At 43.2% G+C, this 288,358-nt stretch overlaps 1 protein-coding gene across 1 annotated transcript; it reads right to left on the bottom strand.

The window, feature by feature from the left end:
- Positions 1–122,935: 122,935 nt before the first annotated feature.
- On the bottom strand, positions 122,936–271,674 carry LOC126176286 (dipeptidase 1-like). Its single transcript, XM_049923436.1, has 4 exons — positions 271,598–271,674; positions 181,685–181,841; positions 170,226–170,358; positions 122,936–123,090 (listed from the first exon to the last, which is right to left on the bottom strand). Exons 1-4 carry the CDS (start codon positions 271,672–271,674, stop codon positions 122,936–122,938), a joined length of 522 nt encoding a protein of 173 aa, XP_049779393.1.
- Between the last annotated feature and the right edge of the window lie 16,684 nt (positions 271,675–288,358).

Here is a 288,358-nt window from a genome sequence, read left to right as displayed (position 1 = left end):
GTGACACAGTGCAGACCGAGTTGCCTGCCGGCCGAGCGCCGGTTTGTTTACACCGGAGCAGCTTCGCGAGTGCGGTGTTGTGAGTCTAGAACGATATGGCACACTCGTACAGAAAAACGACTTTGAAGTTCAGTTTTGCGAACGACTACACACGACCAAAGGCACACGAGATTGAACGTTTCTTAAGAGAAGAGGTAAAAATCGATCCACAGGAAATCGTGGGAATCAATTTATCGATCGTTTCTAATGTCGTCTATGTCAAGCTTGTGGACGAGGCGGCTTGCGAAAGACTTCTACAACGATCACCGAACGGCTATCGTTTCTGTCATGCCGACGGGAATGTTGGTGCGGTTACAGTCGTTCACGCGGGAATGGGGATCCGCACTATACGAGTCTTCGAACTTCCGTTTGAGGTCCCGTCTGAACTTGTTACCGACGCCTTTCGACCATACAGTACAGTTCTATCCCACGTGGCCGAAAAATGGACGAGTCTTACCACGTACCCCGTTTTAAATGGGGTGAGACAAATACGGATAGAACTACGAAAGCACGTCCCGTCTTATTTGTACATAGGAGGTTGTCGAGCGATTATAATCTATGATGGGCAACCTCGCACTTGCTCGGGGTGCGGGAAAGAAGGTCACGTCCGCTCGGAATGCCTCCAGCGACGTTTAGTACAAACTCCACATGATGATGTTCAGGCGCCACAACAGATGACTCTCTTACCGTTGACCTTTGTGGAAGCCCTGAGAGGCGATGTGAGGGAGATTTCCAGTGGGCACCAGCAGCTGCCCCCTATAGAGAACATGGACACCAACGGACTGGAACTCCGACCACCGGTTCCACCACAGCAGACACATGACACCACACAAGAGATGCAGCTGGCGGCCGCTCCAGGCTCATCCGTGGTGGCTGCCAGTGCTCCCACCGAGAGCGTGATAGGCCAGGACCAAGACGGAGGATACGAAACCCAAACGGCCGATGCGGAAGCAAGGCAACGGAAACAGCGTTCGCCGAAGAGAAGAAAGAAGCGTCGACTGACTTCTGCTGACGATAGCCATAGTCCCGAGGGGACAGTGGACGACAACGACAGTATCGACGCGAGACCAGTGGATTCAACAGATACCGAGATGACTATGCAGGAATTACACAGCGACGATCACTTGAACTCTCCTTCTGGTGACCGGAAGGCGGAAGTGGTGATGACAACTGTCCAACATCAGAGCGGTGACGACGTTGCCTCCCATCCTTCGACCAGTTCCGGAAATATGCTGGGGGACTGGGCGCAAGAAATGGACCAACGGGAACCGAATGAAAATACGAACGCGACGATTGAGGATAGTCCTGGCCAGAGGCCGGGAGGGGTCGGGAAATGTTGAACAGCTTAGTGTGGTGAGGAGCGCCGGGGGTGCAGATAGACGCTTAATGACACCGCCCTACAACTGATGAACACACGCCAGGCGTACCGCATTGCCACGATAAACATTAATGGCATTCGGACACCGCTTAAAATTCAAATGCTGTAAGATATGTTACGCGCTGCGGACGTGGATATTGTACTACTACAAGAAGTGCGTTTCACGTCGCCGCCAGAGTTCTACGGTTACGAGGCACATTATTCAGTGCACGATGAAAGTGGATGCGGTGTGGCGATCCTGACCAGGAAAGGAATAGGGCTGGAGGACGTCATGTCCCTCCTTTCGGCACGTGGCATAGCGATCACTGTCGACGGCGTATGTTTCATCAATTTATACGCGCCATCTGGCTCCACAAAACGCAGAGAAAGGGCGACCTTTAACACCGACGAGATAGCACCGTTGTTCGCTGGACGCTATGATAACTATATAGTGGGCGGCGACTTTAATTGTGTCGTCTACAAAAAGGACCAAGTACCTCATTATGTGCCATGCATGGAACTGCGTGCGTTGATTACCGAAATGGCGCTTCTTGATACCTGGGAACTGCAGCATGGCAACAGACCGGGTTATACGTTTGTAACGGAACATTCGGCGAGTAGACTTGATAGAGTGTATGTGACACGAGCTCTACGGACGGCGATACTGGATGCCGAAATCTGGCCAGCGGCTTTTACGGATCATATGGCGTACGTCGGGTACGATTTCACTAACGCGTCAGAAAATATTGCGGAGTAAGGGTCACTGGAAAATGAATTGTGCACTTTTACGTGAGACTGAATGTCGCCGGACGATAGAGGCGACCTGGGAGACCTGCGTTCGCCGCCAACGATCATACACTTCGGTTCTCCAGTGGTGGATCAAATGCGCAAAACCAACGTTACGGAGAACGTTGATACTATACGGGCAGGACAAATCACAGTGGAACCGCACGACGGCTGATTTTTATTTTACAGTCCTGAGGGAGCTTATGACCCAACAACCATCGCCGGAAAGGCATACGGCCATGCGCAGGATAAAAGCCAAGTTATTACAGCTGACTAGACTAAGAATGGAAGGTATAATGGTCCGGGCGAGATTGGCGGACACAGTTGCTGCCGAAACCCCCTCCATGCACCACGTAGTACGTGAACGCCAACGACGACGCAGGACATTGATCAGAGAACTAATCTCTGAAACTGGCCAGCAAGTTGTGAACCAGCGTGATATTGCGCATGTTTACTGACTATTTCCGCCAGTTATATGGACCTGTACAAGTGAACCACGAGACACTACATGTCATCTCGGAAATGCCAGACAGAGGACCACCACTGGATGCAGAGACTTTCATCACAGCGATAACAGAGGACGAGCTGACAGATGCAATTGCCAGGGGGGCTCCGAACAAGTCCCCAGGACAGGACGGCTTCCCAATTGAATTTTACCGCGCCTTTGCATCCCTCATGGGACGGACCTGGATTCAGATGTACAACGAACTCCTGTTACCGCAGACTGAGATACATGCCGAATTCACGGAGGGTATTATCATCCCAATACCCAAACCACGCGGTGGCAGAAGGCCAGGAGATTATAGACCACTCACTCTCTTGAACTGCGACTATAAGATTTTCGCGCGCAGCCTTGGGGCTCGCCTGCGGTCTTCACTTTCTGATAGACTCCTCATAGATCAAACTTGCCTCGGCGGTAAGAGTAACGTACATACGGCGCTCGGTGACTACCGCGATATCATCGCATTTGCAGCGGCATGCCGAGTGCGTGGGGCATTCGTCGCCATTGACTTCGATCATGCGTTCGACAGAGTGGATCATACCTTTTTGCATGCGGTGATGGGCAGATTGGGAATCCCACAGGCCTTCATTCTAGTAATCATGCGACTGTTACACGGCGTGCGATCAACGGTCTCGGTGAATGAACGGGGCACTGACTACATTGTTATTTCAAAGTCAGTTCGTCAAGGTGGCCCCCTTTCGATAATTTTGTATGCAATGGCTTTGGAACCCTGACTATATGGTCTCCGAAGACGGTTGGAGGGAGTGCCGTTGCCACCACTGACCTTTCATTGCCGCGCTTATGCTGACGATGTGATGCTGGTGGCACGGACAGGCGAAGAAGCACGTACGGCGTTGGCATGGATACAGCGATACGGGATGGCGGCTGGAAGCGTGCTTAATCTACAGAAATCACGCTGCATGAATGTCGGTCGAGGATTAAAACCGGGGGAGGAAGGCCCGCTCATGTTAGTTAAGACCATAAAATGCCTAGGTATTACGTTCCACATGGATGTGCAGCGGATAACTACCGACGCATATTGAAGTTGATGCGGACAATGGTGCTGTTACAGAAATTAAGAGCGTTGGATATGATTCAGAGGGTGACCTACGTTAACGTATACCTAGCACCGAGACTCACTCACGTAGCGCATGTCCTGCCTTTAACGCGCACAATGGCATCACGGATACATGCAACTTTCGGAATCTACGTGAGTGTGGGACACCTATTTAAGATCCAATACACAACGCTTACGCTACCACCTGGAGAGGGTGGACTTGGTCTAGTGAACGTATATGAAAAGGCACGGGCGTTATTCGTCAGTACGATTTTCCGACAGTGGCGCGGTCAATTTCGCAATATCTCGGGTGCGTTGGCCGATGTACTAGCGCCGACTTCAATGCTGCCCCCAGTCAATGTGGGCCATATTTCACCGAAGCTGTCACATTTCAAGTCTTTTTTTTTTTTTTTTGGAGCTTAGCTATGTCAGAGATTCCTTCCCAACAACACGACTACCGACGACGCGAGATGTATACCAAATCTTACTGCGCCGGTGTCCCAGGAATACCCTGGAAAAGAAGTACCCAGACAAGAACTGGCGATAGATATGGCGCGTTATACGGAACGTTTATCTCCCAACGTCGGTACGCTCAACATGGTATGTGGTGGTAAATAGGAAGTTCGCAACGAATCAACGGCGGCACGCGATTCATTTCATTTGGCAGACACTCCACTATGTTTAGGCTGCGCAACAGTGGACACCGATGAACATCGTTTAGCATGTAGTGGGACGGTTCCAGTGTGGCACTTGGCACAACAGATATTGGCGTTCCTGTTACGCTCCGCCCCTCACACAATTTCATCACACACACTTTTGTTCCCCCAAGAATCTTATTTTCCGGTCCAATAAACCAATGCAGTGACGTGGGTACGGGGAATGGTGGTGAGCTACGTGTATAACGAATCGGAAAAGGACAAAATTGATTTTTGGCATTTTCTCCTGGATGAACACACGAAGCTGCAACAGCATAAGAAATATGGGCAAGACTTCGCTAATTACTTGCGACTTACATTTACCGACCCGCTGGCCACATGGGGTGTGAAGGGTGAGAGATGAGTTAGACGAAGAAGCAGAGATAGACATCGATCACACTTACGGACCCTTAGTTGATTTCGAGAAGACGACCCAGTCTTACACCAACGTCTGGAGAACGAGTCGATAGATGGCTCTCTTGCTCTATCGAACGTCAGGTCGTGAGCAGGTGTCGCCCCCGACACGAATTTCACTTCATTACTACGGGAGCATGTTTCGTTTACATTTGTACCATCCGCAATGCCTTCATGTCTTTAATTTGGACATTTTCAGATTTATTCATTTCCTTATTACTTAATTTACTAATTAGGCACTATTTCTCAACAAATGGACATTGTAGACACTATTTATGCGGTAGTACAACAAAATGTATGTCAGCAAAGCCTGACATTGGAAATTAGAAACAATAAATAAATAAATAAAATAAAATAAAATAAAAAATAAAAATAAAAATAAATAAATTAGTAACCTTAACAAACAATTAAAAAAAGATGGTAGAGCACTTGCCTGCGAAAGGCATAGGTCCCGAGTTCGAGTCTTAGTCGGGCACAAAGTTTTAATCTGCCAGGAAGTTTCATATCAGCGCACATTCCGCTGCAGAGTGGAAATTCTCATTCTGGAAACATCCCCCAGGCTGTATCTAAGCGATGTCTCCGCAATATCCTTTCTTTCAGGACTGCTAGTTCTTCAACTTTCGCTAGAGAGCTTCTGTAAAGTTTCGAAGGTAGGAGACGAGGTACTGGCAGAAGTAAAGCTGTGAGTACTGTCGTGAGTCGTGCTACGGTAACTCAGATGGTAGAGCACTTGCCCGTAAAAGGCAAAGGTCCCGAGTTCGAGTCTCGGTCGGGCACTCTGTTTTAACCTGCCAGGAAGTTTCATGTCTGCGCAAACTCGGCAGCAGAGTGGAAATTCTTATTCTGAAAACATCCCCCAGGCTGTGGCTAAGCCACTTCTCCGCAATATCCTATCTTTCAGGTGTGCTAGTTCTGCGAGATTCGCAGGAGAGGTTCTGTAAAGTTTGGAAGGTTGGAGACGAGGTACTGGCAGAAGTAAAGCTGTGAGTACTGTCCTGAGTCGTGCTACGGTAGCTCAGATGGTAGTGCACTTGCCCGTGAAAGGCAAGGGTCACTAGTTAAACTCTCGGTCGGCCACACATGTTTAATCTGCCAGGAAGTTTCATATCAGCGCACACTCCGCTGCAGAGTGGAAATTCTCATTCTGGAAACATCCCTTAGTCTGTGGCTAAGCCATGTCTCCTCAATATCCTTTCTTTCAGAAGAGCTGGATCTGCAAGGTTTGTAGGAGAGCTTCTGTAAAGTTTGAAAGGTAAGAGACGTGGTACTGGCAGAAGTATAGCTGTGAGTACCGGGCGTTAAACGTGCTTCGGTAGCTCAGATGGTAGAGCACTTGCCCGCGAAAGGCAAAGGTCCCGAGTTCGAATTTCGGTCTAGCACACAGTTTTAATCTGCCAGGAACTTTCATATCAGCGCACACTCCGCTGGAGAGTGGATATTCTCATTCTGGTAACATCCCCCAGGCTCTGGCTAAGCAATGTCTCCGCAATATCCTTTCTTTCAGGTGTGCTAGTTCTGCAAGGTTTGCAGGAGAGATTCTGTAAAGTTTGGAAGGTAGGAGATGAGGTACTCTCAGAAGTATAGCTGTGAGTACCGGGATTGAGTCGTGCTTCGGTAGCTCAGATGACAGTCTGCCTTCGGCGGTGCTACGGCACGGACGTCTGTTTACGTCCCTGCCGGAGAAGTTCGCGCTAGCGCAGTTGTTCACCTCTTCGGCTTACTCGTGCGTTTAGACGACTCGATATCGAATGGCACATGCATACCGAAAGACGACTCTCAAGATTAGTTTTTCGAATGAATATGCGAGACCGAAAGCCTACGACATAGAAAGGTTCCTACGAGACGAAGTTAAACTTGACTACAACGAACTTATAGGAATCCAACTCTCCATAGTGAGCAGTGTTGTTTACGTCAAGCTGATTAACGATGCAGTATGTGACAGAATCATCCGAGATACTAAACATGGACTCAAATTTCGTCATTCTGATGGACATGTTGGAGAAGTAACTATTGATCATGCAGGACTGGGCTTACGAAACATACGTATTTTCGAACTTCCCTTCGAGGTTCCGTCTGACTTGGTCGTTGACGCCTTACGCCCATATGGAAGAGTGCTTAGCCACGTTGAGGAAAAATGGTCCAACTTCACGACTTACCCCGTTCTCAATGGGGTGCGTCAAATCAGAATAGAACTCACACACCATGTACCCTCGTACTTGTTCATCAGCGGATGCAGAGCTATAGTCATCTACGATGGACAACCCAAAACATGCTCAGGCTGCGGGAAAGAGGGCCACGTCCGTTCCGAATGTATGCAGCGCAGGATAGTGCAAGTTCCAAACGGCGACCCCGTACCTCCGTCCACGTTGACGCCGCTGCCACTAACGTATGCGGACGCATTTCGAACGGATCCCATCCCGAAAAATGACCAGCTACAGAATCCTGACAGTTTACGGCAACCGATTGCGGCAGAGACCGCCTCCAGTGACGAAACGACGCACACCTCTGCCGCTCCGGCGCCGACGACGCACTTAACCGAGCGGAAAGGATCGGCAGGAGAAATGGAAATTGATCCTGCCGTTGTGCCGACAGCTGCTTTCGTCCCTGAGCACCGGGAGTCACTTCCGCACTCCGATACGGAGGCGCACACGCGCAAACAACGATCGCCGAAGCGCCACAAGTAAGCGACACGGCCTACTGCAGTCCACGTCAGATGGACTTGGGTGTAACGTCGATACAGTGCATCCGGATGCGCAACGGGAGGTTCTAACTCCCACACAGCAGTACGACGCGAATCATGCTACGCAGGGGTTGAATACAAACACACCGGACGGAAAGCCGACGGAAGGAGTCCCTCCACCCACCGCAGCAACGCCACCGCCTTTGGTCAGCCCGGCCGGAGAGACACGACGGGAGCTGGACCTCCAGCACAGGAACTGGGCCGACGAATCCGATACTGACCCCCACACCGACGACGCACCCGCAATGGCGAGTGCTGCGTCCACCGGATGTTAACCGCGCAGAAGATGCAGACTGACGCACAGACAGCATGTCACCGGGCAGCAGCACACACATTAACATAAGCGTTCATGTGCGCTTTACGCACTGAGGAACAGCGGCAAGCATATCGAACAGCTTCTATTAATATTAATACGATCAGAACAACTATCAAATTGCAATTATTACGAGACATGTTGCATGCGTCAGACGTCGACATCGTTCTGCTGCAGGAAGTATGTGTTGAGAGCTTCCCCGACCCCTATGAGTACGATACGTACATTGCACCTACTACCGACGGCGGCAGCGTAACAGCGATACTTCTACGTAGCGGCATAGTAACCGAGGACGTGGTGTACCTGCCGTCTGCGCGAGGACTGGCGCTCACAGTGCTGGGAGTACGGGTCGTTAACATTTACGCACCGTCGGGGTCAGACAGACGGCGCGACCGATCCCGATTTTACGCAGAGGAGATTGCAACACTATTCTTAGGTCGGTATGACCATGTCTTATTTGGAGGCGACTTCAACTGCGTGCTCGCACCAAAAGATCAACACCCACGTTATACTTCATGCCCGGAGCTGCGGCAACTTATACAGGACATGAATCTCATTGATACATGGGAGAAGATACATGGCGACAGATGTGGATACACCTAAGTCACGAGTCACTCTGCAAGTCGTCTCGATCGCATTTACGTAACACGTCGTCTCGAACCTGCGATCCTCGATGCGGAATTGTGGCCTGTCGCCTTTTCAGATCACACAGCATATATATGCCCGGTCTCGCTGAGTCGTCAACAAGTGTGGAGGAGTCGCAGTGTTAGGAAACTGAATACAGCACGCCTTAGGGAACCTGAGTGCAGACGCATAGTCGAAGACACTTGGCATGTGTGTGAACGACGCCTCCTGACATATCCGACGACGTTGCAGTGGTGGCTGGAATGCGTTAAGCCTGCATTGCGCCGAGCGTTAATTGCATACGGAAGAGAGCAGATGATGTGGAGGCGGTACACGACGGAATTTTATTTCACGATGCTACGCGAACTTTCTGTACAAGCACCTTCACAGGAGCGACGTGCCGGTATAAAACGAGCACAGGCCCAAATAATTTCCATAACGCGCCGCCGACTGGAGGGTGTCGCAATCAGCGCAAGGGCCTTTGAACGAGTCCGTGGAGAATCCCCGTCGATGTATCACGTTATCAGAGAAAAACAACGTAGCCGCAGAACCTTAATACAGACGGTCGTACTGCCAGATGGTCGCCGCATGACAACGCAAAAAGACATTGCCAACGCTTTCGTGGAACACTACGGTCATCTCTATGAAGAAGCGGAACACGATCAGGCAGCCTTTCATGAGGTCCGACGAACGCTCTCCGCGTGTCTCGACGAGTCGGCCAACCTGGAGTTAACAGGTGAAATCACAGTTGACGACGTAATGGAAGCGTTTGATAAGGGAGCGTCGCACAAATCGCCGGGACCCGACGGGTTTCCGTTAGAGTTCTATCGTACATTTAATGATCTCATGATTCCACGATGGACTGCCATGTACTGCGAATTGATGTCTCCCAACGTGCCTCTTCCACCCTCCTTCGTGGAAGGAATGATCATCCCCATCCACAAACCATCTGGCGGCACAGGGATGCAGGTCTACCGGCCACAGACCCTACTTAATTGCGACTACAAGATCTACGCCAGGATACTTGCAGCACGCTTTAAACGCGTAATACGCCAAGTGATTTCACTCGACCAAACCCAGCTAGGAGGAGCTAGCAATATACAAACGGCACTCAGCGACTACCGCGATGTTATCGCACTGGCTTCAACATGTCGTCTCCGGGGTGTATTGGTATCGATAGACCTCGATCGCGCATTTGACAGGCTGAGTCATGCTTATCTCACAGACATGATGACGAAAATGAAGTTTCCGGAATGTTTTGTCACTGTCGTCATGAGACTACTCCACGGAGCCACATCCAAAGTGCTCATCAATGGACGCTTGGTGGGACCCATCACCATCTCACGATCGGTCAGACAAGGGTGCCCGCTGTCAACGTTATTGTATGCCATCGCTGTCGAGCCGCTGCTCTGCGGGCTCCGGAATCGACTCCAAGGAATGACGATAAGGCACAACAAGTTTATATGCCGAACATACGCAGATGACCTAGTGTTTTTAGCACGGTCAGGCGACGAGGCAAGAGCGGTCTTGCATTGGATTAATTTGTATTGTATGGCTACGGGAAGTCGCCTGAACATGGCAAAGTCGGGAGCGATGAACATCGGGAGAGGACTCCCGACAGGAAGTGTAGCACCATTACAGCCGGTCAACAAGATGAAATGCCTACGAATTATCTTCACTACAGACGTTCGACGCACGGTGGCACTGAGTTACAGACATCTTCTGCAAAAAATTCGTGCGGGTGTCCGAAGTCACAGGTTAAGGGCACTGGATATGATACAACGGGTCACCTTTGCCAGCACTTATCTCGCCTCTCGCATCCCCCACCTGGCACAAGTTCTTCCTATGCCGGAGGTGTTGGCCCGCCGAATCCTGGCGGCACTAGGATATTTTGTGAGCACAGGTCTGCTTTTTAAGGTAGGATACGAAACCCTCACCCTTCCTCGTAGTCGTGGAGGTCTTGGACTAGTCCACGTACGCGACCGAGCAGTGGCTATTTATGTAACCACAATGATAAAGATGTGGACACGACACCAGACAAGTCTGACGGGCAGCTTGATAGACGAACTTGCTCCACCTTCTCGTTCGGCTCCGGTAGCGGTGGCTCACATCTCACCATCGCTTGCCCATATGCGAACCTTCTTTGTGGAACACAGTTATGTACATATGGAACTACCGACTACCAGGACGGCAACGGCACGTGATATATATCACATCTTGACTCGACGACGGCCGAATAATGCCGTAGAGCGCCGCCAACCAACAGTTACGTGGTCAGTGGTATGGCGTACAGTGCACCACCCACACCTTGATACGGGAACGCGCGCACTGTGGTATCAGGTGGTAAATGGGAAATACGTGACTCGTTCCAGGTTGCATACAATTCATATGGCGGACGAGCCACTGTGTCCGCAGTGCAATGTTATAGACACTGATGAGCATCGCCTGATATGCGGTCCTTCGGCGGCCGTATGGTGTTTGGTCAAAAAAATGATCGCCTTCCTCCTTCGGGTGGGGCCGCAAACAATAGAACCACGCACACTACTTCTCCCAGATAGGGCATATTATCCCCGAACGAAGACAAACGCAGTGACTTGGATTCGAGGTTTGGCTGTGCATTATCTTTTCCGCGACGGCAGTAAAAATGTGCTTGACTTTTGGGCCTAACTACAGGAACATCACTCACAGCTTATGAGACATCCGAGATATCGAACATATTACGCAAATTTTTTAGGGAGTGCCTTGCTTGATCCCCCACTCAGTTGGGGTGTCCCGGGTAGGAGAATGTAATTATTGTCTATAAGTATCAGAACAAGAAAGGACCAGGACAGTGGAGAGGATCCACAAACACACGTGAAGACGTACCCGACACCAACGTGAGGTATGACGGGATTAGCGAGGTACGCGCCTAAAAGAGGATCGTAGACCGTTATTGTTTTGTACTGACAGAAGCAGGATACTTTATTTTAATCTTTTCACTATTATGTAAAAAAAAGAAAGTCCACTTATTTTTGTTTCCCATAAAAATTTGATTTTATAAAGTCATCATCTTATATATTTAAAGAAAATGCTAGAAGCAGTTTATGTTTTGGGCTCGGACTATTACGCCAGAGATCTCGGGTTCGATTCCTCCTCTGTCACTTTTTTTCTTCTGTTTCATTTTCCTCCTTTCTTTCAGGAGTGCTAGTTCTGCAAGGTTCGCAGGAGAGCTTCTGTAAAGTTTCGAAGGTAGGAGACGAGGTACTGGCAGAAGTAAAGCTGTGAGTACTGGGCGTGAGTCGTTCTTCGGTAGCTCAGATGGTAGAGCACTTGCCCGCGAAAGGCAAAGGTCCCGAGTTCGAGTCTCGGCCGGGCACACAGTTTTAATCTGCCAGGAAGTTTCAATACGCAGGCATATTTGGAATAATTATCAATGACTATTAAAAATGTTTAAATCCGTTCCCCCTTGTCGATTAAATCCACCTGGCACAGGTCGTCCAAACCTTTAATCATAACATGTCTTCGAGGGTACGTTTTGCGTGCTGGTCTGTGTAGTTCTCGAACTACAGTCTCCATGCTTCATTCGAATGAGCTGTATTACAAGCGGCAGCTGATGCCATGAGCAGTCGTAGCCGGTGTGTTAGTTCCTTGGGATCGTCGTAATTTATGTGCTGTGAGAGCCGATTTCTCACTCTCTTACGCTGATTGTTAATGCCATCACCAATTCTGTTTTTTTCGCCATCCAATATAGATTTTATAATGTATTTGTATTTCACCTTGCTTCAGCTTTGTGCATTCTCTTGGAGATCAGTCAAAAGCAATATTTTACGATTCCTTTCCAGATCTTTAAGCGAATAATTTACAGTTCTTGTGGGTCTTAGGAAAATAAGGTACAGTACACCGGCTGTTCTTTGAAACTGTTTACCGCCGGTCTGTATTGTTTTTTACATTTAAAGTTATAAGCTGTGTGCCTAACATGTATGGTTTTACGTCACTGACACAAAATATTTTGTGTGTCATAGCGTCGCTGTGGCGCTCTGCCGGCGACTATCGAGTGCACTGGGTGCAACCGGTTACATGTAGTGGCACATTTCGGCACGAACGTCGCCTGCTGCTTGGGTTCTGAGGCCATCCTCGGCTCCTTTCGGCGGCTGGCTGATTCGGTGAAGGCAACTAGCAGCGCACTCGGGGTGCAGTCTAAGCTGTCTATTTGTAGCATCGTATACAGGGTTGATCGCGGTCATATGGTTTTTGTCAGAATGGAAGGTGTAAACGTGAGGCTCAGACGACTCTGCGACGGTATCGGATGCAAATTTCTCGACCTCCATCATCGAGTGCAGAATTGTAGGGTTCCCCTCAATAGGTCAGGCGTGCACTACACGCAGGATGCGGCTACTAGGGTAGCGGAGTAAGTGTAGCGTGCACTTGGGGCTTTCTTACCTTAGAGAACTCCTCCCTTGGGAGCAAAGACGATTTACCCGTTAAATCAGCCTCAGCGACCTCAGAGAATCTGGGTCCTCGCAGATCTGAGATAGAAAAGATTACTACGATTTTAGTAAACTGCAGGAGCATCCAAGGAAAGGCCCGAGAATTAGAATAGCTTACTGACGGTATTGGGAACAGAACTTTGGTTGAAACCAGACGTCAGTGACAACTAAATCCTACGTTCAGAATGGAAGATTTATCGTAAGGATAGGTTAGTCACCAATGGAGATGGCGTATTTATTGCAGTAAAAAAATTCCATAAAATCTAGCGAGGTTATCACGGATTCCGAATGTGAATTGATGTGGGTGAAATTGAGTATCAAAGAACGGTCAAAAGTGTTGATCGGATGCTTTTATAGACCATCTGGATGAGGATCTGTAGTTTTACAGTGCTTCAGACAGAACTTGCAGAGTGTCATTAATAATATTCCTAACGATGCCGTTGTAATAGTGGGTGACTTCAATGTGGTGTCACCGCCAGACACCACACTTGCTAGGTGGTAGCCTTTAAATCGGCAGCGGTACGTTAGTATACGTTGGACCCGCGTGTCGCCACTGTCAGTGATGGCAGACCGAGCGCCGCCACACGGCAGGTCTAGAGAGACTTCCTAGCACTCAGCCCCAGTTGTACAGCCGACATTGCCAGCAATGGTTCACTGACAAATTACGCTCTCATTTGCCGAGACGATAGTTAGCATAGCCTTCAGCTACTTGATTTGCTTCGACCTAGCAAGGCGCCTTTATCATTTGCTATTTATCTTATGATGCATGTACCATCAGACCGATGTTAATTAATTATGGATTAAAGTTAAGTATTCCAGCAGCAACGTACATTATTGGCTATATTAATTACCTGTTCCTGTTCCAGACTTCATGCCAGCCTGCGTGAGCTTAAACGCATGCCTTTCGGCTACCAATCGTAGTGGCTTGGCTGTCTTGCCAAGTCACAACAAATTGGCCATGAGAATTTTGCTTTCGTATTGATTTACATGTGTCATGGCTTCGCCACAATCTCCAGATGAACTGTCCGAATTTTATCGCTTACAGAATCAGCAGACGCAGGCCTTATTGGATGCCCTTGGACAGCTCATCCAAGGTCAACGTGCAATGCAAAACGATGCGGCAGCCGCCGCTCCACCGCTCACGCAGCCACAACACCCAGTTGCACCACCTTTTCGTCCTTTTGATGCGGCACTGGAAAGCTGGAATGAGTGGTCACGCCAATTTGGATTTCATCTCGCCGCCTACAGAATTCAAGGTAACGAGCGGCAGCCTTTTTTATTAGCGTGCGTCGGCGTCCAAACGTACCGTGTGATAGTCAAGTTGTTTCCCCGACGCGACGTAGCAACTCTGTCCTACGAAGAAATTTTGTCTGCATTAGACGCATATTTCAAAGAATCAGTCAATATAGTTGCCAAACAGGTATACGTTCTTTCGTACAAAACGTGCGGCAGGTCAGACTAATAGGGAGTGGGTTGCAACCTTGCAAGGCCTTACTAGGGATTGTGCTATTGAGTGTCAATGTGGACTCCCTTATTCAGATACTATGGTGCGTGATGCAATTGCCCAGAACGTTTTTGATGTTCGCATAAGGGAACAGATTTTCAAACTAGTCATTCCCTCCCTTCAACAAATGATGGACATATTGGATCGGCAGGACACACTTGACTTTGCTCAGGAATCATTTGATACATCGCCACCTGTGTGTCACGTTAACCGGCCCGCCGGGCGAGCTGCACGGAACAGTAAACAGTATTCGCGCCCAGCCGCGCCAAAGCCGCCTGGCTCTCAGCCACGTGTCCCGCGCCAGCATGCAAATGCAGTGAAATCATGCCCGCGGTGTGCTACTAGACATTCGCGTGAGAATTGCCTGTCACTCCAGGCTATTTGCTTTTTCTGTAGTAAAAAAGGACATGTTCAAAGTGTTTGCCAGAAAAAGCTCCGATCGGACACTCACAAATATTCCAGGCCCTTTGCTTCGCGCCGGAATCGGAATCGAACCAAGGATACTCAGGCTCGCGACACTTCGCCCATGGAAATTCATGTAGTTCATGCCACTCCGCCCAGTGCAACTCTCTCTAACAGTGACTGTGTTCGCCCCACGGATAGTGTGCGTCGACATCGCCGGAAATCCCGTCAAGTCGCAAGTGATTCTGTACCAGTGTCAGTTCACGTTGCAGGAGACAGTCGCTCTTGTCGTCAGCAGGACAATAATCTTTTTGTTGATTTGGACATCGACGGCAACGTGATACCGTTCCAGCTCGATACCGGAGCTGCAGTTTCACTACTCAATCACGACACGTACAAACAGCTGGGCACACCTCCGTTGCATGCTGCAAATGTTAAGCTCAGTAGTTATTCAGGACAGCAGATCCCTGTGTTGGACAGTGCAGCCTTCTTGCAACATACAAGGGACAAACAAAACTTGTGTCAGTTTACGTCCTTCGTTCTTCTTCTGCAGTGAACTTGTTTTGTTTCGATTTATTTCAGTTGTTTAAGTTGTCTATAGTCAATCAGGTCCTATCAGTGAACCAGACTGTGCCTTCAGCCGGTGTTTCTCGTCTATGTGAACAATTTGCGGAAATTTTTGCACCGGGCCTTGGTTGCGCTACGAACTATAAAGCACATTTGGAACTGAAAGTCAACGCGCAACCGAAATTTTTCAGAGCGCGCAAGAACATTACACGATTTGGAATCTCATGGTGTAATTGAACGTGTGCAGGCTTCCCTCTGGGCATCACCCTTAGTCATTTTGCAAAAACCTTCGGGAAAATTGAGACTTTGTGTGGACTTCAAGGCAACAGTGAATCCACAACTAGTGACTGCATCTTTTCCCTTACCCCGCACGAAAGATCTTTTTGACAAACTGTGCCCGGGTAAATATTTTTTGAAATTGGACCTAGCAGATGAGTACTTGCAAATACCGGTGGACGAAGAATCCCATCGCGTTTTTGTGGTTAACACGCATCTTGGTTTGTACCGATTCAAACGACTGCCATCCGGGTGTGCATCCGCCCCTGCGTTGTTTCAGCAACATTTACAAACTGTTTGTGCGTCGGTCCCTACTGCAGCAAACTATCTGAACGATATTGTGATCTCCGGAAAGACAGAAGAAGGACATTTAGCCAATCTCCGAACATTATTTCAGGTCTTGCGACAAAATGGTCTTCGCTTGCGGAAGGACAAATGTGTGTTTTTTCCTCATGACTTACCCTATCTGGGACAAGTACTCAATGCCCAAGGCATACATCCCAGTCCACAGCACCTCCGTGCCATACAAGACTTGCCTTCGCCGCAGAATTTGAAGCAGCTACAGAGTGTGCTGGGAAAAATCAATTACTACCATAAATATGTGCGCCACGCCTCTTCCATTTCAGCTCCGCTTCATCGCTAGACCACAAACCTTTGTCATCACTTTTTCATCCGACCAAGCCTGTACCTCCACGTACAGCGCAGAAATTCAGTCGCTGGTCTATTTTCCTCTCCCAGTACCGCTACGATATCTTGTATCGGTCCGCTGCTAAGCACGGAAACGCTGATGCGTTGTCCCGTTTGCCTGTTGCTGAGGATAGAGCATTCGATTCCTCCGAACTTGCTTGCATGTTCATTTATTCGGAAACCGATGACGTGGTCGAATCGTTTCCGATTGATTTTCGTCGTGTAGCTACAGCCACAGCTGCCGACCCTGTCCTTGCTACCGTTCTGCGTTTTGTTGCTACGCAATGGCCCTTGTCAACGTCACGGATCGAGGATCCGTTGGTTCGCCGACTTTTTGCTCACAAGGAGAGACTTTTTGTACGACGTGGTGTTTTGCTGTTGCGTTCTGATAATGATCAGTCCAGGATCGTGGTCCCATATTCGTTACAGTCCTCTGTCTTAAAGCTTCTCCACCAAGGACATTGGGGTCTAGTGAGAACGAAACAACTTGCTCGTCAGCACTGTACTTGGTTCGGAATTGATGCTGCGATTACGAATATGTGCTCTTCTTGCATGACGTGTGCCGAACAACAATCCGCACCACCGCGGATATTTTTTGCATGGCCAAAAGTAACTTCCCCTTGGCAACGCGTACACGTCGATTTTGCTGGTCCATTCTGGAATGCTCGATGGTTGGTTGTGGTAGATTCATTCAGTAATTTTCCTTTTGTTGTCCGGATGTCTTCCACGACGTCATCTGCCACCATCCAAGCATTATCCGCTATCTTTTGCATTGAAGGTCGTCCACAGACTATTGTTTCCGACAATGGCCCACAATTCATGTCCGCAGAATTTCAGTCATTCTGCAAGGCCAATGGTATTCAACATCTGACGTCCGCGACGTTTTCGCCACAGTCAAACGGTGCCGCTGAACGTTTGGTCAGGACTTTCAAGTCACAGATGTTGAAGTTGAAAGAGTCGCATTCTCGGGAGGACGCGTTATTGCTCTTTTTGTCCTCGTATCGCTCTCAGCCCCGAGATATTCGCTCGCCGGCTGAGCTGCTTCACGGTCGCACTCATCGAACCTTGATGTCTTTGCTACATCCGCCGCATCAGTTCCCTGTGCAGCGGCAGCCACCTGCTTTTGCTCCAGGCGACGTTGTCTATAATCGCAACTATCGCGGTTCACGGCGTTGGCTCGCAGGGCGCATTCTTCGCTGCCTTGGCCGCGCTATGTATCTGGTTTTGGGGGCCTCTGGTGAGGTGCGTCAGCATCTCAATCAGCTGCGCCTCTGTCGTCGCAAGTGTTCTGCCGCTCCCCGTCTGCTTTCAGCGGCGGTACCGTCCGGTCAGCGCCCTGGGGACCCATCTACTGGCTCGCCTCAGTCCCTGGTGTTACCGACGCTGCCTTCCATTTTGCCCCATGACGACGCGCCGCCGCCGCCGCCGCCGCCTATTCTCCCGCCGGCGACGCCCACAAAGGACGCGTCGCTGCAATCGCCGGGCGCCTCCCTGGGTCACGCGCCGCCGATCGCTTCCCGGGACCAGTTGTCCTCCACCATGGAACTCTTGCCCGCTCCTGACCATCTGTCGTCTTCGTCCGTCGGGTGCTCCGGCTCGATGGAGGTCGACCCTTCGGCCCCTCCTGTTTCTCTACGGGCGCATACACCGCATGTTGGCGTGCACCCTGGACTAGGTTTTCAGGCGTTTCCTAGCTCCCCTCGGACCGAATGGCAGGGTGCGGGTGGCACAGCCTCGTCTGTTGTTAGGCTCCCCACCTCGTCGCATACGTGAACATGGGGTCCTCCCCGCGGCGGGCGGAAGCCTTATAACACAACCGTGCGCCGATTTACGGGGGAAGAATGTGGTGTCACCGCCAGACACCACACTTGCTAGGTGGTAGAATTTAAATCGGCAGCGGTCCGTTAGTATACGTCGGACCCACGTGTCGCCACTGTCAGTGATGGCAGACCGAGCGCCGCCACACGGCAGGTCTAGAGATACTTCCTAGCACTCAGCCCCAGTTGTACAGCCGACGTTGCTAGCAATGATTCACTGACAAATTACGCTCTCATTTGCCGAGACGATAGTTAGCATAGCCTTCAGCTACGACATTTGCTACGACCTAGCAAGGCGCCTTGATCATTTGCTATTTATCTTATGAAGCATGTACCATCAGACCGATGTTCACCAATTATGGATTAAAGTTAAGTATTCCAGCAGCAACGTACATTATTGGCTATATTAATTACCTGTTCCAGTTCCAGACCTCACGCCAACCTGCGTGAGCTTAAACGCGTGCCTTTCGGCTACCAATCATAGTGGCTTGGCTGTCTTGCCAAGTCACAACACTCAACTTGCCAGGTGTAGATTGGGAGTGTTATGTTATCAAAACTGGTGCCAGAGACAGGGAATCGTGTGGCATTTTTCTGCATATCTTGTCCGAAAACTACCTTGAGCAGATAGTGAACCAACGCAAGAGCGTTACGTCTGAGACCTGCTGGAAACAAACAGATCCGAACTTACTGATTCACTTAACGTATAGGAACGTGTCGGTGATGATAAGACTGTGACAGCATCTATGACGACCGGTCCTACAAGGAATGTTAAGAAAGGTAGGATGATATATTTGCTCAGCGAGGGTGACAGGTTATAAATTTCAGAATATCTCAGAAGTCAGCATCAAATATTCGGTGATGGGGACGAAGATGTAGAGAACTAATGGAAAAAAATTCAAAGCCATCGTTTAATATTCCCTAGACAAGTATGTTCAGCTTAAGGTTTTAAGAAATGGGAAAGATCCGTCCTGGTTTAATAGCTGTGTTACAGAAGCGCTACGTAAACAAAAAGCACTTCATCTCAGATTCAAGAGAAGCAAAAACCTAGCAGACAAACAAAAGCTGAACGAAGCGAAAATGAGCCTAAAGAGAGCAATGAGAAAAGCGTTCAGTGATTTTGAAAGTAAGACGTTGTCAACCGACCTGAGTAAAAAGCCTAAGAGATTTTGGTGGTAAGTAAAATCTGAAGTGGGTCAAAATCATCTGTTCATTCTCTCAGCGACCACACCGACACCGAAACATAAGATAACAGACAGAAGGCCGAAAAACAGAATTCAGTATTCCGTAGTTGTTTAACTGTGGATGATCGTAACATTGTCCCTCCTTTCAATCGTCGTACGAACATCGAAGTGGCAGATATTGAGATAACCGATCGCGGAATGTAAAATCACCTACAACACTTAGTAGTGGAAAGGCTTTAGGACCAGATGAGATACATATAACATTCTATAAAGATTACGCGGAAGAACTTGCTACCCCTTCTAGCAGTAATTCATGGTAGATCGCTTGAGAAACGAAAGGGACCTAACGACTGGAAAAAAGCGAAGGTCATTCTCGTTATTAAGAAAGGCCGTAAGACAGATCCACACAATTATAGACCTATATCGTTGGCATCAATCTGTAGTAAAATTATGGAACACGTTTTACGCTCAAGAATTATGAGGTTTTTTGAAAATGAACAACTCCTCTACAAAAATCAACAGGGATTCCGCAAACAGAGATTCTGCGAAACTCAGCTCGCTCTGTTCCTCCATGAGATCCACAGCGTAGAGGACAACGGCGCTCAGATTGATGCCGTGTTCCTTGATTTCAGTAAGGCATTTGACACCGTCCCTCAATGCCGTTTAGTGAAAAAATACGAGCTTACGGTGCACCGAACCAGACCTACGACTGGTTTCAAGACTTTCTTGCATATGGAAACCAACACGTCGCTCTTAACGGAAATAAATCAACAGATGTAAAGGTAATATCTAGAGTACCACATGGAAGTGTGGTAGGACCGTTACTGTTTACAATTTATATAAATGATCTAGTATAAAGCCTCTGATGTATTTTGAGGCTGTTCGCAGATGATGCAGTTGCGTCTACCAAAGTAGCAACGCCAGAAGAGAATTTGGAGAACGACCTGCAGAGAATTGATGAATGGTGCAGAATTTGGCAGTTGATCCTGAACGTACATAAATGTAACATATTGCGCATACATAGGAAAAGAAATGCACTACTGTACAGCTACACTGTTGATGACAAACAGCTAGAGACAGCGTCACCCGTAAAATATCTAGTAGTAACTACCCAGAGCAACCTTAAGTGGAATGACCGTATAAAACAGATAGTGAGAAAAGCAGACACTGGACTCAGATTCATCGGAAGAATCTTAAGGACATGTAACTCATCCACGAAAGAAGTGACTTATAATGCGCCTGCTCGCCCGATTATTGAGTATTGTTCGTCTGTCTGGGATTCCTATCAGGTAGGACTAATGAGGAGATAGAGAATATCTAACGAAGAGCGGCGCGTTTCGTCACAGGACCATTCAGCTGGCGAGAGAGCGTTACGGAAATGCTGAACTAACTCCACTGGCAGACGTTACAAGCGAGGTGTTGTGTCCTAGTGACTGTTCTAGTCTCAGTTTTGTTTTGGTTACCTCTAGTTATTCCCATCCTGCTCTCCTTTTATTGCGTTAGATTTTGTGAAGGTCCTTGCCATTCCGAAGCTTCAGTAATTTCAGAGAGATTGAGGGTTTTTTTTTTTTTTTACAAATGAATCATATTTTATAACACAAGAACAAAGCGTCTCATTATTGCCAATTAACTGATTCTGTAAGTTTTACGTAGTTTCATATACATTATTTTTCCCGGTGTCCCATGCACCCCACCCTCCGTTAACATCAGTTTATTCCGGACACCACAGGCGCTGGAAGCTTTGCCTAAGAAAAACAGTAAACGGGACTCACTCACCATCAACAGAGAGGAGATACGGCTAAACTGAAGACCGGCGCTTGAAAATAAACACTTTCCATCAACAACTAGTCCTATAGCTCGTCGCTAGGAGACTTGCTTGCTGAAGGAGAGGTGGCGGGTTCGATTCCTTGACTCAAGAAAGGTGTCTGTTTTGAAGAATAATTGTCCCTGACCAAAGCAAAGGTGGTGGGTTCGATTCCTTGGCTCGAAAAAGGTGTCTATGTTGAAGAATAATTGTCCCTGACCAAAGCAATACGCAGAAGGGTAGAGGATATTTATTATCTGTTTTAAAGCGTATCAGCATATGACAGCTAATTTATTAACAACACCTAATGTACCAAGTCGTGCTTCACAGTTGCCAGTATTACATAAATGCAGTAATGAACAATGAAAATAATGAATAGCATAAATGATGCCGCATTTAACCTACATTATATGCTGACCGATTTTTGTATCTGCATTATTCAATATATAAATGTTCTAATGCAGACCGTCTTGTTAGATGCATTTCTGTAGGTGCCTCTGGGTAATAGCATCAACATCTCTTGACATTTCTGTAGATACTGTATCGCAAGCATGACGTATTCGTTCTCTTAACATATCTGAATTTTCCGTTTCCGTTTCGTAAACCCTGTCTTTGATATAACAACAAAAGAAAAAAACCCAAGGGCTTTAAATCAGGGGATCTTGCTGGCCATCGATTGCAATCACTACGATGTACTGTGTTTGGGGTACACACAGTTGGTAAATACTCTAATCCCTCTAAAATAATAGGATGGTGGACCATCGCACTGAAACAAGTGCCTCATAGCTAACTCAAGTGGGATGTCTTCTAGGAGAGGCCCAAAATTCATTAGTTTGGGAGGCAAGTAAAATGGCCCTATGATGTGGCCCGGTAGAATGCCGCGCCAAACCTTAACACCCCTGTCTCCTTGCATTTGATGTGGTCGTATCGAGTGAGGATTTTTAGCAGCCCAGTACTGTAGATTGTGTCTACTGACAATAGCTCCATTGGAATTCGTCTCCCCATAAAATCTGCCTGATGAAATTCTGATTTACGTCAGTTTTATTTATGAGACGTCTGCAGAACGATACTCGATTTTAGAAATCGGTTCCATATAGCCGTTACTGTAGATGCAGCTTAAAGGATGCCATTTTTGCTTCTCCAGAACCCTTTGAACCGATGACCTCGCTATCCTAAGGTCCTCTGTAGCTCTTATTTGTCCTAATTACGACGATAAATAGGTATCATTTGGCAAGAACTAATTACTTTCATAATTGGATTTCTTGGGGAAGGAGACCAGACAGCGAGGTCATCGGTCTCATCGGATTAGGAAAGGACGGGGAAGGAATTCGGCCGTGCCCTTTCAAAGGAATCATCCCGACATTTGCCGAAATCAGGATGGCCGGACGCGGGATTGAACCGTCGTCTTCCCGACTTTCATAATATTAATAATAACGACCGTAAGAGCGTTATTTTTATCATTATTATAATTATAGGTACAAACAACACAACAACCACGATAACCTTATTGTTTATGGTACTATGTACCTACACGTTATTTTCATTTAAGGTATGCTTATCATGCCTGAGATATGTTTCAAAATACTCAATAACGTTCCGGGCAAATCGGGTGCGTCGCGGATTCGTCTTTCCACGACACATTGTACCTGGAAAGCTACCTGGGTTCTTAAATGCTTCTCTGAACATCTAAAAACATGCGCAGAAGTTAGACGTCGCGTTGCAAAACATAGCGAGTACAGCCTTCGGGCCTCAGATCCGTTGTGGTGCGTCTCCCCATAGATCAGTATCATATCTATGTAGTCTTCGCTAGAGTACATTGCAGACGTTGCCTGTGTGACTGTAAGAACTGACTCGACCTACAAAAAGACAGCCACACGTCCTTATCAGAGAGTAACCACTAGGAAAACGCACGCAGATGGCGGCACAGCACGGTGGAGGGTCGCATGTACGTGCACTTCCCCTTCAGACAGCAGTGACCAGGCCACCCTTCTTGCAGTGACGTATGCGGGAAACATAAAGCTGCGGTGGGCGGCTTGTGTGGGCCACCCGGTATTATATGTACGATGGTTGTCCAGAAAGCAAGTTCCAATCGGTCGCGAAACGGAAACCACAGTGAAAACCAGAAATGTTTTATTTGCAACTACGTAGTTGCCCCTCAAACTTCTAGTTTTGTCGTAGTTTTGTATCAACTTCCCAATATCCTCTTCATAGAAAGCTGCCGCCTTTGTTTTCGGCCAGCTATCTGCACTGGTCTGCAGCTCGTTGTCTGTGGAAAAATTTTGTCTTCATAACCAGCGGTACTTGCAAGCAGAGATGAGACTCAGCGGGAGCCAATTACGGACTGTATTGTGAGTGATCAAACACTTCTCATCGGAAACGCTGCAGGGGCGTCTTCGTTTCCTCTGCAGTGCACGGCCAAGAATTGGCATGAAGAAGGAACTCGCCGACAGTTGTGTTACGTGGGCTGCATGACACAGGCGAAATCTCTAACCAGGTCCTCATACTTGGCCGGCCGAGGTCGCCGAGCGGTTCTAGATGCTACAGTCTGCTAGCGCGCGACCACTACGGTCGCAGTTTCGAATCCTGCCTCGGGCATGGATGTGTGTGATGTCCTTAGGTTATTTAAGTTTAAGTGGTTCTAAGTTCTGGGGGACTGATGACTTCAGAAGTTAAGTCCCATTGTGCTCATAGCCATTTGAACCCTCATACTTGGCGGGAGATGCTATTCCCTATGCATCTTCATGTGCTCACTGTTCACTCAAAACTGAAAAGAGTGACGCGACACGGTGGACGGCATACTAGAGACTCTCCCCAACACATCTGTCGAAAGCTTTACCCGATTTTCCCAGTGGTTTCCATTTCGCGACCGATCAGAACTTACTTTCTGTACAACCCTCGTATATGAATATGCATATATGTGTTTAGATATACTTTATTAGTTTCGTCAATGGTCATTAGTGAGCGAGGTGCAGCAGTGGTTAGCAAACTGGACTAGCATTCGGGAGGACGACAGTTCAATCCCGTCTCCAGCCATCCTGATTTAGGTTTTCCGTGATTTCCCTAAATCGTTTCAGGCAAATGCTGGGATGGTTCCTTTGAAAGGGCACGGCCGATTTCCTTCCCAATCCTTCCTTACCCCGAGCTTGCTCTCCGTCTCTAATGACCTCGTTGTCGACGGGACGTTAAACACTAACCACCACCTACAAAAGGACTGGAAGATATTGTAAAACTTTGTGACAAAAACGAGAAAAGTCAGCAAAATACGTTTTGCCTAAAATCCAAAAAATATGTTCCAAGTATGATAATAATATCGTCGGGCGCGAGCGCGGACAGAGAGATGGAAGGGACGGAGTAATTGCAAGTTATAGATGGTACGCAGTATGGGGGCGCGTGAGCATGATGGTGTTCTAATTTTGAAGTTGCTCGTTACTGAAGAAGACCCTGCTGTTTCATTAATTATTGTCACTTAATGCATTGCGTCACACCTCTTGCAACTCGCCTCAAACTAAGAACGAACAAGTTGCTTTATTAGTTACGTATACTACGTTCCAGTGTCTTAGACGCAATATTTTGAACAATATAGTGTTTTCAATTGAACTGTAATTATATTGAGTGTTGGTCACTATCCTATGGCACTTACAGTGAGTACTATCCTATCCATTCGCCATTATTATCGTATGAATCACAGTAAGTGAAATAAATAACTGAGATAAATTTTAATTGCGCTTGCCAGTTAATGTAAATTCAATCTGTTCAGGAAATTATATTCGGCAATTCTTAACTAAAATTTACTGTGCGTTGCAGTGTTTCTATTGCAACGTATGAGTAAACAAGTAAAAACAGTGCAAAGTAAAGGTAACTTCAAACTGCTGGTAAATTAACGTCAGTATTTGGTACGTTTACAAGTGTGTGTTTCGATTTTCGTAACATGCTGTAGCCAAAATGTTTGTTATTAGCTTCACAGTTTGGTATTTGCTTCACAAGACCTGACAACAGATAGCATTGCAGTGAATGATGTTGCATAGTACTTCTGGCATTACGTACTACTGTTAAATAATCATCCACGATCTTCGTTAATTATGAGAAATTCCAGTCTTTTAATAGGTTACTTAAAGTCCTATAGTGATACGTAGCTGCGCCATTTAAGTTCGTGCGTGTGTTCCGCTGCTTCCTACATACACACTTGTTAGTACTCCATAATTTCAGTTTCTTTTCAGTAGTTAACAGTTATTAACAGTTATTAACTTCCGCTCGCTTGTGAGCAAGCGACTGTAGTTTATTATTCAGTAATCAAATTTGATATAGTTTCAGTCATAAGGGGCGATCAGAAGGTTTCATTTTGAGGACGCTGCTGCTGCTTATATGCCACCCAGCGCGAGTGTTATGCGGGTGTGTAAGCATCGACATGTAGGTAAGCGGTTAATGTGCTCTTCGAACGTAAAATTTTTGATTGCTTCTCATACATATTCTAAATTACAGCTAATCACAGTGTACTATTTAATTCATTATGAAATTTCTTTACGATCCTTGTACATGGTAAGTATCTGTGCGGCAGCGATGAAGTGCTTGCATTCTTTTGACTAGCATTATTCTACAGAATCGATGCCTTTTCTCTAAAATACGGAACATCAGGTAACACTATCCATTAAATCATACAATTACCGAAGAGTGTAGGTAGGTTATACGTCTGTTGCCGTGACAGAAGTAGTGTAACTTTCGAGGAAAACATGATGAGTGCTATAACCCGATTTTCCAGAAGCTTCGCCCAGGGCAGGAGGGGTGAAAATTAGGGGACCCCTTGTCACGAATTATGCCTAGATACTCAAGTGTTTCTGAGAAAACGACGGTCAAAGTCTTCGTGTTACTGAATTGCCTTTTAGCGGGTAATAAGCCAGCCGCAGCGGTGGTACAGCGAATTGTGTCGATGCTTCACACTTTTTCGACCCTTGTTTGAAACCCAATTATCGTCTTTATTTTTGTTTTCGTTTTTCATTTATAAAACCATTTGCGTAGAATACTACTGCATGAATATTTTGCAATGCATGTTGAAATAACGTCGTTCCTTGTTCCTAAAGAAGAACAACGCTATTTCAGCCTGCATTGGAAAATGCCGACTAGTGGCCTGTCTGTCTTTTTTTTTTTTTTTTAAAAAAAAAAGATTGAGAAAATTATTTGAAATTGTTAATCGTGAAATTCGAGTAGTGTTTCTCGATTCATAATTAATGGCAGGCGCCAGTTTTCGGAGACATTGTGCGCTATGCGTGTTTTACGGCGAAATTATTGCCAATGCGTGAAATTTTCAGCGCTGTCAACGAAATTTCTTTCCCGAGCGAGATTCATACGAAGAAATGTCAGAGTAACAAATCTGGCTTCACGCAGTGCTCATGATGTTCGGAATTTCTAGGTTCCGAATGTTTCAACGATTGTTATCATCCAGGGAACGCACAAATCTTCCTGAATAATAAAAATAATAATTAAATGTAAGAAAGTAATATAAGAACTGATACAAGATTTAAATGGAAGAATATGAGGACTTAAAACGACCGTAACCCTTGAAAATACCATGCTCACATATATAATAAATGTATGCCAGTAATTGTGAAAGACAGTTGCTATTTTACAATTAATATAACGTCCTTGTATCGAAAATTTGATAACAAACAATCGCCTAGTTACTTTCTGCCGACAGGAGTTGACAAATAAGTAAGAAGACGAGTTTCGAACACGGGCGCAAAAGTGTAATGCCATGACGCTGACCATTGTGTGCCACAACTTCCCACGAACATATTTTGCACTAAAAGGTACCTACGGTACTTCGAAAACTTTGACCGTACTTTTCTCAGAAACGGTCTAGTATCTTTGGATGATTGGAGATACCCCTCTTCCATTGAGGGAAGTTTCTCGGAAGTCGTGTCATGTCAGTTGCCGTATTTTTTTTTTTTTTTGTTAATAGGTATAATTTTGTATAAAGGGGTAACATTACAAGGAATAAAACCGTGTCGTGGGCTCTTGCGAACACACGGGGCACGGTCAGAAAAATGGGGACCATAGAAATATAAAACATGGATACGTTGCAGATGAAATCGGGTTCAAAAATATCACTATCATAACCGTGAATGAGTCGCAGGTACTCGTGTGTACCACAGCACGGCGTCGCGCCGCGGGCTGTTCAGTCGTCGCAGTTTCTGACCAGAAAGTTTTGTTTGACAAGGCAGTGTCCTCTACAGAGGACGACGTACATAAAGCCGACCCGGCTGAATAGCTGAAAGGTGGTGAGCCGCAGTAATCCCTTTAATCCTGCACAGCTCATTGTCTCCCGCTTCATATGGTGGCAACGTCACCCAGAGGGACTGCTTGTCCGTCGTACAGTGATTTGTACAAACCTTGGCGGCAGCTCTGACTGCCACCTACGCTTCTGGATTATCACGCAGATTGCTTCCCCATCCTCCGCTGACGTTATTACGAAAATATACGGGATGTAACAAAAACGTACGCCCAGTTTTTACAGAAAAAGCACCTGTACATTGGTTGGGAAACTTTCGGTTTTCGTGGCCGAACCGGTTTTCGAGACCTGTCCATAGTGCATTAATTATCGGAAACACATTGCAATTGAACACTGGAGCATGCCACTTTGCTCTACTGTATGTGAAGAACGGTTATCGGAAATTTGTCCTTTGCATACTGAATAACATTTTCTGTTGGTAGTGGGAGCGCATGAACAGTAGAGCCTTAAACACTTGTAATGGGATTCATTTTGGGCTTGGGCCTGGATGGTTTCTTCGAAAAGACCAGAGTCTTTCCGTGAAAGTGAAAAATTAAAAATGTACCTGCACTGAGATAACCTGTCAAGTGAAAGACTCAAAGGAATTAAAGACACTGGCTACCAGGGGGCATTGACTCAATTGGGCAAGTTGAAAATTTGTGCCAGACCCGAGTTCGAACCCTGATCTCCTGCTTACCAGGAAGATGCACTGACCACTAAGCCAACCGGACATAGTACTCACCACAAATGCACAGATTACTCTAGCACGCCTCCTGTCGGACCCAAATCCTCAAACAAACGATGTAGTGCCCCCTCTCATTAACCTGATTACTCGCGGCATCTCGCCGATTCCTATAAGAGTTGGAGCTTGGTGTGAATCTGTGCTGAAGGAATCATTGGCGATCATCACTTTAATTATATATGTGGTGTCTGTTCTTTCGGACATGTCCCGATCCTGCAGTCACAGCTTAGTATAAATCAAAGCCCACTGATAGCTAATGCCTGTCATTTCTTTGTATATTGGTTCATAGTGGCTGCAGGATAAAAGAGTGTCTGCTCTTTCGGACAGACACACACATCTAATGAAGGCAATGATAATCAACGATCCCCTCAGCGCAGATGCACACCAAGCTCGGACTTTTACGGGATTCGGCGAGATATGTAGGTTGACGAAGTACATTACAAATTGAGCACCTGTGACAATATTATTAAACACATCATGAAATAAACTATTTATTTTACATATTGTAACAGGTGCTCAATTTGTAATGTATTTCGTCAACCTACATCTGTAATACGATAACAAGACGTGCAGAAGACAGGTAAACATCTGACACCACAATGATCGACAAATCGATAGTCAAAGCTGTATTTCGACCGCCATCTTGTCCACTGCACTACAGAACTGTCTGTGATCGTGTTTCCTAGTTACTGGTACGATAGTGACAATTTGTGAACAGTGACCAGGAGAGGCACGGAAATGTAGGCAGCCCAGCGCACCGCTACGAGACTGCTACGCCAGAAGAAAACAGTGAGTGACCGTTAAAAAACATTTTCGTGCAAACATCAGTCCAGCTTCCAAACTGACAGCACCCCTTACTAAGTTCTCTCTTCTTCCACAGGATGACCACAGCATTTGCGAAAAGACTATGTAACATCAGTGTGGCCTTATTTTAAAGTTGTTTTTGTAATGCCATTTAGCCTGAAGATGAGGTTTACCTCGAAACCTGCCGCTAAATAAATAAGTAATACAATAGTTGACGAAGTTTGTGACTGGTAGCGGTAGCCTAATTTAAAAAACCTTTACGTAATTGAACATTACTTAGTGTCAAAACTGGCCACTCTCCAACGAATGAAGGATATAATTGTACAGACTTCTAAGGGTAATGCTTTCTTTCATGGAATTCTTGGGGGCTGTGGACCCTATATGAAGACAATATATCAAACACGTACTGGCATCAGGAAGGGCAGTCCGCCACCAACTTCCACAGATATTTCCTGAACCGATATAAGAATACCGACCTCGTACACATAACGGAAAATGGCAAAAGGATAAGAAGAAGATACTGGAAACATTTTGAGGAAAACAAAAGACAACAATATTTTATTTTTGATTATTTGCTCATTAATTATTTGTTTTTTTATTATGGTACACATGATTATAAATTAGATGTGTTTTCTGAAAGTTTATACATCATTTCAATACCTTCTTTAAATTCGGACACATTGTTGTGCTTCATTATTTGTTTTACTTTGATTCATTCATGCAATACTGGCTTTTCTTAATAGTTTTTATTGTTACTTTGTTTTTTATGTAACTGTTTACACTTGTATCTTATTTTTTAATATTGCGAGATAGCGTTATTTCAGTAACGACTTGAAATTGGCCCTAGTGGCTGTAACTGGTCGTCCTATTGAAAAATAAGATTGCATCTGGTGTTGTAGTATTCTGTTTCCAAAATCAGTTTTTACTTTATAGCGTACAACCTAGACTCCCCTTATCAGCAGATTTTCAATTCCACAGTTCACGTGGACACATTTTTGTTTTCTTTGTCATTTAGTCCTGTGTTCCAGGTCCATGGTTTAAGACGATGTCTAGGTGATGTTAAGGATTCGAAAACCGGAAATAAACTTTACGTTATGTTAGCCGCAAGCACAAATCGAAACACGTATGTTCTGCACTAGAATACGGCAATCATCAGCATTGCCACGATAGAACTTCTCCTTGTTTTTCCTATCCGTTATTCCGTATCTTGATGGACTCGGCATGTTAATTTATGAGATATTATTGGATATAGGTTCCAACTTTTATGTAAGAAAATGTTTTGCGAATGTCTCACAAAAATTCCATAGAAAGAATGCTTTTTTACGGTTAATGGAACATGACACAGTTAATAAAAAGAGATGTCGATTTACAGCCTGCTACTGTGTTGTCCAGTCACATTTATCTGACCACCTGTTAAGTACCTGAATAACTACATTTATGGTGATCCATTGTGCCTTCGCGAATGACAAGACCATCCAGGAAATTCCACTAAATCAATCCCCAGACCGTAACACACCCTTCTCCGGTCTGGACATTTCCGACGATTGTTCAGACGTTTCACAACGGTGGAGCTCTAAACGTGATTCATCTGAAAATGCCACTTGCCGTAACTCAATCGACGCCCAATTGCGCATTGGCATGTAAATTCCAGCCTTCGGCACCGATGAACTGCAGTGAGCCCATACGCAGCAACAAGTCGTTGAGGAGACACTGGTGGAGTCTCTTTTTTCGTATGAGCGGTCAGTTGCTCGACAGTTGCACGTCTGTGCGCTGCAGCACATCACCGCCGCCGTCGTTCACCCGTCATCTATTGACCGTTGTGTACCACAGTAATCTCGGCACTGGTTTTGGTTCAAATGGTTCAAATGACTATGAGCACTATGGGACTTAACATCTGATGTCATCAGTCCCCTAGAACTTAGAACTACTTAAACCTAACTAACCTAAGGACATCACACACATCCATGCCCGAGGCAGGATTCCAACCTGCGACCGTAGCGGTCTCGCGGTTCCAGACTGAAGCGCCTAGAACCTGTAATGGTACTTGAATTACGTAACCATTACGGCACCTCACCTCAACCTCCCGATACCAGCGATATTCTACTGGGTTTCTGTAAAACAGTTAACATATTTCTGTGACAACATTCAGATTTGATTTCATTAATGTAGAGGTACTTCCATACATCGATATGTATATATTGCAATGATATTATTCTTACGTGTATTCTTTCTGTTGTCACTGTGATCTTTGATGTACTTGTAACTCTGAGTTTTGGGCTCGTAAGCGGTTATTAGAGAGTCAAGCTTTGGTAGTCATGTTAAAAAGACGCAAATTGTAGTCAGTTTATGAGATGTGAACTTTAACAGTGAGGAAGATATTTTCAAGAATGTTTTATATTGTGAAGTGATGTTTTGGAACGAGTTACGTGATACTGCAACAAAAGTAATAAATAAGAAGTGTAACTTAAATTCGGAGTGCTGATTACTTTTTTACATCACCATTGTCCTAACTTGCAAAAGTTTAATCTTCAAGAATGGTTTATGAAACACATCTATAAAACTTTTGAATATCGCAGAATAACACCTAGGCCTCTTTGCATCCGAGATTGGAATCATCACTACTGAGATTTTCGACGACTGAGCCATGAGTTCACAACGAGACCAGCGTGGGAAACGCGAAAAGATGAGTGCCTAGTTTATCCATTATTTCAAGAAATGACTTTATAAACTGTGCTCTAATGACACCTGCCACATAATATAACTTTGTTGTTGCCCGAAAATGCAATATTTAGCAGCGTGAGCAACACTACAATCATAATTAATTTTTGACCTTTGTTGCGGTAGTGTTGTTAGAGACCGCACGGCCACGCCGGCGGGCACTGGTTTTGGAATGGGCCGTATTTCCAGGCACGCTATACTTTAACAGCGGCGACACACGAACGGTTTACAAACTTAGCCGTTTCGGATATTCTTCCACCCTCGTCCCAAAAACCAATGATCATGCTTGTTGGATGTCAGATACATCGCTCCGTTTCTGCATTACGACCACGACTGCACTGTTGTCCGTATCCCCACGACGTGCTTTATATACTCTTCACGATTAGTGCACCCACCTGTCGTCCATGAGTGGTTATTTGGCAATGGCGTCGAACACAGGCGGTGGTCACATTAATGTGACTGTACCGTGTACAACACAGTTTGATTCTCTGTGTCAAATGCTTCCATGCACTCTTGTGGCTTACTTTTGGAAATTCTGCAGTCCTCTCGACAGTCTCCCTTTGGACGACGTGGCGCCTGAGCGTTAGCCAAACTACGAACAGGTCCATTCAGCCACATGATTGCAGCTATTATCATCTTGGAATACGAGACAGTCCACAGCCTACTCATCATGATTTACAAGAAAGGTTAATACTTCGTCAACGAGAATGTTGAAACATACACCACGCCTCCTGTTCGGACCAAACTAAGTAAGAGAGGTAAGTCATGGTTGAAAACCAACCCAATAGTCTGTGAATTACATATGGCCTGATGTTAATCCTCCAAACTTTACGTGTTAAACGCTCTCTTTGGGCATGGTGCAATTGATGTCTCTTTTGATTTAGGAAGAGGGCAAGGCGTGAATTGTTGGATCATAGTACGCGCCTTCGGTCAACTGCTGTACAGTCGCTATGTCGTTTGGCCCAGAGAAGACCAGCATCTTCATAGAGACTCATGAACTGACATTACTTGTGTTCCACCGTAAAATTCAAGCGCTGGCACGACGGTCAAGAATGCAGGGCAGAGAGGGCTGTGAAGCCATCAGCAAATAGCACGCTGTCCGAGCCCTCTCTAGGACGACACCGTGGCAGCAGCGGCCTCCAGACAAAGAGAATATAAGCACCGCGCCACCTGGCCGCAGCCCATGTGAAGACTAGCCGTTCCACGAGCACAAAGGCATCGAATTAGAAACTGTATTGGTTTCACTTGTATTAGGAGTTGTGTATACTGACGAGAATTTCTTATTTTGTCGGTCACCCACTGCTTGCGACACACCATTGTAAATTCTCAAAGTTAAGTATTGTCATTTATCTCGCTGTAATAAAAATTCACTAATACGATTTGCCTTAATTGTCATCTAGCGATCCGAGAAAGCAAGTTTCCTAGGCACCCTATATTAGACGACATAACATTGTCGACGAGTCTTCAAAAAACCCCACGCCTCGTGGCTACGGGCATTTTCATTTGTGGGTTCGTGGCATCTTAATTCTACTTTTCTTTTCTTTGCAGGGGTGTTTACTTGCTTTAACAGTATCTCTTGTAGTGTTTTTTGCTAATCAGTGTTTTCAAGTGGGCGTTGCAGAAATTTTCTTTGCTTTTATACTTATTTTTCTTGCTTGCCTTGCCTGCTTAGTGCATTTCTCTCTCCCAGTACGAGCAGCACACCTAACCTAGCCCTGCGCGAGCGCCTCAGCTGCAAGCCATAGATACAACGCAGCTAATGGAGATGTTTCAGAGTCAACGGATCGCGTCTCTACTAAATTCGGGACAGCTGCCGCTGGCGACGCAAATGAATACAGTGCAGTAGGCGCCTACAGTATCTCCGAGTGATATACCGCCTTTTCGCCAGTTTCATGAATAAGAAGAGGAATGGCTCGAGTGGTTGCAACAGTTTGAAGTCCACTTAAATGTTCACAACCTCCCAGGTACTGTGAAACTCTCCTATTTATTGTCCACTGTAGGAACTGCAGTGTCGGACTCATTCAGAAGCCATTTTCTAACTCCATTCCGAATGAACTTTCGTATGATCAGGTTGTAGATTCGCTAACTAACTATTATGACCAACAAGTGAATGTGGTAGCAGCTAGGTACCTATTCTTTTATTTCAACAAACGGTAATAACACACTTATCCTGAGTGTGTAACAGATTTGTAGGGTATAACGAGGAAATTCAAATTCAAATGTGCTTGTGGTGCTTTTTATTCAGATGTAATGTTGCATGATGCGATTGTGTACAATGTGACTGATGTCAGACTTCGAGAACAGATTTTGAAACAGTCCGATCCACCATGCAAATACTAGATCAGTACGATTCAGGTGCCTCTGAGCAGTTGCCCATTTGTCGGTTCGAGTCATACCTTGGTAGTGACCAGCCCATTAGGCAGCAGCAGCTTGTGCGCATCACGCTGCATAAGATAACTCTCCACACCAAATAAGCAGATAAACAGCTCTCTACAAAGGCAAACAAAATTAAATCATGCCTGCGGTGCTGTTCACGCCACAAACGACAAACTGCCCATCCCGACCAGCACTGTGTTAGCTTGTGGCTAAAATGGACATGTATGATCCGTCTGTTTGCAACGGAACACACGGAGGAATTGTGCTCACTCACAAAAATCTAGTCACAAGGCCGATGTCATAAATGCAGTGTATTGAATTCCTGCAACACTCATTAGCAAAACTAGCAAGGGAACAGTTTCTTCAGTGCTATATCAGTCCAACAAACTTTTTGTACATTTGCATATTAGTGTAAACGTATGAAATTTCAGTTGGGCAGCCGTGCCTCTCTTACAACGCTGAATCGTAACACACATGAACTGTTAGGCTACCGAAGCCTGTCTAAAGCTAGCACGCACCTGACGGCTTATAATGGACAAGACATTCTCGTTGTCGGAAAATGTACTCTGCCTGCCATGCATTGCACGCATGCGCAAACTGTGACATTCACTGTCTATAGTCACGCGATAGTGAGAACATATTTGGCCTTGATTCTTTTGATTTGTTTGGTTTTAAATTTCAGAACAATGTGTTATCATTGTCTACATTCAATGCAAAAGACAGTGTAGCTAGCTTGCTGAAAGAATTCCCTGAACTCTTTTCTGAAAGTTTATCCAAAGCTACAAATTTTGTTGCACATGTTAGAAGGAAAGTCAATGCTTAGCCGAAATTTTGCTGGGCCAGAACTCTGCCCATTGGATTACTGGACAACGTCGCTGCTGAACTTGCAAGATAGCGGAGCTATTGTGCCCATACAAGCTGGTCAATGGGCAAGTCCACTGGTGTTGCTCCCAAACCTTCAGGTGGCATTCGCCTCGGTGTTGACTTTAAGTCTACCATTAACCCACAAACTGTGATCGATACTTATCCATTGTCATGCCCAAAGGATCTCATGGACAGATTAGGCGCTGGTCGTTACTTTTCAAAAACTGATTTGCGCGATGCATATCTTCAAATACAAGTAGATGAAGAATCTCAAAAAGTTGGGCTTGTTTAAATATTTGCGTTTGCCTTTTGGCAGTGCTTCCGCACTTATCATTTTTCAACGGTATTTGGGAAAGTTGACTTCTCGAATAACAAACTGTTCAAACTATTTGGACTATATTGTTGTGGCAGGTCGTACATCTGAAGAACACATTGCAAATTTGCGTGCTTTGTTTTGTGTGTTATCTGATACGAGACTAAAGTGTAGACTGGACAAGCGTTTTTTTTTTTTAAACCTGAGTTGCAGTATTTTTGTCATGTCATAAACAGTTAAGGTGTATATTCTCTTCAATCAAATTTGTTAGCCATACAAGATTTGCCAGTTCATCGCAATGTCACAGAATTGCAAACAGTCTTAGGGAAAATGAACTATTATATTCGGTTCATACAGAATACAGCACAAATTGCAGCTCCACTGCATCGCTTGCATCTCAAGAACGTATCCTTTGTTTGGAGAGATGAGTGTCAGCAAGCTTTTGAAACTATTTTTAATGCATTGATCAGTGATCGATATTTGGTACACTTTGATCCTGACAAGACAGTTGTGTTGCAAGTTGAAGCTTCCTCTTACGGTATCAGTGCAGACCTTTGCACAGATTTGGTGATACAGACAGGTCTATTGCTTTCGCATAAAAAGTGTTGTCCAAAGGTCAGTGTAACTATTCACAAATAGAGAAAGAGGCATTGGCTATGGTGTATGGCTGCACCAAGCTGCAATACTATTTGTATGGCAGAAAATTCTACTTAGTAACGGATCATAACCCTTTGAAGTCCTTGTTTCATCCGACGAAGCCGGTTCCTGTACGAACTGCCTAAAAATTGCAACGATGGGTTTTGTTGTTGTCTCAATACCAGTTCGAGACGGTGTATCGTCCGACGGCTAAAGATGGTAATGCGGACGCACTTTAACGTCTTCCGATCGGCCCTGATACAGACTTTGAAGCTTCTACTGCATCTTCTTGTCACATCGATGCTCAGTATTTAGAATTGCTTCTGTCCTTTACTCTGAAGTGTAGCAAAATTGCACCGGCCACCGAAGATTATTCAGATTTGAATATTTTGCTACCATACATTCGTACATCTTGGCCTCGCTCACTGCATAGCGTAAAGAACTCTGTAGTGCGCCGATACTTTGTACGTCGGCATAGCCTCGCTATACAGCACGGCGTGATTCTTGTTCAGAATGACAGTGGACAGTCACGTGTGTTCATCTCTATGGCTTTGTAAGAAGAAGTGTGGCAGTTACTTCACCAAGGACGCTAGGGGATTGTTCGTACGAAATAGTTAGCGCAGCGACACTGCACTTGGCAGGGTATAGACACCCAAGCAGAACAGATAACATCACAGTGTCACGCACGTGTGGAAAATCAGTCCGCCCCTCCATAAGAATTCTCTACTTGGCCTAAGTCGCAATCACCATGGGAACGTGTGCACATAGACTTTGCGGAACCTTTTTGGAACACTCGTTGGTTACTTGTGGTAAACTCGCACACAAGTTACTTTCTCTTGCTGCGACAATGAACTCGACAACGTCACGTAGCACAGTTCAGGTGTTGTCCTGAAGTGATAGTGTCGGACAACAGTCCTCAGTTCACGTCAAATGAATTTGAAATATTCTGTGAACGCAGTGGCATACAACATCCAACTAGTGCATCGTTCCATCCACAGTCAAACGAAAAGCGGAACGTATTGCCACAATCATGAAGCAGCAGGTGGCCAAACTTCGCACCGCACTGCGGGCTTTCGAATATCTACGTACCCTCCGACTCAGAATTGAAATATTAAAAGTTTTGGCAGGAGTCTGCAGTATACAATAAGAATACACACATGAGTCGAATGGTCGAAGGTTTCTATCACTCGGCAATTGCGAATTATGAAAGTAACATATAAATTTAAAAATGAAAGGTTGCAATTAAATAAAATCTGCAGGTACTATGTTAACGACTTTCCAAAAATGGTTCAAATGGCTCTGAGCACTATGGGGCCATAGTCCGCTTAGCTCGAACTGTCAACACAACCGGCACTGCTAAGATTATCCTATGATATCCATATCCCTGGCAACGGGCTATACACAGTCCTGGTTCAAATGGCTCTGAGCACTAGGGGACTTAACATATAAGGTCATCAGTCCCCTAGATCTTAGAACTAGTTAAACCTAACTAACCTAAGGACATCACACACATCCATGCCCAAGGCAGGATTCGAACCTGCGACTGTAGCAGTTACGCGGTTCCAGACTGAAGCGCCTAGAACAGCACGGCCACACCGGCCGGCTTTAACGACTTTAAAATGATGAGTACGATAGTAGAAGTACTTTTGAGAATGCAGTATATTTCTGCAAAACACTGACTGGTGTCGATGGTCCAGCAATTAAATAAAATATTCACTTCTAAACGCACACTACTTCTTCACTGTAGAAGCCATGGAAATCTCACAAGTGCACAAGTCAGCACTACGAAATATTTCTATCTGCCGCGACCACGCGTCAACCGCTCCTCACTCTCTAAAGGCCGGTTCCCACTAGAGCGCGGCAGCGCGGCGTGCGGAAACGGCAGCGGCAAGCGTTTTCCGCGTTGACGCGGCGGCTCGCGGAATTGGCGTTCCCATCTGGAAGCGGCAGACGTTAGCGGTAGCCAATGACGGACAGCCACTGAGGTACGGGGCAGGACCCACTGAAACGCGCGGTGCGTTTGAAAAACTATATCTAGTTGGGTGAAGACATACCAATTTTTCATTTTCTGTACAATGTACTCTTTCACATATTCCATTATGCATGTTTTCTCATTTTACCATAAACAGATTTCATGACTACCGTTCATCATTGTTCACTATCTAGCATATTGCTTAAGAATCATGAAAGAATAATACATATTTGAAACAAAGTTTTCGAAACCAGATTAGAAATTATAAGACATTTCCCGGTGCAGACGCAAACCTACAGTACTTTATTAGTTACGAGCTGCAGTTTACAACTAAAGAGACAGTAAACGGTAGCAAATTAAGGAAATGGAGCTTGAATAAGTCAATACCCACAGTTTTTCGATAATCTTAAAGTTAGCGTAATGCAACGACTGACTGAATCAGAGGAAGGAATCCGCTAGAATACGAATGGATATCTTTGAGAGAAGAAGTGGTGAATGCAGCAGAGTATGAGAACGGGAAGAAGGTACAGTAGAAATCGTTAGATAAAACGTGGAATATTAAATCTGACAAGAGGGAAAAATATAAAAATGCAGCAAATAAAGTAGGCCATTGGAAATAGAAATGTCTAAACATGACGTTGACAGAAAGTCCAAAATTGCAACGTGATTTTGCACTTGGAAAACATAAGGGAATGAAAATGAGAAACAACAAAGAAAACTTTGCTCAAAGGAGAAACAACTGTCAAGAACTCATTTGGCAAGCCAGAACTAAGCAAATAAGAGAAGGCTACATAGTGGAAGGAATATGTAGACAGGAGAGGGGGAGGGGTTGTACAGACTAACATAAGTACAATGTTAGATTCCTGTGAGATGTCTGAACACGCAAGGCAATTCTGATCCTACCACTTAACTAAGTAGACACACTGAAGAACAGCGAAACTGTGTTTATAGCATTTGCATGTTTAGAGAAAGGTTTTGACAATCTTAATTAAAACATTCTTTGAAGCTCTGGAGATGTCATCGATAAAACACAGGGACACAAGATTATCTACAACTTGTACAGAAACCAAACTGCATTTCTAAGACTTCAATGACTTGAAAGGGAAGCAGTAATTGAGAAGGCAGAAGTAGAGAGGATATAAAATGAAGACTGTGAATAACAAGAAAAGCGTTCTGAAAAAGAAAATTTGTTGACATCGAATATAAATTCTAATGGTTGGGTACTATTTTCCAAAGGTATTTGTGTGGAGTGCAGCCTTGTAAGTGAAACGTGGGCGATGAACAGTTCTGTCGAGAAGACAATGGACGCTTTCGAAACGTGGTGATCAATAAGAATGCTGAGAATTAGATATGAGGATCGTGTAACTAAAGAAGAGGTACGGAATTAAATAGAGTAGGAAGAGGAAATTACGGCACAACTTTGACTACAAGAGGGGTAAGTTGACAGGTCGTATTATGAGGCGTCAAAGAGTGAGGACAAAGGGATTGGATGATAGTATTCTGATAATAATCATTTGTTCAAACGCTATTCTACTATTTTATCTGTTAATGTAAGCAGTGAATTTAGTCTTCCATGCACTCCTCCACAAAACATTTAAACCAAAACTGAAATCAGCTGAACACCAAAGCTTTTAACCACTGTCTGACAACTACTGCATTCACTTTCAACTTTCTATAACTATCACCGGCTAGCCCCACACATATACAGATATAAGGAGAACAGAAATAAACAAACAATTTCAGCATATAATTCTTTAGGTTGGCAACATGTACATAAACAAACCAAACAGGAAGGGGCATGAGGTGAACACACTGTAGTTACGACTTCAAATCAGTGTTTTCGGTAAAATGTCTACAGCTAGTGACAAAAGAAAAAAGAGCGAACATGAAAATGTGCTTATGTTCCATAATATAAGTTTTAGTTCAACCTCCAGCATGTGACGAGGTGAGGGGAAACGTATATTTCCGCCAAAAACTCGATTCACTGTAAGTAATCAGTTATGCATTTAAAACAAAACTGAATCATTCTAGATTCCACCGAAAATGCCTTAAAGTAAAAGGCGAAACGCGTCTTGAACCAATAAAGTACACTCGATAAAGAAAAAAAAAAACGTTTGTTACTTACGAAAGGAAATAATCAATAGCTGTAGATACTTAGCAAATTACATCTTATGACATACCAGCAAATTAGTTTCTGTTTAACTTCTCATTCCACACGCTATTAAATGCTGTTTAAAATAAATCATCTATCCCTTCTGACAAACTGTAGTTTCTTTCATATCTCGGTAGATAAACAGATTTTGGATATTTATCATGCGACGAAATATATGACTTTTTATAAGATATCGTTTGCAAAAAACGCTTTTAGATTTCTTGAACCGTTTACGAAATTTGCAGTTGATACAACCACATGGTTTACGACGAGCAGGACGAAGTACCGGTCGCGTCGCGAGCGACCCACGCGCGGTCACCGCACAGCCCGTCCGCCGACATACCATTCAATATCTCGAGAACGGTGATAGCTATCGATCTGCTCTCAGCTTTAAAAACAATTTCGATATGTTGACTAAATTTCATACGCAATAATGTATTACCTAAAATGAACTGTACGCAAAGTCCACGCAATGCGTTTTTACCTCTGCACACTCATTAAAATTTCGTGTAAAGGTTTACGTAAATGCGATACAGCAAGTAACCACGACGAATATCGGAAAGAAATTCGGCCCTTTATCGAGAGAAGATATCAGGCTGTAACATGCCCAAGAATCAAATTTTTCTACCGAATAGTTTCCTTGGAATCGCATGATAAGTATTTCATAGCTGCCGCCGCGTCCGCGCCAGCGGTTCGGCGAAAGTTCTTTTGGCCCGGGGTTGCGTACCTGACGTCACGCTCAGCGCGGTCTGTGATTGGCGGCGCGCACCTGGGGCGCGTCACGCGGCAGCGGAAGCGGTTCAGGCCGGTTCCCACTAGAGCGCGGCAGGGCGGCGTGCGGCAACGGCAGCGGTAAGCGTTTTCCGCGTTGACGCGGCGGCTCGCGGAATTGGCGTTCCCATCTGGAAGCGGCAGGCGTTAGCGGTAGCCAATGACGGACAGCCACTGAGGTACGGGGCAGGACCCACTGAAACGCGTGCTGCGTTTGATTAACTATATCTTACACCTACATGAAGGAAAGACGAAGTTGGGTGAAGACATACCAATTTTTCATTTTCTGTACAATGTACTCTTTCACATATTTCATTATTCATGTTTTCTCATTTCACCATGAACAGATTTCATGACTACCGTTCACGATTGTTCACTATCTCCTAACACATTGAAACAATGTACGACAAAAGAAATTATTCAGATAGTTAAGCGAGACAAAAATTTAAAATGTGATACGGTAGCAGGTACACGAAACAGTAAGAACACAAAGGCTAGGTGGAAGGGATGAAAGTGGAAGCCACTTGATAGAATTTCGCACAGAGCATAATTTAATCATCGCCAGCACCTTGCTTAAGAATCACGAAAGAATAATATATATTTGGAACAGTTTTCGAAACCAGATTTTAAATTGTAAGGCATTTCCTGGTGCAGACGCAAACCTGACTGAAGACTGTCAATAGCAAGAAAAGCGTGCTGAAAAAGAAAATTTGTTCACGCCGAATATAAATTCTAATGGTTGGATACTATTTTACAAAGGTATTTGTGTGGAGTGCAGCCTTGTATGTAAGTGAAACGTGGATGATGAACAGTTCTGTCAAAAAGACAATAGACACTTTCAAAACGTGGTGATTCATAAGAATGCTGAACATTAGATATGAGGATCGTGTGACTAAAGAAGAGGTACGGAATTAAATAGAGGAGGAAGAGGAAATTACGGCACAACTTTGACCACAATAGGGGTTAGTTGACAGGACGTATTATGGGGTGTCAAAGAGTGAGGACAAAGGGGTTGGGTGATACTATTCTGATAATAATCATCAGTTGAAATACTATTCTACTATTTTATCTATTAATGTAAGCAGTGAATTTACTCTTCCATGCACTCCTCCACAAAACATTTAAACCGAAACTCAAATCAGCTGAACACCAAATCTTTCAACCACTGTCTGACAACTACTGGATTCACTTTCAACTTTCTATAACTATCACCGGCTAGCCACACACACATACAGATATAAGGATAAAAAATTAACAAACATTAGTTTTCAGCATATAATTCTGCAGTTTGGCAACATGTACATAAACAAACCAGACAGGAAGGGATATGAGGCGAACACACTGTAGTTACGACTTCAAATCAGAGTTTTCAGTAAAACGTCTACTGCTAGAGTGACAGAAGAAAAAAGAGCGAACATGAAAATGTGCTTATGTTCCATAATCTAAGTTTTAGTTCAACCTCCAGCATGTGACCAGGTGAGGGGAAACGTATATGTCCGCCAAAAACTCGATTCACTATAAGTAGTCAGTCATTCATGTAAAAAAAGATGTGAACTGTTTTATAATCTGCAAGTATCACAAATCAAAACAAAACTGAATCATTCTAGATTCCACCGAAGATGCCTTAAAGTAAAAGGCGAAACGCGTCTTGAATCAGTAAAGTACACTGGATAAAGAAAAAAGAAAGGAAATAATTAATAGCTCTACATATTTAGTAAATTACATCTTATGACATACCAGCAAATTAGTTTCGGTTTAACTTCTCATTCGACATGCTATTAATGCCGTTTAAAAAAATTCATCTATCCCTTCTGAAAAACTGTAGTTACTTTCATATCTCGGTAGATAAACAGATTTAGGATATTTATCATGCGACGAAATACATGACTTTTCACAAGTTATCGTTTGCAAAAAAACATGTTTCGATTTCTTGAAACGTTTACGAAATTTGCGGTTGATACAACCACATGGTTTACGACGAGCAGGACGAAGTATAGGTCGCGTCGCGAGCGAGCCGCCTGCGGTCACGGCACAGCCCGTCCGCCGACATATCATTCAATATCTCGAGAACGGTGATAGCTATCGATCTACTCTCAGCTTTAAAAACAATTTCGATATGTTGACTAAATTTCATACGCAATAATGTATAACCTAAAATGAACTGTACGCAAAGTCCACGCAATGCGTTTTCACCTCTGCACACTCATTAAAATTTCGTGTAAAGGTTTACGTAAATGCGATACAGCAAGTAACCACGACGAATAACTAAAAGAAATTCGGTCCTTTATCGAGAGAAGATATCAGGCTATAACATGCCCAAGAATCAAATTTTTCTACCGAATAGTTTCCTTGGAATCGGATGATATGTTTTTCATAGTTGCCGCCGCGTCCGCGCCAGCGCTTCGGCGGAAGTTCGTGTGGCCCGGGGTGCCGTACCTGACGTCACGCTCAGCGCGTTCTGTGATTGGCGGCGCGCACCCGGAGCGCGTCACGCGGCAGCGGAAGCGGTTCGACATGGGCAAACCGCGACGCAGAGCCCACCGCGCCTTGCCGCTGACGCCGTTTCCATGGCAACCACGCCGTTGACGCGCGGTTTTGACGCGCGGCAGCCCTAGTGGGAACCGGCCTTTCGACATGGTCAAACCGCGACGCAGAGCCCGCCGCGCCTTGCCGCTGACGCCGTTTCCATGGCAACCACGCCGCTGACGCGCGGTTTTGACGCGCGGCAGCCCTTGAGTCCCTCTCGCGACTGTGCGTCGGTCGCGCAGTCGCGTCCAGCACTTCCCGTGTCCAGTGCCTGACTCCAGAACTCCCCGTGTCCTGTGCAACTGTCCCCCGCGGCGCACAGCTCAAAACTCCCTCATGTCCTCTTTAGAAACGATGTTCCTCCCAACCTCCATACGTCTCTCTTAGTAACGAGCGCTGTGATTGGCTAGAGCGCTCCCTCCGTGTCTCCAAGCCAACGTAAACTCACAAACATATTGAAACACATACGAAATACTGGATTTACATTTAAATAACTTGAAATGAAAAAAATATTCCTACAGCTGGATCAAACACGCTATAGCACACATTATTAAATTCATAAACTAATTAAATATACATAAGCCGGCCAGAGTGGCCTAGCGGTTCTAGGCGCTACAGTCTGGAACCGCGCGACCGCTACGGTCGCAGGTTCGAATCCTGCCTCAGGCATGGTTGTGTGTGATGTCCTTAGGTCAGTTAGGTTCAAGCAGTTCTAAGTTCCAGGGGACTGATGACCTCAGAAGTTAAGTCCCATAGTGCTCAGAGCCATTTGAAACATTTAAATATAGCAAAGGAATAGAACAAAAGGTAGGCCAGTAGCCTAATATCTCTGTGCTTTCAAAAACACAGTAAATATTTAACCAATTTCTTCATGAATAGTATATATCGGATACAAACAAAGACATAGATGAATAAATATATTTATAAGCATGCTGCCACCATTTTTTCGTGTAACTGTGGAGTACTTATGACGTGACGCGATCGATAGTAGTCGGCCACTTTGACCTCCAATAACTCATGTACTATTCAAGTTACATGTCTGTAATTCATACCAATTTAGGTTTACAGTAATAACTTTCTAAAGACACGTCGATCGACGAAATCGGATGAAGCGTTTAAATTTAGGAAGCTCGTTGCTGGGTGTTAATTGTATAATTTACTATCAGACACTAAACTTTAAACTAATACAGATATTAAATCGTCGTGCAAATAATTGTAATTTACATGTTTCTTTTTGAGGTACCATGATTCATCTGGCTAGTATTAACTTCTATACGAACTGTGAAGTGTCCGCCATGATGGTTTCACAAAGTCCGCCATCTTTCGCACTCCCGTAGTGTCTCCTTCACCGACACAGCGTCACTATGGAATTACGAGCCACGCGTCCGATGGACCACGTGGTCCGGCCGTTGTGCGGCATCACGTGGTTGCTGACGAGCCGCGGCTTACCCAGCGGCCCGAGCGGTGGTCGCCAACTCTGAACTTAGAATATTTCCTGGGCGCTGCAACTCGCCCGTTACCTCACAGCACACACCACGATCAAGCAGTGGAACTGTTTCTTGCCTCCTATCGTTTGCATCCACGAGATGGACCATCACTGGCGGAATTACTTCGCGGCAGCCGCCATCGGATACTGCTCCACCTGCTCCAACCTCTTCATTATCTGGCGTCGAAGGAAGGCCGCAAGCATCGCTTCGCGCCGTATGATTTTGTGTTTTTCAGAGTTTTTCGCGGCAGCAGACGGTAGGCGCCTTGGCGTATGCACGGTTTCATTTCAGGGCCAGACGGATTGCAGCGTCAGTGCGATCGTCAAATTCGCCAATGTCAAGTGCACGGTGATCCTTCTGTGTCTCTCTCCCCAGATCCATGAGAACAGCGCGACCACAGCAGCCACAGCGACACCCTGGGACGACCCCATGGAGCCTATCGCCGCCTCCGCCTCCTCTAGTCCTACCGATGGATCTGGACCCTCCCACAGAACAGCAGCCTGCGCCTTCTACATCTTGTTATGGGCCTCCTGAGGTGAACGCGTACCCTTCTGGTTTTCCAGGGGACGTTTCAGCCAGTGAGCAGGCCAGATGGCGGGGTACGACCGGAAGCCTGACGTCCAGCGCACATCCCCATTCCTGTCTCCTCTGCCGTTGTCGAGCTCGTTATACGACATCCCGCCGCTTTATGGGAAGGGGGGGGGGGGGAGTTCTGGCTTAAGAGTCAAGCGCCGGCACGACAGTCAGGAACGGCAGAGTAGAGAGGGCCGTGAAGACGTCAGCCAATAGTACGCTGACCGACCCCTCTCTAGGACGACACCGAGACAGCAGCGGCCTCTAAGTGAAGAGAACATAAGCGCCGCGCTGTCTGGCAGCGACCCATTTGAACACTATCCGTTCTACGAGCTCTACAGCAGCGACTTACGACCTGTATTGGTTTCACTTGTATTAGCAGCTGTGTTAACCATAAGTTGCTTACCCAGAAAGTGTATAATGTCACTAAGGACTACACCCTTTCTATGTTCGTGCAATGTCTGCTACAAAACAGACGCTACTATGTAACCTTACAATCTAAAAACAGCCGATGGAGGACACAGAAAAATGGACTTGCACAGGGTAGTGTCTTGGCTCCAATATTATTTAACATCTATACCAATGATCTTCCCATCAACCGCCAGACACGGATGTTCATATATGCTGATGATGCAGCAGTGGCCACACAGGATAAAACTTTTGAACAAGTGGAGGAGAATCTCACAGGAGCCTTAACAGAACTTGCTACCTATTACGACGGCAATAATCTCAAACCAAACCCTAGTAAATCTCAAGTATCCGCCTTCCATCTTAGGAACAAACAAGCCAAACGGAAACTCCGAGTCATGTGGCAAGGGGAAGAGCTGAAACATACAAACAGCCCAAAATACCTGGGAGTATCATTGGACAGAGCACTTACTTTTAAGCAGCACTGTCACAACACTAAAAAAAAGTCTGTGCCAGGAACAACATACTGCGGAAGCTAACAGGTTCATCGTGGGGAGCTCAACCACATGTTTCGCGCACCACGGGTCTGGTGCTGAGTATCTCAGCAGCGGAATATGCGGCGCCTGTTTGGAGGAACTCTGCTCACACTAAGCAAGTTGACGTCGCCGTAAACGAAACTGTACGTATTGCCACAGGATGCCTCAAACCAACTCCCACAGACATCATTTACCCCATCATAGGCATAGCACCACCCACTATCCGCAGACAAGTATCTGCCGAGATCGAAAGATCAAAACAAAAGAATGATCCTCGACACCCGATGCATATGCACCGAAAACAACATGTCCGGCTGAAATCCCGCAGGAGTTTCATTGAAACTACTGAAGAGCTCGCCACCAAGCCCGCCGCAAGGCGGCTATCTCTCTGGGAAGAAATGGTGCCACACTCCACAATGGAACTACTTGAGGAGGGATCTGCAGGATTTCAACTAACTTTTACAACTTGGAGGTCATTAAACTGGCTGCGCACTGGAGTAACTGGGTGCAAATCAAACTTATTTAAATGGGGTTACAGTGATGGCTATAGGTGTGAATGCGGAGCAATACAGGACTTGGACCACCTACTGATCTGCCCAGATATGTCTATAACATGCACTAAAGATGATATTTTGAAAGTCAATGACAAAGCAATCTACGTTGCTAATTACTGGGAAGGGAAGATATAATTGGTGCATTCGGACACGGAAGAAGAAGAAGAAGCAGCTGTGTCAACTGAAGTGATTTTTGCATTTTGTCTGTCGCCCATTGCTTGCGACACAACATTGCCAATTGTCAGAGTTAAGTATTGTCGTTTAACTTATTGTAATAAAAGTTCATTAACACAATTTGCTTGAATTGTCGTCTAAAGATCCGAGAATGCAAGTTTCCTAGGCACCCAATATTAGACGAGTGGGCACGACACAACAACTTGCATACTTCAAAAAATTCTGTAGTATTTTAAGGAAAATCATTAAATGTCCATAAGTATCCATGTGCTGATGGGAATAAATACTGCACGTAAGAAGATTAAAACGGAAGAAAGGAGACTCATCAGGTGAGTTCGAAATGGTTCAAATGACTCTGAGCACTATGGAACTTAACGTCTGTGGTCATCAGTCCCCTACAACTTAGAACTACTTAAACCTAACTAACCTGAGGACATCACACACATCCATGCCCGAGGCAGGATTCGAACCTGCGACCGTAGCGGTCACGCGGTTCCAGACTGAAGCGCCTAGAACCGCACGGCCACACCGGAAGGCCAGCAGGTGAGTGTACGAAATTCCAGAACAAAATAAACCAAATGGCAGTGTTGTGATTGACAATTTACGTGTTGCAAGTACTTTTAAGAATCGCCTTCTAAACGTAGCAACTAATATAGGATTAAATGTTTCGGTTGAAAAAGCACGAAAATATTTTAAAATGTCATTCCACAAAACAGTAACCATCTAGAAGAAGCCGCAAATTCATTCTCTGAAATTATCACAGTTATAAAAATTCAGGAAAACAAAAGCTCATTTGCGGTTAATGGAATTTTAAACAGAATTCTGAAAAGTTGTACCAACTTAATAAGTAACGTCCTTAGTGATATATGCAGTGTATTACTGACACATACGCAAACATTATACCACTTCACAAGAAAGGTGACGAGGCTGGCTTAAACAATTATCGTCCAGTTTCATTTCTGACACCTTTTTCCAAAATATTCTAAAAATTAAGGTACTCAAGAGTAGTCATACACATCAGTGGAAACAATTAAACAATTTACTTAGCGTGACAGTTTGAAATGCATAAGAGTTGCTCGACTGAGAATGCTATTTATACACTTACTCACTAAATAGTACAAACCTTAAATAATAGTATATCGCCAGCTGGTATTTTTGTTGTCTTTCCAAGGCATTTGATTGTGTAGATAAAGCTACTAACTTTAAAAATTTCAGATGTTTTGTAGCTGATGGCTTTACACACAGCTGGTTTGAATCACACTTAACAACCAGAATGTAAAATGTTATGCTGAATAATTTAAACAATATCACAAAGGTAGAATATTTTAGTGACTCAGGAAAAAAAGTCACAGAGGAATCCCACAGTGTTCAATTTGAGTCCTCTCCTGTTCCTTATATATGTGAATGGCTTTCCATTTAACATTCAACGAGCCAATTTTTTTTCAGGCGATGCTAGTACTATAATAAATCCCATTAAAGAGAAAGCAACACAAGACTTGATACATGCTGATTTTCAAAGAATTATTAAGTGTTTCTCTGAAAATAGACTCTCTGTAAATTGTCAAAAAACACATTGCATTGAACATTAGCCAGTACATGGGGTAAAATGCCCCGAGTTTTTGAGTGTACATAGTGACGAGAACTTCAACCGGGAGAAGCACGTTACTGACACTGCCAAAAAATCAAACTCAACTACTTCAGCTCTTAGTTTAATTGCTAATCTTGCCAACATACATAACAACCTTATGACATATTTTGCTTATTTCCACCTAATAATGTCGTATGGAATAATTTTCCTGGGCACCCCATCACTTAGAAAGAAAGTATTGATTGTACAAAAGCGAAGAGTGAGAATGACATGTGACGTTCACCCACAGTGGTGATGTAGGTACCACCTCTAGAGGCTAGCCATTTTAACTGTGCCATCACAGCGATTACATTCATTGATGAAATTCGTCATAATTGTCTATCACAATCTGAGAAAGAACTATGATGTACATATATAAAATTCAAGGGGGGTGGGGAATGATATTTATTACCGATTGTTAAAACTGTCTGGGGCTCAGAACGGAGTACAATATGCAGCAACTAAATTTTTTAATCATTTACACAATAACATGAAATGTCTGAAAGTAGTGAAGCATAAGTTTTTAAATCTGATTTAAAATTATTTTTCCTCTTATTCCTTATCCTGTTCCTCTGACTAATTTTTACTTAAGAACTGCTAGCAAGTAAAAAAAAATTAAATAAGAAAACAAAAGATTTAAGTGCGCCAGCATGATTAGGGTTGAAAATAAGCATTTGTTCATTAATCTTAACACTGATCATGTATATTCATCTTGTAAAGTGACTTGTTCCATATCAACAAAAGAATCATTTAAATGATCTATGGGACACGTAACTACTTCAACAATAGTCATAGCAAAAAAGTTTTATAAGAAAGTTCACTCGGACTGTAATTATATTTCAGTTCCTACATTTGATGTCATTTATCACCTGTTTAGAACCCAATTCGTTTGTGACTACCCCTCACGACAGTTATTGTCTGGATTACTATTTCTTTCGGCGAGCACATTCATACTCACGACACTATAACAGAAAAAATCGGCATTCTTAAATTTAATCATTCCTCTTTCATTTTCAAAGCCGTACGCCACTCTTCATAGGCAACAAATATAATATTCCGTAAATCATAAAGATAATTTATAAAACATTTGTCTTGAAACACTGAGAGTACGTCCTTACTAAACAAGAGCGTAGCAAGTAGTGTGACGCGACGTTTCAGTGGCACCATCCCGCGTTGAAGTCTTCAGATACTTGGGGAAAAGCAGGTGAAACGTAAATCTTTAAGCCCTGACAGGAATTTATACTTGCGATCAGTTTATCCTGGTTAACTGCCTCACCATGACATATAAATCCTATTATCTGCTTACGTTTCTCCTTGTCAGTGGATACTGTGTTTGAACTGCAAAATATCCATAATGATTGATTCACATACATCATTTGTTCGTCAGCGATTCCTGTCAGAAAAGAATTGACCAAATACTAGGTGTGTAGTTATCTTTCTTTTGCGTTTTATACTAACATCGCTAATAATGTACATAGGCATATGCGAATCATATAAAACATCTTTGACCAATCTCTCTATTTTTTGTTAGTTACCGTAATGTCCCACTTGGAACCAAATCTGTCAACAAAGCTGTACTATTGTTCAACCTGTCTTCAGTTGCCGAGCCACAGATGCACAGCCTTACAATATACCTCGTGAATTCAGATTTCTCTCTGGAGGATACCATAAACGTCACGCACATGCTTCAGTAGCTATCCCTCATGGACTCACCTGGGCGCGATAATTTCTTAAATTCGTCGCTCACTTTGAGCTAAAAGAATTTTTACAAAATTTTGTATTCCCATGAATGTCCAGCACACAAGACACAATGACACAAATTTCTGCGGAAGTGAACCATGATATGTCTGAATAATTAAATCGACATCTACATCTACGTCCCTCAAAACCATGTGAAGTGCATGGAACGGGATACTTCCCATTATGACACACATTAGCGTTTCGTTCCGTTTAATACGAGTATTGAGCGGGAAAGAATGACTGTTACAAACATTGAGTGATAGTCGCCACTTCCATCCATGTTTAGTTGAGCTCCGTAGAAATTAAAGACTAAATGTTTCTGGAAATACTTGTAGGTAACTGTTAAAGAGAAGAAATACTTATTTCGTTTCGGGTGAGACTAATTTACTTTATTCCTTCGTCAAACTGGAATCAAGAGGTTTTGTAATGATGCGTGAGTAAAACTCAACAAGTAACTAAGACAATAGAATTAAGATCTGCGGGCAAAGTGTTTCACACTGAACGCTTTCATACTGTTAACAGGAAATGTGGATGTAAAATAGAGGCAATACATGGTTGTCGTGGAACACAAAACGTTAATAATGGGCTAATGTTGTGGAATCCTTGAATTATGAAGCGCAAAAAGTGACTATTCGATTTCATAATATGTGAAGCATGGCTAGGTCGTTTAATCATCGTTACGAGAGGAAAGCCAATAACCAATACTACTCACCGGTTTCACTTTTTTACAGATCTAAACAACGAGTCACCTCAGCTCTGGTAAAATAATTTTTTATTCAGCTTCCACCGGGAGCAGTATATGAAAGGAAATATTCTCTCGAAAGCGAACAGAGCATGAAAGAGTCATATAAATTCTCTTTGTAGGGACTGGTGCTATCATTACCTTTAATTAAGCTTTTCAATACTGAAAATCGTAATGTGTCTCATTTATATTCAAAATATGTTATTTTGTTTTGATCGCATTTAACCACATAGATCTTCCAATAACCAGTACAAACAAAGAGATTTCATCTGAATTTTATTGCTATACATTACTGATAACACTTTCCATTCCCATTCATCGTGGTGGTCATAAAGCAGTAAGACCATTCTCGGGATGTAATTAAAAGTTAAAAAGCCGTTCGTCTGTTTGTATATTTACGTGCTGATGGCTTCGAATGAGAAAAACGTAAACTTCCCAACTGCGGATTGCCTTAACTGGTAGTATTCTCAAATGGTAAAAGAATGGATAGGATATAATCAGAGCTGAAACTTTCACCAGATTTCTTTCTTATTCTTTCTTTCAAATTCCAAAGCCTATTGTCGACATAACTTCCTCGAAACCCATTAGCTACTGCACCATCGATTCCATAGATAGATATCGTCTGTTTCTCAGTGCATCTATACGACATCAAGTGACGTAAATGGAAAAAATACAATAGAGACTCGTGCAATTTATTATACGCATTGATCTTTGCTTCTCAAAGACAGTTGTTTCGCGTTCACTGAAATTACGTTTTTATGCTGTCGATTACTAATTAGTTATTTAACTAATTTAATTTTAAAATCAATTTGTGGCTCCCGTCATATTCCTCAATGGGTCAAATGGGTGTAATTTAGCATGCAACTGACAGTAATTATACTCTAATGTAATGGAGGAAATGAAACTTTCATATTAGCTAAGGTAAATCAGATGTAGACTCGTTTTTCCCAAACTCGTTGTTGAAAGGCCATTTCTTTACTTAAGATTAAAAGATGCTTTATTTAAATACCACATCCCAAGTGATTATCCTGGAATGCCCCTTTCAAAATGAAGTTGACACACCAAATCATATAAGATCCTTAAAGCATTAACCGTATTACAGCTACATCTACATTGCACTGCATCTACAGACAGTAGTTTGTTGTCACCAGCCTGTTCCTTAATTTATGCGAGGAGCGAAAACAAAAAAAAAGTGAATGATTTTGAACTTCAAATTCGTTTTTGGAGAATATTATTCCACGCAGCACATATAATCTAGCCTCAGAAACATCGTATTCTGATTTCTTTATGAGTGGCAAGAAATTCACTTCTTTATCGATAAATCAAAAGGAAAGTATACCTGAGCCCAAGAATTTATGTATGGAAATCAGTGGATAAGTTAGAGAGCTGCTTTTTAAAGCATTTCAGTTGAAGCTGGAACAAAACAGGAAGAGGTAACCGACCTATAACACATAAGTCTCTGTCTAGCACCAAGTGCTATCACACACAAAAGAAAACTTGTTTAGAAAAACGTAGGTCATGAACAATTAGAAATGCACAAACGTTACTTAAATGAATACAATTATTGAGTGTGAATCATTCCATAATCTTATTTTAAACTAATAGGTAACATAAAGTCTACCGGGTCACACGTGGTAGCAAGCACAAAGAATTACTGAAAAATCATGAAACACCGAAAAATAACGAAAAGCACTACAAAACTGATTAATCACATCTAAAGCACTAAAGACTACGTAATCATTGACTAAAATTACATAACCACACATCCTAACATTCTCAACTGTGATGAACGTTCAGAACGGAGCAGTAACTTACCCACGTAATCCTTCTTTGACCAAGTGTGAAGAAAGAGTGCCTGGATCTTTTCCTAACCGCCCTGCACCTCCATCCCCCCCCCCCCCCCCACCGTGTTGCATTAATTTCTTAACTGTCACTGCATAACACATTATCACTTCCAACCTCTGCTCTTCAGAGGGAAAAGAATAAATGTTTCCTCCGGTGTGCGATCTCTGTGATCACACCGAAACCACAGAGCTTGCGTGTTCTAAACACCTACGGCTAAGCTGAAGGACTTCTTGAAAGCCGTAACAGCTGCCACTTCATTCTGACTGGAAGTGACGGGATGAAGGAGCTATCTACCAGCAGACTCTAGTTATTTTTACTGTTGTTTCTACTTGCACGCTCTCTCAGACAGGGTGAAGGTTTTATTCTTTAGGAATATCAAACGAGTCAGCCAAGATTTGTAGCATGTATTTCGATCTCTCGAAGTACTGTACATCAATTACTAATGCGTACGTATACCATGCGCCAAAATGAAATATCTTACTGTAGTTTATACTACGAATTTTTCGAGCCATTCTCACAAGCACATAGATTTACTACCTATTACAAATTCAGTATATATCTTTATACACTCCTGGAAATTGAAATAAGAACACCATGAATTCATTGTCCCAGGAAGGGGAAACTTTATTGACACATTTCTGGGGTCAGATACATCACATGATCACACTGACAGAACCACAGGCACATAGACACAGGCAACAGAGCATGCACAATGTCGGCACTAGTACAGTGTATATCCACCTTTCGCAGCAATGCAGGCTGCTATTCTCCCATGGAGACGATCGTAGAGATGCTGGATGTAGTCCTGTGGAACGGCTTGCCATACCATTTCCACCTGGCGCCTCAGTTGGACCAGCGTTCGTGCTGGACGTGCAGACCGCGTGAGACGACGCTTCATCCAGTCCCAAACATTCTCAATGGGGGACAGATCCGGAGATCTTGCTGGCCAGGGTAGTTGACTTACACCTTCTAGAGCACGTTGGGTGGCACGAGATACATGCGGACGTACATTGTCCTGTTGGTACAGCAAGTTCCCTTGCCGGTCTAGGAATGGTAGAACGATGGGTTTGATGACGGTTTGAATGTACCGTGCACTATTCAGTGTCCCCTCGACGATCACCAGTGGTGTACGGCCAGTGTAGGAGATCGCTCCCCACACCATGACGCCGGGTGTTGGCCCTGTGTGCCTCGGTCGTATGCAGTCCTGATTGTGGCGCTCACCTGCACGGCGCCAAACACGCATACGACCATCATTGGCACCAAGGCAGAAGCGACTCTCATCGCTGAAGTCGACACGTCTCCATTCGTCCCTCCATTCACGCCTGTCGCGACACCACTGGAGGCGGGCTGCACGATGTTGGGGCGTGAGCGGAAGACGGCGTAACGGTGTGCGGGACCGTAGCCCAGCTTCATGGAGACGGTTGCGAATGGTCCTCGCCGATACCCCAGGAGCAACAGTGTCCCTGGGAAGTGGCGGTGCGGTCCCCTACGGCACTGCGTAGGATCCTACGGTCTTGGCGTGCATCCGTGCGTCGCTGCGGTCGGGTCCCAGGTCGACGGGCACGTGCACCTTCCGCCGACCACTGGCGACAACATCGATGTACTGTGGAGACCTCACGCCTCACGTGTTGAGCAATTCGGCGGTACGTCCACCCGGCCTCCCGCATGCCCACTATACGCCCTCGCTCAAAGTCCGTCAACTGCAAATACGGTTCACGTCCACGCTGTCGCGGCATGCTACCAGTGTTAAAGACTGCGATGGAGCTCCGTATGTCACGGCAAACTGGCTGACACTGACGGCGGCGGTGCACAAATGCTGCGCAGCTAGCGCCATTCGACGGCCAACACCGCGGTTCCTGGTGTGTCCGCTGTGCCGTGCGTGTGATCATTGCTTGTACAGCCCTCTCGCAGTGTCCGGAGCAAGTATGGTGGGTCTGACACACCGGTGTCAATGTGTTCTTTTTTCCATTTCCAGGAGTGTATATGTCGCAACACGTTATTCGCCATTTCATCCTCCTGACCAGGTGTCCTAACAAGGTGACAATAAATGTAAACAAATCGTTGTTTACTTAAACTAAGCACAAATTTTACAAGTTTCTGCTGTAATCTTTAGGCGCTACTACTAACATGTAGAACGAAGGAACACGAGGGGAAGGTGCAGAAGCGAGATCAGAGCCGACTCCTATAGAAGCAACCGTCTGCAGATGGCGGTAGAACTATGTCCAGACTCGGCAAATCGCCAATTGCTTTCGCCCGGTTCAGCTTCCTTGATTAAGTGCACCTAGAAACAGCAGTAATTCTCCGACTGTCAAATGAGCTGTAATTTGCCCTATTACAGCATACCAAAGTCAAAAGCAAGTGATTAAGGCCAAAGCCATAACGTTAGGAAAAACCTAAACATATCAAAATTCAGGAACGTAACTATTCAAAGGAATTTTTGTATAAAACATCAAACGCAAATGCAGGAATAATGATGACAACCCATCGACGTAAACATGAACATTTCGATAAGAAACAAAGCTGATGAATATTATTCAACTCTTACAGTATGTAGGATGTTTCTATATTGCTTACTATATCTCTTTGTATATGACTATGTTTCAGCTTCTGCCCCCAACAGATAAAACTTGGAACATTTAAAATAACATTCACTCTCACTTTCAATGGAACCTATGCCACGGCTTGTCGTGTAATAATTATGAGATTACTGAACTTGAGTAGTTTCGAAATTTGATATCTAAAAGATTGTTACTAGAATAACACGATATAAAAATGGAGAGATAGAATCTTTCAGTTACTCGTTATCAGATAGCATTGCAGAGTCCTAATTTTATCAAGTTGAATGTTCGATACATACAGTTTGCCTAGTGTATCTGAGAATGCAAAACTCGTTCTAACAACATTCGCCGTACAGTCAGTGCCTGGAGCTTCTCTCTTGGTTCAACAACGGCTAACGGCTGTCCATCTTGATAAGTCGTGGGTAACTGAGAATAACAGCTACTCTTTCTGGCGAAACGTTAAATTGTAAACAAATTCCCACCAGCGAAGAACCCGAAACGTATGTGTACAAGCAATGTGACGTTATTCCACTTGTCAAGAAACCTTAAAAGGCCACTTTTTTTCATTTTAACCAGAAGGCATTATTTACTACAGTATCGGTCTTGCACGAAAGATCAAAAGCAATTCATTTACTCTTTAGCAATATTTGTCAACTGTCGACATTTGTGTAAGGATTTTCGCTGTATTTGTCTCCCTCCACATTTATAGGTGCGCTAGACGTACAAGTGACCCACATTCATTCTCTCTCCCTCCTTAACTCCTACCCTCTCTCTCTCCCTCCCTCCCTCTCTCTCTCTCTCTCTCTCTCTCTCTCTCTCTCTCTCTCTCACTCATATCCACATACACCCACACAAGCAGACACACACTCATACACATGAATGAGTACACTGTATACGGATCTTTTATACGATACATGTGTATGTTTTCTTACACAACCAGTATATTCCGTCTACAAGACGGACTTAGTGCAAAGTCATTCATACATCATTTTCATCAGTGGCTCGTTGTCAGGCCCTCCGAAAAGAAATTTGAGTAGTTAATATTTTACCATTAAAGTGCCATCCGAAACAGCCGACTCATGTATCCTGGGCCTCCAGAAGACCCCCATTAATATGACTAAAACAGACTTAGTGGTAATGATCGTAGTTCACGCTGATACGAGTCTCTAAAAAGTTCCAACTTCTCTTTGTTTCGTTGACCGCAGTAGGTCTCCCTGTAAAGCTGTCATCAACATAGTCTTGAGCACGAAGACAGGTTTGCTAGGCATGATTCTTGTGGAAATGGTATGTCCTAGTCTTCCTCTGATGGTTGAACTAAGGATGCTAGATAGAGACTACCTGTAATTCACCGTGAACACGGAATCACATGCCTTTTTCCATGTTTTCAAGTTCACAATCCGTTGATGTAAGTGACTCAAATTGTAGGACCAACTTGGACATGAAACGTGGAACCTTCCTTGTATTTGTAGAGTGACATTTTTGCTATTAGTCATCGAAGCATAGAATATATAACAGTTACCAGTTAAAATACGTTACATATTGAAATCACACTCAATTTTATAGCCAAGACTGATTGTTCAGACTAGTGTCGAATCACTTCATCCACCTTGATCACAAACTTCACTGTTTGTTGAATTTTGGCTCTCGCAGTTTTACTCACGATGATACTGTATCTTCAACACAGGCAGATGTGATGCTTTCAATGCTGCTGATCATTTGCTTTGTAATGTAATAGCTGTTCGGTACTCAGAGCTGCAGTTACGTGTAGCGTCTGACTCACTCCACGTTTGTAGCAGCCAATAGATGAATGTTCACATAACGCGGCAGACCATCCAACCTATGGACGCAACGCAACGTGATCTCCTTTCATCTCCTGATTTGGCGCCTTGGAAAACAGGCATATTCTTGCCCTGCGAGCCGGCGCTTTGCTTTGAAGGGGACCATTCGGCATTCCGCCGCGGCAGTGCATGTCAGAACTAGGCGTTTGGAGATTTTCGTCAGTGCTCTTTAGCAAACAAAGGGAGAAGAGGCAGAGATTTTGATTACAATATTGAGCGTCATTGGTCTATTTTATACGTCAGGTCGCTGTGTAGTGTCAACTGAAACGAGTGAAAATTTATGATGTTGATTCTGCGGAGAACCGCCGCATTTCTTTCGTTATCAGTCCACCTTGCATCTAATTTTTATCGAACTAATGTAACATCATATCTCAAACGCTTTACTTTTCTTCTTTTCCGTTTGTCCCACAGTCCATGTTTTACTACCATACATACAATGCTGTGCTCCAAACATGCAGTATGAGAAATTTCTTCCTTTAATTAAGTCCATTGTTTGACACTAATAGACTTCTCATGGCCGGGGATGCCATTTTTGTTATTGTTAGTAGGCTTTTAATGTCCTCATTGCTCCGTCCACCATAGGTTTTTCGCTGCCTAGGTAGAAGAATTCCTTAATTTCGTCTACTTCGTAATCGCCAGTTCTGATGTCAAGTTTCCCACTGTTCACATATCTGCTGCATCTCATTACTTAGCCGGCTAGTGTGGCCCACCGGTTCTAGGCGCTTCAGTCTGGAACCGCGCGAGCGCTACGGTCGCAGGTCCGAATCCTGCCTCGGGCATGGATGTGTGTGATGTCCTTAGGTTAGGTAGGTTTAAGTAGTTCTACGTTCTAGGGGACTGATGACCTCAGATGTTAAGTCCCACAGCACTCAGAGCCATTTGAACCATTTTCTTAATTACTTTCGATGTTCTTAGATTCATTCTCTTTCCATATTCCGTACTCATTAGATTACTCATAGCGTTCAGTAGATCCTGTAATTCTTCTTTACTTTCACTCAGGCTCGGAATTGCGTAAGTGAATTTTGTCATTGATATCATTTCACCCTTAATTGTAATCCCACTTTTGAACCTTCGTTTTATTTCCGTCAGTACTTCTTCCATGTACAGACTGAACGATAGGAGCGATTGGCTACATCCCTGTCCTACATCTTTTTTCATAAGAGCACTGTGGTCTTGATCTTCAGTCTTGTCGTTCCCTCTTATTTCTTGTACATTACCCACAATTTCCTAAACGTTACCGCTATTTTGGTCAGACTTTCGAATATCTTGCAACATTTTATACTATGGACGCTGTTTCTAAGTCGACTGATCCTAGGAACGTGTCTTGATTTTTCTTCAGCCTTTCTTCCATTGTCAACCGCAACGTCAGAACTGCCTCTCAGGTGGCTTTAACTTCCATGAAGGCAAACTCATCGCCATCTAACAGAAACTCAGTTCCCTTTTCTATTCTTCTGAATAATATTGTTGTCAGCAACTTGAGCTGTTAAGCTGACTGTGCGATAATTTTCACTTGGCTATATTCCGAATTGTTTTGATAACGTTTTTCCGAAAGTCAGATGGTATATCGCCAGTCCCACACAGTGACACACCAATGTGAATGGTTGTTTTGTTCCAGTTCCCGCAATGATTTCCGAAATTCCGATTGAATGTTATGTGCTCATTCCATTTTATTTGTTTCCAGAGCTGTTTCAAATTCCGATTCTAATGCTGGATCGACTGTCTCTTCGCTGTCGACGCCTGCTTCTTTTCCTATCACGTCATCATACCATTCCTCCTCGTCATGGAGCTTTTATTGTACGCTTTGCGCCTATCCGCTCTCTCCTCTGCTTTTAACAGTAGAATACCAATTGGTTCTTACTGTTCCTGTGCCGGCCGAAGTGGCCATGCGGTTAAAGGCGCTGCAGTCTGCAGCCGCAAGACCGCTACGGACGCAGGTTCGAATCCTGCCTCGGGCATGGATGTTTGTGATGTCCTTAGGTTAGTTAGGTTTAACTAGTTCTAAGTTCTAGGGGACTAATGACCTCAGCAGTTGAGTCCCATAGTGCTCAGAGCCATTTGAACCATTTTTTGTTCCTGCCTTCGTTTTTAATTTCAGCGTGAGGTGTTTTAAGTTCAGTCCTTTCGAAATTCATTTCTTTTCATTTTCTTCACATTTTGCATGCAGCCATTACGCCTTAGCTTTCCTGCTCTTGCTGTTTATTTCATTCCTAAATTATTTGTATTTCTATATTTCCAGAATTTTATTTCTATGTTCCTGAATTTACATGCACATTTTGTACTTACTTCTTTCATCGGTCAAGTGAACTTTATTTTCTCTTACAACGGTTACTTCGCAGTCACTTCCTTGTAATAACGTGTTTCTTACCAACTTCTGTGATTGCACTTTTTAGTAATGTCCATTCCTCTTCGACGTAACTGCGGACTGAGCTGTTCCTTATCGCAGTATCTAGCTTCAGAGAACTTCGAGCATATCTTCTCATTCCTTTGTACTATCTTATCCCACATCTTTGTGCATTGATTCTCCTGTCTAGTCTCTTCAGCTTCGGCCTACTATTCATCGTTACTAAATAATCAGCCTACACAAGCGCCTCGGCACGCCTTACAGTCCAATAACTGATTTCGGAATCTGTGCCTGACGATGATGTAATATAATTGGAATCTTCGCATATATATCTTTGTCTTTTCCGAGGGGACCTCTTCCTCTTGTGTTTCTTGTACAGAGTATTCGCTGTTACTACCTGAAATTTGTTGCAGAACTCTATTAGTCTTTCTCATCCCTTGTTCCTACTATCAGGCCCATATTCTCCGGTATCCCTTTCTTCTACTCCCTTTGCTACAACCGCATTCCAATCAGTAATGATTATTAGAGTTTCATCTCCCTTTACGTACTGAATTATAATTTCAATATTTTCGTATACGTCCTCCATCTCATCATCCTCTGCTTGCTGCAAAAGCGTGTACACCTGAGTTATTGCTGTCAGTATTCGTTTGCCATCTGTAGAGGACAAACCCATCTCAGAAATGTTCACATTAACTCACTCTCTGCCCTACCCTCCTATACATAACGAATCCTACTGCTCTTTAAAAGGACATAACACACCCATCTATACTACGACGACGTTCTACAGTTTTAAACTTCCACGACTCTATCTTGTACCATGAAGGTTATTCCCTGATGTCGTAACACAATGTACTATTAGTCTGTCCCTTCTTCTTGTCAGTGGTTTCCGTATATTACTTTTCTTTTCCGATTTTGCGAAGGACCTCCTCATTCTTTGTTTTCTGAAACCAACTGATTTTCAGATATTTTCTGAAGGATCACATTTCTGCGATTCTCTTCCATTCCGGTTTTGCCACTGCCAATGATTCACTTTGCTCCAAATGTACTTTCTCAGAAATATCTTCCTGAAATTATGGCCTATGTTTGGTACTTAGACTTTTCTTAGCCAGGAATGCCCTCTTCGCGAGTACTACAGCCGGCTGGTGTGGCCGTACGGTTCTAGGCGCTTCAGTCTGGAACCACGTGACCGCTACGGTCGAAGGTTCGAATCCTGCCTCGGGCATGGATGTGTGTGATGTCCTTCGGTTAGTTAGGTTTAAGTAGTTCTAAGTTCTAGGGGACTGATGACCACACAGTCCTATAGTGATCAGAGCCATTTGAACCATTTTGCGGGTACTACTCTGCTTTCCATGTCCTACTTGAGTAATGTCTGTCATGGATAATATTGCTTGCAAGGTAGAATACCTTAAGTTCGTCTAATTCGTGGTCACCAGTTTTGATCGTAAGTTTTTCGCTGTTTTCTGCTTTACACAGAAGAAAACTTCCACATTCTAAGATGAGGCATGGACGTGAAACACTCATGGTTCCACTGTCCTTAAACCACTATCCATAGATGCTCACGACAGCAGTATTCGAAATGCTCGTTTCCAGGCATCAGGCCACAACGATTTCGCCTTTGTCAAAGTATTTTTTATCAGCGAAGTTCCCTATTTCTGGTCTGTATCGTCACTAAAGGGTTCCTCATTCGTCTCTGCTCCGCTTACGTCATTTCTTATGATATCAGGTGCCCGCAACACTACCAGCGTTTACTCTCGAAGTGCGAAATAATCGTAATATTTTGGCGTATCAATGTATGTTCCTGTAGGTGGTTTTTCTTTTGATTGAGTGACTCATTTAAACTTGAGGCCATTGAGTAAGACTAGAGTGTCATTGATTTTGAATAATTTTAATATTTCTGCGAAATTCTGAACAAATTTCAGCGTGGAAGGTATACTATTGCATCCCTCGGACTCTTCCACGAAATCCGGCCACAGTGGCCGAGCAGTTCTAGGCGCTACAGTCTGGAACTGCGCGACCGCTACGGTCGCAGGTTCGAAGCCTGCCTCGGCCATGGATGTGTGTGATGTCCTTAGGTTAGTCAGGTTTAAGTAGTTCTAAGTTCTAGGGGACTGATGACCTCAGACGTTAAGTCCCATAGTGCTCAGAGCCATTTGAACCATTTGAATCTTCCACGAAAATTGGAAGTGTAAGACCTTTGTCCAGAAAGTGGGTTTGTTTTCTCTTGCCCTCTTAAACCCATCCCCTTCCACTCACTCTTCCTCCTTGTCTCTGTTTCACCCACACCATGACACATTGCGATACTGAATGCTGTTGGTGTGCGGGCACAGGACGTGATAAGGAAAGCACTAAGCGGAGCAGAGACGAATGATGAACCTTTTAGAAACGATAAGGGACAGAAAATGGGAACTCCACTGAGATAAATGACTTTGACAAACGTGAAATTGTTGTGGCACTAACTTGGGAACAACCATCTTTGATATCGCGAAACTGATCGGCTCCTCGCATCCGACTTTCATGATCTCTGTATATAGTGTTTTAAGATCTGTGAAACCACAAATAGGCAACAAATTGTTAGACATTCATACCTCAGAATGTAGAGGCTGTGGGTTTTCCACTGTGTAAAGCAAAAAATAACGAGAAACTTACCACCAAAACTGTGACCACGAAGCAGACGAAGTCCTGTTATGTATGTACATTGAAGCGCCGAAGAAACTGGTATAGGTATGCGTATTGAAATACAGAGATACAATATGTAAACAGGCAGAATACGGTGCTGCGGTCGGCAGCCTCCAATATAAGACAACAAGCGTGTGGCAGAGTTGTTATGTCAATTAGTACTGTGATGAAGTGGGGATTTCCCGTACGACCATTTCACGAGTGTACCATGAATGTCAGGAATCTGTAAGACATAAGATCTCCGACATCGCTGCGGCCGGAAAAAGATCCTGCAAGAACAGGACCAGCGACGAGTGAAGAGAATCGTTCAACGTGACAGAACTGCAACGCTTCCACAAACTGCTGCAGATTTCAATGCTGGGCCATCAACAAGTGTCAGCGTGCGAACTATTCAACGAAACATCATCGATACGGGCTTTTGGAGCCGAAGGGGCACTTGTGTACCCTTGATGACTGCATGACACAAAGCTCTGTACCTCACGTGGGCCCGTCGACAGCGACACTGGACTGTTGATGACTGGAAACATGTTCCCTAGTCGGACGAGTCCGTTTCCAGTTGTATCGAGGCGGGTAGACTTGTACGGATATGGAGACCACCACATAAATCCATGCACACTGCATGTCAGTAGAGGACTGTTCAAGCTGGTGGAGACTCTGTAATGGTGTGGGGCATGTGCAGTTGGAGTGATATGGGACCACTCATAGGTCTAGATACGACTCTGACAGCTGACACGTACTAAGCATCGTGTCTGATCACCTACAGCCCCTCATGTCCATTGTATCTTCCGACGGAGTTGAGCAATCCCAACAGGACAATGCAACACCCTAAGCGTCCAATATTGCTACAGAGTGGCTCCAGGAACTCTCTACTAAGCTTAAACTTTTTCCCAGGCATCAGCATTATTGAGCATGTCTGGGGCACCTTGCAACATGCTGTTGAGAAGAGATCTCCACTCTATCGTACTGTTACAGATATATGAAAAGTCCTGCAGGATTCATGGTGTCAGTTACCTCAGATCTTTTTCAGACATTAGTCTAATCCATGCCACGTCGTGCTGCTGCACTTCGGAGTGCTCTCTGGGGTCCCACACGATATTAGGCAGGTGTACCAGTTCCTTTGGCTCTTCAGTGTATATGCACATTCCTACTCGCACGTAGGCAGAGAGTGGGGAATCCAGTGAGAGAATAAAGGGTCGGCTGTGAGGATAAAAGCAGGAAATCTCATCCCCTGAGAGCGGCAAACGAAAACAGAATATCCGGCTCTCAAAGGCGCGTAGCGTAGGGGAGCTAAGCTGGGCCCGATAGCGGGCTCATTACAGCACTCTGGGGGGCCACCCGTCACCTGCGCCAGGTGGCAGCTTATCGCGCGGCAGCGAACCCCTCCCGTCCGCACTTATCCACAAGAACTGCAGCAAGTGGTCGCCCCAGGAGGCGTGCCCCAGCAAAAAAGCAAAGAGCGGAGGAGGGACGGTCAACTGGAGGCGCAGATTCTCAATACAGCAGCGGGTTATGCGCTACAACTCACACGACTATATATTTTGATTCCTTTTCACTTCAGTGTGATGTTTACATATGTACAGGGTGGCCAGAAACAGTCTAAAGGCTTGTAAGGGTGTTCAGTACATGTTGTACTGAGTAATAGCAGGTGGAAAAAAATTCGATACGTTGCGCCGTTTTTGAGTTAATTAGCGATGAAAGTAGCCAATCAGGCCGTTGCGCGCTGATTCACGAGGCCTCACAGATCAATTAGTGTAAGTTTTTCTCATTACCTAGGTCAGGCTCGGGCAAACTGGTGACACGCGGGTCTGATCGAGATACTTACTTACGCTCGCGTGCCGGTTCGTCAAGGGACGTGACACCAGCGCTCCGAAGTAAAAACTATAGCGCCCGCGAAGTCAATATTGGGGAACGCACCGATATGAATGACATCCATTCCCTGGAACGCCACGCGAACAAACAGGGACTCAAAACACACGTTTTTTTTATATTACAACGCATCTTTAGATTTTTACATGTGTTTATATGTCGTACCTATTGTTTCTTTACTTATGGTGTGTTGCAAAATCTGTCGTAAAAATCTCCTCTGCAAAGTCGTGCAATGCAGTTAGTAAGTAAATAATGTTCACGACACTTAAATAGAGAAACATCAGAAGATGGAATCTCGAATTGTCAAAAACAAATGCCTATAAAAGCAACTGGTTGCAGGTAATTCATTGCAAATTATCTTCACGTTCAACAGTTGCAGTGTTCTAACACGTCCACAATGGCCGATAATTATTTACTAATGTTAATACAGAAAGTGTAGAAAATCAAAACACGTAGATGAGACAGAAAACCCCAGTCGACATGCAGTTAGTTGTAACTTTGCGACTTTCGGACACAGGTGACTCAGTAGATTGCTTACAATTTAGTGTTTCAATATGACAAATACTATCAGTAAACATTTTTTAAATATTTCTCTAAACATACTTTCGATGAGTGATCACACAGGCATGGATTGTTTCTCTGATACTAAATAAATTAAAGGATCTTTTATTTGTTCAATTTGAAAAGTCTGAAAGTCTAAACCGCTTGAAGTTAGCATATATTGGCTGTTTTACAACGAAGCCACACCAGAATAATGCGAACAACAGAATGACGAATACCCCAAAATGTGGCACGGGCGGCATACAACGTGATCGCCTATCTCTCTCCCCCACGAATTTCTGCCGCGTGCCGTATTGAAATCGATCGCACTCCGGCTGTCAGTTGTCTACCGGTCGCGTTAAGTGATAGCGCATACGAGACTGCTCAGCTTTTGACTCGGGTTTGATGTTTACTACCGTCCCACATCCAGTTTTGTGTCACTCTCTTGTTTGGTTTTAGGAAACAAAAGGAAGAACGCATTTGGCGACACCGTCTCTGGCGAGCCGTTTAAATTTGTGCGCACACCGGCCTGAGTTGCTAACTTTAATGCTAATTATCTAAGAAACGGTGCGACTTACCGAATTATTTTCTTCACAGTTATTTCTCAGGACAACGTACCCTGCAACATTCTTGCAAGCTTTTCAGATCATTTCTGAGCACTCTGTGTATGTATGTCTGATTGTTTCCTTATCTTCTGACAGATAAACGCAAAAAAAAGCAACGAATAAGAGCCACATTGAATTTCCTCAAATGGTGCAGTAAGGAAGGAGAGGAGGTTCTGGAACACATTGTGACGTGATGGTATCATTCATAACCCCAACTAAACCGAAAAAAAGACAAATAAACTATGAGCACCAAAGAAGTTATTGCCGCATTGGTTTCGGATCTAAATGGCGTCCTATTCGTCGGCTTTATGCCTAAAAGAGAGATACCGATACAGATGCCTGCTGTCAGATCCTTTACCGACTACGCTGCAATGTTCAAAACAGACGGCATGCAGTGTCACAATAAGGTTCGCCCACCTTCTGTGTTGACGTAGGATTTGCATCGGCAGTTTATGTGTGAAGTTTGTGAATACCCGTCTTATGAAATAGACTTGGCACAAGATCTCCTTCCCAAACTAAGTGAGTTTTTGGGAAAAACGTACTATGTAAATGACGAAGAAGTCATCAGTGACTAGGTCAACAAACTAGCTACAACAAATGTTTAAATTTGGATTGCAGCCATGTAGAAAAGTAACTGAGGTATCAAAACGTATTTCAAAATAAGTTGTCCTTCATTATCTTGAATAAAAGTCTTTGAAGGTATAAACATTCATAATTTTAGAATGACCCTCGTATATATAGCGAATATGTTGCCCCAGTCAATGCAAGTGCTTAGAAATGTAAATTTCTCCAACAAGCCTCCATCCACTTCCACTCATGGCTTACAATAATGCTTGAACACGTTATACACTGAAGCGCCAAAGAAACTGGTATAGATATGAGTATTCAAATAGACGGATATGTAAACAGTCAGAACATGGCGCTGCGGTCGCCGACGCCTTTATGAGACAACAAGTGTCTGGCGCAGTTTGTACATCAGTTGCTGCAGCTACAGTGGCTTTTTATGGGAATTTAATTGAGTTTGAACGTGACGTTCTAGTCAGTGCACGAGCAATGGGACACAGCATCTCCGAGGTAGCGATGAAGTGGGGATTTCCTATACGACCATTTCACGAGTGTACCGAGAGTATCAGGAATCCGCTAAAATATCATATGTCCAACATTGCTGCGGCCGAGAAGAGATCCTGCAAGAATGGGAACAATGACGACTGAAGATGATCGTTCAACGTGACAGAAGTGCAACGATTGTGCAAATTGCTGCACATTTCAATAATGGGCCATCAACAAGTGTCAGCGTGCAAACCATTCAACGAAACGTCATCATCGATACGGGCTTACAGAATAGAAGTTCCCCCCCGTCTATCTTTGATGACTGCTCGACACAAAGCTTCATGCCCCCCCTGGGCCCTTCAACACCGACATTGGACTGTTGAAGACTGGAAACATGTTGCCTGGTCAGACGAGTCTCGTTTCAAATTGTATCGAACGGATGGACGAGTACGGGTATGGAGACAACCTCATGAATAGATGGACACTGCACGTCAGCAGGGGACTGTTCAAGCTGGTGGAGGCTCTGTAATCGTGTGGGGCGTGTGCCGTTGGAGTGGTATTGGACCCGAGGTATAGATACGACTCTGACAGGTGATACATCCTGAATTGCTACAGGCTGGCTCCAGGAACATTCTTCTGAGATTAACACTTCCGGTAGCCACCAGACTTCCCCGACAATGAATATTATGGAGCATATTTCAGATGCCTTGCAACGTGCCGTTCAGATGAGATCTCTTCCCCTTCGTACGGATTTATGGACAGCCCTGTAGGATTCATGATGTCATTTTCCCTCCAGCACTATTTCGGACATTAGGCGAGTCCATGCCACATCGTGATGCGGCACTTCTGCGCACCCGCCGGGGCCCTACACCATTTTAGGCAGGTGCACCAGTTCCTTTGGCTCTTCAGTGTATGTTACGTTTACTGTAGACTTGTAAAGAATGTGTTTCTCATGTAATTCTCGCATTTGGATGCAGTGTTACACTCGTGTCGGAAGTTAGTTATGAATTCTTTTAAGTATTGCCTCGTAAATCTTGATTAGAGTGTACAATTCACCACTCATGTTCTTCAACAGTATCTAAAGCAGTACTGTACATCTCACTTCTGTGATGACCCGACATAGCAAAATAAACAGAGGATTATCTCGTAAATTTTCAAAGAGCTGTAGCATTCGGCGCTCCATTTCCTCAACCGTATCATTAGGTGTGCTGCACACATCACTTTAGAGCTTATCCGAGACCGGAAGATCCCTATTATTCACTTCACTGATTTGAAGGACCAATTACAAGGCCTGCATGGTTCATCTATCTTGAACCTTATTGGCGCATTTGCTGTGATCGTAGGTCAACAGTAAAACGGGTTGGTGCCCTATAATGCGTCTATCACCTTAATCTACTATGGGCGTGGACGAAATTTAAGCTCAGTTAATTGGGGATTTAATCGAAAAGTTTTGATTTCAAATACAGCTCGATTTTTTACAGTCAAATCAGTGGTGGCTTCTAATCTATATCCTAAATTATCTTGCAAACATCTCATTTGTGGATAAATGTTAACTTCAAAGTTTTTGCTTCCGTCATCACGTACTTTCTACCTATGCCGAGTTCTGCGATTAATTACATATTCTTAATAGCCAATAGGGTTTCACAGGGATCGCTACAAACATCTATCATCAGATCAGTAACAAATAGTAGCTGTAGATAGCACATATTATCTCCCACACATATATTTTCAATTTAGTCCAAAACACCTCTCTCTAGTACCAGTTGTATGAAACTAAGCTCTTTGAGAATAATTACTGATACATCACGATCATTTCAATAATATCTGTATTTCATTAACACATGCTATGATCTTCGGAGATCAAACCCAATTAAGCAGCTAATGATAAATAAAGATAACATCCACACAATAATATATGTATGTAAGATAACAACGTTCAGCAACCCTGCAAATATACAGGTTTTAGAAGTGTTGAGCTAAGAAGAAACTTGTCTTTGGAGTGACTAGACGCCCTTATTGTGTTGAAAGAAGAAACGCAAGGAAGATAAGATCCGAAGCTACAACCAACACAATCACAAAGAGGTCGGCAGGGCAAATCTGTTTGCAGAAGAGGGAGAAAAGACACCGATCTAGGCTTTGTGAAAAAACCAGAGAAAAGAAGATTATCGTCGAATAAAAGGTCCAGGATATGGAAATGATTTGGCCATGTCCTTTTCAAAGAGGCAATTCAGGTCTTAGCATTAGGCGATTTAAAGATAAGATGTCTAGTGTCTTAACCAACAGACAGGCTCGTTAGTAGGAACCTATCTGGTATTCGTGGTATATGACACTGCAGAGCCATAGGAAATCAAAGTGCGGATTAAAAAAAAATGGTTCAAATGGCTCTGAGCACTATGGGACTCAACAGCTTAGGTCATAAGTCCCCTAGAACTTAGAACTACTTAAACCTAACTAACCTAAGGACATCACACACACCCATGCCCGAGGCAGGATTCGAACCTGCGACCGTAGCAGCCTCGCGGTTCCGGACTGCAGCGCCAGAACCGCAAGGCCACCGCGGCCGGCAAGTGCGAATTATCGGATTAGTATTTGGTCTCCACATCTCGTGGGTGTACCTATACCACTGTGGGAATATGTCTTACGTAATGGAGAACTTTATGCAGTATCAGTTTCCATACATTATAACTGAAGTCGTATTCGATACTACATACATCCTTTTCTCTCGTCTGTCGTCTTACCTCATCACTAAATATTTGTAACCGGAATGAATTTTAAAATGTAATACGCCACGCGCAGTTCCTTCCGTGTATTTCAAATGTTTTACAATTTTTATTGTTTTATTATTAAAGCTAGCTGAGTACCCAAGTTTGCCCAGGTATGTATTTATTCTAATTTTCTATTAGTCCATATCCTCTTCCCCCTATCTCTGTCCATCTCCTGTTTTACCCCTTTTACGTCCATCTCCTCCACCCTATCTTGCCTTTCACATCCTGCACCCTCCGCTCCGTTCCTCCTGTCCCCCTCTCTCTGTCCAACATCTCCTACCACATTTCTCTGTCAATCTGCACCTCCCCCTCAGTCGACATGCTTCTTCCTCCTCTGTCCCTCTCATCCTCCGCCCACTAATTCCACCTCCTCCACCCCCCTCTCTTTATCCATCTCGTTATTCCGCTCTCTGTCCATTTTCTCCTCTCGTTCTCTCTTTCCATCTTCATCTCTCCCCTCTCCCTGTTGATGTCCTCCTCTTTCCTTTCTCTGTCAACTTCCTTCTCCCAGCCGGCCGCGGTGGCCGTGCGGTTCTAGGCGCTTCAGTCTGGAACCGCGAGACTGCTACGGTCGCAGGTTCGAATCCTGCCTCGGGCGTGGATGAGTGTGATGTCCTTAGGTTAGTTAGGTTTAAGTAGTTCTAAGTTCTAGGGGACTGATGACCTCAGATGTTATGTCCCAGAGTGCTCAGAGCCATTTTCCTTCTCCCATCCCCTATCAGGGTGCATCTCCCTTTCCCCTTACCGTCTGTACATCTCCTCCTCCTCCAACTTCAACTGTCCATTTCTCTACACATCATCATGCTCACACCAATAGGAGGCTGGTGGTTCTTACCTCCACAGATTCGTTTCCATATTGTAATTAATATATGTACCAAATTTGACTGAAATTTCTCCTGAGGTCTATTATGAGCTTCTTATGTTAGGATTTGTTGGCGCATTCACATGTCAAATAAGATTTACACACGTTTAACACATTTCACACATATTTGTACACAAATTTCACCTGTATCTCCATCGAATTTCGCATGGCAGTTTCATTTTCATGCAGCTCTATTTTAAGACGTCGTGTCTCTAGATTTATGTCCCGTAGAATGATATAATTCTGGCAGAACATCCAGTGGTATGTGTGGCTACAGCCTGCGAAACGTGATGTGAACAGAGTTAGCAGAAATAAGCAATAAAGTAAAACGTCACCCACAGTGTGGCAGCTTTCCACGTATCTCAGTGTTTGTGGTGTGATATCTTCTGAACTATAGTCGTACAATGATATATTTTTCTGTGTACATTAAGCGTCATATGTGGATAGTGTCTGCGAAATGTGTTGAGAACAGAGTAATTAATAAATAGCTAAAAAATTTAAGCGTCATGGATGATGCGGCAGTTTTTCATGCATCGAAATATTTGACGTCATATCTCCTCAACTACGTTTCATACAGTGATATAACTTTGTCGGTACATTCAGAGGTATACGTGAACATCGTCTGCAAAATTTGTCGTTAGTACAGTTAGTAATAAAGAAGTAGCAAATTAAACTGCATGCTTCATGCGGCAGATTTATTGCATAAACAGCGGAAATTAGTAGGTAATAACCTCTTTTTCCTTCTGTCGTATTGTTGTGATTGTCAGCGAAAAAAAGTTTAATAAAGGCTAAAAATAAGTTCTAAACTTCATTGCAGACGTCTGAGTGCTTTCATTCTCAAATATTAGACGACGTAATTACGGACGTTTGTGCGTCGTGGGTTAGAGTGGATTTTGACCTCCATCCCAATCTCTTCGATAGGTAAATTGTTCTTATCACCACAGAGATGATTTCCTGGCACTAAATGTGTACCAAGTTTGGTTGAAATCACTTCAGTTGTTTAGGAGGAGATGTGAAAAATGTATACATATACATACATACGTATATAAGTACATTCATTTTATAGTACACTCCTGGAAATGGAAAAAAGAACACATTGACACCGGTGTGTCAGACCTTCCATACTTGCTCCGGACACTGCGAGAGGGCTGTACAAGCAATGATCACACGCACGGCACAGCGGACACACCAGGAACCACGGTGTTGGCCGTCGAATGGCGCTAGCTGCGCAGCATTTGTGCACCGCCGCCGTCAGTGTCAGCCAGTTTGCCGTGGCATACGGAGCTCCATCGCAGTCTTTAACACTGGTAGCATGCCGCGACAGCGTGGACGTAAACCGTATGTGCAGTTGGACTTTGAGCGAGGGCGTATAGTGGGCATGCGGGAGGCCGGGTGGACGTACCGCCGAGTTGCTCAACACGTGGGGCGTGAGGACTCCACAGCACATCGATGTTGTCGCCAGTGGTCGGCGGAAGGTGCACGTGCCCGTCGACCTGGGACCGGACCGCAGCGACGCACGGATGCACGTCAAGACCGTAGGATCCTACGCAGTGCCGTAGGGGACCGCACCGCCACTTCCCAGCAAATTAGGGACACTGTTGCTCCTGGGGTATCGGCGAGGACCATTCGCAACCGTCTCCATGAAGCTGGGCTACGGACCCGCACACCGTTAGGCCGTCGTCCGCTCACGCCCCTACATCGTGCAGCCCGCCTCCAGTGATGTCGCGACAGGCGTGAATGGAGGGACGAATGGAGACGTGTCGTCTTCAGCGATGAGAGTCGCTTCTGCCATGGTGCCATTGATGGTCGTATGCGTGTTTGGCGCCGTGCAGGTGAGCGCCACAATCAGGACTGCATACGACCGAGGCACAAAGGCCAACACCCGGCATCATGGTGTGCGGAGCGATCTCCTACACTGGCCGTACACCACTGGTGATCGTCGAGGGGACACTGAATAGTGCACGGTACATCCAAACCGTCATCGAACCCATCGTTCTACCATTCCTAGACCGGCAAGGGAACTTGCTCTTCCAGCAGGACAATGCACGTCCGCATGTATCCCGTGCCACCCAACGTGCTCTAGAAGGTGTAAGTCAACTACCCTGGCCAGCAAGATCTCCGGATCTGTCCCCCATTGAGCATGTTTGGGACTGGATGAAGCGTCGTCTCACGCGGTCTGAACGTCCAACACGAACGCTGGTCCAACTGAGGCGCCATGTGGAAATGGCATGGCAAGCCGTTCCACAGAACTACATCCAGCATCTCTACGATCGTCTCCATAGGAGAATAGCAGCCTGCATTGCTGCTAAAGGTGGATATACACTGTACTAGTGCCGACATTGTGCATGCTCTGTTGCCTGTGTCTATGTGCCTGTGGTTCTGTCAGTGTGATCATGCGATGTATCTGACCCCAGGAATGTGTCAATAAAGTTTCCTCTTCCTGGGACAATGAATTCACGGTGTTCTTATTTCAATTTCCAGGAGTGTATATGTGTATTTCACGTTAAACTGTGATTTTCTGTTGTATAGTTCATTATTTCTTCCCCTCTGGCCTGCTGATTTTTGGATCACGCCATACACTCATGTGCATATATTTTCTCAGGCTAGTTTGTACATAAAGCATTTCAACAACGAAGACACAGCCTGTTGATCATCGGAGGACAGAAAACATATGTATCGCACGAAATCAGTCTGAATAATCATGCAGCCAGACGCTTGACTGACAACAAGGGCTCCTATGGTAGCGAGATCTGAGCATTCTCCCTTACGTTGTCAGAGATGCTTGTATGCAAATGACAAGACCGAACCTTATCTTCATTCTTGTCGCATGGAATCTTCATAATTTTCCGTGTTTGAATTCTGACAATAAAATTTAGCAACATCTAACAGGATATATCGTACGCTTAACAAAGTGGAAACGACAGTTGTCCACACTTAAGTCTTCTCTTTTTCCTGGCGTTTGTCGCTTACCTTGACGGTTCGGCATGTCAATCTGGATTTGGGAATGTTAGTGGTAGAGGCTGGCCGCATTCCCTTCGTGTTACCACGAGAACACACTCTCCGCTCTCCCCCAGGTGACGGAATTGTATACCTCATCTGTCTGCGTGTAATGTTATCCCACGTGGAAGTGTGTGAGCGTTTTACGAAGTGATTGCGAATAGTGTAACAGGTGGGACGTTGGTACTAACCCGATATCCTCGAATTCGTTTGCGGGAAACCGATCGGAAACCACATTCAGGCTGCGTCGTTAATGCGCAGAGCGACTTCGATCCGGGCCCTTGTACCCGGGCCCCTCCCCCCCCCCCCCCCCCCCGCCTTCCTTCCCACCACACAAAGCACACACTCACATACACGCACATTCGGGAAGCGGCGTGGTAGCGCGCACGGCTGTTTGTGTAGTTAATTCGTATCTAATGTATATACACAAATGGTGATCTGTTAATTGCTTTAGTGAAAGTTTGAATAATGTCAATAGAAATTGAAAAAGCTCTCCTGTCACGACTTTGCAGTTCCTAAGACTGCACTAAGCAAACCTTTCCTTCCTATAAGAATCCCAACATATGATTACATATTCAACTCAAAGAACATGGCACTTTGGCTGAAATGGTGAACCGTTCTGTTATCGGATGGATTATTATCGTCTTTTGACGATCGTAAGAAAGTACAGAATAGTTTTACAATTTTTTCACGTCGTTTAACGATTGGTAACTCCCTTTAAACGTGAATAAACACAAGAAGATTCCAACAACAAAGACATATGAGACAAACTGTCTGTTGGATTCTGTCTCGGGTTCTTCGGTCGACGTTCATCTAATGATTTTTCTGACGTTTCGCCAGCACGAGTGGTTAGCATTGTCAAAGCTTCACCCTCCATTTCCGGTGGTGAACTGGAGCCGAGCTCTCGGCCGCAGACAATATGTACCTGGCGCGCCAATGTCCGAGGGCTTCTCCGCGGTCATTTCGGGTGCGGTTCTCCTCTTGCTACCTGCGACGGTCGTTCGCTGCAGTACGGGAAGCCAGGATCCGTTTACCTTAAGGCTTTCCTCTTTCTTGTTCAAACTGTTCGCGTGTTTTTGTATTTTTACAGCTTCTCTGAACATGCGTGTGTGATAGTGCATCTCTACAGCCAGAACTTCCGTATCAGCGAATTTTATTACGTGGTCGGTCTCATTCAGTGCGTGCTCTGCCACTGCCGATTTCTCCACCTGCCCCAACCTGCAATGTCGCTTATGCTCTTTGATCCTGGTGTTAATGGATTGTCCAGTCATTCCGACATAAACTTTTCCGCATGTGCGTGGTATACGGTATATTCCCAACATTGCAAGTGGGTCTCTTTTCTCCTTCGCCGATCTAAGACACTCTTTGATCTTCCTTGTCGGTTTGAAAATCGTCTATACGCCATGTCTGCGCAATATACGGCCGATTCTGTCCGTCACTCTGGGAATGTATGGCAGATAGGCCGTACCCGACATTTCTTTTTCTGGTTCCTTACTTCGCCGAGTGTTTGGCTCTGTTACACTTCTAATATAATTTGTGGAGTACCCATTGTTCCTCAGGACAGTTTACAGGTGTTGCATTTCTCGTTTGAGGTGTTGCGGCTCACATATTCGTCCTGCTCTCGTTACGAGCGTACTGATCATGCCTCTTTTCTGGCTCGGGTGGTGGTTTGACAGTTTGTGCAGGTATCGGTACGTGTGTGTCGGTTTTCGATACACGCTGTGTCCCAGGTTTTCGCCGTCGCTTGTGACCAGCACATCTAGAAATGGCAGTTTCTTGCCCTTTTCTACTTCCATGGTAAATGTTATGTTGGCATGGAGGCTGTTCAGATGTCTTAGGAAGTCACTGAGCTGTTCTTCACCATGGCTCCACACCACGAAAGTATCATCGACGTACCTGTACCACACCTTAGGTTTGCAAGTCGCCGAGTCCAGTGCCTGTGCTTCGAATTGTTCCACGAAGAAGTTGGCCACCACTGGACTGAGAGGACTACCCATGGCGACCCTTCCAGCTGTTCGTAGAAATCGCCATTCCACGTGAAATAGCTCGTGGTGAGACATGCATGGAAGAGCTTTGTGATGTCTTGCGGGAAAATGGAACCGATGTGCTCCAGAGCGTCACTGAGTGGCACTTTCGTAAATAACGAAACAACACCAAAGCTGACCAGGATGTCGTTTGGTGCTAGTTTCAGTTTCTTCAGCTTCTCAGTGAAATGTCCTGAGTCCTTAATGTTTGTGTCGGTCTTCCCCACGTGTGGCTGGAGCAGAGAGGCCAAGTGTTTTGCCAGTTTATATGTCGGTGAGCCAGCAGCGCTAACGATCGGTCTCAGTGGAACGTTGTTCTTATGGATCTTGGGTAATCCATACAGCCTAGGTGGTAGGGCTTCTCTGTTGCGCAGGTTTCTCTGTATGTCCGCCGGCAGAGAAGACGCCTTGATTAATCGATTCGTATTCCGAGTGATACGCTGCGTAGGATCTGCGCTTAATTTTCGGTACGTCGTCGGATCTAATAGGTCTCGGATCTTTTGCTCATAATCTTCGGTCTTCATTACGACGGTCACGTTCCCCTTATTGGCAGGCAGTACAAATATACTGTCGGCGTTGAGATTCTTAATGGCTTGTACCTCTTCTTTCTTCAGGTTGCAAGCTGGTGGTTTTTCTCGGCGCAGTATCCTGGCTGTTTCAGTGCATATTTCCCCTGCCCTTTCACAAGGAAGGGTCCGAATGGCTGCTTCGGTGTTGGCAATGATGTCCTCCATAGGTATAGTTCTCGGGATGATAGCGAAATTCCCTCCTTCTTGAAGAACAGACACTTCCTCTTCGGTCAATTGTCGTTCAGTGAGGTTGACCATTGTGTGTGACATGTCGGGAATCGCCTTGTCGGTCTGCTTCCGGCATCTTTCAAACTTTTTCGTCTGTCGCTCGGTGCAGCGCTCGAGTTCGTTCTACATGCTCCTGTGAGTGATGCTGTCGATCTTGTCCCAGTCGTCTCGATGCATTCTGCTACTTAGTTGATAGAAAATATCCAGAAGTTCCTGATCCGTTCTTGCCAGGTCTCTCCGTGTTGTATGTAAAAATCATTAGATGAACGTCGCCGAAGAACCCGAGACAGAAGTCAATAGGCAGTTTGTCAACAAGTGGCCACGAAAGCCTTAACAGTTTTGTATATATAAGACAGTAGTACCAGATTACAAGATTACTGGTGCACATATTGAGCACGTATAAATATTTAGGGGTACTAAGTAGCTGTAGGAAATGGCAAGAACAGGCAAATCATTAATACGTAAGACTTCAATTTTTTGATAAGGTTCTGGATGAGTGCATAGTGACCATAAAGGAAATCGCATACAAGACGCTAATGTTACCAATTCTAGACTAGTCTTCGAGGGGGCGCAGCCCTTATCAAGTGCACATGATAACAGACGTCGAATGAATTCAGAGATGCGTAACAGATCGAATTAGGATAGGGAAGGGCAACGGAGATTCTCCAATGTGTATCCTTGGAAGAAAAGCTATATCTCTCACGGAATCCTCTTGTGAAAGTCTATAGAACGTATATTCGAAAAACACTGTGGTTTCATTCTGTTACCACATTGTACATTGGGCAAGGTGATCCTGAGAATAATATAAAGGGTAATAGAGAATGTGCACAGACATATATAGAACCATTTTCACCTCGCTCAATACACAAGTGGAATAGAACGGCATATCGACAATACTGGTACGGAGTACCATTCGTGGAGAAATATAAAGTGTCTTAGTAGTATATTTGTAGGTGTACGGATTTAGTCGCCAACAGCAGTTATTTTACTTCATTTTTAAAGTTTACAGGTTTTCAGTCCTGAAAGGTTTAAAAAAGTAATGTAAACTAAGAAAAGTACTCGAGAAAAGTTACAACCTTTCTTCCTTTTTGAACTTCATCGCAGTTTAGCAAGTTAATGCATTCTCTATTACGAAGGAGAAATAACTGAAGTTTTTGTAGCTTTATACTGTAATAGAAATACTTTCTTTTCTGTGGACATTTTAATTCACTGTCGGCACCTGCCTTCGGATAGGCGGAAACTAATTACAGCAGTGAGTTGTGCTAGTTTTTGTGTTTCTATTTTCATTATTTATTCTTTACCGATAAATTCAAGTAAATGTTTATAGTTTTTCCGGCACTACATTTGGGTCAGCTTCTCACGAGTCTTGGGAAGTTATAGTTAGGATGACCGTAGTCTACGAAGAACAATGACATTGGTTAAATGTAAGCGTATGCTTCCGCGGCCGTTGTCATCTTCAATAAAATTCTTCAGGGTGTCAGACCGCATCGTCATAATTTAAAATGCGCCAACGTTTCGGCCAGCGTTGCAGCTAGCCTTCATCAGGGCCTTACGTTTAACGTTTCGGCCAGCGTTGCAGCTAGCCTTCATCAGGGCCTTACGTTTAACGTAAGGCCCTGATGAAGGCTAGCTGCAACGCTGGCCGAAACGTTGGCGCATTTTAAATTATGACGATGCGGTCTGACACCCTGAAGAATTTTATTGAAAATGACATTGGTTCAAATACAGATTCGGCACGCAGTTCATGATAGAATGCTAACCGCCACGGAAGAAAATGTGATTCGCAACTGGAAGAAACAACTGCATACGACAGCTAAATACGATGTGTGGTGTTATTATATGCTATTTTCCAAGTCAGAAAAGTGAACTCTTGCATTGTAGCCACCTTGTATGAAAATAGGAACACTTGACGTCATATGCTCGTACTTATGTCTCAACGTTTTTTGTTCTTTTAACATATTCTTTAGTAATTCTTTATCTCTCTGCCTTTTTCTATCTTCTGTTCATGCTCTTTCTGAGATGTGGATATTAGTTCTAGATGAGTTGCTATCTGTTGTTTCTGACTTTTTAATATTGTTTCTTTACAGTTTTCTTAGTTCTGCGGGCCACGGAATCACTGACGTCCAGAAACAAAGGCATTTTTTTATGTTAGTCCGTCCTGTTTGAATCGGTACAGTTACCCAAAAAGGATAACTTTTTCTTCAGAGTTAGCTTCGATATTCATCTACATTTTAGTCACTTATTCATTATTTCTCATTTTACCACTCTCGATTGCTTAAGCTGCATCCTTTACTGTTCTAATGATTCAAATTTCAAGTACTTTTAATTGATTCAGCTGGTAGTTCAGTATTACAATTTCGATGGATATCTTTGCTTTACTTCTATAGTACAGTGTTTTACTCGCAAATTTTTATGCATTTAATGCTTTTCGGTCTGAGATTGTGGAGCAACCCAACATTTGCGGTAAAGTATAAAAAGTTAACCTGATTTTTTTTTTCTCTTTTATGTTTTGATGTTTTCTTTTGTTTAGGTGGTGAGGACCAAATCTTGAGAACAATGAAAGATGAAACTAAAGAGAACTTTTACGTCTTTACTACAGATTCTTCCTTTGACTGTATTTAATTCATTTGTGCTGCATACATTATGTAGTATACCTAAACTCTTGAACTGTCAACTATACACCGTTGCTGCCAACATATTTCGTGTGCTATGACGTACTTTAAGAAATTAACTGTAGTGTAATATATGTATTATCAACTACACTCCTGGAAATTGAAATAAGAACACCGTGAATTCATTGTCCCAGGAAGGGGAAACTTTATTGACACATTCCTGGGGTCAGATACATCACATGATCACACTGACAGAACCACAGGCACATAGACACAGGCAACAGAGCATGCACAATGTCGGCACTAGTACAGTGTATATCCACCTTTCGCAGCAATGCAGGCTGCTATTCTCCCATGGAGACGATCGTAGAGATGCTGGATGTAGTCCTGTGGAACGGCTTGCCATGCCATTTCCACCTGGCGCCTCAGTCGGACCAGCGTTCGTGCTGGACGTGCAGACCGCGTGAGACGACGCTTCATCCAGTCCCAAACATGCTCAATGGGGGACAGATCCGGAGATCTTGCTGGCCAGGGTAGTTGACTTACACCTTCTAGAGCACGTTGGGTGGCACGGGATACATGCTGACGTGCATTGTCCTGTTGGAACAGCAAGTTCCCTTGCCGGTCTAGGAATGGTAGAACGATGGGTTCGATGACGGTTTGGATGTACCGTGCACTATTCAGTGTCCCCTCGACGATCACAAGTGGTGTACGGCCAGTGTAGGAGATAGCTCCCCACACCATGATACCGGGTGTTGGCCCTGTGTGCCTCGGTCGTATGCAGTCCTGATTGTGGCGCTCACCTGCACGGCGCCAAACACGCATACGACCATCACTGGCACCAAGGCAGAAGCGACTCTCATCGCTGAAGACGACACGTCTCCATTCGTCCCTCCATTCACGCCTGTCGCGACACCACTGGAGGCGGGCTGCACGATGTTGGGGCGTTAGCGGAAGACGGCCTAACGGTGTGCGGGACCGTAGCCCAGCTTCATGGAGACGGTTGCGAATGGTCCTCGCCGATACCCCAGGAGCAACAGTGTCCCTAATTTGCTGGGAAGTGGCGGTGCGGTCCCCTACGGCACTGCGTAGGATCCTACGGTCTTGGCGTGCATCCGTGCGTCGCTGCGGTCCGGTCCCAGGTCGACGGGCACGTGCACCTTCCGCCGACCACTGGCGACAACATCGATGTACTGTGGAGACCTCACGCCCCACGTGTTGAGCAATTCGGCGGTACGTCCACCCGGCCTCCCGCATGCCCACTATACGCCCTCGCTCAAAGTCCGTCAACTGCACATACGGTTCACGTCCACGCTGTCGCGGCATGCTACCAGTGTTAAAGACTGCGATGGAGCTCCGTATGCCACGGCAAACTGGCTGACACTGACGGCGGCGGTGCACAAATGCTGCGCAGCTAGCGCCATTCGACGGCCAACACCGTGGTTCCTGGTGTGTCCGCTGTGCCGTGCGTGTGATCATTGCTTGTACAGCCCTCTCGCAGTGTCCGGAGCAAGTATGGTGGGTCTGACACACCGGTGTCAATGTGTTCTTTTTTCCATTTCCAGGAGTGTAGTATGGCTCCAACTGACAGAAGGTAGCGAAAGGTGCATATGACCAAACAATGGAAACACCTATTGTGGCGGAAAATAAATGTTTGCCTCTGGCTTCACTTACAAAATAGTCTTACTTTTTTATCTAATGTGATATAATTGCACAGTGTAAACCTTCTCTGGCAGCTAACTCCAGCAAAGCAGTGAATAAATTAGTTACGTTGTGTATGTCATGGTGCTGATTAATGTATTCATGTGGCAAACACACTCTGAACCACAAGTGGACGTGTTACCTTAGGAATCTGTTCAGTTGATATGACTATTAATTACCAGGTACTGGTTGTACAAGGAGTACCCAGGAGCAGTACAAACAATAACACCGTCGTAAAAAGTAACGTCATCCTCTTGCGAAGATGAGATGATTTACGGCACTGGGAGTAGAATACCAGCATCAAGGCACACTCTACTTGTGGACTCTAAAGAATCATTGAGAATGAAATTCATCAGAACCCGCATAATTCGTTTTATATGGGACATTATCGTCATGGCCGTCACCTACGTATAAATAGACTGCGAAAGATAAAGCAACTTTTGAAGCGAGGAATAGGTCATTCCAAAACAGATACTGATATGCGACTGGGTAGGGTACTGAAGTTCTCTTCAAATTAGACATATATCCCATATAACTCTCGTCCAGTTTTGTTAAAAAATAGTTCACATGCGATGATTGTCCTACCTCCCTCCTACCCCCCCCCCCCCCCCCCATCCCCCTCCGCCGCACCCGTTCTCCTTTGTGCTGCGCTTCCCAGTTGCTCTGGAAAGCATGTAGAAGGAGAAGTGAAACTTCTGTACTCGCTTCACTGAATACCAACGACGTAAAAGCGTTATTATTTGCGAACGGCCACACTCAAAGACAACTCCACTGCTGCATCAAGCGAGCTCTCTATGGAAAAATGTTGCACGATGAAACCCTTGACTCAAAGATATCAGACTGATACTCCATTATTTTAGTTTGCGTAGATGATATTGATGAAATTTTGATCCGTATGGGAGTTCATTTTCCGTATTTTCAGCAAAGAATACTCCCGTTCCTACAAATAAAGAAGGGTGCAAGTACATGGGCATTGGATGAATTGTTGGGTTTATCGTCTGGAGATCACATCACAGTATGCCCGGAGCATGTGCACAAGCGGCAAATCACCATCCTTCGGACTTCGAGAAAAGTCGGACCATCGAAATATTTAGCATGGGAGCGTTGAATAGACGGATCGCTTAAACAGCTCGCTGTACGCGAAGGAAGAGTGATGGCGAGATTGATGCAGAAACAGATTATTGGAAGATGGATTGAGTTCTTGAGTTTCCATAAGCCGTTTTCCTGGCATTTTTACCAAACATTTAATGGTATAATAATGTAACAGTCGGAGTAAACTGGGGCACTGAGTGGCAACGATGATTTGCGCTTCTGTCTGTGGCCGCCAGATCGACTCCAGCGTTTCTGTAGACGACCTTGTCACAAGAAGCAGTGATTCTCGTGTCTCATACCTCACCAGACCCTTGAATCATGGTGTGGAGAGCTACTAGATGTGACAACAGCATTGATTTGGCGATTGTTGAAGGCAGGTAAATGGTCACCAATATGTGATAACCATGGTAAAGCCTGTTATCATAGCCGGCCGTGATGGCCAAGCGGTTAAAGGCGCTACAGTCTGCAACCGCGCGGCCGCTACGGTAGCAGGTTCGAATCCTGCCTCGGGCATGGATGTGTGTTATGTCTTTAGGTTAGTTAGGTTTAAGTAGTTCTAAGTTCTAGGGGACTGAATACCTTAGAAGTTAAGTCCCATAGTGCTCAGAGCCATTTGAACCATTTTGAACCTGTTATCATAATCTTCGTGACTTAGGTACTAAATACTCTGTTCAAGAAATATAACACAAAACCCTACGCTGCAGTTCACAGCACAAAAGCCGTGAAGGGATGCCCGGTTTAAACATGGAGTAATATAAAACGTAATAATTTTCGAGATAATTGATATAGTTATTGATGATATCTGTCTTCAAATATGGTAACTCAAAATGTTTTGATACACCCAACACACCTAGATATGCGCACCATTAGTGGCGCGACAGATATCTGATCTGTATTGCACTTCTCTCCAACATTTATGCAGCATTACAGGCGTAACATTTGCTACAGCTGCACGAATGCAATGGCGCAGTTCTGGTAGATCATGTACCGGTATCTGTTACACCTTATTTGTATAAGTCCCCACATTTAAAAAATCAACTAGCGTAACGTCTGGGCTTCTAGAGGACCAAGCAGTCGATGGACTACCTCTCCCAGTCCAGCGATCTGGGAACTTATGATCCAAAACATTCCTCACAACGTTCGCAAAAGGCATTGTGTGGCGTGCATTGTTCAAAGACAACGTCAAGAGGTAGTTGTGGCGCAGCAAACATCTCCAACATGTCTATGTACGTTGTCGTATTAACTAAATGCTCCGCAAACACGAATGGGCGTATAACCCTACTCTTCAACAATCCACGCCACACATTCACTTCCGGAGATCCACATTCGCTCTGGAACACTACGTGTAGGGATTCAGTGCCCCGTATGAGCCAATTGTGTGCGTTTACCGTACCGGAAGCGTGGAATGTCGCCTCGTCCGGGAACATACGAATTCTAGGAATGGGAAATTTTCATCCATTTTTGCCACAACTGTCTCCGCGAATCCCTTCCATCGCGGCCTGTACTCAGGCTTCATTTTATAACGAAACTGCAATTTTGCGCCTTTTTAAGAACGAAATCGTGTACTGTCGGAGGTAACTATAACAGCCTACTTGCTTGTCGGATTAACTTACGAGGGATCCGCTGGAAGGACGTACGGATTAATTCAATACAACCTCTGGAATTGCTCGCTTTGCGTGGTGACGCAGTATTGAAAGTAAGCTTCTAGTTTCCCGAGGCCACTTGTCCCTTTTCTTGATTGTTACGTTCGTGAGAACGTCATGAGTTGGTTGCAATCCATACTCAGGCAGGAAACACTGTTGCATCAGAGTACCAGACTTATGCTTCGTGAGGGAAAGCTCACGGAACACCTTCTGCTGAGGACACCACACGCCTACAAACTCGCGTTTACATGAGCATAGCACTTACAAGCATATGCAAGTGCTATCAAATGCTGCACGCAAACTCCATACTTATAGAAGCAAACCTACAAAAATATCTCAATCACATCTCAAGTATTGTCATACTATATTATTTTATGTATAACCTGTCAGAGACAGCCAAGGACTTGGAAGAGCAGTTGAACGGAATGGACAGTGTCTTGAAAGGAGGATATAAGATGAACATCAACAAAAGCAAAACGAGGATAATGGAATGTAGTCGAATTAATTTGGGTGATGCTGAGGGAATTAGATTAAAAAATGAGACACTTAAAGTAGTAAAGGAGTTTTGCTATTTGGGGAGCAAAATAACGGATCATGGTCGAAGTAGAGAAGATATAAAATGTAGACTGGCAATGGCAAGGAAAGCGTTTCTGAAGAAGAGAAATTTGTTAACATCGAGTATAGATTTAAGTGTCAGGAAGTCGTTTCTGAAAGTATTTGTATGGAGTGTAGACATGTATGGAAGTGAAACATGGACGATAAATAGTTAGGACAAGAAGAGAATAGAAGCTTTCGAAATGTGGTGCTACAGAAGAATGCTGAAAATTAGATGGGTAGATCAGATAAATAATGAGGAGGTATTGAATAGAATTGGGGAGAAGAGGAATTTGTGGTACAAGTTGGCTAGAAGAAGGGTAGGACATGTTGTGAGGCATCAAGGGATCTCAAATTTAGCATTATAGTGCACCGTGGAGGGTAAAAATCGTAGAGGGAGACCAAGAGATGAATACACTAAGCAGATTCAGAAGGATGTAGGCTGCAGTAGGTACTGGGAGATGAAGCAGCTTGCACAGGATAGAGTAGCATGGAGAGCTGCATCAAACCAGTCTCAAGACTGAAGACCACAACAACAACAACATGTATAACCTGGACACAATCTGTCAGCCTCAGGTCAATAATGTTCATGGCAAATGATTCTTTCAAGTAAGATTCGGGGGCTGTGTGCTTCTGTGAACATGAGACTGTACTCGGGCATTCGAGGTCAGGCCAGATACCGATGTTGGTGACGGATATCAGTTGAAAATGGCATGAAGGGTTAGTTATTAATAGCGGCTACTTTTTGACTATTAGGACAACATTTTAAAAAAATATCTCGAAGCACTATGGGGCTTAACATCTGAGGTTATCAGTCGCCTAGACTTAGAACTACTTAAAGCTACCTAACCAGAGGACATCACACACATACATGCCCGAGGCAGGATTCGAACCTGAGCCCGTAGCAGCAGCTCGGTTCCGGACTGAAGCGCCTAGAACCACTCGGCCACAGTGGCCGGTTACAAAATTTTATAAGACGCAGACTGTTGCTTTGTGGTGCGTTACTGTTCATTTCGATCGGTGTAGCTTTGTAAATGCTTACATTTTGTAATGCTGGTATAAATGGTTAACAAGTTGGATACACTATACAACATTTGCTAGACACAGATACTAGACCACAGTTGAATGGATGTAGCAGAAAAATTAGTGTAGCAACAGGTAAGAACTAGTAGCTAGTAGAAGATCCAGTCTTATTCTTGCAGTCGTTTCCCTCTGTAAGAAACAATTTAATGAGTATCTATAATATTTAAGAAAAGAAGTCATTTTGTAACTCTAATTATTAAGTCCCACTGGTAACTCACATTGTGTATCGACGCCAGTGATTTCTAGTACTTCACTAACGCTTCATAGAGAATTGTATGGTTCTCCTAAATAAGAGGCTACTATGAAGACTTACTGAGCTGGGATGTAGGCACACGGACACACAGCAGGTCACGTTAGCTGGACAAGGGAGGCTGCCCCTATTACAATCCCAGGATGCCAGTTTTGCTCAGTGCCGTTTGGTTAGGCTGACCTTTGCTTTGAAGAGCTCCCTTGTGTGCTGCTCACCAGAAGTAACAATACAGGTACAGTCTCCAGTAGTGCAGGGCTACAAGTAGAGTCTGTTTTAACGACCTGAATGTGGAAGGAGGGGCTGTGTCGTTTTTTGCGAGGCCTAGAAGAATGCTTTTGTGAACTGGATGTAGAAAGTCCTTCTTTGAAACACACTAACAGCAGTAGATCAAATCGGAAAGTGAAGAGAGAACTTAGTTGTGAGCACACCTTTGTAGGTGTGCGATATTGCAGAGTTCAGGCGCAGCAAATATCAAATGTATAACAGAATCTAAGAATAGCCACGACTGGCTAACATGAATAATTTCGAAGAAAAAGAAAACCCCAACAGTGCTGCAGAGGTGTAACCCTATTGGCCGTAGACAGAGACTGAACGAGAGCAGTGCGAATTTTTTCTGTGCCACGTATTACGGAGCGTGCTACTGGTCGATCGCAGAAACAAGAGTCAGGAAAGCTAATAAGTTTCTTTTAAGGCACCTTTCTACTGGGTGGCGTTTTTAATATCCATGGTTCATCCATCCGAAACGACGTGTCAAAGAAACACGCGAAAAGCAGAGTTTTCAGTTTATGAAGCAATCAGTAGAAAATCACTTCTCTGCCAGGGTCCGTCTGCACCAGACTTCTTCTCCGAACCTCATCAGCCCAGTGTCTCTGCAGCCTCCTCAAGCCGATAGGGAGAACACTTATAAAATTTTCCAGCTGAATTGAACTTATCCACAGACACAAGTAGGTGGTACGAAAATGGATGCCATTTCAGCTTGCACCTTCAGATTAACATGGTGAGACCTAGTCGCGGCAGTGAAAAGGTTCAAACGGCTCTGAGCACTATGGGACTTAACATCTGAGGTCATCAGTCCCCTAGAACTTAGAACTACTGAAACCTAACTAACCTAAGAACAACACACACAACCATGCCCGAGGCAGAATTCGAACCTGCGACCGTAGTAGTCGGGCGGTTCCGGACTGAAGCGCCTAGAACCGCTCGGCCACCGCGGCCGGCTCGCGACAGTGAGACGTGGTTTCCCGAGAGCAAACTGAATTTTCCAAATTATGCAATAAATTGCAAAAAACCGTGAAAGTTGCAATATTAATTTTGCTTAGTGATGACTAAGCTCATTATCAAATTATCCACTAAGCTACGCAATACCAATTATTACGACAGCCATATGCTTGTTCGTTTTGGTTAAACACTCGTAAAGTAGTGCAGGACTCGACGTCACACACCTAACAATTAGCTGAATGAGGTTCACTCCTGCACTACTTTACGTGTGTTTAACTAAAACCGACAAGCATATAACTGTCGTAATGGATGGTATTGCATAGCGCTGTGGATAATTTGATACCGAGGTTAGGGCTCGAAATCAATTAGCAATAAAGGAAGTCAGTAGTGCAAGATCGACGGTTTTTTGTAAATTTATTTATTGCATAATTTGTTAAACCATACAGCTGTTGACGTCTTGCCTTCCAGAACCCTGGAAATTGATAAATCAATTTTCACTTAGTTTCAGTCACTTCAAACTTCACTTTGAAGATTTGGCCACAGATTTTATGATCATTATGATGTCATTTCGGTCTACATCTGCGTTTTAAAACAACTATTTCGACAATTATGGTAGGACTTAATGAGTATAATTGTTTTGTACTGATACGCATTTATCAGTATGAGATCTGATATGCCTCAAGCAGACTTGCTGAAATATTAGTCTAACTTTCTTAATGTGTGTCATTTGATTTATCATCCACTATTAATGTAAGAAATTGAATTAACTGTGAAGCTAATTTGATTTTGTAGATAACAACTTCCTTATTCTTTGGCTGTGGACAACAACGATGAATTATGACAGATCGACAAGGTCAGTTTGAATACCTGTAGTCAAAACACTACGTGTGCACTTACAGTATGTAACGCTTGACCACGCTGTTCACAACCGTAGGTAACCGAAGAGCAAAATATAGGCCTAACAGGTGGCTTTCTATTTTTTGATCTCTAAGATTTCTTTCTTTCTTCGCGCGATAAAAACAGCAATTTAAGTACTACTCAAACTAATACACGAAATGGATAACGTACACGAAACAATCACTTTCCAATTATTCTTCAGAAATTTATAAAAGTCATTTTATTTTTCATTTGACTCAGGGATAATTTCACTCAGTAGGAATACTTAGGTATAAACAATAAAGAAAGTTTACTTGCCTCCAGATCGCTCCAATACGTTTTTCAGTACGCAAATTGTAATGTACTACTTTGATGCTGTCGGATTGTTCTAGTTTTACAGTAATACTAACTAAGGTATGGCCACTATTTGCTTTGAGACAAAGGAATTCCATGGGAGGGGCGGGGGCAGTGTAATAATTCTGCTACTGAACTTCGTTTGCAACCGCTCAGTGGTGTAAATGAAGTTTGCTGTAGCACTGTTCCAACAGTTAGCAGGAACTGGCGATGCCGCTTGTGACCGCTTAGCGAAGTAATCAGAACTTGTGGCTCCCAGAATTAGCGTTAACGTCCAGCGTTTGGCTTCCACCGGCCGTCAGTCGATTTGGTCGTGCTGGTGGATGCCTTTGGTGGGTTGTATTTCTATGCGGCACTTTGTTTACATGTGCAGTGTACGGGGGGTAGCAGAACTTCGTATTTGGAAAAAAGGAAATCTTCCTTTTGTTGATTAGAATATGCAGTCTATTTAAGTCTCTAATAAATAATTTTAGTAATATATTTGCCTTCAAATTTAGATGTCAGAGAGGATACTGTTCTTTTATTACATACTCGTCCGCCCCCGGTAGCTGAGTGGTCAGCGTGACAGACTATCAATCCTAAGGGCCCGGATTCGATTCCCGGCCGTGTCGAAGGGACTGGATGTTGTGTTGTCCTAATCATTATCATTTCATCCCCATCGACGCTCAGGTCGCCGAAGTGGCGTCAACTAGAAAGACCTGCACCAGGCGAACGGTCTACCCGACGGGAGGCCCTAGCCACACATTTGTTTTTTATATTATATACTTGTGACTCACATGTTTCTTATGGTTTTACAACGTAAGATTCTAATATAATCAATACTTCCAACCCAATCTTTACCTTGCACTATCTCAATCCTACTCAAAGCTAGAAGGTACACTTGCCATTTTTCTGGTTCAAATGGCTCTGAGCACTATGGGACTTAACTTCTGAGGTTATCAGTCCCCTAGACTCAGAACTACTTAAACCCAACTAACCTAACGATATCACACACATCCATGCCCGAGGAAGGATTCGAACCTGCGACCGGAGCGGTCACGCGGTTCCAAACTGAAGCGCTTAGAACCGCACGGCCACACCGACCGGCCAATTTTTCTGGTTTACGAGCATGACATAGTTTGGACTTTGATGTACCCAGAAGTACAGAATTCCAAAATTTTTTTTTCAGTTTGTCTTTTTGGATTTATGTCGTTAATAAATTGCAATGTAGCTGCACTCGCGAAGTGATAAAGCATTTTAACATTATATGTTTCTGTTTCCCATTTTTCTAATGTTTCTGTTCCACATGTCATCTGGGAAACAACTGATTGAACTGTAGGCACTGTACATTTCAGAAGAATTTTACATACACTCGCAGCATGTCAGTATTTAAAGCAGTTACCAGTTTCGGACATACGTGGTCACCTTCAGATATGCGAGATTAAGATACAATACAACTAACTAATAGTTTTTAGCAATTAATCAAATATCTTTGATATGCTAAATGATGAAGCGGTTTGTTAAGCTAACAAATGACAGTTCAGGTTCTAACTTATTGTATCATGCCCCTGATGCTGATAGTGAAGTGGTGAAACTAATCACTTGTGCATAATTACTGTAATTTTCGTGACATCTGATAAACGAGCCATTTTCGTGTATGTCGCGATTTTCGCGGCATTGCCAAAGTCCCTCCCTTTTCAGACGGTGGCGCCAAAGCTGCAGAATTTTTCTCGTTGTGGGAGAGAGCATCTACAACTACATCTTCATCTACATGGATACTCTGCAAATCACATTTAAGTGTCAGGCAGGGGCTCACCGAACCACCGTCACAAAAATGGTTCAAATGGCTCTGAGCACAATGGGACTTAACACCTATGGTCATCAGTCCCCTAGAATTTAGAACTACTTAAACCTAACTAACCTAAGGACATCACACAACACCCGATCATCACGAGGCAGAGAAAATCCCTGATCCCGCCGGGAATCGAATTCGGGAACCCGGGTGCGGGAAGCGAGAACGCTACCGCACGACCACGAGCTGCGGACACCACCTTCACAATTCTCTATTATTCCAATCTCGTATAGCACGCGGAAAGAATAAATACCTATATCATTCCGTACAAGCTCTGATTTACCTTATTTTATCGTGGTGATCGCTCCTCCCTACGTAGGTCGGTGTCAACAAAATATTTTCGCATTCGGAGGAGAAAGTTGGTGATTGGAATTTATTGAGAAGATTCCGTCATTTAATGATGTCCAGCCCAAATCCTGTATTTGTGTGACACTCTCTCCCACATTTCGATATAATACAAAACGTGCTGTCTTTCTTTGAACTTTTTCGATGTACTCCGTCAGTCCTATCGGGTAAGGATCCCACATCGCGCAGCAGTATTCTAAAAGAGGACGGACAAGCATACTGTAGGCAGTCTCCTTAGTAGGTCTGTTACTGTTTCTAAGTGTCCTACCAATAAAACGCAGTCTTTGGTTAGCCTTCCCCACAACATTTTCTGTGTGTTCCTTCCAGTTTAAGTTGTTCGTAATTGTAATACCTAGGTATTAAGTTGAGTTTACTTGGGGGATCACCTTAGGAGCCCATTGTAAACACCGCTGGTGTCGACGAGCTAGCGACCAGAGCGACTGTGTTCTGTGTTGTACGTTATAGTGATTGCATATTACAGGCTTTGTCTCTGTTGTGAAGATATTTCTATAGAAATAGAGGTATTTAATGTAAGGTAAGTCTGTTTTTTTAATTCAAGCCAGATGCACGTTTTTAAATATATTAGATGTTTCGATCACTCAGGATCATCTTAAAATCTAAGTAGTTGCGTCAATAAACGGGTTGATGACGCAGTTACTTACATCTGAAGATGATTCTGAGTGATCGAAACTTGTCATGTAAATAAAAAACATGCAACTGATACTGAACTATAAATGAGAATTACCTTGAATAGTAATATAGTTGATGATTCTCACGAAACAAATACGTCAACTATAGTAGGAAGAGAGCTAATGGTGAATACAAACGGTCATTTAAAATGACACTACTATTCTGTAACGATCCACCAAGGATTGTGGGTCCATTTTACGAAAATATCCGAAGAAATATTGCCCCAAAACCTCTGAGTTTTGTTTGTGGAGGTGTTAGATTGGTTATAGTGTCGCAGGTGGGAATCACAATAACAATTTTCAGGTAATTTGTTTGAAGGCTTACTTGCCTACAGAGCTTCGCAGACAAAATTTATTTCAGTAAGATCCTTCTGAGTGTATGATCGCGACTTTATGTGACGATAGCACCGATATTTCTGCTGCTATTGTAGGAAGCCTATATTAGGTCCACCCTGATGAATGCTGCCTGTGAAAATACCCATAGCGTTGGTGCCTTTATTACTTCACGGGGTAGTCATGAATCCTGAAGAATTTTTTTGTTCTGAAGCTGTCATGAAGGTAGCGTTTCAGTTGTCATTAATCTTCTGATCTCTTGTAGCCGCAGTTATAAGGGACCAGAAGAAGCCCAACTGGAGGGACCGGAGTGAATTAATCAGTTAATGGTTATCTCGAATGCCTGGCCGAGCCAAGTTTGGCGGATAAATAAATTAGCCGCCTTTGCGAGCTCTTCATTTCACCGCGAAGATGGGGCAAAGTCGGCGAAGTTTCCGCAGATCGGCCCGGAACGTCGTTACGGTGTGGTGAAGTGATTTCGGCGGTGGCGAACATCTGCGCTAAAGACCGTAGCACGCGGGGAGATCCCGGCCGTCGCGGATCCCGCCCAGTAGCCCAGTCGGGCGCGCTTATTAAATTTGCATGCCTCGCTCGCAGTCCCGATTCCATTAAGGCGGACATCCGTTCGTTTCCGTGACACAGAGAAAACTCCTTCAATAATGAAATCTTCCGACAGAGTTATAAATGATTCTCTCGCTGTTTCCATGTCTATTTTTCGAGCCAAATGAGTTTTGAAGCTTACTTCCAGACTTCGGCTGGCCACTTCTCAACATCCGACACTAGAGTCTCAACATCTGCGGCAAATGAAGACAGAGAATCCAATTTGATACCATCGACTTGCTATTACGTCTTTACCTAAGGCACCGTTAAAGGACATTAAAACTCTTCTGTTATCGAGCGAAGAGCTGCGGGAATTCACAATAGTAGTGCAAATATAGAAGAAATTTGTCCCAAGTTCTGCAGACCTAGTAGCAGTGTTGAGTGAAGTAATAGAATAAAAGCAAATGTTGTTCGAACACTGACCGTAATTCCCTTATCTCATGTGTCTCTCCTGATGAATTAACAGACACTTGGGTCAGGGTTACTCAAAGCCAACCTTGTTTCCTTTCCGTACCATTTATAATCCGCGCGTCTGTTACGAGGTCTGTCTGTGAGGTTCAGTATTAAAAACCCATAAGCGTTATAAAAATGGGTATGTGTACGTGTGAAAACCTGGTCCGATGTAAGAGGGGCCTCATGGCCCAAGTCAGATCAAGTTAAATAAAGAAATAAAATCAATATACATCTATGTATGTAAGCCCCACATCTCCTCCTACTCCACTAAACCAATCTCAACCAAACGTGTTACATACATCACCCAGTGCCTGAAAAGGATTGCTGTGGGGTTAAGAACCACCTACCTAACAAAGAAGTGAGGTTGGGGTTGAAAAAGCACTGTAGCCCACGAAGTGCGAATATCTGTTCTTCAGTCAATCATTATTTGAGACTGAGAGCACTTAGTGACTTGTAAAAAACTTTACAAATAATTTCAAACGCTCAAAAAAGTTTTCTTCGCTGTCAAACCCCACAAAATTATCATAGGAAAAAGTTTCTCTCTTACTACATTTTCGCTGATGATTGTGATGTTTGGTTTGTGGGGTGCTCAGCTGCTCGGTCATCAGCGCCCGACATTTCCGTTGTTCATGCATTAAAACTGCCACATGAAGCGTGACTTTTTAATTTATTACTACTAATTGTACTCTCGACAAATTTTGCACGCAGTATTCCCATACATCACTGAATGTACCAGCAAAATTATATCATTGCACGACACATAGTGTAAGAGATAGGGCGTCATAAACTCTGAAACGCGAGAAAAACTGCCGCATCATGACTGTCGTTCGTCTGTATTACTTCTTTACCTCTAACTCTACTGACAACATATCACCCAGACAGTAGTCACATATATCACTGGATGTACCGCCAAAAATATATCATTGTACAGCGTGTTCCTCAGTAGATGTCATTCTTTTTGAGCTGCGCGAAAATGAAATTCGATAACGATACAGATGAAATAATATGTGTACTAAAACTGTGAGGTACCAATGAGTTATATGTGTGTGAAAGGTATTTGTCACCTGAGTGTGCAGATACGGCCGCGAGTAAAATGAAAACCCCAACTCCGTTTATCATATTAGCTATGACACCAAGCAAGCAAAGGTTTCTCCTCTTTCGTCCATTTTCCTATCACACAGTGTCACCAGATGTCATTCTTTTTGTGCTGCGCGAAAATGAAATTCGGTAACGATACAGATGAAATAATATGTGTACTAAAACGTGTGAGGTACCAATGAGTTATATGTGTGTGAAGGGTATTTGTCACCTGAGTGTACAGTTACAGCCGCGAATAAAATGAAAACCCCAACTCCGTTTATCATGTTAGCTCTGACACCTAGCAAGCAAAGGTTTCTCCTCTTCCGTCCGTTTTCCTATCACACAGTGTCACTAGTTCAGTTCCGTTTCAGTAGATTGTGAAGGAACAAGTAGGAGGAGAGCTCCCTATTTAATGTAATATACATCTAATATTCCGGCTGCGAGTACCAGCAATGATGCGCTACCGTAAATTGAGACGACAACGCTCTTTGCTGGTACGCAACGCTGATTCTGCTAGAAAGAAGCATCTATGTTTTTTTTGTAATTGTTGAACATAAGAAATACTGATTGGACTTCGAGCCTTTTTCAGGTCAGATAAGTTTGCATATAAAAGTAATTTGAAGTGCAGAAGTCAACTTGTAATCGCAATTATCAAGGACAAAATATGTAAGTTGTGAAAAAGAAGGTAAATATCACTTACGAACTTTTATTCGATGGTGGATCCCCGGAACTTCATAAAAACTGTAAATGTTTTTAGCAGTACAGTGCATAGTGATTTTTTGGCGAATTATGGTAACAGTACTGGGCGAATCTGCTACGGACCCAACGACGCGCAATATTTTGTCGTCAGCTTGTGTGTTCAAGACGTTCCCTAAGCGACCAGTTTGCTAGTCAAAAGATACCACACTGCCACTGTTGTTCTACCTTCTCATTCTGAAAGTGTTTCCAGAAAATCTTACTGCTACGGTGAGTACTTTTGTAGCCCAGAGAGAGACGGAGTCTTTTTTAATCACGAATTTTAGCAGTTTTCTGCGACCTTGCCTGGCGTTCTCAGAACCAGGGGAGCGGAAACCTCCGACCGCCGACTCGTCCTGTAGCTAACCCGTTCTCTAATTACAGCAGCCACAAAGAAAACATATTCATCTATAGTCAAATTTTTTGTCTTAGATAGGTAAATATTTTTAGAATGTATGCATCTAGGGAAAAGAATCACAAGAGTGTTTAAATCCAGTACCGGTCTTGTCTGTGTCAAAGTAAAAGGTCAAGTTACTAAGTTAATTATTTTTTGTTTTAGGACGTAGAAGTGGTCATTTCAACAGAGAGAGAGAGATAGAGAGAGAGAGAGGAGGAGGCCATGGACAGAGAAAAGCAAGAGAAGGTGATGTACAGAGTGAGGGCAAAGGAGAGATGGACAGAGAAAGGAAAGAGAAAAAGTGAACATGAAGAGACGGGAGGAGGAGATAGAGGAAGAGGGGTGAAGGAAGAGATGGAATTAGAGAAGGAGCAGATTGCCAGAAGGGTCAGGAGCATAAGGAAAGAGAGAGGAGAGAGGAGGAGATGGACAAAGCGGGATAGGAAGAGATGGGCCGAGTGTGGAGGAGGATAGAGGAGGCGTTGAAGTAGGAGACACACAGAGATAAGAGGTAAGACTAGATGAACTAATACACTCCTGGAAATTGAAATAAGAACACCGTGAATTCATTGTCCCAGGAAGGGGAAACTTTATTGACACATTCCTGGGGTCAGATACATCACATGATCACACTGACAGAACCACAGGCACATAGACACAGGCAACAGAGCATACACAATGTCGGCACTAGTACAGTGTATATCCACCTTTCGCAGCAATGCAGGCTGCTATTCTCCCATGGAGACGATCGTAGAGATGCTGGATGTAGTCCTGTGGAACGGCTTGCCATGCCATTTCCACCTGGCGCCTCAGTTGGACCAGCGTTCGTGCTGGACGTGCAGACCGCGTGAGACGACGCTTCATCCAGTCCCAAACATGCTCAATGGGGGACAGATCCGGAGATCCTGCTGGCCAGGGTAGTTGACTTACACCTTGTAGAGCACGTTGGGTGGCACGGGATACATGCGGACGTGCATTGTCCTGTTGGAACAGAAAGTTCCCTTGCCGGTCTAGGAATGGTAGAACGATGGGTTCGATGACGGTTTGGATGTACCGTGCACTATTCAGTGTCCCCTCGACGATCACCAGTGGTGTACGGCCAGTGTAGGAGATCGCTCCCCACATCATGATGCCGGGTGTTGGCCCTGTGTGCCTCGGTCGTATGCAGTCCTGATTGTGGCGCTCACCTGCACGGCGCCAAACACGCATACGACCATCATTGGCACCAAGGCAGAAGCGACTCTCATCGCTGAAGACGGCACGTCTCCATTCGTCCCTCCATTCACGCCTGTCGCGACACCACTGGAGGCGGGCTGCACGATGTTGGGGCGTGAGCGGAAGACGGCCTAACGGTGTGCGGGACCGTAGCCCAGCTTCATGTAGACGGTTGCGAATGGTCCTCGCCGATACCCCAGGAGCAACAGTGTCCCTAATTTGCTGGGAAGTGGCGGTGCGGTCCCCTACGGCACTGCGTAGGATCCTACTGTCTTGGCGTGCATCCGTGCGTCGCTGCGGTCCGGTCCCAGGTCGACGGGCACGTGCACCTTCCGCCGACCACTGGCGACAACATCGATGTACTGTGGAGACCTCACGCCCCAAGTGTTGAGCAATTCGGCGGTACGTCCACCCGGCGTCCCGCATGCCCACTATACGCCCTCGCTCAAAGTCCGTCAACTGCACATACGGTTCACGTCCACGCTGTCGCGGCATGCTACCAGTGTTAAAGACTGCGATGGAGCTCCGTATGCCACGGCAAACTGGCTGACACTGACGGCGGCGGTGCACAAATGCTGCGCAGCTAGCGCCATTCGACGGCCAACACCGCGGTTCCTGGTGTGTCCGCTGTGCCGTGCGTGTGATCAGTGCTTGTACAGCCCTCTCGCAGTGTCCGGAGCAAGTATGGTGGGTCTGACACACCGGTGTCAATGTGTTCTTTTTTCCATTTCCAGGAGTGTAGAACGCCTAGCACTCAGCTAGTTAATTAAAGTACCGTTATATTCAGAAGTTTCGCAGGAGAGCTTCTGTAAAGTTTGGAAGGTAGGAGGCGAGGTACTGGCGGAAGTAAAGCTGTGAGGACGGGGCGTGAGTCGTGCTTGGGTAGCTCAGTTGGTAGAGCACTTGCCCGCGAAAGGCAAAGGTCCCGAGTTAGAGTCTCGGTCCGGCACACAGTTTTAATCTGCAAGGAAGTTTCATACAGTTACTTTATTTTGCAGATTATAGTAGTACACTACAACTCATCCAGAGATGACCTCAGATTCAGCCTTGGTATCACTTGTGCAATCGCGACCATGACGTTCACACTGACTCCAAGGCAAAGACATTACCTGACAACAGAAAAAGGAAAAAAAATCAAGGTGAAGAGAAGACGAAATGAAACGTCAACTGTCGAGAGGGTATGTGATGTCATTTCGGAAAGTACTTGGTCATATGAGTCCACTTACCAGTACATCGTATAATCCCCCCCTGGTCTGGATGTATGCACTGTATCGCTTGGGAAAAACGTCAAAAGTAGTAGCACTATCCTCTGAGGCAAACTGCCCCACAGTTGTAACTGGTACTGGCACAGAGAGCTGGTCCGACACACGTGCTATCGGGAATGCATATAGGCATTTTTCTGGCCAAAACAGTAGCCCGACGTCAGGAAGGTAGTTCATAGCGCCTGTTCAAGCAGTGAATGAGCATTTCCCCGTTGAAAAATTGCACCATGACACTGCTGCGTGACAGGTAACAAATCAGGAGGCAAGATGACAGTTACTAGTGGTGCTGCAACCTGAAGTCATATCCGACGTCTCCCCAAATCGTGACGCCAGGAAGTATCACTGTGAGGCCTCTCCAACACACTGTAAGGCGGCACAAGGACCGACCTCTCCGCAGGTCACCGTCATATCCGCCAACGATGGTCATCCGGGGTAGTGCTGAACCGCGATTCATCGCAGAAAGCAGTACAACGCCTTTCGTTAGCAGTCCATGCGTTCCGGTCACGCACTTAAAATGCAGTCGTTTTCTTTGTGTTGTTAGCACGCATGGGACGATATTTCCCTACTCTTTTTGTTCTTATATATTTCCCTGCTACTACTCTCCGACCATGGTGTGGTATGACACAGAGTTTTGCAGCGAGTCTGTTACTTGTTCTCGAACGTCAGGCGCAGATATGAAGGGGTTACGATGTGCTTGGTGCACAATATGGCGATCCCCCACTTTGGTGGACGACCAGAACCTGGACGACGAGTGTGGCTGCCCCGACATTCCTATCCAGTCCGACGTCGGGCGACTGTAAGGTCAGAATGTCCCCCTAAATCAGGATATTACACAACTCGATCGGCCGGCCACATGGAGACCCACAACGAGGCCACTTTGTAACTCTGTCAGGTGTTGATGACACTGTCTCACGCGGAGACGCGGCTTGTCCCTCTCCTGCAGTTTGAACGCGTTAAAATCTGACACTGTTCACACCTACTGCATACACTACCTGGTCTGATACGTAACAACACCAAACGCGCACAGCTCTCATACAATTTGAGGGACGTTCTACCTGTCACAGAGAACTGAAACGTCACTCATTGCATACTAGCCGTCTACAGCTCCCTCTAGTACCATGGAAGCCATTCCCTGATGTTTTAACAGATGTCCTGTCATCCTGTCCCTTCTCCTAGTCAAAGCTTTCCACATAATCCTTTCCTATCCGATACTGCGCAGAGCTTCCTCATTCCTTACCTTATCAGTCCATCTAATTTTCAACATTCATCTGTAACACCACATGTCAGATGCTTTCGATTCTCTTCTGTTCCCATTTTCCCACAGTCCGTGTTTCACTGCCATACAATGCTGAACTCCAGTCGTATATTCTCAGAAATTCCTTTGTCAAATTAAGGCCTATATTTGATACTAGTAGACTTCTCTTGGTCATGAATGCCCTTTTGACCAGTGCTAGTCGCTTTCAATGTCCTCCTAGCCCCGTCCGTCATTGGTTATTTTGCTACCTAGGTAGCAGAATTCCTGAACCTCATTTACTTCATGACCGAAGTCCTAATGTTAAGTTTCTCGCAGTTCTCATTTCTACTACTTCTCATTAGTTTCGTCTATCTTCGATTTACTCTCAATCCAAATTCTGAACTCATAAAAAACAAGTGAAACTAAAAAAGTCATTATGGGGAAGTTATTAGATAATCTTTCATCTTGTGACGAAAGAAATGAAAATTTGTAGAAAGGAAGTACAAGCGTCCATGCATAGGCTACACGATCATTTATCAGTTCAGGGTCTTTAATGTATGAAAATTAGGCGTTATTCAGCAGCAACTAAAGTTGCTTTTATGTCATTCAATTGGCGATATAAAGAATCTGAGCTGACAATGTATTTTAAATGAACAACAATATAATGTTTACTCCAATATGGTAAAAGTACTGCTGACATTGGAAATAAAATTTTAATTCTCGTAATTTTGCAAGTTTGCTCTCTGGGCAATACTTTAGTATCAGTTTTCATGGTTCCATCTAGTTCAGACGTGCTGTATACTCACATGAGATTTTGAGACCAAGTGTGTCGTGTGCCCAGCGGGTCAACAGTATATTTTCGAACTACTGATACGTGCTTGTGCTTCGTGTCTAGTGACTCAAACCGAAATAAGCATGTTGGTAACGGCAGTGATAACACGATACTAGCTATACAGGTTTCGAAAATAATGTTCAAATGGCTCTGAGCACTATGGGACTTAACATCTGTGGTCATCAGTCCCCTAGAACTTAGAACTACTTAAACCTAACTAACCTAAAGACATCACACACATCCATGCCCGAGGCAGGATTCGAACCTGCGACCGTAGCAGTCGCGCGGTTCTGGACTGAGCGCCTAGAACTGCTAGACCACCGCGGCCGGCGGTTTCGAAAATTCCGGACCCAAACAAATACGAAAATTAGAGAAGACTGAGAACACAATATTCTGAAAAGGAAGTGTACGACTATGACACGGAATGTATCGCTTCCGTTCGACAACCTTTTCAAATTAGGCGTAAACACATACACTTTTGTTTAAGCAATTTAATTAGGCACGACTTAGTACATCACGTTTCTAACTGCCGAAATTCCTTTTCGTTATTTATGGGGTAAAATAAGAACCAAATAATTATGCCATGGCTAGATTACCGCTCTGGGGTATTAAAGCAGTGATGTGGCGACCACGATCATCATTATACTCATTGTGCCTACGAACCATATTTCCGAAACCCCTCTCCATCATTCCTGGTGTGTCTTCAATCCCCGCTGCAGCGACTAGAACGCGTGCTAGTGGAATTTCCTCTGCATCTAAAGAAGTCTTGTAAATTAAATTCTAGATAAGACCCCAGAAATAAAGTCCGTTGGAGGTTAACCGAGCGATCTTGGCGGACACACACAAACCACCTTATTTAGACAACAGAAATGTAGTGCAGATGGAAACATTAAATTACCTGACAGGATACTTCAATGTTGTCCACTCTGTTGCATAACATAACTTCAATTGCTGAAATAAAATAACCTTGCATGTTCGGGCCTATAACAACTAATAGTTAAATACTAATATTGCTATAGAAATATCAGTGTCGAAATACGGATTATAGACACATCACCTTCTCAGAAGGTAGGATTGATACACAAAACCTAGTAACAAACACAAGAAATCTTCACCTTGAATTTTTTTTTAAATCGTGTCAGAGGTAGATCACTGACATCAGTTTACACATTGATTGACCAGAAATGGCCACGTCGAATGTATTCGGTGTCACCCTCATCAAGTCCCTCGTGGAGAAAGTGGCTGGAGATGAAGAACACTCTAATAGATGGATGCTGCTCTGCGCAACATCACGGTTGAAAAAAGAAAAAAAAACTGACTCCACAGAAAGGCCGCCACCTCTTCAGGTTGGTTATGCATCTCGTGGTACTAGAACGTAGTCTGTTGAGAGCCCTCCGTGTTGTCCACTTCTCTGAATGACCAGGAGGATGCTCTTCCCTCACAACCACCCATTTCTCCCAATGTCGACATTTTCCCAGCCTCTTTGCTCCTTCTCATGTTCCTATTAGAGCTTCAGTAATTGCCAAGAAACACTGTCTTGATATTATCCAAGGATGTGTTGACCGGCGGTCATGTAAAGAATTGGTTTCCGTAGACCTGCTTCTCTCGCCTCTAGCAGCTATCTCGCGTCTAATTTCAGAAGGGGCTCTGCCTGCAATGTAGTGGTCTACGGATGTGGGTCTTAAGAAAACCTTGATAATGCGAAAGGTCTCATTAAGCGCCACATGTATGTGTCTGGTATGACTGGACTTGTATCCTTATGAACTTGCACATTCAGTACTGGAGTAACACAGCGCTGGCACGCTAGTCCTCGCGTTGCATGGGTGAGCTCCTTGTATATTATTGTCAGCTTCCGCACTGTGTTGTTTCTTCCAGACACTGTGTTTCATGTTTAGGCAGTGTTTCTTATACGTACGCGTACGGTCTAAAGTCACTCCCTGATGCTTCGGACTTTGAGAGTGTTAAGGAGCAGTATCTTCCCTAATGATTCATTCGACCTTTAAATGATTGTTTGTTCGTTAGGTGGGATACACAGATCTGAGTTTCGGCAGGGTGAGTTTCACTGTAGTAGGTGGTAAAGTTTTCCAGGACTTTAGAGAAGATTTATCCAACCTTTCGAAAATAGTTCTCTGAGCACTGTTCGCTCAGTAATTATCATAGACTAAAGTCTGGATTCCTTAAGGCAATGGCTCAGCAGCATAGATGAAACTTTGGGCTCCTTCAGTCAGTAGCTGATCGTTAGTTCAGGTAGAATAAACTAAGCAATTAATAACAAGCGGTTGACACTATAACGATGTGGAGAATAATTTTATTTTTCGTCGTCAGAAGTCACTTCTTGATGAGATCCGAATCTTTCTGCCAGAGTTCTGAGAAAAATTGTTTGTATGTAATCGAAAATACCCACTTTTAGTTTGTTTGAAAAAGCACCTGATAAAAGATTTCTACCACGGGCGTTAAGTACAATTTGTTCTCTTTCCATATATCATGCTGTAAAGGGCACGTAAGTCGTCAGGGAATACGAAACTTCTATCATTACGATTTTATAGAAAACTTACTTCCTCGCGTAAAAATGTGTTCGTAGAAGAGTAACTGGAACACGTTCCAAGTTTGCTGAGCGACCTGCGCTCTGAAGACGAATGCCACAGCAGCGCAGGGCGCTGCTGATTACCTAGTCGGAGACGGAGCCCTAAAAGGTATAACTTGCCAAACTTGTGCTCGGGGAGAGCAAGCTCTCCCTTGATTTTATGTCGAACATTTCACTCACGTTCCCGCTACACGGAGTCTCCGTACCCGAAGTGCAGGAGAATTTACGATCAGTTGTGTGCGAATCCTGAACCCTCGATCATAAGAAAACGAGATAACTGCCGGCACAAAGGCGTCGCATATTCGACGGCTGAGCGCAGATTGGTGCAAACTCCCATTAATATGTCCCGTAATGATAGTAGCAATATTAAATAAATGAGTATTACAGTCAAAGTATCTAGAAAACTAGTTGATATAGTTTTCGATTAATTAAGGCAGAAGGCGTAGATAACATTCTTCCCGAATTTCTAACTTCATTTGTGGTAGTGGCAAGAAAACGACTATTCGTTTTATCGCTCAAAAGTATTTTGTTGTTGAACTAGTAGGTTGGTAGGAGTGTTTGGCTAAACGCGGGTTCAAGACCAACCGGATGTTCAGACAGAAGACTGCTTCTCCTCGTCGCGGTTACATGCATTGATTGCTGAATGTAGGTAAGCATGAACTTCAGTCGTAAAGGTGTTCCCAAGGGGTTCGGGTGTATTTTGTAGAATAGGAAGGCTGCAACACACTTAATTACATAAAGCAATTTAATTCTGCTTTTTTCTTACAGCAACGTGTAAACTGAAGAATATTCAGTAGATTTCACACTAGCTGTCTTAACAGCACTGAATCAAGGCTAAACTTAGCCCTCCGGCGTGAAGGTGTTTTGCGTCTGGTAACAGCTTGAGAGTGACTGCACCCAGCTTCAGATGAAAAGAGGATCGATGCAGAACAATACAAAAAGTGGTCGGCCCCGAAAAACAACGCAATATGACGATGTGATATCCGAAGGCTCTCTGTGGCTCATCCCAAGAAATCAACCCGGGTAATAAGTGGCAATATGTTGGTAAAACACGAGCTGAATGTTCATGTTCTGACAGTTAAACGTCACTAATCAGCTCTATATGTGACTGACAGACGGCTTTCTTCAAAACCTGTGATAAGTGCGAAAAATTCGAAAGCCAGACTAAAGTTTGCTATGAAGTACTACCACTAAAGACAGGTCAAAATTCGATGAAGTGATGGAAACAAATTCAATCTCTTCTCCTCAGACGACATTTTAGACGGCCGAAAAACAAAAGGAATGACAGAAAGTACCAAGGATCCACCACAAAGCACGGAGGAGGAAGTACCTTGGTGTCGGGCAGTTCCTCGTGAAGTGGTGTAGCTCCTCTAGACGAAAATCATGGGGTAATAGGTAGTCCGGACTATGGTGAAATACTAACAGACCATGTGACACTTTACGGAAGAATAAATATTACTCATAATTAGATAGCAGTTCCAGCATTGCAACGATCCGAAACAACCTTCTGGCCACAGGAAACGGTTCTAAATCAGTATAAAGTAAAGGTGTTCTAACGGTCAAGCCGAAGTCCAGACGTAAACCACACAGAACATCTTTGGGGCCAGCTGAATACACGTATTCGCCAACAAAACTGCACCAACAAGGAGGGTTTCTACAAACAACCTTGTGAGAAATCCACAGGTGCGATTGGCCAATCAGTTATAAAACACAAATGAATAAATTACATCAGCTCAAATGTACTTTGTTTAAGCTAAACAGAAGAAACGCAATAATGAAGTCTTGATTCATGATGTTCTTGACTTAATACTTGGCTGTATAGCTCTTCCTTTGTTCTCATATTACTGCAGCTCACCTGGATAGGAAAATCCAAGTACATTACGTTTTCGTTTGTGTCCGTTAGGGGTGGGGCTAGCGCGGCCATCTTGGTGTCATGGCATCCGCCGCTCAGTCGGCATCCTGCCGTGGTAGTGAGAGGTTCGTGCTGTACTCCGTTGAGTTACTGAGACAGTTTGAAATGTCAGCGTTAATTGAAAATGCCGCGAAGTGTGAAGCGCGTGCTGTAATAAAGTTTCTGACTGCAAAAAACTGTACACCGATAGAAATCTATCGGCAGCTTTGTGAAGTGTATGGGGACAACATAGTCACTGAAGGTGGAGTGCGTCAATGGGTCATAAAATTTAAAAATGGCCGAACTAACGTTCACGGCGAAGAGCGAAGTGGAAGACCCGGCATAGTGACTGCTGAAGTCGAAAAAGTCAATGCCGCGGTCCGTGAAAACCGTAATTTCACAATAACGGAACTCTCTATGAGTTTTCCACAAATTTCACGAAGTTTGTTGCACGAAATCATTACCGAAAAGCTTGGCTACCACAAGTTTTGTGCAAGATGGATACCAAAAATCTTGACAGAGATTCACAAAAATCAGCGTATGGCTGCAGCGTTAACGTTTTTGGACGCTTACGAGAAAGATGGCGACTCAATCCTCGATCGCATCGTTACTGGTGACGAAACATGCGTTAAGCATGTGAACTGCGAGACAAAATTGCAGTCAATGCAGTGGGGGCACAAAAATTCCCCCCAAAACCCAAGAAATGCATGCAGACAATGTCGGCCAGGAAGGTGATGGCGACTGTCTTTTGGGACCGAAAATGTGTGATTTTTGTGGATTTCCTGGAAAGAGGCACTACAATAAACTCTCAAAGGTATTGCCAAATTCTGCACAACCTCAGAGGAGCAATACAAAACAAGCGCAGGGGAAAGTTGGGCTCAAAGATCTTGCTGATTCACGACAACGCCCGGGCCCACAAGGCAAATGCCACTCGTCAAGTTCTCGAATATTTTAAGTGGCAGTTGTTTCCTCATCCGCCGTACAGTCCCGACCTGGCACCGAGTGACTTCCACTTATTCCCAGCAATGAAGAAGTGGTTGGCTGTGCAGCGTTTTGATGACGAAGCACAGCTTCAAGAAGAGGTAACCACGTGGTTGAAGGAGCAGGTGGCCGAATTTTACGACGAAGCAATTTCCAAGCTCGTCCATCGGTACGATAAGTGCCTTAATTTAAATGGAAACTATGTAGAAAAGTAGTATTTAAGTGTGGCTTTCATCTGTATATAATAAAAAAATTTCCAATACTTTATTTATTTTAATTCCAAAACGTAATGTACTATGTGGATAGCCCTCGCACATTAGAGCCTGTGTAAATCATTCATTTGTGTTTTATTACTAATTCAAAAATTAGAATTGTATAATATGTGTAAAAGAATAAAATATACATTATAAAAATTTGGTAATTAAGTTATTCTATTAAAATTTTCCTCTAAAGAATTTGTTTTCCCTACGAAATAATTGTGAGCGATACTGTATGAGCCTGGAGACAAGCCGTAAGACATTCAGAAAATACCGTCCATACAGTCACTAAAATACACTAATGCATGGTGAAACATTGTTGTGATGCCTCGTGTAAGGAGGAGAAATGCGTACCATCACGTTTCCGACATTGATAAAGGTCGAATTGTAGCCTATCGCGATTGCGGTTTATCGTATCGTGACACTGCTGCACGCGTCGGTCGAGATCCAATGACTGTTAGCAGAATATGGAATCGGTGGGTTCAGGAGGGTAATACGGAACGCCGTGCTGGATCCCAACGGCCTCGTATCACTAGCAGTCGAGATGACAGGCACCTTATCTGCATGGCTGTAAGGGATCGTGCAGTCACGTTTCGATCCCTGAGTCAACACTTGGGGACGTTTGCAAGACAACAACCATCTATACGAACAGTTCGACGACGTTTGCAGCAGCATGGACTATCAGCTCGGAGACCATGGCTGCGGTTACCGTTGACGCTGCATCACAGACAGAAGCGCCTGCCATGGTGTACTCTACGACGAACCTGGGTGCACGAACGGCAAAACGTCATTTTTTCGAATCAATCCTGGTTCTGTTTACAGCATCACGATGGTCGCATTCCTGTCTGGCGACATCGCGGTGAACGCACATTCGAAGCGTGTATTCGTCATCGCCATACTGGCGTATCACCCAGAGTGATGGTATGGGGTGCCTTTGGTTACACGTCCTGGTCACTTATTGTTCGCATTGACGGCACTTTGAACAGTGGACGTTACATTTCAGATGTGTTACGACCCGTGGCTTTACCCTTCATTCGATCCCTGCGAAACACTACAGTACAGCAGGATAATGCACGACCGCATGTTGCAGATCCTGAATGGGCCTTTCTGGATACAGAAAATCTTGGACTGCTACCCTGGCCAGCACCTTCTCCTGATCCCTCACCAATTGAAAACGTCTGGTCAATGGTGGCCGAGCAACTGGCTCGTCACAATACGCCAGTCACCACTTTTGATGAACTGTGGTATCATGTTGAAGCTGCATGGGCAGTTGTATCTGTACACGCCATCCAAGCTCTGTTTGACTCAATGCCCAGGCATATCAGGGCTGTTATTATGGCCAGAGATGGTTGTTCTGGGTACTGCTTTCTCAGGATCTATGCACCCGAATTGCGTGAAAATGTAATGACATGTCAGTTCTAGTATAATATATTTGTCCAATGAATACCAGTTTATCATCTGCATTTCCTCTTGGTGTAGCAATTTTAATGGCCAGTAGTGTATGAAGGACAGATAAGTGCAAGGCCTATCAAAAACCGTTCACAAGGCAAATATATTTTCAAATAGAAGCTATTGGAAGCTAACCGAATTTGCATTCCCAAGACTGCTAAAATTGTTAAGAGATTACAGAAACTGTTCATTTGGAGGTATCACATTTTTCGTGACAAACGTTCCTCTTCTTTTTCCAGGTACAAAATTGTGCATGACTGGCAAAGTATGTCGTAACTGACCATGTAGTATTTACTCATCACAGTTCCTGAAGAAGTAACTGTACCGTAACTTGCCATATTTTCGGATGGTGGCCTAAATCCTGATTCATGGATATTTGCTTCCCGAACAGTGCTGCTAATGTGGAGACTGGCTGAAAGGTTAGTGATTCCGTCATTTTAGTGTCCTGGTAACTGCCAAACCCATCAGTTCCACATCGTGGTCACAGCTGATTTTCCCTTAATATCATACTTTCGAATGTAATATTTTGTAGACACAGCGTAAACATCACTGCTTTGTGATAAGTAGTTTGATATTTTAGACTTATTTATTATTGATACATTTAACGAAATTTCTATGTGGGTCTTGTAAATAGACTGTTTAGGTTTCTATGTTGGTAACGCCACATAGCGCTCTGTATGACAATCACTGACTGTGCTGTGTGCATTCTGTGGCTGGTTTGCAGTGTTGGAATATTTGCTATTGTAGTGTTGTGCAGTTGGAGGTGAGCCACCATCAGTGGTGGATGTGGGGAGAGAGATGGCAGAGTTTTGAGAGTGGATGATCTGGACATGTGTCCATCAGAAAGAGTAAATTTGTAAGACTGGATTCATGAACTGATATATATTTTGTGACTTTTGAACACTATTAAGGGGACGTTTCATATGGATCCTGGCAGGGTCGCCATATGAAATGTCCACCTAGAAAAACTATAAATGACTGTAGTGACAAACCTCTTACGTTATTTGATTTTCAAACAGATGAGCAATACTGAACATACTCACACATTTCTCTCTTTACTTATTCTGATCATCACTAAACTGACACACAATACTTTTAGTGCAACACAGTCTGACTTTCAATACTCCTTACAAAAGAATGGCCCTGACTAACAATAACCTATACCTTTCATGAATCACTTACCTCACAAAAATCTGCGTTACTCGAACTACTGCAATACAGTGAGCGCGAATACTGGCAGCTAAATAAAAGCTTCTAACTACTGAAGGCACTAACTACTGATAGGCATACTTAGCAAATGAAAGATTTTGATAAAGAACAAACAATGTATTCACCTTAATAGTGTTCAAAAGTCATAAAATATATATCAGTTCATGACATCCAGTCTTACAAATTTACTCTTTCTGATGGACACACGACCAGATTATCCGCTTCAAAACTCCGCCATCTCACTCCCCACATCCACCACTGCTGGTGGCTCACCTCCAACTGCGCAACGCTACATGCTGTTCACAACCAACTGCCCAACACTACAATAGCAAATATTCCAACAATGCAAACCAGCCACAGACTGCACACAGCACAGTCAGTGATTTTCATACAGAGCGCTACGTGGCGTTACCAACATAAAAACCTAAACAGCCTATGTACAATCTTAAATGCAATAATTCATTACATGTTTCTGTACTACAGTCATTTTTGTCAAGTGGTACACGTGCTTAACATTAGATATTGCTAGGGTGCCTCATTTCGACCATCCAACAAATGAGACCTTTTTTAGATTTCGCTTTTTATCTCCTATCAGGAGTTGGACGTAGAGAAAAGAAAGATATAGACCGAGGAAAATATGCGGAAGGCAGTGGAAGACATTAGAAATAAAGAAATGTACTACTTCAAGGCTTCTAAATTGTTTCAAGTGTCAAAATCATCTGCTGGGGATTCCTAAAGTTCTGTTTCCCCTTGTCTCGGTAGTTGATGAAGACAGCGCAGGTGAAGAATGCATGTGTCTCACACAGAGAAGATAAATCTGAAGAATATTGGATAAGGTGTTTAGGATGTTTGCATTGGTTACCTGATCCTTGATCGGGTCTCAGAAACCTGTCTGGATGAAGTACGAATTTGAAAACAGAAAATGATAGGCTCAAAGGAGTTAATAAGTGTATCATTGTTGTAATCAAATTGGAATGTCTCAATATTCCTATAGGTATATTATCTTTAATTTTCCTTATGAATTAACCCTGTCAGAAATTAGAAGGCACAGTATCTGAAATTGCGAATTCTTTAAGTACAGCCTCTAAAATGTACAAGTTTCTTTCACATAAATTATAACATGTAGCCTATTGATTTCATGTGTTATAACCTTGTCATTTTCGGGAGCTTTCGGCAGATTTTTAACCAACCATATCTTTAGATTTCCCTAGCTAACTGAAAATCGGGCACCTCACCCTGTATTCCAAATAGCTATAATTTACTACATAGCACGTGCACGTGTAGACGCAAAATATTTACGGATTCTGCGCAAACCTCAATCTCGTGTCTGACAACAACAAAATTGGGAAAATGGCGGAAATCACTTATTGCGGTCTCTAATTCACATTTCTCCTCGTTATTCTACAATAAGTCACTAGAATGAAATATCGACCGAAAATACACTACTGGACATTATAACCGCTACAAGAAGAAGAAATGCAGATGATAAACGGTTATTCATTGGATAAATATATTATACTAGAACTGACATGTGATTATATTTTCACGCAACTTCGGTGCATAGAGCCTGAGAAATCAGTACCCAGATCAACCACCTCTGGCCATAATAACAGCCCTGATATGCCTGGGCATTGAGTCAAACAGACCTTGGATGGCGTGTAGAGGTACAGTTGCCCATGCAGCTTCAATACGATACCACAGTTCATCAAGTGTAGTGACTGGCGTATTGTGACGAGCCAGTTGCTCGGCCACCATTGACAGATATTTTCAATTGGTGAGAGATCTGGATAATGTGAGGCCAAGGGCATCAGTCGAAGATTTTCTGTATCCAGAAAGGCCCGTACAGGACCTACAACATGGGGTCGTACATTATCCTGCTGAAATGTAGGATCGAATGAAGGGTGGAGCCACGGGTCATAACACATCTAAAAAGGAACGTCCACTGTTCAAAGTGCCGTCAATGCAAACAAGAGGTGACCAAGACGTGTAACCAATGGCACCCCATACCATCATGCCGGGAGATATACCAGTGTGGCGATGACGAATACACGGTTCCAATGTGCGTTCACCGCGAGTCGCCAAACACGGATGCGACCATCATGATGCTGTAAACAGAACCTGAATTCATCCGAAAAAATGACGAGTTCGTCGTTGAGTACACCATCGTAGGCGCTCCTGTATGTAATGCAGCGTCAAGGGTAACCGCAGCCATGGTCTCCGAGCTGATAGTCCATGCTGCTGCAAACGTCGTCGAACTGTTCATGCAGATGGTTGTTGTCTTGCAAACGTCCCCATCTGCTGACGCAGGCATCGAGACGTGGCTGCACGATCCGTTACAGCCATGCGGATAAAATGTCTGTCATCTCGACTGATAGTGATACGTGGCCGTATCTCGACTGCTAGTGATGCGAGGCCGTTGTGATCCAGCACGGCGTTCTGTATTACCCTCCTGAATCCACCGATTCCATATTCTGCTAACAGTCATTGGATCTCGACCAGCGCGAGCAGCAATGTCGCTATACAATAAACTGCAATCACGATAGGCTACAATCCGATGTTTATCAAAGTCGGAAACGTGATGGTACGCATTTCTCCTCCTTACACAGCAACGTTTCACCAGGCAAAGCCGGTTAACTGCTTTTTGTGTATGAGAAATCGGTTGGAAACTTTCCTCATGTCAGCACGTTGTAGGTGTCGCCACCGGCGCCAACCTTTTGTGAATGCTCTGAAAATCTAATCATTTGCATATCACAGCATCATCTTCCTGTCGGTTAAATTTCGCGTCTGTAGCACGTAATCTTCGTGGCGTAGCAATTTTAATGGCCAGTAGTGTAATTGTATTTTTGCCTACCCTATTCTCTAGATACAACACTGTCCCCTAAAATGTGTACAGGAACCAAGAAGGAAACTAAGAATGGAACATCAAGAAGGAAGTGCTAGAAAGAGGAAGAGCATAAGGCAGACGTATGTACTCTCGCCGCTGTTCACTCTGTACATCGGACATGTACTGACACATATACAAAAAATAAAAAGTAGGATAAAAATTCAGTGTGAAAGAGAATCTATAATATTCACAGAAGACGTTGATATTTCCAGATGAAGTTAGGAACAAGGGAAGAATTTGTTGAACAGATGAACAGGCTAATGGGTATAGAAAATGGATTGAGAGTAAACTGAAAGAAATCTACAGTAATGGGAAACAGTAGAAATACGAGATTGGAATAATAGAGAATGAAGATGTAGATGTAGAAAGTAACCTTAAAACCATATTAAGGGACCAAAGTGATTGAAAGAAATTTGCTGCCTCGGAGGCAAAAGAACACATGACGAACAAAGTAATGGCGAAAAGACCAGACTAGAGAAATACAGAGAGGAGAGGAACATGTGGAAAACATTGACTAGAAGAAGGGACAAGATGATTGGATAGGTATTAAGACATCAGGGCTTAACATCAGTTGTAAAGGAGGCAGTCATAGAGGGGAAAGCTGTAGTGGAGCGCAGAGATCTGAACATTAGAATATATGCAAAAGCTAATTGGGGACGAAGGTTGCAAGTGCTACTCTAAGACAAAAAAGCTGGCGTAGGATAGCAATTACTGGCGGGCCGAACAAATCAAATGAATGATGACCCAAAATGAAGAAACAGTCTTTCCAGTTCAGTATGTCGGAAGAGAAGCAATGTTTGAAGAAATTGGAAGTCACTCACCTGCTAATGGGGGATCAAAACACATGCACGCACTAGAGACACCGAGGGAAAAGACAGCTTTCTAATAAAAAGGAAAATAATTTATAATGATGATGAAGGTTACATAACGCTTTGATGCCTGGTTAACAGCTTACTCGTTTCCACGTGCAGGTGGGAAGAACCCCAAGTCTTGTTCCTCAAGTAATAATGCGGCGACTTACCTGTTTCTGTACTCTTGGTCGTTAACGAACAAAAGGGCGGTGGTGCTTGACTCGCAGATAGCTGGTTCGAATCCTACAGCTAGAAGAAATTTTGGCTACCAGTACTTGGCCAGGAAGAGGAGGGGAGGTGATGGCATAAAGTTTATGTTCGACAAGTTCACCTGACTTTACACCAGTGTCCTGAATTAAATTCCAGACCTCTTTACAATGTCTCAAAAGATGAGCATACGTGACATTGTTGATGGTGATCAGTCCGTCTGACGGGTACATTAAGCTCGGCGGCCGTGTTGCTTCTATTGAGACAAACACGGTATGCCATGGCATAGTGTTTCATCCTCTCCCTTTTGTCTCATCATTACACAACACTTAACACAGCACAAAACTGCACACCATCCATTACACTCACCTACACTCAACAGATATTTCTAAGGCGTAACTCCCACTAACTACAACGAGATGTCAAATATGCACTCAGGAAGAAAATTCTTTTACATAGACGGACGGGCTGCCTCCCCCCCCCCCCCGCCCACGCCACCCTTCCACGTCCCCACCCACAAACCCGAAGGCCACTTAATTCTGTTACCTTGATTATAACAGACACGTACAACCCTGGTAACGAGATAAGTGACTGTTAGCAACCATCAGTGATTGCTGGTTAATCATAGCCATAAACTGTCTTATAATTGACTTTCCGCGAATTCCCATCTCACCTGAGAAGGCAGTCACTTTGCAGGACTGTATTGGTGTTATGTAAGATGTGGCCGGATAACGTGACACGTGTCACGATCACGGGAAATAACATCCTTATGTAAGATGTTGCCGGATAACGCGACACGTGTTACGATCTCGGGAAATAACATCCATGGTGCTGGTGATGGTCGTAGTTGACAAAAACTGTAGTGGAAGACAAAGACTGGAACATATTCAACAAATCTGCAGAGATGAAGATGTTGCTGCAAGGGAGAAAAGGAGATGACCTGTCCCCCTCTCTCCCGCCCCTACTCACCTCTCTCTCACTCCCCAACGAAACGGTATACAGTTATCACAGATTTGCGACGGACATGAAGGCGATACGTATGCTGGGGCGGGTCATTACCAAGCATCTAAGCTTAACTATTAATAGCATTTGATTTTTGTAGTAGTTTACTCACTGGGATGATGTATGTATATCTAATATGCACGTGCTAATGTGCAAGTTCGAAAGTAGCTTTTTTAAAACAACAGCCTAATGGAGGCTATGGCTTTCTTTATATACACATATCCTAGCGACATTCAAGTGAACGGAAGTGCTTCTGTCGAAGAGATGGTCTGCTACAAGGCGATCTTCACTTACCAGACAATAAATAAACTGCATTTGATCTAATTCGTTTTCTGACCAACCAGCTCGATTGTGATTCCCATATATCCCTGACGCTTCCAATACACCATCACTGCCTCATTGCGTGGCTTTCCATTTACTTAAGCGTGCACATATCCACTTTACACGCGTGGTCACAGTGACTTGACTGATTGTTGTAAGTTATGACTAAACTGTCTTCTCCTCGATGAATTAACTGTATTTTTACATTTTTTTTTTCAATTTGGACTAGTAAACTGTTTATCTCCACAAGTCCAAAAGGATATTCTTCAGGTTCAAAATGCAGAAACATATCACAAGTACAAGAAAATGTGGCTCTATAACAGCCGTTCATTACAAGAAGTTCTGTAAATTAATCTGTATTTCACTCCTTAAGTACGGTCACACACGATTCTTAAATAGCTATGCCACATAAAAGTGCTGCGGTTTTTGCTCTATTTCAGCCATTGGTGTGGTGCTCTACAGATATGTCACACGTTTCTAGAAATCATTCTCATCATGTGTCACTGCTTAAAGCCACCACCCGTACAACTCATCGACATAACATACGCTCTCAAAATATTCTGATGTATATAGAACTTTACGTTGAATTAGAGATCGTTAACTGTGAAAGACATTATCCATCGTTACATTAAAATTATACGCTCTGCGCTTGTGCAAATACAAAGCGCTCCGTTATCAAGGGAATGCCGGTTGCGGCCGTAAATAATACTGGGGAAGGCTACATAATGAAGCTGATACCTGAACTGGTAGCCCAAATAAATCCACGGAAAAACATCATTGGTGGAACGATGAGTGAGATAAAACAGTGGTAGACAGACACCAAGCCTCATTAAGGTATCACAGCAACAAAATGAATCACATTTCGACTTGCAGAACAAAGAGAGATCACACGAAAATGAATAAGAAGTGTTAACCATCAGTATCAAAAAGATATACTTTCAGTTACAGAAACAAATCACGAGAAAACAAACTCAAGCGATTACTGCAAAATAATTTGCAGACAACTGCAAATTCATGACCCTCCAACATAAAAGTTAAAAGATAACATTAATGTTTCCCATACCACTAGAAAAAATACCCAAATTTTGGCAGAAACACTTAACAAATCGCTAGATCGCGATGATTCCTGAGAACTACTTCAAATATTTACAGGTATCACTACCGAAATATTAAACCCATCCCGACTCCATGAAATCTACAAAGCGTTGAAACACCTAAAAAACTGCCAAGCAAATGAAGAAGACGAAACGTGTGAGGAACTTCGGAATTATGCAGCAGAACCAGTGAAGATATGATTACACCAATTCAGTAAAATCTGGAACGAAAAATAACTACCAGAACGTTGGACAACAGTTATAACCCCCCCCCCTCCCACTATACAAAAAAGGGGACAAATAAAATACAGGCAACTGCAGGGAATTTCCCTTTTTCGTATACCACATATAGTGATGTCAAGCATTCTACACAGTAGTTGTAAAGTCAAATTGAACTGGCATTAGGGAATCCCAAGGAGGATTTAGAGCCTGGAGAAGCTGTCCAGAACAGATAGACAGTTTGAAATCGGTCCTGGAGTATTACAAAAGAAGGACGAAAACAACAAGTCATAGCTTTGTATGCTTCAAAAAAGTTATTATTGTACCCACTGATCTTCAGTGATGAAGCTACTAAGGAATTTCGGCCTCCACCTCAAATTAATAAAAATGATAAACTTAACCCTAAGAAACAGCAAATCTAAAGGAAAGTTCAGACGAGAAATATCTGAGCGATTTAGGATTATAACAGGGTTAAGATAGGGAGATGGTTTATCGCCATTCCTTTTCAGCTACGGTCTGGAGTACGTGATGAGGCAATGGTAGAAGGAAAATCCTTGCCTTACTGGCACTAAAAAAGAACAAATAAACTTAAATTTCTCGGGATTCGCTGACAATTTAATGTTACTGGGTAATAACATTCAGTAAGCCAGAAATCAAGTAACGAGCCTGCAGAATATAGCACAAGAAACAGGACTCCACATATCATTCGAAAAGACTCAAGACTATGGCAGCAGATCCCCTAGTAATCAACCACATAACATTAAATAAAATAAAAGTAAACCAGTGAAAAAATTCAATAACCTGGGAGGAATTATAACATACAACTTGGACGAGAAACGTGTATGGCAAGAAAGAACTAATAAAATGGTAAAAACTCAAAAACTTACATGGTCTACAGACAAAATAGTCTTTCATTCAAAACTAAATTAAAGTATTAAAAGACAATGGCTCAACCAGAGATAACATACTGACGGGAAAATTATTAAAGTCACCCAGAAAAACTATATCGACATAATTAAAACTGTTGAGAGAAGAATAACTAGAACAAGCATAAATAAGAAATGTTGGATACTGCCTAATGAAGTCGTGCGCAGCGAACTGTAGCCCATTACAGATACTATACAAAATAAACTATATCTTCTTTTCGTCACATTATGAAGACTCTAGGAACCAAATTACCAAAATGAATTATGCAGGAAGTTTGGAACACGAAGCAACAAGTACGATGAGTAAAGGAAATCAGGGAGGATGTGAAAGAGCTAGAACTAACCCTGGACCATTCGCAAAACAAAACAGGAAATTTAAAGAAACTGAAAAATATAAAAATAAGATTTAATCCAAAAATACACAAATGACAAACAATAAAGAAAGATTTAAAGATGAGGAACGACAGAAAAGATCACAACGAATGAAAAGACGCTGGGAACATTGGAAAGAAGACATATTAAAGAAGATAACCAGCATATGATTCACTGAAGTAGTCCAATGATACCGTTAAAGCAATAAAAGACGAAGAAGGTGACGCTAAGTCATTCAGACCAAATTGGCAGGGCAACGTGGGACGGAGATGCGACTGGAACCGACTGCGATTCATATCCTCAGCTACAGTACTCTACACACATCAATGAAGCTGAAAGATGGCAACTGTTCAGATAAACATTCGTCGGTTCTAGTAGGTACGTTTGTCTAGTTTGGGGGACTGTAGCTTGGCATTTCAGTATTGCTGCTACTGGAATCTATGAGACTGTAATTCTATTGGACTATGGTTCTGCGGGACCATGATTCTATGGAATTGTCTTTCTTTGTGGTTGTAATTCTATGAGACCGTAATTCTACGAGAACATGATTCTACGTCACAATGATTCTGCAAGACGGTGACATTATGACTAGATAATTTTGCGACGAATGTGATTCTATGCGACGTGATTCCATATTACTGTGACTCTTCCAGACTGCATTTAGACGAGACAGTGATTCTAAGCATGAAACTATGACTCTAAGAGACCATTCAACCATGAAACTTTGATCCTAAAACCCTATGATTCAACAGGTCTCTGATCCTATGAGACTTTGGTTCTACAAGACTTTGGTTCTGTGAGATTAATTGTACGAAGACGAGATTCTACAAGAATGTAGTTCAAAGAGACTGTTCAAGTTGTGTGCTGTGATTTTTCTAGGCTGTTACTGGAAAGGACGAGCTTGTGAATTAATGAAGTTATGATCCAACGACACTTTCATTCCGGGAGAGTGTTTGTACAAGGCTGTGATTCTGCAAGACCCTGATTCCATGGGATTGTATAAATGTTAGAGCTGGTACTGCGAGGCCGTGATTCTGTAAGACTGTGTTACTATGAGACTGTGTCCGTACGGAACGGTGTTCATATATAACTTTGCTGATAGGAAACTGGGTCTCTTTGAGACAGTGTCCCTAGGAGAGAGTGATTTTGTGCCACTGTCTTTCTGAGATACTGTGTTCTCATGAAACTGTGTCACCACCTGTTTCTATGAGATGGTTTTTCTGTGCTGTTACATTTCACTTCGGACAGCAGTAAACCTTACATTTTTGTACGGTTCAGTTTACTGTCATCAAGAGCGTAAGTTATGTTAGTATCTTTTGCTACTCGCACCTATGACAAATCGATGCTTCCAAGTCTTCTTAAGAATGAACGTAGCCGTAATTTAATAGAACCATGCAACTCCCAGACTCGTGGGTCGAAAATGTTCAAAGTACAATTGTGAAATGAAGTTCAAAATTAAGATAATATTATTTAGTTTTAACTGGTAACTGTGTATTTTTCTTAAAACTCAAATTTGATGCAATTTTTATTATGTTTGGTTTATTTTTTAAATACATAACATTAAATCCAATAAAAGGCTTTCCATATTGTTTAACATTTGACTTAGAAACAATATTGTAAACTTTTTACACTATATGCAATGGAGAATTGTGTAAAAATAAGAAGTTAAAGTAGCAACAGCCATGAATCATTTTCACTTTTCAGACAAGGGGCTCCATAAAACTTAAAAGTGAAATTAACGTGTCATAAAAAAAGGTTCAACCCTCTGTAAGTTGAATCCTTAAGAAAAGTATGATGTTGCTTAATACACGAATAAAAGATTTTAAAAAAATATACTAATTACTTTTACGTTATTGTTAGATACCTCCACCAGCATCAGACATTCAGCTTCAAAATTAATCTTAGTTCACTCAAATCCGATACAAGTTTCTTCAGTTGCACGGCAAACAGATTGGTTCACATGGTTCAAATGACTCTAAGCACTATGGGACTTAAAATCCGAGGACATCAGTCCCCTAGACTAAGAACTACTTAAACTTAGCTAACCTAAGGACATCACACACATCCATGCCCGAGGCAGGATTCGAACCTGCGACCGCACCAGCAGCGCGGTTCCGGACTGAAGCGCCTAGAACCGCTCGGTCACAGCGGCCGGCCGAACAGATTGTTACATTTGGAAAATACTGAACACTTTACCGGATTTTAACTCAAAAAACAGTAAACATTAATTATATGAAAGTTGTCTGAATTTACAGTAACTGACGCACGTAAAATTTACTAATGATTTCAAAGAAATGTGATGTCAGTTTCCTCACTGCTATACGATTTGAAATGGAATAGCGCTTTCGTGGGACTTCGTGTATCTGAGGTTGCGATTCTACGAAACTGTGATTCTACGAGACTGTGTTGCTACCAGTCTGTGTTACTTTGAAACAATGGTTGCTTGAGACCATGATTCTACGAGGCTGTAATTCTGCGAGTGTGTATTTCCCAGGGCCTGTGTTTACATGTGGCTGTGTTTCTACGAGGCTGCCCGTCTACGAGACCGCGTTTCAGCAAGACCGTAGTTGCATGATGCTGTGGTTATACAATACTGTGTTTCCACTGGCCAGTGTCTCCACGAGAGTGAATCTCTAAAGAGACGTTGCATCCATGATACTGTGTTCAGTATTGTCTTTGTACAAGACTGTGTTCCTATTAGTCTGCTTCTCAGCAAGACCGATTCTACAGAACTTTGATTCTAACAGAATATATCTCTAAATGCCTGTAACTATTTGGGACATATTTTGACTCTACGAGATATTATGACTACGTGATGTGACTCTGCGTGGTAATAGGTGGTTAATCGTCTGGTACTGTATAGGTCTTTATCTCTGAAAGTCTGTGAAGCTTCATAACTGCACTACGGTCGCAGGTTCGAATCCCGCCTCGGGCATGGATGTGTGTGATGTCCTTACGTTAGTTAGGTTCAAGTAGTTCTAAGATCTAAGGGACTGATGACCTCAGACGTTAAGTCCCATAGTTCTCAGAGCCATTTGAACCATTTGAACTTCATATCTGTCGCTCTGTTTGTCTCTGTAGATATCTTCTACAGGTCTGCGGCTATAGACTACTTCTGACTGAGCCTCCAACCACAGTTTTGAGGAGTTTTTTGTCTTTTGCAAGGTAGATGAAAGAAGTTAAATACCCCTCCCATCAATGTAAGCAAACCACATGTACTGAAGAAATTTTTTAATAATGGTATAGCCCTATTTGTTTTGCCTGTTAAATACGTTTAACAGGAATAATTTCAATTTAAAAATTATTTATCTGTTCACCACCGAAAATTAGAAAACGAATTTCAGTACATAAAGAAACAGTTAGAAGCGAATTTCAAAGACTTTTAGAGTGCTAATGCAGTCACAAACATGATGGAATACTTTCAAGTATATTACTAAACAAGCAACAGAAGACAAGGTAGATTAGTAACTTCTGAAGCAGCTCATTCACAATATGAAAATAAATATATAATTTCTTCTCTTATGGTGCTCAATTTGGTGTTACCAATCCACACCTATTATCAGATCAACAGTTATAGATGGTAACATGGGTTGGAGATTATCAGCGGTCTGTTACAGATTACCAATAAAACAGTAAAGATCGCAATATTCATTTATTTAAAAATTTCGGTCTTTGTGATGGCCATCTTCATATCTAACCCGCATGGCTGCAGCCAGCAATGCACTGGAACGGTTGTGGGAAGTCAGTAAACGACTGTGACTTCACTGAGATATTCAGTGCATCGCTTTGAAGATGGCCAGCGTAAGGGCCGATACGAGTTATCATTTTATCGTTTTTAAACTAATGCTTATTGTAAATGACTGTTTTATTAACTGCTAAGACATAGATGGTCCCCAAAAAATAACTATACTCTATTGGAAATTCTGTAATTAATTGTTCATTGTGCTTGGTAAGAAAGTCTTGTGTGTTAACAATACGATAAAGTACTCTCCTCTTTATGTGCATCCTGATGCTCTAGAGGCACAATAATTGATCTTTAAATTTTGTAAGTTCAGTTACATAAAACTTTTTTCTTCTTTAATTGTTCATGAGATGTAATCGATATTACTCATTCTCACTGCACTGTTTGCGGATGCCAGCGGGAGCTAATGTGCTATACACAATCCATTTTCTCTAAAAAAGAGATAGACACAGATCTCCAGACAAGCATCAAGAGAAATTCCATATTTTAGGTAGATTTCGTACCAGAAATGTATACTCTAACATGTACCAGACATAAACTCATAGCGAAACTTAGAATTTCTTGTGGCGGGTAACTTTTTTCTTAAATACCATTGTAACTATTCAAATGTCTTGGGTATGTGAAGCAAACTCAGAAACAGTGTGAAACTATATTTTAATAAGATATTTGGCTATTCATATCTGATTAATAGAAGTCACATGTATTTTTGGCATTACACGAGCATATGGAGCTCTCCATGAATCGTGAATACTCATTCTGGCCATCGTGTTATTTAGGCACTCTATGTTTACTGTTTTCAGTAAGACAATTGACTGTTGAACTGGACAAATCTGTGACCAGTGGTCAAGTGAGTTACCTTAGGCTCACGTAAAGGACCAGGAAGAATCGGATGGACGAACGGCCACCGACACATAGTCTCATGGAAACACGGGTACGCTATTTTTGTTATGGATGCTGCCTGTGATAGACGTCACCGCCGCTGCTGTCTGTGTATCTAGGTTAATATGCATCATGCGCGAGAGAGAGGGAGAATTAATGTTATCTCTTTGGTGATTACATATCTCCTCTCAGTTTCATTACTGGAGTGAGCCCCACAGTGAATTCATGACACTGATAATCAAATTTTTTTTGAGTGAGAAATAGACATGAAAATCACCGATTGAGTTTAAGGGTTTAATATTTAAGTCACGACCGGTTTCGGACTAAGAACTGTCCGTCCTCAGGGGCTATTAGTCGGCTGATGCGACCCCGTGTATAGCAAGACTCGGTACAGCGAAGGCGACCACTTGGTAAAGTTTTTTGTATATAGTCATTGTGGCAGTGGGCTGGCGATCAGGGTTGAATTTTCCAAAGATGATTATTGAAGTGATTCAAAATTATCATCTAATACTCTTGTCGCTCACAAGTACAAACAGTTACTCAAAATCTATGTATCAAAACCATTAATCAAGTTTCAGAGGGTTATATCTTCTACCTCAATTAAGTTAGAAACTTCGGATTAATTTTTAATTACGCTCAGAACAAATGAGCTTTTTTTAAGAAAAAGAAAATATCCAAATTTATAACGGTAATTTTTCTTTTACTTTTACATGCATGCATGCACAACTCTGAAGCACTTTTTACAATATTGCTTGTAGAATCAAAATTTCATTCAAGTTCCGTTATTCAGCACGCTCACTATCAGTGGCGGCCTTCCGACTTTAAACCCTCTACTGTGCTGCTCCTTCAGTGATGCGGCACCTGTGAGCTGGAACAGGGCGCTGCCTGTCTCTTGAAGAGTAAACAGTGGTATGTCGGCGGGTGGAGCGCCGTGTTTCTGGCCTGTGCAGCAACAACCTAGAAGCGGCAAGTTCTCTCTTGCTCCAGGCTGAGTAAGCACTATGACGTAACTGACGACAGCAGTGTGCTATGGTCTGTAGGTGGACGGGCCTGCAGAGAGCGGTAGAGTGGTTCCTTGTCCGCACAGTGCAATCGGCTCGCCGCTTACGAATTGCCCCAGTGGTTGAATAGAATAACAAAGGCTAGTCGTCATTCGCACAGTGCTGCTACAAGTGATTTTCACCTTTTCTTGTTACCTTGGTTTGGTTCAAATGGCTCTGAGCACTATGGGACTTAACTGCTGTGGTCATCAGTCCCCTAGAACTTAGAACGACTTAAACTTAACTAACCTAAGGACATCACACACATCCATGCCCGAGGCAGGATTCGAACCTGCGACCGTAGCAGTCTCGCGGTTCCGGACTGCGCGCCTAGAACCGCGAGACCACCGCGGCCGGCCTTGGTTTAATGTGTTACTTTAAGATAATTTATGGTACCAGTTAATTTTATAGCGATGTTTCGTTGCTAATCTTACAATTTTGCAGACATTATTGAGTACCATCTATCAAGTTCGACTGAAAACTTTTTATGGGATCAGTTTTAAATGTTTTGTGTTTCTACATAATGTTAAAGTTCTGTTTGGGACATTTGTCGTATAAATAAAGTTGTCTAATGAATGAGCTTCTTTTCGATCTTACTCTGTCTTACACTGTTAGTCAGTTGGTCTGAATAATGCTGGTAAATATTTTTGTAACCCTGAAGGGCTGGTATAATTTATCTTTCACAAATGTTCAGTGTGTCTACTTCGGACGCACAACACAGAACCCCGACAGTAGTCAGACTCCTCGCATGGGTTTATGGGTCCGTTGCGCGTTACTGCAAATACTACTATTGTCATCCGGCGTAATGGTCACCCTAGTTTATTGAAATGTATTCACATACATGTAGTCTTACACAAACACCCACTACGAAAACTATATACACACATCAAAAAGAGTTTTGCTTCACCCCGGTTCCCAGAACTAATGTCGATAGACGTTGACTGTGGATATTGTATCACAGACACAGTCCCTCTGACTGTTCAGGGATGTCTCTAAACCCGCACAAAGATGAAAACAACCATCCATGAGCAACGACTATTAGACGGAGGGAGTCCGACAGCCGATCAGTTCTAGTCATTCCACCAGTAAGGGGGTACACGGCTCGTGTTGTCTGTAGTTCAACCATTCCATGACTGTCAATACCGCGGTTTAATCGCATCCGCATTGTTACTTTGTGCTAGGAAGAGCTCTCAACAAGGGAAGTGTCCAGGCGTCTCGGAGTGAACGAAAGCGATGTAGTTCGGACAGGGAGGGGATACAGAGAGACAGGAAATGTTGATGACATGCCTCGCTCAACTGCGCCCAAGGGCTACTACTGAAGTGGTTGACCGCCACCTACGGATTCTGGCTCGGAGGAACCCTGACAGCAACGCCACCATGTTGAATAATGCTTTTCGTGCAGCCACAGGTCTTTGTGTTACGACTCAAACTGAGCGCAATAGGCTGCATGATGCGTAACTTCACTCCCAACGTCCATGGCGAGGTCCATCTTTGCAACCACGACACCATGAAGCGCGGTACAGGTGGACCCAACAACATGCCGAATGGACCGCTCAGGATTGGCATCACGTTCGCTTCACCGATGAGTGTCGCATATGCCTTCAGCCAGAAAATCGTTGGAGACGTGTTTGGAGGCAACCTGCTCATGCTGAACACCTTGGACACACCGTCCAGCGAGTGCAGCAAGCATACATTTTCAGTATCACTTTATGCGTTTAGTCGTTTACTAATCGATAGTTATGAATATTACATTATTTGTGGTAATAAAAATTAGTAGACTGACAAATAACATTGTAAATTTAATAAAAGTTCATCCGATGACACGTACTTTTCCCATTATATCAACTGCAATATAAATAGTAAAGAAAATGACTGTATTCAGAATTTAGAAAAAACTGACGAACCGAACTCGATGCAGCGATCCAGCGGCTTGAACACCAAACAATTTTTTTTTTAACATTTTGATTTGTATTGTTCGCCGAATATGTTCAGGGCGGACGTCCGATGACACCTGTTCAGTTTGAGCCTTCATCCGTTCGCCCAGTTTTTTTATTATAAAGGATAGCTAACGCTCTGACCGAACACGCCGTGCAACCGTGCCGGCACCACTCTGTCGCAGCCGCTTCATGGTTAAAATGGCCACGCACAGATATATATTCGAAGACCGAAATTATCTTGCGATTTTCTCAATAACGCTTGAGAAATACTCGCTACTGCTTACACATTTTGTTGTCCTCATGGAGTATTACGAGTGTATGAAGTTTGCAGTAAATTCGCGTTCCAAACGTGGTGGCCTCCCCTTGCTAGTGAATTGTTGTGATCTATAATGTCAGTACATGATTAGTTGAGCACCAGCGTTACAATAGACGTAAATTAACAAAATACACCGTATTAATCGTTTTTCAACTAATATAGCTACTTATTTTTCAATGAATTTAAGTTTTCCTGATGATGGGCTATGCCCGAAACCTGTATGTGAGGTATTAACAAGAAGTGGAGTGGGCTGTTGTTACGACGGCAGAAGTGCGGCATTTAAGGATGTTCTCTGCAGTCAAGTGCATTTTTGCTGTCACAAAGGAAAACAGAGCACGAAGTTTGCGCGGCGGACAGCCAGTGGAGCGCCGGCTCACCACGCGGTGCTGCAGAGGTGCGTCAGCGTGAGGTAGCGGACGCCGAGCGCGTAGAGCATGCGCAGCACGGCCAGCGAGTTGCCCAGCGCGTGGCCGCCCTCCACACCCACCAGCGAAGCCACCAGGCCCTCGCGGTGCGCCGCCACCAACCCTGCAACACAAGAGGGCACAAGCAGCGGGCTGTAAGTATAATGACAAAATTTAGTTCCGTATATAATTTAGAGACACTCAGGGGAAGATGATGATGATGTTTGGTTTATGGGGCGCTCAATTGTGCGGTCACCAGCGCCCGTACAAAGTCCCAATTCTTTACACAGTCCAGTATTTTACACAGTCCAATCTAGTCACTGTCACGAATGATGCTGACGATGAAATGATGAGGACAATACAAACACCCAGTCTCAGTTTAGAGAAAACCCCCAACCCGACCGACAAGAGAACCCCGGGCCCTGTGATCCCCCAGGGTTAGAGTGGAGTATCTCACAGTGGAGTGTACTGGACAAGAGCTCTTTCAAGTGATAGTGACAGCATCTATCGCCACACTACAGTGAAGAAACCCATTTAAGAAAAGAGGCGCAGTTCTTAAAATTGACGTAAAATATCAATTTTCGATTTTCTTTTTAACTAGCTGCACCGGCCACATTTTCTGTGACTCAATCTATATAAACGGAAAAGAAATAAAAGGAAAAGGACATGTTTGTAATATGTATGACAACCTGGCTATCAGTCATCTTCTCCCCCCTGTGTCTGTCCAGCTCCTCCACCTATGTCTTTGTCCGTCTCCTCCTCCAATCCCCTCTCACTGTTCGTCACCTTCTTCTCGTTTGCTATGTTCATTTCCTCCCACACCTCTATCCATCTTCCCTTCTCCCTCTCGCTCAGCTTGAGTCTTTCCTATTTTTATTGCAAATAAGGGTTTATTCCTATTTGCGAACTGTATATATATATACAGGGTGGTCCATTGATAGTGACCGGGCCAAATATCTCACGAAATAAACATCAAACGAAAAAACTACAAAAAACGAAACTCGTCTAGTTTAAAGGGGGAAACCAGATGGCGCTATGGTTGGCCCGCTAGATGGCGCTGCCATAGGTCAAACGGATACCAAAAAAATTTTTTGAAAATAGGAACCACCATTTTTATGACATATTCGTGTAGTGCGTAAAGAAATACGAATCTTTTACTTGGACCACATTTTTCGCTTTGTGACAGATGGGATTGGTATCACGTAACATTTCGCCAGTGCAGACGGTATTTGCTTCGTGATACATTACCCCTGTTAAAGTGGACCGTATACCAACTACGGAAAAGGTCGATATCGAGTTGATGTATGGCTATTGTGATCAATATGCCCAACAGGCGTGTGCTGTGTATGCTTCTCGGTATCCTGGACGACATCATCGAAGTGTCCGCACCGTTCGCCGGACAGTAACGTTATTTAAGGTAACAGGAAGCGTTCAGCTACATGTGAAACGTCAGCCAAACCTGCAACAAATGATGATGCCCAAGTAGGTGTTTTAGCTGCTGTCGCGGCTAATCCGCACATCAGCAGCAGACAAGTTGCGCGAGAATCGGGAATCTCAAAAACGTCGGTGTTAAGAATACTACATCAACATCGATTGCATCCGTGCCATATTTCCATGCACAAGGAATTGCATGGCGACGACTTTGAACGTCGTGTGGCGCTGCACTCCGGAACCGCACGACCGCTACGGTCGCAGGTTCGAATCCTGCCTCGAGCATGGGTGTGTTTGATGTCATTAGGTTAGTTAGGTTTAAGTAGATCTAAGTTCTAGGGGACTTATGACCTAAGATGTTGAGTCCCATAGTGCTCAGAGCCATTTTTTTGCACGATTTGTATTTAGCGACGAAGCGTCATTCACCAACAGCGGTAACGTAAACCGGCATAATATGCACTATTGGGCAACGGAAAACCCACGATGGATGCGACAAGTGGAACATGAGCGGCCTTGGCGGGTTAATGTATGGTGCGGCATTTGAGAGGAAGGATAATTGGCCCCCATTTTATCGATGGCAATCTAAATGGTGCAATGTATGCTGATTTCCTACGTAATATTCTACCCAAGTTACTACAAGATGTTTCATTGCATCACAGAATTGGAATGTACTTCCAACATAATGGACGTCCGCTCTCGTGCGGTTGAAGCGGTATGAGTAGCATATTTCATGACAGGTGGATTGGTCGTCGAAACACCACACCATGGCTCGCAAGTTCACCGGATCTGACGTCCCCGGATTTCATTCTATGGGGAAAGTTGAAGAATATTTGCTATCGTGATCCACCGACAACGCCTGACAACATGCGTCTGCGCATTGTCAGTCCACGTGCGAACATTACGGAAGGCGAACTACTCGCTGTTGAGAGGATTGTCGTTACATATATTGGCAAATGCATTGAGGTTGACGAACATCATTTTGAGCATTTATTGCATTAATGTGGTATTTCCAAATAATCACGCTGTAACAGCATGCGTTCTCAGAAATGATAAGTTCACAACGGTACATGTATCACATTGGAACAACCGATATAAAATGTTCAAACGTACCTACGTTCCGCATTTTAATTTAAATAACCTACCTGTTACCAACTGTTCATCTAAAATTGTGAGCCACATGTTTGTGACCATTTCAACGCCATCTATCACAAAGCCAAAAAAGTGGTCCAACTAAAACGTTCATATTTTTTTACTTACTACACGAATGTTGTTGTTGTGGTCTTCAGTCCTGAGACTGGTTTGATACACCTCTCCATGCTACTTTATCCTGTGCAAGGTTCTTCATCTCATAGTACCTGCTGCAACCTACATCCTTCTGAATCTGTTTAGTGTATTCATCTCTTGGTCTCCCTCTGCGATTTTTGTCCTCCACGCTACCAACCGATCCCTTCTTCTAGTCAAGTTGTGCCACAAATTTCTCGTCTCTCCAGTTCTATTCAATACCTCCCCATTAGTTATGTGATCTACCCATCTAATCTACAGCATTCTTCTGTAGCACCACATTTCGAAAGCTTCTATACTCTTCTTGTCTAAACTATTTATCGTCAACGTTTCACTTCCAAACATGGCTACAATCCATACAAACACTTTCAGAAACGACTTCCTAACACTCAAATCTATAGTCGATGTTAACAATTTTCTCTTCTTCAGAAACATTTTCCTTGCCATTGCCAGTCTACATTTTATATCCTCTCTACTTCGACCATTATCAGTTATTTTACTCCCCAAATAGCAAAAGTCCTTAACTACGTTAAGTGCCTCATTTCCTAATCTAATTCCCTTAGCATAACCCGACTTAATTCGACTACATTCCATTATCCTCGTTTTGCTTTTGTTGATGTTCATCTTATATCCTCCCTTCAAGACACTGTCCATTCCATTCAACTGCTCTTCCAAGTCCTTTTCTGCCTATGACAGAATTACAATGTCATCGGCAAACCTCAAAGTTTTTATTTCTTCTCCATGGATTTTAATATCTACTCCGAATTTTTCTTTTGTTTCCTTTACTGCTTGCTCAATATACAGATTGAATTACAACGGGGAGAGGCTACAACCCTGTCTCAGTCCCTTCCCAACCACTGCTTCCCTTTCATGTCCCTCGACTCTTACAACTGCCATCTGGTTTCTGTACAAACTGTAAATAGCTTTTCGTTCCCTGTATTTTACCCCTGCCACCTTTAGAATTTGAAAGAGAATATTCCAGTCAACATTGTCAAAAGCTTTCTCTAAGTCTACGAATGCTACAAACGTAGGTTTGACTTTCCTTAATCTATTTTCTAAGGTCAGTTGTAGGGTCAGTATTGCCTCACGTGTTCCAACAATTCTACGGTATCCAAACTGATTTTGTTCCGTATATAATTTAGAGACACCCAAGGGAAGATGATGATGATATTTGGTTTGTGGGGCGCTAAACTGCGCGGTCATCAGCACCCGTACAATGTCCCAATTCTTTTCACACCCCATTATTTTACACAGTCCAATCTAGTCACTGTCACGAATGATGCTGCTGATGAAATGATGAGGTCAACACAAACACCCAGTCTCCGACAGAGAAAATGCCCAACCCGGCTGACAATAGAACCCGGGACCCTGTGATCCCCCAGGGGTAGAGCGGGGTGTATTTCACAGTAGAGTGTATTGGACAAGAGCTCTTCCTAAAACTCTAGTTATAATGACAGCATCTATCGCATTACTACAGTGAAGAAGCCCATTTAAATTATTATGTTTTTAACTAGCTGCACCGGTCACATTTTCTGTGACTCAGTCTACTTAAAAGGAAAAGAAATAAAAGAAACAGGACGTTTTTCTAATATGTATGACAACCTGGCTATCAGTCATCTTCTGCCCCCTGTGTCTGTCCAGCTTCCCCTCCCCTTTCTTTGTCCGCCTCCTCCTCCATCCCCCTCTCATTGTTCGTCACCTTCTTCTCGTTTGCTATGTTCATTTCCTTCCACCTCTCTATCCATCTTCCCTTCTCCCTCTCTCGTAGCTTGAGCCTTTTCTATTTTTACTGCAAATAAGGATTTTTTCCTATTTGCTAACTGTATATAGAGGGTGGTCCATTGATAGTGACCGGGCCAAATATCTCACGAAGTAAGCATCAAACGAAAATACTACAAAGAACGAAACTCGTCTAGCTTAAAGGGGGAAACCAGGTGGCGCTATGGTTGGCCCGCTAGATGGTGCTGCCATAGGTCAAACGGATATCACCTGCGTTTTTTTTTAATAGACACGCCCATTTTTTATTAATATTCGTGTAGCACGTAAAGAAATATAAATGTTTTAGTTGTACCACTTTTTCGCTTTGTGATAGATGGCACTGTAATAGTCACAAACGTATAATTAGGTGGTATCACGTAACATTCCGCCAGTGCGGATGGTATTTCCTTCGTGATACATTACCCGTGTTAAAATGGACCGTTTACCAATTACAGAAAGGTCGTTATCGTGTTGGTGTATGGCTATTGTGATCAAAATGCCCAACAGGCGTGTGCTGTGTATGCTGCTCCGTATCCCGGACGACATCATCCAAGTGTCCGGACCGGTTGCCGGATAGTTACGTTATTTAAGGAAACAGGAAGTGTTCAGCCACATGTGAAACGTCAGCCACGACCTGCAACAAATGATGATGCCCAAGTAGGTGGTTTAGCTGCTTTCGCGCTAATCCGCACACCAGTAGCAGACAAATTGCGCGAGAATCGGGAATCTCAAAAACGTCGTTGTTGAGAATGCTACATCAACATCGACTGCACCCGTATCATATTTATATGCACCAGGAATTGCATGGCAACGACTTTGAACGTCGTGTACAGTTCGGCCACTGGGCACAAGAGGAATTACGGGACGATGACACATTTTTTGCATGCTTTCTATTTAGCGACGAAGTGTCATTCATCAACAGCGGTAACGTAAACCGGCATAATATGCACTGTTGGGCAACGGATAAACCACGATGGCTGCGACAAGTGGAACATGAGTGGCCTTGGCGGGTTAATGTATGGTGCGGCATTATGAGAGGAAGGATAATTGGCCCCCATTTTATCGATGGCAATCTAAATGGTGCAATGTATGCTGATTTCCCTTGTAATGTTCTACCGATGTTACTACAAGATGTTTCACTGCATGACAGAATGGCGATGTACTACCAACATGATGGATGTCCGGCACATAGCTCGCCATCTGGTTTCCTCCTTCAAGCTAGACAAGAAGGATAATTGGCCCCCATTTTATCGATGGCAATCTAAATGGTGTAATGTATGCTGATTTCCCTTGTAATGTTCTAACGATGTTACTACAAGATGTTTCACTGCATGACAGAATGGCGATGTACTACCAACATGATGGATGTCCGGCACATAGCTCGCCATCTGGTTTCCTCCTTCAAGCTAGAAAAGTTACGTTCTTTGTAGTTTTTTCGTTTGACGCTCATTTCGTGAGATATTTGGGCCGGTCACGATCAATGGAACACCCTGTGTGTGTGTGTGTGTATGTGTGTGTGTGTGTGTGTGTAAACGTTTATTACAATCTCGTGTAAAAAGCCCGCCCGGTTGGCCGTGCGATCAAACGGACGGCTTTCTGGGCGGGAAAGAGCGCCTGGTCCCTGGCACGAATTCGCCCGGCGGATTTTTGTCGATGTCCGGTGACCGGGCCAGTCTGTGGATTGTTTTTAGGCGGTTTTCCATCTGCCTCGGCGAATGCGGGCTGGTTCCCTATATTCCGCCTCAGTTACACTATGTCGGCGTTTGCTGCGCAAACTAGTTCTCCACGTACGCACACACCACCATTTCTCTACCACGCAAACGTAGGAGTTACAGTCGTCTGGTTTGAAACGTTCCCTGGGGGGTCCGTCGGGGACCGAACCGCAGAATAACCCTGGGTTCGGTGTGGGGCGGCGGAGGGTTAAAGTGGACTGCGGTAGTTGTGGGGTTGTGGACCGCTGCGGCTGCGGCGGGGACGAAGCCCCTCCGTCGTTTCTAGGGCCACGGTTAACATACAATACAATACAACGTGTTAAAATCTGAACTGAATCGGAAAGGTTCTTTTTGAGATCTTTGGTTACAATGATTTCCTTTCATATCTTACATACAAATATCTATACATTAATTGTGTTAAGATATACTTATATTACAGATTTAAGTACAGCTACATCCATACTCCGCAAGCCACCTGACGGTGTGTGGCGGAGGGTACCTCTATCGGTTCTCCCTTGTATTGCAGTCTCGTATTGTTCGTGGAAAGAAGGATTGTCGGTATGCTTCTGTGTGGGCTCTAATCTCTCTGATTTTATCCTCATGGTATCTTCGTAAGATATACGTAGGAGGGAGCAATATACTGCTTGACTCTTCGGTGAAGGTATGTTCTCGAAACTTTAACAAAAGCCCGTACAGAGCTACTGAGCGTCTTTCCAGCAGAGTCTTCCACTGGAGTTTATCTATCATCTCCGTAAGTACCCAAAAACACGCCCGTAATAGAAGTCAACGTTATCTCAGGCATTCAAAGCAATCGGTCAAGAACTTTAGGAAATTAACGATTTTGAACAAATCAACATTTATATTTGTAAAACGTTTCCTTTTTTATTTCAAATAATTGGACACATGTCAAATGACGTTCCAATAGGAACTAAAACCTACTGAGTACTCGAATGCAACGTTGCGTCAAAATTTCAAATCCATCCATGGAAAACTTTCGGAGATTAGAGATTTTGAGAAACGAATATCTACGTTTGTACTTATACAGAAATTTTGATGTTCCTGATCGTAAATCTCCAGAAGTTTTTGACCGGTTCCTTTGAAATCTTAACACGTCGTTCCATTTCTATATGCGCACGTGTTTATAAATCTATTTCTTAAATACATGTAACACATAAATTTATAATTATCACTATAGGAATATGAGGGTAATGTTGTTACAAAAACTCCAAGAAGATATAAATATATCACACACTAAAGAATTAGGCGCATCAAAACAGGCCTCTATTAGAGTTCAACATTGCGTCACAAGTTCAAAGCAGTCGGTCAACACCTATCGCAGATTAACGATTTTGAACGAACAACATTTACATTTTTATAACATTGCGCTTTTTATTACAAATACACCAGATGGCATTACAGTACTTGTTTAAAAACACGCGATTATTCGAATGCAATGTTGTGTCAAAATTTCGATGCAATTCATGAAAAACTTTCTGAGGTATTCAAGAAACGGACGTTTGTACTTACACAGGAACAGTGAATGTTCCTAATCGTAAATCTCCGAAATTTTTTGACTGAATGCTTTGAAATTCTAACATATCGTTGTACTGAAATACGGGTAGGCTTTAGAATGCGTGTTTTTTTTTAAATCAATGTGACATACAACGTTTATAAATTTAATAATAGTGAAACGTTCTTACACAAACTCTTAATTTATATTATACATCATGTATCAAACAAATAGGTACTTAAAACACGCCTGTATTATAATTCAACATAGTGTTAAAAGTTGAAAGTATTCGGCCATGGACTTTCGGAGATACATCAAGCGAGGTGGTGCAGTGGACCCGCATTCGGGAGAATACCGCTTCAAAATCGCGTTCGGCCTTCCAGATTTAGGTGTTTTGGGATTTCCCTAAATCGCTCCAAGCAAATGCCAGGATGGTTCCTTTCGAAGGCCACAGCCGATTCCCTTCCTCATCTTCGATACAATTCGAGCTTGTGCTCCGTCTCTGATGTTCTCGATGTCGACGGGACGCTATGCCCGAACTTTCTTCCGGCCTTCCTTCGGAGATACATGATTTTTACCAAAATATCTTTTACTTGTTTATTTATATAGATATTCATTGACAATGCGTTCTCAAAGCTTCAGTGATGAAATCGCATCTGAAGTGCATGAAAAGTAATAAAATGTGTGACGCGACCTTCCCACCGCAACCACTTTTTGAAGCAACACTTCAACAACTACAGCTTCACAGAGATAAAACTCATTCACAAGGAGAGGCTTCCGAACTGTATCCTGGAAGTTGTAAAGCCCACTTACTAGTTTGTGGCCGATCCTGGACCTTTAAAAAAGTGTCTTAATGGCAAAACCCAGATTCGAAATGAGTCTCTGAATTCACTCAAATGGAAACGATTCCCTAAAATCATATTTTGATCTGATACAGTTTCCATAACTGCAACTTAGGATGCAGTTGTCGTATTTGATAAAGGGAACATAGGGACGATGAAGATATTAGGGAGAAGGGGCTTTAAGATAGGAAATTTCACTCAAGACGTCTTGAGAAAAGTAGATTTACAGCGCCTCTCTGCAGCTGCATAGATAGTTGAAGGCGTGGTAAAGGAAAGAAGGCTGAAAACAAGAAACCACAACCTTAAAATGAAAGAGAATCGTGAATATAAATCTGGGACTTTCTGAATAGGTGACAGAAATACAAACATTAGGTTGAACTTTAAAATGCATTTCCTGAAAATTATGTTTTTTTAAAGTTCATGGATCTTTTTCTCAAAATCTATGAAGGACAGATTAATGAATTCTCTACACTTATTTCTAAATGCCCAGTAAATTTTGCCTCATTAGTAAACTTGCAAGCTGTGATATGAAATAAATGCTCGGAATTTTGCATGAATTTTATATTGTACTTACAGAATTATAGTTAAGAAATTTTTAAAATACTCCTATTCAATATATTCAAAAACCTCATTAAAGAATTTTACTACGTGCAAGGAGATTAAGAAGAGAAAATTTTGCAAAAATCTCTTGAGTAGTTTCTGAGAAAAGAGTACATATTGTATTTTTTTAATTTTTTTTAATTCCATAAAAAAGTTAAATATATAAAATCCAAGGAACATAACAGTAAATTTGTTAATTTCATGTAAAGCATGGTACAAAATTTCACTGCCGTATCTTCAAAATTGTGGCTTTGATACATTTTTGTAATGTGTGTGTTTTTCATGAACGTCTCCGCTTAAAACGTCCCTCCAGAAATTTCCGAGGTCGATTTTATTCCTGGCGTGTAAGCAACTCCAGCGCAATACCTGCGGTGGCAGCCTGAAGTAACAAATGTAAGCAACAGATGAGCACTCGACCAGTCTTTGTGAGCAGGCAGTGTCAAACAGGAGACGTGCGGCCGTGTTGTATCAACGTCAATATATACAAATTCCAATAGAACAACATCTCTAAATCAAGCGTTTAAGACATTATGGAGAATGTTTTGAAGAAGAGAAAAATGAGCAATGTTTATCCCACACACCATGACCTCTAAACAAAAGTAAAAGTTTGTGAAGGCCTGTTGCGTCTTGACAGAAAATCACAACGTACTGGGTGATCAAAAATTCAGTATACATTTGAAAACTGAATAAATCACAGAATAATGTAGATAGAGAGGTAAAAATTCACACACATGCTTGGAATGATATGGGGTTTTATTAGAACCAAAAAATACAAAAGTCGAAAAAATGTCCGACAGATGGCGCTTCATCTGATCAGAATAGCAATAATCAGCATAACAAAGTAAGACAAAGTAAAAATAATGTTCTTTACAAGGAAAGCTCAAGATGTCCACCATCATTCCTCAACAATAGCTGTAGTCGAGGAATAATGTTTTGAACAGCACTGTAAAGCATGTCCGGAGTTATGGTGAGGCATTGGCGTCGGATGTTGTCTTTCAGCATCCCTAGAGATGTCGGTCGATCACGATACATTTGCGACTTCAGGTAACCAACCCCAAGGCCAATAATCACACGGACTGAGGTCTGGGGACCTAGGAGGCAAAGCATGACTAGGGTGGCGGCTGAGCACACTATCATCACCAAACGACGCGCGCAAGAGATCTTTCACGCGTCTGGCAACATGGGGTGGAGCACCATTCTGCATAAACATCGTACGTTCCAGCAGGTGTTTATCAGTCAGGCTGGGGATGATGCGATTCTGTAACAGATCGGCGTACCTCTCACCCGTCACGGTAGCGGTTTTTCTGTCCAGCGCCATCTGTTCGACATTTTGTGACCTTTGTTTTTTTGTTCTATTAAAACCCCATGTCATTCCAAGCATGTGTGTCAATTTTTACCTCTCTATCTACATTATTCCGTGGTTTATTACGTTTTCAAATTTATATTGACTTTTTGATCACCCGGTATTTTAAATTTTTTCAGGAGAAAATAATCACAGGTGAAGACACTTGGTGTTATCAATATGCACCTACCACAAAACGACAATGTGCAGAAACTCACATACAGGGTCAACGCTGCGACATGCAGACCAATGCGACGAGCGACTGTATAAATGTCCTGTGTTTTTCACTCACATGGGAGAGACTATCTAGAACATCCGAAGCATTAAAACGACCATCTTAACGTTTCTCTATTTTTTATTACTGCAGTCTCGAAATTTTTCGGACCGAAGGAGTATGTGATATTGTTTTAAAACAACTGTGCGTTTTGGAGCGACTACAACTTACCTGATCCTAGCACGAATGCATGCTGAGAAGCGATGCCACCGAATTTTTTTTATGTGAAAAACTTTTTAAATGAAACAAAACGTTACTAACATTCTTCATCTTCATTCTTTGTATCTATACATTTGCAGCCTTCTGTCGCTAGAGGGCTCCGAATCGTAGATTGTAATGTGGCGGTGTCTAGCGTATCGATGTCGCTGCGTGAGAAACCGTCCATTGTAATCATGTTTCGAATTCGAAGAGTTCGTCCACACATGGAGGAAACTCTCCTTCAGTATGACAATGCCACACCTCACACGAGCTCTGCGACATCTGTAATAATGCGACGCCTTGGGAACACTGTCATCGATCGTCCTCCATGATGTCTTGACCTGCCCCAAACAATTTTAATCGGTCTCCGAAACACCTTCGAGGACTTCCCTTTGACAGCGATGATGTGATGCAAGTAGAGGTGAGGTTGTGGCTCCGTCAAATGGCACCGAGCACTATGGGACTTAACATTTCAGGTCATCAGTCCCCTAGAACTTAGAAGTACTTAAACCTAACTAACCTAAGGACATCACACACATCCATGCCCGAGGCAGATTCGAACCTGCGACCGTAGCAGTCGCGCGGTTCCGGGCTGAAGCGCCTAGAACCGCTCGGCCACCGCGGCCGGCTGGCTCCGTCAACAAAGTCAAACATTCTACGCTGAAGGTATTAAGAAACTAGTCTCTCGTTGGGAGAAATGTGTTCGTCGCCAGGGTGACTAGGTTGACAAATAGATATGCAGACATGAAGAATAAATATGTAGAATGTTAATTACATTTGCTTTGTTTAGAAAGCTTTAAGAATTATCACGTAAATATTCGGTGGTATTACGTTTCAGCGCGCCTTCGTAAGTTTTACAGTGGAAGAACTTCACTATGGAGTAAGTGTCTTCTTCGCAAGTACCGTAAGAAACATTTCATGTTTATTATACATTTAGATATATCAGATATTGTTCTCTGTATTGGAGACTAAGAAAACATCTATCCCAAATATTAACGATAGGAATGTTAAATTAACACAGCAGTATGACCGGATCATATCGGTCAAAAGAATTTTCCATTGCACCGGCCCAACATGTGGCACAGTCGCACGGAGTGGCCGAGCGGTTTGCGGCGCTGTCACGTACTGCGCGGCCCATCCCGCCGGTGGTTCGAGTGCTCCCTTGGGCATGGGTGTGTGTGTTGTTCTTAGCGTAAGTTCGCTTAAGTTAGTTAAGTAGTGAGTAAGTCTAGGGACCAAGGGACCGATGACCACAGCAGTTTCGTCCCTTAGGAATTCACACACACACACACACACACACACACACACACACACAAGTGGCTTAAAAACTTATATTTTAACGATTTTGCTCTTTAACTGATGGAAAAGTCAGCACGCAGATAGAATGAAAACAACATGAAAGAAGCCATGGAAAAATTCAGACTTCTTGAAATTTACAATCAGAGAAGGAAGTGACCCTTGCCGCAGTGGATACAACGGTTGCCGTGAGACCACCGAAGTTAAGCGCTGTCGGGCGTGGTCGGCAATTGGATGGGTGACCATCCGGGCCGCCATACACTGTTGCTATTTTTCGGGGTGCAGTCAGCCTCTTGATGCCAATTGAGGAGCTACTCGCCCGAATAGTAGCGGCTTCGGTCAAGAATACCATCATAACTACCGAGAGAGCGGTGTGTTGACCACACGCCCCTCCCATCCGCATCCTCCACTCAGGATGACACGGCGGTCGGATGGCCCCGGTAGGCCATTCGTGGCCTGAAGACGGAGTGAGGAAAGTGACAATAGTGGGTATTTATAAATTTGAAAGAATCGGTACAGATAAATATCCAATACCAACGAAACAAATGATACAGTGTGTGGATGACAAATTCTCAACGTTTTTGTGCAATATTTATAAGTGTGCTGAGTGTCCACCCTTCGTCTCACGACACAGGTTTAGACCGATAGTCTCATTCCACTGAGACCCGTCGCTGTATGTCACTCGTGACGGTAAGAACAGTTATTGCGATATGGTGTCACAAAGCTTCGAGTTTCTGTGCTGCTAGATGTGGAACATAAAAGCTGTCCTTCATCCGCGACACAGCCTATCGAGCGAAGTGGCAAAGTTTCATTCTCATAGTCTCGTTGGCTGAGGGAAGTTGAGGTGTGCACTAGCTCGACAGGAAAGCTTTATGGAACTTCGCAGTATCACGTCCCTCACACGGTCCACTGTCTGTTATTACTAGCCTGGTCAGCCCGAACATTTTATATCACACAACTTAGAATTTCATGTGCCACGTGAGAGTGCCCTAGTTAATTGGTGGTATCTTGTAAAACTTTTGAATGGAAAGGTCTTTTTACTTACACTTCCGACTGGCAACGGCAAAATTCTAGAGCACAAAATGCTTTCTCTGCCTCGATCGGCACTATTTTCTAAAACTATAGTCGGTAGTGCCCCTCTCGACGGCTATTCAAACTAAATTACTGTCACTGCTTTCCTAGAACGTTGTTCATGTACTCTACCATCTATTATCTTTTGTTTAGCCATTTATCTATGAAGATTTTCTTAAGCGTTTCATAGACTTCATAATTTCCTTGTATTCAGTTCCAAGTAATCATTATGTGATGGGCTTAAACCTTTATGTGAAAATAAAGTGATGGACAAGCTACCTGTTTTATTACATAACACTGGGCTGTCTCACAGTATATTAAATAACAATAGGTTTCGATCACTAACATTTCCACAGTGAAATATATTGGGACAACTTCACATGTCATAACGCTATTTCATCAGAAAAGATGCTATAGCTGACTTGCAAACACCAGAGAAAGACACTTCACGCCATAATAGCGGCCCGGTCACAAAGAAAGCATTGAAAAAACGAAATCATGTAACGTGCTCTGCTGCTCGACGTGGCTTGGCCTCAACAAGTCGTTGGAAGTCTCCTGCAGATATATTGAGCTTGAGCCATGCTGCCTCTACAGCCGCCCATAATAGCGAAAGTGCTGCAGGCGCAGTACTCTCTGCACGAAGTCACCTCTCGATTATTCCCCATAAATGTTCGATGGGTGCCCAAATGATTCGTTCAAATTGTTCAGAATGTACTCCAAACCAATCACGAACAGCTGTGGCCCGGTGAAATGGCACATTGTCATGCATAAAAATTCCATCATTTGGGAACATGAAGTCTATGAATCACTCCAAATGGTCTCCAAGTAGTCTAACGAAACCAATTCCCTGTATGTCAACCTTTATATAGATGCTTGCGGGTCCTCGGCGATTCAGTATAGAATCTCGAATAAAAACATCTTTCAGCGGTCTAAATTTCCAGTTGTTATTTTATTTGAGCAACCAGTTTCGGTGATACATTACGCCATCTTCAGGCCCCTGACCGACGTGTAGGAAGGTTCCTACCTCTGGTCCAGTCAAAATAGAAACCAGGAACCAGTGACTGATATCCATACAATTTTGACACAGCGATTCTTTCGATTATTATGGCAAGTGATGAGGGATGTCTGTGTCAACAATCTACAGACACCAGACCTTGAGTGCTGGCCCCTTCTTCACTGAACCAGAGGTGGGAAACAACCAACAGAACCAAACATTGACTGGAAAGGATTATAGAATGTCCAATCAAAAACACCTTTCATACATTCAAAATTCAAATTGTTGTTTTATCTGCACAAACGTTACTCCATCTTCAGGCCCCTTACTGACGTAGGTCAAAGTAGGGGCCAGCTTTCAAAGACTGGTATCTGTAGTTTTATGCTTGATACAGCGATCACTTCAACCAGATGATACGACAGTACAGAATCGATCAGTGGGTCTTACAGATGAGTTTCTACACGCCAAAGGGTAAAACAAAGAAGATTCTGACGAGATCCATTAGACCTTACCAGATCATTGAAATAACATCTCCAAGTAATCTGAAATTTCAGCTACCAGCAAGGAATTAAACTGTACATGTAGAACGTGTTACGCCACTTAAGAGTGCTGCAGATACTCTGCCACAAGTGCTGGCATGATTTAGCTTTTTTATTACCCCTTGACAACATGTATCGTAATGGGCTTCACACTGATATATAACAGCAGTCACTATATTAATTACTGTTCGCAATGCATGTGCAAATAATTTATCTTATATTAACCTATTATACAGAATTGTAATCCTTATCGTGAAACCCAATTAGTAGACCACTAGTATCCAAGAATTCTCTTAAACTTCAGAATGAACTGCTTTTTAACCATTTATACAACTTATTTTTAAAGTTATTGGAAGGTTATTCATTGCAGAATGTGACAGTTTATTAAAAAATTTCAAACAGTTTACTTTGTGAGAGTTGCCGTTTCTGTCAGCCTATGTCTAGAAATGTCAATACTCGTGTTATTTCTAGTGTCATGATAGTGTATGTTCACTCTGGTGTCGAAATCTGCTATGTTGTTGTTTGCATCTACCAGGGAAGCATAGATATAAGCATTTTATTACTGTTCTTATTTTGGTCTTATCGAATAAAGGGCGGCAATGTTCCCTTGGACGAGTCTTAATCATTATTCATAGCACCTTTTTTTGAATCAATGATACATCATTGACTAGATATTAGTAACCACATAACAACAGCCCATAGGATATGTGAGTTTGAAAAAGTCCAAAGTAAGCAATTCTGAAATATTCCTTTCTTACTACACTCCTGGAAATTGAAATAAGAACACCGTGAATTCATTGTCCCAGGAAGGGGAAACTTTATTGACACATTCCTGGGGTCAGATACATCACATGATCACACTGACAGAACCACAGGCACATAGACACAGGCAACAGAGCATGCACAATGTCGGCACTAGTACAGTGTATATCCACCTTTCGCAGCAATGCAGGCTGCTATTCTCCCATGGAGACGATCGTAGAGATGCTGGATGTAGTCCTGTGGAACGGCTTGCCATGCCATTTCCACCTGGCGCCTCAGTTGGACCAGCGTTCGTGCTGGACGTGCAGACCGCGTGAGACGACGCTTCATCCAGTCCCAAACATGCTCAATGGGGGACAGATCCGGAGATCTTGCTGGCCAGGGTAGTTGACTTACACCTTCTAGAGCACGTTGGGTGGCACGGGATACATGCGGACGTGCATTGTCCTGTTGGAACAGCAAGTTCCCTTGCCGGTCTAGGAATGGTAGAACGATGGGTTCGATGACGGTTTGGATGTACCGTGCACTATTCAGTGTCCCCTCGACGATCACCAGTGGTGTACGGCCAGTGTAGGAGATCGCTCCCCCACACCATGATGCCGGGTGTTGGCCCTGTGTGCCTCGGTCGTATGCAGTCCTGATTGTGGCGCTCACCTGCACGGCGCCAAACACGCATACGACCATCATTGGCACCAAGGCAGAAGCGACTCTCATCGCTGAAGACGACACGTCTCCATTCGTCCCTCCATTCACGCCTATCGCGACACCACTGGAGGCGGGCTGCACGATGTTGGGGCGTGAGCGGAAGACGGCCTAACGGTGTGCGGGACCGTAGCCCAGCTTCATGGAGACGGTTGCGAATGGTCCTCGCCGATACCCCAGGAGCAACAGTGTCCCTAATTTGCTGGGAAGTGGCGGTGCGGTCCCCTACGGCACTGCGTAGGATCCTACGGTCTTGGCGTGCATCCGTGCGTCGCTGCGGTCCGGTCCCAGGTCGACGGGCACGTGCACCTTCCGCCGACCACTGGCGACAACATCGATGTACTGTGGAGACCTCACGTCCCACGTGTTGAGCAATTCGGCGGTACGTCCACCCGGCCTCCCGCATGCCCACTATACGCCCTCGCTCAAAGTCCGTCAACTGCACATACGGTTCACGTCCACGCTGTCGCGGCATGCTACCAGTGTTAAAGACTGCGATGGAGCTCCGTACGCCACGGCAAACTGGCTGACACTGACGGCGGCGGTGCACAAATGCTGCGCAGCTAGCGCCATTCGACGGCCAACACCGCGGTTCCTGGTGTGTCCGCTGTGCCGTGCCTGTGATCATTGCTTGTACAGCCCTCTCGCAGTGTCCGGAGCAAGTATAGTGGGTCTGACACACTGGTGTCAATGTGTTCTTTTTTCCATTTCCAGGAGTGTATTTTATGGCAAGTGATGAGGGATGTCTGTGTCAACAATCTACAGACACCAGACCTTGAGTGCTGCCCCCTTCTTCAACAGAACCTAACATTGACTGGAAAGGATTACAGAATGTCCAATCAAAAACACCTTTCATACATTCAAAATTGCCATTGTTGTTTTATCTGCACAAACGTTACTCCATCTTCAGGCCCCTTACTGACGTAGGTCAAAGTCGGGGCCAGCTTTCAGAGACTGGTATCTTTAGATTTATGCTTGATACAGCGATCACTTCAACCAGATGATACGACAGTAAAGAATCTATCAGTGGGTCTTAAAGATGAGTTTCCACACGCCAAAGGGTAAAACAAAGAAGATTCTGACGAGATCCATTAGACCTTACCAGATCATCGAAATAACATCTCCAAGTAATCTGAAATTTCAGCTACCAGCAAGGAATTAAACTGTACATGTAGAACGTGTTACGCCACTTAAGAGTGCTGCAGATACTCTGCCACAAGTTCTGGCATGATTTAGCTTTTTTATTACCCCTTGACCACATGTATCGTAATGGGCTTCACACTGATATATAACAGCAATCACTATATTAATTGCTGTTCGCAATGCATGTGCAAATAATTTATCCTATATTAACCTATTGTACAGAATTGTAATCCTTATCGTGAAACCCAATTCTTAGACCACTAGTATCCAAGACTTCTCTTAAACTTCATAATGAACTGCTTTTTAACCATTTATACAACTTATTTTTAAAGTTATTGGAAGGTTATTCATTGCAGAATGTGACAGTTTATTAAAAAATTTCAAACAGTTTACTTTGTGAGAGTTGCCGTTTCTGTCAGCCTATGTCTAGATATGTCAATACTCGTGTTATTTCTAGTGTCATGATAGTGTATGTTCACTCTGGTGTCGAAATCTGCTATGTTGTTGTTTGCATCTACCAGGGAAGCATAGATATAAGGATTTTATTACTGTTCTTATTTTGGTCTTATCGAATAAAGGGCGGCAATGTTCCCTTGGACGAGTTTTAATCACTATTCATAGCACCTTTTTTTGAATCAATGATACATCATTGACTTGATATTAGTAACCACATAACAACAGCCCATAGGATATGTGAGATTGAAAAAGTCCAAAGTAAGCAATTCTGAAATATTCCTTTCTTATTATATTGGATAATTTCCATATGAGACAGCACACCCTTGATATCTTTCTGCAGACATAATTAATATGGAGTTGACACATTAGTTTGGATTTCACAAGCTGCTACATCGTCGCGAAAAAACACAGTGACCCGTATATGTAATCAATTTCCTTTAATTTACGTCTATGGTAACAATCTTTTCTGTTTAACAGATTACCGTTTTCGGTCTTTAATGACCATCATCAGATCTGTCTAATAAAATCAAAGTGCAGTGCATTAGGACTTTGATTTTATTAGACAGATCTGATGATGGTCATTAAAGACCGAAACCGGTAATCTGTTAAACAGAAAAGATTGTGACCATAGACGTAAATTAAAGGAAACTCATTAGTTTGGAATTAATATATATTGCAAGTAGTTTTACAAATTTGGTCTCTATGTCTTTATATAGTGCTGCGTTTTATTGCACAGTAGTGTATTAGATGTGAAACAGTTTAGTGTTGAGGAATGGGTGTCCTGTGACTTTTGGCATAACCTTAACCTATCCCGAGTGTGGTCATTAACATTGTGGCGCTTTGTAGTAGATAACTGACTGAAGCACAATACAATGTGGAAGATCACTAATTGCAACAATGAAAAAGAACAGTCCAAGGACAGATCCTGACGTACACCAGAAGTGATTTTCTTCACGTAAGAATGCCCACTTTGAGTTGACATAAATTTCCTCCTGCTATTTAGATAATAATTAAGTATTTCTAGTGCTGTATTATTTTTCCATAATACTGTAGTTTGAAACTTCCTAGCACATTAAAACTGTTTGCCGGACCAAGACTCGAACTCGGGACCTTTGCCTTCCGCAGGCAAGTGCTCTACCATCTGAGCTACCCAAGCACGACTTACGTCCCGTCCTCACAGCTTCACTTCTGCCAGTACCTCGTCCCCTACCTTCCAAACTTAAAAGAAGCTCTTCTGCGAACCATGCAGAACTAGCACTCCTAAAAGAAAGGACATTGTGGAGACATGGCTTAGCTACAGCCTGGGGAATGTTCAGAAGGCAGCTTCTGTAAAGTTTGGAAGGTAGGAGACGAAGTACTGGCAAAGTGAAGCTGTGAGGATGGGGCGTGAGTCGTGCTTGGGTAGCTCAGATGGCAGAGCACTTGCCCAAAAATGGCAAAGGGCCCGGATTCGAGTCTCGGTCGGGCACACAGTTTTAATCTGCCAGGAAGTTTCATATCAGCGCCCACCCCGCTGTAGAGTGAAAATTGCATTCTGGATTCCATAGTTTGGTTAATAATGTGTCTTAGGGGATACAGTCACAATCCTTACTGAAATCACTTAGCTCAAGAGAGACCCTACTCTTATTTTCAGTTCCAGTTAATGTCTGAGCAACAATTTCAAGAACTGCATAACTATTATATTTTCCTTGTCGAAACCCATGCTGTCAACTACACAGAAGCTTTTGTTTTTCAAAGGAGTTACAAAGCTGTATGCGAAAAATTGCTTCAAAGAATTTGGAAAAAAATGTAGCAGTAGCCACTGGTCTGTGGTTCTCAGGGAAATACGTTTCCCGCTCTTTGTTTATAGGTATAACTTCTGAAATTTTGAGCTGGTCAGGGAAAACTCCAAATTCAAGGCATTTATTCATAACAAAAGCTATGGTTTTCAAATAATATGTATCGTTCTTGTTATTGTGTAGTAACATAGCCAGCAGCAGCCCATGTTTTTCGACTGGTTTACTTTAGATTTTAATTCATTTACTATGGTAGGAAAGTATTTATTGAGCTCCTCTGGCTCAAGGAGAACTTCTTTAATTTGGGTGTAAGTGGATTTTTATGTTATAATACCCCAGGAAATGGAAGAGGATGTAGATGAAGCTGAAATGGGAGATACGATACTGCGTTAAGAGTTTGACAGAACACTGAAAGACCTGAGTCGAAACAAGACCCCCGGAGTAGACAACATTACATTGGAACTACTGACGGCCTTGGGAGAGCCAGTCCTGACAAAACTCTACCATCTGGTGAGCAAGATGTATGAGACAGGCGAAATACCCTCAGACTACAAGAAGAATATAATAATTCCAATCCCAAAGAAAGCAGGTGTTGACAGATGTGAAAATTACCGAACAATCAGTTTAATAAGCCACAGCTGCAAAATACTAACACGAATTCTTTGCAGACGAATGGAAAAACTAGTAGAAGCCGACCTCGGGGAAGATCAGTTTGGATTCCGTAGAAATACTGGAACACGTGAGGAAATACTGACCTTACGACTTATCTTAGAAGAAAGATTAAGGAAATGTAAACATACGTTTCTAGCATTTGTAGACTTGGAGAAAGCTTTCGACAATGTTGATTGGAATACTCTCTTTCAAATTCTAAAGGTGGCAGGGGTAAAATACAGGGAGCGAAAGGCTATTTACAACTTGTACAGAAACCAGATGGCAGTTATAAGAGTCGAGGGACATGAAAGGGAAGCAGTGGTTGGGAAGGGAGTAAGGCAGGGTTGTAGCCTCTCACCGATGTTATTCAATCTGTATATTGAGCAAGCAGTATAGGAAACAAAGGAAAAATTTGGAGTAGGTATTAAAATCCATGGAGAAGAAATAAAAACTTTGAGGTTCGCCGATGACATTGTAATTCTGTCAGAGACAGCAAAGGACTTGGAAGAGCAGTTGAATGGAATGAATAATGTCTTGAAAGGAGGATATAAGATGAACATCAACAAAAGCAAAACGAGGATAATGGAATGTAGTCGAACTAAGTTGGGTGATGCTGAGGGAATTAGATTAGGATATGAGACACTTAAAATAGTAAAGGAGTTTTGCTATTTGAGGAGCAAAATAACTGATGATGTTCGAAGTAGAGAGGATATAAAATGTAGACTGGCAATGGCAAGGAGAGCGTTTCTGAAGAAGAGAAATTTGTTAACATCGAGTATAGATTTAAGTGTCAGGAAGTCATTTCTGAAAGTATTTGTATGGAGTGTAGCCATGTATGGAAGTGAAACATGGACGATAAATAGTTTGGACAAGAAAACAATAGAAGCTTTCGAAATGTGGTGCTACAAGAGAATGCTGAAGATTAGATGGGTAGATCACATAATTAATGAGGAAGTATGGAATAGGATTGGGGAGAAGAGAAGTTTGTGGCACAACTTGACCAGAAGAAGGGATCGGTTGGTAGGACATGTTCTGAAGCATCAAGGGATCGCCAATTTAGTATTGGAGGGCAGCGTGTAGTGTAAAAATCGTAGAGGGAGACCAAGAGATGAATACACTAAGCAGATTCAGAAGGATGTAGGTTGCAGTAGGTACTGGGAGATGAAGAAGCTTGCACAGTATAGAGTAGCATGGAGAGCTGCATCAAACCAATCTCTGGACTGAAGGCCACAAAAACAACAATAACAACAACCCCAGGCAGCTATATATATATATATATATATATATATATATATATATATATATATATATATATATATATATATATATATATATATATATATATATGGAGATCCTGCTACGTAATTTTTATAGGCAACTTGTTTGACAAGCATAAGTTCTGCTTTATAATATTTTTTTACATTTCAGTTAAACTTTATGAAGTATGTCATATTGCTCCATACAATCTTTGCAATTAATTTTACACATCTTGTATAGTGAAAGAATTTTCTCCCTAATACTAGCAACATCATTAGTGACTATTTAAGGTCTTGACATTTTTGTTTGGTTTAAAACTGTTCCTTTTCGGTGGTGAGCAAGAGTACCATAAATCAATATACATCTTCAAGATTTTATTGAAGAGAGTTTCAACAGATGATTATCTACATCAACTTCATAAACAATGTCCCAGGCAGTCTAAGGTAGTCTGTGAATTACTTAATACATTCCTCTTTCTGACCTCTAATCCATGTCATGCTTGGCTTCTTATTTGTAGTCATATAATCACTATCTAGTTGTTCATAGTGGTATGTGAGGAGTAGTGTATAATGATCTGCAATATATTCATCTGCTATGCTAACAATGTATAGCTTTCTTGAGAAATTAACTACAATATTGTCCAAACAAACATTCCAACATGTTGGGCTACTGTTAGTCCAACATTGCCTTAATGATTTGAGTAAGTTTAAAATTATTTTTGAGTTGGGCTGGTTTGAGCTGGACAACTTTATGTTGAAATCAGCACATACTGCAATATTAGTTTTGAGTTTTTCTCATAATTTGTTCAAATTTCTCAAAAAATAAATTAACATCACTGTTTGGAGATCCATACAAACTGACAATTATGACATTCTGTTCTATCACTCTTATACAACTAAATACTCAATTTAATTCAGAGTATGAGCTTACAACTATTTTAGAAACTTTTATTTATTGTATGAGAATTATTGCAACCCCCATTTTCTCTCCCATTCCTGCTCATTATAGCTGCCAGAACGCACTCATTAGGTGTGAAAAAATTAAGTTGAATTTCCTTAAGCCACTGTTCTGAGATACAAGATAATCCTATTTTTTTATCTTACAAAAACAGTCTATTAATTATTTATAATACTGCAAATGTTGACTTGCATGAAGGTAAGTAATTTGCATTTGTTTTACTTTCTCTCTAAGCGATTAGGAACCTACTTCTTACTTGAAATGTTTGTACTCTGTGATGACTGTGGAACTAAACATTTACAGTTTTCTTTAGAAAAGCGACTGGATCCTCCTCGACTGTACACTTCGTCTAACCCATCCTTTTATTTGTTTCGTGTCTTTTCTCAATTATTCTGTTAACTTGCTCGTACAAAAAGTTTCCCTTTGTAATGCAAATGTAACACATATTTCGCATGCAAATATCGATCAGTATCGCCTATATCTATAACGTCACAATTATCATACTGTGAACAAAGTTGTATGATCCCAGGCGCTTGTTTTGTGTACTTCTCTGTTGAAACAATAACTTGAAGCTACATAGTGTCGATGGGGTATTGTAATAACAATTGAATTTTTTGATTTGTTATGTTTCAAGAACCTCTTTATACCCGCAATACAAGAGTCTGCTTATTAGAAGCCACAACGTTCGAGCCACTTAAACACACAACATGATTGTTTTCTTGCAGTATTATTTCCTTTTTGGCTGACATATTCTAGGACAGCACTTGTTTCTGTTCCCAGTTTCGCGATTCCAGCAGCTGCGATGACGCTATTTACGTCCTTCAATACACTATACTTCGTCATTAATACTGCAGTAAGTATCTATACTGCTTTTGTGACAACCCATTTGCCGTGACTTTTCGTCGCTGGTGGTACATACATCACTCTTGTAGGAGTTCTTGTTTGAGGCACTAGAATCCTTGTTCAGAATAACAAGCTTGTTATTAGTCACTCTAGAGTCATATGAACATGGTACACCAGTTGTGTGTTTATCACCCTCCGTTGTTAGTTTACATCTTCAAATTTATTCATGCAGTCTTCATTGCCAGTAGAGTGCATTAAATCTATGGACGGAAAGATGAATAAAGTATACGTGAAGTGCTGTATGCACTTACATCGTATCGATGAGTAACAGTGTAACATGGGGTACACTTTAGTTTATGAGTAATGGGTGAAGTAGGTCTGACTGTTGGAAAATACTAGGCTTATATTGTTAATTTATTCTGTTAGTGTTAATTAAGAGTTGTTCTGTTTTCTGGGTTTACTATATGACTGCGCGAGATGCGAGGCACTGTTACGAAATATAGATGTACAACCGTAAATAGTGTACGCATGTCTTTTATAAAGGCTAGGGAGAATGAGACAGCGCTTCTGCCTCAGAGAGATGGAACGTCCAGAATTGGTGCGATAATTATGGTAATTCTACTTCACTTCACTGGAGAAGTTACGCTTGTGCGAAAAGAGAACGTTATGGGATGTCCAACTAAGATGGTTCAGACTAGTTCACCTATTTTTAGGAGGTGCCGGAACAACCTCGATGTCAGAGGGAAGTTCTGGTGCCTAATTCATGATATCAGAAAGTAGGCATGCACTTCATCTACTCTGTATTTTCTCCAGAGGTGGAAATAGTTGTCATATTGCATGAAGGTCGCCAACGCGAATCGATACCACGCACATTAGCAACGGTTCACGCAGAAATCTGCAACAAACAATTGGAGGCTCTCCAGAAGACTAAGACTCCGTTTTAACACAGTAGTGTCCTCATGCTGAGGTAAATTTGGTGTCGAGAATGGAAGAGCTCAGCATGGTTCGCGACCCCATCTAAAGGAGTAAACATCAGAACGAAGGATCAACGAGTTCCTAAGGTATCTGGTGAACTACTTTAGTGCAGTTGAAGATTGTGCCTGAAGAGGTTTTTTTATTAGTGCATCGGGTAAAGCTTTCCTACGCTATAATAGTTGTAAATTATTCAGTATTCTAGTGACAAAAAAGTGAGTCAAAGGTAAATAAATTTTTCATTCATTAAAATAGTAAATTGAACTAATACTCATGAGTTATAGTTCCCATGTACCTCCTCCCCGAGGAATGAAACAATCCTCCGTTATGGCTGCACGAAAGTAGTTTCGTGTGGTTACAGCAATAGTGACTAACTACGAGCAGGGGAGGCCAAACCGAATGACAAGGCTAGAACCATGAGACAGGAGATTGTTAGTCAATGGTACAGCATGTGACAGCGTGGGCGACATTTCGCCTTCCTGCTGTTGTCACTGCAGCAACTACTACGAATCTGATGCAGCCTTTGCTGTGTTGGCCAGAGAAACAGGTAGACGGGCCCCCTGCCCAAGCCTAAAGTTTTTGAACGATGCACTTACCCCGGGCCTCCTTCTTGCATAAGATGAGTTATACTATGACGATAGGGACGCATCACCACTGATAAATGTTCCAGCACATCGCAGTGTCACGATGAGCAATGGAGCAAATTGTATTACTACAGGTATATAGGTTTCTAGTGCTGTACTGCTTCTGGTTGCGTTTTATGCAACCTACATCTGCCTTATAGAGAAATGTAGACAACGTCATGAACTGCTAGTTCATCTGTACCACTGGACGTGATAACAAATAGTAGGTTGACAGAAGTAGAAGCTAACGGGTAACTGAAGAGACAGGCACAAAGTACTAATTAATCTTGAGTCAAATACGTTAGTAGGGGCTCATGAAAAGCTGTCAAAGTGAAAAGTTTCAGTGGACAGTATAGTAACAACGTAGTTATTTGAAGAAGAAAGGAACGAATACATGCAAGAACTGTTAGATTACCGAACTAATACCTCTAGAAAGTACTGTTGAATGTAACAAATATGGGAATCAAAACGAAAACGTAGGTAGTGGATCCAGGCGCTTTCATAAACCGCAAGGGGGAAACAATTCTATTGTAGTGCTCAGGAATGGTAACTCGATTACGCTTTCATAATATATGTTAATGGAATAGAAAACAATCGAGAATATATGGTGGTAAGGCTTGTTGGAGTAAGACAGGGTGTTATATTATCCTGCCTTCTGTTCAATATAGGCTTGGAAAAGGTTGTAACAGATGCAGATGCAGATATCGGTACAAGAGTGACAGTCCCATACAAATCACTACGTGCTGGCATATGAATATGATACTAATACAACTGCTAGAAGGCAAAAAGCAATGATAGAAGCATTTACAAGCAGCTAGGAAGACGAATCAACACAAAAATGTAGTGAAAACTAAGTACATGCGCGCAAATAAGAATTAATATCCGATTCTGCGTCTGTATCTACGTATATATTCCGAAAACCACTTGTAACGCCGGAAATGCATATCCTCCTGTTTCCATCTATTGTACTATAAATTTGTTTTCCTTATTTTGTTACCTGAATATATGACATTTCTGTGTCTTTACATATTGTAATTGTTTTACTATTTGTATATATATATATTTATGCATTTATGTCGATGTATAAGTGGTTTGTTTCGTAAATATTATTTGTATTTTTACGCTGGGTCTTGCCTAGGGAAAACTGCTATCGAACGACTACATCGATAGATCGTGTGAAGAATGAAAGTGTATAGGATCTTTGTGAGTGTTAACTCTGCCGCGTGGAGCGCGGGAAGAGGGAATCTGGCTAGAGTAGCGAGTGGAGCAGGGTGTTGTGTGAAGCTCCCGCGAGTTGCCGCGCTTTCGGGGTTTGGCAGCATGTAATTGCGCTCAACTTGCGATGATAGTTTCTGACATGGTGCCGCGGACGGGAAGCATTAGCTGGCGCACATCAAGAGCCCGTTTCGTCTGGTGACCGTGTCGAGAAGAAGGCGCGCCAACACCCAACTTCTGCAACGGCGACGGCCGACATTGAGTGACTGTCGCCACCTTCTCGATCGACGGCTTCAAACCTTCAATCAACCAACAAGGAAGACTGGAAGCACGTAAAGTTTTAGAACTGTATGGCAGACCTCAGCTTTTCAAACTTTTAAAATTTTTGCATCACAAAATTACAGCTACTTAGCATGAACCTTTGTTGCTCATTGTCCCAATTGCATTACCAAGCAGGGTCCCTTCCTTTTCCGGAATGAACCCGAGTGTTGTTCAAATTCAGACGCCAGCATTAAAGTAAAATCATTCCATTTCACTACTTTAATTTCAAAGTTCAGTTAAAGTATTCATAGCTGGCTACAATACTTAGATTACACAAGCACAAATTAAGAGTGCGAGTTTTGTTACCATATTTTAGCTTACCTTTGACTGCAGCTCAGCTTGGTACGTACTAAATTTTACTATTGTTAATTGTTCAGAATCATTTAATTCAAGTTCAAAGTTAAATCTCTTATTTCTAAATTGCGTAGATTCAAGTAGCTTTTGAAATGATTGTTGAGGTAGTCCAAGACTAACCCTATTTTACTGAATTTCGATGTGCTTCAGAAAGAAAGCTCACTATTAACTTCAGTCACTAAATTAACTTTCGATTTTCCTGTTTTATTAATTCTTTTGCTAAATTAAGTCAGAGTGTAGCGAAATTTATTGCTTCTGACAAACTTTCAGTTTTCACACTGTACGTGTCAACCTTCAGTTGCCACGCTCCTAGTGCTAATTATATGTGTAATAACCTTTCTTTTTCAGTTACTATAGTAATTGTCCTTAGGACTGGCGACCGTAATTTCCCCCAAATCTCAAATATCTAATTACCGCTAGTTAATTGTTAACGTAACGGCGGCACATTTACTTTCTTTATTAGCTTTACCCCTTTTCAAAATTAATTTCCACCTGTTTCATTAGCATTTTTCCTTTCATTTAGATGTAACCCTTTCCTCCCTCTTTACCGTCAGTTTAACTTCGGTGACGATTGCTTTTCCCAAATTTCCATTAGGTACACTCACTGTCATTAAGATCGATAAGTGAGGTGGAGGTTACACACTGTACGGTGGGTGGCGGAGGGTATTTTGTACCGATAGTAGTAATTTTCTCTCCTGTTCCACCTGCAAATAGAGCGATGGAGAAACGAATGGTACATCTCATTTCGGACATCGTTAAGGAATTTAACATTGCGAGATTAACAGTGTCAAGAGTGTGCCGAGAGTTCCAAATTTCAGACATTACCTTTCACCAAGAACAACGCAATGTCTGAAATTTGTAACTCTAATAAGCCACAGCTGCAAAGTACTAACACGAATTCTTTACAGACGAATGGAAAAACTAGTAGAAGCCGACCTCGGGGAAGATCAGTTTGGATTCCGTAGAAATACTGGAACACGTGAGGCAATACTGACCTTACGACTTATCTTAGAAGAAAGATTAAGGAAAGGCAAACCTACGTTTCTAGCATTTGTAGACTTAGAGAAAGCTTTTGATAATGTTGACTGGAATACTCTCTTTCAAATTCTAAAGGTGGCAGGGGTAAAATACAGGGAGCGAAAGGCTATTTACAACTTGTACAGAAACCAGATGGCAGTTATAAGAGTCGAGGGACATGAAAGGGAAGCAGTGGTTGGGAAGGGAGTAAGGCAGGGTTGTAGCCTCTCACCGATGTTATTCAATCTGTATATTGAGCAAGCAGTAAAGGAAACAAAAGAAAAATTCGGAGTAGGTATTAAAATCCATGGAGAAGAAATAAAAACTTTGAGGTTTGCCGATGACATTGTAATTCTGTCAGAGACAGCAAAGGACCTGGAAGAGCAGTTGAACGGAATGGACAGTGTCTTAAAAGGAGGATATAAGATGAACATCAACAAAAGCAAAACGAGGATAATGGAATGTAGTCGAATTAAGTCGGGTGATTCTGAGGGAATTAGATTAGGAAATGAGGCACTTAAAGTAGTAAAGGAGTTTTGCTATTTGGGGAGCAAAATAACTGATGATGGTCGAAGTAGAGAGGATATAAAATGTAGACTGGCAATGGCAAGGAAAGCGTTTCTGAAGAAGAGAAATTTGTTAACATCGAGTATAGATTTAAGTGTCAGGAAGTCATTTCTGAAAGTATTTGTATGGAGTGTAGCCATGTATGGAAGTGAAACATGGACGGTAAATAGTTTGGACAAGAAGAGAATAGAAGCTTTCGAAATGTGGTGCTACAGAAGAATGCTGAAGATTAGATGAGTAGATCACATAACTAATGAGGAAGTATTGAATAGGATTGGTGAGAAGAGAAGTTTGTGGCACAACTTGACCAGAAGAAGGGATCGGTTGGTAGGACATGTTCTGAGGCATCAAGGGATCACCAATTTAGTTTTGGAGGGCAGCGTGGAGGGTAAAAATCGTAGGAGGAGACCAAGTGATGAATACACTAAGCAGATTCAGAAGGATGTAGGTTGCAGTAGGTACTGGGAGATGAAGAAGCTTGCACAGGATAGAGTAGCATGGAGAGCTGCATCAAACCAGTCTCAGGACTGAAGACCACAACAACAACAACAAGAACAACGCAGTGGACGACGGCCTTCACTTAACGACCAACAGTTGGTGCATTTGTGTAGAATTGTTACTGCAAACAGACAACGACATTGCGTAAAATAACTGCATGAATCAACACAACATCAGTCAGCACGACATCAACTGCAGCGCCTGTCCTGGGCTCGTGACCATATAGGTTGGACCCTAGACGACTGGAAAACCGAGACTTGGTCGCATGAGCTCCGATTTCTGTTGATAAGAGCTGATGATAGAGTTAGAGTATGGTGTGACCCCACGAAGCTACGGACCCAAGTTGACAACAAGGCACTGTGCAAGCTGGTGGTGGCTCCATAATGGTGTGGGCGTTGTTTACATGGAATTAACTGGGCCTTCTGGTGCAACTGAATCGATCATTGGGTGACTTGGAGACTATCTGCAGCTATTCATAGACTTCATGTTCACAACCAACGATGGAGTTTTGATGGATGACAATGTGCCATGGCACAGGGCCATAATTGTTTGCCTTTGGTCTGAAGTACATTCTGGATAATTAGAGCGAATGATTTGGCTACATAGATCTCCCGACGTGAATCCCATCGAACATTTATGAACATAAACCAGAGGTCAGTTCGTGCACAGAGTCCTGCACTGGCGACACTTTAGCAAACATGGACGACTTTAGAGGCAACATGGCTCAGTATTTCTGTAGGGGATTTCCAGAGGCTTGTTGAGCCCGTGACACGGCTTTTTTTCTGCAATTCGCCGGGCAGAAAAAGGTCCGACACGAGTTAGGAAGTATCCCATAACGTTAGCCACATCAGTAAAAAGGTTAATTACTAGAAATTTTTTTTTAAAATGATGTTTCTTTTCATAGTGTGACACTCAATGAAATATTATCATCAAAATTTTCATCCTCTGTTTCACCCTCTTAGGGGTTGAATTTCGAAAAACACTGGGACACATATTTTCTTATTGCCAACTCAAGAGTTAAGCACCACTTTTCGTAGATATAGCTCTAAAAGTGGATTAGTAGTTCTTTAACAACGATCTGTTTTTTAAAACACTTTCTCCCACTATTTCATCCACATACTTGATAAATTTTCAAACATTCTGAAATATGTATTTTTTCAGTACTGACCGACAAACCAAGTACCAATTTTCGTTGTTCTAGTTTAAACATTTCCTTAATAGCGTCACATTTTGTCTTCTATTTCACCCCCTTAAGAGTGGAATTCCGAAAAATTCGTTCTTAAGTTATACCTACAGTACAAGACCAACACCCTTTTCAATTTTCAATGGTCTAGACGATGGTGAGTCAGTCATTGAGGACATTTCGTTTTATATATACGGCAGGACTTGTACTGGGAGCTATTGACAGAATGATTAAGAAGATCTTCAGCGATGGGCCTGAGAAAGCAGGATTGTTGGAAGAAAAAAACTAAGCTGGGAGAAAGGTGTCATGGAGGTCATAAGGACAATTAGAGTTCAGAATTGGCTGACGTCGACCTATATAGGAAATAATGGAATACTCTTCTACACAAGGCGAAAGCTCACAAATACCTGTCGTACCACAAAAAAAAAATTGCGTGTTACTATTCCACAGAAGAATAGAAGAATGACAGCACTCAGCCAACACGGTTTGGGTACGTGAACTGCGTTCTATAGTTTGGCCTTCAAGCATTATCCAGCCTGCAGTCCGGAAGCGCACGGATTCTGCCTCATTAGGCACAGGAGTATACAAAAGGCCGGAGGTGAGCGTTGCACTTTGCTGTCTCTGCCAGGCTCTTCGAGGGCAAAGTGCAACATCAGTGTACGGGCTTGCACCTTATTTGCCGATACCAATGAACATGAGCTAAAGTAAAATAAACTACTGTCAATAGGTGGTGTTGGTCAATGCATTTTCACTCTTGCCATCCAATCAAAAATAAAGTGGAAGACGTTCTTGATGAATATACTTCACAAGCCAGAAAAAATTACGTCACATAAGATCTGGTCCGATATGAAACATACCAGCTTGAACGAACCCGCTAAATTACACATCAGTATCCATAAATCGGCCTGTTGTAAAACTCTTGTGCATTTTAAATGTTCGAGTATAATAAACGCAGTTCAAACAAAAACATTCACTACACAAATTGGCACGGATTTCAAAAGCATTCCTCGTGCGAAACACAGCTTGCTCTTTTCCCACACGATACCCTGCGAACAATGGATAAAGTGCCCGACTGAAGACCGGTAACGGAAGTCCGAGCATACGAAATAGATTCTCAGCTGTGAAGATGTCGGCTTCAAACAGGGATTTGGGGGAGAGTAGATGAGAAACAGATTTTTTGCATGTATTTATTTACTTTACTTTCTTATTCAGCTAATTCGAACCTTACAATGTGTAGCCTCTTAAAACTTAAACTAACAAACACAATTTCAGTATCTGTTCCCACGCAGGAGACGGAGAGGCACTCAAACTGTTTCTGACATTGTATTTTCTAGTTTAAGATTACAGAGGCTGCTCCTCGTAAAGTCTGAAATAGCTGAAAAATAAAATAAAAATACTTAAATAGAGGCAGTACTTCTGTTCTTTACATCTTTTTACAATCAACAACTTCATAGCTGAAACTTATTCGTATGATCGGACGTCCATTAACAGTTTGTAATAAAGCACTGCATCAAATGTTTACCGGAAATCCAGCAAAATTGAATCTGCCTGTAGAACTTGGTCCATGGTTCGCAGAATATTCTATGAAAAAAAGTAAAATGATGTCCTTCATGCTTGTTAGGTTGATAGTTCCACTATAAACCGAGATATGGCAGTTCTATCTCGGATTTCAGATTCTCGCTAATGGGAGCTTTGCCAGGATTTGTGCTAGGGAAATACTTTTCAGGAATTATTTTTACGAATCTGTGGACGATGTGAATAACTACGACTCGGAAAATGATCGTCAATATGTTTCTGAACACAAACGCTCTTCAAAAGTTGTCGCTAATCAGGCAAATGTGAATATCTGTTTAAGGAACTAAACAATGTTGTGTCTCACCCCATACGTTACGTGAATGTACGTGACAATGTGATGGAAAAAATGTTAAGTGCCATCCTTAACACTGCTTAGTGTTACACTAATGTGTAGCTAAAACTTATCTAATATCTTGTTGAATCATAGATTAGTCACTGAGATTTTTATGCTTTATGATTGCATAAATTGTTAAAGCAAACTTTAGTACCAAAATTGAAGCTATTCCGACGTTTTAAATTTGTATTTTGAAGATGATTTGTAGTAAACCTTCGTTAATTTACCCAGCACATAGTGGTAATTCAATCCCAGCTAATGTTAAATGTACTCATTTTGAAAATGAACAATCTTAAGTGCTCATTGACGAATTCCTGTGAATTTACCATTTAAAAAATATTTGAGAACAATGAACTATGTGAATAAAAAACACGTTGCATTTAATTGAAAAACGTTATTTATGAGATTATATTGACACTGTACTGTTCAATTTTTCAAGACAACCAAATTGTCCCTTGCCATTACTTACAGTCGGGGTCTTCATGTGGAAGTGGCTCGAAGACTTCTTAAGTAATACAACACTACCTATCCATGGAGTGCCCCGGGGAAGTGTGATGGGATCGCTCTTGGTGAACCATCTGACGGGCTGGTTGAGCAGCAGTCTGCGAATTTTGCTGATGATGTTGTAGTGTTCGGGAGTGTCGTCGTTGAGTGATGCAGAATGGCTTAGACGAATTACTATTCGGTGTGATCAATGGTAGCTTACTCTAACTATAGAAAACTATTAGTTAATGCAGATGAGTGTGAAAAACAATCATCTAATGGTAGAATACATTAATGGCGGTGTATTTCTTGATAAAGTCACGTTCATTAAATATCGAGGGGTACCATTCCAAAACGATATGAAGCGGAATGAACTCGTAAAGTTGATAAGCGAAAAGTTGAATGCCCCACATCGGTTTATTGGGAGAATCGCTGCAAAGTGTAGATTTACAAAGGAAAGCCTGTATAGAAGACTCGTATGGGCTATTCTTCAGTACTGCTCGAGAATCTGTGATCCTTACCGGGGCTGATTAAAGGGAGACATCAAATGGAATCAGAGCCGGCTTGTTAGATTTGTTACAGGTAGATTTGATCAACACTCGAGTATTTCGGAAATGCACGGTGACCACAAATAGGTGTGATTGTAGGGAAGACAAGTTCTGTTGGAGAAACGCTGACAAGAAAATTTAGAGAATAGGCATTAGAAGCAGATTGTAGCACGATTCTAACCACACTAAAGTACATTTCCCATCAGGACGGGGAAGACGAGACAAATTATGGCATTCCCGGAAGCGTACAGACATTCGCTTTCTCTCGCTCCATTAGCGAATTGAACAGGAAAGGGGATGACTGGTAGTGATACAAGGTACCCTCCGCCATGAACCGTGTGGTGACTTTCTGAGTATGTATGTATATGTAGATGTGGATATAGATAAAGGTGAAGTTGGCCATTTGCAACAGCGGCTGAAACGCTGACCTTTCAAAGAACACAGTGACAGAGTCACTTAAGTGGAAAAGTTTTAATTTATTATTGTAAGATGCACATAGGTCACTCCTTGGCTTTCTCAGTCTATCTCATCGCTAACCAGTTCATACAATCTTAATTCCCACTCACATTTCACCTTATTTCACAATGTATGCTGAGTAATAATCTGGTGATTGTAGAAATACGTATAGGTATTTGTGTGTGCAGTACAACCTTCAAAGATACATCCAACAGCAGGTACTTAACAGAGGATTTTTTTTTTTGTTCGTAACCACAGGCTGAATTCATAAACATTCGTTATTAACACCGGTAAATTATTCTTTGTCCAGTCACTGCACTCAAATTGTATTTCTCTATCCCATTTCTCTCCTCCTATACCATCAGCTTGGCTCAGGTTCCACTGCTCCATCATTTCTACCTCACTTTATTTGACATTTTCCAGGGAAATCATTTCATTCGAAAAATAAAAAAAAGTGCCATAGAGTCTCGTACCCTCTCTTGAGACAAGCTGACCAACAACACTTTCGTAACTGGTCCTTAGTATCCTACATGTAATAACACTAAGAACTGAGTTGACGTCTGAACTGGTCCACATATGTTTTATAGAGAAAACATCAGGACATCCTCCTGGCCCCGTAACTACGTCAGCTTGAAGTAGGCAGTTCATAAAGAAACGTGATTTTTGTGTGGACCAGCATTATCCTGTTGAAAAATGGCCCCATAACAGTTTCCCAAGTGAGTTAATACATAAGAAAGCAGGATGTCCGTAGCGTGCCTTGTTGCATATCCGAAGGCCAGAAAGTAACATCGCTGTGGCTCTCCAAAACATTGGAAGAATGAGACCTCTCCCTACCTACCCGCCATAGTCTCCGGAGGGGTCATCCAGAACAATGCAGAGCTCCAATTCATTGTAGAACAAAACGCAGCTCCATTCACCAGTAGTCCATGTTTCCCAGTCACAGTACCACTGGAAACGGAGACGTTTATGTTGTGGTGTTAACGGCAGTCTACGTTTGGGTCGGTAATTCCCTCGCCTACGTACGCGACTCTCCGACCAATGGTATAGTATCACACATAATGTCGCAGGGAATCCATTACTTTTTCTCCGATGGTAGTGGCAGATTCGAGGGGATTTCTACGTGCTCTTGTGGTGGTCAGATGTGATCGACTGGAGCCGGCCCTCGCGTTTCCATGCAGTCCAGTCGACCAGTTGGCCACAAAAAGGCCAACAATGAGACCACTTTCAAACTCTGACAGGTGCAAGTAACGCTGTGACACACGAGTATGCCACATCTCCTTATCGTTCACGTTGTTCAATCAAAATCTGACGCTGCTCACGACTCATACGTACTATACCAGGCCTGGTTAAAACGCTAAGGCGGAACAACACTTATATACTTCAGTGGCTGTTCTGCCTGTCACAGAAAATTCCAAATCTAATCGTTTACGTAATCAGTGATGCTGCGTACATGTATGAAGCTACATCGACATCGGACTATGTTTTCTGGGTGCTTCACTGTTTTTTCTCAGGAAGTGTATCTTTTTTTATACATCTAACAACAAAACATGACTTTCACCTTTGACAGTTTTTTTCTGTTTTTAAATCATTTTTTTCATATTTTAAAGACTGGTTGTGTTCTCACAGACAGCTCACTGCCCGCTAATGTGAGGTGAAGAGGATGAAATTGCAGTAAAAACACTCTTTTCCACCACTCTCAGCAGGAAGTTGCCCACCCTGCTGGAACTGTCATTTACACAGAACAACCCTGATAGCCACTGTAGGGTCATGCTAGAGCACTGCAGGCGCATGGTAAGTCTGCAAGGTATTCACTTGGTTGCGTCGTGATAAAGGACAATATCCAGCATTTTCACGTGGATGCAGTGCGTAAATGAAATAGTCATAAACTAGTCATAGATTGGTAGAGGTTCCAGAAGATGAGCACTAATACCTCACCAACTTACACACGTGACCCTCACACACAGATGTCCTGGATTGCGTATAGGTTGCGAAGTTGCAGAATGCACATGCGTGATACGGTTTTTTTACTCACCACAACATTTATTTATTTACGTATTTTATATTTTATGTTAGTCTGTAATCTGAATGTAAGTACAGGTCCTATGTTACCTATCCCATAACACACAATATTACAATATAAAATTTCAAACATGTTTCTATCTCACAGTATTATGCTCTTTAAGGAAAAACTTATATAGTGTACATAAAATGATTAAAAATAGAAATATTACATATAATTTTTAGTTTAAGAAACCTACATACTACGTTTTGATCATGTAGCGCACAGCATATGCTCATCCGGAACCAAGATACACATGCTACTGCTCGTATTGCTACATCATAATTTTGCTGTTTCTAGTTCTAGCTAACTCTACACTATATAGCACTGCAGTACACAATGCTACACTACACTGCAGTACTTGGCGTCAGAACCAAACTAGATATCATAATTTTGTCGGGACTATTAGTCCGGGGCGCGCCGAGGCACAACTCAGGGTTCACAATGGCTGTGCTGTCAAGCCACCAAAGGTATAGAGATTGGGAAATGGCTGTCAGGGTCTCAGGAAACCGTTCCTGGTCTTCCACGAGGCTCATCTCCTCACTGGACCCCGAAAGTCGTTGTAGTTGCATGTAGTTGCGCGTTTTAGTCATGGTGTAGGTACGCTGAGGTGATATAAGTCATGCGATACCTCTTAATATCGCGTTGGCCCTCCTTTTCCAGGTTTAGTGCAGCAACTGGATATGAAATGGACTCAGCAAGGTGTTAAAAGTGCCTTGCAGAAATATTGAGACATGCTGCCTCTGATTGCGATAGTATTGCCAGTGTAGGATTTTGTGAACGAACATCCCATAACTGTCCGACGGGATTCATGTCGGGTGATTTGGGTGGGCAGAGCATTCGTTCGAATTGTCCAGGGCACCAACACAGATATTGAAGCGCGGATGATCCATAGTGTCAACCAAGTCAAATTCAAAGAACAGAGTGGAACAACCGGCAAGAGGTGCACAAGTCACACACAATCCTAAAAACAGATTGCACCTTATATGTAAATAGTTAACAGCATCTCCATGTCTAATAAGAGCTTAAAGCTGGGTACCTCTTCAAGGGACCTACTCCTTCCGTTAAGAGGCAGCGCACAGTCTGGATGGAAGGATCTTAATTTTGGTCCCTCTCTTTTGAGCCCAACCCGACGGATACCTATGGTAGATCGGAGAAAACCATCGTTCAGGCTGTGTTGCTGGCGGGGCCGGAAGGGGCTAACTACCACACCACGTATCATTGTCTCATTGGCTCAGCGTGAACTGTTTGTACAACCAACCTACACAGCCTATACCTTAACCTCCACTACACTAATAACTTCTGATCTGAAGCTTAAAGTTAGGCACCTCTTCAAGGGACCTACGCCCCCTGGTAAGAGGCGGCGCACGTCCTGGATGGAAGGATCTTAATTGTGGTTCCTCTCTTTTGAGCCCAACCCGACGGATACCTATGGTAGATCAGGGAAAACCACCGTTCAGGTCGTGTTGTCGGCGGGGCCGGGAGGTGCTTATGCCTGATGTACTCTACTAGGAGCCTTGTAGGCTCAACATAAACCATTAGCGTCATTACCTTATTACTTTTACCACAAGTACCCTTTCATTAGCAACTTTGAGCCAAGCACAAAATCAGTTACCTCTCTATTGTGTATCGTAAATAGTTTAGCAGGCTGGACATGGAGGTCTTAGTCTTGGTTTCTAGCTTTAACGTACTCTAATCTCTTCTAGTTAAGTTAGTTTTTAGGATGGTAGATGTTAAAGGCATGGTGAGCGACGGCCAGCGTCTTGAGGGTCATTCCAAGACCTGGTCCGCCGCCCACAACCAGGTGACGGGCAATATTATACCTATCCCTTCTCTTTTCAGTTCTCTCCCTTCCTTCTTTCTAAATATTTAATTTCGTTTTGTTTATTAATATCTTACTTGAGTTTGTATTAGTTGCAAGTTTTTCTAATGCTGCACAAAAAAAAGATATCAAATGGATCTAAACAAATAGAGTCCGCCTTCACGTGGCGGGACACGGGCAACGGTGTGAGTGGGGACGGGAGCCGGGGTGCTGTTACTTTCAGTCACTCCGGACCCCGGACCCAGTCACAGCGGCTAAGTGGCAACATCCGAGCCACCATAAGAAATTAAACGGTGGGTCATAAAATATAAGCAGCTAGTGAAAAAAAAAGTGTCCAGAATGTTCTCCAAACCATTTGCGAACAATTACGGCCCGGTGAGATGGCGCATGTCCTGCATAAGAATCCCATCGTTGTTTGGGAACATGAAGTACATGAATGGCTGCAAATGGTCTCGAAGTAACCGATGATAACAATTTACAGTCGATGATCGGTTTAGTTAGACCAGAGAACACAGTCCATTCCATTTAAATATCCCCCACACCGTTAAGGAGTCACCACCATCTTCCGCCGTGCCTTGTTGAACATTTAGGTCCGTGGCAACGTGGGCTCTGCACCATACTCGAATCTTATCATTAGCTCTTACCTACTGAAATCGGGACTCATCTGACTAGGTCACGGTCTCCCAGTCGTCTGGGGTTCAACCGATGTGGTCACGAGCCCAGGACAGGCCCTGCAGGCGATGTACTACTAGCGAAGGCACTCGATTCGATTGTCTGCTACCGTAGCCTACTAACGCCAAATTTCGCAGCACTTTCGTAACGGATACGTATGTCGTGCGTGCCTCATTGATTTGGTTGGTTATTTCACTCGGTGTTGTTTGCCTGTTCGCGCTGGTAACTCTATGCAAACGCCGCTGTTCTCGGCGTTAACTGAAGGCCGTTGGGCACTGTTATCCGTGGTGAGACGAAATGCCTGAAATTTTGTATCCTCGACACACTCTTGACAGCATGGAGTCCCGAATATTGAATTACGTAACGATTTCGGAAATGGAATGTCCGATGCGTGTAGCTCGAACTACTATTCCGCGTTGAAATTCTGTTAATTCCCGTCGTGCTGCCATAAAGTCGGAAACCATTCACATGAATCACCTGAGTACATTTGACAGCTCCGCCAATGCATTGCTCTTTTATACGTAGTGAAGTAATACTATACATCTGCAAATGAGCATATCGCTATCTTATGACTTTTGTCACATCACTATATGCCCTCTTCTTGGTTGTCTCTCGGCTTTAGACTTACGGTTGGTAAGGTGAGTCTTTGGCTGTCAGTAAATTCAGCTAGTGCCACAGTTACTCGTTCCTTACTATGATACGGACTGGTCTATTGTCAAACACTTTTTGTCCACGTCTGCATTAACTTGACAAATGGCCAATCCCAGACGATTTGGTGCCTGGTGCCGATTGTTCCATATTCACAAGTGTCTATGATGCGTTGGGGCATTTTGAGTAAGTAAGCAGGATTAAGACCAAGTCCCGACAAGAAGTGCATTGCACTCTTGTTACGAGAGAAGTGCGACATTCGTGATTTTTCCTTAATGATGGGAAACAACTGGTATGTTCGCCTGCCCGTTTGATGTGAATCTTCCGTCCCGTATCTCCTGCGCACTGACATATTCGCTCTTTTTGAACCTATATTGAGCACGTCACTTTCTTACAACTAGGCCCATCAGGAGCGCCTCAGTCGGTGTCGTTCTATATGAGCCTGTCTTCTGCAGATCTGTCTGGATCGCCGAATAACCTGTGCTCTCTTCATCTTTCTCCTCTATAAACCGCAGCGTAGAATAGCGAGTAAGATAGTGTTACGTACTTTGGTATTGCGGTTAGACGCAGGGGAAAACTTCTTTGGCCAACTGAGCTTTTTCTTCAGGGTTTTAATCTCTGACAATCTCCGTGCGTGCATGAAAGTGTTGACTAGCATCGATATTTATTCCATGACGCTTACTGTATTGCAGTTACAAAGGCGACTACGTGGGTGGTCAAAGTAATGGTTTATTTGAAATGCCAGGCGAAAATTACTTTGGTCGCAATGACGCTGATACTGTATATATATACAGGGTGAGTCACCTAACATTACCGCTGGATATATTTCGTAAACCACATCAAATACTGACGAATCGATTCCACAGACCGAACGTGAGGAGAGAGGCTAGTGTAATTGGTTAATACAAACCATAAAAAAATGCACGGAAGTATGTTTTTTAACACAAACCTAAGTTTTTTAAATGGAACCCCGTTAGTTTTGTTAGCACATCTGAACATAAAAACAAATACGTAATCAGTGCCGTTTGTTGCATTGTAAAATGTTAATTACATCCGGAGATATTGTAACCTAAAGTTGACGCTTGAGTACCATTCCTCCGCTGTTCGATCGTGTGTATCGGAGAGCACCGAATTACGTAGGGATGTATGTTGCAGCTGTTTCGGCCCCTGCAATGAAGTGAGGACCAATGAGGTGGTCGCCAATGATTCCGCAGCATACATTTACAGTCCACGGTCGCTGTCGCTCTACCTGTCTGAGCCAGTGAGGATTGTCCACGAACCAGTAATGCATGTTCCGTAGATTCACAGCCCCGTGGTTTGTGAAACCCGCTTCATCGGTAAACAGGTAGAACTGCAACGCATTCTCTGTTAATGCCCATTAACAGAATTGCACTCGACGATTAAAGTCATCACCACGTAATTGCTGATGTAGCGACATATGAAACGGGTGAAAGCGGTGACCTTTGGATATATATATATATATATATATATATATATATATATATATATATATATATATATATATATATATATATATAACTTACGAATCTGACCCAGAAGAAACTAATTAAGTATTTCTGTGTATAAAATCTACTGTTTGTTTCAGTATACCGTAAAAATTTATGGGAAAATAATGTATCATTTGCATGTTGACGTAAAAATAAATTTTATAGTTTGGTTATTGCATTTAAACAACGTCATCCTTATTTTTTTCTGGATTTCCCAATTATCCGAAGTTTAGTTAATCCGTCCCACCCAGACCGGGTAACCAATGTTCCACCGTAGCTGAGACAGACTACTGACAGTGTGGCCACTAAAAACTGCATTAACGGGCTAAAATCCTCCTTCAACCTTCCTCCATATAAAAATGATGATGGCTGACAAACGGAGCACCATCGACGGTAGTGAATCATTTTGAGGCAGACGAATTCGCCCAGAAATGCTTTCAACCGAATGGAGGGTCATGAAACATAACCTGTGAGATTTAACGCCTCTTCTGCCGTTGGTGGAGAAGCTTGCGTGCCTCAGTGATACAGATAGCCGTACCGTAGGTGCAACCACAACGGAGGGGTACCTGTTGAGAGGCCAGACAAACGTGTGGTTCCTGAAGAGGGGCAGCAGCCTTTTCTGTAGTTGCAGGGGCATCAGTCTGGATGATTGACTGATCTGGCCTTGTAACACTAACCAAAACGGCCTTGCTGTGCTAGTACTGAGAACGGCTGAAAGCAAGGGGAAACTAAAGCCGTAATTCTTCCCGAGGAAATGCAGCTGTATGTGAAAATTACCAAACTATCAGTTTGGTAAGTCACGGCTGCAAAATACTTACGCGAATTCCTTACAGACGAATGGAAAAACTGGTAGAATCTGACCTCGGGGGAAGATCAGTTTGGCTTCCGTAGAAATATTGGAACACGTGAGACAATACTGACCCTACGACTTATCTTAGAAGCTAGACTAAGAAAAGGCAAACTTACGTTTCTAGCATTTGTAGACTTAGAGAAAGCTTTCGACAATGTTGACTGGAATACTCTATTTCAAATTCGCAAGGTTGCAGGAGTAAAATTCAGGGAGCGAAAGGCTATTTACAACTTGTACAGAAACCAGATGGCAGTTGTAAGACTCGAGGGACATGAAAGGGAAGCAGCAGTTGGGAAGGGAGTGAGACAGTGAGATGCTTTCGATCACGTAGTGTAACCTTTCAACGGCTATATTCTATGAGACCGCAGGAGATAAGAAGCGTTAATACAGCAAGGGACGGAATTAACAATAAAAATGAGTTCCTAACGAAGAAAGTAACTAGTCGAAGGAATGACGTGAGACTTCGCAGATAGCTATAGTTGAATAGATGGTGCAATGAAAAATCGCTGAGGGGGGGGAGGGACAGGGAGTAGGTTTCAATGTAACTAACACTCCATTTGGCTTTAGAAGTTTTAAGTTCTGATATGATGGTGTCAGGAGCCAGGACACCTTTATAAATAATTATTTGTTTCGTATGTGTGACTATGTCCAGCACTGCCAGTCTCTCAGCAAATAAATAAATGGCTTCCATAAAGTTACGAGGTTCTGGAGTTAAAGTTTCCTATGTGTCGGTAATCAGTTGACGCACCGCTGCTGGAATGGTTCTCTTCTTGGTATTGAGGTTCCAGTGGCCACATAAAGTGGGACGCAATGACTGTTGTGTCTCTAGGGCCGCTGTTATTTCTCGTCGAAACGCTGGCTGTGTGTTTGCAGAAAATTCTGAAACTCGTTATTTGATGTTCGTTGCGTTACGCTGTAGTGCTGTCACATCAGCTGTCAGATTTGCATCATCTGCCTCAGACAACACGGAGCCAGCTGTCAAGAGCAGCGGAACTCTTTGCTCGCTGCAGCCGGCGGCAGATAAGTTGGCTCGATATTGGATTGACCGTACACATTAGGGCTGTAGCACATCGAGTTTTCATCACTGGGTAATAGGTATTCTACGGGAGTCGAAGTACCATTTCCTTACTGCCTCAAACGTCTAATTACTCACATATTTTCTTCCCCATATGTAGATTGTGCCCAGAGTGGACGTAGTTGGTAGCTTTCGTATTCTTTCAATTCGTAGATATTTACATGTAGGGTGCTATTCAGACATGTCCGAAATACCAGACACCAGTCGTCTGATTCAGCTGCCGTGTGTATCAATGGAAGACAGATTTTCAGAACTCAGCTGCATATGGGCATTAAATTAAACGCGACACTGACATGTCATAATTTTGTGCTGGGACTCGAACTCAGACAGTCCGCTTCTCTAGAACGGTGTCCTTAGTTAACTCAGCCATCCGTGCACGCACCTCGTCCAGCCTAAATTCCTACCTGCCGCATAATACAGATGAAGTGTCCTCCATCCAGTATACCCTATTTGACAGCAAAATTATATGTAGGATGATTAATCCGCTCCGATAGCTGCGTTTTATGAAACCTGTAATGCCTTCAAATAGATACCCCGAGCAAGATTTGGATATTCTCTCATTCGCTATGAGCAAAATGTTATTCCTACAGAAAAAATAAACGGGATCTTTTTGTAGAAATTTAATTTTTTTGTTGGACTAATAGTTACCGCTTAGCGAGCGTTAGAATACGAAAATCTTTAACCTGTTATTTAAAGGTTTTGTGGGCTGCACAAAATCTAGCGGTAGGGGCATATATATGTCTTTCTGTGCGTGTGTCACTATGTCCAGCGCTACCAGCAAGTAAATGAATGACTTCAAAATCTAATGAGCCAGAATCTCATGACTACAAGATTTCGAAGGTATATTTCCCCACGTGTCGGGGAGAAGAAGACGAGTTAGCACTGGAATGGTTCTCCTCGAAGCAAATGCATTCGAAGGGCCGCTAAATGGCGAAAGACGTCCTCCAATACAATGGCTCTTGCGTACTTAGGATCACAGACATTTCGTAAACAAAGGCTCATTAGTGCGAAACTCATTATTTGACATCTGCCATGTTACGCTACAGCGTTGTCACACCGGCTGTCAGATTTGCGTCAGCTGGCTCGGACAACTGGGAGCGGGCTGTCAACAACGACAGAATACTTTGCTCGCTGCAGCTACCAACAGAGCGGTACGGCCTCTGATAGCGGATATCCTCTGTACACTATGGCTTTTGCTTATCATGTATACTCGCTATTTTTTATTGTTTTTTATTTATTTGGCCGCCATGTTGTAATTGTTTCTGAGTAACGAATATTACAGAAGACTCGAAGTAATTACTGCCTGAAACGTTTCAGTACTTGCACATTTTCTACCCCGTAGGCATTTCGTACACGACTCCGGCGTAATAGGCAGTTTTCATGTTTCTCAAACTCTTTCTTCTCAGCGGTCTCGGTGTAACGGAAGCGTTTCATTTCTAGTCCGTCTTCTTAACTGCGCGATCGTGTTGACTCTGCAGTTTTCATATTATTCCAGTTTCTCATTCCGAGTTGAGTAAACAGTTATTAACACGAAGTATCTAATATATTGTGTCCCTCGCCACAGCTTCTTTCTCCTCGGGAAATTTATTTCCGACTCGGGAAGATTCTGTAGTAGGGAAACATACTTTTTTCATACACTACGGCTACTGCTGTACGGCAGATAGCTGGTTTTTCGATAGTCCACACCGATCGAAAAGGATGTTTCGCATAGTACGGTCGGTGCGCCAGATAGGATTTGTCCCTCATCCACTCAGTAACGGTAGGGGTATTAACTAGAGCTGTAAATATACCATATGCTACCGTAGATTATCACATGTAAGCGTAGACTGGTAGTTTTCGTAGTAGCCTTGGTCAGTTAACATCGTACCTGCATTACCTGTACGTTAAGTGTGTTGCATTTCTAGTAGGCATGATCCCTCCAAAAACTGAGTGAGGATGTGCCTAATACAGCATAACCGACGGAACATATTTGTTCAGTGTAATTACCTTCGGTTGGTTGGTTGGTTGTTTCCGGGAAGCAGACCAGACAGCGAGGTCACCGGTCTCATCGGATTAGGGAAGGACGGGAAGGGATGTCGGCCGTGCCCTTTGAAAGGAACCATCCCGGCATTTGCCTGGAGCGATTTAGGGAAATCACGGAAAACCTAAATCAGGATGGCCGGACGCGGGATTGAACCGTCGTCCTCCCGAATGCGAGTCCAGTGTCTAACCACTGCGCCACCTCGCTCGGTAATTACCTTCGGTTTGTTACTTAAAAATAAACAGTATTTCTGGAAAAACTGAAATTGTCAATGGTTAATTCAACGTCTTATTTGAGAATCGTTGATTTGTAACGTGAAACACAGGGATGTTGCAGTGGAAATTAAAAAAAAAGAATAAATGTTTTATCATATAGCAATAGAAAACACTTTTTCCTCAAAGGTAAGGTACAATACAATGGCACGGAACAAAAATATATCAAAAACGTCTTCAGTACTTCGTCGAGCTCTTATAAAAATGTTTCTGTTATTTATAAACAACTTTCGCATTTATGAATAACAACAGGAAACACGGATAACGTTGCAAAATAACTATACTTATATAGATTTTTATGTTATGGATGTAAACTGTACTTCGGTCACATAAAATCGCCGAAGTTACGCGATCCAGTAACATTTATCCCTTATAAAAATGCAATTTGTGTCCTGTAAGGATATAAGACACAAGATGGACCAACAGTGAATGATGTGCATTTATAGCTGTGTGCAAAACGGACAACGAAACAAACAAGGAGAAGCTGTCCGGTCCCAGTTTCTCTCTTACACACTCATTTATGTTTATTTCCCTACCATTACTACCAGTACTACCGGTAATTCTGTTATTTACTACATGATTTAAGTGCTGTACCAAAACTACCAAACTGCAATTTTGGTAAAGCGCAACTACAGTACTTGTTAATTTAGTTGGTGGCCAAACGACCTACCTGTCGCCACCCCGTTAACGCCCTTCTCCTTAACCCTGTGCTGAATGGGTTCACCGCGTCTGCCTTTGTGTGGTGTGACTGGTGTGAAAGTGTGCAAAACTTTTGCAAATATTTAAAAATCGCGTAACTGAGGCGGGACTTGGCTATTAGCCCAGTATTCACTTAGTTTGATGTGGGAAACCGTATGAAAACCACACCCAGGCTTGGCTCCACGCCAACCCCCGTCACCAATCCGCTGGGCAGATTTGAACCGAGGCTGGAGCACATCCCAGTCTGGGAAGAGGCTATTTAACATGCACGGATACCTGGACGTAATCAAGCATGCGTGTTTCGAACAGCCACAGCAAACAACCTACAGGGCAGTGGAGATAGTTTAACGTACAACAGCTAAGTTACAGTGAACTGTACGAAGAGATTCAATATTCAGGGTGTAACGGTTATAAGCGTGTTGGTTGTTTCTTCTCTGCTTCGAACAGTCTCTCCATAAACGCGTCACAATCTTTAAGACTCAATGTTCTCTGCATGGTCGTAATGGCACCACTAAGTGGAATATGCCTACTAGTATAGGCTAACCGGTTTGCAATCACTTCTGCGCATTTCAGCACCTTAACTGCTGCCCAGATGAAAATAAGCATCATTGGACTGCCGTTGCCACGCACAGTTGGAGATACATACTAACCAAAAAACGTACTACTTGTAATAACTATAATATTGTTAGTCTGCAAATGATGTATACAATGATTTAATGTCGTTCAGTATACTGTCCTCAGCCACCAATAGAAACATGTGCACTTATGCCTGTTACACCCTGGACTGCTTCTTGCTACACGTACCTCACGAAAAGACTATCGAGTTAAAATGAGAGAGATATGAGCTCAGATGGAAGCTTACCAGCAATCGTTCCTTGCCCGAATCATACACAATTGGAACAGGAAAAGAGGGTGTGAGTTCGGTACATAAAGCACCATCCGCCAAATACCGTAAGGCGACTTGCGGAGAACATATGTAGATGTAGATGTGGATTTGCGCAGGACACAGCTACAGCCGTACGGTGACGTTGGTACTGCAGAGAGAAGCCACTGTATGAGAGAACTGCGGTGTTTGCCTTTAGCAGCCTGTATGTAGTCTTCAAGTTTGGAATCACTTTGACGTCACCAGGAGTCCACCTGCAGCAACTACAGCTGTGGTGACAGTAAATCAGTATGCAGAAGAGAAAACCTTGTTCAGGCGTAGGATCATATCGAAACTGCGCCTTAGCGTGTACAGTTATGACCCGAAACTTTACATTCTGACAAAAAAGTATAACTGTGTAATGGCTACATCAGCAATTTGACGTTCAGTAACGGAAGTAACGAGTAACAAATATGGAAATTGAAGCAGGAAGGGGAGAAAGGGAAGGAAAACGAAGGAGCTATTGATGTCAGCTGCATTGGACTTTAAGCAGAATGAGGGGCGACGAGTAAAAATTTGTGCATGATTTGATTTTGAACTCAGGTTCTCCTGCTTACTTCGCAGTTGCGTTAACAGCTGCTCCATCCGGACACAGTTTTCATCGCAGCTGCCCGGACTATTTCTGTATGCTTCCCGGCGGACTCACATTCCCACCCAGCGCCACCTATCCGCCGTCCCCGTCCATATCCTCCACGATCGCTACTTTTCAGATCCCCACAGGACGTCAGACAGAATTGTGCATCCTCACTGAGGAAGGTGGATTCGTTGCCCATCGTGGCGAATCAGTTATATGAATACGTGGTGTCCCTTCTTCTGTTCTCACATTTCTGTGAGAACAGAACCACACACTCATATAATGAGTAACAAATACTTTGTAATGGCTATGTTCCTCGACAGATTTTGTAACGGCTATGTTTCATGGGAATTCCACATACACACTGTACAAAATTTTACTTGTTCCTTCACAGTGCTAACGGGAAACGGACTCCTACAAAGTCGCAAATTGAGTGGTACATATTCGTGACACATTGGCTGCACTGGACGTTGACATTGAGAGGAAGGCGCTTCGTGGCTCCTAAAACCCGATTTTAATCGCATTGCGAACATCCAATTGCAGGTGTAGGCCAGATTAACTGAGGCATGCTGTGGTGATGCGTGAGAAGCCCACTCACCGTCGGCAGAGGAGACGAAGGTGAGGTGGCCCGGGTAGAGCGCTGTCATGCGGCGCACCAGGTCCACCTGCTCCAGCGCCAGCTGCACCGCGTCCAGGTGCTGCGCGCCGCACGGCACGTACGCCGACCAGAACTGCAACAGCGGCCGCCACCAAGCAAGCGTCAGCCGTCCAGTGGCGGTACAGGAGCGCTTTCCTGCGACTTACTGCCTCTGCGTCGGGTTTCATAATACTATGTGAAATTGAAATTGTTAAGTTTGCACCAGTGTGCCGAATACACGTACACTACTGTCCATTAAAATTTCTACACCACGAAGATGACGTGCTACAGACGCGAAATTTAACCGACAGGATGAAGATGCTCTGATACGCAAATGATTAGCTTTTCAGAGCATTCACACAAGTTTGGCACCAGTGGCGACACCTACAACGGGCTGATATGAGGAAAGTTTCCAACCGATTTCTCATATACAAACAGCAGTCGACCGGCGTTGCCTGGTGAAACGTTGTTGTGATGCCTCGTGTAAGGAGGAAAAAATGCGTACCATCACGTTTCCGACTTTGATGAAGGTCGGATTGTAGCCTATCGCGATTCCGGTTTATCATATCGTGACATTGCTGTTCGCGTTGGTCGAGATCAAATGACTGTTAGCAGAATATTGAATCGGTGGTTTTAGGAGGGTAATACGGAACGCCGTGCTGGATCCCAACGGCCTTGTATCGCTAGCAGTCGAGATCCCTGAATGAACAGATGGGGACGTTTACAAGACAACATTCATCTGCACGAACAGTTCGACGACGTTTGCAGCAGCATGGACTATTAGCTCGGAGACCATGGCTGCGCCTACCCTTGACGCTGCATCACAGACAGGAGCTCCTGCGATGGTGTACTCAACGACGAACCTGGGTGCACGTGTGACAAAACGTAATTTTTTCGGATGAATCCATGTTCTGTTTACAGCATCATGATGGTCGTATCCGTGTTTGGCGACATCGCGGTGAACGCACATTGAAAGGGTGTATTCGTCAACGCCATACTGGGGTATCACCCGGCGTGATGGTATGGGGTGCCATTGGTTACACGTCTCGGTCACCTCTTGGTCGCATTGACTGCACTTTGAACAGTGGACGCTACATTTCAGATGTATTACGACCCGTGGCGCTACCCTTCATTCGATCCCTGCGAAATCCTATATTTCAGCAGGATAATGCACGACCGCATGTTGCAGGCCCGGTACAGGCCTTTCTGGATACAGAAAATGTTCGACTGCTGCCCTGGCCAGCACATTCTCCAGATCTATCACCAACTGATAACGTCTGGTCAATGGTGGCCGAGCAACTAGCTCGTCACAATACGCCAATCACTACTCTTGATGAACTGTGGTATAGTGTTGAAGCTGCATGGGCCGCTGTACCTGTACACGCCATCCAAGCTCTGTGTGACTCAATGCCCAGGCGTATCAAGGCCGTTATTACTGCCAGAGGTGGTTGTTCTGGGTACTGATTTCTCAGGATCTATGCTCCCAAATTGCATGAAAATGTAATCACATGTCAGTTCTAGTATAATATATTTGTCCAATGAATACCCGTTCATCATCTGCATTTCTTCTTGGTGTAGCAATTTTAATGGCCAGTAGTGTAAAATGATACAGTTTACAATGGAAAAAAGTGCAACGATATTAAGACTACATAGTAACTTATACTAGACGACAAAGGTACGTTGCAGGAACTGAAAGCATGTACAGGGTGTAACGGGTACATGTGCGATGTTTCTGCTGGTGGCTCAGGGTGGCGTACTGAACAATATTGCATCAGTAGTTTCGTCATCTGCACGCTAATGATTATATCTACTATGGGTCGTTTGTGCTTAGGATGGGTAGTAACTCCAAGTACATTAGCAAATCATTAATGTTTATTTTTTCCTGGCCAGCAGTCAGATGTTGAAGAGTGAATGTGTGGACGCAAAATAGATACTCTACGGTGACAGGGGTAGTCTATACTCAGCGGGGCAGTTACGACTGTTCAGAAAACTTCAGGTAGCAAAATATCTGAAGTGTTTGCAGGTAGACCGTTCGATCCAAAGAAAAAACAGTCAGTGCGTTGATGTGTGTACATGTCAAGTTACCAAACATAAAAATAACCGCACTTATACCCATTACATCCCATATATGCTGGGCAGCACAATTAAAAGGCCACTTTTCGAAACACCGCAATTATATCCCATTGCAACCAACAAGTTTGAAATTTGGCTCAAAGGTACCTACAGTCACCCTCTGTAATGGTGCAAAAGCCTGGCACCGTGCGATGTCACACTCGGGCTCACGACGCTTCATACAGGAAGGTGTCTACACGTGTGAAAAATAGGACAGGGCTCAGAGCTCCATGTGAAGTGTAAGGTGGGTTAATTACGTCACATTGGCTTCACAGTTTACCACAATTGCGCCCAACGACACCTCCAACGTGTCACACCATTGAAAGGGCGTTGCAACCCCTCTTACCCAGATTTCACCCCACCTTTTGACGCCTCCGCAATGGAGGTTAGGGTCGCGACGCCCAGCGTTGAACTCACACGGTTTTCTCATGTCTGGCTGAGAAACATTTCAGACGCGCAGACGCTCAGGATCGACGCAAAAACGCATCAGCGGTTGGCATAAATGGCGTCAATGTAGCCACTCCATCATCTGAGGCTCTGATTTCCACAAATCTTGAAAATGACATTTCGCACTGCGATGAGCAACAGAGCGACTTTCTTGACAATATTTGACACTGCTGACACCCCATGGACGATTCAAAACTTCTCTAGAGACGTCGTGGGCCAGCAACCACACTGTAAATGATCACTCCCATATGAAGAACAGTGTTGTGGTGTACAGCGTGGAACAACTAGGGACCATCTAAAACGTTTCGACGAAATTCTAATGCAATTGGAAACAGCAAAGGGCGCACATGCCTTTTCAGCGCTTCTGCCATGTGATCAACAACAAGTGCGACATTAACGCACGCGTGAATAAAACGGAAAGTGTCCATCCAAAACCCCCAGTTCGCCAAAACTGTGCCACACGTCGACGTTTGTTGAGCACATTAAAAATATACCTGCTCAGAGAAAACTTGTGACAGAGTCTTGCTAGTAAGAATGCCCGACCGGAGAAGTGTACAGGGATTGCCTACCTGCAGGTGTCCAGGACTTGCGTCACGAATTTTCTGTGAATGTATCACCCACATCCTTCTGTTTGAAGCATCGTAGAGCCCAGGAGTTACGTCGCAGACCACCAAGCTTTTCCACTGTTACAGATGAAGGTCATAATGACCTTTGAGAGCAATTTCAAGCTTATATGTAATAATGGGAAATAATTACAGGGTTTCGCAAAAATGATACTTTAATTTTGTTGCACAGAGTATCTCTCTTACAATTCTCAGGCCTTGTGATGAGACTTTCCCGTTCAGTTTATTTTCTTTTCTTTCTTTTCATTCGATTAACGTGACATCTTACCTAAAACATCTGAACTTCTATATATGCACCTGTTATACATACATACACACTGTTCGCGAAGTTGAAAAACGAGCTAGGTAAAATAATGTAACTTACGAACTACAGTGTGGAAATCAATGAAATTGCGGGAAAATGTCGCTAGAGCTCTCTCAGACATATACAGAAATTTGGAAGTCACATGGCGTGAGGTTAGCATCACCATAGTGCCATGTTGAATTGGCCCCACTACACGAGGTAACTGAAGGAACAGGAAAAGCCAGTATACTTCAATCAGCGAGCAGTTAATATGTATTTTGGTGGTGTTTTTTTTTATTAAAACATGGCTCGGCGGCAATGTCTATATGACCTCATAACGGGAAGGCCCGACGGGAAACTGGAATAAGGGCGAAGTGTGACCAGTGTCTATCAAGCTCATTGTATAGTTGGCAGGGAGGGAGGAAGGGGGTTTTTCCGCTTCTCTGAATAATCACGTTTCTCTTTGCGACAAGTCAATGGTTGTGACTGAATACTGCGTCATCTAGGTGAACGGTAGCACCAAGTCGATGGTGGTGATCACAGACTCTGTAATCCAGGTGAATGGCTTTCCAAAGCATGGAATGTGTCAAGGACAGAGGCGAGTGGGAGCAGTACAATGCTGTAGGGACTATAACGTGGGCTTCCAATGGACCTGTGGTAGTAATTGAAGGCACTGTGACAGTTGTGGACTACGTGAACGCTACAGCAGACCATTTTCACACCTTCGTTTTTGATGTGTTGCCCAACGGTGTCGGCGTTTACCAGCAGGATAACAGTGTGTGAGGTATGGCCAGTATCATGCTACGATGTTTTAAGAGCATGAAAGTAAACTTATATTGATGTCTTGGCCACAGAATTCGACCGATGATTTACGGAAATTGTGCTGCCTGTGGGTAATCCGATCTACTATCTCTAGATTCTTTCCAAGGGCTTGCTGAATCCACGCCACACAAGTAAACTGATGTATAGCGTTTAAAAGGTGGACCAACGCTGTATCAGGCAGTCGGTCATAGTGTTTCACCTCATCAACGTATCTGTCAAAGACATCAGAGTTCGTCAGGTGCATACCGTGCTCACACAGTAAGAAAAACACACTCCATACGATTTGTGGGTTGGGTTGTTTTGGCGGAGGAGACCAGACAACGGGGTAATCGGGCTTAACGGATTAGGGAAGGATGGGGAAGGAAGTCGGCCGTGCCCTTTCAAAGAAACCATACCGGCATGTGCCTGAAGCGATTTAGGGAGATCACGGAAAACCTAAATCTGGATGGCCGGACGCGGGATTGAACCGTCGTCCTCCCGAATGCGAGTCCAGTGTGCTAATCACTGCGCCACCTCGCTCGGTCACAGTTTGTGTTCCTGCTTTCGTGACCCAGCTACAAAGAGAACAGTGTGCCGTGCTATGTAATTCGCGGCAAGTCTAGCTTCCTAACCAGACCAGCTGGTTGTGTTAGCACTGCTTTATCGGTTGCGTGTCGTTAGGAGGCATGGTCGACAGCATATGCGGGAGTGCTGGCATTGTTCCAGGCCTTGGTGAGATAGTGCACAACCAGAGTGTGTACTCACTTGCTCCGCTTCAAACGTGATACATCTCCTGGACGCTATTGAAGTCGCCTTGGCTGGCTAACCAGCAGTCAACAGTCAGCGAGGGACATAGAGAGCTGGGGCGATGACCAGAGTTTGCATCTTGGGCAGCTAGTGGAGATCGGCAGTGAAGTTGGTCTTTTGCGGTAAGCCGGCCGCTGTGACCGAGTTGTTCTAGGCGCTTCAGTCTGGAACTGCGCGACCGCTACGGTTGCAGGTTCGAATCCTGCCTCGAGCATGGATGTGTCTTATGTCCTTAGGTTAGTTATGTTTACGTAGTTCTAAGTTCTAGGGAACTGATGACCTCAGATGTTAAGTCCCATAGTGCTCAGAGCCATTTGCACCATTTTCTTGGGGTAACCACCACGAGAGCTGCAAAGGAGTAGGTATGGTGCAGTAGGTCTTTGCTGCATGAGGAGGAATGAGCGAGTTCTGAGCAGAGTCAAGAGAAAGAGCATTGACAATCTTGTGTACTATGGTTCGCTCAAGGCGACGTCACGAACAGTCAGCACAGGGTGTGGCCGCTGCGTGGAAACAGCAGCCTGGAGGAGCAGTTGATGTCTTTTGCTAGCCGAAAGGACAGCAATTCCAGTGTTGGTGGAAGGGGCTCCTCATATCAAGAGAAGCACTATGTAAGTGCTTTAGCAGCTGATGATTGGACCCTGTTGGTTTAATGTTTGATATAGCCCACCCTGTTGTGTACATGTGGTGCAATGTGTGTGTTGGCTAGCAAACACAACTTCACATGCAAGTTAGTAGTCGTTGTGTGACAAACTGTGGTTGCTGATTGATGACAAATGGGAATTACTTATTTGTTGGCACAGCTTGTACCAAGAATTCCCAAGTTCTTACCCTTGTGCACCAGCAATCTATTAGAACATGTGAATGTATGAGCATTATTGATACATATGGGGGGCAGTTTTGTAGAGTGTTGTGGGCAGCTTGTTGTGGTAAGTGTCTACTGAAAGCAGCAGTAATAATAGAGCAATGTATAGTTATGTGCTACTTTAATGATCCAAGCTAATTCTAAGACTTGTTGTGGCATCCTACGCCTAGTTGCAGAATTTTTGCCCACTGTAATTACTCTTTACAACCGATGGCCATACATCGTAATTATTAATGTTGCTGCTCATACAATATGTACCATAGGGCAAAGGTTGAATTTTAATTTTGATTATTGTATGGAAGATATTTTCTTGTATTTATTGCTTGCACCCTGGTTAAAGATCCTTACGAGCTACAAAAAGATAATTTATTTTACTGTGATTGTATAATCATTTTAAATATGTAGCTGCAAACTGCTGAGGAGAACCGTCTGAGTCCATGTATTGTGAAAAATTCATTTTAACCTGGAGACTTTTGTGATTATCTGACACCCTCTGCATCTCGGCTTTAGATATTTGTCTCGGGCGGCTGTTCTTCAGCACACAAGTGACTTAAGGAATGTCAGGGAGGCGAACAATCATTTTCACTCCTCTTTTATGTAACTGATATATAAATGACATTTCTCTGACGCAGTTCAGTGCGGTCGGCTATATGGGTGACTGGGCAGTAGCTACCCAACACAAAGCCTTCGAAAGATCTCAAGAAATCCTAATGTTTCATCTGGGCATTTTAAGCCAATACTTCCATGAATAGAGGGTACGAGCTACCTCAGATAAACCAGGAAATGATCATTTTCATCTCCCCAATAGAGTGAGCCCCCGAGTTCTTGATGACTATTTTGAGCGAAACATACTTCAAAAAACATGCATCCAAAATACCTTGGGATCATGTTAGAAAGAACACATTCGTGTAAGAAGCGCTTGACACTCACATCGGCTAAGATCAAAGGCAGAAATAACATTCTCCACAAACTCTGTGGCACTAGCTGGGTATCGCCTGTAGACATAGGTCACCAACTTCTCCTCATATTTTCAGGAGGGCAAAGCACACGTGCGAGATACCAGCCCCAGAAATGGATCATGCGAAAATCTGAGCTGTAATTCTGATAGTACATAGTTATGACGTCCTGAAAGTACAGATTTTAAACATGCGCGCCTACCGGTTGTCAGTCGCTCTGCCCCACTGCCACCACTTAATGACTGAGCTCGAAATACTGTTCAGGCGAGTAAAAAGTTTATCAAACACTGTTTACACATTGATAACATGCTTAGTTCACTATATCAAAGTGTGTGAGTTCCCACCTGTTACTGATATCGGAAATCTTTTATTTTGAGTACTTTGATGTTACCGTCCTCAAACGCAGTGTAAATGCATGAAACGAATGGGTGTGCTATTAAAGAAATAACGTATCGCTACATATTATCAATAATGCTGTGGTGCGCTATTTTCTTTGGATTTTAAAACTGGCAGTGATAAAGGAAAGTACATTTCCAGGAGATACGCTTTTCTTCAACTTGACTGGCACGATTAAATCAAAAATAGTTTACTCCGTTACATAATAAGTGTTTAAATGCTTGGGTTTATTTATTTTGATTTTGAGGCATTTATGTAGCTACAGAATAAAAGTATCAGAATATTGTCAAAACTAATATTGTACATATATGTGCGTGAGGTTGACATCTTACTTATTCATAGTACCCACTACTTCATGATTAGAGTAACATGAGTTCTCGAACAAGATGTCAAAACAAGTTGGTGGATATATCCACGTCCCTCCTCCTCTTCCCTCGCCTTCAACATTCAGGGAATAGGAGAGCTCCTGTTGTCGTCTCGCTGTACAGTTGTTCGCGCTCGGGCATTAGGCGTCTGCAGTGGGAAGGAGAGAGTGACAACCTGCCGGTGTTCGAAAAAGTTTGGAGTCTTTATTATCAGAATGTCATAACTGTGTACTATCAGAATTATGTCCCAGATTTTGGAGCGGAATCGACTGCTGGCGTTCATACCTAGCAAACTGCCCGCATGCTGTATTCTCATTAAAACAATATGTCGAGTTGGTGATGTTTCCTTGTTAGAGTATCAGCACTCTGATTGGTGTTCTCAGCAGCAGAGTACTGTGGGTTTGCCTGGCTTAATAGCCCACCTGTGAAAAAAACGTCTGTACAACTTAACGAAGCAATGCACATTGTTAGTAGGTCAATACGAGATACTCCTATATACTGGTTATCTGCCTTGACTCACATTCCACCTCCTGCTATCATATGTAAGAGTGCGCTACTCTGAATACCAGAAGACTGTTCATGATGCAGATTCCAACCCTGAACGATAAATTCCCTGTGGAGCGAAAAAGAAAACATCCAGGTGTCTCACTCTTATCGTAGCTATGATTCTTACGGAAAGTCCGCATGCTTAGGTGAATGCCGGCATGGTAGCTCAGCGTGTTCGGTAAGAGAGCTGGCTAGTTTCTGTAACAAGAAACTGACTGAAAGGACCAACAACTAACATCAGCGGATGCCATGTGACATCCGCTACGACCAAAAACGACGAAGAAAGACGAACAAAATGCAAAACAAAGGAAACGGTAACGTGTTTGCCTACCATGCGTAGGCCCCGGGCTCGATGGAGATTTTCTCCGCTCTTTGACTGGGTGTTCTGTTGCCCTCATAATCCTTTCATCATCAGCGACGAGCAAGTCGCCCAGTGTGGCGTCACCTGAAATAAGACTTGCAACTCGGTGATCGAACTACTCCGGATGGGGCCTCCCTGCCAACAATGCCACACGATCATTCTATTTTGTTTTCCTTACTGGAAATGAATTTTGTGCCACCAATGAATGGATAGGCTGTTGGCACCAAAACTGTCTTCCTCCAAATTGACTGAAGCTGCCATATATCCAGGAGAGAGACCTCGGATTTGAGCAGCCTCGGGCAATTTGGACTACCCGAATCGCCCACGGAATATGTGCAGACACTGTCCACGAGTGCGGAAAAATCTTGTGATGTGGGGCGGAATGACAGACAGTTGTACATGTTATAACATCATGTCCCGAAAGTATCTACAGGGGTCTTTTCGAAGATTGCTTGTCTGTAGCGAGCGGTGAGAAAGTACATAAAACGCCCTGGTATTCGCCTGTAGATGTTGTAATTTGTGTTACATTATGCTTTAGATCTGTGTTGAAATCGTGATATGTAATATCTGCATAGTTATTCTTGTGATTTAAAAATTCATAATGCATGTCATACGATAGTTAAAATATTTATTGTTCTGTAGTCCAGATGTATTTTCGTTCTTCTTCTTTCTCATTCTTCGTTTGCCTACTTAGACAGCGTTTGTGAGCTAGTTACCTTGATCGGAAAGCATCATTTTCTTGTTCTCTCCCCAGACTCTCTTCATGGATTCGTTGTGTTTATTCTTGCGTTCCTCTGTCCACAATTTTCCTGTGTGTGTTTCAGCTTTCTCTGCGAATATTTGCAACTAGGAATCCGAAGACTTAGGATTAACTGATGGTATCTTCTGTGGCTTTTATTTCTCGTAAGTCTTGCTGAACTTCTTCTATCAAGTAAGTTGTACCTTTCTTGAATTTATTATATTAAGTAGCTTTTTTCTGTTAACCTAGTACCCATTCTGTAGACGTGACCATCGAATTTCATGCGTCTTCTATGTACTGTATCAGTGAACTTGTCTAATGCAGTGTATTAGTCCGCAGCTTTCCTTGAAATCCATATGATAATTGTAAAAATGGGACCATACATTTTTCTTATAGTTATTCGCTCTCCCCATGCTATTTGAACTTTTGAATGGCCTCCTGAGGATATTTATGATGCATATAGTGATTCAGGTAAGACAACTGTCTTGTAATGTCAAAGTTTCGCCTTACGAGATATCACTCGTTACGAGATATCATTCGTATATTGTAGTAATTTCGTGTCATTTTGTACGCTTTCTAGAGTTTGGTGGCTACTTCTAAATTTACTTTAGTTTCTAGTCTCCGACATATTCAAAAGAACACACATGTAAGTTTCTGCCCTATCTCTTTTATGGTGGAGATCTTCCGATCCTTTTCACGTAAATTTTCAATCAAATGAGTGTTCTCATTTGTTATTGGAGGCCTGTCTATGATACTATCTCCTGTAACTTATCTATGAGCTACTTGGTTTCGTAAGTAGTATTAGTGCAAAGAGCTAGGTCATCAGCAAAAGCTAGACATATTACGTAAATTGAAGCAGAGGGGGAAGCAAGAGAAGGAGGGGGCTAATAGTATCGGCTGCATCGAGACTTTGTATGGAATCAGCGGCGACTAGTGAAAATGTATGCCGGAATGTGATTCGAACGCGGGATATCCTGCTTACCGGCAGCTGCATTAACTACCGCACTACCTGTACACCATGTATATTGAAAATGCAAGCACTATCTCGACATGCTCGCCGACCAACCCACATTCCCACCTAGCGCCATATATCCACAGTTACAGTCCAGGTCCTCCATGCCCACTAATTTTAGGTTCCCGCTGGAGGTCGAACGTAAATGTGTATCCGTACTGAAGATTGTGAATTCATAGTCCATCGAGATGAATCAATTGTATGAACGCTTGGTGTCTGTTCTTTCGGAGATGTCATATAAATGCTAGGCACTTGTCTTTCAAAAATGGTTCAAATTGCTCTGAGCACTACGGGACTCAACAGATGAGGTCATCAGTCCCCTAGAACTTAGAACTACGTAAACCTAACTAACCTAAGGACATCACACACATCCATGCCCGAGGCAGAATTTGAACCTGCGACCGTAGCGGTCGCGCGGTTTCAGACTGTAGCGCCTAGAACCGCTCGGCTACACAGGCCGGCACTGGTCTTTTAGTGTCTGTCCAGAGGTCCCAATGTTTTAACCTCGACTTCTTTCAATCATTTTCTGATGAGTTTCTCTAATACAGTGTTAAACAGAAGCCGGGAGAGTCATCCCCTTATCGAACGAATGTACATACTGCAAAAGCATCAGACATATCACTGAGAAACTTAACCTGTGATGCTGTGTCTGTGAGTTACTGGCATATTAGTTCTTTAGACTTCCTGTTTACCGTGAGCTATTATAAAGTGTCCAAAACGGTTCGCCTGTCGACAGAGTTGTACGTCTTCTTGAGATCCACAAGGGTGATGTATGTGTTGGTACTTTGAAGTGTCCCTAATATGGACTTCAAACAGCAAATCTGCTCAGCACTCGATCTGTTTTTCCTAATTCTGCTTATTGCTAACCATTATTTTGTGTTTAATAAATCAATTGTTAAATTGGGCCCCGCGCCTGCCCAGCCACCTGCTCTGCGCCACAATAGAGACGAAGACGTCTTGTCTGAATACCGTCCCGAGTGGTACTTGTAACGAAACTCTTGCTGCAGAACCCGGTATTAGTGGACCTAGTGGCGCGCGACCCGCGGCCGTTGTTTCAGCGCACTGGCAGGGACTTGCGGCGGAGAGCGGTAGGCAGCCCGCGGTACTCACCTGTGCGCCGACGAGCCCGCGCCGCAGCCGCGGCAGGTCGGTGTGCGACCAGGCGCTGCTGGCCCACGGCTCGACGCGGCGCAGGTCCTCCGTCAGGTTGACGGCCGACAGCCGGCCCCGGCAGTAGAGGCGCACGTTCCACGCCAGGTCGTTGTGCCTGCACACGCGACGAAGTGGGTACTCAGATGGGCTGCGCTGCAGCATGCGTTAATACGCTACACAAAACAGCAGGCAGCGGCGGCAGGCGGCGCTGCTGTTACAGCAACAGCCGAGAATCCCACAAACGAAATATAAAAAAAAAAACATTGCCTCAATCGTATTAATGGATAAAATATAACTGAACATTTATTTCTAAATCCGCAGCAGTGGCCAGTAATTTCCGGTTAATACGCAATATGGTTCTGAGCTTAAAGCTTCATCGTCAGTTGACATCAAATAGTTATGGAAACTAACAATGAGGAGACAAAAGTCGCAACTCGTCATGGCATTGACTCAAGTAGTTCAGATGGCTCTAAGTACTATGGGACTGCTGAGATCATCAGTCCCCTAGACTTAGAACTACTTAAACCTGACTAACCTAAGGACATCACACACATCCATGCCCGAGGCAGGATTCGAACCTGCGACCGCAGCGGTCGTTCGGTTCCAGACTGCAGCGCCTAGAACCGCACGGCCACTCCGGCCGGCTAAGTCCACGAATGGCTGCGTATGGCTTCCAAGTAGCCGAACATAGTAATTTCCAGTCAATGACCGGTTCTGTGGTACCAGAGGACGCAGTCCATCCCATGTAAACGCAGTCCATACTATTGTGGAGGCACCACCTGCTTGCACAGTGCCCTGTTCACAACTTTAGTTTGTTGGTCTGCGCCACACTCGAGCCCCACCATCAGCTCTTACCAACAGAAATTGACACTCATCTAACCACTGTTTTCCAGTCATGTAGGGTCCAGCCGATATGGTCACGGGCCCAGGACCGGTGCTGCAGACGATGTCGCTCTGTTAGCAGACACTCGCGCCGGTTGTCTGCTGCCATAGCCCATTACGCCAAATTTTACCGCAATATCTCAACGGATACGTTCGTCCTACGTCCCACGTTGATTTCAGCGGTTATTTCGCGCAGTGTTGCCTGTCTGTTAGGACTGACACTTTTACGCAAACGCCACTGCTTTCAGTCGTTAAGTGAAGGCCGCCAGCCACTGCGATGCCAGTGGTGAGAGGTAATCACTGAAATTTGGTTTTCTCGGCACACTCTTCACACTGTTGATCTAGGAATACTTAATGCCCTAACGATTTACAAAATGAGTCTTCCCATTCGTCTAGCATCAAGTGCCATTACACCTTCAAAAACCATTTCACGTAAATCATCTGAGTACAAATGACAGCTCCGCAAATACACTACCCTTTGAGACGTCGTGTACGCGATCCCATCGAAATCTTTATATGTGTATATCAATATCCATTACTTGTCACCTCGATGTAAATGTCTGATGCTCCTTCCAGTCATGGCATTCACATCCACGTAAAACAAACACATAGAAGCACACGACCAGCGAACACGTCGCCTGCCTGCCCGACCATCACACATTTGTTTTTGTTGTGGACTTCAGTCCTGAGACTGGTTTGATGCAGCTCTCCATGCTACTCTATCCTGTGCAAGCTTCTTCATCTCCCAGTACCTACTGCAACCTACATGCTTCTGAATCTGCTTAGTGTATTCATCTCTTGGTCTCCCCCTACGATTTTTACCCTCCACGCTGCCCTCCAATACTAAATTGGTGATCCCTTGATGCCCCAGAACATGTCCTACCAACCGATCCCTTCTTCTGGTCAAGTTGTGCCACAAACTTCTCTTCTCCCCAATCCTATTCAATACTTCCTCATTAGTTACGTGATCTACCCATCTAATCTTCAGCATTCTTCTGTAGCACCACATTTCGAAAGCTTCTATTCTCTTCTTGTCCAAACTATTTACCGTCCATGTTTCACTTCCATACATGGCTACACTCCATACAAATACTTTCAGAAATGACTTCCTGACACTTAAATCTATACTCGATGTTAACAATTTTCTCTTCTTCAGAAACGCTTTCCTTGCCATTGCCAGTCTACATTTTATATCCTCTCTACTTCGACCATCATCAGTTATTTTGCTCTCCAAATAGCAAAACTCCTTTACTACTTTAAGTGTCTCATTTCCTAATCTAATACCCTCAACATCACCCGACTTAATTCGACTACATTACATTATTCTCGTTTTGTTTTTGTTGATGTTCATCTTATATCCTCCCTTCAAGACACCATCCATTCCGTTCAACTGCTCTTCCAAGTCCTTTGCTGTCTCTGACAGAATTACAATGTCATCGGCGAACCTCAAAGTTTTTATTTCTTCTCCATGGATTTTAATACCTACCCCGAATTTTTCTTTTGTTTCGTTTACTGCTTGCTCAATATACAGATTGAATAACATCGGGGAGAGGCTACAACCCTGTCTTACTCCCTTCCCAACCACTGCTTCACTTTCATGTCCCTCGACGCTTATAACTGCCATAACTGCCATCACACATTTATGTTTCCATAATGATTTAGTGGCAACTAAAGATGAAGCTTTTTTCTTCAAAACCAGTCGTATAACAAAAAAAATTAGTGGCAACTGAAGCGTATTTATTTAAATTCTGGATGTTCGCCTGATTAAAAATTTTTGTCTGTATAAGTGTCTTATTCTATTGTGTTCTCATTTTATCGCATGGCATATTGTCTATGTCGACGTAAAAGTGGGAACACACTATAATAATGTGGTTAATTTATGGTCTATATTCGTGTAAATTTCTGTTCTCAATGAGTGCAACGTATGATGAAAAAACTTAATTCTAACTTCGTTTGAAGAAAAAGGAGATGATATAGGAAGAAGGATAACGTGTAAGTGAAACGTAATGCGCTAATTTTGTAAACTTTCATCCGTTTTATACGAAGTAGTGAAATGGCAAGGAAAGGGAAAGGTCTGGTGGGAAACTGGTGACTTGTAGCGCCACGGGGCACCGTGGAAATGCAGTGGTGAAGGTTGAAAACACGTATCTACCGCTTCCCACGAATGATTTCCTTAACCGTTTCTTCTTCTTCTTCTTTTTGTTCACATTGTTCGTCATTCTTTGCCGACTTGGTTTGGGCGTACATCAGATGACACGCCTTGAAGTTCATCGTTGAATACTTCCCTCGATTTGTTTTATTGCAGAAGCCAGCGGGCCCTCTGACCTTACACACAGAACTAGCGCGTCTGCGTTTCGGCCATGCGGACAAGGTCCCTGACCGATGCAAATTTCCAGCTTATCGCTTGGTGCAGTGCAACGTCCCTCGTCCATTAACGGCCTAGTCGCAATTTATTCATTCCCGTGGGAGTTCGGACAATATTAGTTCATCAGCACTGAGGCAAACATCATGGATCTTTCACGGTAACACAGAAAAGTAGACATATACGAGTGATGTCTGTTCTGTAAACACACACACACACACACACACACACACACACACACACACATAAATACACATTTAATGTGTTTGTGCAAAAGTTAGGAGTGAAGAGTTAATTCTAACCTTGGATTATCGTAAGAGAAATGTCAGGGCGTCGACCATTAGAAACTGCAATTGCAGTCTTGGACTTTAGGAGACGAAGAGGATTAACGAGCAGAAGAACGATTACAGGGAAAGTGTGAACGGCGTTATAACAATACCGTAAGATGTTCTACGGCAAAAGAGGTTTTTTCAAATCTGGGCGAAAATTACTTACAGTGTCAGCTGCTCTTCTGCTGCGTGCTGCTGTCGGCAGTTCGTTTCCGTTGATGGTAGGCAGCCGGGTGGAAATATACACCAGTCGCTCAGAACCACCGAATCTAATGACTTGTTTCGGCGTAATATTCGAATTGACTGTTTTTGTTTCCTTGATAGAAAGCGCAGCACTGGCGATTACTGATCTGGCAGTTATTGATTACAAAGTTGCTCACTGGCTGTCGTATGTTGTTTTCTTTGTATTGTTTGCTTCTCGGAATCAGCAAAGTAAGAGCATATGGACTATCAGACCAATTGTGTGGTTGGATTGAAGAGTTCCTAGATAACAGAACGCAGCATGTCATTCTCAATGGAGAGAAGTCATCCGAAGTAAGAGTGATTTCAGGTGTGCCGCAGGGGAGTGGTGTAGGACCGTTGCTATTCGCAATATACATAAGTGACCTTGTGGATGACATCGGAAGTTCACTGAGGCTTTTAGCGGGTGACGCTGTGGTATATCGAGGGGTTGTAACAATGGAAAATTGTACTGAAACGCAGGAGGATCTGCAGCGGATTGACGCATGGTGCAGGGAATGGCAATTGAATCTCAATGTAGACAAGTGTAATGTGCCGCGAATACATAGAAAGAATAATCCCATATCATTTAGCTACAATATAGCAGGTCAGAAGCTGGGAGCAGTTAATTCCATAAATTATCTGGGAGTACGCATTAGGAGTGATTTAAAACGGAATGACCCGAACTTTTCGACTCTGTAAGTGCAGAACAGGAAATCAGTGATCATAAGGCCATTGCAGCATCCCTGATTATGGAAGTTAATAGGAATATAAAAAAAAAGGAGGAAGGTTTATCTGTTTAGCAAGAGTAATAGAAGGCAGATTTCAGACTACCTAACAGATCAAAACGAAAATTTCTGTTCCGACACTGACAATGTTGAGTGTTTATGGAAAAAGTTCAAGGCAATCGTAAAATGCGTTTTAGACAGGTACGTGCCGAGTAAAACTGTGAGGGACGGGAAAAACCCACCGTGGTACAACAACAAAGTTAGGAAACTACTGCGAAAGCAAAGAGAGCATCACTCCAAGTTTAAACGCAGCCAAAACCTCTCAGACAAACAGAAGCTAAACGATGTCAAAGTTAGCGTAAGGAGGGCTATGCGTGAAGCGTTCAGTGAATTCGAAAGTAAAATCCTAGGTACCGACTTGACAGTAAATCCTAGGAAGTTCTGGTCTTACGTTAAATCAGTAAGTGGCTCGAAACATCATGTCCAGACACTCCGGGATGATGATGGCATTGAAACAGAGGATGACAAGCGTAAAGCTGAAATACTAAACACCTTTTTCCAAAGCTGTTTCACAGAGGAAGACCGCACTGCAGTTCCTTCTCTAAATCCTCGCACCAACGAAAAAATGGCTGACATTGAAATAAGTGTCCAAGGAATAGAAAAGCAACTGGAATCACTCAACAGAGGAAAGTCCACTGGACCTGACGGGATACCAATTCGATTCTACACAGAGTACGCGAAAGATCTTGCCCCCCTTCTAACAGCCGTGTACCGCAAGTCTCTAGAGGAACAGAAGGTTCCAAATGATTGGAAAAGAGCACAGGTAGTCCCAGTCTTCAAGAAGGGTCGTCGAGCAGATGCGCAAAACTATAGACCTATATCTCTGACGTCGATCTGTTGTAGTATTTTAGAACATGTCTTTTGCTCGAGTATCATGTCGTTTTTGGAAACTCAGAATCTACTATGTAGGAATCAACATGGATTCCGGAAACAGCGATCGTGTGAAACCCAACTCGCTTTATTTGTTCATGAGACCCAGAAAATATTAGATACAGGCTCCCAGGTAGATGCTATTTTTCTTGACTTCCGGAAGGCGTTCGATACAGTTCCGCACTGTCGCCTGATAAACAAAGTAAGAGCCTACGGAATATCAGACCAGCTGTGTGGCTGGATTGAAGAGTTTTTAGCAAACAGAACACAGCATGTTGTTACCAATGGAGAGACGTCTACAGACATTAAAGTAACCTCTGGCGTGCCACAGGGGACCATTGCCACAGGGGACCATTGCTTTTCACAATATATATAAATGACCTAGTAGATAGTGTCGGAAGTTCCATGCGGCTTTTCGCGGATGATGCTGTAGTATACAGAGAAGTTGCAGCATTAGAAAATTGTAGCGAAATGCAGGAAGATCTGCAGCGCATAGGCACTTGGTGCAGGGAGTGGCAACTGACCCTTAATATAGACAAATATAATGTATTGCGAATACATAGAAAGAAGGATCCTTTATTGTATGATTATATGATAGCGGAACAAACACTGGTAGCAGTTACTTCTGTAAAATATCTGGGAGTATGCGTGCGGAACGATTTGAAGTGGAATGATCATATAAAATTAATTGTTGGTAAGGCGGGTACCAGGTTGAGATTCATTGGGAGAGTCCTTAGAAAATGTAGTCCATCAACAAAGGAGGTGGCTTACAAAACACTCGTTCGACCTATACTTGAGTATTGCTCATCAGTGTGGGATCCGTACCAGATCGGGTTGACGGAGGAGATAGAGAAGATCCAAAGAAGAGCGGCGCGTTTCGTCACAGGGTGATTTGGTAACCGTGATAGCGTTACGGAGATGTTTAACAAACTCAAGTGGCAGACTCTGCAAGAGAGGCGCTCTGCATCGTGGTGTAGCTTGCTCGCCAGGTTTCGAGAGGGTGCGTTTCTGGATGAGGTATCGAATATATTGCTTCCCCCTACTTATACCTCCCGAGGAGATCACGAATGTAAAATTAGAGAGATTAGAGCGCGCACAGAGGCTTTCAGACAGTCGTTCTTCCCGCGAACCATACGCGACTGGAACAGGAAAGGGAGATAATGACAGTGGCACGTAAAGTGCCCTCCGCCACACACCGTTGGGTGGCTTGCGGAGTATAAATGTAGATGTAGATGTAGATGTAGATCATATAAAGTTGATCGTCGGTAAAGCAGATGCCAGACTGAGATTCATTGGAAGAATCCTAAGGAAATGCAATAAGAAAACAAAGGAAGTAGGTTACAGTACGCTTGTTCGTCCACTACTTGAATACTGCTCAGCACTGTGGGATCCGTACCAGATAGGGTTGATAGAAGAGATAGAGAAGATCCAACTGAGAGCAGCGCGCTTCGCTACAGGATCATTTAGTAATCGCGAAAGGGTTACGGAAATGAAAGATAAACTCCATTGGAAGACTCTGCAGGAGATACGCTCAGTAGCTCGGTACGGGCTTTTGTTGAAGTTTCGGGAACATACTTTCACCCAGGAGTCAAGCCATATAATGCTCCCTCCTACGTATATCTGTAACCTCCTCCTCACTCATCCACCTTAATGACACTGAAAAATTAAACCGCGTGTACCTAATGGAAATTTGGGAAAAGCAATCGTCACCGAAGTTAATCTGACGGTAAAGAGGGAGGAAAGGGTTACATCTAAATGAAAGGAAAAATGCAAATGAAACTGGGGGAAATTAATTTTGAAAAGGGGTAAAGTTAATAAAGAAAGTAAATGTGCGGCCGTTACGTTAACAATTAACTAGTGGTAATTAGATATTTGAGATTTGGGGGAAATTATGGTCGCCAGTCCTATGGACAATTACTATAGTAACTGAAAAAGAAAGGTTATTACACATATAACTAGCACTAGAAGCGTGGCAACTGAAGGTTGACACGTGTAGTGAGAAAACTTAAAGTTTGTCAGAAGTAATAAATTTCGCTACACTCTGACTCAATTTAGCAAAAGAATTAATAAAACCGGAAAATTGAAAGTTAATTTAGTGACTGAAATTAATAGTGAGCTTTGTTTCTGAAGCACATCGAAATTCAGTAAAATACGGTTAGCCTTGGGTTACCTCAACAATCATTTCAAAAGCTACTTGAATCTACGCAATTTAGAAATAAGAGATTTAACTTTGAACTTGAATTAAATGATTCTGAACAATTAACAATAGTAAAATTTAATACGTAACAAGTTGAACTGCAGTCACAGGTAAGCTAAAATACGGTAACAAAACTCGCACTCTTAATTTGTGCTTGTGTAATCTAAATATTGAAGCCAGTTATGAATACCTTAACTGACCTTTGAAATTAAAGCAGTGAAATCGAATGATATTACTTTAATGCTGACGTTTGAATTTCAACGACACTCGGGTTCATTCCGGAAAAGGAAGGGACCCTGCTTGGTAATGCAATTGGGACAATGAGCAACGAAGGTTCATGCTACGTTTCTGTAATTTAGTGAGAAAAATTTCACAGTTTGAAAAGCTGAGGTCTGCCATACAGTTCTAAAACTTTACGTGCTACCAGTCTTCCTTGTTGGTTGATTGAAGGTTTGAAGTCGTCGATCGAGGAGGTGGCGACAGTCACTCATTGTTGGCTGTCGCTGTTGCAGAAGCTGGATGTTGGCGCACCTTCTTCTCGCCACGGTCTCCAGCCGAAACGGGCTCTTGATGTGTGCCAGCTAACGCTTCCCGTCCGCGACACCATGTCAGAAACTAACATAGCAAGTCGAACGCAATTACACGCTGCCAAACCCCGAAAGCGTGGCAACTCGCGGGAGCGTCACACAACACACCTGCTCCACTGCCCTCCTCCAGCCAGACTCTGCTCTGCCTGCGATCCACGCGGCAGAGTTAACACTATCAAAGATCCTAAAGACTTTGGTTCTCCACACGACCTATGGATGTATTCGTTCGGTAGCATATATTTATATATGCATTTATGTCGATGTATAATTGGTTTGTTTTGTAAATATCATTTACAAATAAATAATATATATATATATATATATATATATATATATATATATATACTCCTGGAAATTGAAATAAAAACACTGTGAATTCATTGTCCCAGGAAGGGGAAACTTTATTGACACGTTCCTGGGGTCAGATACATCACATGAACACACTGACAGAACCACAGGCACATAGACACAGGCAACAGAGCATGCACAATGTCGGCACTAGTACAGTGTATATCCATCTTCCGCAGCAATGCAGGCTGCTATTCTCCCATGGAGACGATCGTAGAGATGCTGGATGTAGTCCTGTGGAACGGCTTGCCATGCCATTTCCATCTGGCGCCTCAGTTGGACCAGCGTTCGTGCTGGACGTGCAGACCGCGTGAGACGACGCTTCATCCAGTCCCAAACATGCTCAATGGGGGACAGATCCGGAGATCTTGCTGGCCAGGGTAGTTGACTTACACCTTCTAGAGCACGTTGGGTGGCACGGGATACATGCGGACGTGCATTGTCCTGTTGGAACAGCAAGCTCCCTTGCCGGTCTAGGAATGGTAGAACGATGGGTTCGATGACGGTTTGGATGTACCGTGCACTATTCAGTGTCCCCTCGACGATCACCAGTGGTGTACGGCCAGTGTAGGAGATCGCTTCCCACATCATGATGCCGGGTGTTGGCCCTGTGTGCCTCGGTCGTATGCAGTCCTGATTGTGGCGCTCACCTACACGGCGCCAAACACGCATACGACCATCATTGGCACCAAGGCAGAAGCGACTCTCATCGCTGAAGACGACACGTCTCCATTCGTCCCTCCATTCACGCCTGTCGCGACACCACTGGAGGCGGGCTTCACGATGTTGGGGCGTGAGCGGAAGACGGCCTAACGGTGTGCGGGACCGTAGCCCAGCTTCATGGAGACGGTTGCGAATGGTCCTCGCCGATACCCCAGGAGCAACAGTGTCCCTAATTTGCTGGGAAGTGGCGGTGCGGTCCCCTACGGCACTGCGTAGGATCCTACGGTCTTGGCGTGCATCCGTGCGTCGCTGCGGTCCGGTCCCAGGTTGACGGGCATGTGCACCTTCCGCCGACCACTGGCGACAACATCGATGTACTGTGGAGACCTCACGCCCCACGTGTTGAGCAATTCGGCGGTACGTCCACCCGGCCTCCCGCATGTCCACTATACGCCCTCGCTCAAAGTCCGTCAACTGCACATACGGTTCACGTCCACGCTGTCGCGGCATGCTACCAGTGTTAAAGACTGCGATGGAGCTCCGTATGCCACGGCAAACTGGCTGACACTGACCTTTGAAACGTTCCCTTAGAAAAATTTATACAAGACCGTGCTTAAACTGACACAATAGTTTTAGCGCAACGCAATCTGACTTTCAATAATCTCTACTAAAGAATGGCCCTCACTAACATTAACCTGTACCTTTCACAAATCACTTACCTCACAATAATCTTCGTTACTCGAACTACTGCAATGCAGCGAGCGCCACTGCTGCCAGCTAAATAAAAGATTCAAACTACAGAAGGCACTAACTACTGATAGGGATAGTTAGCAAATGAAAGATTTTAATAGAGAACAAACAATGTATTTACCTTAATAGTCATAATATATATAGCAGTTCATGGTCCTCGCCGATACCCCAGGAGCAACAGTGTCCCTAATTTGCTGTAAAGTGGCGGTGCGGTCCCCTACGGCACTGCGTAGGATCCTACGGTCTTGGCGTGCATCCGTGCGTCGCTGCGGTCCGGTCCCAGGTTGACGGGCACGTGCACCTTCCGCCGACCACTGGCGACAACATCGATGTACTGTGGAGACCTCACGCCCCACGTGTTGAGCAATTCGGCGGTACGTCCACCCGGTCTCCCGCATGCCCACTATACGCCCTCGCTCAAAGTCCGTCAACTGCACATACGGTTCACGTCCACGCTGTCGCGGCATGCTACCAGTGTTAAAGACTGCGATGGAGCTCCGTATGCCACGGCAAACTGGCTGACACTGACGGCGGCGGTGCAAAAATGCTGCGCAGCTAGCGCCATTCGACGGCCAACACCGCGGTTCCTGGTGTGTCCGCTGTGCCGTGCATGTGATCATTGCTTGTACAGCCCTCTCGCAGTGTCCGGAGCAAGTATGGTGGGTCTGACACACCGGTGTCAATGTGCTCTTTTTTCCATTTCCAGGAGTGTACTATTTTCTCAATGTGTCCGCCAGTTTGTTTTGTAAATATCATTTACAAATAAATAATATTAATATCATTCGTCAGGTGGCTTCCGGAGTATAGATGTAGATGTAGATGTAGATTTCTTGGGACATTGTTATGGTTTGGTTATTAGTTGACGAAGACAACGAATGCGACTGGAAAAAAAGTAGGTGTGTCAACGCACTGCTCTGTAGTGTAGCCCTTGCTCTAGTTCCTCCTTAAATGTTAATTAGGTTGTGAAAAAATTAAAGTGACTGGAAGAAAAATATCTGCAATAATGGACTGATCTGTAGGGTAACCCAATTATCATTTCGCAGACTTTGTGGGGTATTTTCGAAATGTCATTTTCGAGCTTGATGTTACGCAGGAATGTAAGGTTTGGTTTAAATTTTACGACATAAACTGTTTTAAATGACATTACTCTGCACAGTAAAATTCCATTATATCGTCACTTAACTTCGTACACTCCGTATCATAAAGACGGTTATCGAACACTATTTTCTCAATGTGTCCGCCATCTTTGCTATCATCTGACTTATCATTCGTCGTATCCAACTTAAATCATTCAGCGCGCATGCAGTTATTAACAACAAGTGCACTTTCACCGAAGACTGAACGTTAGAACGAAAAGTTAACTGGATTATTCATTACGTGCGCAGCAGCGTGGGATTAGGATTACGGTATCAGTAAATTGAAAGGGCCATTCGCTAGTCTTACATACTGATGATTTAAAACTGGAATAAACGGGCACGCTCTGAAATTATAAACTTGAAGTTGAGGTATACAATGTGCTCAGATATGAAGTGTTTCTCCTGACCTTCAAAATTAAGAATCCCTTTCTGATATTTGCCGTGGCTACAGCAATCTTGAATATATTGGAAGGAGAATCAGTATCATCTTTACAGCACTGATCTATATAAAATTGATTTTTTGAAAAATGTTCAAATGTAGATGAATTCCTAAGGAACCAAACTGCTTAGATCATCGGTCCCTGAACTTATACACCACTTAAACTAACTTAAACTAACCTATGCTAAGAACAACACACATACCCTTGCCCGAGGGAGGACTCGACCCTTAAGCGGGAGGGATTTTTTGAAGTAATGTAATTTGAAGTAATATTATACAGCAAGATTGAGTACACCTTTGGTCGACCATAGTTTTCTTCGGTCCTGCACAAGACGCAAATATTGTTATGCAGCGTTAGCGAGCAGTTATTAGGCACAGTGTGAAGGTATGTGCCTGGAGCATCGTCACTTCCGTGGAAACAGTGGTGTCAAAAAAACTAACATCGCAGGATTAGCCAGTTCTACGAACTTTATCAGCTTTCAAACTGAGGCTAACAGCTAGTGAACTTAATGCAATTCAAGAATTAATAAAAATATCCTCATTCGCTCAAAATGCTGCTATCTTTAGTTAATTAGAAGAATTTTTTAAGCTGAGCACCGTAAATTAATTTATCTTCACTGTACCACGTCATGGAACCACAATAAGCACATTGCTTCAATCCTTCAACACTATTTGAGAGTGTTCAATGAAACATCCCTTCATGTAACTAAATAACTGATTCCTTTAGTCTTATTAGGTGATATACTAGGGTTGGATCTTTTATAGTAGTAATTATTTATATACAGCTCGTACAAAATAGATACGTGTTTCAAAGTTTTACTGGCCTTCAAATCAGCCACCAGCATTGTGTGCCTGCCGTTGTGACCGAGCGGTTCTAGCAGCTTCAGTCTGGAACCGGGCGACCGCAACAGTCGTAGGTTCGAATCGTGCCTCGGGCATGGATGCGTGTGATGTCCTTAGGTTAGTTAGGTTTAAGTAGTTCTAAGTTCTATGGGACTGATGATCTTAGATGTTAAGTCCCATAGTGTTCAGAGCCATTTGAACCAGGACTGTGTATAGCCCGTTGCCAGGGATATGGATATCGTAGGATAATCTTAGCAGTGCCAGTTGTGTTGACAGTTCGAGCTAAACGGTCTATTGCCCGACGAATTTGTAGCAGTTCTGAAGCGAATGCCATGAAGTGTTTCCTACAATTTTGGGATCGAGATGAACTCATGAGGGCTTACGCCAGGGCAGTGCAGTAGGTGGTATAGCACTTAGCAGTCCCATCAGTCAAAGAAATCAGTATCAGCTTGTGCTCTACGTGCTTGAGCATTTCCCTGCAAAATGATGGTCAGGTCCTCCAGAAAGTGTCATCATTTCGGTCTCTAAACTGGTCGTGGGTTGTGTTCCAAAACTGAACAGCATAGATACAGAAGTGATGACACTTTCTGCAAGACCTGATCGTCATTTTCAGGACAATGCTCAAGCACGTACAGCCCAAGCTATTACTGATTTGTTTGACTAATGGGGCTGCTACGTGCTATACCACCTAATGTACTACCCTGACTTAAGCCCTCGTAAGTTCAACTCGGTTTCTAAACTGAAGGAAACACTTCACGGCATTCGCTTCAGAACTGCTACAAATTCGTCGGGCAATAGACAGCGCCACTCGAACTGTCAACACAATTGGCACTGCTAAGAGTATCCTACGACTTCCACATCGCTGGCAACGGGTTATACACAGTCCTGGTTCAAATGGCTCTGAGCACTATGGGACTTAACATCTAAGGTGACTACCCTTAAGGTCACTAAAACTTTGAAACACGTATCAATTTTGTACGAGCTGTAAATAAATAGTTGCCACTATTAAAGGTCTAACCCTCGTGTATAAGTTGAATCACATAATATCTTGTATCGAAAGTATCACAGATTGGTTTTGAGAGGATCGGCAGGTTTTGTGGGAATAGAAAGTGCTGTCTCTTAATATACGGTTCTCACAGAATGGATTGTTGTTGATGTACGGCTTTCACAGAAATTAGCCAATCAACAGCTTGTGATAGTACTCAGAAAGTGTATTTTTTGTGCAGACATACACTTTTTCAAATGAAACGGTGTCTATTGACATTAACAAACTAAACGTAGGATAAATTACGTAGCGGCGTATGTTGCAAGATTCTAGTGCGAGTCGTTTTCGAGAGATCGTATTTTGAAGTGTTCCCATACCGACACATGCACGATACCTGTGGTACCACACAGTAGTTACCTGGATTCTGACCCGCAGTGAGACAATACTTCCGGCAGCGGCAATACACGCTTCCAGTATGGTATGGTACGTACTACAATTTCAGCGGAGATATATGAATAGTTTACGTCATTGCATATCATTGGGTGTAGTTGGTAATCCTTGTAGACAGCGGCTTTGAGCTTTCCCCACAGAAAAAAGTCTACAAGCGTCAAATCCGGGGAACAGGCCAGCCAAGGTATAGACACGTCCTCTGCGTCCAATCCAACGATTTGGACAAAACCCGTGAAGACATGCTGTGGTACATCGTGCACTTTGTGTGCTTCGACTCTGTGATCGCAGAACAGGGAATCAGTGATCACAAGGCCGTTGCAGCGTCCCTGAATGCGGAATTAAATAGGAATATAAAAAAAGGAAGGAAGTTTTATATGTTGATCAAGAGTAATAGGAGGCAGATTTCAGACTACCAAACAGAGCAAAACGAAAATTTCTGTTCCGACACTGACATTGTTGAGTGGTTATGGAAAAAGTTCACGGCAATCGTAAAATGTGTTTTAGACAGGTACGTGCCGAGTAAAACTGTGAGGGACGGGAAAAACCGACCGTGGTTCAACAACGAAGTTAGGAAAATACTGCGAAAGCAAAGGGAGCTTCACTTCAAATTAAAGCGCAGCCAAAACCATTCAGACAAACAGAAGCTAAACGAGGTCAAAGTTAGCGTGAGGAGGACTACGCGTGAAGCGTTCAGTGAATTCGATAGTAAAATTTTATGTACCGACTGGACAGAAAATCCTAGGAAGTTCTGGTCCTACGTTAAATCAGTAAGTGGATCGAAACAGCATATCCAGACACCCTGGGATGATGGCACTGAAACAGATGATGACACGCGCAAAGCTGAAATACTAAACATCTTTTCCCAAAGCTGTTTCAGAGAGGAAGACCGCACTGCAGTTCCTTCTCTAAATCTTTGCACGAACGAAAAAATGACTTACATCGAATTAAGTGTCCAAGGAATAGAGTAGCAACTGAAATCACTCAACAAAAGAAAGTCCACTGGGCCTGACGGGATACCAATTCGATTCTACACAGAATAAGCGAAAGAACTTGCCCCCCTTCTAACAGCCGTGTACTGCAAGTCTCTAAAGGAACGGAAGGTTCAAAATGATTGGAAAAGAGCACAGGTAGTTCCAGTTTTCAAGAAAGGTCGTCGAGCAGATGCCCAAAACTATAGGCCTATATCTCAGACATCGATCTGTTGTAGAATTTTAGAGCATGTTTTCTGCTCGCGTATCATGTCATTTCTGGAAACCCAGAATCTACTCTGTAGGAATCAACATGGATTCCGGAAACAGCGATCGTGTGAGACCCAATTGGCTTTATTTGTTCATGAGACACAGAAAATATTAAATACAGGCTCCCAGGTAGATGCTATTTTCCTTGACTTCCGGAAGACGTTCGATACAGATCCGCACTGTCGCCTGAGGAATATCAGACCAGCTGTGTGGCTGGATTGAAGAATTTTTAGCAAAATTAACACAGCATGTTGTTCTCAATGGAGAAACGTGTACAGACGTTAAAGTAACTTCTGGCGTGCCACAGGTGAGTGTTATGGGACCATTTCTTTTCACAATATATATAAACGACCTAGTAGATAGTGTCGGAAGTTCCATGCGGCTTTTCGCAGATGATGCTGGAGTATACAGAGAAGTTCCAGCATTAGAAAATTGCAGCGAAATTCAGGAAGATCTGCAGCGGATAGGCACTTGGTGCAGAGAGTGGCAACTGACCCTTAAAATAGACAAATGTAACGTATTGTGAATACATAGAAAGAAGGATCCTTTATTGTATGATTATACGATAGCCGAACAAACAATGGTAGCAGTTACTTCTGTAAGATATCTGGGAATATGCGTACGGAACGATCTGAAGTGGAATGATCATATAAAATTAATTGTTGGTAAGGCGGGTGCCAGGTTGAGATTCATTGGGAGAGTCCTTAGAAAATGTAGTCCATCAGCAAAGGAGGTGGCTTTCAAAACACTCGTTCGACCTATACTTGAGTATTGTTCATCAGTGTGGGATCCGTACCAGGTCAGGTTGGCAGAGGAGATAGAGAAGACTCAAAGAAGAGCGGCGCGTTTCGTCACAGGGTTATTTGGTAAGCGTGATAGCGTTCCAGAGATGTTTAGCAAACTCAAGTGGCACACTCTACAAGAGAGCCGCTCTGCATCGTGGTGTAGCTTGCTGTCCAGGTTTCGAGAGGGTGCGTTTCTGGATGAGGTATCGAACATATTGCTTCCCCCTACTTATACCTCCCGAGGAGATGACGAATGTAAAATTAGAGAGATTCGAGCGCGCACGGAGGCTTTCCGACAGTCGTTCTTCCCGCGAACCATACGCGACTGGAACAGGAAAGGGAGGTAATGACAGTGGTGCGTAAAGTGCCCGCCGCCACACACCGTTGGGTGGCTGGCGGAGTATAAACGTAGATGTAGATATAGGTGTAGAACAGCCATCATGTTGGTGTCATCGGTTCCTCCTCGTCTGCAGAGTGATGTCTTCAAACATCCGTGGAGGACGATCTGTTGGAGGTTGCGACATCAGTGCGCGTTCAGTGTACCATCTATGGGAAACGGCGATATGAGCTGCTGGCTCACTATCCAACACCACATGTTTACACCAGATGGACGCTTACTTTCCATCTGATGCCAACGGGGATTGTCAACAGACCAACAGTGCATGTTTCGGAGTTTTACCTGGACATGATTGACAAATATGGCTTTATCACTAAACAAGTTACAGTATATATCTGGAGTATTCTGTCTTAATGGCCGTGTACAGAAGTTGTCACTATTCTCATAATTGTTTCCATGCAGATCTTGATGATGGGAGATGTGGTAGGGATGGAACATACGTCGATGGAGAATGCGGAGGACACTTGCCTGACTCATCCCACTTCCTCGTGCGATTGTGCGGGAGATAATGTGCGCATCAACTGTAACAGCAGGAAGAACGTTAATTTCCCCCTCTTATGTCGACTATTGTTTCCTTCTGTTGCTTTGTCTGGATGTTACACTACCATATTCTCGTAAGTGGTTGAAGATGTTGATAAATAATCCTCGAGATTGTTGATGTCTATTGGGATATCTTGCCGAGTATACCGTACAAGAACAAACTGCATTCTTTGTACACTCTCCACACACCACGAGCATGTCGGCTTTTTCTGCGTTGGTAAATCCCATCGTCCACTTACGCTCTGCTGCTTGGTCACACATGAACTGCCTATCAAGTCGCAATGCACTCAAGGAATACACAAGCACACTGTACGCAAACACGACAACATCGTACATAGAAACTACGCAGAGTGACCGGCACAAACAAGTGTCGGTTTTGGAGCTTTTCAGAATGCGATATCTCGTAAATGATTCGCACTAGAATCCTGCAGCATACACCATTGACATAAATTACCCTACGTTTACTTTGTTAATGTCAATAGGTACCGTTTCATTTAAAAACGTACATGTTTGCACAAAAAATACACTTTATAAACATTGTGACAATCTTTTATTGACCAACAATACGAGCCCGAGAGTACCAACCCATTCTGTGAAATCTGCACATCAACAGCACTTCACACAATTTTTATGATGCAAGTTTTAGGTGATTCACCCCGTATACAGAAAGAGTGCAATTACACATGTCACACATAGATAACCTTTCCGACCGAGCTATTCGGTAGGTTACCCACAGGTTGTAAAGCGCACGCCGGAACTGGTACGCCCCTCCCGTTTATCCGAATTGGGATCCTCCATCTGCCACAATTTCATCGCGTCTGATAACTGCCTGATTACAACCGTCACTCGTTAATGAACCGAATTCAGAAAAGCTCATTCTGCTCTTGGAGGCGATACTCTACAGCCAGCACCCGCGCCTCACCTAGTGCATACGCAAATCCATTCGGCAATTAGCATGAGCACCTCACGGTTGTTTTTGAAGCGCCGATGCCCAGTATGGTCGTGTGGTTAGAAACAGCAGGCAGCAAAACAGTTGTCTTAGGTTCCTCACTAACCACACCCTTGGATACAACGACATATTCGGAAATAAACATCCAAATATTTGCGACAAGCGAAGAATTACAAATGCCATTGCTGCTTGTTCCCCCGCAGCGATTTAAGCTGTAGTCCTAGGTTCATTCCTAATCACACCCACAGAAATCGCTATATTGTGGTGAGCGTACTGTAAGACCTTCGGTACACAAGCCATCAGATTATTTGACTTGTCGCTGTAACGAAGTAGGCGAGTGTCAGCAATATGTCTCGTGGCGTGTTTATCTTCTGCTGTTAGGTCAGATTATAGAAATGCCACTTGCTCGCTTAGAGTAGCAGATTGACGGTGACCAACTTTAAACAGAACTTGATTAATTTTCACACACATTCATTAAAATAATAAAAAGCATAAACATTAAGTAACTTGATTCTGGATGCTGTTTACAATTGACAATCTGAAGTTCCTTTGGTCTTGTTATGTTAATCTTATTCTCACATATCTCTGATACTTGACAAAGTGTCTATACATTTATCTTTATGCCTATGTACAGGAATATGATACTCTTATTAGGCGCAGACTGAAACTTGACTACACAATAATGCAGACAAATGCAGACTGGTGCAGACAAATGCAGACTGACTAATCGGAGGTCTGTACACTCGTTATAATACCTCGTACGTTCAGGTATCACTGTGCGAGTGTGATCCGTGAGGAGAAAAGGTTCTACATTAGCAGCTATCTCATTGGCTGCGTTACATATTCATACGCGGATCGGCGGAAGCAGAATTTGGTCTGTCTCTAAGGCAGCGCCATCTCGTAGTGCGGAGATGGACGAGCGCTGCGCCTGCGCTGTTGTGCTTAGCGGGGCGCGCTCTAGTGGGAAAGTTGTGTATGCGCTGACTACGTGGAACTATGTTCACCACACATATATTAGGAAAAAATATCTGTGGAAAGTAAGAATACAGGTGACATTGCTGAGCCACACCAGCACGACTCACGACCCATCCTCAAAGCTTCAGTTCTGCCAGTACCTCGTCTCTTACCTTCCAAACTTCAGAGCTCTTCTGCGAACCTTTCAGAATTAGCACTCCTGGAGGAAAGGAGACATGGCTGAGCCACAGCTTGGAGGATGTTTCCAGAATGAGATTTTGTGAATGGTAGGAGGCGAGGTACCGGCAGAATTGAAGCTGTGAGGACGGGGGCGTGAGTCGTGCTTGGGTAGCTGAGGTGGCAGTCTGCATTCGGCAGGACAGCAGTGCGGACCGCGCTCGGCCGTCCACGCCGCTGCGCGTGCGGAGTGTTTGTTTACTTCCCCGTCATCGCGCTTCTCAAAAATGGCTCTGAGCACTATGCGACTTAACTTCTGAGGTCATCAGTCAGCCTAGAACTTAGAACTAATAAAACCTAACTAACCTAAGGATACCACACACATCCATGCCCGAGGCAGGATTCGAACCTGCGACTGGAGCGGTCGCTCGGCTCCAGACTGTAGCGCCTAGAACCGTACGGCCCCTCTGGCCGGTACCACGCTTCTCACTCGAACAATCTATAATGGCCAACTCTTACAGGAAGAATACTTTTAAATTCACCTTTCCAAATGAATACGCACGAACCAAAGCACTTGCTTCCGAACGCGTCCTACGTCAAGATGTGAATATCCCCCGTGACGATCTCATCGGCATACACCTATCGATCATTAGCAACGTCGTTTGTGTTAAGATGACTTACGGCGCTGCCTGCAACGAGAGTATGCAACGGACGCGACATGGACTAAAATTTCGACACTCCGACGGTAACGTCGGGCCTGTGGATGTCGACTATGCAGGATTTGACCGTCGAACGATTCGTGTATTCGAACAGCCTTTCGAGGTGAATGAATATGAAGCCATCGCGGTGCTAAGCCCGTACGGAAAAGTCCAGAGCCACGTAGCCGAGACATGGGCACAGTTTACGACTTAATGGTGTGAGGCAAGTCAGAATAGATCTCAAACAGCACGTCCTGTCGTACATTTCTATCGGCGGCTGCCATGCTGTGGTCATTTACGACGGACAACCTCGAACATGTTCCGGCTGTGTCAAAGGCTACGTCCGTAATGAATGCCTGCAACTCCGCATCACGCAGCTACGGCACGACGATACGAACACCAACCGAATCACAACCGCACTTCCAGTAACTTATGCGGCGACGCTGCACATCCAGCCATCACAAGACGTAGTTCATGAGCGTCTCTCTCGACCGATACACCCGGAGGCATCCCAGCACCTTGCCATCGGCCATGCCGCCCGCGAACATGACTTACAGCCGGTCACACCCACGCTAGAAGATCAAAAGCATACCAGCGAGAGCTTTATGGAGACTGAAGACCACCCGCGGATTTTGTACCGGAACGACGCGAATATCTTCCTTCCTCAGACACCGAAACACAATGCCGGAGGCAAAAGTCGCCCAAACGACGAAAAATATGCCCTAAGTCATCAGAATCGACCACTGATCCCCCTCCGCAAGACGAAGAAATGGAGCATAAATTTGACGGAGTACACTATAACTCCTTTCCCTCTGCCACGGAGGCACGTCATCCACAACACGGTGAGCCGTCCAACAGAGATCGTGAGCAAGCCCCGCCCCCAGAAGCCTTAAAACCTAGCACGCCCTTCGTCACCAACGCAACTGAGCCGACTCGGCCAGCACTGCCACCTCTCACTAATGTTGAAACTGATGAACATTTTTCATGGGCGGATGACGTGGATTTACCACCTCCACCCGATACATAAATGATATCAGTTCCTCTGTTAGACTAACACTAAAATATGGGACGTTTCTACAACGACTCCTGCTACTACTGTGGACTTTCACAATACACCATGACAATTTTCACTAGCTACGAACCTATCGATAGCACGGATCCCCCATCAGGCATACCGAATAGCTACCATCAACACCGACAATATCGGCTCCCACGTTAAACTTCAAAGGCTCCGCGACACGCTAAGAGCAGCGGACATCGACATCACCCTGCTACAAGAACTGAGGACAGCGACTTGGCCCGGTTGTTATGGATACGAGACGTACGCTGCCCCGGCGGAGCCATTCTCCCCCGAGAAGGGATTGCAATTTCCGATGTCGCACATCTCCCAAAGGCGCGTGGAGTGGCCATAACAGTTGAAGGAATCAAAACTTAAATCTCTACGCCCCATCGGGCACTGAGAAAAGGAGGAATCGCTCCCAGTTCTACGCAGGAGATATCACGCCTTTATTCCTCGGCAGATACGATCATCTCATCGTAAGTGGAGATTTCAACTATGTTCTCGAACGTACAGGCCAATACCCTCATTGTACCACATTTCGGGAAATTCGCTTCATCGTCCGCCGCCTACGTCTCCTTGACATATGAAGAATGGTACACGGCGACCGCTCGAGGCATACATATATCACGAGCCTCTCAGCCAGCAGACTCCATAGAATATATATATCTGACGCTCTAAAACTCGTTCTCCTCGACACTGAACATTGGCCGCATGTCTTTTCGGATCATGACATCTATATCTGTACCATGAAACAACGTAGGCAATATATATGGCGCAGTGTAGTACCTTGGAATCTCAGCGTCACGCTACTGCAGGACCCTGAATGTCGTCAACAGGTCACTGACATTTGGCACGCTTGTGTTCAATGGTTCAAATGGCTCTGAGCACTATGGGACTTAACATCTTAGGTCATCAGTCCCCTAGAACTTAGAACTACTTAAACCTAACTAACCTAAGGACATCACACACATCCATGACCGAGGCAGGATTCGAACCTGCGACCGTAGCAGTCCCGCGGTTCCGGACTGCAGCGCCTAGAACCGTGTGTTCAATGCATCATGCGTTACGATACCACACTGCAATGGTGGTTACCGTGCGCCAAACTGACCACCCGACGCACCTTGACACACTATGGCAGAGCCAAAGCCAGGTGGAATCACCACACAACAGATTTCTACTATAGCGCTCTACGTGAGCTGATGAATCATTCTCCATCCCCGGACCGTCTAACAGAAGCTCAGGGCATCAAGGTAATGATTTTAACCTTGACCCCGTGCTGCCTAGAATGAGCCATTACACGAGCACACGGCCACGATAGAATTAACGGTGAAGAACCTTCTATGCATCATATTGTCCAAAATGTTCGTCGACACCGACAGGCCTTAATGACAACCTTGGATCTACCTGATAGCCGACGGCTGACGTCGCAGGCTACCATTGTGGATGCCTGCAAAACGCACTACAGACATCTCTATCAAGAAGTACCTGCCGGTGCAGAGGTCATTGATGAGGTTGCCCAGGAGATACAATGTACACTAATCGCCGCGGCTGCAACCCTCCTGACTGCGGAAGTGACCATGGCAGCCTTACTCATACCTGCAGGAGGAACACGACTCGATAGTTTCCGACTGATGACGTTACTCAATTCCGACTTCAAGATTTTCACATGCCTTCTACCTGTGCGGCCCAAACATGTATTACGAGAAATTCTTTCCCACGAACAATAATATACAGATAGTGAATATCGAGATGCGATCGCTATGGCAACACACTCGTGACTGCCAGGCGCTTTAATCTCCATCGACTTCAGGCTCAAGCGTTTGACTGCGTCAAGCACACCTTCTTCAACGCAGTTATGGACCGGTTGGCTATACCCCCGACATTCACGCAGGTGATTATGCGGCTCCTTCGTGGAGCAACGTCCAGGATTCTCGTCAACCGCAGACTTACAGAATTTAGACGGATTGAAAGCTCAGTACAGCAGGGTTGCCCACTCTCGACTGTGCTTTATACCATTGCCATGGAACCACTCATTTGCGGATTACGACGGCGTTTCACAGGTATTCCACTCCGGGATCATGTGTTCCCCTGCCGAACCTATGGGGACGACTTGGCCCTCGTTGGTCATTTAGCGGCAAACGTACAAGCTGCGATGCAGTGGGTTACCCGTTACAGTGCAGGGACAGGGAGCACAATGAGCGTTGCAAAATCATGCGCCATGAAGATCGGCCGCGGTCTTCCCACAGACAGCGTGGTCCCTCTTTCATATGGCGGACACCCTTCGCTATCTCGGACTGGTGTACACGCGAGACATTCGCTACACCTCGGCAATCAGTTCTCTTTCGCTACTGCAACGCATCCGGGCAAACATACAAAATCGTCTACTATGTGCCAGAGAGTCCCATTCGCCAGTACCCATGTGGCAGCCCAGATACCCCATATCGCGCAGATTCTGCCCATCACTGCGACAATGGCGGCCAGACTACAGGCGGCTTTCGGGTATTTTATATGTTCTGGACACATCTTCTAAGTCAAGTATGATGCCCTCACCTTACTGAAGCGGGATGGTGTCCCCGGTCTTGTTATCGTGAGATCAAAGACTATGACACTTTACACGAATACTATACTCCGGTCACGGAAAAGCCAAAATGCTAGATTTACTGGAATGTTGACCACCGAGCTCGCACCTGTTTCGAGACGCCACCGAAGTCGCACATCGGTCGTTTCTGTTTGGAATACGGCTAATTATGCACCGAGCACCCAGGACCAAGAAGACGATCACCCGCGACATCTACCGCCTTCTCCGAACGTACCCACCCAGAAACCCCGTCGAAGCACTTCACCCCCAGATTTCATAGCCTACGGTTTGGAAAACGATCAAGCAACCACACCACACCACTGACACCACCGCGACGTGGTACGTTCTCGTCAGCGCCAAATATAATACAAGACAGAAACTGAATCGCATCGCGCAGGTGGACTCACACCTGTGCCTCAAGTGTAATGTTGAAGATACAAATTTACATCGTTTTGAATGTGGGCCAGCAGCAGCTGTCTGGACCCTCGTACAGAATATTGTGGCTTTCTACCTCTAAGTGCCCCCATATCACGTTCTCTTACCATGATCATATATCCTGAAACGACCTGCTTCCCATTGTCTAAGTGGCACCCCATCACATGTATCAGTGGCATGGCTATCAACTACACTGTGTGATAAAAGTATCCGGACACATGGCTAAAAATCACTTAAAAGTTCGTGGCGCCCTCCATCGGTAATGCTGGAATTCAATAAAGTGTTGGCCCATCGTTGGCCTTAATGAGGGCTTCCCCACTCGCAGGCATACGTTAAATCAGCTGCTGGAAGGTTTCTTGGGGAATGGCAGTCCATTCTTCACGGAGCGCTGCACTGAGGAGAGTTATGTATGTCGGTGGGAGACGCCTGACACGAAGTCCGAAAGGTGTTCTATAGGATTCAGGTCAGGACTGTGTGCAGGCCGTCCATTAGAGGGATGTTATTGTCATGTAACCGCCACAGGCCGTGATTTATGAGCAGGTGCTCGATCTTGTTGAAATATGTAATCTCCATCCCCGAATTGCTCTTCAACAGTGGGAAGCAAGAAGGAGCTTAAAACATCAATGTAGGCCTGTGCTGTGATGTTGATGTGGTTGTAGTCTTCAGTCCAGAGACTGATTTGATGGAGCTCTCCATGATACTCTATCCTGTGCAAGCTTCTTCATCTCCAAGTACCTATTGCAACCTACAGTCTTCGGAATCTGCTTAGTGTATTCATCTCGTGGTGTCCCTGTACGATTTTTACCCTCCACGTTGCCCTCCGATACTAAATTGGTGAGCTCTTAATGACTCAGAACATCTACTATCAACCGATCTCTTCTTCTAGTCAAGTTGATCCACAATTTTCTCTTCTCCTCAATTCTATTCATTACCTCCACAGTAGTTACTTGATCTACCCATCTAATCTTCAGCATTCTTCTGTAGCACCAAATTTCGAAAGCTTCTATTCTCTGCTTCTCTAAACTATTTATTATCTGTGTTTCACTTCCATATAGGGCTACGCTTCATACAAATTCTTTCAGAACTGACTTACTGACAGTTAAATCTACACTTGATTTTAACAAATTTCTCTTTTTGAGAAATGTTTTCCTTGCCATTGCAAATTACATTTTATATCCTCTCTACTTCGACCATCATCAATTATTTTGCTCCCAAATAGCAAAACTCATCTACAACTTTAAGTGTCATATTTCCTAATCTAATTCCCATAGCATCACCTGATTTATTTCGACTACATTCCATTATCCTCCTTTTGCTTTTGTTGATGTTCATCCTATATCCACCCTTCAAGACACTGTCCATTCCGTTCAACTGCTCTTCCAGGACCTTTGCTGTCTCTGATAGAATTACAATGTCATCAGCAAACCTCAAAGTTTTTATTTCTCTTGTTTCCTTTACTGCTTGCTCAATATACAGATTTAATAATATCGGGGATAGGCTACAACTCTGCCAGACTCCCTTCCCGACCACTGCTTCTCTTACATGGCCTTCGACTCGGCTGATGGTCCTTAATATATCTTCTAAGATAAGTCGCAGGGTCAGTATTGCCTTACGTGTTCCACCATTTCCACAGAATCCAAACTGATCACCCTTGAGATCGTCTTCTACCAGTTTTACCAATCCGTTTGTAAGGAATTCGTGTTAGTGTTTTGCAGCCGTGGCTTATTAAACTGATAGTTCGGTAATTTTCGCACCTGCTTTCTTTGGGATTGGGGTTATTATATTCTTTTTAAAGTCTGAAGGAATGCGGTGATAGTTCCACCGCATTCGAATGTTACCCTTGCCACTGCACAAGCTGGCAGATGACGTTCACCGGGCATTCGCCATACTCACACCCTGCCATCGGATCGCCACATTGTGTACCGTAATTCGTCATACCACACAACGTTTTTCCACTGTTCAGTCGTTCAGGGTTTACCCTGCTTACTCCAAGTGAAGCGTCGTTTGGCATTTACCGGCGTGATTTGTGGCTTATGAGCAGCAGCTCGACCACGAAATCCCAGTTTTCTCACCCACCGCCTGTCACAATACTTGCAGTGGATCCTGATGCAGTGTGGAATTCCTGTGTGGTGGTCTGGATAGATGTCTGCCTATTACACATTACTATCCCCTTCAACTATCGGCGGTCTTTATCAGTCAAAAGACGAGGTCGGCCTGTGCGCTTTTATGCTGTACGTGTCCCTTTACGTTTCCACTTTAGTATCACGTCGGAAACAATGGACCTATGGATTAAATGAAACAACAAGTTTACTGTTACCAGTTTCCGTTTAATGAACTCGGTGTACTGTTTGACTTTTTGGTTATGTAATCATATTGTAATCTATGAAGCAACTTTCCCAACTGTAATTCTACATTATAAAGCTGTGTATTGAACATTTGTTTTTTAATATAAAGTTATTTCAGTCCATTTTTCACCCCGAGTTATCGACTGATGACGTTACTCAATTCCGACTTCAAGATTTTCACATGCCTTCTACCTGTGCGGCCCAAACATGTATTACGAGAAATTCTTTCCCACGAACAATAATATACAGATAGTGAATATCGAGATGCGATCGCTATGGCAACACACTCGTGACTGCCAGGCGCTTTAATCTCCATCGACTTCAGGCTCAAGCACACTATGCGTTTTCCAATGTTTATTTTGCAGTTGGCGTGTTTGTTTTGATGTCAATCTTGACATAATTCGGAATGACGTTATGTTTGAGACAATTCCTATTGAAGTGAATATGTTGCGTCGTCATTGCGACCTTTTATTCGTCGTTTTTGTACTCTAAAATAACCTTTATTGACTGACAGGGCAGATTAACTTTAAATGCGAACATTTTAGGTTAGGCTTTACCGTGACTGATGGTTAAACGGTGACTGGTAACAGTAAACTTGTTGTTTCATTTAATGTCAAAAACAGTCATGGTAAAGCCTAACCTAAAATCTTTGCATTTAAAGGACCTAGGGATCTTTAGTAGTGTGGAAATCTCGCGTACAGACGTATGACACAAGTGACAACCAATCATCTGATCATGTTCGAAGTCCGTGAGTTACGCGGAGCGCCCCGTTCTGCTCTCTCGCGATGTCTAATGACTACTGAGGTCGCTGATGTGGAGTTCTTGGCAGTAAGTGGCAGCAAAATGCACATAATATGAAAAACGTCTGTTTCTCGAGGTGTCCTGATACTTCTGATCACACAGTGTACTTCTTCCGGGACGGCATCGTCCATCCAGCGCACTTCTGGACACGCCTCCAAGTACATCACCCCACCCTTCGCCGACATAGACACTATCGGGCCACTTTCGCGGGCTATTTACAGAGTATTTTAGCCAATCCGCCTCGAAGCTGGAATCTCAACGAAACGTGCCATCCAGGACTGGACGATCCCACTTTCCCCTTCTAATGGTCAATGATAGAATGGACGTTGTTGTGGTAGCGCGCCAAAGTGGTGCATGGCGCAGCAAGTATTATTAATTTCTTTCATTCCTCTTTTCTCTTCATCTTCTAATTTTTTTCCATACGTATGTTTATCCCATTCACGCAAAGCTCTGTATCTGCAGCCTATTTGTTTACTTTCTCATGTGCTGCCCCATAAAAAAAAATTGTGTTGCTGCTGATGTTGAGACTGTATACCTATTTACGTTTATAAAAAAAATGAAGAACGACGTCAGAAAATATACTTATTTATGTTTAACATTTTCAAAAAAAAGGTGTTAGAGCACTTGCCCTCGAAAGGCAAAGGTCACGAGTTCTAGTCTCGATCCGGCACACAGTTTTAATCTGCCAAGAGGTTTCAAGAAGGTAATACTTAACATTAAAATGAGGACAGTAGTATCGCTGCAAGCTTCAACAAGGGCAGCACTGGCTTAACTCATTAATGAACAATTGAATAAGAGGGAACTGCTATGTTGGACAGAATTCGCTTCTATACTACTGGGGGATGGACTGACTCAGTCAGTCTTACGAGTGGAAGGTCGTCAGATTCTGTACTTAGCGTTGCCCTGACAGTGAAACATTCGACGGCTTTGATACATGAGGCGTTAGCGAATTTGTTCACAGTTTGATCTTATCTGGATGCCGCTGGATTATATATTTAATCTTTAACAATTTTGTGTCATAAATCTAGTGGGCTATTTCAGCCATCACAGTTTGTTCACAAGGCGGAAATACGACTGTTTAGTCTGTCTCTTATGCAGTTACCGAAAGCTTGCACAAAGTCAGGTGTCCAATTCAAGAATACGCTGTGGTTTCGAGCCTTCCCACCCTGCTCCCACTTCTCTGTGTGTTCCACATGTACCATAAATAATATACAGTGTAAAATCACTGAAAAACTGAAAATTTCTTTTAAATATATACTGATGAAAAAAAGCAACACAAAAAATAATTAATGAAGAGTAATGAAATTTCTGGAATACATTTGTCTCGGTAACATATTTAAGTGACTAACACTGTAAGATCACAGAAACCACTGCAAAATAGAATTGCTGGTACACTAAACACCAGTGTAACCGCCAATATGTTGAATGACGGCAAGCAACCGTGAATAAATTGTTTTGTGCTGGAGCCGAACATAAGATTGTGCGATGGAGTTCGATGCCTGTTGCATTTGGTCGGTCAGTACAGGGACGGTTAATGGTGGTTGTGAACGACACTCGGTTATCGTCCGATGACGTCTTGAAAGTGCTCGGTTGGAAACAAGTAAGACAACACATCGACATTCTCTTAGAGCATGTTGGGCTACAACAGGGGTATCTGAGCGAGCATTATCCTGTTGGAAAATACTCCCTGAAATGTTGTTAATTAGTGGCAGATCACCAGGTCGAATCACCGGGCTGATACAAATGCGCAGTCAGGATGCGTACGATAACTGTAAGAGTGCTCCAGCTTTAACACGAAATCGCTTCCAGGTTGGCTGTTGCCCTCCACTGGCCTCCTTCCAACCACCGCACGGCCATAAGCGGGAACGAGGCAGAATCAGCTTTCATCAGAAAACACAACCGAGTTCTAGCTTGACACAACTGGAGTCGAAATGGCGGCGGTTTAAGGTCTGTGGAATGCACGTTACAAGGCTTCCAGCTCGGTACTGTCCTTGATGTAACCGATTTGTAACAGTTCGTTGCGTCACTGTGGTGCCAACTGTTGCTCAGATTGCTGCTGAAGATGCAGTACGGTATGCCAGAACTTTACGCGACACATCTACATCCATACTCCGCAAGCCACCTGATGGTGTGTGGCGGAGGGTACTTTGAGTACCTCTATCGGTTCTCCCTTCTATTCCTGTCTCGTATTGTTCGAGGAAGGAAAGATTGTCGGTATGCCTCTGTGTGGGCTCTAACCTCTCAGATTTTATCTTTATGGTCTCTTCGCGAGATATACGTAGGAGGGAGCAATATACTGCTTGACACCTAGGTGAAAATATGTTCTCGAAACTTCAACAAAAGCCCGAACCGAGCTACTGAGCGTCTCCCTGCAGAGTCTTCCACTGGAGTTTATCTATCGTCTCCGTAACGCTTTCGCGATTACTAAATGATCCTATAACAAAGCGCGCTGCTCTCAGTTGGATCTTCTCTATTTCTTCTATCAACCCTATCTGGTACGGATCCCACACTGCTGAGCAGTATTCAAGCAGTGGGCGAACAACCTACTTCCTTTGTATTCGGATTGCGTTTCCTTTGGATTCTTCCAATGAATATCAGTCTGGCATCTGCTTTACCGACGATCAACATTATATGATCATTCCTTTTTAAATCACTCCTTATGCCTACTCGCAGATAATTTATGGAATTAACTGCTTCTAGTTGCTGACCTGCTATATTGTAGCTAAATGATAAAGGATCTTTCTTTCTATGTATTCACAGCACGTTACACTTATCTACATTGAGATTCAATTTCCATTCCCTGCACCATGCGTCAATTCGTTGCAGATCCTCTTGCATTTCAGTACAATTTTCCATTGTTACAACCTCTCGATATACCACAGCATCATCCGCAAAACGCCTCAGTGAACTTCCCGTGTTATCCACAAAGTCATTTATGTATATTGTGAATAGCAACGGTCCTACGACACTCCCCTGCGACACACCTGAAATCACTCTTACTTCGGAAGACTTCTTTCCATTGAGAATGACATGCTGCGTTATGTTATCTAGGAACTCTTCAATCCAATTACACTATTGGTATGATAGTCCATATTCTCTCACTTTGTTCATTAAACGACTGCGGGGAACTGTATCGAACGCCTTGCGGAAGTCAAGAAACACGGCATCTACCTGGGAACCCGTGTCTATGGCCTCTGAGTCTCGTGGATGAATAGCGCGAGCTGGCCTTCACACGATCGTCTTTTTCGAAACCCATGCTGATTCCTACAGAGTAAGTTTCTAGTCTCCAGAAAAGTCATTATACTCGACCATAATACGTGTTCAAAAATTCTACAACTGATCGACGTTAGAGATCTAGGTGGTATTTCCTATCGGCAGTGCCACGTGGGCGTCTGGAGTCCAGTCTTCCTGCATTCTCATGACCACCACTGCCAGCAATCATGCACCATGGTTTCGTTCCTACCATGTCTTTCTGCAGTAGCGCAAAGGCAACATCCAGCTCCTCGTAGCACTCAATGGGGTGTTGACAATGGCCTCTTTGTCGACTTATATTCAGTCTTGACTAATATCAACTCACCACTTCTAATCTCAAAGGTAACTGTAGCTAGAGTCACGAACGATCGGGTCGAGTTTAGGCTTGTTCTGCCCACCTGCGTCACGCATTGTCTGTCAACTAATGAGCGTTCAGTTGCGATCTCAGCGCTCTCGTGTGAGTGTTGTAGCCAATGCCGGCACTAAACGTGATCGTAGCGCGTTATTTAGTCAAATTTTATTCCATCTGTTGCGTGTTGTAAGCGAAAAATTCTGCACAAGCACGTGAGAGAGAATTTTCAGTGTACACACGTTCCTGATGCGCAGAGCACGTGTATGTGCGTTCTGCAACTAACGCTCGCAACCGACAACAATGCAGTCCCCGGTCGGTGTCTTAAGCTGCCAGGAACCGCCATCGTTGTTGATCGGACTATAACACTCACGAACGTTACAGCTTTTATTTAAAGCAAACCTGATTTTTATATTCATAGCGATGCCACAAGTGTCTCTCTTACGCGGAACAGACATCATCTTTAAGATGCAGAAACATCCCTGTCAACTTTCAATTATGTCACACAAGCCCTTCGTGGTGTTGTGATTATTTTACGCGACTGTCTTTACAAGTACTCACTGAAATGCTTATTACATTGAAATGTGTAGTATATCAATGTAATATTATATTTAAATAACGTATACTTGACAAGCAAACCAGATTAAAAACATGCGATAGTATGCAATAAATGATGACAATTTGTAACAATTTAGCTTGATATGACAAAGGAGAGGAAATATTTTGCAGAAAAGGGAAATCAATAAACCAGTCCTGGTAATTACGACAGAATGCTGTAATTTAAGAAACGTTTAATGAATATAATCCACTAGATGTACTAAAATGTGATCCTGCTCGATCTTTAAATTCTGAGACAATGCAACGTGAACTAAGAGGTGTGACATCATAAGACGAAAACTCAGGCCAACCGTAAGCTTACCGTCACAGATCTGGCGTACCGAGACGAGGAAAATGGTATACAAAATATCGATATTCGCGGATGCGGATGCGAATAATAGACTTGTGAATTTATATGTGGACAAAGGACTTCTGGATGCATATAATGTTTCTCTTATCTGTGCAGATGCCCTACACAGGGGCAGGTGATGTGCTGATTAGACTATTTAAGCATCTGAGTCCAGATAACGATCAACGTGGTACAACGTGAACGCATTCAGCTTTACCTATACTGCTGTTAAGCGTTTCCTTCATCATGAAATGTTGTCCACAGCAGTGGAGTGGGAGTGTTGTTGACATCTGACACACAGACTGCCTCATGCTGACCGCGTCCAGCCTCTACTTAGTCAATGACTCAGCACTCGCAGTGCCATCTCAAAGCGTTTTCTGTGTCGGCCTGCTTCCCTGTGGTTTGAAGATTGCGCGCGAACTGCATACAACACTCAGGTGGAACAATAATACTCAAAACATGAACTGTTGCAGTTATACTAACTGGTCACGCACTGACGTTCTGGAACGCCATATTTCTTTTTCTTGTCCAACGACAGTGTAATCAACACATCGTTTCCATGATGTAAAGTTTTTTCTCGATCGCGAAGATCAATCGTAACGATGCTATGTGACAACTGCCTAGCTGAGTATAACCCCATAAGGCATATGTTTGGGGAAAAGAAAACTCTAATACGTTTATGTAACACTCTTGTAGTAATAATAAAATGCAACAATTGTGCTCTCCTAAAAATTTTATGAATTTTCTTCTGTTGCCGTGGAGGCAAGTGTTACTCAGCTATAACTGTGTATTCTGTGTTAAACCTTCACTTCAGCATAAGTCTTACAAGGTATGAAAATGCTGCAACGATTAAAATGCTTTTAATCCGGATTCCAGCGGAAGGGGAACGAGCTGGTGCTGATAGAGAGAGGGGGATAGCAATGAGTCCTCTTGCCCGCACCGTCTCCCAATACAAACCTCTGAATGAAACCTGATAAATTTGTTGTGAGCAGAAAACAACAATATATTGGGAATCCAACATTACTCCAATTGTGCACGATTCAGTTTCTTGTAAATATTTTCTTCCGAAATGGATTCTGAAGGGACACTGCTGACGTTTATCAAGTAATTTTAATTGGTAGCTATATGACTTGATCGCCACAGTCCTGAAACAAACTTTGATATCATGCAATGTCTGGTGGTATATGTCAGGAAGAATTTTTTTGTGTGCAAATGTGTTTAATTAACTCGTGGTCTGCATACATAACTTCTTCCTTCGTCTCTTCATTTTATTGCATTGAATGTTCTCTATGTCGATATAAAATTGCCAACGAGCTGTAATAATTACAAATCTTATGTCGTCTGCGTCCTTGTAAATTTCTGCTATAACTACCTAAGGTACGATGGAAAAAATCTGTTCCGTATGTAATGTAGCGTCAAGCCGTTCAAGCATTGAAAAGGAGCTTCCTAAAGCGAAAGATTACTTTCTTAAATCAGGAGACTGTGGGTATTCGTGCTTGGTAGTCAAACAGTAATCCATCAATTTCGGAAACTTTAATCTGACTCTTCGATAATTTGAAGTCAAGGTTCAATAGGAGCCAGGTGCTATTAGGTTGGTGTATAAGTTCGTAGAGTTTTTGTTTTGCATTTTGGTATCGGTAGCTACGAATTTATTATCCGACTGTTATTTTCATCTGTAGCTCACTGTTGCAATTTGCATATTGACGTTCGGCCATCTGAGGATAGTGATTAGAGCTGCGAGCTCTAGAAAATGGAGTAACAAGTGGAGCAATCGGAACATTTCCGACATATTCCGCGGGTGGCCATATGTACATCTCTTCTTGCTCGTCATCAATTGGTTCGTGAATTGAAAAGGGCTATTTATGGACGACGTGACTTACCAACCACTCTGAGGGATCTACGCCGAACCGCAGTTGAGGAGTGGGACAATTTCGACCAACAGTGCCTTGATGAACTGGTGGTGTCACGACGAATACAAGTATGCATCAAAGCAAGAAGACGTGCCACTGGGTATTAGAGGTACCGGTATGTGCAGCAATCTGGACCACCACCTCTGAAGGTCTCGCTGTATGGTGGTGCAACATGCAACGTGTGGTTTTCATAAGCAATAAAAAGGGCGGAAATGGTGTTAATATTGATCCCTATTCCAATTTTCTGTACAGGTTCCGGAACTCTCGGAACCGAAGAAGTGCAAAACTTTTTGTATGTGTATATTATTGATGACTAAAGTCTCTGTTATGTGTGTCTGTTGTGCTTTTTGTGTTTATTTATCTTGTGGGGAAACGCTACGAACTTATGCACCAAATCTATATTTTGAATGGCATGGAAGAGAAGATTTGGGAAGTGTTGTGGTGAATTGCGTCAAATTTGTTTCAGTGTGACGTATCTTTCAGCAAATGGCAGACGATTCCGTTATTAAAGAGGGTCAAATTGGTGATTTCAGTTGTGGATTAGAACTGAGCAACAGGAAGACACCCAGTTACTAGAAGGATGAAAGTGTGGACTGTGATATTGCTGCACTGAACGGTGTTCGACTATAAACTGTGACTTTTGGAACAGTGGTATATGGGAATGGACGACGCAATCAGTTAATGATTACTAGCAGAGTAGCAGTAGCTCAGCATTAAAAATAATCATCAGCAAAGTTTGACATGTTACTGACGGAAAAATTGAATAATCATGCGCCCCCTGAAATAGTTCTACTCGAAGTGAGCACCGGTATGTACATTGTACTCAGATATAAAGCGTTTCTCTTAACTTTCAAACCTAAAAATCCCGTTGTGACCGTCCCGTAACCACAGAAGCCTTAAATATGTTTGGAGGAGAACCAGTATCAGTTTTAAACCACTAATTTACCGCGAACAACTTTTTTTACAGGTAATGAAATTTAATACACAAAGAGGTTGCCCTCCAGTGTGGTCGACCGCCATATTATTTCTCCCGGCACTAGGCGCAGATACTACACATCATCAGCGAGCAGACGTTCAGCATAATTGTAGTGTGAAGGTATGTATTTGCAGTTACGAGCAGTGTCAGCAAAAGCGGGGGAGGGACTAGCGAGTTTTACGAAGCATATGCTTCAAAAGCTAGGAAACGACCTTTGAACCAAGCTTTAATTAAAAGATCCTCATTCAATTAGGAGACTGTAATCTTCTGTCTAGCGGAGAATTTTTTTAATAACTGAACATAAGAAATTAGTTTAACTAGAAGACGTCACGTTATGAAAGATCAATATGTACATTTCTTTACAGTTTGAACAGCTGCTGTCATTTCGGAATGATAATACCTTAAATTAACGAAATCAACTGGTTTTTCACTGTCTTTTATTCTCATCATACAAACTGTAGATAAATAACGCCACAACGGAGTGTGGAACATCTCAATACGTAAATGTTTCTTAAAAATTGGTAACTGCTTCATCTACAACAGGAACAAATAATTTATCTGCCTGATCATAAAACAACAGACGTTGATAGTATGCAATCGCTTTCCTCCTCTGATATGTTATTATTTTGTTATTATCAATTTTCATGTTTTTTTCAAAAAAAATGCTTCAAATGCCTCCGAGCACTATGGGACTTAACATCTTAGGTCATCAGTCCCCTAGAACTAAGAACTACTTAAACCGAACTAACCTAAGGACATCACACACATCCATGCCCGAGGCAGGATTCGAAACTGCGACCGCAGCGGTCGCTCGGCTTCGGACTGTAGCGCCTAGAACCGCACGGCCACCGCGGCCGGCATGTTTTTTTCGACTGAAGGAATAAATGTTTGAGATGTGTGTGTGTGTGTGTGTCTGTGTGTCTGTGTGTGTGTGTGTGTGTGTGTGTGTGTTAAATATCGACAGAGTTATTCGTCGTACTGCTGGTGTTTGATTTGTGGAACAAAATTATATGAGAAGTTATTGGTGCTCAAGAACAGACATGGATTAATATTGAAATTATTAAGTTTTAACGATCTGATAACAAAACGTGTGCTGTGTTAGCCTTTCAACTTCTTAATAAAGGTAGCTGATACATAGAATAGAGAGATGAGGTTCAGTCTGTTTTCATCTGTACCCGTTTTTCCCAGCGTAAAGACAAGAACAGTACCCCAGCAAATGTAGATTCGTATATTCACTGGAAATATCTTATCCGAATAACAGTGCTACCAGAAACCTGATAATCTTACGTTTTAACATAATCATTCTGATCAGTAAATATTGTCTTTGACTGTAATTCTGTCTGAGAATGTCTGCTTCTTATGATGAACCAATTGCATGTTATGTAGTAACACGCACATGAAACCGATTGCTTGGTATACATAATGAACTTAAGCGTCACCGAGCGAGGTGGCGCAGTGGTTAGACACTGGACTCGCTTTCGGGAGGATGACGGTTCAATCCCGCGTCCGGCCATCCTGATTTAGGTTTTCCGTGATTTCCCTAAATCGCTCCAGGCAAATGCCAGGATGGTTCCTTTCAAAGGGCACGGCCGAATTCCTCCCCCTTTCTTTCCTAATCCGATGAGACCGATGACCTCGCTGTCTGGTCTCCTTCCCCAAACCAACCAACCAACTTAAGCCTCAACAAGTGGTACACTCTCTTCTCTCACTCTGTGACGAGCACTGTAGTCAGATATCACACGCTATGATTCAGAACAGCACCACATTTTTCTGTCCTTGACACTGGTACACACTCCCCAAGCAGTAGCCTCCCACCGCGCTTCATGTTCATCGCAGGAATCTGAATTTGCTGTTAAGCCTGGACATAGAAGGTGCCTTAGATTTGCTCAGTGGAACATACGTCCCTAATAACATCTCTGTTTGTGAATTCACTGATTAATTCAACTTGTAAAGCACAAATTTAATCAAATATATGAAACTCTAGTATTAAATGCATTTAGCAAATGAAGCTGGAGAAATAACATAATGGTCGATTTAGCCAAAGGATAAGAAACGAAGGGAAATAAGGAAAAGAAAGACAACGTGGTGTGTTCGAAATCAGTATGAACTGAGGATGAATTTACATATAAGCTACTGAATCATCGGAGTGCAATAAAAAAGCGTTGCTACACTAACAAAATAACTGAAATGGCAAGCTCTTAACATCCTTTGACACAGTATGATCCTCTATTACAAATATGACCTACGGAAGTGGTAGAACAAATTCGTCAGAACTAGAAACTTAGAGTTTATCTTAAAAGGAACAGCGAATGAGACAGCATGGCCATATTTTTTGTTTATTCGCCTTTCCCTGTTCTAGTAGAAGTCTTTCTTAGTAAAATAAATTAAGAGAGGGACAAGATATCTAATATTATTGTATAAGAAATTCGATGCTACTAACTGAAATACTGAACATGATTAGTTTGTTTACATTAATCTACGAAATGAGCAAACATTTTAAGAAATGTTTGTTTGTCCGATACAGATGAAAAAATAGCTTGCTTCCAGAAAAAAACCGTTCTGGCTATTGCGTCGTACTAGAAGAGGGGCTCTCAAATAATTCTTTTATTATTCGCATGGGGAGCTTCTATAAGCAGCAATTTGCGGTCTAATGTAACAAAGAAAATCTCTCTTTATTTATGATAAGGACATCCTACCTTATTACAGAAATAATGGAAAAGGAAGCTAAAACTTCGATATGAATGTTCACGGCCACACAATATGATGAGGAATGGTGGTCTGATATAGAACAATTGTATCGATGGTGACATTATAATTAAATCAATAGACAAGTCGTCATGCAGTTCTAATTTCGTACGTTTCCTACACCCTTCTATTCTGAATGATGATGAGAATGGACGTGCTATCAAGATTAGAGATTTGCACTACTGGCCAATAAAATTGCTACACCAAGAAGAAATGCAAATAATAAACGGGTATTCATTGGACAAATATATTACACTAGAACTGACATGTGATTATACTTCCACGCAATTTCGGTGCATAGATCATGAGAAATCAGTACCCAGAACAGCCACCTCTGGCCATAATAACGGACTTGATACGCCTGGGCATTGAGCCAAACAGAGTTTGGATGGCGTGTAGAGGTACAGTTGCCCATGCAGCTTCAACACGATACCACAGTTCATTAAGAGTAGTGACTGGCGTATTGTGACGAGCCAGTTGCTCGGCCACCATTGACCAGACGTTTTCAGTTGGTGAGAGATCTGGAGAATGTGCCGGCCAGGGCAGCAGTCAAACATTTTCTGTGTCCAGAAAGGCCCGTACAGGACCTGCAACATGCGGTCGTGCATTATTCTGCTGAAATGTAGGGTTTCGCTGGGATCGAATGAAGGGTAGAGCCACGGGTCGTAACACATCTGAAATGTAACGTCCACTGTACGAAGTGCCTTCAATGCGAACAAGAGGTGACCGAGACGTATGGCACCCCATACCATCACGCCGGGTGATACGCCAGTATGGCGATGACGAATACACGCTTCGAATGTGCGTTCACCGCGATGACGCCAAACACGGATGCGACCATCATGATGCTGTAAACAGAACCTGTATTCATCCGAAAAAATGACGTTTTGCCATTCGTGCACCCAGGTTCGTCGTTGAGTACACCATCGCATGCGCTCCTGTGTGTGATGCAGCGTCAAGGGTAACCGCAGCTATGGTCTCCGAGCTGATAGTCCATGCTGCAGCAAACGTCGTCGAACTGTTCGTGCAGATGGTTATCTTGCAAACGTCCCCATCTGTTGACTCAGGGATCGAGACATGGCTGCACGATCCGTTAGAGCCATGCGGATAAGACGCCTGTCATCTCGACTGCTAATGATACGAGGCCGTTGGGATCCATCACGGCGTTCCGTATTATACTCCTGAACCCACCGATTCCATATTCTGCTAACAGTCATTGGATCTCGACCAACGCGAGCAGCATTGTCGCGATACGATAAACCGCAATCGCGGTAGGCTACAATCCGACCTTTATCAAAGCCGGAAACGTAATGGTACGAATTTCTCCTCCTTACACGAGGCATTACAACAACGTTTCACCAGGTAACGCCGGTCAACTGCTGTTTGTGTATGAGAAATCGGTTGGAAACTTTCCTCATGTCAGCACGTTGTAGGTGTCGCCACCGGGGCCTACCTTGTGTGAATGCTCTGAAATGCTAATCATTTGCATATCACAGCATCTTCTTCCTGTCGGTTAAACTTCGCGTCTGTAGCACGTCATCTTCGTGGTGTTGCAATTTTAATGGCCAGTAGTGTAACTCGAAAGCCTACACATGCTATCAAACATATTGTACATATTTCAGGAAGCGAATAATTGCACCAGTCATCAATGTAAATAGTGTTTTAGGGACGTGATGAGTTCTATCAAACGTGGGAGCGCCCCAAAAAAAGTAAATCTGACTGCTTACTTAAGTTGGTCATGCAGTAAGCTTATCAGCGCTCCGCTCAGTGGTTGCGGTCGACACGATCACAAGTAAAAAGCTTTTTATAGTAAAGAACGCACGAATACTCCTATATTTCCGACAACCGGTTTCGACAAACTTTGGCTGTCATCTTCTGGTCTTCAAAAACTTTTGTTGCACAACGGGTTCACTGTGAGTTAGAACCTCATGGAAAGTTGTCAAGTTAGTGGATTAAATGCAACAGTAGCAACATACACACCGTCTGAGTGGGATCAGCATTGGATGAGACATGTCACGCTAACATAAACAGATGTGGTAATTTACATTTTAGTGTGTATTGTGGTTTTTGAGACTCAACAGTAATTGTGAGCTCTAGATGTACGGTCATGGCCATGTGCACAAGGCGCTTTCGAACTGTAAATGTCTTATTTCTGGCAAATATTTGAATAATGTGGTACACTTCATCCACTAATATGACAACTTGGTGGCCGGCCGCGGTGGTCTAGTGGTTCAGGCGCTCAGTCCGGAACCGCGCGACTGCTACGGTCGCAGGTTCGAATCCTGCCTCGGGCATGGATGTGTGTGATGTCTTTAGGTTAGTTAGGTTTAAGTAATTCTAAGTTCTAGGGGACTGACGACCACAGATGTTAAGTCCCATAGTGCTCAGAACCATTTGAACCATTTGAACCATGACAACTTGGCACGCCGGCCGTAGTGGCCGAGCGGTTAAAGGCGCTACAGTCTGGAACCGCACGACCGCTACGGTCGCAGGTTCGAATCCTGCGTTGGGCATGGATGTGTGTGATGTCCTTAGGTTAGTTAGGTTTAAGTAGTTCTAAGTTCTAGGGGACTTATGACCACAGCAGTTGAGTCCCATAGTGCTCAGAGCCATTTGAACCATTTGAAGAACTTGGCATTCGTTCCCAACTCACAATCAACACGTTTTGTAACAAGAATTTTTTAAAACCAGAGGGGAGTAGCGAATTTCGTCGAAGCAGGATGCTGAAAATAAAGAAATATTTACCCGATCTCGGCTATAGAAAGCTTTTTACCAAGTAAAACAGATCGTTCTTGGTCATTCCGCAACACGTGAAAATGGGGTCACCATTATAGGTCACCGAACGTTGCAGAGGCAATATGCTGTTCCACCACCCCCTCAACCGCGCCTACCACGGCTCTGTAAATCAACATAGGTCATACCATCAGTATCAGAAATCGGCCGTCTTGTAGTTGCTACACTACTTAGATTTATTGTACTACCTCGTTGACCAATGCCCCGGTCGAAACCAATGATGGTGTCTGAAGTGCATAAATTGTTATTACTTTCATTTTTGAGAATATTTATTTTGGAGATTAACGGTCTTGCAAACAGTACTTCAAAACTGATCACAGTCAGTCTAGACCACAAAAACGTTTATTTTGATGGTAAGCGGTTTCGGTCAGTTTTTGACCATCTTCAGACCCTCAGACCTTGATGGTAGGCGGCAGCGGTGAATGGAGCGTGTGTTGTAACTACACGAACGTCAACTGATCAACGTTGACGTTTGTGGAGGTGCAACAACCGCTCCATTCACAACCACCACCTATCACCATGGTATGAGGGCCGGGGGGATGGTCAAAAACTGACCGAAACCGCTTACCATCAAAATAAACGTTTTTGTGGTCGGGAATATCTGCGTCAGTTTTGAAAATTACCTTGCCCTGGTCGTTGTACACACACTTTTCAGTAAGATTTTTACCGTGTAAGTCTTAATGCATGTCAGCTCCGTGTCACGGAAGTCCGAAGAAATTTTATGCCTCACAAGAGTATTTAGGCCTAGTCTTTACGTTGATTCTCCATTTCACTTATTTTTCGGAACAAACTAAGACGTTCCTTCGGGTCTCGTCTCGAAGCTTCTGAGGTGTGGAGTGGAGTGCCACTCCTACTGATTAGTGCCATAAGGTATCACGCGACGTATTGATCTAAGAAGTTGCTCGGAACCGGTTGCTGGAGGTCCCGGTTGAATCTTTGCACCGATACATCACTAAAATTATCGAAGAAGGTTCACCACCCTCACTTTTAACGCGGTAGATCGGACTCAGACTGTCAGTAAAGCAAAAGCTTTTATTAATACGACCTACTTTCAGACAGATTCCGACATGCAACCGTTGCACTGGAAAATGCATGTCATTGAAAATTCATATGTTGTCTTCAATCTTGCTGCCAGCCCGTTTCACCGAAAATTTCATCTAGCGACAAAATAGGATAACAGTTCAAATTTACTAGAGAAATAATCAGACAAGAACACTACACTTCAAGTTTCCACAGAAGTATCAGTAATTTATTGTCTCCATTCAGATCTCACCAAGAAAATTTCTTTTATCAAAAACCGCCACCAGCTAGGTAATGAATTGTACTCCTTACGTGGATCCTTCTCTACCGAATATGAGCGCGCTCACCACACAGCATCACTCACCGGTACAACTGGGAAATTATTGATAACAAGTCACGGCTCGCGTGAAACAACGTATTTGCGAACTCTTATAAGTTTTCCCTATTGGCAGACTACGAAGAACTGCCAACAATTAAAGCGGCAAACTGAAGTAGAAATGAAACTGTTCGTAGGATGAGCTTTGGACTTTTGTGACTTTAGGTTGGCCTCTCTGGGGTGAATTGAGAACAGCATATGGATAAAATTGTTATCTTTATAAGCCCAATACCGCATTTAATGATGATGTGCCCGCTTGAAACTTCCACATTAGTTGAACAATGTTTAGTGATAATCTGTCTTTAATTTGTAATTTTTGTTTTCAGTTTTATTTATTTATTTATTTTGAACGTAGAGAACCAGCTAAAATGTTTTCTCGAATGATTTTACGTTACGGTGAAAGTTGTATGAATCGAGGATATTTTTGTAAGTGGGTATAACAGGTTATAAAATGGTCGAAACTCAGTGTCTGTCGACCAACATCCTGGTCAGAAAGTTGAAGTGACAACTCCTTCGCTTGAAATCCGAATTGATAACATTATTCGTAACAACCGACGTATTACAGTTAAATATATAGCAAAAATAGTTGCAGTAATTTTTGCCATAGTTCATAACGTTATCACTAACAAGCTCTAGTACAGCAAAACAAGTGCAAGAGGGGTCCCGAAAGAGTTAACGCAACAGCACAAGGACACAAGACTGAAACTGTGTACAAACTTAAAGGAAGCTAGAAAGGGGAACGTGTTTCTTCCAGAAACAACGTTTCAACGTGTGGTCATACTTGCGTGTCTAAAACTTAAAGTATGGAATGGAAAAGCTTGTGGAAAAGTGGCTCAAAAAACAAGATACACACTTGTTTGCTTCAGGTGTAGACAAACTAATTCATCGTTGGGACAGGTGTATTAATATTGGTGTGGATTACGTAGAGAAGTTGTAAAAGTCTCAGTTTGTAAAAATATACTATTTTTCCTTCATGAATTTCTGTCCTTAATTATTGAAAATCGCTTGTAGTTTCATGGATCACTCATCCTGATTTGAAATTAGAAATTCTTTTTCACTTCCGCAATAAAGGGCACACGACACCACTCCTATTGCCAAGAAGATTGCCTGTCAACTTCTGATTTCTGAGAACTCACAATCACTCCAGAAACTTCTTATAACGTTCAGCCTTTCCAGCCAGGCTACACCAGGAGCAGATGTACAGGAATGGCATTGATCAGTTCCTCCTTCCCGCAAGAGAAATTCCTCCGAGGGTCCCGCTTCCTGTGAAGACTCACCCAAAGCTTATATCCAGTAAGTTCTGGAAGATACCTGCCTCCATCAGAAACTCGCTAGCTCTTAAAATAGCACAGTAGGCCTCGACCGCAAGATCAGTGGGAAGGCCTGGCCATCATCTCCAGGCTGGACAAAGATCCCAGGATAACAAAAATGGCTGTTTGGTCGACAGTAGCCGATATGATGCGTGAACGATATCGACCAGGAATTTTCACCAGTGTTAATCTTCGACGGTACCCAGATACCGAATTTCCTATATCGCACAGGCAAGAATTGTAAAAATATATATGTCTCTGTAATCAAATATTAGGATAAGGTAATCGCAGGGAGTGGAAAGCCATTGACGTTTATCAATTTTATTCTTTTGGTATGTGTGAGACTACTCGACAACCCGATAGTTTTCCTTACGCAGCTTTCTGACGTATTATGCGTGTCATTCTTCCAACTTGACAAATTACTGTACGTCATACTTTTATTAGAGCTTCTCACAAGAAACATTCGTCAACAGTAAGTGGAAGTTTTACAGAGTACCTTATACAATTAATTTCCAAGAGAAAAGAAATTTGCGCCTAAATTCAAGCAATTTGCACTTCTCCTGAAGGTGATTTCAGAGAAAAGGGCGTGATGCGTAGTTATTTATTCATTTCATCTGTGGGCATATCTTGGCCAGTGTTTCCAGGAATACGAAATGATTTTTTTACTGGTTATCTTGCAAATACAGTGCAAGCCTTCTGACTTTAATGAAGAAGCGAAATTAGGAGAGGACGTCTGCATGGCAAAAGAATTTTAAAAAATAGCAATCACCTTTCTTTAGAACATTGCAGTTTCCCCCACAGCTAGTTTCACAACTAGGGAATTGAGAGATTTGCATGAATCGTCTTAATCACCAGACTACCCTACATCTGCAATTTATGTATCCCAGCATCTGAAGAACTCCATAGGTGGAAAATATTTTCTAAATCCAAATAATAAGTTGCTATAATAGCAAATGAGTATTTTTAGAACTTCCTGGATATCGCTTCAAGAACATATTCCACCAACAGCCGAATACTGCGATGGTTCCTTTGAATAAGTAGGCCTGATTTCCTTCAGCTTGTGCTCCATCTCTAATGCCGTCTTTGTCGATGGAGTTTAGTATGTACTCTTCCTTCTTCCTTAATACCAACAGGGTTTTGGTTTTGGTTTTGTTCTGCCAACAGCGTGTACCTCACACTAAATTTTCGTTGCCCTGAAACGAGAATACATTGCAATGGAAATGTATTTTGTAATAAAAAATCAGTCTTTTTCACTGGCACTCTAGGATCATTTCACTTTGCTCAAGAAACGCGCAACAATGAAAATGTAAACAGCAAGAAACTAGCTCTTTATTATTGACTCCATAGTGCTGATAATGAACGTCACGAATAAAATTAAAATTTGGCTATGATTTTTATTTTACATTGGCTTTAACCACATCTGAAAAAGGAAGAATTTGTTTCCAGCCTTTGTGGAAATATTGCATATAACAAGAATGAAACAATAAATATAAATGCACACATTATTCAGCGCTCGGTCCTACCAGTCCAGTACCTTACTTGAGTTAATACTGTAGTTGTTGGTGATTTTAATTTGTTCTTATATTTCTTTGTGAAGTGGTTCTTGTATAAACAATGAAAACATTTGCTAACAAAATCCATCACGAAGGTGAAGATTATAAGCACCTGAGAGAAAAATTACGATGACTGAGTGAATGAAAAGTGAAAGAGAGTATCTTCGCTGGCCCACAAACTCTAGAGTTTCGAAGAGACAACCAGTTTGATGGAATGTTACATGATGATGAGAAAGGTGCGAGGGAAAGTTTTAAAACTATTTATTCCAGTTTCCTATGAAGGAAGTTGTATGGAACCTGTGGATGAACTGTTGTCTCGATATAAAAAGCTTTGTTCTAATAGGCCACTCCAATCACTTCCTCCATGCGTATCCCGATTTCTTCCCTGAAAATTGGGGAGCAGTTTCTGACGAACATGGCGAGCAATATCTTCATTATATGCAGTCATGGTAAAGAGGTGTTCAGGGAAGTGTTACCCCGTTATCCTAGTAGACTGCTGCTGTACCAATACAAGGGATGCTCCAAATGCCTTTCCATACGTACGCAAGAAATCAAGCGGAAACATGTATCAAAATGTCAGGTCAGAACATTGATAGTGATTAAAGCGTTTATAGTAAAGAATTTTATATATTTTGGTGGAACATAGTGTTAATGTTTCTACTTTTTTATTAATGAAGTATTTATAAGTGTTTGATTGTTTCTATGAGAAAGTGTAACAAAACATGGAAAGTTCTTCAGTGGCTTTCGGTTTAATTTAGTTATTTTGTGAGTTTACGTTCACTCAGTTTTATCAGTGCAAGTGTTTAATATTATTCCCGTCAGATATCCACAGTTATTTTCAAATTTCCTTTGCCAAATATTTATGGGATATACAGCAACATAAACAGAAATGTATTTTGATGGTACAAATGAGTAATTTGGGCTATTTGTGCAGCTGGCTGTATTTCTATTAATTAAATTTTTTCATCATATACTATCGAAATACATGTGCTTTACTTTACTTGCTTTCCTTTATGCTTGGCAAGGGCCTTACGGAGCGTACGCCTGCTCTATGAGCCTCTTACGTTTGTTTCTGTTGACTGCACTGTCCGTCCACTTGGGGCTGATGAAATATCTTCATGAAAAACACCATCTCACAAAGAAGAGAAAACTACAGCTAATGTGTTGCAGTATGTAGGTAGCTCTAACCACAGCTAAACAAATTATGTAGCTTTATCAGTGACAGACAGACTAGAAAACAAGGTGTGCATATGTCTCCAAGAGGCAGAAGGCACTTCGGCTCAAAATTTCAAGGAAACTTAAAACAACGTGTACACAAAACATGCATGTGGAGGCAGTTAAAAGAGGAAAAATAACTACCGAACACGTGAAATATTTACTGACTTCAGTCCTTGATGGACATGTAACAAGTGAAACGAGCCTATTGCTGTGTGTTTCCTGGTCAGGTCATACATCTCCATCTACATCTACATGGATACTCAGCAAATCACATTTAAGTGCCTGGCAGATGGTTCATCGAACCACCTTCACAATTCTCTATTATTCGAGTCTCATATAGCGCTCGCAAAGAATGAACTCCTATATATTTCCGTACGAGCTCTGATTTCCCTTATTTTATCGGGGTGATCATTCCGCCCTATGTAGGTCGGCGTCAACAAAATATTTTCGCATTCGGAGGAGGAAGTCGGTGATTGGAATTTCGTGAGAAAATTCCGTGGCAACGGAAAACGCCTTTCCTTAATGATGTCCATCCCAAATCCTGTATCATCTCTGTGACACTCTCTCCCATTCTTCGTGATAATACAAAACGTGCTGCCTTTCTTTGAACTTTTTCGATGTACTCCATCAGTCCTACCTGGTAAGGATCCCACACCGAGCAGCAGTATTCTAAAAGAGGACCGACAAGTGTAGTGTAGGCAGTCTCCTTAGTAGGTCTGTTACATTTTCTAAGTGTCCTGCCAATAAAACGCAGCCTTTGGTCAGCATCCCCGCAACATTTTCTGTGTGTTCTTTCCAATTTAAGTTCTTCGTAATTGTAATACTTAGGTATTTATTTGAATTTACGGCTTTTAGATTAGACTGATTTGTCGTGTAGCTGAGGTTTAACGAGTTCCTTTTAGTACTCATGTGGATGACCTCACACTTTTCGTTATTTAGGGTCAACTGCCACTTTTCGCACCATTCAGATATTTTTTCTAAATTGTTTTACAGTTTGTTTTTATCTTCTGATGACTTTATTAGTCGATAAACGACAGCGTCATCTGCAAACAACTGAAGACGACTGCTCAGATTGTCTCCCAAATCGTTTATATAGATAAGGAACAGCAGAGGGCCTATAACACTACCTTGGGGAACGCATGAAATCACTTCTGTTTTACTCGATGACTTTCCGTCAATTACTACCAACTGTGACCTCTCTGACAGCAAATCGCAAATCCAGTCACATAACTGAGACGCTATTCCATAAGCATGCAATTTTACTACGAGCCGCTTGTGTGGTACAGTGTCAAAAGCCTTCCGGAAATCCAGGAATACGGAATCGATCTGAAATACCTTGTCAACAGCACTCAACACTTCATGTGAATAAAGAGCTAGTTGTGTTTCACAGGAACGATGTTTTCGAAACCCATGTTGACTGTGTAACAATAGACCGTTTCCATCAAGGTAATTCATAATGTTCGAACACAATAAACGTTCTAAAATCCTGCTGCATATCGACCTTATCGATATGAGCCTGTAATTCAGTGAATTACTCCTACTACCTATCTTGAATATTGGTGCGACCTATGAAACTATCCAGTCTTTGGGTACATATCTTTCGTCGAGCGAACGGTTGTCAATGATTGTTAAATATGGAGCTAATGCATCAGCATTCTCCGAAAGGAACCTAATTGGTATACAGTCTGGACCAGAAGACTTGCTTTTATTAAGTGATTTGAGTTGCTTCACCGGACACGGTGGCCGAGCGGTTCTAGGCGCTTCAGTCTGGAACCGCGCGACTGCTACGGTCAAAGGTTCGAATCGTGCCTCGGTAATGGATGTGTGTAATGTCCTTAGGTTAGTTAGGTTTAAGTAGTTCTAAGTTCTAGGGGACTGATGACCTCAGCTGTTAACTCCCATAATGCTCAGAGCTATTTTTGAGTTGCTTCACTACTCTGAGGATATTTACTTCTATGTTACTTAGGTTGGCAGCTGTTATCGATTCTAATTCTGGAACATTTACTTCGTCTTCTTTTATGAAGGCATTTCGGTAGGCTGTGTTTAGTAAATTGGCTTTGGATGCACTGTCTTCGATACTATCTCCACTGTTATCGCGCAGAGAAGGCATTGATTGTTTCTTGCCGCTGACATACTTCACATACGACAAGAATCTCTTTGGATTTTCAGCCAGGTTTCGGGACAAAGTTTCGTTGTGGTACCTGTTATAAGCGTCTCGCATTGAACTCGGCGCTAATCTTGGGGATTTTGGGTCTGTTTGAATTTGGCATGTTTGTTTCGTTGTTTCTGCAACAGTGTTCTAACCCGTTTTGTGTACCAAGGAGGATCAACTCCGTCGTTTGTTAGTATTTGGTATAAACCTCTCAATTGCTGCCGATACTATTTCTTTGAGTTCAAGCCACATCTGGTCTACAATTATATTGTTAATGTGGACGGAGTAGAGATTGTCTCTCAGGAAGGCGTCAAGTGAATTTTTATCTGCTTTTTTGAATAGGTATATTTTTCGCTTATTTTTCGAGGATTTGGGGATTACAATATTCAGTCTCGCTACGACAACCATGTGTTCACTAATCCCTATATCGGTTTTAATACTCGTTATTAACTCAGGATTATTTGTTGCTAAGAGGTCAAGTGCGTTTTCACAACCGTTTACTATTCGCGTGGCCATATGAACTAACTGCTCGAAATAATTTTCAGAGAATGCGTTTAGCAAAATTTCGTATGATATTTTATACGTACATCCGGAATTAAACATGTATTTTCGCCAACATATCGAGGATAAATTAAAGTCACCACCAACTACACTCCTGGAAATGGAAAAAAGAACACATTGACACCGGTGTGTCAGACCCACCATACTTGCTCCGGACACTGCGAGAGGGCTGTACAAGCAATGATCACACGCACGGCACAGCGGACACACCAGGAACCGCGGTGTTGGCCGTCGAATGGCGCTAGCTGCGCAGCATTTGTGCACCGCCGCTGTCAGTGTCAGCCAGTTTGCCGTGGCATACGGAGCTCCATCGCAGTCTTTAACACTGGTAGCATGCCGCGACAGCGTGGACGTGAACCGTATGTGCAGTTGACGGACTTTGAGCGAGGGCGTATAGTGGGCATGCGGGACGCCGGGTCGACGTACCGCCGAATTGCTCAACACGTGGGGCGTGAGGTCTCCACAGCACATCGATGTTGTCGCCAGTGGTCGGCGGAAGGTGCACGTGCCCGTCGACCTGGGACCGGACCGCAGCGACGCACGGATGCATGCCAAGACCGTAGGATCCTACACAGTGCCGTAGGGGACCACACCGCCACTTCCCAGCAAATTAGGGACACTGTTGCTCCTGGGGTATCGGCGAGGACCATTCGCAACCGTCTCCATGAAGCTGGGCTACGGTCCCGCACACCGTTAGGCCGTCTTCCGCTCACGCCCCAACATCGTGCAGCCCGCCTCCAGTGGTGTCGCGACAGGCGTGAATGGAGGGACGAATGGAGACGTGTCGTCTTCAGCGATGAGAGTCGCTTCTGCCTTGGTGCCAATGATGGTCGTATGCGTGTTTGGCGCCGTGCAGGTGAGCGCCACAATCAGGACTGCGTACGACCGAGGCACACAGGGCCAACACCCGGCATCATGGTGTGGGGAGCGATCTCCTACACTGGCCGTACACCACTGGTGATCGTCGAGGGGACACTGAATAGTGCACGGTACATCCAAACCGTCATCGAACCCATCGTTCTACCATTCCTAGACCGGCAAGGGAACTTGCTGTTCCAACAGGACAATGCACGTCCGCTTGTATCCCGTGCCACCCAATGTGCTCTAGAAGGTGTAAGTCAACTACCCTGGCCAGCAAGATCTCCGGATCTGTCCCCCATTGGGCATGTTTGGGACTGGATGAAGTGTCGTCTCACGCGGTCTGCACGTCCAGCACGAACGCTGGTCCAACTGAGGCGCCAGGTGGAAATGGCATGGCAAGCCGTTCCACAGGACTACATCCAGCATCTCTACGATCGTCTCCATGGGAGAATAGCAGCCTGCATTGCTGCGAAAGGTGGATATACACTGTACTAGTGCCGACATTGTGCATGCTCTGTTGCCTGTGTCTATGTGCCTGTGGTTCTGTCAGTGTGATCATGTGATGTATCTGACCCCAGGAATGTGTCAATAAAGTTTCCCCTTCCTGGGACAATGAATTCACGGTGTTCTTATTTCAATTTCCAGGAGTGTATTATAGTATGAGTCGGGTACTTGTTTGAAATCAAACTCAAGTTTTCTTTGAACCTTTCAGCAACTGTATCATCTGAACTGGGAGGTAGGTAAAAGCATCCAATTATTATTTTATTCCGGTTGCCAATAATGACCTTTGCCCATACTAACTCACAGGAAGTATCTATTTCAATTTCGCGACAAGTTAAACTACTTCTAACAGCAACAAACAAGCCACCGCCATCCGTGTTTCACCTAACTTTTCGGAACTCCGTTAGGTTCTTCGCAAAAATTTCGTCTGACCTTATATCCAACTTTAGCCAGCTTTCAGTACCTATAGCTATTTGAGCATTAGTGCTTTCTATTAGCGCTTGGAGCTCTGGTACGTTTCCTACACAGCTACGACAATTTACAATTGTTATATCAGTGGTTCCAGTATCTATGTTCTTCCTGTGTTCGGCCTGCACCCTTTGTGACTGAAGCCCATCTTGTGTTTTCCCGAGACCCTCTAACCTAAAAAACCACCGAGTCCACGCCACACTGCCCCTGCTACCCGTGTAGCCGCCTGCTGCGTATAGTGGACACCTGACCTATTCAGCGGAACCCAAAACCCAACCACCCTTTGGTACAAGTCGAGGAATCTGCAGCCTACACGGTCGCAGAATCATCAAAGTCTCTGATTCGGACCCCCCACTCGGCTCTGTATCAGAGGTCCGCAATCGGTCCTGTCGACTATGGTTCAAATGGTCAGCTCTGCTTTCATCTTGAAAGCAAGACTGGCAGCTTTTACCACTTCTGTTAGCCGCTCGAAACCAGAGACAATCTCTTCTGATCCAAAGCGACACACATCATTGGTGCCGACATGAGCTACCACCTGCACCCTGTGCTCTTCATGGCATCCGGGAGGACACTTTCCACATCTGGAATGACTCCACCCGGTATGCACACGGAGTGCACATTGGATTTCTTACCCTTCTTGTCAGCCAAGTCCCTAAGGGGCCCCATAACGCGCCTAACGTTGGAGCTGCCAACTACCAATAGTCCCACCCTATGCGATTGCCCGGATCTTGCAGGCTCAGTGGTTTACTCTGAAACAGGATAGGCGACAGCATCTGGCTCAGCGACAGTGTCAGTAACAGACAGCACTTGGGACATGTTTGTCAGACAAACCAGGGATGCCTTACGTGCTGCCGCTTGGTAAGTCTTTCGCCTCGGGGCGACCTTCCACTCGACCACAGGTGAGTGACAGCAGTAACTGGGCAGGCCACCGGTGAGGACCGATCGGAGGACTCTGACGCGCTGGACGTCCGTTGGATCCCCACGACCGGCCCACAACAGTGGTGCCCATCCAATGCAACCTCAAGCTGTGTAACCGAAGCCATCACAGCCTGAAGCCTAGAACGAAGTGTCACCAACTTGGCTCGCATCCACACACAACAATCGCAGTCCCTGTCTACCAAAGTCCGTGGGAACCTAAACTATTCAGATAACGAACTATCGGAACGTGCTGCGCTACTCTAATGTAGACCCTGACGAAAATGCACGAACTGTGCCTAGTAATACGCAGATATTCAAGAACTTAATACCGAAGCACTAAGGTGAATCTAAATAATTTGCCCCTGATAAGGAACTTGTAATATATCACAAAATCGCTTTACTTTCTGACGCAAACGAAAACGCGAGAACTGTGGCTATTGGATTTTAAATTTACACGAAGAAACCCAAGAAACTAATCTATTAATGCACACAGATGATATAATAAAATTCGCTCCTGGTGAGGAACTCGTAAAAGTCACAAAAGCGCCGTAAAAGTCACAAAAGCGGTTTACTTACCTTTTGCTGCGTCTTTAGCCGTCGGCTAGTAGTGCCTACTACATACAGATCGTATGCTTCTACATCTACATCGACATCTACATGGATACTCTTCAAATCACATTTAAGTGTTTGGCAGAGAGTTCATCGAACTACCTTCACATTTCTCGATTATTCCAATCTCGTATAGCGCGCGGGAAAACGAACACCTATGTCTTTCCGTAGGAGCTCTGATTTCCCTTATTTTATCGTGGGGATCGTTTCTCCCTATGTAGGTTGATGTCAACAATATGTTTTCCAATTAGGAGGGGAAAGTTGGTGACTGGAATTTCGTGAGAAGATTCTGTCGCAACGAAAAACACCTTTCTCTTAATGATGTCCAGCCCAAATCCTGTACAATTTCGGTGCCACTCTCTTGCATATTTCACAATAATACGAAACGTGCTGCTTCCCACACCACCCAGCAGTATTCTACATGAGCACGCACAAGCATAGTGTAGGAAGTCTCCTTGGTAGATCTGTTACATTTTGTAGACAGGTATCTATTCCTACATCCATTATATTGTTGTTACTGAAAAGTCTTCTTGAGTACTTGAGGCATTCATCTGTCTTGAAAGTGAAAACGTCTGCGTCCAAAGATGCATCAGGTCTGCGTTTCTCACTTATGACCTCCTATTCTGTCTTTTCGTCATTAAAACGTGCTCCTGTTTTCTCAGAGATTTTGTAACAGTTTCGCATCATTTTCATTACTTCTGTTAAGGAGGTACTTATTAATGCTACATCATCTGTTTAAGCAAGTCTAGTAATCTTCACCTGCATTTGGAAACCATGTGGATTAGGTTCAAAAAATTCTCCATCAGTATTGTCATAAAGTGATTACGTAGGCTTTCCCGGCGTCATAAGTCTTGAAAGTCTCTTCGGGTTTGCTGCCGGATCCTAAAATCAACTTGACTCGATATTTCGGCGATACAACTGTTCGCCATCTTCAGGAAATGCAGCATTTCCTGAAGATGGCGAACAGCTGGATCGCCGAAATATCGAGTCAAGTTGATTTTAGGATCCGGCAGCAAACCCGAAGAGACTTTCAAGAATATTGTCATAAACTTAATTCTACACACATTTTAAATAACCTGATTTACTTTGAGGGTATTCATAATTCCCTCATTATGTTCAGGAGTGTCTGCCAATGTATGCTATCATAGGCCTTTTGGAAGTCCAGAAATAATACTTGGACGTATACGTTGAATTCCCAAACGTTATCAGTTATATGACTTAGAGTGAATAAATGATCTAATGTGGATATATTGACTTACATCTATATCAAGATATAGATAATTACTCCGCGATTCACACTTTAACGCTTGGCAGAGGCGGAAACCGCGTTATTAGTCAGCAATTCATTCATTAGTTGTTTGGATTAGCATGTTTAATGGGCAAACTGATAGGATTATAGACGCAATCCCTTCCTCTGTTGTCATCAAACATAAGGGATCACTCCTCTTAAATAAGGGTCATACAATTGCGGATTTACAGTCTGCAGGTAGGGTTTCTGTCTTTCAAATTGTTACTGTTAAGGACTGTAGTTCTAATCCTTGTTGCGGTCATTCAATTCTTAATAATTTGGGTTATATTTGGCCTTAATTTCTATATTGCTTGCTGCATTTCTTGAAGACTTTTACGTCAACAATGTCAGGTTCTTCAAATTCAAAGTAGAGTTTAAGTCATTGCAATTGAGTGGTAAAAAATTAAATAAATGTAAATAGTAGTAAATACACGTATAAATCCTAAACGTAAGCAATTTACAAATTCCAAGAAAGTTTGTTGCACCGTATAATGATCCAGATGCATGGTGATACCAAACCTAAAGCTGCAGAGTATAAACAGAGCATTAACATTTTACAGCCTTACTGGAAGAGGCCAAAGAATGCCATCTACATTCTTCGAATCCTCATATTAACTTTGTTCAGAGTTGCAAGTTGGAGCCTGTATCCTGATACAGCGCAAATGCTTAGCGCTTGTTCCGGAGAAACAAATTTCCGCTCGAAAGAGGAAGTAATGCGTTCTCAAAGCAACATCGTCTTCCCTGTAGCCAGAGTGCCCGTATCGACGCTGCTAAAAGCTACGAAACAGACTCAGAGATTAAGACTGAATTATTCACACTCGAAAGCAGAGATCCGTACAGCCTTCAGACCATGATAAACCCTCTTTCTATTAACATTTCATTCCTTCCTCCAATTCTCCCTTCTCAAGTATTGCAAAGAATATTCCGAAAGTTAGGAAAACAGCCAATTCTTTGCAAATATTTTATATTTCTTCCTGTGTTCCTTGGCATTATTATTCTAAATATACCTTACTTTCTGGAATACGGTTTCTCCTTTTTTGTATTGTATTTTCTACATTAATCGCACACATACTATTTTATCATTCTAGTCCCAGTGACCGAAAAGTACGATGCAAAAGACTGCGAAGACTACAGAACCACTAGTTTTATCATTCACTTTGCGAAGGGTCTAACGAGAGTCATAGTAAGAACTGAAAAGAGAACTGAGAATATTACTTGGGAAAATAAGTTAGGGTTTACAAAGGTTAAAGAAAAAAGAGATGGTATAAGTTGTCTCAAGATGATTGGAATAGTAATTACAGAAATGAGCACAAAAGTGTATATTTGTATTATCTACTGGGAGAAGTGTTTCGATAAAGTCAAGTGGATTATACAGCTGAGAATTTTAAGGGGAGTCGTGTCACCCTATCTTGACCGAGTTAAATTGGCTATAAAAATGCCTCCATATACTCAGGAACTGCTTTTTTGAGTGTACAAATATGACATCTTTACAACATGTTTTCTCATGTTTTAACAATGTACTGCCCCAAAATCACTTTAAAATACCAGTTAGGAAAAAATAAAAGTTTTTGATCTAAATTTTGACAATTTTAATTTCATGAACTTTAATTATCAGAGTGCTACCAAAGTAGACCTGCAACATCACGGTACTACCAACGGTATGTGGTAAATAATTCATCGATGTGGAAGTTTCTGAAAAATATGGACATTTATACTGAAAAATGTCATTTTGAGAAAACTGCGTTTAAAGAAAATATTTAATACACAGCCAACTAATACATACAAACTGTTACAATCTTCCTAGCTGGTAGTCCTCATCCCTTTCTTCATCTTCTTCACCTTATGCTGCCTTCCTTTCCTTTGACCTGGCTTCTTTTGACATAGTATTTACTGAAATATCTGTCTTCATCATGTGCAGTTGGTCCAAGTCCATCACATTTTTGGTGATTCTTTAACTTTCATGAATTCCAGGATGGCCTAAAATTTGTTGTCTCCCGGAAGAGCCATCATTAAAAGTAAGAACAGCTTCAAAAACATCAGGTAAGAAGACAGACCTACCAGTAAAAAATTTTTTTTGGTAACCTTGACTATACAACATTGTTAAAAGATTTGTACGCATTTTGCGTTTTGCCTTCAAGATATTTCTTCAACATCCGTTCATGGAGAAGAACCTTAAACACAGGTTTCAGGGCAAGCACAACTGCATTTGGTATAATGATTTTAAGTGAGTAACTATCTAATTTACCTTCCTCTTTGCTGCCTTTCAGTATTGGAACTGATAAATGGAACACAGGTTGTGGGTTGAATCAGAGTTTGTAGACAGCGTTTGGAAATTAATTCCCCAAATAGCTCTCTTCACACCATCTAAATTATCGCTGTTACTTCTAACAGCCATACCATAATACTATGTAATTTGATCAATTTGTTTATGTGAGTCCACGCCTTATATTTAGATCCTCTGATAACTTTGTACTTGCCAATTCCTGTTTTGGTCTATACAGTCTCGTGCTCATCCTATTCTGCACATGATTAATGCACTCTAGTTTTGTAGTTCACAAGTCTCCACCAATGACGCAAAACAAACTTCTCAAAAATGTCAGAGCAGTTTTCAAATATTTATTTATAGTAGTAAATATTTGAATATATCAATAAAACAAACACCAAATTAAGCATAAATATCAATATTTTCATCATCTGCACAAAAGTAAAAATATCAAATTTTGTCATTTTGGGCGGCACAACTCCCCTTAAAAGAAGTGGGTATACACTGAAAAGTAGGAAATTTAATAAAGGTGATGTATACAAAGCCAAAATATACTGACAAAGTGGGAAATGAGGAGACTGAAGAGATGAGCAAGGAATTAAACGCAAGGGTGCTCACTGTCACTAAACACCTGATAGGTAAGGTCGTCGAGGATGCTAGATGTATTATTACTCGAGGTGAAAGGATAAACTCTATAAAATATGCAGATGATCAAGCAGTACAGGCGGAATGAGAATAGGAGCTACAGAACGCGTTCAAGAAGATAGAAGGAGTATATAATGAAGAAAAACATATGAAAGATAAAAGTAATACGAATAAGCAAGAGGGAAGCACCAGATAACACATTCTTAGACGGAATAAAGATAAAACAAGTAAAAATCCTTTCTGTTCCTGTGAAGTTTAATTATATGGAGACTGTACAGACGAAATAAAGAGGAGCATATCAATGTGAAAGAGACCATATGAAAGAGTGAAGTAATAATTACCATTTTGAAAAATTCCGATTAAGCTGAGGAAAATATTTGCTGAATATTACGTCTGGAGTGTCGTTTTATACAGCAGCAGTGAATATTGAACGTTAACAAGAAAGAAGAAAGACCGTTAGGAAGTTTTAAAGTGTGGCCATGGAGAAGAATTCCTAAGATGAAGTGGACTGACGGACTTAAAAATGAAGAAATATGAAGAAAATGGCGGAAGAAAGAATATTACAGATTATTAGAAGTAATTAGAGAGGGGCGAAAAATCTTGGCTGGGACATATACTGTGAAGAAATTGTCTGCAACAAATAATAATAAAGGGAAAAGTGAAAGGACTGCGAAGAAGATATATAAAGAGAATTGGAGTGGCTGATGATATTAGAAAAGAACTAACGTACAGAGAGATGAAGTAAGATGCTGAGAACAGGACATGAAGGAAAGCCCTTACTTGAAACATATCATAAGACACCAAAGATGAAGACTATTGTACGATGTGAGGCCATAGTATGCTATGTGAGAAAAGCAATTATTATTCCAAAAGTGTGTGGTGTGTGACAAAAGGGGAAGATCAGGACGCCAGCGTCTGCGGCATAATTTTGTTACCCTGGATCCGAAACGAGACACTATGTACTGGTACCATTATTGTCGATGGTTAAGGTGCTTAACGTCGAGGAGACGAATGTGGATGAAATACGAGGAACGTTCAATGAGTATGGCAACACATTTTTTCGGGCACTTTCGGTTGAAAAAATGCGAAATTTGTTGTGTGACATGGTGGAATATTCCCGTTTCAGTCCCCATAGTTTCATGAATTTCCGATAGGTGGCGGCGCTATGCGTGGCTTCCAAAATGGCGTCAGTAAAGGCGGTGCGTTCCAAGCATAGTGCTGTCATTGAGTTTCCTTAAGCGGAAAACCAAAGCATCTCAGATATTCATAGGCGCTTTCAGAATGTCTATGGAAACCTGGCAGTCGAAATCTCAGTGACTCGTTGGCAAGGCGTCTGTCATCGCAACAAGGAGCAGCAAAACCTCCCCGATATCCCGAGTGCCGGCCGACCACACACAGCGTTGACATCACCAATGATGGAATTTGCGGATTCAAATACATCGTATTATCTCAAACTCGTTCAAAAAATGGTTCAAATGGCTTTGTACACTATGGGACTTAATATCAGAGGTCATCAGTCCCCTAGAACTTAAAACTACTTAAACCTAACTAACCTAAGGGCATAACACACATCCATGCCCGAGGCAGGATTCGAACGTGCGACCGTAGCGGTCACGCGGTTGGAGACTGAAGCGCTTAGAACCGCTCGGCCACACCGGCCTGCGTTATCTCCTACTCTTGTGGCTACAAGACCTTGTTTTTCAATATAATTTCAGTTCAACGCCTTTCGTCACCTTACTGGGAGGGCTTATATGCCCGCATGGTACCATTCCACTGGTCGACGTCGAAGCCAACGACTTGCTTCATCAATAACCTACCCATTAAGGGGGGTAGGACGTCAAACGGGCAGGAGAGGCACCACAGGACATTTTTGTTTCCACTGTTTTTACTTTTACAAATAAATTCATAAAACTTTGTCTGCATGACCAGGAAGGATTCAGAATTCACACGAATAGCAGTGGAAGTTCGAAAACGTAACGAAATAATTTTCTTTACGTCTGAAATTCCATCATTTTTTTCACTTACTAATGGCAGCATTTGTTGCTATAGGTACACTTTTCCTCATAAGTAAGAGAGATTCTCCGATGAATTTTCAACAGCATACAAACCATACTTAAAGGCGTATGAAACTCTAGAATTTTCCACATCTATTAAAAACTGTGGTAAAAATTGATGTAATTAAGTATAAAATTTGTGTTTTTTCTAAACATGAAGTTTAAAATATAACAGCTCGTTCGTTTTTTCATATATTTAATAAATTCTAGAATTTCATGCACCTGTAAGCATTGTATGTATGCTGTGCAAAATTCATCAAAGAATCTCTCTAACTTACGAAGAAAAGTGTACCTATAGCAATAAAGGCAGCCACAAGTGAGTGAAAAAATGATGAAATTTCACATGTAAAAAAAAAAATATTTTGCTATGTTTTCGAACTTCCACTGAAATGAGTGTGAATCCTGAATCCATCCTGGTGGTGATTCTGACAAAGTTTTATGACTTTATTTGTAAAAGTATAGGCACTGGAAATTAAAATATTCTGTGATGCCTCTCCTGCTCCAAGTCGACCCGTTTGGCGTCATACCCCCCTTAAGTAGGTATTGCTTCCAGCGGAGGGCATCCTTCAATGGGCCAAACACAAGGGAGTCGGATGGTGCGAGATCCGGACTGTAGGGTTGATGAGGAAGATCAGTCCGATGAAGTTTTGTGATCTCCTCTCGGATGTGCAGACTTGTGTGAGCCGAGCGTTGTAATAAAGAAGGAGACTTTCGTTTGCATGTCTATGGAAACGAAGACGCTGTATTTATTTCTTCAATATCCTGAGGGTACCACAATACACTTCCGAGGTGATCACTGCATCATGAGGGAGGTCATCAAAGGGAATAAGCCCATTGTAGTCCCAGAAGACTGTAGCCATGAGACCATAGCCGCGACTTTATCGGCTGACGGTACGGCTTTAAACTTGTCTTCACAGGTGAGACGGTTTGGAATCACTCCACGGATTGTCGCTTGAAACCATGTTTTCATCACTTGTGTCGGTGTTCGAAGAAAAATTGTCAGGAGTTTCCTCGTAACGCGCAAATAGTCCGCACGGACGACCATTCGTTGTTCTTAATGGTCTTTTAGGCTGCGAGAAACCCAGTGGGTGTACATCTATGAGTACCTCAAATGGTAGAGGAGTGTTCCAGCACTACCAACAGAGACGACCAGTTGTGCAGCGAGGTGTCTCATTGTGAGACGTCGATCACCTCGAATGATCGTATCCGCACGTTCCAACACTGGTGGAGGCACAGCTGTGTTGAAGCCAACCTGCTTGTTTTAAACAAGTGTGTTGCATTACTCATTGAATGCCCCTCGTATTTAATTGCGCTTAGAGGTAAAATCTGTAGTTAAACTCTGATCTGTTTTGTTTCTTTTAACTTACATTCTCACATTCATACTGAAGTCCTGAAGGTATAAAAGCCACTCTAAAAACATTCCATAAGATTTCGCTGTTGAAATAAACGATATTTCAAAAATATTCATTTGATTTCTCAAACGTATCTGTACTGTACCAATGTAGATAGAAACTTTGGTTAAATTTTTAACATACACAAATTAACCATCCGATTTTACAATCGAATAAAAATTCTTCCTATCCGTCTGTGTGACACGAGTCAGAAAACCAGTGTTTATCAGCCTGAAGATGCCTAAATAGAAACGCCTCGTTGATAAATAAAAAAACTTAAATAGCAACCAAGACTGTTTTCAACTAATACTACATCAGCCTGTTGATGCCTAAATAAGGTGAAACGCTTAGTTGATAAATAAAAAAACTAAAATTGCAAACCTGGACTTTTCAATTAATACAGTCCAATAACTTTTACACGCATACACATATAGTTCTTAGGTACTTTTTACAACTGTGTTTAGAATCAAATTTTTTATTCGCCTTTCACAAACGTTAGCGTTTCCTCCACTTGACGCACAAGAGACCGACAAACCTAATCAAACGGTAATGAGACTCGATTCATACCTTCGCGAGCATGTGTGGAGTTAATGGCATGCGCTGTTGTGCTGCACTGCATTGCAGTTCACGTAAGTTGTTGGGAAGGGAGGCACCTAAGTGGTGCCTTGCGCAAATCCACGCAGAAAAGGAACAGTACACCGTGACACTGGGTTACTCTGGGCGACACTTTAAACAAAGTGCTGCAATGTAAGACCGTACACCACAGCGGCTGACCTGTCGTCCAGAAGTAACGATGTGCAATCACGAGGAAAATCACGCCTCACACTTGTAATTAAATTGTGTCTTTTGAAACAGAACGCAAAACGCAGTTAGCTTCTGTTTCATCCGCCATCTCCTCTCTCCGCACATACGGCAATGAACGAGCGTGCGAGTGAGCGAGCCAAACCCCTACCGACCACATGAACCGGCTACTCAAAACTGCACTAAAGTTTCGTTATGCAACTTGAAATTTACACCATGTTTCTTATCTTCATTCAAGTAGACGATGTAATCTTGTGCTGTCAGATGAATCTCTTTGAAACACCCCAAACAGCAAAACTACAGTTCGGTCGTTAAAATACTGCAAATGTACTTGGCAGGACTTATTACCGTTAAGAATGAGTCATCTACCCTGAACGAACGGTAAAATATAACAACCTCGGTACAAGAGATACACTGTCCAATCACATACACTCAGGTGACAAGCCATGTGACAGCCATATGCTCATATACAGATGGCGGTAGTATCTCTTACACAAGATATAAAAGAGTCGTGCATTAGCGGATCTGTCATTTGTACTCAGGTGATTCGTGTGAGAAGGCTTCTGGCACGGTTATGGCCGCACAACGGAAATCAACGCACTTAGAACGCGGAATGGTAGTTGGACGTAGACACATGGGACATCCATTTCGGAAATCTTGAGTGACTTCAATATTCTGCAACCCACACTGCCAAGAGTTTGCCGATAATACCACATTTCAGGCATTAACTCTCACCACGGGCTACTCAGTGACCGACGCTCTTCACTTAACGACCGAGAGCAGCAGTATTTACGTATAGTTGTGAGTGGTAACAGACAAACAACACACCCTGAAATAACCGTAGAAATCAGTATGGGACGTACGACGAACGTATCCATTAGGAAAGTTTGGGAAATTTGCTGTTAATAGGCAACGACACCAGACTACAGAAACGAGTGCCTTTGCTAACAGCACGACATCTCTTGCCGGCCTCTCCTGGTCATGTGATAATATCGGCTGGACCCTGGACAACTGGAAAATCGTGACCTGGTCACATCAGTTCCGATTTCAGTTCGTAATACCTAATAGTAGGGTCCTAATGTAACGTAGACCTCACGAAGCCATGGAACCAAGTTGTTAACAAAGCACTGTGCAAGCTGGTGATGGCTCCATAATGGTGAAATATGTGTTCACATGGAATGGACTGAGTCCTCTGCTCCGACTGAGCCGATAATTGGCTAGAAATTGTGGTTTTCAGCTACTTGGACGGCTATTTGGGGACCAAGTGCACCCATTCAACGACTTCAGGTTGCCAAACAACAATGGAATTTTTATGGCCGACAATGCGCCATGTCACCAGGCCACAGTTATTCGAGTTTAGTTTTAACAACATTTTGGACATTTACGCGGAATATTTTGGCCACCCAGATTGCCCGTCGTGAATCCCATCAAACCTTTACGTGACATAATCGGGAGGTGAATTGGTGCACAAAATTCCGTACCAGCAACACTTCTTTGCTATTAAGCACGGCTATAGAGTCAGCATGCTTCAATATTTCCGCAGGTGACTTCCAACGATTAGTTGAGTTGTCGCCATACTGTAAATATGAGCATCTGTCAAAAGCATAAAAAATGGCTCTGAGCACTATGGGACTTAACTTCTGGGGTCATCAGTCCCCTAGAACTTAGAACTACTTAAACCTAACTAACTTTAAGACATCACACACATCCATGCCCGAGGCAGGATTCGAACCTGCGACCGTAGTGATCGCGCGGTTCCATACTGTAGCGCCTAGAACCGCTCAGCCACCCCGGCCGGCAAAAGCATAAAAAAGCATAAAAAACACTTTTTGCAGTGCGGACCCCAGTGATACTTGCAGGAAACGAGTCAGTGAGGTTCGCGAAGGTACCAACGGAGACGCGGAGCCTTACCGTCTCAAGTGCCGTGGCCGGCTCCACTGGAGTTCCCGGCTCAGAAACCCTGGCGCAAACAGACCGACCTAGTGGGTTTTAATCGGTGGTGTTTGTGTGGCAAGGGAGTTAAGTAAACTCGTCCTGGTTCTCTTTGAAACGCGCACGTACACTCCGTGCTATGTGATACGTTGCATTGTCCTGACGGTAGATGCCATCGTGCCAACTGCATGTAGGGGTGGACATGGTCCAAAGAATAGATGCACACGTATGGTGACCCACTGTCCCTTCCAGAATGATGAGGTCTTCCAGCGAATGCCACGAAAACATTCCACTCTTTGGACGTCGAGTTCCAGTACTGATGCGTAAATGCCAACCTTCGTCACCAATGAAGGTTGGCTGAACAACCAGTCATATGCTGCGGATATCATAAGCACTGTCATTCGCTTAACGCTCGTCGAGGAGAACTGTTGGTAGCCTCTTGGTTCTTCCGAGCGGTCAGCTGCTCTACAGTTGCACGTTTATTTGCCCGTACACATCTCTGTAGCCGTAGTTCACCTCGCGTTGCATCACAGCTGCCTCGCGCGACGCACCGTATAGTTTAATCACGGCGGCACGCTAAAAGTACATGAACTTAGCTGTTTCGGAAATGCTTCCACCTTGGTCCAAAAACAAATCACCACGCCATTTTGAGCGACACAAAAATCGCTCAGTTTCCGTGTTACAACTACCATACCGTTTTTCGCGTTCCCCGACATGCTATACGTAGCTTCCACTGTTAGTGTCATCTGTATGTGGTTACTGCACGTTGACTTCGAACATATGCGATTGTCGCATTAATGTGACTTGACCATGTGTAACACAATATGCTGCATCGAGTATTTGACATTCGTATTACCGCCGATTAAAGCAGGCGGAATATTAATTGGCAAATCGATTGTTGTCCTCATGTAACAATATAAAATGAATTATATCAAAACGCGGTGCTTCAATATCTGTACAGCTATACCATCACTGAATGTTATTCTCTCCCATTAGAGGTGAAAGCCACAATCCATGAGCGCATGCAGACCTGTATCTCGCTGCAACACTGCGCCAAAATACATCAAGGACTCTCTCATCGCCACCTCGATGACACGTTACAGTTTCACAGTTCATCAATCAGGAATGGTATGAGACAAACGAATATTTCCTCAAGTCGTTCATAGTTGATAAACGCTATGTCCTTTTAGCCACCGTCCAGCAAGGTTGCGAAAATAATTTCAACCGCGGTACTGGTATTTCCCGAAGACCAGGACAAGTATTTAACACCCTTTCTTTGAGAAGCTTGAAGTGGAACTCGACAGACCAACAAACATTCTGATTCAGTGTCGCACTGTCGTCTGTGACAACAATTAACTTCCCACTCCTATTGCACCATTGCTGTAACAGTCCTTCTGTACAGATGTCATTAAAATTAAACAGCTTTAAACAAAACGAGACTTCTTAGAAACTACAGTCATATGTGACAGGAATTCTCTATGCGGTTACTACTGATTTCAAAACCCTTCATAAGATGAGCAATGTAACATTGTATTGCCACTTGATTAAACTAGAGTTAAACTAGAGTTCAGCCATGAACTTCATATTTGGGGTAATCGAGTGAGATGAGATGAGGTCGCGATTCGGGGCTGATATATCTCTTCCTGTAGTTTCTCTAGTAAAACGTAATAACTAGTTGCTGGACGCAGCCACTTTACTACTAGATTTGTCCGTAAATTAATAATCACCACATTCTTACGTCATTGCCCGTCTGAAAATAGAACTGCAATTCATAAATTTTTTTGTATTCAACAGCTAATTAATGATAGCTTCCAGGCTATAAGAGTAAAGAGCTTGCGGTGGAAGACATATGTTTCACAGTATCGACGACGACGAAAAAGTATTCATACTTCAGGGCCTTTGATATCCCATGTTTACTAAATTTGAAGTTATTGACTATCAGTTCTATTAAACCTAAATTCTTCCTAGATTTATAGACGAGCTTCCATACTTTAGTGTTATCGTCTTTACAATAGCATCATTGCCTCTCCCATTGGTGACTCTATAAGAAAAGCGGGTCAGTTTGTAATTGCCTGACAGTGTTGTTAGTACAACATTAAAACATTGTTTGCCGTTATTACCGATAACGTTTGCATAGTTTTCTCAACATATATTGGGGAAACGGAAGTCACCACCTAGTATGATTTATGTTGATGGAATTCGCGTGTAACTGACTTTTGACTCTTTTCGAGTGACAGTATGGCCAGCGGCTCTGAATCTGGTATCGGCAGGAAAGTCCGACTATTAATGCAAGTCAATCAACCCTGTTTGCTCTCGTCCCATTGAGTTGACAATCAGATTTATTTTGTACGTCGCTAGACTTCATGTTGTGAAAGGTGGCTACACTGAGCCACAGCGCCAGATATCGCGCCAGAGAGTATTGTTCCGCCGCCTCCACTGGCAGTGATTATTGAGACGTAGCGGCAGGCAGTGCTGGCCGAGAAGTTGTGGTGGACACTGCATGTCGTGAAGTCAGAGTGAGATGTGGTAGTGGAGAGTGTGGTTCCATGTTTATGCAGTTATTTGATGGGAGAGATAGCGGATGTTGTTCCAATGGAGATATTGTAATGATCTGAGTGCTTTTCGTCAATATAAATTAAGGTAACTAACTACTGTTCTTTATTTTCTTATTATTTGTGTGTTCTGAATAATGCTTCATTACAGGTTCAGTCAACAAAGCATCTGGCGTGTGTTCTTGTATTAGAGTGTAATTCTGGGTTTCTTGCACAATTATAGTATTTCTAATTTTCTTTTATCACGTCAGTATAAATGGTATTTAAAATTTATTGTCTTGTTGAAGAAGAACCGTGCCAGATGTGCGTTGAGCCACACTACCACACACAGAACAGCTACACTTGTGCTTTGTTGGATTCGTAGATTTTATAGTTGCTGGGGACTTAATTAGTTAATTGTGTTAACAGAAATTTTCTTACATTCTTTGTTGTCATTCTATGCAGTCAGATAGCGTAACAATTAGTTGTCAGGGCCAGCCGTTTACGAGACTTGCGTAATCGGACATACAGCTACTAAAAATATTTGCATTCATATTTAATTTTAATTTAGCCCCCATGCACGTGGCGACCGCTGCTTCGGATCGTCCCTTGGAATTCTTCTGATTGTAAAAATAGTAGACAGTAGTATTGTTCTAGTAATTTGTAGTTTAGTAATTGTAGTCTATTTTGCATGTGTAGATTTGGTAATTGGCATTCTTCTAATGGTATTTTTCAAAATTTAATTTTTATTGCCTTGTATACGCGTTTGACGATTTGGTGCAATTATTTCAATTGTTCGATTAATCGTGTTTGAGGGAAATATTTCGTGTGAATGGTATTGTTGAAGATAAAGTGTCATTGTGTGTAATTTTCATATAGTGACGAGTTTTGTATATTTTGTAAATGATTACGCGATCAATGAAAAAGGCAAAAATGATTAATAGTGAGAATAACGAAATTGTTGACATGGCGAACTCGCCAACACAGGACAACAGTATGATGGATAATGAAGTGGAAAACAATGTAATAATTCGGGAAAATAGTCCGGAACCATTTCAAAATTTTTCTCAATCAGAAAAAACACAGAATACGAGATTAACGATAGAGGATTCTGAAATAGTATCGAACAGAGATAGCCTTACAGCTATGCAGAAGGAAGTTAGTTTTGTGGGAAATGTTAGGGGCGAAAAGAATTTCGAACAACTTAACACGGAACAGTTGATGAGTGCAATACTAAATTTGGGATCTCGGTTAGAATCACAAATGGGAACAATGGGATCACAGATACGATCTGAATTTAAAACAGAGATAGGTACAATTAAAACAGAGATGGGAACACAAATAGGAACAATTAAAACAGAGATGGAAACAATGGAAACACGGTTAGACTCACGAATAGGGACATGTTTCAAAAATATGAAAGATGAATTAAAGAAAGAAATTAGAGAAGAAGTACAACCGATTTTGAATGCTCACAATAATAGATTAATTGCAGTAGAGATTAGACAAAAGGAACAGGATAGAGAACAGGAAGAAAGAGATCGCGCGATAGTACAAAAATTTTCAGAATTAAATTTACAACGTGCACAAGATAAGGAAGAAATATTTGAGAGAATCGAGGTATCCGTACCGAATGACAGATTAAATAACCTAACACAACAGTATGAACAGTTAGCTACTAAATGTGTTAATACTGAAACGCGAGTCGCGACACTTACAGAAGACGTAAATAAACAGAAAGAAAAAATAGGTGACTTAGCGGAAAAAGTTGAGGAGATTGCAGATAAATTGACAAGTCTTAGTTTAAATGGGGACAGAGATTCAGATGACACAGCTCCATTGCCATTTTCAGAAACCGAAGAGTACCAGAGCATAAATAAACATGTTGAAAATCAGGGAAAATTTAATGAACGCGTGAAAAGGGAATTTGAGGCATTAAAAAAGCAAGTCAAACAAATTGAAGGCGAAATCGTAGGAAAAGACAGCAAAAGAAATTTAGAATCACAGATACCAGAGGGGTTTGAAGAAAATAATTTGTTTCATTTACGGGATGCAACAAGAGAGCGCCAGGCGCGCGAACTTGACAATAATCGACATTGGGACTGGGACAGACGCGGTTGGTCTTTGTCGCCACGAGGCGAAAACTTTGACTATAAACACTTTTTGACTGTTCGGAAATTTAAGATCTTCCGCAATTCTAAGAATGACATACATCCATGTGCATGGTTAGATCAATTTATGTACGCACTCCCACCAAATTGGCCATTAAGTCACAAACTGGAATTTATGTGTGGATATTTAGAAAACGAACCGGCGACGCGGATGCGCGCACTCATTAGAGATTGTAATTATCTGAATAATTTTTATCATGCATTTCTATCGGCATATTGGTCCGAAAACACGCAAGACAGAGTCAAACACAGTCTTATTATACAGCGTAATTTCAAACAGTCTGAATTCCGCACGCCAGCGGAATATTTTGAAGACATGATTCGAAAGAATCAGTTCCTTTCCAACCCTTATAGCCCGACTGAATTAATTCGCATTTGTTTAACTAAGCTGCCACAATCCATAAGACAAATTGCTTTAGCCGGAAGATGTAAAGACGACATTGAGACCTTTAAGACTTTGTTGCAAGAACTTGAGTATGACAACGATGACGGCACTTCTTGTAACTTTTTCAGTAACAGTAATTACAATAGATTTTCAGAGAAAAGGGATAGTGATCGGAACGGGCGTTATATGGGGAACTTTGAGAATGACAGACGTAACAGACAGGACAATAGATACCAGCCTTATGACAATAACAGACGTTCTAACAGAAATTACACAGACAATTATAATAACGGTAATTCCTACCGGAATGATCAATCATACGGAAACAGTAATCGGTATCATCAAGACAGAAATTATTCATACAGTAATAGAAATTCTTACTACAGAAATAACCAGGGTAGTAGATACAACAATAATTTCAGAAGTGACAGTCGAAATTACACAAGAAGTAGTTATGCAGACAGACAGGAAAACAGAAATTTTAATAACAGACACAACCAAGAATTTGTATCTAACAGACAGGAGGGACCTAACTGGCATCCTCCACGTGACAGAACTTCAGGGAGACAAGTGCAAATCGTAGAAATGGATCCGCGGAATGACGCGAATACTCAAAGACGTGACGCAAACAATCGACAATGACTTGCAGCTTCGGCTTCTGGCAGCAATATAGACGGTTCAGAAAGTAATGACACTACAACTTTACACTACGTACGCCTGGAAGACATGAGAGACATTTTGTTAGACGAAAAGGAAAATAATGTAGACGCATTTTTACATCCTGTTATTGAAGTATGTGTGGGTAAGAATAAGTTCACTGCAGTTTTAGATTCTGGGAGCCCATTGAACGTCATTAGTGAATCAGTTTTTCGTATATGTGAAAGGACTATTGCCTGTCCTGTGTTACCTATTTCTAAAACTACAATTCGAGGAGCGATTTCTGGAAAAGGTGTAGAAGTTAAACAACAGACCAACCTAAATTTCAATTGTCAAGGATACGAATTTTCTGCTAATTTTATTATTGTTCCATTACTCAGTACACAAATTATATTAGGTATGGAGTTTCTTAACGCACATAAGGCAATTTTGAACTTTAAAGAAGGAAGTGTGAACTTGACTGTTGCCGGAATGCCGAAATGTTTGAAATTTTTCGAGTGTTTAACAAGATCTGAGTCAGATACAAAATGTTTAAGGTTTCTTACTTCTGATGTTTTCGTTGAGCATTGTGACGACAATGTGTTTATTCATGACAATGACAGTGGATACAGCGACGCGATGGATGATGTAATTAATGGCGAAGGGTTGATTAATGGAAGGGTTGAGGAGGCTGAGGTGCCAGATGACGTTGCAGGAGAGGGGCTGCACCAAGTTTTGACTTCGCATGCTACAGTGTTTGCTCGTCACACGGGAACTATACAAGGCTTACAATATTTATTTAAAGTAAAGGAACACACACCGTTTCGGGGGAAAACGTACGCTATTCCTTTGGCTTGCAGAGACGGGGTTAAGAGTGAACTTCGGTACATGTTGGATCGGGGCATTGTTGAGCCTGCAGTCGGTCCTTATACTAGCCCATTGCACGTTGTTCTTGGGAAGGATGGGTCAATTCGTTTGGTTCTGGATTCCAGACAGATGAATGGTGTCATCATTCCTGAAACTGACCGTCCACAAGATTTGGATGGGCTTCTTCAACATTTTCATGGAGTTGAGGTTTTATCCACGATTGATATGCGCGCGGGTTTTTGGCAAATAGAACTCCACCCTGATTGTAGAAAATTTACTGCCTTTTTGGCCTTTGGTAGCTGTTGCCGGTTTCGGAAATTACCGTTTGGACTTGCTGTATCTTCAGCAGCATTCATTCGCGGCTTAAATGAAATTTTGCCTGTTTATCTTCGTGACAATATTGCTTCATATGTTGACGACATTCTTATTGCTAAACATTCTTGGAGTGAGCACAACAAAATTTTGGATTCATTATTACGTATTTTTGCAAGAGTTGGCATTACGGTGAACTTAGAAAAATCTGAATTTGGTCGTTCTCAGGTGAAATTTCTCGGTCACATTATTTCTACAGAAGGTATTCTTCCTGATCCAGAAAAATTAGACGCTATTCGTAATTGTGCTGTTCCTACCACAAAACGTGATGTTCGTAATTTCCTTGGTGTCTGTAATTTTCTTAGACGCTTTGTTAGATTGGACAATTTGGCCACACCTCGTTTATGTGAACTATCCGGAAAGAGGTCTAATTGCTGTTGGGATGAGGAAGCTCAGTCAGAGTTTGAACAACTTCGTGATGCCTTGGTTGCTGCCCCGCTTCTTTCACACCTGGATTTATCTAAAGATTTTTGTTTGGCGACGGACTCATCATACAAAGGCCTAGGTGCACATTTATTTCAAGAGATAGAAGAAAACGGCGTTGTAGTACAAAGGACTATTGCATTTGGAAGTCGTGTTCTTTCTAAATCAGAAAAGAATTATTCGATTACGGAACTTGAAGCTTTGGCTGTTGTTTGGGCTTTTACAAAATTTCGGACATTCTTGTTTGGCAGACATACTAAGGTTTACACCGATCATCGAGCTCTGGAATTTCTTATGTCAACAAAATTAACTCACGGCAGATTGTCACGATGGGCGTTGTACCTACAGGAATTTGATTTTGGTATTGTTTACATACAGGGTTCTTCAAATATTGTTGCTGATGCTTTATCACGTGCACCTATGGGCTTGAAACAAAGTGCTGAAGAGGACTGCAAGGAAAACAATTATTGTTTGATGTATATTCAAGGTGTTGCGTTTGAGAACTTTATTTCGTCTTCGCTCCAGGACATTGCTAAGGAGCAAAATAAAGATCCAATCTGGAAGGACATTAAGGAGAAGTGGAGGAGAAAGGAAAGCGTAGCGATTAGACAGCATTATTTAGTTCGCAATGACATTCTTTTTAAACGAAAATCGGTCGACAACTCTGTTTGGTTAGTTTGTATTCCTGATGAGTGGGTTAATAAGCTGATTTGGTATACGCATTTCAGTTATGCACACTTTGGTCCCAGAAAATGCTTTCATAAATTACGAGAAAATTGCTACTTCAATAATATGGAAAAATGTATTCGATTTGTTCTTGCCAAATGCAAATTATGTCAAAGGGCTAAGCCGCCGACAGTTTCTCACAGAGCACCGTTGTTTCCTATCATTCCAGCGAAATTAAAGGACATGGCTGCAGTTGATTTGTTCGGTCCAGTGGTTCGATCTACTAATGGTTTTGCGTACATTTTCGTAGCAGTGGAGTTGACATCAAAATATGTGTGTTTTACACCGTTACGCAAAGCAACAGCTCGTTCAGTATCTAATGCTTTCATTAACCATTTTCTTAAAGAAGTGGGTCATGTTGATAAGGTTATATCAGATAATGGATCACAGTTTCGTTCTAAAATTTGGCTTCGTACTCTACGGCGTCGTAAAATTAAACCAATTTTCATTTCACTTTTTCACCCTCAATCTAACGCTTCAGAGAGATGGATGAAGGAAATCAATAAATTGTGTCGTCTTTATTGTCATCAGAATCACAGAACTTGGGATCAGTATCTTCATATTTTTCAAAACATTCTGAATGAACTTCCTAACGACTCAACTTCTTTACCACCTATACTGATATTAAAAAACAAAGCACCGACAAATCGCATTTCTGAAATCGTTCCTTTTCCGCCTACACGGAAACTGCGGCATTCTGAAGTTGTCAACCTGGCTCTACAAAATATTGCATCTGCGGCTGCTAGAAGAGAGAAATCAGCTAAGCGTCCTGGTCGTTTAAAAATCTTGTCAGTTGGTCAGAAGGTGTTAATTAAGGCTCATCGTTTGTCTCACAAAGGAAAAGGCTTGTGTCGGAAATTTTTTCTGCTTTATAACGGCCCATATAGGATTCGCAAAATTATTCATGATAACACTGTTGAAGTAGAAACTCTTAAATCACGACGCTCTAAGGGAATACATCATATATCTAACGTTAAAATTTTTGTGGAATGATATACTTTTGAAAAATTTTTGTAGAATGACATACTTTTGAGAAACTAACAGTTGTATGTAAACACACGGAGAGTACAAGGATACCGCGCTGTGTTTTGGCGGCGGCATATACTCAAAGCAACAGTCAAGTCTGCGCGCCGCACAAGGCAGTCGTTGACCGCAAACAATCACTTCCTACGTCACGCGCCTACAGCTGATCGAGCGCTCAGTGCGAATGCACTGACAGCCGTAAATATATACACAGTCTAATTTCTCCGACTAAATTCAGTATAAAGCTATAATGACTTGATGAATTATGTTATTAACATTCAGTATTTTTCAGGATACGGTTCTATAAAATATTTAAGAACTTCAGGTAAATTCTGTGCGTGTCCGACGTTAAGACGACTTGCTATCGAGAAAATTTCAGGAAAAATGTCATTTCGAAGAAGAAAGTAATAAACTAAAAAGGTAATTATTAATTGAGTTTATTTTTCAGGTAACATATTTCCACTTAGGTACGTACTTTAGACATAATTTGCTGCTCGCGATTATGTGATTCATACTTTGTGCTAAATTTCATGTTCTATGAAATTACTTGTGAAGCGACGTGCTTGCGTAGGTTAACTGATTTTGACAATAATTATTAATGAACTGGATTGTTACTTGTGTATATTATGCATCGCTTGGCTGCACTGCTTTTTCACTGATGTCATATTTTTAATTATGTGCCTGCTGTGCCTATTTATTTAAATTATAATTGTCACCTGATTAATTGTGCTGATGTGGTTAGGTATGTAAGTTATACTTTGTGATTTATCTGCTTGCGCCTTCATGTTTACTTATTAAGATACGATGCTAATGACCTGTTTAGTACGTAAGATATATGTTTACTGCTATGCGTATGGATTGCACATTTACACATTTCTGCTTGTTGCCATAACTATACTTTAATTTGGTATATAGCAATGCTGATGTACAGTGTACGGACATAGAGTTTAGGTTACACTATGGTACTAGTTACAGATTGTTCGCTTGGCAGAGCCTCGTTGTAAGAATTGTGCTGCATCCACTTGTTGACATTCTGTTCACTACTGGTATATTTACTCGCTATTGCTTGCCTTGCTTACGCTCAGTGCCTTATATTTTTAAGATAAGAAAATGAACTGCTATAATTCGACGAACGACATTAGTACAAGAAACATCATAGAAGTCACATGAGCTGGAGGTTTTATGAAAGCTGTATAAATGTATGCCAATAGGAAGGAATCTAACGACATGACATACCAACACAGTTATTACACTGCATTTTTCGTGAGCAACTGAAATAGGAAGTGACACTTGACACAAGAAATACTCCACATGTTTGCTTCTGTTTGCCATAATTCTTGAAGTGGTGTACACACTGTGAAATATTATGATCATTCACACTCCGTAATCGTACTTAATTACTGAGAGTTATTCGAGCTAAGTCTGTTAGAGGTCATGTATGCATTCTTTGTTTATAATTCATAATGAGTAGAAGATTTTGGTCAGATGGATTACACAGAGGTTGTGTGTTGACAATGTGTCTTCGGATTGTATGGGATGAGGAGGTTTGCATTAGGATTTTATCTGTACTCGATCGAGGAGACTGACTAGAGGAAAGAGTTGTTATGGAAGTGAAATGATACTGGCAATAAGGTTTATATGTATCGACGTATTGAAGAGGTATTATTGAGGTATTGAGATTATATGAAGTTGATTGGAGTTTTGGTGTATAAGAGGTAAAGTAAGTGAGGTGCATATTTTTTTTTTTTTTTTTTTTGGTTGGTTTATATGGTACAAGGAGGATGAAGATAGCAGACTAGAACACTAAAATGGAAGGAAGATTGTCTACACACACTTTGTTAAATCACTAAGCAGTATGTACTTTTTTTTTGGAGAGAGGAAGTTGCATATCTTGGCACACTGACAGTTGTTCAGCAACCGTACATTTTTATTTGGCTTGGCAAACATTGGTCTTGACATGATGACTATGACGTTGACTTTACTATTATTGACTGTTATACATTGCTGTCACTACTACTTGATACACATGATGAACATGAAATTTTGACAGAAGTGGATTCACACAGTTAACACAATTCAATTACACAGTAGTACTTAATGTGGATGAAAGATGAGTGAGTGTGTTTTGAGTGTTTTCCTTTCCTAATCCTACCCACCTATCTCCTAAATATTATTTTATTTGTTTGTAGTGGCTTGCACTGACACCCATAAATATTATAGGTTTACTGATGTTTGTGTATTTGTAATAGTAATATGACAATTATCTGATATCATTTGTGTGTTTGTTATGCTTTGTATGTTTAGTGTAAGAGCATTGTAAAAGCATTTGTATGTGCATTCAAACTATTGTTCATGCTTGAACTGTCTGATTAGTGATGGTGAAATTATGGACTGTTACTTGTACTTTTTCTACATGATTGGTGCCACTAGGACATGTTTAATTTCTGCTAATGAACTGTGTGATCAGTGATAGTGAATATGATGGACTGCTCTCTGCATCTGCTCATCATTGCTGGGTGCAACTGATGGAACTGCCTTTATTGAAATGATGTCACTTGCTGCTCTCTGCACCTACTCAACAATACTGGGTGCACAGATGGAGCTACTTCTATGGAAATAATGTCATTTGTCGGTGTCTGCACCTACTCAACAATGCTGGGTGCCACTGATGAACTGCTTCTACTGAGAAATGTGACTTGTTGCTGTGTGTACCTCTTCAACATTGCTGGGTACCACAGATGGAACTGCTTCTACTGAAATGATGTTACTTCTTGCTGTCTGCACCTACTCAACATTGCTGGGTGCCACTGATGCACTGCTTCTACTGAAATGATGTCACCTGCTGGAGTCTGCACCTGTTCCACAATGCTGGGTGCCACTGATGGACTGCTTCTACTGAAATGATGTGACCTGTTGGAGTCTGCACCTGTTCCACAATGCTGGGTGCCACTGATGGAACTGCTTCTACTGAAATGGTGTCACTTGTTGCTGTAGCACTTGTTCAACATTGCTGGGTGCCACTGATGGAACTGCTTCTACTGAAATGATGTCACTTGTTGCTGTCTGCACCTGTTCAACATTACTGGGTGCCACTGATGGAACTGCTTCTACTGACATAATGTCACTTGATGGTGTCTGCACCTACTCAACATTGCTGGGTGCCACTGATGGACTGCTTCTACTGAAATGATGTCACCTGTTGGAGTCTGCACCTACTCAACATTGCTGGGTGCTACTGCTGGAACTGTCAACCACTTGTTGTGTAAACATTTTATGTGAATATTTGTATAAACTGATTTTTTGTGTATTACTGTTTGTGAAAAGTTATGAGACTCTTACCTGTACATATTCGTCATTGCTGACGCTATTGATTGAACTGTTTAACCACATAATACTTGTGTAAACTATTATGTAAAGTCACATGTATGAAAGAATTTGTATTGCTTAGTGTATTTTGTATATTCGGCTATTGAAAGGTCAGTGCAAAGCCAAAATTTTATCTAGTTATATGATATTTACGTATTAATATTGTCTTTTATTTTTGTCTGTATTTTTTTTGACGAATTTGGTGGTATTTTCACCACCAATGCTGGCAAAAGTACCATCAAATTCTAGCCCGTGGAGGAAGGGCATATGAAAGGTGGCTACACTGAGCCACAGCGCCAGAAATCGCGCCAGAGAGTATTGTTCCGCCGCCTCCACTGGCAGTGATTATTGAGACATAGCGGCAGGCAGTGCTGGCCGAGAAGTTGTGGTGGACACTGCATGTCGTGAAGTCAGAGTGAGATGTGGTAGTGGAGAGTGTGGTTCCATGTTTATGCAGTTATTTGATGGGAGAGATAGCGGATGTTGTTCCAATGGAGATATTGTAATGATCTGAGTGCTTTTCGTCAATATAAATTAAGGTAACTAACTACTGTTCTTTATTTTCTTATTATTTGTGTGTTCTGAATAATGCTTCATTACAGGTTCAGTCAACAAAGCATCTGGCGTGTGTTCTTGTATTAGAGTGTAATTCTGGGTTTCTTGCACAATTATAGTATTTCTAATTTTCTTTTATCACGTCAGTATAAATGGTATTTAAAATTTATTGTCTTGTTGAAGAAGAACCGTGCCAGATGTGCGTTGAGCCACACTACCACACACAGAACAGCTACACTTGTGCTTTGTTGGATTCGTAGATTTTATAGTTGCTGGGGACTTAATTAGTTAATTGTGTTAACAGAAATTTTCTTACATTCTTTGTTGTCATTCTATGCAGTCAGATAGCGTAACAATTAGTTGTCAGGGCCAGCCGTTTACGAGACTTGCGTAATCGGACATACAGCTACTAAAAATATTTGCATTCATATTTAATTTTAATTTAGCCCCCATGCAGTTGTTTTTCCTTTGTCCCTATAAACACTCTACCTCTTAAAGAGTGTGTTTCCCTCCAATAAAAGCTCTAAGTTTTGTGTAACATGTGATAAATTTCCAGACTGTGGATCCAAAGTCCTCGACTTTGATCCTCGGGTATTTAGTAAAACCAAACTTCCGTGCACTGTCCCTCTCGGGCCATTTATTACGTAACGACCACCGTCTCGTACTCTGCTAATGTAGATGCGATATGGAGCGACGTTATGTCAACACATCACTCTCCCGGAGGTCTTCCTCTTCTCAGATCTTGGAACAGCTACTTCTCACTCAACTAGCTCCGTCCACCCTTTACAGTCCTCCCATGTCCACCTCCCTAGCACAGCGGTAGCGTTAACGTCTACCACGCAAGGGGGGCCGCGTTCGATTCCCGGCAGCGGACTGGGTGTTATACGTCCATAATCATCATTTTCATCATCATTGACAAGCAAGTCGCTGAAGTGGCGCCAACTTAAAAGACTTGCAATACGGCGGCCGAATCCCGAAGGGGATATACCGGCCAATAAATGCCATACGATCATCTCTCAGTCCTTCCATCGCAGAAAAATCCCTGATAGTACTGGGAAACGAATTCGTATCCTCCACGCAACAGTCGCACATTTTGATCACTGAGATACGGAGGTGTAAAACCCTAGGTAAGTCCTGGATTTTAATCTGTAACTTTTGAATTTTTTCTCCTCTGACAATCTTTGTTAATGTGAAAAATGCGGTGTTTCGAAGTCCACATAAAAAGTACCTCCCCCTGTAACTGGTTGTGTGAGTCAGTTCAGCGTTTGTAGGAAAACATCCTGTAACAGTACCTTGCCTACTGTAAGGAACAGTCAAATAAAAACCAGAATGGTGATATAACAAGCGTTGCACGGACGTTCATAAGGCAGGTAAGTGTTTGTGAAGATGTGCCCTCTGTTGGGAATCAGAAAGGAACAGCGCGAACTTCCATCTCATGTACAATTTGACTGTTAGACGTGTTCGACATGTGTTCAGCGATTCGTGTATGCATCCGAACTTTGCTATGGAGGCTAGGAAAGAAGGATGTCGAGCTGTAGTGCGGTTTTTGACTAGGAGAGGAATGTCGGAAGCAGAATTTGTAGTCGAATGTTTGCTGTGTATGGTCACGTGTGCGTGTGTTTACGTGGAATAAACGGTTTTTAGAAATTCGAGTCTCAATGAAAGACAGCAGTCGGCCAGGAAAGTCTCATATCGTGTTATTGCCACTTCTGTCATTACTGCGCTGGTAACAAACGTCACAAATGTCGATGGCAGCCGATAAAAGGCATTCGGCTCGTGTTGAGCATCAGTCCGGTACCGCTCATATCGTCATGACAGAGCTTCTGAAGTTCAGGAATGTCTATCTCCAGTGGGTTCCACACACCGTGGAGAAGGAGCAGAAAACTGCAAAAAATGTCGACATTACTGCAGCACCTGGAACGACATCACGAGGAAGAATATCGTTTCCCTCCCGTATTATTGTGGATGATGAAACATGCTATCATCAATTTGCTGTGGAGAGCAAGCGTCAGAACCAAAAAATGAGGCATATGGACCGACTCCTCCCAAAAACATCCAAAGCCGTGCGTGTAAGAGCTGGGAAAGTCGTGATGATCATTTTGGTTGACTGCAAGGGTCTAATGCTTATCGACTGTCTGGAGCGCGGTGCTGCACTTAACGCACAATGGTACGTGGACATTTTGGAAAAATTGCAGGTTCTCATCAAGTCCCAACGCCCAGGAATGTTAACTGCCGGTATCGTTCTGTTCAAGGATATGCCCGCCCACATATTGCCAAGGTAGTCTCGACTACGCTTCAGAATTTTCGCTGGGAAGTTATTGTACATCCTCCACACAGTCACGAACCTTCCCTAAGGGATTTCCCTATTTTTGGAGCTCTGAAGAAAGACGTTCGCGGTCTTCCATTTCTTCCGGACGAAGGGGTGCTCCGGGTACATTAATGGTTCCACGGGTAACCGCAAATTTATTTCTTACAATTCGTTTCTTTTCTCCGCTCGTATCAGTGCAATTTATTCCCATAATGAAGCAACATGCTGTGCACGAAAGTGACGTAAACAGCTACCAGTATGACTTGAAATACTTGGTGATTGTAAACCCATAGATCACCACCCAACAGCTTATATTTTAGTTCAGTTTCTAGCTGCAAGACAAAGATTGTTGCTAAAAAATTATACTGGTCCAGCAAGTACGAACAATAATTCACAACTGTTTCCGTGTATCTCTGCGTCCATAGGGCTGACATGCTGCAAATTATTCGGTAGCGCTGTCGTCGTTTCTAGCACGCACCAATAAGTTTTCCACGCAATTTGTCAAGTGAATACTATGTGATCAAAAGTAACCGACACGTGGCTGAAAATGATTTACAAGTTCATGGCGCCCTCCATCAGTAATGCTGGAATTCAGTATGGTGTTGGCCCAACCTTAGCTTTGATGACAGCTTCCACTCTCGAAGGAATACCGCGGTAGCGTTCTCGCTTCCCGCGCCCGGGTTCCCGGGTTCGATTCCCGGCGGGGTCAGGGATTTTCTCTGCCTCGTCATGACTGGGTGTTGTGTGATGTCCTTAGGTTAGTTAGGTTTAAGTAGTTCTAAGTTCTAGGGGACTGATGACCGTAGATGTTAAGTCCCATAGTGCTCAGAGCCATTTTCGAAGGAATACGTTCAATCAGGCGCTGGAAGGTTTCTTGGGGAATGGCAGGGCATTGTTAACGGAGTGCTGCACTGAGGAGAGGTAACGATGTCGGTCCTCGAGGCCTGGCACGAAGTCGGCGTTCCAAAACATCCCAGAGGTGTTCTATAGAATTCATGTCAGAACTCTGTGCAGGCCAGTCCATTACAGGGATACCATTGTCGGGTAACCACTCGGCGACAAGCCGTGCATTATGAGCAGGTGCTCGATCGTGTTGAAAGATGCAATCACCATCCCCGAATTGATCTTCAACAGTTGGACGCAAGAAGGTGCTTAAAACATCAGTGTAGGCCTGAGCTGTGATAGTGTCACGCAAACCAACAAGGGGTGCAAGCCCGAAAAACACTGCGCGAAAAACACTACCACACCATAACACCACCGCCTCCGAATTTTACCGTCGGCACTAGACACGCCGGCAGATGACGATCAACGTGCATTCGCCATGCCCACACCTTGCCATCGGATCGCCACATTGTGTACCGTAATTCGCCACACCACAAAACATCTTTCCACTGTTCAATCGTCCAATGTTTACTCTCCTTACTCGAAGCGAGGCGTCGTTTGGCATTTACCGGCGTGATGTATGGCTTATGAGCAGCCGCTCGAACACGAAATCAAAGTTTCCTCACCTCCCGCCTAACAGTCATAGTGCTTGCAGTGAATTCTGATCTGGTTTCGAATTCCTGTGAGATGGTCTGGACAGAAATCTGCCTATTACAAATTACGACCTTCTTCAACTGTCGGCGGTCTCTGTCAGTCAACGGACGAGGTCGGCCTGTACGCGCTTGTCTGTACGTGTCCCTTCAGTTTTCAACTTCACTCTCACATCGGAAACAGTGGACCTAGGGATGTTTAGGAGTGTGGAAATCTCACGTACAGACGTATGACACAAGTGACACCCAATCACCTGACCACGTTCGAAGTCTGTGAGTTCCGCGGAACGCCCCGTTCTGCTCTCTTACGATGTCTAGTGACTACTGATGTGGAGTTCTTGGCAGTAGGTGACAGCAAAATGCACCCAATATGAAAAACGTATGTTTCTAAGTGTGCCCGGATACTCTCATCACATAGTACAATTTGCCGGTCATTACGGATGACCCTCCTCTACGTAACGGATAGTGGTTACAAACTCTGTTTGTAGTATTGCATCCCACCGCTTGGATGTCTACGGGTTCAAATCGTCGTCTACGTACGGCTGTCTAATGTGTTTATCATCGTAGCAACTTTCTCGACACAGAGAAACTTTCTATAAAACTACATTTGCTTAAGGAATCACCTAAAAAAAAATAAAAGATGATTCTACATTGACACACTACCTCTCTGTTTCTATCGAGCGCAGAAGAACTAAAGAAGTAAGAAAAGTGAGTGAAGCTTGACTATCTCGTTCAGATGAACATCAGAAAACATAAAAAAGGAGCATCATATACACAAACACTCTTCCATACGCAAACACTTCGGCAAGGCTGTCTTCCGCACATCGCGGGGTACTTTATCCTATTGTTAGTCATTCCCTCTCTTGTTCCACTAATAAAAAGAGCGGGGGAAAATGTTTGCCTATATGATCTTTAAGAGCCATAAACAGCTTATATTGTCCTAATGGTTGCTACACGTATTGAACGTTGGAGGGAGTACAACAGTCCTACAGTATATCGGAAATGCTGCATTTTTTTTAATCTTCTTCAATAGCGTTTCGGAATAAATTGAAACAAGGCTCACGGAGAATTTTCGTATAGCTTAATTCTCTTACTGATCCAACAGACCAGTAACAGAACTAATTGTATTCCTCTGGATTGTTTGTTTTCTTTTTTTTTATTATTTGCATTTTCTGCGATTCCTGGCGGGGTCAGGGATTTTCTCTGCCTCGTGATGACTGGGTGTTGTGTGATGTTCTTAGGTTAGTTAGGTTTAAGTAGTTCTAAGTTCTAGGGGACTGATGACCATAGATGTTAAGTCCCATAGTGCTCAGAGCCATTTGAGCCATTTTCTGTTATTGGAGTGGTGTAAGCGTCTATTTTTATTTCAGTTAAAACAGTGAGGCTAAGCAGCCGGCCGGCCGGTGTGGCCGTGCGGTTCTAAGCGCTTCAGTTTGGAACCGCGTGGCCGCTACGGTCGCAGGTTCGAATCCTGCCTCATGCATGGATGTGTGTGATGTCCTTAGTTTAGTTAGGTTTACGTAGTTCTAAGTTCTGGGGGATTGATGACCTCAGAAGTTAAGTCCCATAATGCTCAGAACCATTTGAACCATTTGCTAAGCTGCATTTTAACCGAAGCTCTGACCTTTCTAATGAAATTCTTTTATAATTGAGACACCCGGGCGGTAATACCAGTAATTAAGTATATATTACTGCGTGAATTACTTCGTAAACATTGTCATTTATTACGAACTGAGTCAAATGGGGACGTCGCGAATACTAAAAATTTGTGTAGTTTAGGCATTCTAACCGTTTTGTCGGCCTGGCTACCGATGTTTCGGTGCTTTTGACTGAAGTTTCTCCATAAATCTACCAGGACATCTCACTTCATGTATGATGTGCACCGGTTTCTTCCCTTGCAGGCTATAAAAAGTCTCTTCGTAGCATATGTTGCTGAGTAAGGTTCGTGGTTTCATCTATTAACCTACAGGCAGCCTGTTGAAGTTTGAAGTGCATTTATAGATAAGATTTTGGGCAGTAACCTTGTTGATTTTAGAAGTGTATTAGTGAAGGAGTCGCTGTCACCAATTGTTTGTTTCGGGCACCGTTGATAAATGTAGGAAAATGAGTGTCGATTTGGAAACCACTGTTTCGTAGTGACTCCGCATTGTTGAAAAGCGCTGACACAAGTCAGGGTGAAATTTGGAACCTACGTCTACATCTACGTCTACATAAACATTCCGCGTATCACCATGCTGTGCATGGGGGAGGGTACATTATATCTAAGTCATTCCACTTCCTCTTCCACTCGGAAATGCAGCGTGGGAAAAACGACAGTCCCTTGCTTCCGTACAGGCTCCGATTTCTCTTATTTTGTCCTCGCTGTGCTGGCGGAAGATATTCGTTGGTGGCAACAGAATCGTTCTGCAGTCTGTCGCAAATGCCGGTTCTCTGAACTTTGTCGACAGCGTTCCGCGGAAAGAACGTCGTGTTCCCTCCAAGGAGTCCCACTTGTGTTCAGAGAGCACGTGCCTGCTACTCGCACATTGATCGAACGCATCTGTAACAAATACAGCAGTTCGCCTCATTTTGTAAGTCGACTTTGAGGGGGATCACGAACACTCGAGCACTACTCAAGAATATGTCACACAAGTGTTCTGCACGCCATCTCCTTTGCTGATGTGCTTACATTCTTATAATTCTCAAAATAAAGTGACGTCGACCATTCGCCTTTCGTACAACAGAACTTACCCGCTCGCTCCATTTCAGCCTGTTTTGCAAGGTTACGCGTAGATATTTAGTCGACGCGACCGTGTCGAGCAGTACACTACTAACACTGTATTCCAATCGTAATTGATTGTTTTTCCTACTCACCTGCACTAACATTTCTTCAGTTTTAGAACAATATTTCATTAATCACACGAAACAGAAAATCTGTCCAAGTCATCCTGTATCTTCCTACAGTCACTCAACGGCGACAATTTCCATTACACTGTAGTGTTTCCAGAAACCAACCTCAGATAGTCCTGTGTTTGTCAGGGATAAGATTAGATCGAATTTGATTAGATTTTGTATAGCGTATACAAAAGTCGGTTTTTTGCACTTCCCTCACGGGGTAGATTAAACTAATATTGTTAACGGCACAGCCGATGAAGCCGACGGCGTAAGAGAACGAAAGGATATAGAAAGATCGCTTGGCGTGCTTGCGCCATAGCTTAGGTGGCTCTTATACATTTTATAGGCCAGTTTGAGGTTGTTTACCAGCTTGATGCCCCACAAGTCTCATATATCAAATTGCTCCTTTTTATTATTATTATTATTATTTCTTTCCTTTCTCAGACGTTATGTCTGGTTAAAAATGGAAAATGACGCGGACCTTTATCAAGCGTGACTTCCTTTTAACTGCACGGTATATGTTACATTGCATTTAGGAACTTTCGGGTAATTGAACATGTATCAATAGTTACAGATTTCTGTAGTTGTATATATACGTTTGGATGTAGCTGTATTGCGTTGATGTACTGGTAGATATTGTGTGGTATGACTCCTGTAGTTGATAGTGTAATTGGTATAATGTCAACTTTATCCTGATGCCACATGTCCTTGCCTTCCTCAGCCAGTTGGATGTATTTTTCTATTTTTTCACCTGTTTTCTTCTGCATATTTGTTGTATTGGGTATGGATATTTCGATTAGTTGTGTTAATTTCTTCTTTTTATTGGTGAGTATGATGTCAGGTTTGTTATGAGGTGTTGTTTTATCTGTTATAATGGTTCTGTTCCAGTGTAATTTGTATTCATCATTCTCCAGTACATTTTGTGGTGCATACTTTTATGTGGGATCATGTTGTTTTATTAGTTTATATTGTATGGCAAGTTGTTGATGTATTATTTTTGCTACATTCTCATGTCTTCTGGTTTATTCTGTATTTGGTAGTATTGTACATCCACTTGGGATGTGATCTACTGTTTCTATTTGTTGTTTGCAAAGTCTGCATTTATCTGTTGTGATATTTGGATCTTTAATAATATGCTTGCTGTAATATCTGGTGTTTTTGATCCTGTATTGCAATTATGAATCCTTCCGTCTCACTGTATATATTGCCTTTTCTTAGCCATGTGTTGGATGCGTCTTGATCGATGTGTGGCTTTGTTGGATGGTACGGGTGCTTGCCATGTAGTGTTTTCTTTTTCCAATTTACTCTCTTCATATCTGTTAATGTTATGTGATCTAAAGGGTTGTAGAAGTGGTTATGAAATGGCAATGGTGTAGCCGATGTATTTACATTAGTGATTGCTTTGTGTATTTTGCTAGTTTCTGCTCGTTCTATAAACAATTTTCTTAAATTGTCTACCTGTCCAAAATGTAGGTTTTTTATGTAGACAAATCCCCTTCCTCCTTCCTTTCTGCGTAATGTGAATCTTTTTGTTCCTAAATGTATGTGATGTATTCTATATTTGTGGCATTGTGATCGTGTAAGTGTATTGATTGCTTCTAGGTCTGTGTTACTCCATTTCACTACTCCAAATGAGTAGGTCAATGTTGGTATAGCATAAGTATTTATAGCTTTTGTCTTGTTTCTTGCTGTCAATTCTGTTTTCAGTATTTTTGTTAGTCTTTGTCTATATTTTTCTTTTAGGTGTTCTTTAATATTTGTATAATCTATACCTATTTTTTGTCTGTATCCTAGATATTTATAGGCATCTGTTTTTTCCATCGCTTCTATGCAGTCGCTAAGGTTATCCAATATGTAATCTTCTTGTTTAGTGTGTTTTCCCTTGACTATGCTATTTTTCTTACAGTTGTATGTTCCAAAAGCCATATTTATATCATTGCTGAATACTTCTGTTATCTTTAGTAATTGTTTGAGTTGTTGATTTGTTGCTGCCAGTAAATTTAGATCATCCATGTATAGCAAATGTGTGATTTTGTGTGGGTATGTTCCAGTAATATTGTATCCATAATTTCATGTTTGGTTATTAATGAATAATAATTTGTATTATTTAGCATGTTGGGTGGTGAGTTCAGAGCAAGGCAGAACCAGAAAGGACTTAATGAGTCTCCTTGGTATGTTCCAATCTTAATCTGTATTGGCTGTGATCTGATATTATTTGAATTTCTTTGGATATTAAGTGTGGTTTTCCAATTTTTCATTACTGTGTTAAGGAACTGCATCAATTTAGGATCTACTTTGTATATTTCCAAAGAAGATCCTAAACTGATACAGTTCCTAAACATAATAATGAAAAATTGGAGAACCACACTTAACACCCAAAAATTATTATTATCATCATTACTACTACTACTACTACTACCACTACTACTATTATTATTATTATTATTATTACTAGATTGACTTAGTGCGTTAATGAACTTTCAGACGACTATAGTTGAACCATCATCTAGTACGGGCTACAGATTGAGAAAAGATAATTCTTAGTAATAGAAGAGAAAAATATTGCTCAGGGGACACCGCTTTAATGAAGCACTCTCCGTGTGGGTGCGGAGGTTTGTGTGCTCTGTATCCGGAGGGCTATGCCGACGGTAGCTAAGCTACCAGAAGGGTCACCCAAGCAGGACAGGCCGAAGAGGAGGAGCCAGACAAAGTGTGTCTCACAACGTCTATGTATCCCCATTTTCCTATCATGTCCTTGCCTTGTCCTCTTTCCTGCCACCCCTTGTCATAAGTGAAGGGTGGGGTACACAGGGCTCCTTAGCCATAGTGAAGGCAATCTGTCTAGGGGGTGACAACCCCGAAAGTAATCCTCTCAAGTTAACAACTGACATAGTATCTTGCTTTAAGGATGAGTCGAAGCATCCTGAAATCATCGTACGTAAACTCAGACCAAGACAGCAAAGCTTCTTCGCAACATTTAATGCTAATTCACTGCTCAAAGTGGGTACATTGAAACATCTGACCGATTCACTTACACAGCACAACATAGTACTGACAGCAGTACAGGAAGCCAGAGTCACACATGATTGTGCCTTTGAGTTCCAAGTATACAGAATCCTCAAAGGAAAAGTGGGTCAGTGGGTAATAAAGAATGTACGGCACTTAGGTACAGGATTTATAATCAGCATAAGATACTGGATTCAGTCATTGAATTCACCTTCCGAAGCAGTCGTATATCCATCCTGTCCCTCAAATGTGCTAACGAGGGCTATAGTGTAGTCAATGTACATGCCCCAACCAACCAGCACAACAGACGCAATCCAGACGGAACGGAGAAATTCTGGGAAGACTTAGAAGATGATCTCTCTGAAATTCCAGAGACACACACCGTCATACTGCTTGGTGACTTCAATGCCAAATTCGGAAGAGAGAAAAAGTACAGAAATATAGAGGGCTACTATCCAGCACATATGAGACCTAACCGCAGTGGGGAACGATTGGTGGATTTGTGTAGGACTTTTGGATTGGTCATGAAGTCTACAGCCTTCAAACACCTGCCAAGGAAACAGAAGACTTGGATTTCACCTAACACCAACTTGTATGAATTCCAGATAGATCATGCGGCCATTTCAAGAAAATCTCAAAAGGGAATACAAAACGTGAAGGTATTGAGAAGTGACAATCTGGGCTCAGGGATCTAAATGAGACTCCAGCCTAGAAACTCTAGCGTACACAAAACCCTCAAGATCGCGGGATTTGACGTAGAGCGACTTAAGAACATTCAAGAATTAAGTCAGAGACCGAACAGTACAGATTTTGAACAGCTGGGACCAACTGAAGGAGATTCTTGTGAAGACGGCCAATGAACTGGCCCCCCTCACAAGAAGAGGGAAGCATCCGTGGTGGAATGAAGACTGTGACAATGCAATAGCCCAAAGACAGACTCTCTGGGAGAATTGGGAATTTAAGAAAACAAAGATAAATTGAGAGAACTTTTTGGAACAATGAAGGCTAACAGCTAAGATAATTCGAGGAACCAAACGGACCTTCACACCAAACCAACAAACCCAAATCTAAGAGAACTTTGCTAGGAATTAATCCAGAGATTTCTATAGAACCTTCGAGCAGATACTCAAAAAATTCAATGCACCAAGCCTCCACTTCAGAAACTCACAGGGCAAACTGGTTTTTAAAGACAAGGGCAACTGCCACCTCTTAGCTTAGTACTTTAGAAACCTGCTCAGCTGTTCTCCACCTAGTGAAGACTTGAACTACAAACAAACCACACCAATCCCGGACTCACTGCCTCCTTCATTGGAAGAAGTTCGACAAATCATTCAAATTCTCAAGAATAATAAGGCATCTGTAGGGTACTCTTGTAACACTTCTGACACTAAATGTAACTGGGTTTTCTCTTTTGATGCTAGTCAGTTGTCAGGATGAGCATTACTGCACAGGCATTTGATTCTAAAGCATTACGTCAGGGTGAAAATACTAAATAAATCAATTTTTCTCTCTTAACATCATGTGGGCAAGGTGGGTTCTTCCTTGGCTTGGGTATGAGGTAGAATGAAACAGCATTTTTTACATAAGATAACTTTTATTGAAAGTTTTGTTCAACTGTTTCCTTACTGGATGTTCTGGCTCGGAGAGCGGCAGCTGTGTCGTTTGCGAAGCCTTCTGCTGCGGCAGCGGCGGCGTCTGATTACGCGTGGCGGTGTGTATCTCGTGTCGCCGTCTTGCCCAGTTGACTGGAGACGCGCATCGTGCTGTGGCCCGTTTAATTCTTGAGAACGAAGTCGTGAATCGGATGATGACACCTTAGATGTGGCGTCCCAGTGTTTCTCTTCTCTAAGCGGCCGCGTGTGTCAGTGTTGTGCGTCGACCAGCGGAGCGGCGCGGCGGGGGAAGGCCAGTGTCTAGAACTCGAACAATGGGCTCCCGCTTGCCAGTCTTCGGCTGTCAGATCTTCATCCCAGCCCACGGGTGACTGCTGATGTGAGACCGTCTCCTTCCCGTCCTCACGAGTCACCCGGGTACGTAAAAATCAGTCTTCAAATACCTTCTAACTTCTGTCTTCTAGCGGCGGGGCTGCTGCTTGCTATTCCATTACAGCGGCGGACTTGGTGCTTCTGTGTACGATGTAGTCTCTTCCTGCATGACGGTCTTCAGCACCGACTGAACTGTACTGGCACTGAACTCGAACCGAAACGGACTGAAAACTACTGCTACTCTCGTCGGGTCCACTGCGTTTCGCATACTTATTCACTTCAGTTCACTGGAGGTGAACGACTTCACGGTCATTGCCTCTTCTGTCACGTTGAAAAGCTTCTCGAAGAATCTTATTAACATCGGTCACTGGCTCTTGGAATGTAGACGAGGGCCTTTGATCACATGTGACCACTGAGAAACACGTGAGCCAGTCGGACGATGCCCTGACGAATGAATCGACAGCTTCCGCTTATGTGGGGATGGCGATGGCCTCTTCTGTCACGTTGAAAAGCTTCTCGAAGAATCTTCTTGACGTAAGCCGGTCGGGAATTCCCTGACGGCTGAATCGACATCTTCCGCTTATGTGGGGAGGGCGATGGCTTCTCCTGAAGGTGCTATGATGACTTGCAAGCACCGGCCGTTGCCACTGCTGCTTTGTCCACTGTTTCCCAGTGTGTAATTCTTCGAAACTAAACTAAGTTTTTCATTTATTTTTTTAATTTCTACTTCACATTGCTTTCACTAATTTATTTACCTATCTTAAGTACCACTCAACACTCTCCCATTGCTGAACTCTGGAAATGCGCTCCCGATTAACTGTCACTGTGTGATCATCTGGATAGATGTCTGCCTGTTACACATTACGACCCTCTTCAACAGTCGGCAGTCTCTGTCAGTCAACAGACGAGGTCGGCCTGTACGCTTTTGTGCTGTACGTGACCCTTCACGTTTCCACTTCACTATCACATCGGAAGCAGTGGACCTAGGGATGTTTAGGACTGCGGAAATCTCGCGTACAGACGTATGACGCAACTGACACCCAATCACTTGACCTCCTTAGAATTCCGTGAGTTCCGCGGAGCGCCCCATTCTTCTCTCTCACGATGTCTAATGACTACTGAGGTCGCTGATATGGAGTACCTGGCAGTAGGCGGCAGCACAATGTACCTAATATGAAAAACGTATGCTTTTGAGTGTGTCCGGATACTTTCGATCACATAGTGTATATGTGTTCTGAAAATAATGAACGTATGAGAGACAGCTCACTCTGTTCATCCACGATACGTAGTAGGCACAGAATACCGGAGCCAAGGTAGACACGAGTTCCTTCATTTCAGCATGGCATTCGATACATTCCGTCAATCTCGCCTACTGAACAAAGTACGAGCGTACGGAATAAGAGACTAAGCTTGTGATTGGATTCAAGAGTTTCTAGCAAAAAGAACACAGCATTAATTCTCAATGGGGACAATTATTTAGACGTAACGCCCGCCCGGCTAGCCGTGCGGTCTAAGGCGCTGCTACCCGAGCGGGAAGGCGTGCCAGTCACCGGCACAAATCCGCCGGTGGATTAGTGTCGAGGTCCGGTGTGCCGGCCATCCTGTGGATGGTTTTTAAGGCGGTTTTCCATCTGCCTCTATGAATGCGGGCTACTTCCCCTTTTTCCGCCTCCGTTACACTATGTCGGTGATTGCTGCGCAAACACTGTCTCCACGTACGCATGCACAATAATTACTCTACCACGCAAACATTGGGGACACACACGTCTGGAATGAGACGTTCCAGAAGGGGGGGGGGGGGGGAGGATCTATTGGGGGCCCAACACCACAATAACCCAGGGTTCGTTGTGGGCCGGCGGTGGGGTGAGTGGAATTCTGTAGCTTGTGGGGTTGTGTACCACCGTGGGCTATGTGGGGGACGAGGCCTCTCCGGCGTTTCTAGGTCCCCAGTTCAGTACATACATACATTCATACACAGACGTAAAAGTAGCTCTGGGCATGCCCCAAGGGAGTGTTATAGCCCCGTTACTTGGAGCAGCATACCTATAAATGAGGTACTATACAACATCGGAAATTCCATGAGACTTTTCACGGATGACGCTGTTTTATATTGAGAAGTCGCAACGTTAGAATATTTCAGCGAAAAGCAACAGGACCTGGAGGGCAGCGAAGACTGGCGCAGGGAGTGGAAACTGATCCCCATCATAAACTAATGTTCCTTAGGGGTTGTTGCCTGTACATAGAGAGGAAGTCCCATTACTGTGCGATTACACGATTGCAGAATAATCACTGGAAGCAATTGCTTCAATAAAATACCTAGGACTATGCATACGGAGCAATATAAAGCGCGACGACCGCATTAAACAAACCGAAGCTAAGGTAGACGCCAGACTGAGATTCATTTGGAATTCTCAGAAAATGTAGTCCGTGAAAAAAAGGGGTAATTTATATAACACTCGTTCGACCAATACCTGAATATCGCTAGTGAATGTGGTATCCGTCCGACACTGGATTCATAGATGAACTAGAAAATATCCAAAGAAGAGCAGCCCATTTCTTTACAGATTAATTTCGTAAGCGTGGAAGCGTCACCTGTCAACTAACTGCAGTGGAAGACGCTGCAAGAGAGGCGTTCTGCATCATGTTGTGATTCACTTTCAAAGTTCTCTGAAGAGTCAACAAATATATTACTTCCTACTATGTATATCTCGTCGCGGAAAGACGATGAAAATAAAGTCACAGAGACAAAAGCCCACACGGACCCATTAGCGACTGGAACAAGAAAGGGGAGAAATGACAGTAGTACACAAAGTACCCACCACCGTACACCACAAGGTGACTTGCAAAATATAGATGCCGATGTAGATCTAAGAACTATCAGCTTTTGTTAATCTTCGGTACTATGAACCAAATCTCTTTTCTCTAACTCTTGGTTTTCCATATCTTGGGCGAGGGGGGGGGGGGGGGGGGAAGGGGGAGGGAAGTATTATGGAACAAACGAAGAAAAAATTACCGGTAAACACGGGCTCTGAAATACATACCTTAAGAGCTGTGAACATTTGTTTAGTAGAAGAAATGTTTTGACAGTACGAAGATGAACAAATGCTCATTCCTCTAAAGGCATGTACTTTTGATCCCATGCTTACTAGGCATCTTATGCTTGTTCTGGTTCATTCTACCATCTTTCAATCCATGTAAACCAGAGACCTCGAACAACTTTACGCCCCGATAGTGAAGAGGAACAAGTGCTCGTAGTTCTTAAGGAATGCCTTTTAGAACCTTTCCTTACTAGACATTTTTATCTTGTTTTGGTCCGTATTACCACTTCCTAAGGTCTGTCGATGGAATTCCGGTTCACCCTGTGTAGAGAACAAAAGCAGTGCAGCGTGGCAGGCGCGACAGGCGTTGACTCACCCGTCGACGAGCGGCACCTCGGCGAGCAGGCGGCGCACGACGTCGAGGCGGCTCTGCGGCCAGGGCAGCCAACCCATGGCCAGCGGCAGCCCGACGCCGACGCCCGCCGCCAGCGCCGAGCCCAGCACGCACACCACGAGCGCCACGCACCACGTGCGGCACGCGCCGCGCCGAGCCCGCGAACCGTCACCTGCGGCAGACACGCGGCACGTCCTCACAGGGGAAGTAGGCGCTTCCTCTGCGACGGAGGAGGGCCGTTAGTATGTCTCACTGACGTCTTTTGATACCATTCCTCACAAGCGACCATTAATCAAAGTGCGTGCATGTGGAGTATCGTCTCAATTGTGTGACTGGATTCGTGATATCCTCTCAGAGAGATAGCAGTTTGTAGTAATAGACGGTAAATCATCGAGTAGAATAGAAGTGATATCTGGCGTTCAGCAAGGTACTGTCATAGGCCCCCTGCTGTTCCTGATTTACATAAATGATCTCGGTGATAATCTGAGATTATTGTTTGCAGATGACGCTGTAATTTACCGTCTAGTAAAATCATAAGACGTTCAATTACAATTACAAAATGATCTAGAGAGAATTTCTGTATGGCGCGAAAAGTGACAATTGGCACTAAACAAAGAAATGTGCGACGTCGTCCACATGGGTACTAAAAGAAATCCTATAAATTTTGGGTATACGATGAATCGCACAATTCTAAGGGCTGTCAAGTCCACTAAATACCTAGAAATTACAATTACGAGCAACTTAAATTGGAAAGACCACATAGATAATATTGTGGGGAAGGCGAAACAAAGACTGCGATTTGTTGGCAGAACACTTGGAAGATGCTACAAACCCACTAAAGAGACAGCCTACATTACACTTGTCCGTCCTCTGCTGGAATACTTCTGCGCGGTGAGGGATCCTTACCAGGTAGGATTGACGGAGCACATTGAAGAAGTGCAAAGAAGGGCAGCTCGTTTCGTGTTACCGCGCAGTGGCAGTGAGAGTGTCACTGATATGATACACGAGTTGGGGTGGCAGCCACTGAAACAAAGGCGGTCGTCTTTGCGGCGAGATCTATTTACAAAATTTCAATCACAACTTACTTCTGAATGCGAAAATATTTTGTTGACACCCACCTATGTAGGGAGAAGTGATCATCACAATAAAATAAGATAAATAATTGCTCGAACGGAAAGATATAGGTGTTCCTTTTTCCCTCCCGCCATTCGAGAGTGGAATGGTAGAGAGGCAGTATGAAAATGGTTCGATGAACTCTCTGCCAGGCACTTAAGTGTGAATTCCAGAGTAACCATGTGGATGTGGATGTAGATGTAGACATGTGGTTACCCGACATTGAGGGCGTCGTTCCTCTTTCTCCACATAATACCTAACTGCACTTATTAAGAATCTCCAAAATAAAATTCTCACCCTTGGGAATAATTCTCAAATTCCTTTGATATTCGATAGAAAGTATCACCTTAGGCAGTCCAATTAAACAGGAATAGACACATCTAAAAAGAGCAAATCCAGACGTTGAAAGGACAAATATGTAAGAGACGATCAAAAAGTTTCCGTCTCATGGCGGTGCTGCAGCTTATAGCAACGTAGCGCGACTCCGACGCGGGTATAAAAGGACGGACACGTAAGCAATGGAGCACTGTGAGATACTTGTTTTACCTTGTGCGTCCGGTAACTGACGAAACGTGAACTATGGCGTCGTTATTACCAGATACATCCAAAAAGAACCAACATATTCTCATTCTTTTCTTGGCTGCCGAAGGGCAAACACCTCTAGACATCCATTAGAGAGTGAAAAACATGTATGAGGCCGCTTGTCTATCGAAACCCACCGTTGTAGGATTTTGTGCCAAGTTCCGTGCGATAGCGGTCCGATACAAGTCGCCCGTCTATCTGGGAGGCCAGCCTCATCCATTATGGGCAAGTGGGGGATACTCGACCACCTGCCCTGTACTCTTCGTCTCTCTCCATGCGATTAACACGCCTGAGGTCCTTTATAAAAGATCTTAAAGGGACGAAAATTCCTCCAGTGCAATTCACTGCAAGATAGGAGTAATACAACATGGGGGGGGGGGGGGGGTTTGCTGTTCAAATATCCTAGGAGGTAGTTCGGGAAAATGTATTACATCCTCGCAAGCTAATGTTGTGAAACGACCATGACAAGAAAATAGAGCTAACATGAAAGTTTACTGAGAACCATTCTTTCCATCCACCATTCGTGAACAGAACAAAGCTGTGAGATATGATATAGACATGGTTTATACCAAATAACATAAGGTGACATGCAGGTGGTACGCATTTGACATTCGGTACATTCCTCATACATACACCTGCATCGTTTGGGAAAGATGTACGGAGTTTCTAATGTTATACTGTACACATTAGTTTAGTTCCTAACTGCCGCAAGTTATATAAGTGGTGGATAACAAGTATTCGTTCGAAGACCGTACAGTCAACAGTCGGCACCTGAACCAGGCAAAATTACCGTGCGCAGTGCCGTATACAGTCCAATGACACACTTGGTTGAAAATACTCATATGGTAAAGCACCGTGTACTGCTGCGTGAATAATTCCGTAACTGCGTACTGTACATTCTCGGCCGACAGAAACAGTCGACCATTCAAGGCCTTTTTTAAGAGACGTAAGGAGTGAAGATCGTCTGGGGCGTGGGGGGTGGAGGAGATCATGACAACAGGACGATGCTCGAGTGCCTCCCACTAGAGGCGGCATAACTTATGCATTACGACATTTGTAATATCGGGAAGTGCGTTATCATGCGTTATCAATTGATGCACCACTCAAAGTGGTTTTCGACTGACGTGCTGCGCCATACACAGTACTCATTCTCCAGTGAATGTCTACCAGTGTTTGTCCTTTGGTAGCCAAGAAACACATTAATCCTGATCTGACGCATTTCTTAATAACCTAGCCATAGTAACGTTTCCACATCCCGTGGTCTAGGGGTAGCGTCTTTGATTCATAATCGAAACGCCTTCGGTCCCGAGTTCGATCCCCGCCACTGCCTAAATTTTCATAAATAATCATCATTGGCGGCCGAAGCCTTCCGGCATAAGAAGTCGGCCTCATTCTGCCAACGGCCTTGTCAAAGAGGGCGGAGGAGCGGATAGAGGTTCAGGGCACTCTCTTGTCCTAGGGGTGGGAAATTGCCCCTAAAGGCGGAAGAATCAGCAATGATCAACGACATGAGGATGCAGAAGGCAATGGAAACCACTGCATTAAAGACACGTAACGTGTATCCACAGGACATGTGACCTGTAATTGAAGAAGTGTCATGATGATCTCTCCATTGGCAAAAGATTCCGGAATAGTCCCCCATTCGGATCTCCGGGAGGGGACTGCCAAGGGGGAGGTTACCATGAGAAAAAGATTCAATAATCAACGGAGGAATAACGTTCTACGAGTCGGGGCGTGGATTGTCAGAAGCTTGAACGTGGTATGGAAACTAGAAAATCTGAAAAGGGAAATGCAAAGGCTCAATCTAGATATAGAAGGGGTCAGTGAAGTGAAATGGAAGGAAGACAAGGATTTCTGGTCAGATGAGTATCTGGTAATATCAACAGCAGCAGAAAATGGTATAATAGGTGTAGGATTCGTTATGAATAGGAAAGTAGGGCAGAGGGTGTGTTACTGTGAACAGTTCAGTGACCGGGTTGTTCTAATCAGAATCGATAGCAGACCAACACCGACAACGATAGTTCAGGTATACATGCCGACGTCGCAAGCTGAAGATGAACAGATAGAGAAAGTGTATGAGGATATTGAAAGGCTAATGTAGTATCTAAAGGGGGACGAAAATCTAATAGTCATGGGCGACTGGAATGCAGTTGTAGGGGAAGGAGTAGAAGAAAAGGTTACAGGAGAATATGGGCTTGGGACAAGGAATGAAAGAGGAGAAAGACTAACTGAGATCTGTAACAAGTTTCTGCTAGTAATAGCGAATAACCTGTTCAAGAATCACAAGAGGAGGAGGTATACTTGGAAAAGGCCGGGAGATGCGGGAAGATTTCAATTAGATTACATCATGGTCAGACAGAGATTCCGAAATCAGATACTGGATTGTAAGGCGTACCCAGCAGCATATATAGACTCAGATCACAATATAGTAGTGATGAAGAGTAGGCTGAAGCTCAAGACATTAGTCAGGAAGAATCAATACGCAAAGAAGTGGGATACGGAAGTACTAAGGAATGACGAGATACGTTTGAAGTTCTCTAACGCTATAGATACGGCAATAAGGAATAGCGCAGTAGGCAGTACAGTTGAAGAGGAATGGACATCTCTAAAAAGGGCCATCACAGAAGTTGGAAGGAAAACATAGGTACAAAAAAGGTAGCTGCGAAGAAACCATGGGTAACAGAAGATATACTTCAGTTGATTGATGAAAGGAGGAAGTGCAAACATGTTCCGGGAAAATCAGGAATACAGAAATACAAGTCGCTGAGGAATGAAATAAATAGGAAGTGCAGGGAAGCTAAGACGAAATGGCTGCAGGAAAAATGTGAAGACATCGAAAAAGATATGATTTTCGGAAGGACAGACTCAGCATACAGGAAGGTCAAAACAACCTTTGGTGACATTAAAAAAAAGCAACGGTGGTAACATTAAGAGTGCAACGGGAATTCCACTGTTAAATGCAGAGGAGAGAGCAGATAGGTGGAAAGAATACTTTGAAAGCCTCTATGAGGGTGAAGATTTGTCTGATGTGATAGAATAAGAAACAGAAGTCGATTTAGAAGAGATAGGGGATCCAGTATCAGACTAGGAATTTAAAAGAGCTTTGGAGGACTTACGGTCAAATAAGGCAGAAGGGATAAATAACATTCCATCAGCATTTCTAAAATCGTTGGGGGAAGTGGCAACAAAACGACTATTCATGCTGGTGTGTAGAATATATGAGTCTGGCGATATAACATCTGACTTTCGGAAAAGCATCATCCACACAATTCCGAAGACGGCAAGAGCTGACAAGTGCGAGAATTATCGCACAATCAGCTTAACAGCTCATGCATCGAAGCTGCTTACAAGAATAATATACAGAAGAATGGAAAAGAAAATTGAGAATGCGGTAGGTGACGATCAGTTTGGCTTTAGGAAAAGTAAAGGGACGAGAGAGGCAATTCTGACGTTACGGCTAATAATGGAAGCAAGGCTAAAGAAAAATCAAGACACTTCCATAGGATTTGTCGACCTGGAAAAAGCGTTCGACAATATAAAATGGTGCAAGCTGTTCGAGATTCTGAAAAAAGTAGGGGTAAGCTATAGGGAGAGACGGGTCATATACAATATGTACAACAACCAAGAGGGAATAATAAGAGTGGACGGTCAAGAACGAAGTGCTCGTATTACGAAGGGTGTAAGACAAGGCTGTAGCCTTTCGCCCCTACTCTTCAATCTGTACATCGAGGAAGCAATGATGGAAATAAAAGAAAGGTTCAAGAGTGGAATTAAAATACAAGGTGAAAGGATATCAATGATACGATTCGCTGATGACATTGCTATCCTGAGTGAAAGTGAAGAAAAATTAAATGATCTGCTGAACGGAATGAACAGTCTAATGAGTACACAGTATGGTTTGAGAGTAAATCGGAGAAAGACGAAGGTAATGAGAAGTAGTAGAAATGAGAACAGCGAGAAACTTAACATCAGGATTGATGGTCACGAAGTCAATGAAGTTAAGGAATTCTGCTACCTAGGCAGTAAAATAACCAATGACGGACGGAGCAAGGAGGACATCAAAAGCAGACTCGCTATGGCAAAAAAGGCATTTCTGGCCAAGAGAAGTCTACTAATGTCAAATACCGGCCTTAATTTGAGGAAGAAATTTCTGAGGATGTACGTCTGGAGTACAGCATTGTATGGTAGTGAAACATGGAGTGTGGGAAAACCGGAACAGAAGAGAATCGAAGCATTTGAGATGTGGTGCTATAGACGAATGTTGAAAATTAGGTGGACTGATAAGGTAAGGAATGAGGAGGTTCTACGCAGAATCGGAGAGGAAAGGAATATGTGGAAAACACTGATAAGGAGAAGGGGCAGGATGGTAGGACATCTGCTAAGACATGAGGGAATGACTTCCATGGTACTAGAGGGACCTGTAGAGGGCAAAAACTGTAGAGGAAGACAGAGATTGGAATACGTCAAGTAAATAATTGAGGACGTAGGTTGCAAGTGCTACGCACAGGAAAGGAATTCGTGGCGGGCCGCATCAAACCAGTCAGTAGACTGATGACAAAAAAAAAAAAAAAAAAGTTAGTTCCGATATTCAATAAACTAACACAGCACCTCCGACAAATCGCTAAAGCTTTTGATACGCTATGATCACCATCGTTGACGGTGACTATTAGAGCTTCCCTGCAACGCAAACTTCTCAAAACCAGCCGCTCAGTCACGCTATGGATATTGATGCACTTGATGCACCCATGGTTGAAGTGATTGTGCGACGCAGTCATTGCGTCCCACAACGCAGTTGCACGACAGCATATTCCACCTGTCGAGGCACCTTCAACAAGAGACCTGCAGCCCTCGCAGCAACGTCGACAGGACGGTATGGAGGTGGAAGAACACTACGACCAACGAGACAAAATGGAGGAAGTTTAGGTGTCGAAGCCAACCGAGAAGGAATCATCACGCAACAACATATAAGCTGCACTGCTAACTCATGCACAACTATTTACAAAAGTTCTTTTATCTTCTTTTTGAAAGTACAGACGAGAACGTAGGTAGACTCCACCTCATGGCACTAGACAAACTTATTAGACGGGAATGTGAGTCATTATTGAAGCGCATAATCAATAATACGGTTGCAGGGCTAGGCCGTGTGATAATTGACAGTGTTTCAGGATTAACTGTAAATGCCATTCTTTGGCTCAAATGGTTCAAATGGCTCTGAGCACTACGGGACTCAACTGCTGTGGTCATCAGTCCCCTAGAACTTTGAACTTCATAAACCTAACTAACCTAAGGACATCACACACACCCATGCCCGAAGCAGGATTCGAACCTGCGACTGTAGCAGCAGCGCGGCTCCGGACTAGAGCGCCTAGAACCGCACAGCCACCGCGGCCGGCTGCCATTCTTTCCTAGACAAAGCAAATTTGGTGCTATACCGAAATCCTTTACCACTAAATAAGGCATTAACAATAATATTGAGATAGCCCTTAAGGAGGACAAATTGCTAACAGAAATGACGTGTTGCAGCGAAGTTACTGCCGTCATGCGGTTTAGTAACAACTGCAAACATGAAACGGGAAGGAGCAGCAAAGTTATTACCAGTTTGTGTTTTGACACTTAGATCATAGCGACTCCCACAGTCGTTTGTATTCATGGAGTTCACTGTCATGTGGACGTGTAAGCACCGCTCGTCTTGCAGCGGTATATTTATTGTAGCTTGGTTGGTTGGTTGGTTGGTTTGGGGAAGGAGACCAGACAGCGAGGTCATCGGTCTCATCGGATGACGGAAGGACGGGGAAGGAAGTCGGCCGTGCCCTTTTGAAAGGAACCATCCCGGCATTTGCCTGGAGCGATTTAGGGAAATCACGGAAAACCTAAATCAGGATGGCCGGACGCGGGATTGAACCGTCGTCCTCCCGAATGCGAGTTCAGTGTCTAACCACTGCGCCACCTCGCTCGGTATTGTAGCTTGGACACGCCAGCAAGCAGTGCAAAAGTACACAATATGTCAGTACTGTTCAGGCCCACAATAAAGTGATACCTGTGGGAGACCAAGTCAACCAATTTGTACCGGTGGTTACAGTGTCCTGCCTCGAACCTTCCCAATGTATCTGAAACACAAAGAAATTAGCAAAATTACATCTCTCAACAATGTTACCCTCCGAGGTGCAGCAGCTGTGTTTGAAAACAGGCCCCCAAAAATTACGAGGCGGTGTACAGAATTCCTGTCCTTGCCAACTTAACAGTGGCTCAAAGCAAATTTCAGTAACTCCACTTATAATCCGCAGCGGCCAACCTGTGCCACGACGATATCGCTGCAGGCAGGAACGGTGGCTCCAGTAGATTCACCGCCGATATCGCCGCATCCTCCTCTCATGCAGCATACTCAACTACACCATCAGCAATGTGTGTAATCTGTGAGTCATAAGGAATTCCACCAAAACATGGTTCCCTGGGACCAATTCTACCAACCAGAACTCTGGCTCCTCTGGCTCCAATGACTTCTCACCCTTTTCCACCCCAGTATCAAAGACTCAACCAAAAGAGTGGATGTTAGGAACTATCTCGTTAATGATTAAGTGTAATTATGGCTGTGATGACTGATATATCGTACTAACAGTAACCTAATGGGCCCACTCGAGTACCACAAACGCATTCCATCTGCATGTTAATCCAAAATATGTTGAGCCCACTCTTTACACCCCAAAATTACCTATAAAATCATCCAGCGGAATGCAACATCGCTAAAGGCAAACGAAGGTAGACCTTGACATTTTCTGCTCGCAGCTCAAGCCAGCATTTGTGTCATCACCGAAACGTGGTTAAAACACAACGAACAGTTCGCATTCCGTGGCTGTCATTAGAAAAGATAGAGATGATAGCCATATGGCGGAGCAGCGCTGGCTGTTGGTGAGACAGGATGTCCACTTTTCCGTCATCAGTCCTTGCCCAAAATGGTTCAAATGGCTCTGAGCACTATGGGACAACATCTGAGGTCATCAGTTCCCTAGACTTAGAACTTCTTAAAAGTTACTAACCTAAGGATATCACACACATCCATGTCCGAGGCAGGATTCGAAACTGCGATTGTAGCAGGAGCGCGGTTCCGGACTGCTGCGCCTACAACCGCTCGGTCGCAGCGGCCGGCTCAGTCCTTGCACTTAGCATGATTCATTGCAAATGGTGAGTGTCCGCCTGTGGTTTAAGGACCTCCATCTGAATTTGATCTTATCATATGAAGTACCTAATGACAAACTTTACAAACATCTTTTAACAGCAAATCCCTTGTGATATTAAGTGACTTGAAAGGCCACCACGCACTGTGGCATGCAGAATTGCCAACGCAACAGGAAAAATGCTATTGGATGAACTACAGCTGGAAAACCCTGTAGTGCTAAATAATGGCTCACCCACATGAATAGTCAAAACAAATGAAACCGCGATGGCAATCGATTTGAGCATAGTATCCCCTGCACTGTGTAATATATTGATTATTCCTTGATACTGTAGTGTTATCTTGAAGCTGTGAGAAAGGAGGACAGGCGTTCCAATGCGCGGAAGCAGAGACGATGCTGAGGGCAGACGAAACTAGGAGAGATTTGGTTACATGAAGTAAACCGTAAGGGGAGAGCCTTGTGAAAATGCAGATGCCCCAAGACGCGGTCCCAGGGCGTTAGTTACTCTTGAAGGAATTAACATGTAACTTCATGTGCAGTCTAGACGCTGTGGTAGGTTGCCACCGTAGAATTTTGTAACCATCAGGCACGTAGTAGCGTATAAATCCAGCATGATACCAGCCCTGAAAACAGCAACGTCAGTAGACTCACAACAGTTAGAAAGAGATTGAAAACGCCAACTGTTGACCTAGCAGTCCCTACTCCAAGGAGCCCGAGGGGCGGGGCTAACTGGCGTATAACAACAATGTTGCAAGCCTTATTTGGCAGAGCAGTTACGTTTAGCTTTCAGCTGAACAATGTTGATACCAAATACGGACTTAGTTAGTGCAACTGCATTAACATCCCCGCCTTAGGAGCAGTAGAGGGGACCTAACTAAACCGTGATTGGCAGGCACCTGCAAGGGATCTACGGGATTGGCTGGGTGGCTTTAAGTGGGAAAAACAGTGCCCGCAAGCGACTCTTTAATACCCCTAGATTCCGCATTTTGGCGGAGTTCTCAATCAGACGATCTGGGCGCCGAATCCGCGTCCGTTGACTCCAGCCTCCGTACAGCTCACGCGTAAGTCTGCTCTCTCACTTGGACTGCCTCAGTGAACTGTGTCACGTTCAGTATGTTTTGCATTGGAACTAAATTGTTGCCTCAAGATGCTGCTAGAGTTTGTTACTATGGTCAGCATCCACTCCTGAGCCTTCTGCACTGATTTCTGTCGTAACAGCGTTATTCATGCTTTTTATAACCCTAGAACTAGCCTCCAGTGTAATAGTTAGTCCTGTCTGGAATAAACAACTATTTGAAAACCCTGTTTGTCGAAGAGTCTCCACAACGAGTTCCCTACCGAGTCTCACCACCTGCATTTCTAGTAAATGCCTGTACCAGTGTTGGCTCAAATAGAAGAAAACAATCAAATGCCTTCACTGTGAATTGTCCTTCTGCCTTCTGCTCTGTACCGCTCTGGAGCGCAACGCTGACCAGTAACCCTTTTTTCCCTCTCCCACCTATGTCAGAACACGACAACTGACTACCGGAACAACATGGGAAGGGTACTGGAAACTTCACGAGTAGGTTCGAATTATTTGCTCAGATTGAAATAAGGGTACAGCATAAAGAGACTGTCAGACGGCCAATCAACCTCAAATAAAATACAAAGATATCCAATTGGAACATATACGAAACGCTGCTAGAAGAAAAACTGGAGCCGATCATCGAAACCAAGCATCCTGAAAGGGACTATGGAGTCTTTGCATCACTTATCAATGAAGCACCGGAAGTCTCAGTACCTAAAAAATGACACAAGTGGACTACTCATAGGCCCCCACCCTGTTGGTGGAGGCCAGAGTGTGACACAGGCTTCAAGGAACGAAGGAAAACATTAAGAAACTATAAAACTTTCTCTAATGGTGCAAACTTTAAATATAGATAACAAAAGTCACGTCATAACGATGTGCACAGATACAAATGGTGGTAGGTTACCTACACAAAGTATAAAAGGGCAGCGTGTTGGCGGAGCTGTCATTGGTACACACGTGATTCACGTGCAGAGTTATCGGACGTGATTGTGGCCGCTTGTCTGGCATTGACACTCTGTGATCGCGAAATGGTTGTTGGAGTTAAATACATAGGAAATTCCATTCCGGAAACTGTTAGAGAATTCAATATTCCGAAATCAAATGGCTCTGAGCACTATGGGACTTAAGATCTGAGGTCATCAGTCTCCTAGAACTTAGAACTACTTAAACCTAACTAACCTAAGGACATCACACACATCCATGCCTGTGGCAGGATTCGAACCTGCGACTGTAGCGGTCGCGCGGGTCCAGACTTTAGCGCCTAGAACCGCTCGGCCACATTCCGAAATCCACAGTGTCAAGAGAGTGCCGAGATTACCAAAGGTCAGGCATTACCTCTCACCGCGGACGAAGCAGTGGCCAGCGGCCTTCACTTAACGACTGATAGCATCGTTTTTTTGCGTAGCGTTGTCCGTGATAACAGGCACACAACACTGCGTGAAATAACTGCAGAAATCAATGTGGTACGTACGACGAATACTTTCGTTAGGGCAATGTGACATCTAGCGTTGATGGGCTATAGCAGTGCCCACCTCTTCATCTCAGAGTAGCACTCCCAACGAACGTACTCCTCAACGATATGCTGGATGTATTTCAATCACGGTCTACAGTTTTTACCCTCCACAGACCCTTCTAGTACAATTTAAGTTATTCCGCAGTGTCTTAACAGATGTCCTACCACCCTGTCCGTTCTTATGATTTTGTTTTCCGTGTATTCCTTTCCTCACCGATTCTGCGGACAACCTCTTCATTACATACCTTATCAGTTCACCTAATTTTCAACATTCTTCTGTAGCACCATCACAAATGCTTCGATTTTTTTTCTTTTCCTGTTTTCCCATAGTCCATGTTTCACTACCATACAGTGCTGTGTTCCCATCGCACATTCTCAGAAATCTCGTCCTCAGATAAAGGCCTATGTTTGATGCTAGTAGACTTCTGTTGGTCAGGAATGTCATTTTTGCTAGTGCTAGTCTCCTTTTATGTCTTTCTTCTTCCGACCGTCATGGGTTATTTTGCTACCTAGGTAGCAGTATTCGTTTACTTCACCTACTTCGTGATCACCAGCCCAGATGCCAATTTTCTCACTGTTCTCATTTCTGCTACTTCTCATTACTTTCGTATTTTTTCTATTTACCCTTAATCCGCATTTTGAACAAATTAGACAGTTCATTCCGTTCAGAACATCTTGTAATTCTTCTTGAGTTTCACTGAGGATAGCAATATCACCAGCGAATCTTATCGTAGATAACTTTACACCATCAGTTTTAGTTCCATTCTTGAACCTTACCTTTATTTCCGATGTTCAGATTGAACAGAAGTGGCGAAAGTTTACATTCCTGTCTTACTGCCATCCACCCTTTTTTTTATCCATGAACTAAATTCTTGGTCTTTCAGATTTGTTGTTCCCTCTTGCTTCTTGTACATATTGTACATTACCCGTCTTTGCTATAACTTGCCCCTATTTTTCTCAGAATTTTGAAATTCTTGCACCATTTGACTGTGTCGATGCTTTCTCCAGGTCGACAAATCTTATGAACGTGTCTTGATTTTTCCTTAGTCTTGCCTTCATTATCAACCGCAACGCCAGAATTGCCTCTCTGGTGCCTTCCCCTCCTTTCCCCCCCCCCCCCCCCATCTCTAAATCCAAAATGATCTTGATCTAACACATACTCAGCTTTCTTTTCCATTCGTCTGTATATTATTACTGTCAACAACTTGGATGCATGAGCTGTTAAGTGAGTGTACGATAATTCTCGCATTTGTGAGCTCTTGCAATCTTCGGAATTATGTGAATGACGTTATTCCGAAAATCAGATGGTGTATCGCCAGAGTCCTACACTGTACACACCAACGTGATTAATCGTTTTGTTGCCACTTCCCCCAATGATTTTAGAAACTGTGGTGGAATTTTATCTATCCCTTCTGCCTTATTTGACCTACAGTCTTCGAAAGTGCTTTTAAATCCTAATGCAGGATCCCCAATGGCCTCTATATCGTGTCTTCTTTCTTCTTTTGTCACGTCATCTGACAAGTCTTCCTCCTCATAGAGTCCTTCAGTGTAATCTCTCCACCTGTCCGTCCGCTGCTCTGAATAACAATAGAATTCCGGTTGCACTCTTAATATCACAACCCTTACTTTTAATTTCACTCAAGGTTATTTTGATTTTTCTGTCTGCTGAGTCTGTCCTTCCGATGATCATTTCTTCTTCGATTTTTTTTTTTTTTACATTTTTCATGCAGCCATTTCCCATTAGCTTATCCGCACTTTCTATTTATTTCACTCCTACGTGACTTGTGTTTCTGTACTCATGAATTTTCCTGAATGTTTTTGTACTTCCTTCTGTCAACCATCAACTGAAGTCTATCTTCTGTCACGCATGATTTTTTCACATTTACCTTCTTCGTACTAATGTTTTTCTTTACAACTCGTTTGATTGTCCTTTTAGAGATGTCCATTCCTTTTCAAATTAATTATCTACAGAGCTATTCCTTATAGCAGATTCATAACCTTAGAGAATTTCAATCGTTTTTTTTTTCTTACTCCTTAGTACTTCTATATCCCACTCCTCTGCACAATGATGTATCCTGACTGGTGTCGTAAGCTTCAGCCGACTCGTCGTTACTACTAAATTGTGATCTGAGGCTACACCTGCTCCTGGGTACGTCTCAAAATGGTGTATCTAATTTCGCAATATCTGCCTGACCATGATGTAATGTAACTGAAATCTTTCCACATCCCCCGGCTTTTACCATGTATACCTCCTCCTCTCGCGATTATTGAACAGAGTAATCGCTATTACTAGCTGAAATTTATTGCACAACCTTATTAGTCTTCCTCCTCTCTCATTTCTAGTACCAAGCTAAAATTCTCCTGTAACCTTTTTTTTCTACTGCTTCCCCTGCAACCGCAGTTCAGTTCCCCATGACTATTCGATTTTCCTCTCCATTTACTGACTGATTTTCCGGTTCAGGATCCTAATAAACTTTTTCTATCTATTCATATTCAACATGCAACATCAGCATGTATACCTGAACTGTCACGGTCGGTGGGGGTTTGCTGTCGCTTCTCAGGAGAACAACCCTGCAACCCTATCACTGAACTGTTCGCAGCAACTCACTCTCGGCCCTACCTTCCTGTGAATAATGAATCCCACTCCAACTATATTATTTTCTATTGCAGTTGATGTTACTCTATACACATCTGAACAAAATTCAATGTCTTCTCCCCATTTCATTTCACATACCTCCACTATATCTAGAATGTGCAGTAGCGTTTTCCGTTTCAGATTTTCTAGCTTTCCGGCCACGTTAAAACTTCTGACATTCCCCGGCCCGACTCGTAGAACATTATTCTTTCATTGGTTATTCAGTCTTTTTCTCCTGGTTACCTCCCCCTTTCCGGTGACCACAAGAAAAAGATTGCCACGCAACGAAAGATTAACGTTTTACCCTAGACGCCTGGAAAATTTTGGCGTGGTCAGATGAGTCCCAATTTCAGTTGGTGCAGGCCCCATAAAGCCATGGAGCAGAGTTGTCAAGAACGCACTGTGCAAGCTAGTGGTGGCTCCATAATCGTTTGGCCTGTGTTTACACAAGACGGACTAAGTACTCTCGTCCATTTACTGGTCATGGTTATGTTCGGCTGCTTGGAGACAATTTGGCGCAATTCATGGTTTTAGTGTTCGCAAACAACGATGGAATTTTTATGGATGACAATCCACCATGTTACCATTGCTGGGCAACAATTTTTCGTGATTGGTTTGAAGAATATTCTAGACAATTCGAGGGTGTGATTTAGCCACCCAGATAACCCGACATAAAATACATCAAGCGTTTCGTCAGTTCATGCTTACAATCCTAGACCGGCAAAATTTTCAAATAATAGGTAACTCTAGAAGCAGTATGGGTCAATACTTCTTCAGGAGACTACCAATAATTTGTTGAGTCAATGCCATGTCGAGGTGCTTTACTATGCTAGGAAACAATGGTCCAAATCGATGTTAGGAATTGTCCCATGACTTCTGCCACCACCGTAAAGTGGTCTTAAGAAAGCACAAGCTGCAGCCAAGGAAATATACACGTATAGAGAAAGAAAATCATGGCAAAATTTCTGCACTGCAGTCTGCAAAGGAACACCATTAACCACGATCTGGTATGTAATAAGAACATAAGAAACAATCAGATAGTGGACGTGCAGAGACTTCCACCATACGACAAAATAGCACAATCATTCTTGTATGTAACATTATGGACAAGGAAGATGAGGCGGAATGTGGAGAAGAATGTAGTATAATTACACGAACATTTTCGCTGGAAGAACTTCACATTTCGCTCTCCCAAGGGACGGCGCTGCGCCTGGCCCGGATTACACTGATTACCCAGTGGTAAGAAACACCCCACACAAAGGGAAGCGGCAGCTGCTTAAAGTTTACAATACTTTATGGACTCAAAACATCAAAATTGACTCGCTGAAAACATGTCGTGTCGTCCTCATCCACAAATCGGGAAGAAGGTGTGACTATCATTATACTATTTTGTTTGGCGAAGATATTGGAAAAAACTACTAAGTGGTACTAAGAATGGTGGTGTGGAAACAAGAAAAAGTTGCCGGCAAAACAACGTGGGTTTCGGAAAGGAAAAGCGACAACTGATATACTTCCACTGTTAGGTATCGGCATACAGCTAAATTTCACTCAGATAATTGAAGTATCTGAGGGTTGCGTTTATAGGCGAGACTAAAGCATACGACAATGTCGTCTTGTCATTCTTAGCGAAAAAACTGAAGAATGTTCAGATCTAAAAAGAACATAATCGTCATATTCTAAGCTTTCTGAGCAACAGGCAACCAATCATTTTGGAATACGGAACTACACTGGGACATGAAGAAACTAGCAGGGCACTCTCGCTGGGATCAGTATTGGCTCCCTTATTAACCAATCTCTATATTGCAGACCTTAATGACCTGTTTGCCTGACATCCAAATATTCCAAGACACAGACGAAGTCTGCAGCTATGCTGAATACAGTACTCTTCAGTCCTCTCATCTGAAAATGTGCAGAGAAAATCTTTGATAGCAAATCTATTCTTATGAGCTTTACTCATAACGGGATTCCACTTCCCCAAAAAAATGCAACTGGGATGACGTATTTTTCCTGTAGCGAAATTAACACAATATCTTGGGATTATGGCGATGATACACTAAGTTGGGCTCCTCATATCCGACACACCATTATCAGATGTGAAACAGCTTGCATTCTCATCAGAGCTACGACTAGTGTATGTTGGGGCACAAAGTGGCAGACAGTGATAACATTATACCGGTCCGTAATAAGAACGAACTTTGACTGTGGACACTCGTGCTACGGATTAGCATCAGACAGCACCCTCCAGACACTCGACACTATGCAGTACGGAGCCTTGCTTACAGTCACCGGAGCTTTCATGTCAACCACAACCAACCTTGAAGCGAATGAATCACTGTTAAATTTGTGACGGATATACATCTTCAAGAAATTCTTCTTGCAGCTCTGTTTCAACGAATACAAGCTCCTTGACGAAAAAATCCAAGAATTAACATCCGACTTCGAGTGCGAGAGATACAGACTGAATAAACAACTTCCACTCCGTCGCGGTGGAATATATGGAGATGCAGGCAACAAGGCACAAGATGTTGCGAAGTGCTCTTCTACCACATTGCAGAAGGTCATACGAAACGTCGACTCTACGGTTTGATGCCAGGACCACTTTGGCGCTTCAAAATCAGGACGAAACTAACGCAACGGGAATGGCATTCTATCTGACCGT

The sequence above is a fragment of the Schistocerca cancellata genome, chromosome 3 (genome assembly GCF_023864275.1).
Source record: "Schistocerca cancellata isolate TAMUIC-IGC-003103 chromosome 3, iqSchCanc2.1, whole genome shotgun sequence".
Taxonomy (NCBI): domain Eukaryota; kingdom Metazoa; phylum Arthropoda; class Insecta; order Orthoptera; family Acrididae; genus Schistocerca; species Schistocerca cancellata.
The sequence above is the reverse complement of the archived record's forward strand: the minus strand, read 5'-3'. Positions and strand labels throughout refer to the sequence as shown.

Coding starts and splice junctions, on each gene's coding strand:
- LOC126176286 (XM_049923436.1), bottom strand. CDS start 271,674: ATGGGTTGGCTGCCCTGGCCGCAGAGCCGCCTCGACGTCGTGCGCCGC. Junction 170,359..181,684: donor GCGGGCTCGTCGGCGCACAG/GTGAGTACCGCG, acceptor CCGCTGTTGCAG/TTCTGGTCGGCGTACGTGCC. Junction 123,091..170,225: donor CTTCGTCTCCTCTGCCGACG/GTGAGTGGGCTT, acceptor CTTGTGTTGCAG/GGTTGGTGGCGGCGCACCGC.